The following is a 288,358-nucleotide window of genomic DNA, read 5'->3' on the forward strand; positions in this document are numbered from 1 at the left end:
TGCAGGGGTCAAGAGTGGGCAGGCTCACCTGCTCCTAAGTCGGCAAGCGCCTTCCTGCAGCAAATGCAAATTAAATCCCTATTTCTAAAGAGCGTAAATGGGATTTGTGCTCATTCCCTGGTAGCTGCGGCTATTGTCTGGCTGCGGGGAGGACACGCTGGGCGCAGCTGGGCCCAGGGCCGGCGCAGGGCCTGCCAGCTCCCGCCTCGTCCCGGCGGCTCGGCAGGGAGAGACACCTCCCGGTACAAAACTGAGGGGTTTACACTGGATCGAGAGGGAGAACCGCAGGAACAGCAGCAGCGCTGCTGCCGCCCAGCCGGGCTGACCGGGGCTGGGGCAGCGGCCTGCCACCATCCCGCCCCCGCCCACGTCCGCTCGGATCATCGCTGCCCGCCCCAGGGCGAGGGGGAGCCCCGGGGGGCGAGGGGGCTCGTGAAGGGGGAGGGAGGGCCCGGCGCTGCGCCGCCGCTTCCGCCCAGCAGGGGGCGAGGCGCCTGCCGGGAGGAGGGGCGCCGGTCGGCGCGGCTGCGCTTTGCGGACTGCTGTAAAGCAGCACCGAGTGTCGCGCTGCGTCTGGGGAGGGAGCGGCGGCGGCGGCGGCGGTGGGGGCTGCGCAACAACAAAACGTCGCCAGCCTCGCAGCGTGTCACTGGAGGCCGGGCGGCTGCGGCCAGGCCGGGGAGCAGCGGAGCCACCAGGGCCGGGCGGCGGGGCAGGGAGCCGCCGAGGAGGAGGCGGTGGCCTCCCGGGCCGCGCCAGGCAGCGACGCGGGGTCCCTGCGGTGCCCGCCGGGGCCGCTTCCCTTCCTCGGGCCCTGAGCGCGGCGCCGGCGGCACCTGCCTCTCCCCGCTCGGCCTTCCCGTCTCAGGTACGGCTGGGGGCCGCGCAGCGCCCAGCGCGGCGTTGTCCGGTGGCGGGTGGGGCCCGGCGGGGGGCGGGGGGCTGCCCCCTGCCCCGCCCGGTGGCGGCCCGCGGCTGCCTCTCCCGCCGGAGCGGCCCCGCGACGGGGGCCATGAGGCGAGGGGGGGACCTTCCAGGGGATTTGTTATTTTTTTTAATTGTTTTTTTTCAGTGCCTGGTTGACGCACAAAGCGGTATCTGCGCTGCGGGAAGCCGCAGCGCTCTTGGGGTTTGTCTCCTTGAATATTGGTCACGAAATTTCCCTGACGGAAAGGAGTTTTATTTGTGTGCGTAACAGGGTTTGTTATAACGTCATTTGTTTTCTTTGCAAAGTTGGTGTTCTGTTGCTTAACCCGTGTTAAAAATCCGTCAGGCGCTGTTGGCCTGAGGAACGAGGAAGCAGCGTTCATTGAGAGATGTAGGCCAGGATCGCCAGCGGTGCGTAGGTTTGTACCTGGTGTTGGAATGGGCAGGGGGGAAGGAGCTACGTGCTTTTTTTTTTATTTTTAATTGTCGGTGTTTTGGTGATTAGGGCTGTTTGAACGTTCGTGGAATATTTGCATCGTTTGAGGAAGCTCTTCCTTCTTGAAATGGTTTGGTGAAATCATAAGCAAGGCCTGGTTGCTGTAGCTGATTAAATGATACCCTTAATTGCTGATACTCGGGTACTGCTCTGAAAGAAGATATAATGCAGGAGGTAAGACCCTCCTGTAATAGCCCAACTTTATTTGATTTTAATGTGCTTCCGTCAAAAACAAATATTTGACAAAAAAATAAGAATTGACTGCTTGGTGTGGAGACCCTAGCTAGCATTTATCGTGGTGGAATATCTGTATTATAAACTGAAAAAGGAACACTGGATTTTTAGGTGGTGAAATAAAGCCTGATATTGTCTTTGTTGTAACCACTAGGAAATTCAAAAGACAGATTAAATCTGGACACTTAATAGAAGCTTTTTTGAGGAAAATTAATATTTAAAGAATTGAAATATTTTGTTACTCTTTAAAATATAAATTGAAGCTTCTTATAATTCACACACCTGTAGTCCTTGCTATTAAAATAGTTTTCCACTAGTTCCACTGTTTTTACTCATCTTTTTGTTAGATATGAGGACTACTGGAGGCAAAAAAACAACCAACCACCAACAAAAATACTGCTGTTGGCCAAGCTGAGTGGCAATTCTGATTTGTGTTCCTGCCCATGTCCAAGGGTTGATAGGGAATAGATGTTATCTTGGTTCATTTGATAAAGTGAACATCTGGTCGCTTGTCTCATGCTGTCATACACAGTACAAAATGACGTATGGCATGTGTAAGACAGGAAAGGCTGTGTGCACATTTTGCATTTCACTGTAGTTTAAGTATGTAAGACACTAAGCTTCCTGTTTTAAAGTTCTTAAAGTGTCACCTATTTACAAATCTGTTTATTGATGGCTGAAGCCCTGGCAGCTACAGCTGTGGTTATGTCTAGTATTGGGAGGCCAGGGGTGAACAACCGCTCATGGTATTCATCCATATTTCACATGTCCTTTCAAAATGTGGATGGGAACATTCTGACCTTTCAGAAATGTGACTTTTATGAAGCAATGGATTTTGCAAAAGTGTAGTAAGAGTGTATCTAAACATATCTGTGACTTGCACTTTACCTTTAAATTAATAACTTTTTAGACCTATGTGGCCAGAGCAGCTGTAACAATCTTGTCTTTCAGTGGATGTGGCTGTGTTGCAATAACATTTAGCGCACAGCAGTTACTGCCTTTTTTGCCAAGATGAAGAATCTTTCATTTCAGTTGTTTATATTTGCTCTAATGGTGAAGACATTCTTTTGAGGAGATACAGGTAATAATGTCCCCCTCCCTAGCTGATGAATTATGGAAGCTTAGATGTCAGGCAGTTGAATAAATGAGGGGAAAAAATTGCTGGGGCAGATGGGACAGGGAATGGACTGATTTAATTCACATGTAAACAATGGGGATAGTACAGAGAGATGGATTTGCCATAGGCAGATGTTGTATAAAGATTTCCCTGCACCTTTAGGGGTCTGCAACCTCCCTTACGTCAGTTTTATTGCCAGATCTTAAGTGCTTTAGCTGTTTGCATGTCAGTGAGGTCCAGAAGAGATTTAGAAACATAGACTGATTAATGTCATATTGGACACATGTACAACATAGGGGTACAGTTGTAGTCTGTTAAGTTTTGTCAGTGTGACAGTGATCAACTGCTTCCAAAGACTAAGTGCTCTTAAAAACCCCACAAAACGTATCTACAGCCAAAGCGTTATACTAGCGAACTTGCTTCAGGCTTAGTTTGGATTAGTGTTTTTCTTGGTGGGCGGATGTCAGGCTTAAGAGAGACTCCTGAAGGAGCAGAGGGGAAGGAAGAAAGAAAAACTCTTTCACTAACCCATAGTGTTGCTAACAACATTATTTTGATGTTTTATATAGTTTACGCTATTTGGAAAAGGAACTACTGTGAATTAAAGTGATGCCTTCCCTATTAAGTGTTTACCAAGTGAAATCTGAGACGGCTGGTTCACAATTTTACCAGCAAGAGACTCTTCTGTATTTTTTTGCCAGTAAATTACAGTCCTATTACTTGGCTGCTGTCAAGTAAAATGTTTGCTTTTGCCCACTGCTACTTGGCTCTACTGGGTGAAGAGTCTTCTGCACCATCCTTCCCTCTTGAACTGGTAGATCTACTCAGTTCAGTATCTGAAAAATCCCCTGCTTCCCACAGGTTTTCTGAAGACCAGGATAATACTGTCCTGATGGTTAATTTCATAATTCTCACTGGTGAAGTTCTTGTTAGCAGTTGTGACAATGATTATGTCTCGCTTTGCTTCTCAAAGCTTGATCAAGAGGTGTTTGCAAAATGGCACTGCATTTAGAACAGTTACACATACCTCAAAGGTCAAAGCTGCCAAGGGGGACTAAGAAATAATTTTTACAATTATTTTTGATGGCTGTGTAGTTCAGAACTTCCCTAGCTGTCTCTGAAAGCAGAATTTCTAGTTAAGATCTTAAGCTCCAATTAAAAAAAACAGTGTATTTTGTCATTGTTTTAAAAAGCTACAACTCCTTATTCCTAAATTCCTAAATGCTTTTGTGTTTGTCTTGGAGTTCACTGAAGCCAGAACATTCCTGATTGCCAAATCATAATGCTTATGTCTTAAAACCATGATTTACATAGTGTTAATGTAGCTAACTCAGTTTAAGCCTAGGACAGAGCAAAGAAGTGTCTAGACTGAAGAATGTGCTTTTGAACACGATGTTGGTCAAATCCACCTGCTTGCATCCATTGTGCAAACCCAAACAGATTCCTTGCCCAGGTGGGTACGTGCATGCTAGCACTTCAGTGAGGCTTAATTGATGCTAGGATTTGGGGGGGGGGGGTGTGTGTGGTGCTTATGGTCTTGGCCTGATTCATAGTGTGTTTCTGGAGAGCTAACTAACTTGTTGTTCGTCGGACTCTATGCAGAATTGCTCTTAGCCTGCCAACTCATGTAGCTGAGGTGCTTCCAGCTGCGCATGCTCTGTCTATTCTGTCTATTCCAGCTGGAGCTGGGCCATAGATCCAGTCCTAGGGAAGAGCTCTTCAGTTTGTAGCTGTCCTATGCTGGATTCTGTTAGAAGATGTGAGGGACAGACACTTTCAATAGCCTCTCTGTAAGAATACAGCGGTGGTAAGTCTCAGAGGTGAATGGTAACGTGGCATAACAGAGGAATTCTGTAGCTATTCTATAGGTGGCCTGACATTTCTGTTGCAAGATAATTGCTTTACCGATCTGAATTGACTTAGTGCAGGAGGAAATAAACTTTGAAGGTCTCAGGAATTGGAGAGAAAATCAAGTAGACTTTGCTGGTCCAGAGGATGGGAACTGTTGGTTACACCACTTTACAGTACAGTTACTGTGGTCTGACTTTACCTTTGAGACTGTTTTGCAAAAGTTACTAACAGTTGTGCTGTTAACTTGAAACAACGTTTCGCTTTTAAGAGTACATTTTGCAAGCCAGTGATGGTTTGTAGAGTTGGCTGCAAGGAATGAGTAAGTCCACCTTCTGTGGTTCATGTGACTAGAGCACCCTCTGCAAAGCACAAACTCTTCTGATCAGGCTGGGTGTAATGAAGTGTCCTTTTGAGACTGTAGGCAAGAACCTGTCTCTGGAACATTATCATGCAGTTAGTAACTGTTTTTCATGTTATTCTGAAGTACTGTACCTTTCTGTAGGGCAGAAGAAACGTGTTCTGCTTGGAGAATCCTTGGGTAATTTTGTCATTTAAAAATCAGATTATTTGTCACCACTGTGGCTGCATTAAAGCAAACAAAGGAAATTAAGAGTGATTTGCAATGGTATTTCATATTGTCCTGTGAATAAAAATGTGCTTGATGCTTTATAATATCAAAGCAAACATAATAGAGTTTCAGATTGCCTTCTGATTGTTGCTGTTTTATGAAGATGTATAGATCTTTTAACTATCAATTGCTTTATTTTCCAGCAAAGACTAGGAGGCTGATACATAGTATGCTGAAATTTAGTAGTTAAAACAAGTTTTAAGCAAGCACTATTTGCTGCATGAAGTAGTGGAAATGAAGGACAGCCAAAGTGAAGAACAGTGCAATGAAGTTTCAAAATTTAGTTGCACTTGTTTTGCTGGTGGTGGAGCTCCATATTGGCTATTTTGTGTTCCTGCTACTTACTCTGCATTGTACAGGTTGTCCCTGATCGATAGGAATGAAACGAGCAGGGCGTGACTGCCCTTTTCGGCCCAAGTGGAGCTTTTTGTAAACTGCTCAGTGAGTTATTTTTGTTGGAGCAGAGCATGATGGCACTGAGATTTGATCTTCATGGGATTGCGTTGGGGGTGCAGCTTCTCCAGGTCCACTGGCAGCCTCCATTGTGTTGGGGTCATGCATGAATCAGTCTTGTTTGGCGCTCTGCCCCTGAGAAAGGGAAGTAGCAGTACTTGGGTTATCTCACTATTGCCGAAGGTCATGTACAAATTTTAGAAGCTTTTTCATTATCCTGTGTCTTGATTCATCTGATGGAAGAGCCTTGCCGAAAGAATAAAAATACATCTTTTTAATGAGAGGAAAGAACTGTCTGTTGGTGTTCCAGAATATGGCTTGTGCAATACTTTTATTCACTGGTCTGGTCTTTGAGCTCTTGACAGCCATGTCTGCCAGTTCAAAAAAGTACTGCGGTAGGAACAGTGTACAGAATGTAAGATTTTTTTCTGCATACCGGACCTCAGCAGTGAGGTCTTCTCATGGAAATAACACTACCAGTATTAGCTTGTCAGAGTAAAAATCAGGTTAAAAGTAAAATCTGATTAAATCCATGTATTAGGGAAGGGAATTAATTTTAAAAGTTAATTGTGAGTTCAGTGAACATACGCAAAGAGAGTAAGTTAGGACTGAGTAAGGGAGCTACAAATGCAACTGACAGAAACTTCCTTTCCGAGACAATCTTAAATACTCTCTTGCCTGATGTTATTCTATATATGGGCACTTGAGTTGGGTACATGAATGGTCTAAGATAGTACAGAATTTTTATGGAAGTAGAATTGCTGTGTTCTTTTCTGTGATTACAACAACAACGTGTTCTACAAGCTCTTGGTAGTCTTGAGAGCTGCTGTATTGGGAAGAATTTTTGTCTGCACTGGCCTCTAGGCTCATTCCTACTGGATAACCACATAAATACATTTAAGGTCTGAGTGGTGTAGAGTATATCAAACAAGGGGAAATTGCCATGTAATGAGAAAGGAGCAGGAAACTAAAGATGGGGGAAATTAGGAAATAGACTACTAACTGCTTTGCAAATGAATCTTTTTTTTTTTTTTTTTTTGTTCACTGCTTTTCATTAAGTTGTCTAGAAGTCAGGATGTTTGCTGAATAAACTATTTGGCTTGCTGGGTTTAGCGTTAACAGGACAGAGACGAGTAATTTGGGATGATGTAGAAAGTATGTGCTTAAGATAGGCATTTTCTGCAGAGTGGTTGGTTGGTCGTGTATCAAAGCACTGCATACTTACTGTAGCCAAGCTTGAGAGAATTGATCAAGATACTTTTTGACACCTAAAGAGAGATTGTTTCTTGAAGGTGAAGGGAGTGGACGGTATTTTAAAATAACTGAAATATTTTAAAATATTTTAAAATAACTGAAAATACATTTTCAAAGTAATGATATATTGGATAACATGTATGTATTGACCAAGTTTACATCAAAAATTTGAGTTAATGTTGTGTAATGAACCATTGCACTTCTTGTAGTGCTTTAATGCTATCATACTTTTTGATTTCTAGTAATGGCATTAATTCTTAATGACAAAATACTTGGCCTCATAACTCGTGTTCTGCTTTTTTTATATGTGATCATAAAGTTGTCTGCTATGAAGATCTTAAACTTTGAGCTTTTTTTGACTTAGGAATTTCAAAGGATTTTGCATGGATTTTCTTGCAGTGCTGTATGTCTTGGCATAATTAATATCAAAGATCTTTAATTTGTGACATGAATGGATACAAATAATGTACACTTTTTGCTTCTGAATAGTCATATGCTTTAGAGGGGAACTTGGAGTAATTATTTGTAATTTTCATGTAGCTGGTTTAGCTCTTCATTGATTCTACTTAAAATGGCTTGAAAGAAGACACTACCCCATTTTCCTCTCAAAGTCTTGATTCTGTAAGTTAATAGGCAAATGTTTTGATTAGGAAGGAAGAACACTAATGCTGATTGAACTTGCTTACTGCATCTTGCTGCTTTTTGAAAAAAGCTTCTGAGGACTACTTTTAATTAGAGGGAGGTTTTGTAGGATCTTCTAAATATTGAATAGCAGATCTCATTTTAAGGAGTCTTAGTTATTTGCATAATATTTTTGTAGTCCCTCTTAAACTTAGTCTTCTGCGTAAAAGCATTGGAAATTGGATGTAGTATGGGTATTTCTTACATCTGACCGCTGAAAATGCTTACAGTGGATTGGAATCTAGTTAAATGGTAAGCCCTTCTTCCAGCCTCTGTCTTTTTTTGGTCAAATCTTTTGTTCAAAGGTTTGTAATAGCATTTCTAAATAGTGAAGGAATGGATGATTCGTCATAGTTGATTGCTGCCATTCACTTGAAAAATATACTCACGTTTAAGCTGTTGTGTAATTTTTAATTGGAAGGCAGCAGCTCTCCCATGAGTAAGCAGTCCTTCAGGCGCTGTATTGGTTAGAAAAAATGAATAGTTTTTGATTACGTAGTGGAGTTACTGCAGATTTTTCCATGGCTGTAAGACTGCAAATCTACAAAATGTTTGAATCCGAGTTAACTGCCTATTATATCTAGGCTGTTTGTTGGGAGAAAACTAAGCTAGTAAATAGCATTTCAAGCACACTAGTTTTCGCTGTGTGGTGGTTTAGGTTTTTTTGTCATCTTACACTAGTTTGAGGTTTCCCAAAGGGTAAGATTTCTTTTTTTTTTTTTTTTTTTTTGCTGTAACTTAAAATAGCTCTATCTGTATTTCAGCCCAGTGGCCTCTGTGCTAACGTAAACAGAGCTTATACAGAGATAATCACATTCACAATGCAGAACTTTTGTACTGATGGAGATATGGAGATTTCCACACTAGAGTTTAACAATAAAGTGGGGGTGGGGGTGGGGGCAGCACTCCAATGACTGGAGCTGAGCCCTTTGTAAACCAGCCCCTGGATGTGCTCACATCATGAGAAAATGTTCAGAATTTTATTTCTTAAGAAAACTTCAAAACTAAATAAAATTGTCCCCTTAATTTATCATGTTAAAAGGGCAGGAAACTGTTATGTATAGACTATAGGACATTACTACATGATGGCAAGTTATGACTGTTCGAAGACTATAAGCTGTCTGAATAAATGAGCTTTTTTTCCCCCAATCAAAATAGTGTGGCTTATCTAAAAAAAACTTATGATGAAATAAATATGGGGTTATTGTGGGAGGGGCTGGCTTTTGGACCATGGAAAAGATTTGACTAGACAAAGTGTTGCATTTCTGTACAACAGTGGTGCATGAATGACAGACCAAAAATACTGCCTTAAAGGTGACCTTGTGAGGATAAGAAAATGACTCTGTACTGCTGGATCTTTGTGTGCTTATAACAGATTTGAATTCGGATTTCCTGTTGTTAGAAATTTTATAAAATGGATGCCTTAGTCTTAATTTTTCCAAAAAGATGGTGCATATATGTGAGGGTAAGTACCTGCATAGGGAAGAGCATGTGAGAGCTGGGTATTTTCCTCAGGAGCAGAGAAGGGTTGATACCGGAATTCCACAGCTGTAATAGATGCTTCTTTGTTTACTATTTAGACTTCTTACATTCTTAGAGTTTATTCCAAGTTTTCTTCCAATTTTGCAGCTTCTTTTTTTCAGTCCCAAAGAAGAGGGTAGTCTTATATACTGCATTCCATTAAAACTTGCTGCAATAACAAAATACATATATATATTGTCCAGGATGCAACAGCTTTCGGTTTAACATTTGAAAATATGAAGTGTTGCCTACCGTGCATTGTGCTTTGATGAAGTGAAAGTAAGAACCGGTCCTGTTGTATGTACTGACAAGAGGAGGTTTAATCCAACTTGCCTGCAGTTAGCTTTTGACTTACTAGTGTAAAACATATGTCTGCTCTAATTCCAGTAGGAAACTGCAACACTTTCTTAGTTATCACAGGGTATAGGCCTCTCATTTAACAGTAATTACTACAAATGTTTGTATGTAGGATTTCCAGTGAGAACATTCAAATGGATCTTTTCAGCTGGCGTTCTAGGATCCTCGAGGTTCTTGATCTCCAGAAAGATCCAGTGAATTTATGGCTTCTTTAGATGCTGGCATTGCAGCATATATGCCTTGTGCAAAATTATTACTCTAGATTATGTCACTTGAAGAATTAGATATGTTGCTTATGGCTATGAAGAGAACACAGGCTGCCTGGGATAATGCATCAGTTCATACCGGTTGCAAGCTGAGATAAGTCATTCTTCAGGGTCTGTTAGGAACAACTAGCTCACAGCTGCTCCTGAAAGCATCAGGTTTTGAAACAATCTAAGAAATGGTTGTTTGACTCTTCTGTAATCTCAGTCTGGTATGGATCTGTATTATAACAGAATAAACCAGAGCTTTAAGTATTAGTACCTGATGTCAGAATGTGTTAGCATTTTGAAGAATTTGGAAATTCAGGCAGAAGATCATGGACCTCTGTAGGCAATGCTGCTTAACTTGTCATAGATTCTGCTGTTGCTGCCTTAGACTTTTTTTGTGTCTTTGTGCATGTTCCAGTGTTTCTAAAGGAGTGTCATTTCCACTTAAGGTAGAGTTGCACATCTTTTTCCTAAGCAGCCTTTCGGTAGTTCAGCACAGCCTGCTGTAAGCCAGATAGAACTGTTGGTGTGCTTCTGCGATCAGTTGGATTGGTGTCTGATCTTGTTGGGAAATTATTTTTCAGATTGGGCAGCCCTACAATCTGGGTCAGTGCCTAAACGTTTCTTCCAGAAGAGCAAAGGAGTTGTTCCTTCAAACAAGTGGTGAGGGAGGGAGAAAAGAGGGAGCACTTAAATGCTTAAGTAGTACAGTGTCAGATGTCTACTACAGCCTTACTCATCTGAGGCACAGAGAAGCGATAGTGGTTACGGTAAAGAGTGCTTCAGTGGTTATGACAGTGGGAACCAAATTCTTTTTGTCACTTCCTTTTGGGAACTTAAACAGAGATGCCAGATGAAGCCTGTTGAAGGTGAGTATCTTCCTGAGGTTTCTGTTGCCTGTGTCTCTGGGTCATTTTCCAGTGAAAAAGTTTTCTTTGAATCGGGACTGATGTTACATTGTATTTTGACAGGGAGGGGAACTGGCCTGTTACCAGCTATTAAGGAAATGTGGTAAGGTATGGCCAGTTTCTGTCGCAGCATAGAGTCAAAAGTGGAGGGGCTGGATACAGCTTCGTGAGCCGCTCCATACTGTTAACGTGTGGTGTGGTTTTTAAAGAAACCCTGGGTAATATGTGGATCTCTATTATTTCACCCCAAAATAATAAGGTTCAAAATCTCTCCTGTTTTATTCCTTTTTATATCAGAAGAGAAGCATGAATTCTAAGTAACTAACCTTTATAGCTCAGTTGTTGCCATACTATGCCATGTATTTTGTTCAAGGTATTTACTATGCATATATTTATACAGCTATAGGGGAAGGTGTAGGCCTTATTTAAGCATGCAGTTTAGTTGATGGCTATTGGAGTTATTTAGCTGAAACTTGTGCAACTTCTGTAAGCAGCAGCCTGTTGACTCTCCTGCTTAAGCATCGGTAAAACACATTGTCCATGCATTTTACAGGTGACATACATTGATGCTTGCTCTGTGAAAGTGGTAATGTTTTCACTGACTATAAGAACTTCCCTTCAACACAAGTTTTAGGAGTTCTGTCTTAATTCAAAATTAGGTTATCAAGCAGATTTCTTAATACTATGAAACAGTTGTATTTCGGTTACTGCTGTTTTGCTTTTCCCACTGCGGGGTTAGTCTTAGCAGTAAATGTCTTTTATTTCAGTTTTGCTCTCAAAATCTGATGCTGCTTTGTTTTTTTGATGCATATCTGTTCTTCTTTCTAGGCCTTTCTTAAACCTTTCCATGTCTAAATGGACTCCTGAATGTAATATAGTTTATACTCTAAAAGCGGATATGAAGAGTGAAGTTCCTTCTGATGCACCAAAGAGACAGGAGAGTCTGAAGGGGATCCTCTTGAACCCTGAGCCTATTGGGGCAGCCAAAAGCTTCACTGCAGAAGTTGAGATGATTGCCAGTAAAGTAGGGAATGAGTTCTCTCACTTATGTGGTGATTCTCAGAAGCAAAAGGACATGAATGGCAACCGTACAGACCAAGACAAAAGTATTGTGGTGCGAAAAAAACGCAAGAGCCAGCAGGCTGGTCCTTCATATACTCAAAATTGTCCTGATAAAGAAAATCAAGGAATCTTAGGATTAAGACAGCATCTAGAAACACAGAGTGAAGACAATGATTCTTCTTTTAGTGACTGTATCTCTTCACCTTCATCTAGCTTACATTTTGGAGACTCTGACACAGTAACATCTGATGAAGAAAAAGATGCTCCTGTAAGACACCCTCAGGCAGTGTTGAATACTACAAGTAGAACTCATAGTGCAAGGTCACAGAAGTGGCCACGGACTGAGGCAGACTCTGTACCTGGGTTACTAATGAAAAGGCCCTGTTTTCACAGCAGTTCTTTAAGAAGGCTTCCATATAGGAAGAGATTTGTGAAAACAAGTTCATCACAGCGGACACAGAACCAAAAAGAACGAATTTTAATGCAGAGGAAAAAGCGGGAAGTATTAGCTCGAAGGAAGTATGCTTTACTACCCAGCTCTAGCAGTTCCAGTGAGAACGATCTCAGTAGTGAATCCTCTTCCAGTTCTTCTACTGAAGGGGAGGAAGACTTATTTGTGTCACCTAGTGAAAACCACCAGAATAGTACAGCTGTTCCTTCAGGTAAAACTAAATTCCTGAGGTACTTTTTATTAATGAGCTTTCATCACATACAGTATGATTTTCTTTGTGAGTGCTTTGGAGCAGTTGTTTTTGTGTTTTTGTAGAAATTAAAATACAAATAAGACTGATGTACGGCAAGTAACGTGAAAGTTACACGATAAGTTCTTGATGGAAAAAGTACATTCAGAGCTTCCAGTAAAATTACAACAAAATAAAGTCTTTTAACTTTAATGTGAAAGGCAGACTTAATGGTTTCTAAACAATGTACTGAAAGGTTGTGAAATCTTATTAGTCACATTCTGTGGAGTTGCTCCATTATTATGTTTTTTTAGCAGTTGAATTGTATTAAAAATTTTAGCTATCATAGCTTTGTAAACTGATTGCAGGAATAACAATTCTGTCTGGCTTCAGAATGCAGAAATATCTATTAATATCTAATCAAATATGTTTGAGAACTTAAAAAACAAAAAAAAAAAAAGAAAAGAAAAAAATTGGTCATTGTGATAACAGCCTGAGATAGGATTCAGTTGGAGGTAGCTTTAGAAGTATTGCAATAATAAGAGAAAATTCTAAAGCATGAAGTTGTGGAAAACAGTGTTGTGTGTATATATATATACTGAAAGTTTTACCTAGATAAACTTGATGGAATAATGTAGCTGGTTTACACAGATGTTTCTTTAGTATGTCATGACACAGTATTTGAGGGCATGCTTGAACGTTGGGAGTGGTTTTTTTGGGGGGGAGTGGTGGTTTTGGTTTGTTTTGGTTGGGCTGGGTTGGGGTTTTTCTGTCTGTGGGTTTTTGGGGGGGTTAAGGTGTTTTTTTTGCCATCTGCCAATTTTCTTGCACTTCCTTTCACCTTAAATTTCCAGCTGAAAGACAGTCCCAAGTCTGGGACCAGTAACGTTCACAGTGTTGTAGTTCTACCTTCTGTTTACCATTTCAGCTTTTTGGAGAGTTTGGGGAAGTAGATACATAGAACAGAGCATAGTGTTAATCTGTGCAGTCATGTGTTTTGCCTGATGACAAATATGTTCTAGAAAGTGAAACTGTATCTCAGACTGTGCTGATCATTCCTCTTAAGAAAAACAGACTGAAAATACAAGGCCAGGATTAAAAAAAAAAAAAAGTGTATGTTCATGTTAGGGCAGGATTTATGCTTGGACAGAGCCAGAGTACTAAAGACGAGATTATTGCTTGTTACCAATTGTAGCAGGAAATAATGTCTGTGGTGTTCTTTAATGTACTGTTTGAATACAAGAAGTAAAATTTGTAATGCAAAAATCTTACTTATGTGGTGCTAGGGCTGTGTAAGTAACTGAAACAGAAGAACTGTGGCACAGACTAAATTATTTTCATGCATATTTGTGGAACAGAAATGTAACATTTTTTTAGGCTTAAAAAATTACATTTGACATGCATCTTCAGGCATATTGAAGGGTATGATTTGAAAATGATTAATGTATGGGAATATGCATACATTCATATTAAAAAGCAACTCTGGAAACTACTATATTAATGCTTCTTTTTCCAAGTTAATATTTTCTTCTCATTTTCAGAGAGCATGGAGTTTCATATAACTACAAAATTACATAGGACCATTAACAATTTTCTTCCCATACAGAGCACCGTGCAATGGTGAAACTGGTATGTCAATGAGAAAATGTAGGTTATAGCTTCTTGGACAACCAACTATTTCTAACCATGATATATATATTTAAGAGAGATCTTTCAATTATTTTTGTTGGTGTATTTACACTGTTAAAGCCTACTGCCCTTTTTTAACACAAATTTGATTAATACCACTGTGCTTTTATTTCCCCTATCTTTTTGGAGAGAGATCTCTGTAAAAAATGATGTAATGATCAGTGAATAATTCAAGCTGTTCAAGTAACTTCTGATAATTCAGTGATTCAGTGTGATGTTATTTGGATGGTAGGAAGACTGGAACTTGCAATTTGTTTTATGTAGTTGGTTATGTGGAAAAGTGCATTGTACGATGGGTTAATTTTTAACTACTTGAAAAGCACGCTTAAGTCATTTATGAAATTATCTTTATTCTCATGTCAGGAATGAAAAACCAATTAGCTCTGCACCATTTAATTGTAGATTAAAATACTGACATGAGTTGTAACTGAAGTAAGGTATGCTTTAAAGTGTGCTATGGTGGCTGTACTTCAGAACTAACACTTGCAGCGAGCTGAGGAGTTGTTCTGGGTTTGAGTATGTGAATACTATGTGTGTTTTTTTCCAGTGGAAATATGTATTGATGGAAGAGTTTTGAGCATTTTATTTACATTGCAGATAAAATAGGAAGTTGAGCAGACTTCCTGTATGTGTCCTATTTTTAGTAAGATAAAAGTGTGATTAATACTTTCTGTAGCTTTCTGCTGTTACATAAGGCATTTCTAGTTGCTGAGTTAATTGGGACAGAAATGGGGCCAGCTGGAAAAATAGCTATGCAGCTTCTCTATATAGTGAGCAAGCATGATGGTGTTTCTATATGAGGAAAGGGTTGTATTGCTAGTAATGCTACACTAGCTTGTTAATGTTAGGGGAAAAAATTTTTTTTGCTCTAGATTGACATGTGAGGGTTACGAATGCATCTAGTGAAATTACGGAATATATTGAAGGACAAAGAACTTCTGCTAAGAATATGAGGACTGCAGCATATGTATAAAAGTCCTAGAGGATAGACTTAAGAAAGGAGGAGAAAAATAATAATCAAAAAAGAAAATACAATATAAGAAGATAAGTTAATAACTGAATTTTTAATAGGCAGGCATCAAAGGGATATAAGTAGTCTTGTAGCCTACTTAATAGCAATTTGTATTAAGGACCTGTCACAAAATATTCACCTTGAATGTTGAGGTTCATCTAAAGATACAGTGCATTCAAGGAACTAGTAAACTTAGTGTATACTGTTCTGGAAAATGTTTCTTCCTGATTATCGCAAGAAATTAAAGTAACAGATCTTTTTAACCAAATAAGTGTTCAGTAGGTTAGTTCTTGTAGTTAAGTTTTATTAACTTGGCTGTTTTTTGAAAATTACACGAATGGAGATGTGTCTGGGGTTTTGTTCGTTCGTTTTAACAAAACCTTTACCAAGAAGGCCCCAAACAACACTATATAGTTTTTTTCTTACTTTTCCTTTTCTGCCAGGGCTTCAGCTATTCTGGTGAAACTTCGTGCTTTGGGAGTGGGAGAGTATTGAACAAGTACAAAATCCTGACACCTGAGAAGAATTATGTTGTTTTACCGGCTTTTTGCCATTAAAGGCAGTTGTCCTCAATAAATCTGGGATTACCAGATGAAGCTCATTCAGGAGACAGAGGAGAGTTGGGGGCATAAGGACAATGTAAAACCAACTACATATAGTGTAACAGTGCAGTTAAAAGTCAAAGGTGCAAGTGCTTTCAGGGGTGTATATTCTAATCCGAATGTTGATTGGTTGGTTTTAATTGAAATACTGTGTTTACAATTAAGATGATTGCAAGCCAGAACGTTTTTGCTGTGAGACAAATTTTGGTTCAGTTTTGTTTAGGTAGCCCAGAAACTTTTTTTCTGACCCTTGGAGGACCTGTATACACACCTGTAGAGATAATTCTCTTTTGCCTTGCCTTGCCAAAGGTGGCAAAATTTCAGCTTTGGCTGTAATTGGATCTCTGTAACATTGTAGTGCAAATTTTCTGGTACACTAGTACAGGTATTGATTTTCAGCTTGGATTTAAAGGGCTGGGGGTGCCATTTGGAGACAGCCCATCTGTGGAGGGAGGTCTAGCAAGAGCTAAAGTTGGAGCAAGTTTTTAGTCTAACATACTCTGATTTGGTAGTTAAGCTGAACCCCAGGAAATGGGAAGGTGTTGCTGTGAAAAAAAGCTGGGCAAAATTTTGCATTGTTGTAAATTGCTCACCTAATAGTACTTAAAATTCCTTTAGGGATGTTACTTTATATTTTTGAGCAGCTACTGCTAAACAGGCCTTGCCTCTTCCGTTAGAATGTAAAGCTGATGAGAAGCTGCTCCAGTTTTTTGTTCAAAGCTGCTTAGAATGATAAGACTGACTTTATTCACTACCATCCTCTTGATTCCTCTAACATATTTGTTGTCTGTCTCCCAAAAATGTTGTGTACAGGCATCTGATATTTTAAAAGCCAGAGGCTGGTGAAAAAAACATATAGTACTTCACATTCAAATTATTTTAACAGGTTCAACATAAACATGTATTAAGTGGAAACGAGCTGCCTGTAGGAGGGATTAAGTAACTGAAGAATAATCAACTAACAACTACAGCATGCCCTCCTTTTCTCACAGTAACTGATGCAGCTCATAATTCAGAGCTTTTATCTCAATAGCGTTAGTGGACAAGGAAGTGAATACATGTCATTTCTACCCGGTGCCTTACTAGAGAGGGGTTGGGGAAGAGCTGGAAAATAGTAAGGAAAGAAGTGCCTGGCTTTGTGAACGGTTGATATTAACCGTTGTTGCTATATCTGTCTGCTGTGAGTTGGAGTTTTAAATAGCTACAGTAATAAAAGTTAGTGTGGAATTCACTTCAGCACTTCGCTGTAGCTGCTGCAGGTTTCTGTGCTGAAAAGATGCTACTTACAGAATTGGCTTGCTGTAGCGTTGCTGATAGGGCTAAGATTGATGTGCTTGGTTAAGAACAGTCAGCAGAGTTTTGAATTAGTCTGTACTAGCGTGGCTCACAGTTGGAGACCATCCCCTAAATTCTGGTTGTTGACTGTCTTTTCCACCAGGGTGCAGACTTGTGAATGATTTGTATGTTTTTGAAAATTTCTCCCATTCCGCACAGCTATTGGGAAGTATATTCCTAGTAAGTCTCGGGTGCAGAAAAACTCACCTTCTGAACTAGTGTCACCCAACACTAAGGGGGCAGGCAGGTTCTTCTAAGAATCCTTGGCAGAATGATAGTGGCACTAAATTGTAGTTACAATTAAAGCGTCATTTTCTTAGCAGGATATTATGATTAGAATGGCATAGAATTTATGATTAGAATGGCAAAGAATTTCTATAAGGATCAATGTAGTTCAATCTATAAACAGCATAATACAGGATTTGTAATACAACTTAATTTCTGATCACCTGGACCCTCTGCAGATCAGGTCAATTCTTAATATGTCATTTTCTATATCAATAATCGTAACCTGGACTTGAAAATCATATACAAGAATACAAGTCACTCAGTCCTTTGAGAAAGCCGATGATGGTGGGGGCATCCCTGGCCAGCAGGGGGTCACAGTTCTCACTGGCCAACACCAGCTCTGGTCCACATTCCCGCTTAGGACTTTTAACTGCTTGATTTTTATAGACAATGCGCTGTTAAGCATGCCTGTTCTGTGACAGGGTCATCAACACCACCTGGTTGGCCGGGTGCCTGGGACCTTCAAGGCCAGCAAGGAAGGGAGTAATCGTCCTGGCGCCCAGGAATCATGAGGCTGATAGGGAGGGGAAGAAGAAATCTGTTTGGTTTGTCTGCTTGGTTCACAGGGCCTTCAGAGCCTGAGAGTGAGGGGAAAGGGAACGAATACGTGACCTGCTTGATCCCAGAGAATGGCTGCCTGCTTCATAAAACGGTGTTAGTTACGCTAACTGTGTTATCAGGGGTCGGGAGCAGGTACTGTTCACGCCTAGTTCAAGAAGTTTGAAAGCCAAACAAGGGAGTACTCTGACACTAGTGGGATATTATTATTTTATCCTTTTCAAGCTGAATTACTCTCTAGGTAATTATCCTGAACTCACTAGCACGAGGTGCTGTACAGGCACATAGTACCAGCAAGTTCAAGAAGACAGACACGCAGCCAGCTGTCCATGAGCAATGATTAGGCCAGAAAGTGCCCCCTGACATATGGAGCGTTGTTGTGGGTGCCGGGTGGTGTGAGAGCTTTCAGTTAGAGGTTGCAGTCTGGATTTTCTACTCTGACTGCATAGTTTTGCCTGTTGCAGCTGGCAGAGAGAACGTGAGCCTTTGGTCTGATCCAGTGAAAGCCTGGAACTCAAAATAAGTAAGCTCTGTCACTGGAACTGGACTGCTTATTTTAAATCACTTAGGGCTTGGTCAGATTGTCTTATTTGAAATTGTGTATTGTAAAACTCCTTCACAGTCTTACATGTAATATTTTAACACGTTAATTGCAAAATAGATGTAAAATACCCTCCAGGAAGGACAACGATCAGCCAAGCATAAATTTTGATATTACACTAGTGTTACTTATGTCCTTGGTGGAGTACTTGTGTTGATGATTGATCAATCTCTGAGTTATGCCACGATCTTACAGAGATAAGTAATAGTATAATTATATATATTATACACAGAGTATAATTATATATATTACATGCATTACGCTGTGCAAAGCTAAGTCTCTTGCTTATTTCTGGGTTATAAAAGTATTTGATAGACCACACGCAGTTCTGGGAAGCAAGTTTTAGAATCAACAGAACCTGGCAGTTACAGTTCTGAAATAATCTTAGAACTTTTGGAGGAAGAGTTTACTGATGTAAATATATTACATGGTGTTAAACTTAAAAGTTGTATTCTGCTTAATAAAGTACTTTAATTTGACAGTTTTACTTTGTGATGTAGGGCTTGGAGAAGGGAGTGTTTTGGGTTTTTTTAAGGGTTGTTTATCATTTTGAGTGCGTTCAGATTTGGATTCAAGCCTGTCTAGTTTATTCCTTCTCCTAGACTGGCTGAGCACTAGGTTTCTGTCATAAAATCTGCTTTTAAGAGAGAGGAGAAAAGCTGCTGTAAAGAAGTTACTGATTATTAGTTATGTGCAAAACAGAATTACTAACTTCTGTTGATGGATCTGAATTGCTGGGATATGCAAAACTTGCAAACTAAAATTTGGTGTTTTGCATGGTCTATAAAATATTATTTGTGGATGTGAGTAGGGAAAAAACCAAAATTCTGTGGAAACTAATAAAATTCTTGCTGTAATTTTCAGCAGAAGTTTTTTGTTTTTAACTAGCTCATTTTAAATGGATAATGAGGCTTTCAGTGGTAGCCCAAAGGCTAAATTACTCAAACCCAACTAGAGTATAATTTGCTTGCTGCTTTTTGTGATTCAGGAGATGACAGGGTAGTAGCGCATACCTGCAGGAGGATAATTTTCTGTTTGTTTTATAGCCATAGGTATTATGCTGAAAGTAGCACAAAATACTTCTCGCAGATCTGTGTAACTATTTTCCTGCCAACAGTCCAGTGACCCTTCCACTTGAAGGGAGATTACCTTCAAAGAGTATAGGATTAATACAGTGACACTCTCATTATACAGAGTTAGCTGTTCTCTTACAAGGTCAGTCATTTAGATGATACATTGATGAGTAAGGTAGTCATATTTATACTTCAAGTAAGATCAGATTTGCTTGAAGTGCATTCCAGACAGAAGATGACTGTCAGTGACTGGTACGTGCATAAAAGCAAATAAATGAAGTATACCTTGTCATGGCAGACTATATAAAACATCCTGTGTAGTAGACTGCAGGGTGAAAAGTAATACTGAGAAGTATATGCAAGTATTTTGTCATCTGGTATATTTCTGGATTTGGATTTCTTTTTTTGTTGTGGTTTGTTGTTTTTTTTTTCCTTGGCTGTTGGTATGTTTGGTAAATTGTCCAGTATGATAGAACTGGGATTTATTGACATATCAAATTCTGTTCGTTTTACGTCCTTCCTAAGAAATTTGCTTCACAGGTGTGCTTACATACCAAGTATATTCCCATGTAGATCTAAAGATGTAGACACCTTACAGATATGTTCAGCTGTTTACTGCTCACGTGTAGCCTTGAGTTCACCAGATGGCTCCTAAGTTACATATGTGGTAAATATTTGAGGCATGCAAGTGTCTCAGAATTCTTTTGAGCAAGTATTTTTAGAAACAATACAGCAAAACCTTTGAGAATCCATTTATTTCTGCACATCAGTCTTCTCACTAAAGCAGGCTTCCTTGTGCATTACAGGGTTGTGCACTTTTAAAATTCAAGTTAACCATCCTGAACTACCCTGACTGACATACCAGTAAAGTTGACCTTCAGACGCTAATTTAACCTGCAAAGTTACATTCTGTGGAACTTGAAAACATCATGGCTTTACTAGGATTAGTTCAAAGCACCAGACTTGACTTTTAAGTGTGTTTGGTAGAGAATTGTTTGGAGTTTTTTCAGCTTTGGTACTACAGGACATTCAAAAAAGACATCTTAAATTTCACTAGATTTTAGTATCAGTACAGTTTTAATTCTTAATTGCCTTGTAAATGAAATGCTCTGGTGCTAGGATAAATCCCTTGTATACGAGCTTGCTGAAGTTTCAGGGCCTCTGCTTGACAGCTGTGTTGCTGCTCACGTGCAGGCCCTGTATTCCTGCCAGCCCTTCAAGGAGGCTGTTCTCAGGAGACCTCATTTTTATATTTCAAAGAGTTTTCTCTGTTTTAACACTGCCCTTTGCTCTGCTTTGTGGGAGCTTGTCTACATCAGAATAAACTGGTGTGGTTTTGTTTGTGATGTTTCAAAACCAGTCTTCCCTTCCTTGTAGCAATGTTTGAGGAGAGGCAAAGAAGAAACGCTAAATCCTGTTGACAATGAAAGTTGGGGATTTGTGCTGCTTAGTACTAGCAGCTCTATGGCTAGTGTCTGGTTACGGAAGAGCTACTTAATAAGGGTTATGAACAGTGTTGCTAATGTTGCTGAAGTTTTACTATTCAGCTGATTTGTTGATGTTCAGATAAATGTAATGAAACCAGTTTGCATTGGCCAGGTGTCGAACTTGTATATGCTGTTCTCCAGACTACTGCCTTGCCATACAGCTGAGAACAGTCAGTCCGTGAAGGATGTATGTGTTGACTTGAATGAGACCAAATTCTTCAGGCACTTTCTTGGAGACATTTGCAAATCTCAAAATGCTAGTTTGCTATTTCTGAGCTGTCTCATTTATTCAGTAATTTATTTTGTGCACAGTGGTATGACTACAGTGAATAATCCATAGCTCAATTTAAGTAGCTCAAACTTGTCACTGTCAGTATTACAGCTGTAGAGAAGTGTTTCCATGTGTCTAGGTATTAGGCTGGAACTTTAATCATTCTTCCTGAAGTGGAAATTGTTTCCTATCAAAACTTCTCTGTATTGCATTTGTGGGGGTTTGGTGGTTGTTTTTTCCTATTGATGGTTTCATTTTAACTTTCTCTGTCCCAGTATATGATTGTTAATGCCACTGAAAGTGTAAAGATGTTTATAAGCACCGATGGATTTGTGGTCTTCATCTTGTTGAAGAAATAAAAATGCATATGAATCGGTGCATCATTTTTTCTCCTTTTGCCACTGTTTACCTTGAGACTTTTAATACCTACAAAAATATTTTTGGAAAAAAACCAGCTATTAGTGATAACAAACCACCACTGCTTTGCTAGTTTGAAAGTTTATTTTGTTTTTATATTAAATGACTGAGTTTCATTGGTGTTACAGCTAATAAAATTTACCATAATTCCTTCCACTACACAGCAGAATGTAAGCTTGCATATATCTATCTCCGCCCCCATCTTCTGCCTCCTTCCTCTTTTTATTTACTTCAGTTTTTACAGCATATTTTCTACCATTAATAATTAGGTCATGTGTTTAATAGCTGCACCTGAAGTTTTGGCATACACCATGAAATTCTCTACGTACGTGTATCTCAAGTCTAGGAGGGGAAAAAATCCCTCACAATGACAACTCCTGAGATAGATGAAGTATACAAACTTTGTTCTTCCTTTTTCCTCATCAGGAGGTATCGATGAAGATGTTGTGGTGATTGAAGCATCCTCCACTCCCCAGGTCACTGCTAATGAAGAAATAAATGTTACCTCAACAGACAGTGAAGTGGAGATTGTCACAGTTGGTGAAAGCTACAGGTGAGACTTGTATCTCTTTGTGTTAATGCAGTTTTGCTTGACTCCAAGTTTGTAACAAGGCTCTGTATCATTAAAAGCCCATAAGGTAAATGTCGTAGAAGTTATAGCCAGGATGCATAGTATACATGTTTTAAAGCAAACAAGAAAGCCCAAAACCAAAACCCCAAACAGACAGAAAACAATAGCCACAGCTTTGCCAAATCTTGACAGTTCAAGTAATCTGGAACTGTTGTGTTGGTGGTTGTAATTATTGTAACTGATGGGCAGAATTTTGGGGAGGCAAAGCTGTGGTGAGATCCTAGGGAGAGCAAGTTTAGGCTGAGTTAACTATCTAGGGACTAGCTGAGCATTCCTCCAGAAAGCATCCTACTTTTTTGAAGCTGCTGCTGTATGTGCTTTCCTGTTCTTCCATGCCTCTCTGGAAGTTCTGTTCCATATTTGTCAGATTTTGCTGAACCTATTAAAGTGGAGTTCCTTTAAGAAGGGAACTTGAAATAGTCATGTGCATAGGACTGCTGGACATGCCTGCCTATTATGTATGTTTTTGTATTTGTAAACATGAAGACAAAATTGTAGAATATGAAGAATGACTATCTCTTTTCTAGAAAAATAATGACAAAGGAACAGTAGGCAGTAAATTATGAAAACATTCCATCTGTGCGTTGTCAAATAGTGCTTTGACTAATTCAATTTTATACTTAAAATAACAGACAGCTTTTAATGCAAAAATCACTTTTATTGGAACAAATATCACATTTAACAAATCAATTTAAGACAAATGTGTGTGTAATATAAATTTGATACACAGTTGAAACTAACTAAATTTTTTGTTAAACTGACACACAAAGGATGTCAGACTCACAAAAATAGGCAGCCTGAATCTATAGTGAAGAGGAAGTGGAGAGAGATGACAGAAATCAACATCTAAAAAATTCATTTCTTCAACAATATATTTCTTCTGTTTAAAAGAAGGCAAAAGCTGCAGAATCAACAGATGCTCTGCCTTGAGGTGATTAGAAACGCTCCTACAAATAGGTGATTTATCTACATGAATGAATTGTTGAGAAGAGTCATTAAAACTCACAAAACAACTTTATGCTTGAAAAGACTTGAGCTAGATTGAGTTGATGCTTTAGCTTCTTATAACGTGCATGTAAAGCTTAAAAAGTAAAAAATTAGGCTAGGTGAAAGTGATTGTGCTTATAGAACATTAATTCAAACCTGATTAAAGACAGATAAAATGCTTTTAAAAAATAAACAGCTTTCTCTTCCTAGCATCAATAAGAAACATTTTATATAGTAGCCAACCCCCCATTTTTATTGATGTCAATTGTGTCTTTACTGGTGACTTAAGTGAGAAGGAGACTGAATTGAGGGCACTTTCTGGTGAGTTTAAATTTTTGGCCTGTTTGTTTTGTTAGACCTTCTAACATGTTTGATTACTTATCTTTTTTTTTCCCAAGATCACAACAGAATGTTCAAATCATGTTTTGCTCTTAACTATTTACTGTACTTGGCTGTCAAAAGTGGAGGAAAGACATTGCTAAAAATGTTCAGCTGAAAACTTTTTGAGAAGATTAAAGAAATAAATGTCATTTTTTTTATTGGGAAAAGTCATGATTCTGTGTTTGAAAAAAATAAAATAGGGTAAGAAAACAATTCCAGGAAGTTTGCTATGAGGAGGAAAAGCTCAAATTGAAGTCTTAAGCCTGAAATGTTGGGAACTTCTAAACTAGTCTCTTATACTTTGAACATAGGGTATTTCCTACGCAGACTTTCCTGTTTCAAACGGTTTTGCCAACCACAATGTAAGGAACAAAGGCAGCTCTGGGACATCTACATGATAATTCAGTATAAAATTATAAATGCTGTAAGTGAACTGAACTTTATGAAGATTATTTACCAAACTCAGAATACTGTTCAGAGTGAAATAAATAGTTACTTTTATTCTTTATAACTTGTGTATAGATAGAAGAGGTTACTGTGGTTTTCCTTTAAAAGGCAAGGATGTGTTTTGGATGGAAGTGGGGAAAAAAAAAAAGTAAAATCAGAAATGGAAATTGAAGATCTCTTTTGACACTTCATAGTACTGCTAGCTTTTTTCTGTGAAATCTGAAGCTAAGGTTTTTAATGCTTGTTATATACATTGAACACTCTGGAGCTAAAACTTTTTTTCCCTCCAAAAATCAATTATTGAGTAGCTGTGTATATCCCATATGGAGTAATATATGGACCTACAGAATGCAAATTAGTAGTAGTGAAAAAGATTGTAGATTTGAAAAAGTTTACTTAAATTTTGGAGTCTGTCACTTCAGCATTTGTCTTTATACAGAGCTTTCAGCAGGGAAGTTGCAACTTTACAGCTGGCATTTTCAGAAAACTTAAAAGTTCTGAAGTGTTAATCTTGACTGTTATAAGTAAAAGATGAATCTGATAGTAGGCTCTAAATTTAAGCTGTAGTAAGAACCTATGGTTAGGATATTTAAGCATGTTAAAGCTGTTTTTTCTGCCTTCCTAAATGGAAGGTAAAAAACATTATTTCTTTTAAAGTACCTTTAAACAAGTGCCCATGTATAGATCATAGGAATATTTTAATTTATTTAGAATTTACGAGTGAAACTTACTTTGAAAGGACAGAAATGACATACAGAAATCTGTGTTGGTTTCTTCTTCTACGTCATTCATTTTGCCACTTCCATCAAGAAGTTGTTAAGTACTGATGACTATTCCCTACTCCTCCCTTCTCCATCAAGATAAGGCCCTTTCCAAAGCACAGAGAAAGTCAGTCTTTGATGTAACATGAACTGCAGCGTCAAGCAGCAGTGTAGCAGCAGGCATCGCAGCTAGGAGGAGGAGATAGACAGTATCTACCAAAATGCTACGAGGCCTTCACTGCTGGTCTTTTTCTGATATAGAAAAAGCTATTAAGATCTGGTTGAGAGCCATCTTAGCATTAAATGGACTAAACAGTTTGGTCTTACATACTTCAGAGGTGGACTGACTTAGTCATTTTGAAATTACCTGGACTCAGCCACAGACTGAATATACACAGCACCGTGTAGCTAACATATTAATTAGTCATTCAGAATAATGTCCTGATTAATCATAACAAGGAAATGAAGACCTAGACCTCTAACTTTAAGACTGTTTCAATTCAGTAGGCCTTAGTTTCCACCTTTATCTTTGCTTGAAATCATACCTGATTCAGTAACTCCTGGAGATCATTTGCTCACTGTACAGTTGTGTTCTGGGCCTTCCTTCTCTTAATCTCTAGTTTGATGCTATGTCGTGTTGTCTGCTTGTTCTTTTGTGCAAGAAGAAATCCCAAGACATTTTTTATCATTGAGTTTACAGCTTGCATTGAAAGACAAAACATATTGAGGTACTGTAGGTGCTGTACTGGTTTTGATATAAAGCTGGAGTTCCTGTAAGAGAAGTAAACGCTGGCGATCCTGGGTACCCTTCCACAGCTAATTTCATCTCTCGTTTACTACCAAACCCCAGGTGCTGCCACAAACCGTAGCGCTTAGTTAACTGAAGAGGAGGGGAAGATGAAATAGAGGGGGACGCCTCATCATCCCCTTGTATTACCAGAGTGCACCTTGGGTCCCTAGAGAGTAATAGTAAAGTTTTTAAAGGGGCCTGGGAGGTAAATTTCGTTCTGAAGCGTTAATAAGATACACACAAAGCACAAGCAAATCAATTTGGACGTTATGTAAACCCAAACTTCAAAGAACATGTGCTGTTTTGAACCAGCCTGATCTTTAAATTACAGTGACATTGAAGAAACTGAAGTGTGAGCCAGTTGAGAAGGCTGCAGCAAGCATGCTTTTTGCACAACAGGAAAATACACTGATCTTTGTTAGTGAGTTACACATACAGGGGCGGAGTACAGGCAGCACAGAAATGTAAACTGAGGTCTGTGGTGACCTGTGCAGTGGGTTTGGTTTTGTTTTACTGAAAGTCAGTCCCTTTTCTTCACATTTTCCTCTTGTGAATTTCTGAAGCCTGAGCACATCGTTTTTCCAAACTGGAAAATATGAGCCACTTGATTTATGTAAATACTGGAAAATTAAAGGTTTTCTGACAGCGAACTGGTAAATACAATACTGTAAAAATATTCTTCCCTTAATTAAAGACAGTATCCTCTTAAATTCCAAAGCATCGTTGATTTGAGTGTTTGGGTTTTTGTGGCTAAACAGAATAGAATGGGTGTTTGTGTTGTACTACAGAGATGAAACCATCCCTTTGCTTAGTTACGGTTACAACCTTGTAATTTCCTCTCCTGAAGCTACATTTTATTTAAGTGTTACACAGCTGTGTCTGTCCTTTAGAGGAGGGGGAGGGAAAAAATAATAGAGAGAAAAATCCAGAGATTTTTTGCACTTTTAGAACATTTTGGAAATCTAAATTACAGAAATTATCTTCTGAAAATATTCTGTCACAAGTTAACATGCAAAAGAACTTAATGTTTACACAGTTTTTATTGTCTTTATGGTTCTGTTGTCATTCATAGATCTGCCATTTCAGGCTGCATAGGTTTTGTATGCGATTTGGAGACTCTTCATTTACTATTAACAAAACACAACATCAGATATAATTGCTGCCTGACAGCAGTTGTAATTTTTTATAAATTACTTGTATGTATTTCTTAGGAACATGGTTGAAAGTCCTTTAAACTGTACGTGTTGGATATTTGCCGTTATGTTATTTGGTACAGGCTGCAGTAACGTTTGTAAGTACACGTCTAGTGGATGTGGAGTGTTTCAACATAACCAAATGTTTTTCTAATAATGAAAAAATATTTCAAATAGCTTCTCAAACAGTGAGAGAAAAATTTAATAATGGCAAAATTTAGGTCAATACTTAAGGTGTTAACCTTTCTGAAGGTCTCGTTCAACACTTGGGCACACAAGATCACACTGGGGACAAAGTTCTAGTTCTCATGCTGCACGACCTCAAGAACAGCGGAACCGCAGCAGGATTTCCACGGTCATACAGCCCCTGAGACAGAATGCTGCAGAAGTAGTGGACCTTACAGTGGATGAAGATGGTAAGTTGCATTGCTCTGAGAAATCTCTTCCATTTTCAGAAACGGGTTGATCAGTGTAAGGGGAGTGGAGTTAATGGCATCAGTTATAACATACTGTTCAACGAAAAAGTCTCAGTTCTCAACAAACTAATTTCCAGACCTGTCAGAAAATCCTCCTGTGGCCTTCCTTTTAAAATTAAAACTTTAGCTGTTCCCAACGGATCTACTAGATCTGATTTCTCTTCCAAAACTGACTTGGGTGTGTGTCTGAGGGCTGACTCACCAGGCAGAAATTACAGAACAGGTTGGAACTACTTCTTCAGAAATATGCACTTACTTCAATACAGCACTATAAAAGGCAAATCTATCGGTGCCTATGCTTTGGAATAGTTGCTACTCTTTCAGGACTTGGAATAAAAATAATTTAAAAAAAAAAAAAGAAAAAAAACCCCAACCAAACTCCAGCCCCACTAATGAAGTATATTAGATTTCTGAAGCTGTAACCTTTCATTGTTTCCTAATATTAAAACCTACTGGCACTTAGTAAGTCTATTCCTGCTGAAAGCTCTTCAGAGCAACTTCCAGGTATTGTCAAAAGTTGAGAGAAGGAAAAAAACCTAAAGCTCATGTACATTTTTGCAGGTTTATTTTTTGTGGTGGTGGTTTTGGGGGTTTCTTGGGTGCATGTTACTTTTCATGTTTAATAAAAGATTTTTCCTGTTGGGGTTTCGTCCGCAAGTGCGTTGCATGCTAGTATCTCACAATATCTTACTCTTCAAGTTGTCTTCGTTTTTGGGGTGGGTTGGAGAGTTGAAAGGGTTTGGAATTGGGTTTTTTTGTTTGATGGGTTTTATGAAAGAGGGTAGATTGATTTACAGATTCTTTTCTTTATGGATTTACTGTGAAATACCCAACAGCCCTATCATTGAAGGGGAGTAAGCATTTATTTTATTATTTTTTAGTGTATAAACTAAAGTTACAGAATTTAATTTTAAATTCAGGAACCAAGTGGTTTTTAAAAAGATTATTGCTGAATTAACTTTTATTTCTGCAATGTGTATATTTAAGACCAGCTGTTTCTCCCTCTCCTGTGCCATGGAAATACCTCTCTGAGGTGAATCTTCCAGGATTTTGGGGATACAAATTTCACACATGAGCTACTAGTGTAAAATGATAAACATTCTGAATGAACACTATTAGAAGGCAGCTACGCACTTTACCATAATTTTACTGATGTCTTCAAAGCTACTGGTCTTAAAACTTTGCTACCTACTTACATGAGCATTAAGGGTAATACCTCCATCTATCTTCCTGGGTTACTGCCTGTGAAGTGTGTTGGAATTCAGTTTCTCTTGGCTAGTAGTCTGAGATTGACCAGGCCCACTGGCTTTTACTGTTTTTTGCAGAGTAGAAACGGAACTGTCTGTATTGCTGATGGTGACTCAAAACAGTACCAGGCTGGCAGGGTGATTGAGGCTGATAGAATTTAGAATTGCCTGGCTGCAGGGTTGCTTTCAGAGTGTATTAGCATCCAGTCTTACGTCCTGTGTGATCACATATCAATGTTAGGCTATACATGTCCTATATACTTGGTTTTTTTCTGAATTTGATCATTAATATGTTTCCCCAAAAATGCGCCTTTAAATAAAACCAGTAGATTGGAATGCATCGTGAAAATCCAAAAGAACTTAAATGTATGTATCGGGTCATGTTTTTTTAATGTGATGAATTGGAAGACTTGCAAGAAGGGAGATACATTTATTCTTTTGCTCACTGAGTTAATGATATACCTACTAGATGTAGAGAGAAATCTTGAAAACTAGTCATATTTTATTTTGAGACTTTGTGTAAGGGAAGTATTTGAAGTGTCTTGATGCCTTTTTTTTCCCCGATACCCATGCAGACATTTTTACTAAAAAAAACCTGAGCTGTTTCTGATTATATTCCCTTTTATGGTATCTCATATTCCTAGTTATGTCATTGCCTTGTCAGTAATTAGAGAGAAATGTCAAACTTAAGTCAAAGACTTACTTTCTCAAAACTGAGTTCGAATTATACCACCAAGTGGTTTATAAAATTTAACCTGTTTACAACTGTGTAGTAGAGAACAAGATTTATCAAGTGTTTGGTGTATTTCCCTGGATCCAATTACATACATTGCTGACTATTACCTTTACAGTACACAAAATGAACATGTACATACTTTTAACAGAAGTCTCAATTTTGATTTAATGAATCTGCTTTTACTGTGTATTGAGACTAGCAACCAAGTTTATTTTGCTATAGCCTTTAGTAGTAATACGTGTCTAGAATGATTGGTTTGTAAAGCAGTACTGCTAGTTTAGATGTTAAGCTGTTCTTTGATAGTTATCTAAAAGTTTTTCTGTGCTTTGTAGGCTTTAAAAAAAGGTAAGAGTAGTAATAAAGTAGTCTGCCTGTGGATTTGCGAAAGATTTCAGCAAGTGTTTTCATCATGAAGTAGCAGAGTAACTTAATTTCATTTCTAGTAGTAATTTTTTCAGTAAATAAAAAATTGATGTGTCGGATTTGGTTGGGAATTGATTTTATATTAATTCTTAAAATTTGAGTTTATTTTAAAATTTAAAAAAAAAAAGATAAATTCCACCTCCCAAGTGAAACAGCACTAACTTTTCTACATGTCAGCCTTTTGTGTTCAGACTTTCTTAGCATCTGGTAAGACCAGAATTGAGAATTTCTTTTGCAAAATAATGAAAAAACCCAGCAACAACAATAAAACCCCCAGCAGCTTTTAAAGCTTAAACATGAAAGCTTTTTTATTTTGCTAGAGCCAACAGTTGTGCCAACCACATCAGCTAGAGTGGAGCCGCAGGTTGTGAGTTCTGCTTCCAGTAACAGTTCTAGTACGTCTACCTCAGAGCAGGCCTCTGATGCAGCTCCGAACGTCTCCAACGGCCAGCCCTCTGCAGCACCAGAGACGACTTCTAGTCTTCCCAGTGGCGGCACTGCTGGTCCTTCAGCTGGAGGTACAGAATAAGAGAGCCTTCTAACCTCTTGTGTTGCCCCCTAGTCCAAAGGGCGTACAGAACGCTAATTGGCATTCTCTAGATCAGATGGCGTGTGAACTTCTAGTACTGAATGTAACAGGAGTAAGTTGAGACGACAGGAACCTGAAAAAGGTCATTGATTTCTCCCCGGAGATGAAGGAAGTTGTGCTGGAGGCTTCTGCTTTTGCTTATTGGAATGATTGGGTTATACCTCGCTTATTGAGGAGGTAGAAGGTAATTCACAGGGAATTAAGGATTAATTGCAGTGTGCTACAGCGGTGGTTTTTTTTTTTTAGCGTGTATTGTAAGAAAGTGAAGGATACAGAGAGAGTCCTTGAACCTCCCCCTGAAGATTACTTCACTAGAAGCACATTTATAGAGGCCTGTATAGATACTGACCTATAATAGAGCTGTACAGGCAGGTAGCACTCATATCATCTCTGAAACGTGGGTGCTGTGCCCCTAATCTGCAAGTCAAGTGAGGTATGAAAAGCCTGAAATGACCACAGTTGTACAAGAATTCAAGGTCTCTGCAGACTAACCACAGGGACAATCTTTCCTCCTTTCCCTACTGATAATATGTCTTAAACTGGTGGAATAAGGCAAGTGTCACTTCATGTCCTCTAATGGTTTCTATGAGTACATCCCCCCCAACCATTCAGCTTTGGTTCATTTAGCTGGCATAGCTAAATCTTTTCATATCCTGTTGGTTTTGGTTTAGTATAGCTCTGTTTTTCAGTTGGTTAATTATTTAATTGTGAAGTACAGTATTAATTTTTTTTTTCGGTTTAAGACACTGTCTGATAGTAGTCAGCTTTACTAATTTCTTTCACTTCAATATTAACTTTCTTTATCTTCAAGATGATGTAAGAAGAACTGCATCTAATACAACACTGGAAACTGGCCCTCCGGCCATGCCAAGGTTACCGTCGTGCTGCCCTCAGCATTCTCCTTGTGGAGGACCTTCACAGACTCATCATGCATTGGGGCACCCGCATACAAGCTGCTTTCAGCAGCATGGCCACCACTTTCAACATCACCACCACCACCACCACAACCCTCACCCAGCTGTTCCGCTGTCTCCTTCATTCAGTGACTCCAGCTGCCCTGTTGAGAGGCCTCCTCCAGTGCCTGCACCTTGTGGAGCAAGCAGCAGTTCTGGCACCAGTTACCATGACCAGGCAGGTTTAATTTTTGTGACTTTCTCTTTGAGATTTCCAGTTGTTAGAGATAGGAGATAATAGGATAGGATGCTGCATGGTGGATTGTTCTCTTGTTCTGTAGCAGGCATTATAGAAGGGAACTAAAAGAAAAATTTGAGCTAAAATATATGGACACAAAAATTTGAAATTTTACACAAATGCGTAATCCAACAAGTAATCATTGACAGCTGACATCCCCTCTTTTTGACTGTAAGTGGCTGTTTAAGCAAATCAAACATAAATACCTTGAAATAAACTGTCTGTGATAGCAGTTGTGCAGTGCAAGTAATTGAGCTGCCTTAAAGCAAGAAAAAATCAAGTCTAATGTTCTGCTTATGAAAGTTATAAAAGAATTGGTTACTCTTCTAAAAGCGTTTTTTGAGATTTTAAGTGACTAAAATCACAGCTCTAAAATAATACGGTTATAAGTAAGAACAGTACTGTGCAAACTTAATTTACAACATGCAACACTGTCAATCTGGTTTCTCTTTTAAGTGTAATACATTAGGCACAACTAAAACACGAAAGATTGTTTTTTCCTCCCAAATTTTTCAAGGCATGGAGCTCCCATACACTCAGTGATTAATCCATCATAGGGGTTTTGGTGGTGTGTTGTTTTTTTTTTTCTTCTGGGGGTGTGTGTGTGGGGTATTTCAGTCTGATGTAATGAATTTAGTCTCTCTTACCAGATTTAAAAATATAGGAAAAAGGAATGTTAACCATGTTTAAAGAATATTCCAGAGTTGAGCCTTAAAACTTTAAAATCTGGATCCCAGTTGCTTATGATAGTATTTATTTTTTTTCACACTGTGTTTGAGGGTGACTTTGTTTTCAATGTCTGAAAAAGGGCTTGAAAAAGGATGGTTTGTTTACACAGCAGGCATTGCCGGTAGACTTAAGCAGCAGTGGTATAAGAAGTCATGGAAGTGGTGCTTTTCATGGAACATCTGCTTTTGACCCCTGCTGTCCTGGTTCTTCATCTCGAACTGCAATTTATGGGCATCAGGCTGGTGCTGGCCCAAGCCAGTCCATAACAATAGATGGGTATGGATCGAGTATGGTTGCACAGCCACAGCCACAGCCTCCTCCTCAGGCATCGCTCTCTTCCTGTCGGCATTATATGCATTCTCCTTGTAAGTCCTGATAAGTACTGGGTACCTGTGGGGGGTGGGGAACCAACTAAATAACAGAAAACAGCTTCCTGGCAACCTATGAAAACTCTCACTAGCTGCTTGCTTCGATCTTGGAGCTAGCCTGGCAAAATGCGTATTAAGAAACAAAACAGTTCAGCTTGTGTAGTGGATTTGAACAGGATCAAGATGAAGTTAAAATATTTGCTTTTGAGTGACCTTAATAACATTCAGACTTTAAAAACTGTATTTACTATGAAAATATTTTTGATCTACTTTGTATTTTAGCAATGCCTTTTTATTTCTTTCCCCTTGGTGTGTCTCCTGTCCCATTCCCCCAGTGAGTTTTGCCAAAGGAAGCTCAGTCAGCTCATTTGTCTGACTATGATTTCTTGGGTTTGGATTTTATTGTCTCTACAGACTGTGGCGGGGCAGAGGATTGAATTTTTTAAGGATTAACAACAAACTTGAGTAAAATTTCTTACCATATATACCTTTACCAGCACGCATCACACAGATATTTTTTTTTTTTTGCGGGGGGGGGGGTGGTGGTTAACCAACATTGGCAAGTGGAATACTTTTGGCTGCAGGAAGTGTGGGTTCCTTTCACAGTATATTGCTGGAATCACTTTATTTAAAAACTGCATAAACACATACTCACATGTGGCCACAGGTGTAATAACACTGAAGCACTTGTGTGAAGATATTTTTTTAAATGAATTTAACTCAAAACCTGTTGCTGACCAAATTAAAAGCACTTGATGTTTTCATTGCAGATGCTTCTTTGACCAGACCTCTCCATCATCAAGCTTCTGCATGTCCTCACTCTCATGGAAATCCTCCTCCACAGCCACAGCCTCCACCTCAAGTAGATTATGTTATCCCTCATCCAGTGCATCCCTTCCATCCTTCAATCTCCTCTCATGCATCTTCTCATCCTGTGCCACCTCCACCTCCACCACCAACTCATCCTTTAGCCAATGCAGCTGCTCCAATACCACAGCATCTTCCTGCAACACACCAGCCTATATCCCATCACATCCCTGCAACAGCACCTCCAGCACAGAGGCTACATCCTCATGAAGTGATCCAGAGGATGGAGGTCCAGAGAAGAAGAATGATGCAACACCCAACGTATGTCACAAATGTACTCAGAGCAATATCTAAACATATAGTTCATTTCCCTCAGGTTTGTAAAATGTTGCATGTGAATCTCAAACTGTTAAATGCATGGTTAGGAACTGTTAAGTGTTAAACCATGGTAAGAAGTGTCTTTACACATCCTGTCACAGTCATGTGAGCATTAAGACTTGCACATGTTCCATTACATTTCTCAGTAGCGTCTCCAGGTAAGGCACAAATGGGGCATGGAGGGGGAGCTTACGTTTCTCTTGCCCGTTACTCATCTTCCAGATAACAGGCAGGAATTCTTCTTCAAACTGGACATCCTAGAAAGTACACCATAAGCTCCTTTCAAATGTGTTCCTTGACACATGTTCCTTTGTTTTGCCTTGTTTGATGCTGTTAAGATTCTTTTTACCTAACTAATGCTTTAAAATAAAGTGAACGAGTTATTCTAAGAGACTCTTTATCAGGTTTAATTCAGATTTAACCTTAGGTACTTACCTAATGCCTTGGTCTTTAGAAGAAAAGGAAAAGACTGAGTAGTACCTGTAAGAGAATGTGACCAATGTTGAGATGTAGCTTTGGTGATAATTGTTTAAGAGATGCTACTGTTGTTGCTAAGCTAGATTCATGACACTAGTATTAACAGAAATCATGTCAACACTGGCTTCGTATTCAATCATGAAGTAGCTGATTTTCATTCTGGAGATAAAGCTTTTAAATATCCAAGAGAAATTTAAGAATGAGCTCTCTAGCTGTTGTTCCTAACTTTGTTACGCAGATTCTGCTGGTAACTAACTTTAAAACTGATTTAGAAGTTAATAATTGAACAAGTTTGCTTTAACTGCAACTTTTGAGGCAGTTTCCATGTCATTCATAAAAATACCTATAGACAGTAACTGCTCACAAAGTGGCACGGACAGACTTTCCCTCCCCTGCCCCCCAGGAAAGTCAGATATAGCCCTGCTTCCTCAGTCATCAAAACTTTGATCAGTCTGAACCTGTACGTGTTCTTTTGTAACCTTTGCTATGCAAATGGCGTAACCTCTAAACACCCTAACCTAAATGCACCAGCACACTGCTTGTGTGTGTCTGTGATTATGCAGTCATACCCAAAAATTAATTTTGGAACATTCAAGCCAGTGAATGTGAGACAGCAAGATAGCGTTTTAAGGAAAAGTAGTAGTGGTAGCTATCTCACCAGTTCTGGAAACTTTTTGGTAGTTTTGGGATCGGAAATGTGAATATTGGCATTTCTTAGCCTAGTGGATTTTCTTTGTATGTATAGAAACTGTAGTCAGATGTCGATGATAGGTTCTTCCTTGACATTCTCTGTGAAGTCACCAGTCTCAGGTCAGACTGTCAGTTTGCTCAGCGAGGTTTCTGCTCTATAGTTTTGTTTTGTCACCTTATGAAATTGTTCTGCCTGCCCTTGGGCTATCTCTTTCCCTCTAATCCTCATACAAATTACGTGCAAAATCAGTTTTGTGAGTGTCTTGACCCAACCTAATATAAATCTGACCACCCAAAACTTGTGTACATTCACTCTGCTATTTAATGCACAGACTGAGACTGCCAGCAGACTTGCAGCTCCTTCTGGTTCCGTGTCCCAGCATCTCAAAGTGCGCTTAAGGTGGTGTTTCTAGAAAGAGGACATGGGATAGTCTAGTGCTTGTACCTTCTGTCTAACAATGTAGGAATTTTTCAGGATTGGAAGTAGAGAATGGCTAGAGTCCTCGCTGTCATGTCTCAGGTATGGGTACGACAGCTGGAACTTCTTTAGGGGCTTGGAATCAGCCACAAAATGTGATGTGTGAGGGTGTGCTGCATTTATGCAACATAAGGGTTTTCTGTTTCTTTTAAATCTGATCACCCACTTCATACTAAGATTGTGGTATAGACAGCCTAGGAGTTTTACATTCATAGAAATAGTTTCCAATGTGTTTCTTTTAAATTAAGGCTCATTTGAGGAAAAATGGGCCTACATGACATTCAGTTTTCATGGAATTATGGAAGTCATTTTGCTGTGGTGGCTTTTTTCATTAAAGTATGCCCTTCTAGGTTTTTCCCGGTAGCTATTTGATAAACTGAAGGGAGGTGAAACTAGGTTCTGCTGATAGGTCTGTACATTGTAGAAAACCAGTACTTCTATCATAATTTATACAAGCCTGACAGAGAATAGCGTCCTCTTAAGTAACTTTGTCTGGTCTGCTTTATCAGGTGGTTTAAAGTGGTACTGAATCTGAGGAGTGTGCTACTTTTGGCAAAATCCAAGTTTCTAGGTTGAATAGAAAAAAACTTTTATGCATTGAAAGCAATGAAAACGAAAATATCAGTCGATTTCTTCCTGTAACTGGGAAGTGGTAAAGGAACAGAAGTCAGTCAGCAGGTTTCTTTGAAGATTTTTTTGAAAGCCATAGTTGTTCTGTACCAGCTGGCATGGAAGAAAAACAGTGTGCTTTTACTACTTGAGCTGTGACGCAGACATGTTCCAAGGAGAATGTCCTCTGATTAGTGTATCAAGGTTCCCCTGATTACTTTTGCTGGTAATAGTTTGACTAGAAATAAACCATGGCATATCTGTGAATGACTCTGAATCTCAACGTGACTGTCAGGTGGCCTTAATTGCCTACCTGCATTTTGAGGTTTGGATTAAACACTTTGTCAGTCCTTCTGTAGTCATGTCTGCTAAGTGAAGGGCAGATCACAGTAGCTGAAGCTGGCTTTGTCTTTGCATATCAAATCTGTATTATAATTATTTTCTAATTTGTATCTAAAGTTGAAATTAAAATACTGTATGGGGAGTTTTGTTTGTTTTTTTTTTAGTTTAAACACATTCCAGTAATTCAATCTGTAACATTTTGATGATGGATGTTGCTTTCTTGATACTAACAAGTATGTGAAATTAACTGTTTCTGTTTCATGTCATTTAGACGTGCTCATGAGAGGCCTCCTCCGCACCCTCACAGAATGCATCCCAATTATGGTCATGGGCATCACATTCATGTGCCTCAGACAATGTCTTCCCATCCTCGACAAGCCCCAGAGAGATCTGCCTGGTTAGTGATCAGATACTATTTTAGTTCTTTGGTACTCAGGACAAAAGACCATAATGTACTGATCACAGTGCTGATAATATTGTCTGTGACTTTAGGAAAAGCTGCATGCACCTGGACTTGAAAATTTGTAGACATTGATATAGCTTTGACTGCTTTGAGTACTCTTTATGTTAAATGTATTTCTAAGCTTTTTTTATCCATTGCTTGTAAAATGGAATTGAGTTTTACTGACTGTAGGTAGCTATTTCAAGAACTGATTTTAAAATAGGCAAGTAAAACGTTGCTGAAAACTGTTGTTATATTTATGCTTTTTGTACAGTAGAGGTTTGGATTTGAGTTACCAATTTATTGTCTCCCTTTTGTCTGAACTTATTTAACATTGTGTCAGGCCCACTCATGAAGCTTACATTTAAGTTTCATAATATATTTATTATTTTAAAAAATAAAAAGACACTTCTGACTGTTAGGGAAGAGGTGCATGCATGACAGCTGCTGTTCCCACACTGTGAGCTATAGAAAAGACTCCACACTGATCATATTCCTGGGCACAATAAATGTGGAGCTGTCTCTTATGATTTATCACACTAAATCTTCACAGCTGATTTAAAAACAACTAAGTTATGATAGGACTGAGAGAATTCTTTAGCAAAGTTTAGATAAGTTTAGTTTAGTGTTTTGTTTTTTTTTAATGTAAAACTGTTACAGTAGCTGTGCTGGTGTTGTGTGCTTTCCAAAGCAGTGGAATTGTATCTGGGAGTCAGGATGTACCTTTACTGTAATGCCGCTTTCATTCATGTGACAGGGAACTGGGAATTGAAGCTGGTGTGACTGCAGCTACTTACCCTCCAGGGCCCTTGCATCCTCACTTGGCCCACTACCATGCACCTCCTCGACTTCATCACTTGCAAATAGGAGCTCTTCCTCTAATGGTAAGGAGATAGCTCACAAAAAATGATGGTCATTGGTCATTGTAATTATTTTATTTGCCAGGGAAGTTATTTTGAGGTTTACTGCATTTGATTGGATACATGTACGTTGCTGTAAACATCAGTGGCTCAACTGAAGAGGAAAATAAAATACTGCAGTGTTACTGTGTGTTGCTCCCAGAGAGGGAACTAGAACAGGCTCGTTGTTTAATAAGAGAAAACAGTATAGGCCACTAACATTTCTAACTTCAGCTTTTGTAAAATGAAACATATTTGAATTAAATTGTCACTTGCATTACAATGCATTGACCCTCTGCATCTGATTTTTAAAGTTCAGGTGGTTCTTAAATAAGTTTTGGATTGTTAAAGGTACCAACTTTCCACCCAGTGCATGAGGATTAGCACTGGTGCTTTATTTTTAAGGTGTGTATATAGCACAGCTAGAACTCCATCTAGAGATTCGGTTATTTTCAAATAATATTTGATGTTCATTGAACTAATTCGGTGTGATAAAATACATAATTTTGTAGCATTAAGTGTTACAAGCAACAGGAAGTGTGAGGGTGAACTAGTCCCTTGTTACACTTAACTTTTTTCAGTCTACAGTAGAAAACCAAGGAAAATCAGTGTAACTCTTGACTTCTACAGAGTATTATTTTTGAAAGAATGTCTGTAGGTTTGTTTAGAATACTCCTTAATTTTGTTTAATGAAAATTCACAAAGACACAAATTTAGTTTAACAGAGTATGTTTAGTGTTTCTATGTGATATTCTGTGTGGCTAACCCATGTTATTTAACCCTCTTAAAGCAAGATAATCTAATAAAAATTGTGGGATCATCCATAAAATTTTAATTAAATATCAACCTGCAAGTCTTGTCCATCCAGAATTCCTCTGTTAGTAGCCAGAACTGACATCTAGGGATTGAACTGTAAATTTACAACCAATACTGTAATAGCTGTCTCTGCATAGTCTGGTTTTGCATTCTTTGTTCCTTGCTATTTGCTAACAAACATGATGATAATCCTTAAGAACCTTCCTGATATATCAGGGTTGGTATTTTGTTGATGCACAACTTGCATACTTATCACAGACTTTCTAGAGCAGTCTGTAGAATTTGGTATTTTTGTGTAGCCCACAAGATTCTTACTGCATAACCTTATCTCCTGTGCATCATCTATTCAAGATTAAGATTTTCTGCATTCTTCTCCAGTTAGGTGTCAGGGGTTTTTGTTTTTTTTTTTCAAGTGGATGAAAAATGGCTTGCGCCTCTCACATTTAGTTTGTGTTAGACTGTAACAGACAACATCCATTCTTTTAAATTCTCAAAGAGAAAGGGCCCTCTCAATAGTTCAGGGAACTGTGGTTGCATTAGGAGGCAGGGAGTTAAACATGCCTATTTTTATCTCTTTTTCTGTCAGGGCTAATAAGTTGGTTATGGGATTTATTTCCACTATTGCTGTGAGGTTTCTTAGAGTTCAGCTCATCCTTGTATTCCAGCATGATTAGAAACTTTTGACTGTTTAGCTTTCATAGGGGTATTCCTACAACTAAAACGTTACACAAGCAAGTAGTCAGGACCCTGCTGTTTATCTTCTTTTTCGCAGTAGAATGGAAGAAAGATGTAACAGAGAATCTCCAGAAGTATTTCCTGAATGTGATAAACTTGTCCTTCTGCTCAGTGACTGCTGTTACTAATTGATAAAAGTGTCAGATGAAATAGGGTTCTTCAACTGCACAGAAACGTGCATGTGTAGGGGTATCTACTCCGCATAACAGTAATTCATGGATCTCTGGATGAAATTGAATTGAAGTTGTTTGTATGTTGAGGTTTTGTATACACTGTACGGACAGCGTGATTTATAGTGTGTAGACTGATGTAAGCAGTACTTCCTCAAATGTTGGGATGTGTTTAGTACCTTGTTATGATCAGATCAAGTGTTACTTGAAGTTGTGTTCTGAGTCTGCCTAAGCTGAAGCGTTTTCAGGTTATACACACTAGAAGAACATAAAGGCAGGTTAGAGCACTGCTAACAGTTATCTATACAATAAGTTCAAAGCATTACAAACGTATTTTGATGATTCTTCCCCTTCTGTGGCAGTAAGGAAAGCCAAAGTTTTCTTCATTTGCATGTATGTGAGTACAGCAGATCTTTCAGCAAAATTGACTTGGAATACAGAGTAAATATTCAGTCAAGTTTTTAATCTAACTAAACTGGATATTTTTTTAAAAGTGCCATTTTAGTTTGTACTGAAGAGCAACAAATTAATTGCAGCTGTCACCTGGGTTTTTTCATTGTAACTTTAGGAACAGGGGCCAGGGAGGAGAGGCTGAACCATGATTAGAGTCCCTCTGCTAAGTGGTTAATTTTAAGAGGAGTGCTTTCTTTCAGTAAGTACAGAGGGTACTAATTAGCAATTGATAAGCCTCATTACTTGTATTCTTGATGCAGGTGTCATCAAATGTTGATGATCTCCATTCTGGGGGGGGGGCTGGGAGGGGCGGGGGGAGGTCTTTTAAAGTAAGTCGTGCAGTAGCTGAACTACAAAATTAATTTGTGTGGAGTCCACTTTCTGAAATAGCATGCTAGCTAATAGGCAGTTTGTGTTTTTTCTGTCTGTTCTGTCTGGAGTCTTAAAACCCCTTCAAACTACTGCCAGACCATAAAGGGCATAATGGATTATTTGGGTTTTCATGTCACTAGTACTCTGTGTCAATTTCAGATTTTAATTAGATGCAGATAAACTAATCATCTTGTCAGTGCTGGAATATGTAGACTGCTGTTCTAATCCTCGGGGAGACAAAGTGATAGAGATATGTTGGGGAGATAATTAGTGTTCAGCAGCTTTGACAGTCCACATAAAGGGTGGGGGAAACAAAATCTCCTTTTTTGTTAGCTCAGTTGAAAAAACTTTTAACCTGTTTAAATGATGCTCCAGGAGGAATCCTAGATGAAGAGCAGTTAAAAAGAGCTTGCTTCATATCTAGACAAGGATCAGGCTGCTCCCCTCTTCAATTTAACAAAATTACCTTAAGTGTAACCCTGGCTTAGAGTAGTTTGTGTTCCCATCATTATTGCTTTAATGCCATGTACGTACTGAGGAAACATCTTCTGTCAAAGTGGGTTTTTTTAGTGTAATTTGCTATAAAGTTTCAAAAGTCTGCAGGCATTCATTGAGAAATTTAATTTAGTTCTGCTTTAAAACAGGACTTTGCTCTGAATATGAGTTAGTTACTAAGACGCTTTAAAGAAAATCGGCGCTTTATATTTTAAATCTGCTCTGCTAAAGAAAGGGTTATTTTTATGAATTGGGTTTGTTCGTCTTTGTCGTTCAATGGAGTGTAGGGTGAAAGGTTAAAACTAGGTGGTCTTGTTTCTCCCCCATCCATCTTCTCCTTTTCATAGTCAAAGAAGAAAAATGATCTCTTCAGCAGTAAACAGAGAATTTTGAATGGAATATAGACCTGAAGTAAGCAGTATACCCTTTGTGCCTTTTAACTCAGTATACTTTTGTTTTGTTTAGGTGAATAACTAGCTACAGCTGGTCTGGAATTTTGACTATTTAAAATTTAAGCAACAAATGTGTCTTAGTTTTCTGTTTTATAAAAGGTATCTGTGGTGGTTTGACCCTGGCTGAATGTCAGGTGCCCACCGAAACTACTCTATCACTCCCCTCCTCAACCAGACGGGAGAGAAAATAGAAAAGCTTGCAGGTTGAGGTAAGGACAGGGAGATCACTTGGTAATTGCTGTCACAGGCAAAACAGACTCAACTTGGGGAAATGAGTTTTCTTACCATACAAATGAGGAAAACCCCTTTCTCCCTACTCTTCCCTTCTGCCCAGGCTTAATTCCTGATTTCTCTTTCTCCTCCACCCATGCAGCGCAGGCGAACAGGGAATGAGGGTTACGGTCAGTTCGTCACGTTGATTCTGTCGCTCCTTCCTCCTCACACTCTGCCCCCGCTCCAGCGCAGGGTCCGTCCCACAGGAGACAGCCCTCCATGAACTTCTCCAGCGTGAGCCCTTCCATGGGCTGCAGCTCTGCACACGCTCCTCCAGCCGGGTCCCTCCCAGGGGGTGCCGTCCTGCAGGCACAGACTGCTCCAGCGTGGGGTCCCCGGGGGGCCACCAGCCCGGCCAGCAAACCCGCCCCAGCCCGGGCTCCCCTCCCCACGGGGCCACAGGTCCTGCCAGGAGCTGCTCCAGCGCAGGCTGCCCCACAGGGTGCCAGCCCCCTTGGGGCACCCCCTGCTCCGGCGTGGGGCGCTCCCCGGGCTGGGGGGGATCTGCTCCCCCGTTACCCCCCGGGCTGGGGGCACAGCCTGCCTCACCATGGCCTTCACCGCGGGCTGCCGGGGCATCCCCGCTCTGTGCCTGGAGCACCGCCTGCCCCTGCTGCGCTGACCTTGGTCTCTGCAGAGTTGTTGCTCTCCCAAAGTCTCGCTCCCTTCTCTTGCTGGTGCAGATTTATTTTTTTTCCCCCCTTCTTAATATGCTGCCCCAGAGGCGCTGCCAACGCTGCTGATTAGCTCGGCCTTGGCCAGCGGTGGGTCCGACTGGGAGCCGGCTGGTGTTGGCTCCACTGGGCATGGGGGAGGCTTCTGGCAGCTTCTCACAGGAGCCACCTCTGCAGCCCCCCACTACCAAAACCTTCCCATGCAAACCCACTACCAATATCTTAAAATAATGGAAGCTATTTATGTGCCTCTCAAATTGTTTCAGCTACCTGTTAATCTAGGAAGTTCCTGGGATATGCTGTTCCAGTCTCTTGACTCCAGCTTCTTCTGCCTGTTTTTGAATAGTGTCTTGTTCATCGTGAATTGGCTGGGGGGGCAGGGCAGAATTTTCTGGACTTTACAGCTTGCTAGCTATGGTGTAATAAATATCAATAGGGTTGATGCAACCCTTGAGAAGACTTCTTAATTTATTTGTGAACCTGGACTGCAGCTTGTCAGTCAGGGGGAGATCTCTGGATCATGATTTAAAAAAAAAAAAAAAAAAAGTTACTTATGGGAACTTCACCTCTCTCAGGTGTTACGCATGAAGCTTTCATATGCTGTCCACCCCTTTTTATTTCAGAGCCTTCCTGTTTTGTTCCTTTAACTGTTGACTGACTCATCAAGTGGTTGAGGCCATCTCTGCACTAGGTTGTAAAAATTGGGAGGGATTTGGAGGTATAGGCCATTAGGCCCCAGTATGTTATGGTAGGTGTGTGCTGGGCAGAGAGTAACATCACTCGGAGTGTAGTCATACAAGTATCACAGCTCTAAGAGCTGCAATTGTTCCATAGAAAAAAAGCCAACAAACTTGCTGTAAAGTATCTGAACACTTACCTTAAGGCTGTAACTTAAGGTAGCTGTTATAGTTCAAGGTGAAGTTTAGGTTTGAAATAGCCTTGATTAGCTGCATTAAATTTAACTGCATTTTTCAAATAAGGAAAGGCACTCTTGTAATGCAGCTGCTACTTTTTTTCCTAATATAAACATCAATTACTGTTCTTCAGGTTTTGGTAGAATATAGGCTGTTGCAGAGCTCTCATTTTATGTTCCACTCAGACACAGATATGGTTGGGTTTTAGCTGTGCAGCACATGTTCCTTCGCACAGTGTTTATGAAAACTGCAACTTTTCCTTGTTTGATTTTGGCTTAAGATATTAATTGATCAGCTTTATTTCCTTTTGGGTATTCATGTGAACCTAAGCAGTTAACTGGATAAGCTTAGTGTTGGGATTTATTTACTATGTATGAAGATCTTATATAAGTATGAAGATACTTAGATGTGAACCATTGAATAAAAGCTTGGGATGGACAAGATTAGTAGTACCATGCAAAGGAAGAATTGCTTCATGGACTGTGGCAACTGAAAGGCAAAAAGATCCTGGAAAGATGGAAGGTGTTTAAAGGAAGGTAGCAAGGAAGAAACTATTTCCTGCAGGTTAGCTGTTTCAAGCTCTTTCAGCATGTTTGTGTTCAGATGTAGCCTTGAATTTTTTAGTTGCTGCAAATTTTTGTGGTAGTGGGAGGTGTCAGTAGAAGAAAGTGTAAAACTAAAACAGATGATACTTGTTCTACAAGTAGCAAACAGTTCTTAGCAAACTTGTACTGGAATGTGCAGGTCCAGAGTAGGTTGCTTTGACTGTATCCAAAAGAATATATACGAGCACTTAGTGCAGACTGGCATTACCTTAAGCTCTTCCCTTTCTTCCTTAGCTTTGTGCCTTTCCTTTTTTCTTATGTTCAATATGAAAACTTCCTGAAATCACACCTACGTTTGTGTGTGGAGATGTTTCAGGAGAGCTGAAATCTCTTTGCATTTGAAGCTCGATGGTAACTGTCAGAGGGATTTTAATTAGATTGTTCTTAGTTGGGCATTACTGATAGTTGTTTCTTGCCCATGTTTTCTGCTTGTAGTCAAAAATGTAGTTAGTTAAAAATCTTGCTATGTTAGTGACTGCTCGTTCTGCAGGCATAGAAGTGCTATTTTTTTCTTCACGACATGTTTTTTCAAAAGACGGTGTTTTACTTGGCCAGAAATGTAAGCTGCACTCTCACCATATTTTATAAAAAAGCCTGTACATAATTCATGTTCAGATAATTTTGCAGAGCTTTTATGCCATTCCCCATCAGGATAATATAAAGGCCCATTTATTAGCATGAAAATGTATTGTCCCACCCAGTGTTTTTGTTGTTTGAGTAGTTTGTTGTGGTATATACTCTTGAGAAATTCTTGGTTGGTTTTGCAGTGTTAAATTTAGTAGATTTCTTAAATAGTCTCCAGTAGCAGAATTTGTTCCAAATAGGAGACCTGTCTGCATGTCACTGCAGCTGGTAAGCTCTGATCTCTGAGGCAATTGGAACTGTAATTCTTGCATTACAGCAGTACACCTGTGACTTTCCAGCACCTGTAATGATGCAGTATCTCTGTTATCAGAGGCATTGTTTTCCAACAAACTGTTTCCAAATCCTGGTGAATCAAAAAAACAAGCCATGAAAGTCACTCCTGAAACTTGGGTTAGGTTTTGTGAGGACTTTCCTTTCCTCTGAGCAGAGGCAATCAATTGACAATGTCATAACAGGCAGTGGAAACTTCCAAGTGATGCCAGACAGCTCTCTACCTAGTTAGAAACCTGTGACAAGAGCTATGTGCGTAGTTGGATGAGCAACCTAGTTTTTTAAATGGGTTTTCTGTAACTGGAAGACAAAGTAGAATTACTTCAGTGGAGAATGGATCATAAATCACTGATTATCTGAGACAGATTTCTTACAATGTATTTTTTACAAATTACCATGTTTTTAGTGCGCTCTCCCAAATTCCTCTGTTACAGCTGCAGTTTACAGACCTGTGACACCAATAGATTGTTATTTACAGGAAGTGTTCAGGTGTGCAGATGAATATACATATCTTGTGATATAAAATTCTATATTTGCAGTTGTATTGAATCCACGTATTAGTATATAATCTTTGTAGATACACTCTGCATATTGCATAACAACTTAGATCTTTAAATTGATACAGTGCTGCACTTTGCAGCAGTCATCCTGTCTTGTTTCCCAGCTCTAATTAGCACCAGACCAACAGATACTTAGGCTGCTTGTGAGAGAGGCACTCCCTGTATTAGTATTCTGGAAGTAGTCTGAAAGTAAATTTTCAGTTTCTATTACTCTGGTTTGTAAGAATCTAATACTAACAGTGTCACTGTATTTGTAGCTTATATTGGCACTACACGGTCATCATTTAGCAAGCACCTTGTGAACTGCTTTAAAATATTCTGGTTTTCTTTTCTGGAAAAAAAATAGTATTTAGGGCAGAGAAATCTTTTCTGTCCCTGTCAGCTTTAAATTACTGGACTGGATTTGAAAAATGTAGAAAGGTAGCTTATTGGCCTGTTAACGTTATGTAAGGAGCTTCGGCTCTGCCTGTGCTTTCTCACAAAGCATTAATTCAGTTTTACACTTTTACATATGGTAAGTTTAGAAGTGTTTGCTGGAAATAAGAAAAGCCACACATGAATACCTGACTTCATGAATAATGTCTGGGGCGTCTGACTTGTTGACAGCCTCATGAGATGAATTTTGAGCTGTCATGCAGCAGCAGAGATGTTACCAGCTGATAGCAGAGGAAGGAAGATAGTACTTAAGCACTTCATGTTATTTCCAAATGAACTGCTGCTTACAGTCCTCGTATCAGTTACGCTCTACATGATTAAACACGCTGAATCTGCTGGTCGTTTGGTTTTTTTTTTACCTGTTTTAAAAATTGCTGCTAATACCATTATTCGTTCACCATGTGGGGGTAAAAATGGACTGCAGAAGCCCTGCTGTGGTGGTGGTCTGCTTTCCTGTATGAACAGCACTGGTTCTTGATGTGGCTGTAGGTGTGTCACTGGACACTGGTTATTTTTTTCACTGCTTGTATCTCTTTAATATGCAAGGAAGTCAGCGGATGCTTGAATTAGAGTGTATGTAGAGTTGCCTGTGACATTAGATCTGAGTTTTGAGTGTTACTGGTTTTTTTTATCTGCCTGTAAATTTGAAGTGTGTCTGAAGATGTTGAGTTGTTTTGAGTAAGATAAGGATATTGTCTGTTTTTTTCCAGACTGAGTATTTTAGCCTTGTTTCTTCTGCGGTACCAAAAATTTGTATTTGAGAACCTGTAGCAAGTCCTTCTTGTAACTTCATGCATAGCTTTTAGGTGTTTTGTTTACAAATATAGGTAGATATTTATGGCAGTTTATGTAGAGTTGGTTGAGATTTTGAGACCTGGGAGGTGAGACCAAGCAATATGTAATGCAGATGTGGAGAGACTGTAATAGAGGATCTAGTCTCGCTTCTGTTTTGCTTCTGGTTATGTTTAGAGAGCTCAGCGTGGTGATACGTTACGATGTCAGTTGGAACTGTATGCTCAAGCTGAGGGGTATAAATAATAAGTGATTCAATAAAAGCAAAAGGATCTTAAATTTTACAAAGTGAACAGTAAAATACTGAAACTGTTCTGAATAGGTTTAACTTAACGTCTGCTGTTTGAATAGGTACCAGACATGGCGGGCTACCCTCACATCCGTTACATTTCATCGGGATTGGATGGAACATCATTCAGAGGCCCTTTCAGGGGCAATTTTGAGGTTTGTAATAGAATAAAACTAGATATATGTCAAAATGTGTCATGAGGGAATATGGGGAGGGTGTATGGTAGACCTAGTTCTATATATAGATGTAAAAGTATCATAAAGAAAATACCCTTTATTTATAGAATGACCTCACTGTCGTGGACTGGGATAAAAGTGTATTGAGCAGTCAGTCAATAAAAGGTGCCCTGGACAATGTAGGCTTAGGTGGTTATCCTGCTCTGCCCACTCTCCTGGTAGTAGGTGTAGTAGTCACTAGATATGTCGGTAGAAGGTAGCGGTGTCTCTGAATAACCATGCCAGGATCCTCCCAATGAGGGTGAAACTTGGCAACTTCAACAGTGCTGTCCTGTTTGTTATGTAGTGCAGGAATTGAAACTGAGGGAAGAAAAGAAAAAAATAAAGGAGAAAATAAATGCTATCAGATGCAGAGAGTTAATGACCTAGTCCACTGAAAACATCTTCAGTGACATCTCATGGTTCTAATAAACTCATTGCTGGAGAAAAATAAATCATTGTATTTCAACATAAGCATTTTTTTTTTCTAGGCCTTAATGACTGTTAGAAAGCAAATATTTACGTAGTGCATTTTAATTGTATTTTCCTCATTAGACACGCAAGTACGTGTGAACATACTGATAACCATTCCTAGCTGACAAACAATTTCTGATTTTATTTTATTTTTTTTTTTTTAATAGCAGTGTTTCCCTGTAACTTAAGATACCGGGCAGTGTTGTGTGGATTTTCCTACAGAAACCCATCACTTTTCCCACACAACGTACTCCTTTTTGTTTTGCCTGTATTTGAATAATATGGGAATTGAGTTTGTCATTCTGCAAATGGGTTAGAATAAAATTCGTATTTGCTGAAGGTAGTTGAAATAACAGTTCTTACACTATTTATTCCTTGATAATTTTTTAGGAGCTGATTCACTTGGAGGAACGATTAGGCAATGTTAATCGTGGAGCAACACAGGGAACTATAGAAAGATGCACATATCCACATAAATACAAAAAGGTGAGGATTTCCCAAATTGTGGCCTGTCCATATTTCTTTGTAAAATGTAATAATGTTTATATCAAATCTCCAGAAGCGTCAGCTTCAAAGAGTGCATGTTTTCTTATTTTGCAATTTCAAGGGTTGTAGGCAAAGCTTACAATGCCGCTTCTTTCACAAAGAAAATTAAAAATTTGTCCCTAGATAAAGACCTACAGTAATGTGGTAAATAAAAGTGGTTTGATATGATTTAATAACTTGTCTAGCAGTTATGAATAACCTTGTGAGCAGTGAGATAACTATTGGTAATAGCTGAATTGTCAACAGACTTCAGTGATAACCCATCAAATAAAGTAAGATTTCATTTTTGCAACAAATTGTTCATGATGCTTACTTGCTTGGTATGTATCATTTTAACCTTTGATCACATTAGGAAGCCTGGGACACTAGGAATTTTTGAATCTGTTGCAGAATTTTGACAACTTAAACTCCAACTGAGAGACAACTTATTATACCATAAGATAGAATTCCATCCGTATTTACGTAGAGTTCTTTCACACTTGATAAATAGTGACTTAAGATACCAGGTTTGAAAGGATTTTTTTTTTTTTTTTTTGCCTCTTCATGAATGAAATATTGTCTGTGTATAAATATCTTCCAAGTAAAAGGACTGGTTGCAACTGTATGAAATTAATATATTCACATAACAGTAGTTAAATTTGAAATGTCCTGTGATTTTGCTCCAAGGGCTAGTTCTCGATTGTTTTGGCTCAAATACATTTGAATAAATCTTACAAAATGTTTTCAAAGAAGTATGTGTTGAATATGTATCAAAACAGATTTTACTCAGTTTGTCAATAATGTCATCTCTACTAATAAGGTAACAACTGATTGGTTCTCACAGAGGAAACTGCACTGCAAACAAGATGGGGAGGAAGGAACAGAAGAAGACACAGAGGAAAAGTGTACCATCTGTTTGTCTATATTGGAGGAAGGTGAAGATGTCAGGTAAATAGTACCACTGAATAGATCAGAATGTACTGTTAATGTCCTGCCTTTGAGGCCATACTTGAACATGGTACACACTCTGCAATACCTAGGTTAACAGTTACAATTAAAGACTTACCTGTCATTGAGCCAATAAATAAAACAAGTTGCAACTGAAAAACACGCATTGTTCAGTCTGTATTGTCTTTGGGTAGAATGCAGGTTGTTTTCTTGTGGTCTTGCATAAGTTGACTGCCTGTCTTATAACATGAGCCCAAGCCCTGAATTAATGAGGACTGTCAAATGTAGTTTTTATGGAGTAATGCTACTTCAGCTGTAACAGGTTTAAATCAGTGTGATACAGCAGAAGCTAGCTGATGCTTGACTACTTTTCCTGTATCCATTTCTTCTTGAAACTAGACAAAATGCAGGTCCAGCTGGAAAGGCTAGTGAAACTTCTGGAAAAACATGCACATACAAAAACAATAAGCACCTCAGTAGCAAATCCCACATGACTCTTTTCCCAGAAGGTATCTGATACAGAAGTGCTTTACTAACACTGATGTTTTTCTGTTCTGATGACAGGCGCCTTCCATGTATGCACCTTTTCCACCAGGTATGTGTAGATCAGTGGTTGATTACTAACAAGAAGTGCCCCATTTGCAGAGTGGACATTGAGGCTCAACTGCCTAGTGAAAGTTGACACCGCTTTCCAAAACTCTTGTCCTCCCTCTCGCTCCCTCTCGTCCTTCCTGGTACTGCAGTCAACCAAAGATGGCATGACTTACCTGCGCAGATTTGGAAGCATTGAACCTAGAGTGCTGGCTCTGCTATATGGTACAACTAATGCTAGACCTACAGTTTATGTAGAAGACAGTTGAGTTTCAGTGTATTTATAAAACTTTTTTTTTTTTTTAGGTTTTACATTTTTTCTTTTAATTCATTACTGTATTTTTGCATGGTTCCTTGTATTGCATTTGTTTGCACATATTATGGGCTTTGTGACCCCAAACTTGCAGGCAAGATTAGCTGCTTTAGTAAGTAGAATTGTGTGGTCTTTTTTTTTTTTTTCTTTTTTTTTTTGTTTGTTTGTTTTACATAGTATCAAGCTTTGAAAGTATGATTTCACTCATTACTAACCTCGGATTCCTTAATTTAATCGATCATATATTTTTAGTTTAAATGTATAAAGATCATCTAGAAAAGGATAATATTATGTATTGAGACATTCCTTAATTAGGAAAAAATGGCTGCTGTATATTTACAATATCAGTTCTGAGTCAAATAACATCCTTAATACTGGGAACAGAATATGAACTATATTCAGTTTGACCGATACGTATAGCATACTCATCACCAGAGTTTTTGTCTGATAGGATTTTTGTGTTCATTTTTAAAATTTCAGCACAATGCAGATATATTTGAATGTCAATATTAAAACATTTAGACTGCTGTTCAGATTGTATTTATCATTTTCTTCCTATGTCTAGAAATTTGAATCCCTAACTTAAATATTTTGCTGCTGTGAAACAGCTCTAGTGAACACTAAATGTTGATTTCAGTTAGCTGGATTTTAGATACTTGCAGATTGAAAGAATTATTAGGGAAATGGAGAAAGAGCTTAGAATCTGTTTGGTCTTCTGCTAACTTAAGTTGAAATATCTGCGCACATTGAAGGGTTTTGGGGGGGTTGGGGTTTTTTTTGTTTGGCTTTTTTTTTTTTTAAATATAAAACCATTCAATAAGGACTTAGAGCTGCAGGGGTTTTGTTTTTTTCTGTTTTTTGGTGGGGTTGGGGTTTTTTTGGCAGGTATACATGCATTCATAGAACTTTTAAGGATTCCAGGCTTGTCTTGGGATTTTTATTAGTTTTAAAGTTAATAAAGTTAGCTAAATCCACTTGTCTCTTGTTTTATTTTTCATTAGTAAATTGAAAGCCTGTAAATTTCTGTAGAAACTAGACACAAATTATGTGGTTACCTAGTTTTTGCCTTGATCATAGATACCCTCTTTATAAATTACCAACAGTCCATCACTGATTGAAATATTTTCTATAGTTAAGATTTGCTGCATAATATAGTATATAGAATTAAGTTATAATGTACTAACATTTCGCCTTTGGAGGAGGTTTTAATCCACATCAGGATTCAAGTTGCTCATCAACATTCTTTCACATATAGAATAGTTTATAGTTTATTTATATGTGCTCAACATTGCAAAATGCAAATGTGCAAAAACATTGAGACAGTATTACTGTCGCTTTGGAAAAGATGTTCCTCGGGGATCATATACAAACATGTCAATAAGCTTGCATTAAGCCACCTGCTTTGTAAGTGGATTGAATAATAAATACCTTCAGTTTCTCTTGTCTTTGTCTTTCATATTCAGATTAAGTGTAAAATGGTTTACAGTAAACCTAGAAGATTAACTGTTATGTTTACACAAAAAAAGTGACCCATTTATAAATATTACCTTATCTAATTTGATGCCTGTTTTTGTCTGGTTAAAGCTGCTTCCTTTTTTTTTCTTTTTTTTTTTTTTTCCCCCTAATCTGTTAGGAGTAGCATTTGCCAGTGCAGTGTCTATTGCTGGCAGCAAATTTAACACCTCTGGCACTGAGGGTTTAAGTGGAGAGAGGTTTTATTCCAGCATGTGTGATAAATGGACGTTGTCAAGCTTAATTGCATTGCTTAAAACTGAACTGAAAACCACTTTGTGCTTGTACGATGGGGGATATGGGAGAGAAGCAACATGTGATTTGACTGCTTCAAAACCTGACATGGTTTTATGGTAAAGCTTCTTGAACATTTGGCTGTAGGAAACTTAAAAGTGAGTATGAAGTTGAAGCTGCATTGGTAAAAATGAATAAACATAACTGGAAGGACTGAACAGACACTTTGTGTTTGTCAGTGACTGTTGAAAAGGAGGGATGTTAGTTGACCATTGATGCTTGAAGTCTGATGATACTTGCAAAAGTTTCCAAGAAGGTACTTGAGAGTTATGGGACAAAAGAAACCCCGAAACAAAACAAACAAAAAAACAACCAACAAACGGGGCCTCTGAAATAATTGAGACCCTGGGTATGTGGTAGAATCTATTTTGACTTTCTTACAGGACAAAGAAGCACAGGTTTGGGGGAACTATTTATTATTTTTTTTTAATTTTACCTTTTTAGGAAATCTTGTATGCACCTGATTTGGGTGCCTGGTACTAGAGGTATTTTAGTGGTCCATGGATTGACTTGTTTTATAACTGCTACTGATATTGTCTTGCTTTTAAATGTATGCATATCATTGTAATGTGATGTTGAACACTTACGTATTTTCCAGGAATCGCAGTGTTCTGATCTTACGTGCTATTGCAGGGGCTAATAAAGCTGCAGCCTACTTCTGTTCCAGAAAGTTGTGGCTTAACCATAATTTAAGGGAAGGAAAAAGAATAGGCTTTTGATTTGGAGAATTTCCACCACTTACTGTGCTTTATACGCTTAGATGCATTGCCTTAAGTTTTCTGCGGCATCTTTGACTTTGAAGATTCTCAACAGTATGCATCAAATTACTTTTCATATAAAATTCCATTGTCAAGAAATCCTTTTGTATGCAATAAATAAAACGTTAGACTGGTATCATTCAAAATCTGTTTCTTATGGAAGTTGGCTTTTTTTTCCCCCCTTTTGCCTTGTGTTCCCTCTGAAATCTTGGTCTAGTAAAAATTCTTTTGCATACATGCGTTCTTACAGGTGCTGCCCAAGAAAAAAAGCTGCTCTGAAGGATCAGCACTTAGCCACAGTTAAATGCGGTGGTAAACAGAACCATCCGGATACTCGGGAATTCAGTACAGCTGACCTTAGGAAGGTTATAAAAAAATCTGTGCAGATGTGATGCGAGTAAACATGCAATGCTCGTTTTGGGAGGTGGCAGAATAGCTGTAGCTAGGCCTTTCTGTCAGTGGAGGCAGTGGCAGAATAGTCGTAGTTAGACTTTTCTGTCAGTTTAGGCCACCGCAGAGCAGTAGGAATTACAACTTTATGTCAGTTTAGGCAGCTGCTGTGGCGTTGGATTCCCGAACCCCGGCCCAGCGGCTCAACCAAGCTCGGTCCTAGCTGCCCCCCCTCCTCCCTCACGGCCTGCGGGAACCCTAAGGGAGTTGCTGCGGCGTGCGGCTGGCTCCACGCTCTGCTGAGCACCCGGCTGCTCTCCGGCCGCCGTAAGCCCCCCCAGGCTCCCCGGCTCTGCGGCTGCTGCCAGCCGGGGGCCAGGCGGCCAAGGGCACCCGCGGCACCGGGGCCTCGCCCCCCCGCTGCGCACCGGCCCCCCCTGCCGGAAACCGTTCAAACCGTTTCCTGCTTGGGAGGGGCCTGAGAGGGCGAGCCAATCCAGTGCGTGCATCGTACGAAGCTGCCCAATAGGCGAGCGGGAGAGGGGATTTAAAACGCTCCGCGGCAGCGTGAGGCTCCAGTCGCTGGTGCTGCTGGAGGTGGACGAGTCTGAGTGAGAAGGGGGGCGAGTGGCCACGGCTGTCCCTTATACTCTTTGCTATGGCGTTGCCGGTGTCGCGCCGCGCCCCTGTGAGTATCGCTGGTGCGGCGGGAGGGGCCAGCCGCCCCTAGATCCTGCCGCCCTTGCCCCTGAGGCAGCTGAACGTGGGGGCGGGGTGCGCTCCCCTGAGGGCAGGCTGGGGGGGGGGGGGGATGGGGGGGGGGCGCGCCCCTGAGGGGGGGGCGCCCCTGAGGGGAGGGGGAGGGGAGGGTGGGGCGCGCCCCTGAGGGGAGGCCGCTCCTAGCGCCTTAACGGCTCGGGAGCCCCCCTGTGCCTCTGTGGTGTGGGCATCGGCCGGAGTGGAGTGGGGCCTGCCGTTGAGGCGGGGTTGGGGGGGGGGAGCGGGGAGGGAGGGGTTGGGGGGGGGGGGGGGCTGAAGCCGGGCTGAGCTGTGCGTGAGTCGGGGCGGGGGGGCGCGCTGCCCTCGTGTACCCCGTTCCCCGCCCCCCCCAGGTTTGTCCCACTTCACCTGGCACTGCCCCCAGCTCGCACCTGGCCTTGGCCTCCCGCCCCTCCCCCTCACGGTGCGGGGGCTGCGGGAGGGAGGGGGGGATTCCAGCGCCTCCATGGGAAGGTGCGTGAAGGGGACCCAAGAACCTGTTTTCTACGGTGACAGTTTAACCTAAACTCCCCAAGAAACTCTTTAAACCTGGTGGCTTCTTTGCTATACGTAACAAAGAATGCTTATTTTTGTACGTGTAGTATCAGCTTTCTCACTTACATGGTCGGTACCTAACAAAGGAGTTGCTTTGTTTGTCCTCTGAGCATATGTGAACGGGTAGGAAATAAAACTGGTTGAGTAACGGATAGGGATAACACGCACAGAGGTACAGCGGTACGGGGATGGTGAGTGCGTAATGGAGTTAGGCTTCTGAAAATTAAGTATGTTGGTTTCTGACTCTAAGCTGTAATTTGAATTTTATTGCTTTAGGTCACTAGAGGGATGGAGAATGCTGTGATTGATCTTAAAAGTAAAGCCAAAACTCGCCTTGCTGGTAAAAGGGCTGCTTTGGAAGAAATAGGAAATAAAGTTGTGACACGAGGAACCCATGCGACTAAGGTAAAGGAACATTTAAAATCTAGCTGTAAGGAAAAGATGCATTACTAGTTCCATGCTAATAGTAAATGTTTTCACTACAGAAAACAGAATGCTGCAAAGCATCCACAAAACCTACAAAAGGCCCCAGTAAGATCGTAAATGCAACTGCACTGCCTAAACCTCCAGCTGCTGCAAATCAAACATTGAAAGAAAATGGTATTCCAAAGGTAGGAAGTAATGATACTGCTCTGATTCTTAATTTGTTTTGCAACTTGGAGCTCTAACTTCAGAATACATTAGATGTATCTCGCTTCCCTGCTGAAAAAGCAACACGTCTGCACTGAGGCTTTGGTTTAATGCATGTTGTACTTAAAGACTAACGTTAAACTGGTACAAATAGCTGTTGAAGTACTGAATGGTTTCTGCTTTAGCTGGCAATTATTACAAAGTCTTCCAGTTCTGTTTGTACAGCATCTTAGTGAAAGCTTGTCAACGCTAGAATGCGAGCTCAGTTTCAACTTCTTCTGTCCTAAGAAATTGTACTAGTAACTGGAAAAATGTGGAAACGAAGGAGCGTTACAGCTTAATAAATGTGTAAGCGCTATGATCTGTTCCTTAGGTTCTGTCTCCTGTCCCTATGGATGTGTCTATGGAAGAGAAGGATTTGTGCCAAGCCTTTTCTGATGTGTTGCTCAACAATGTAGAAGACATTGATGCTGATGACTGGGGGAATCCTCAACTGTGTAGTGACTACGTAAAAGATATCTATCTGTATCTGAGAGAGCTTGAGGTACGATATATGGATTCTGTGCTGCTCTGCACTATAGTGTTTATCTTGTTGTGTTTATCTCACACAGCTCTTTCTCCAACAGCTGCAGCAATCAGTCCACCCACATTACCTTGATGGGAAGACGATCAATGGACGTATGCGCGCAATTTTAGTTGACTGGCTTGTCCAGGTCCACTCAAGATTCCAGCTCTTGCAGGAAACACTGTATATGTGTGTGGCAATTATGGATCGCTTCTTACAAGTAAGATATTTTTCAACTCTTGTTTGGGTTAGGAGGCTTGTTCAGTGACTGTACTTTTAAAGGAGTTTAGGATTTATGCTTTCTTCATACATTTAAGAATCTATAGAACCTGCTGGCTGTGTAAGAGCTCTGTATAATGTAGCATCTTAACTGCGGCTGCATTTCTCTTTGAGCCTGTCATTGTAGGGACATTTCTGACTCAAAGGGGAAAATCTCATTTATGTTATAAGAATGAGCACTGTTGTACTGGTATTTTACACTGACAAATTAGAATCTGTTCAGAGTTTGACACCGAGGCCTACTTCTTAAAACTCCTGTATTTCAGAGTCATGCAGTATCTCGCAAGAGGCTTCAGCTGGTGGGTGTAACAGCACTGCTTCTAGCTTCAAAATACGAGGAGATGTACTCTCCTGACATAGCAGACTTTGTTTACATTACTGATAATGCCTACACCAGTGATGAAGTTAGAGAAATGGAGATTACAATTCTTAAAGAGTTAAACTTTGATTTGGGACGACCTCTTCCAATTCACTTCTTAAGAAGAGCATCAAAAGCTGGGAAGGTGGGTACTTGTCCTCATTGGCTAGAACTTACCTGTGTAAAGTCTGTTAGGATTGCTTCTGGCATTTTATCATGTGATCTTACTTGCTTTCTGCTTACACGCTGGATGTAGGAAAAATTCAGCTGTGAAACTCCACCATGTGGATTAACATGATAACGTCACTCTGTCAGCCAGTAGCAGTTCACATTTCTGTTCACTGAGGTCTGTGTTCAATCTTAGTGGCAGTAATTTTACTGTGTTAGGGTAAATTAAACATGCCTAGAGCAGAACCCTTGCTATTAGAGTAATCTTTTGTCTGGTGATCAGGTGTTTACTTTAGTAAAAAGTGAGCAGTGTTGCAGTTCATAATTTTTGGATGCAAATATTTTATTATTTAGGAATCAAAAGATGAACTTCCTCTTTGACCTGACCCCTTTTTCCCTCCTCAGTAGTTACGCTCAAGTGAACTGCCCACACTTGAAGTGGGCTTCAGGTACCTCAACAGACCACTAGGGTAGCTCTTGAAGTTAGCGGACTGCTTTAGTAGGCATTTCCTTAACTAATTTTACACTACTACTTCTCCCATGCCACCATTGCCTGCCCCCACCCCTCACCAAAGCGTATTACAGAGGGAGCAGGCACTTGTACCCCCGGTTGGGCACAGCAGTGCCTGGCACTGCAGTTTTCTGTTAAAATCCTCATTTTGTGTCTAAATTGCAAATGGCTGCTAGACTAGACTGGTTTGGCCTCTGGTCTTGACTTGGAGGCAAGTGCCTGTTAGAGACTATGGTCCCTAAATAAAGATTTTGTTGACTGTTGTTGTTTTGTCAGTTAATGAATGCAATAAACAATCCCAAATTATTACGATACGGTGAAGTAAGACTTCGTGAATTAACGAGCTTTCAATCTGATAGGCTGATGCGAAGCAACATACACTAGCAAAATACCTGATGGAGCTGACACTGATAGACTACGACATGGTTCATCATCGTCCTTCAGAGATTGCAGCTGCTGCGTTATGCTTGTCCCAAAAGATTCTGGGACATGAAAAATGGGTAAGTATTTTAATCTGATTCATTTTTAAGAGTTTTTTCCTTTAGTCAGTTGATTGAACCATTAAAACCACAGCTTCAGAAAATTGCATTTAGGTCAGTAATAATGTTGGCGATCAATGACAGTTGGACAGCCTGATGCATAGTTGCAGACAGAAAATGGAATATACCACTAAAAATGTTCTTTTTCTGTGTGAACACTGTCGTAAGAAAGGATTTTTCTCCTGAATGTATCAAGTTATGGAAGGTCACATTGTAAGTAAAGAAGGTAGATTTTCCTAATCTCACAGTAAGTGTAGAACAATGAAATCGTGGACCACAAGTAGTGAATTGTAATTCAACTAGGGGTTACTCGTGCAAGGGTTGCTTCTTTTATCTTCTGTGCAGCACAGAAACCTGCTCCTTGGCATTGATGTGTCCAGACATCTACTATGTGCCAGATGTTACTCTGGATCTGTCGCCTGAACTGACAGTACTGCAGTGCCCAGCACTCAAGGCTAAGCCATGAAGCTTAGGGCATTTGCTGTCTGAAGTGATCATGCCTTGAGCAGCAGTCCCCCACCTCCTAAATCTCACGTCTCTTCCCGTTGGGCTGCAGGGTACGAAGCACCAGTACTACACTGGGTATACAGAAGACAGCCTTGTGATGACGATGAAACATATGGCCAAGAACGTGGTCAAAGTAAATGAGACATTAACCAAATACATTGTAAGTATAACTGCTTAAATCTTTAATGTTGTAGAAATGCCTGTGCTGCATTTTGTGGCTCTGTAGGTAAATGTTCTGTATATTATCTTAAGTATATGCTATTCTTAAAGCCTGCGAGAGCAAGTTGCATTAGTAGCAACTCAAAAAGTGTTTGACAAACTGCTCTTGCTACGTTGCGACCCAGTTCACTTCTTTGTTTGTTTGCTTGTTTTCCAAGCAGTTGGGCTAATTTCACCCAAAATTATCTGCCTGAACATTAATACTCTATGTGTAAATCTTTTGTTAACACTCTTCCTCTGTCTGCAGGCTATAAAGAACAAGTATGCGAGTAGAGAACTACTGATGATCAGCACAATTCCTCAGCTGAGTGGCGCGATTATCAAGGACCTGGCTTTATCACTCTCAGGATAACCCTAGGCAGCCACATCCTGGTGGTATATGCACTTTGTCCTTATTCGCCTGTTGAGGCAAAACTACTGTTCTTTTTAGGATTCCAGCATTACCACAGACATTTCAGACTCGGAAGGTGAAATTTTAAATGTGCTTTGTAACACGACTCGATCTAGAAATAAAGCTCCTCTCTTTTAAAAAAAAACCCAAGCAACAAAAACCAGCTACTTTGCCAATTAATGTTTAAGGCATTGTCTAGACGTGTGTGCAGTCTCGTGTCTTGAGCAGGACATTTGACTAAATAGGTGATTGATACAACTTGCTGTTAGATGTGGGTGATTATTCTCAGTAGTTGTTTCCAATGAGAATTTCCAGGGTGTATAGTGAGTTATATTTGGGAACTTGTTGGTTTGGCTCTTCAGGTAAGACAGAGCAAGCAGACAGTTCCATGTTTTCATGATGTGCCTTAAAAGATACTAAAAAACATACTTTATTTCAGTGCCTTGTCCTGAAGAAGTATACAGGATTATATTTTTTCCTGTGGTTTGTTGCCTTCAAGTTAGGTAAGGTAGTAGGCTGGCTCTAAGACATACTAGCCACCTAAATCTTTGTGTTTAGGTGAACGTAAGACAATGTGTTCTCTGTGTACCTAAACAAAGGGAGCTAAGGCAGGAAGATCTTGAGTCTCCCGTGATGCTAACCAGTGTGCAGGGGCTGTACATGGAACTATAGGAAAGAGACTTTTTGAACCAGCTCAGCTCTTGGAACCTGCTGCATCTCCTGGACACCCACCCACCCCACCCCTAGCTTTTAATTGCCTGTGCAGTCACCATCCCCCAATAAACCTCTATACCTGGGACAATATAGTCAACCCCCACCATAAATAGATTTTTCCTTATCATTTAACATTTTGCTTTCCTTTGTAGCTAATAAACATCGTTATGGGTACGCTCAAGGAATACAAGCATAAAAGTAATGCAACTTTTCTACTTCAATACCTCATTTAAGCCTATTTTTTAACGGGGTCTTGTATAAGTATTGTTATGTTTACAGACCCCCAGGTATTCTCAGAGTTCTACTGAACTCATCACCGGTCACTTCCCCAGTGCTTGCGTGAGGGCGCTGGTTGATGCAAAAGGCAAGGTCCAGAAATGGCCTGGACCCCGTGCTCCCCCTTGTCTGAAGGATGTTGACGCTACTGGTTATCTCCTGTTCCATAGGGGACTTTTCTCTCCCATAGGATGAGTAAGCCCAGCACTTGCTGCAAATGGCCTTGTGAAAAATGTGATTGATCCCTTGTGTGTATGTGATTTCCCCCTGGACTGAGGACCTAGTTTTTAGCTTCTAGAGTTCAGCCATGGAATTCAAGCATGCCTAACTTAGGCTCGGGCGCAGTGGTTTCGGAGGGAGGGGATCCAAGACTTCTAGCTGTATCTGAAAGCTTACTCCACTTAATGTATGCAGGTTTTCTTAACTGCTCCTAATGAGGAAACGTGTAATGCACAGCACTTTAGCTGTGGTGAAAATGGTTTGGTTTGGAGCAAAGGAAGGGGATTCTTCTCTTCAAGCAGGCGGTGCAGTGAAAGCCAGCAGGCGCTGCGGATGGATCTGTGTGCGTACGTAACTGCAAACAAACTGCACGGAGAACAGACCTGTTCGGCTGACTGCTGCTTGTGGTTTATTTTATGGAGGTTCAGAAGGCAAAGCATGAATGCTGATAACTGTATGGCAAGGAGCAGCCACTCTGGTGTGGGAGGCAATCGGAACTGAGCAATAACGCTTGCTTTTGCCATTTAAAAGGAGTAGTGCATAATCTGTAAGTACCTGGCATAAAAATTCTAGTAGAACTACTTAATAAGAACAGTGGAATACTACATTATACATTCATACATGTTTCTATCATACTCATGTTTTATATACAGTATATGATCTGTTTCTATAAATGTACAGCTCTGCATAAAGACACTTCTTATAACAGGTAGAGCATTAAACATAAATCCAACATGGGCCAGCCATATTATAATATAAATCTTGAAGGTAACGTTGTTTAGCATACAGCACTACACAGATTTCTGTTGTAACTTCCTGTAGTGCCCGTTGGAGTCCCTAAACGCATCAGCAAACACAAACCAGTTCCATTACAACTCTGTACAGAATTAAATATACCATCACAGTGGGTTTATAGATGGTAACATCTCAAATGAGCCTAAATCTTCTTGACGTGTAGCAGCATACTTAACGTGTTCCCCGGATTGATGTGCATTAGAGGAAATGTGCATTTAACATTATCTTCAGTAGATAATTAAAAGGTTTACCAATATTTAGCTGAAGGCACTTATTAAATACACCCCTTTCAAAGTCCCTGGTTCTAGACTGCAAAGCACCTTCCTCTTTCAGGAAGATGGTAGGTTTGAGCGTTCTTCACTTACTAGGTGTTAAAACCAGGTTTAAATATAATAAATAATCAGTCGGTATGTCCATTGCTGTATGCTCCCAAGATGAAAGATCAAAGTCGGCGCTGTGGGTCACTTTCTTCTTGCTCATCTACAACTTTACCGGTGAAAGTACTGCTGAGAATGCCAGCTCTCACAAGAACAGGGTCCTGAAGGCAAGGGAAGACATCTTCAACTACTGGTAACTTCATGCCAATTTTTGTCTGACAGTTTCTTATATCTTGGTGACATAATTGTTGGGAAACAGGCCCTGCTTCCCTCGTAGTCTTCCTGTCCACCAGCCAGAAGGATCTGCGACAAAGCAAAGTAAGTGGTGAGGTTCTGTAAACCTTTCTGTGTACTTCCCGAGGCAGCCTTGCCAAGCTGTTCCGCACGGTGAGAGCCTTTCTGCGAAGGACTGAGGAGAAATGATTTGGAGAAGCGGAGCTTGCTAATCTGGTTGCGTTACCGTGCCTCATGAGGCTGCTTTGGGGGCCCAAAGAGTTGAACTGCTTTATTGCTTTTTGGGTCTTGCGCTATAGCTGCGTTTAGGCTAATTTTTAGCTACAGGCTGTGGCAGAATTACTCTCTCAACTAAATTTACAGATCTGCAGTTACCGAGGAGTAAGTCATTAATCTGTCTCTAATGTGCTTTTAAGTGAACAGGTTTGGTGTGGAGGCTTCTCTGCTCCCTGAGCTATAATAGGAACTGGCAAGCCTCATAAGGGAAGATAATGTGGGGTGGCTTAAAAAGTCACATCTTAACTACTTGGGACAGCGTGTCTTCAAGATTTGTACTTGAGTAACGGATCCTTTTCTCTCTACGTACCTTCTTTAATGATGTCGATCACGTCGTTGGCATTAAAGCTGAGTTCATCTGTGTCCTGAGCATCGTATGCGTACAGCGCCCTGCACTGCGGTACCTGAGGCTTAGGTTTTGGCTGTGGCTTAGGCCTTCCTCCAGCTGGGGGGGGGCGGTTTGTCGTCTGCCTGCGAACGCTAATGGGAGAAAAAACCGCATGTGGTGTGCTTCAAAGCTTTACCTGTCCTCTGTCCTAATGAACTGATTTTTAAAGAATATCACAGACCAAGGGAAAAAGGATTCTCTTAAACGTTAAAATAATTTAAACTAGCGCTGTAAAACTTCCCTGTGAAAGGGACAGAGTTGCCATTTCTAGGTACCTAACGGCAGTTCAAATGCACAGAAAACATTTTAGTGCTCGGGCTGGAATATGTAAACAAATGTGCACATGCAGTTCATGCATATCTCTGCATCCAAACAGCTTAGTCTGTCTTTCCCCGTGCCCCAACGTCACCAACTTCACCAGGGATTTAGTTTCTAGCATTAAAAACAAAGTTCTAGCTCATAGGCTTGCTACTTTACCATTCTCGTGACTAAGCTGTAAGAGAGACTGCATCTCTTTTAAGTTGCCTCAGACTCCAGGTCCATCTACGGACTTGCTCTGTTATGGTCAACTCTGAAGCAGCAGGGGAGATGCTGCACAAACTCTTTGTCACAGCTGTGACCACTCCAAAGCTTGGGAAGGGGAAAGAGGGAAGGAATGCATTTTGCCAGTGCATCAGCTAATAAAGGCTGGAAGAGAGAACAGGTATTAGATGAGATATGTCAGTTTAAAATAAATTTAAAAAGCTGCTGAACGATTACAACTCTTGCCAGCAATGTGGAGGAGACAACGGCGATTGTGTCAGGTAATTCCATAATAATAGTACACAGCTCTTGCAGAAAAGCTTTACGGTTACTTTACACAAAGTCCTAGACTTACTTAATTGTCAGTGTATCTCTGTCTAGGTCTAAGTCTGCGTAGTGACCTGCCCCAGAAGGCGAGCCCTGAACTACGGGGTTGTAGTGACGTTTCAGTTCTAAACATGTCGACTGGGAGAGGGGATTTTCTCCTGGTGTTCTGCACGTATCGGCTTTGCTCGGGATAGATACGTGAAACCTAGCCCTGGGTATCGGAAGAAAAGAATCTGTAGAAAATGAGCTCAGCTCTTCTGCAACTGCACTGGAACAAGAACATGTTAAAATAGATGTTTTGTTGGTGAGAGCATGCTGTTTTGCTGTTGGGGTTTTTTTGGGGGTTTTTTGGTTTTTTTTGTTTTTTAACCTCAGGCTTACATTGGATTGTTAAAGACTGTTAGAAATTGAAGCTGTGATAGTACTGCAGCCTTTTCAGGCAGCTTTGCTAAACTTGAATACCATTTTTAAGGGTTAGATTTATAATGGCTGTGGTTTTCAAATACTAAATTCACAGTTCTTCTAGCTCACTCCTTGTGTACAGGGAACACTAGAGCTTTCCCTTATGAAGAAAAGTCACGGAAAAAGTTATCTAGCCCACTGCTGAACGCAGTCATACTGTTTCTTTTCAGTAGGTTACTAAAGGCGCTGATAAATGCTCAGGAAGACAGCCTTGCAGCTTTTGCTTTTGGTTTGTTGCTGCTGTAAAACCCTGGGACGTTTGTTTTCCATAGTGCTGAATGTACTGGAGAAACTTGAGGATCGCCATGCTGGGAATGGCACCACAGGGCAGGCTGCTGGGCATCCCTGCTGCTGCCATCCTCTGCAGGCCTGGCTGTTGTAGCCTGCCTTTGGGAGCCGAGCTACATGGTAAATGGTTTGCCAGGTTGGCTGGGTTACTGGTTGGTCCAGTTGGGTCCCCGCTGCTTGTGCTGGCCAAGGGTGCCACCAGCATGCAGGCACTGGGAAGGTGATGGAAAACAAACACAGCTTGCCTTGCTGGCAGGACTGGATGGTGAGCTATTGGTATGAGGCAAATCAAATGCTGGCTACAGCAGTGCCGTGTGCTGCTCCACAGACTCACTCGTGCGTGGGCTTCTGTGCAAAAAGATCCCTGTGGCTCCCAGCACGCTGCCGTCCCCGGGACTACGTGCAGGGTCAGGATAACGAGCGACCAAGCTGCCAGGTCAAGGCATGGTGCTGGCCTTGGCCCTGCTGCCCGCCTGGGCTCCGTGCCACGCTCCTGCTCCTGCCTGGCACGCAAGGAAAGGCAAAGCTGGGCTGTGCCTTGCGGCAGGGGGTGGGCGCTGCCCACCGGTGCGGGTGTGGGAGCGGGGCGAGCCCCCAGCCCCAGCTGTGGGTTTGTGCCTTTTGGGGTGCCCCGCTCCCACCGTGTACCCCCAGGAAGCTGTCCCCCACCCGTCCCGGCGAGAGCTGCTCACCGAGGCTGCTGGCCAAGCGCTCCCGTGCCCGCTTCTGCCGGGAAACCGGGCTGTCAAACGGCCCCAGCACCACCTGCTGGGAGATGCCCAGCGCCGGGCAGTGCCGGCAGCAGCTGGGCTGCAGGGGTTGCTGCCTGAGCGCTGAACACCCTGTGCCAGAATGCTCCCGGCCCTAGGCGAGCCCACCGCCTTCGGAAGTCACACCTATGCAGAATCAAATTATTAACTGCTTATTTCAGTGCCCACCTGAAATGATCCTCGGAGTGGGCCCTTTCCACTATTTCTGACAAAAATACTCTTTTACACTTCAGGAAGACACAATTCAACGAACTCGCAGTGTGTACTAGACAGGCAGCAGCTTACACATTGCAATGTTAAGGTCTAAGACTATTACTTTGCTGAGCCCTCTTCAGAGGTTCCCTCACCTTCCACAGCAGCGTCCGTATTGCTGCTGCATGCTGCCTACAGCTGTGGCTTGCAGAAAAAAACCCCCAAACCACAACAAAACCAAAAGAACAAACCAAACCGCCCTCACTCCCTGATGTCCTCTTCCCTCCCTACCTCCTTCCTCTGAATCGTAAGCTGCCACCAAGCGCTCGTTTGTCTTACTTGGGGCTTCCTGTAGAGAAGTGTGATTTCCACAAAACCCACCCCGAGGGGAGCGGTGGGTGCCTGTCCCAGACCCGCTTTGGTTGCCGTTACTGCTGTGGCTGGTGGTGAGATGTTTTCTAGCCCTCGAGCATACAGCGGTTAGGGGGCAGGCAGTGCTCTAACCCTGTGTGTTCTGTTGGTTGGGGTTTATTTCCCTTTCCATGGACTACATAGATCATAATTGCTTTTTTGAATGGTAACTAACAGAAGCCTTAATGTGTGCTAATCATCCTTGTAAACTCCTAAGACTGAAACAGATGGGGTTGTTGGTGTGTACCTGTGGCATCAGGAACTGTGGTATGATGTAGCTGATCTTTTTAATCCAACGTGATAGTTCCCATCTCGTGACATACGGGGTGGCTGCTACGTTTCACAGTAATGCATGTGTCAGTCGCAGCTCTCTGACAGAAATCGCAACGGCTTTAGCCTGTGGCTTAGGGGTTTTGTCGTTGTTACATGAACTGCAGTTTCAACTCGGTGTAGATGTCTAATACTAGCAAAACAGCTTTCATAGAGTAGGTTGACATGCAATGACAAATTTCACCACTTAAAGGTGTGGAAATGCATCTGAGAGTGTCAGCACATGCTTCAAATTTTGAAATCGTTAAAATAAGTAGTAGTGGCCACTTGTTCTTAATTTCTTTTTTATCTGGAGACCAATCTTAAACCAGAAAAATGCTCTAAATCTGCTTACGGTACCTTACGGCTGACACTTGGTGCACAGTGGGGAAAAACAACGGCCATCGGTACACCTGAAAACATACTCTGGACGTGCCTAATTTTGCTGGGGGGCTGACTGCCTCTGCTCTGTGTGTTCAGGAACCAGAAAGCCCTTACTAGGCACACCGCGCCCTTCTTTTGATACTGAAAAATCTGTCCGTTCTGAGTACGCTCACTGTCTTCTGTGAGGTGCCTGACGCTCTCTGGAAGCAGCGCTGTGGTATGCTGACTGCGTATGGCAGCCAGGTGGATCTCACACGCTAAGGAACGCTGAGGTCAGAGCAGAACCTCTGCTAAGGAGCCTGTCTGCTGCCTGACAGCTGGGAAGGGGCTGCTGGTACAAAAAGATGCTCTTGATACGGTTAAAAAGAAGTCATTTTCTGCTGCCATTAAGAACCCCGTCCATGCAGATGACTGGAGAAGGCGACTGAGCTGTCCTATCTCATCCCTCGGAATATTCCAGGGCTGAGGGCAAATACGTACGTTAAGGGGCTGCAGAAGGTCAGGTGGAAACTTGGTGGAAGTTTGCCTTACTCTTGGTTTCTCCCAGCACATCCCAAGCGCAAGCTCTCTTCCACGTTTGGCAAAACGATGCGCTGTCAGCCACAGCTGACAGCTCACAGAAAAAGTATCACTCACGAGAGCTTTAAAGTGTTAGTAAGCAACGACAGCAGTCTTTGAATGTGGCACGTTGCCGCTGCATTCCTGCAGTGGGCAGTCTAGGATAAGGGTGAAAGAGTGCCGTGCTAGAATGGCATCCTGGGAGATTCTGAGATACCCGGGCAACTCCTTAGGCAACATTCTTACTACAGCAGCGTCTGTGGTTTTACTTCTGCCTCACCTTCAGGGGACGGACGGTGCCTCAGCTGCTGTGGGAAGCAGAGGCTCAGGCTGGCTGAGCTAGTCAGGGGCTGGTGCAAAGTCAAGCGCACTGGTGCCCGTGCTGGGGCTATGGGGGCTGGCTGGCTGCGGGGGGGGGTGACAGTGCTGGAAGGGAGGGAAAGAGAGAGCCCATGGGGGGGGAAAGCATCTGCGTGGGGCCCTGCACTGCTATAAACCAAGGACCTGCAAACAGTGAGTTCTTAGCAGGAAAAGTCCAAATTTCCTCTTGTTCTTCCCCTCAGTGAGTAATGTAGGTGGTGAGCTGTAAGAACGATGGCTCGTTCTACGTACATACGGCTTTTCTGCTAAACAAGGAGGTATTTATCATGTACATTTACTCACAGAGCTGCGGACTACAGAATTGTGCCTGCACCAGCTATTACTATGCAAAGTTATCACACCTCACCACAGTGCGTTTTTATTCTATCTGCTGCTGTAGGTTCCCTGGCTGATTTAATGTGCTCTGGGACAACCAGCTGTTGCTAACAGCAACTCTCTGAGACTTGGTTACATCAGAATTAAATCACACAACTGGGAAGTCATCAGCAAGGACAAACACAAACTGCTTATTCAAAACCACAGTATTTTTTTTTCTTTTTTTTTTCTAGAATTGCTGAATAGGCCCCAGTCTTTGAACATTAAGTGGAACTTAAATTCCCACTATAGTAAGGCTCCACTAGTGTTCTTCAAGACAGTGGATTATAAGGTCTGAGTTAAAGTAGAAACTGTTCATTCATTGAAAAACTTCACATTTTGCACAGCCTTTAACGTTCTGGAACACTAAGGTCCCATAAATATTTGACAGAAGACTCCTGTCTTCATGATTTCCACAAATCGGGGGGGTTGCCTGCTTCTGGGCTTCCAGTCAGGATCTGGAGCGGCTGGTTTCAGAGTTGTTCTGCTTCCCCCTACTAAGCCCATGATTTCTTGGGTCCATCTTTCTGCTGCTGCTGGTGATTGTTTTGATGCTTTTGACTCTTGGCTATTGGGAAATGCCCAGTTACAACAGCAAGACCTGCCCACTCGCTAATCTTCTAGAATCGTCATCGTAACATGTTCTGCAAGGCTGCAGCTTAGAAGTCCAAAAGATGCTGAAGTAATCCTGAATGTCATGCTGCCAAGCCTTCCTCCTAAAAAGAAGTACAGGTCTGGTAGGTGGGTCAGGAGTCACAGCTGAAATGGGACTGCTGGCCAGCTTCTCTGGGCATCTGCTGTCTATGGTCTCTAAACCAGAAGGGAAAGACAGCCTGCCAAGTGTCTTAATATCTTTAAATAGAAGGTACCATGCAAATTTCAGATATTAAACTAGAACTGGTTCACCCTCGTTCCTAAAGGCCTACAACAGAATATGTGTTTTGAAATCCTGTGACGACACCTTTGAGTACAACTCAAGAGAACGATCTGGTCATCTGTGTACACAACGTAAGGTTGTTATCAGTCATGGACAGTTTGAGTGTGTGAAGCTATTACACAAATTTCTCAGATTTGATGTAAAAATCTTACCCGGCTGCTCCTTGGTCAGGCACTTTCAGGAAATCCAAGCTTTCTGGCTGCTGTGAAATCTTGCCTGATCCTCCTGAGAGCTGCCGTGGTAAAGTCGGTCGTGTCATGTTTGTATACAGGTTTTTCTGGCTGGCCCGTTGGTTTCCTGCGACATGGGGCAGTGCTACAAACTCGGGGGGGTTTATTACTCCATTTTGCTGCTGACCTGGAAGTAAATAGAAGTGTGAACGCGTGCAGTCTGAACTACTGCTCAAGAAAGGTAACTTTTCCTTTGTGTCAGTGAGCTATCAAGGAACCTGAAAACAAAACAATGTTGAAATCTTGCAAGTTTGATTTACACGCAGTTTTGGGTCTGCTGGCGATCTATTTTGGCTTCATGTTTGAAACATGTGCCCTGAATGCTACAAACAAGCAAGAGGATTAGCTCCCAGCTGAATTCGACCTTATTAATGTTAGCTAGCATGTAATCATCACACCTCTGTTTAAAACACTGCAAATAAAATTTTATCCGGATATGGGTTAATCTAAAGCTAGCTAGAATTGCTGGGGGCCTCTTTTTCTTTTTAAGTTCAAATTCTGCCCAACTCCCTGAATACTGGGTAGACTGGTTTTTAAGTTGCTGCAAATATTTGTATATTTTCACAAGCAAGGTTGGTTTTTCAGTGTGTGGGGGTTTTTTTGTAATGGTGTGGGGTGTTTTTTTTTTTAAAAAAAGCCTTGCTACTTTGATAGCTCAAAAGGAGTTTGAGTTTTCTAGGTGATGACAAGGGTAAATGCATTTAAATAATTATGGCTTTAATTTGAATGTGAAATACCCGCCCCCCCCCATGTCTGAGCCTCTTGGATGTCAGGGCCTAAGGAGCTCAATTCAACATGTTTTACATTCCTAAAACCCCTACTGAATAAAATGGGAGCTATAGTTACATCAGAAATTAGATTGCTTAATGCTGCAAGTGATGCTCTCCTTTTTCCATTATGATTATGCCTGTTGAAAATTAGCAGAATGAATAGCTGTGCAGAGAGGAGAATTCATCATCATGGCACTGGGAAAAGCCTTACTGCATCCACCAGCTGCTCGTTGCTTCTGATACTCTCTTGATAGTGTGGCAGAGCTTAAGTAGTCATAACTTGTACATAAAACTCACTTTGGGACCCAAGCTAGTATGGCACATACATTATGGTAATATAAACGAAGGTTTGTTTTATCCTGAACATATACAGAACAGTTTGTTCAGCTACTGGTGCATTAATTTCAAAACGGATGTGAAAACAGCAGAACACCTTTCAAATGCTGAAGGACAACAGTGTAACTTCCCCGTGTTGGGAGAGCAGGATAGAGAGAATTGTTTGTGACTTTCAAGGAGGAATGTGCCCAAATCACACTCCTTGAAAGTCTGGACAGTCTAACTGGAATTCTTTTGTAATACCTATCGTCAATCTTATTTTTCCAGCTATAACTGGCTACTTTAAAGAGGAGTTTGAATTTAGAAGGAGGAAAAAACCCAACCAACCAACCCACAAAAATGCTACAACCATGTTACATGTCAATTTGGACTCTCTGTTGATGTGTCCGCTCAGAAGTGTCATAAGCACTGGGGGATAAATGGTCAGAGGCCCTACGGCAAGCACGGGCATCCACCGCTGACCTGGACTTGTGTGCAAATCCACATCCAAACTACCTCACCCACGTGAGGCAAGTTTGGGTTTGGGCTGCGGGCACAAAGCTTCTTCAGCCAATGCTTCTGTCTTTTTCAGGTAGCTGTGGAACTGCTGAAAGAGCTTCTGAAAGTATTAGATCAGCCTTTCCTTCCTTTAACTCGCTCTGTATGAGTATTTACTCTTGTGTTTGCAGGCAGGTTCACTTTAACTACTGTAATTGCCCAATTTACTACAAGCAGCTCTTGCAGATCATGCAGTCCTGAGTTTGACTCATAACAGCTATGAGAATTGGGAATTTTCTAGTTAATCTGGTGACTAAGACTGGTTGCACACCCAACTTACACCATTAGCATTGTGCTTCTCAACAAACAGCAGCTGACTGAAAGAGAACCCTTTGTTAAAAAAAGTACTCTGGGAGTGTAAGTGAAAAAAAAAAACCCACTTGGGAAATGTTGGGTCAATGGAATATTGTTTTCTCTCTGAGTTCACAGGCTAAATTAATCATATCTCTCAAGGGCAGAAGTGAAACACCCTAATGACATCAATCCCGTGCAGAAAAAGCCATGCTGCTTGCCGGCACCGGGGGTACATTTCAGCCCCCGGCACACACGAGTTGTTAGCTAACGGTGGGACAATGAAACACAAACACGGCACTGACAGCAATTTCACGGCAGAGCAGAATCTACGGCTTGGTAAGTGTGTAGCTTTTACCCATGACGGGGAAGTGCAGAAGGCTACAGGGTTAGTTTTAGATTCAGCGTTTCATACAATGTGGCTGAACGTGCCAGCATCCCCAATAACCAGGACAGCTCTGCTGGGACACCTGGCTGATGGTCTGCAGCCTCCAACAGTACACTTCCTAAACTGCCTACCAGGTATGTTTTCCAGACAGGATCTTTCAAAGAGGATTTTAAACCTTTACTATGATTTTTTTAATGGGTAAAAATTACCAGATGGCAAGAGCAAAGTAAGTGGCCTGAATGTGGCCCTTTGTTTTTGCCTGAGGCTGAGGGGACTTACCAGGAGGAGGTGGCGCGGCTCTCATGGGGTAAGTCTGACTTTGAGACCTGTTGGAATACCCTCTACTTTGGGTAAGGTTCCGTCTAGTAGGACCTAAAAGAAACCAGCAAGGTGTTGTTACCCTTTCACAATTACAGTAATTAGGTACGGCTGGCTGGCTGCCAGACCCCTGCTCTGTGATCAGACTCTGACTCCTGCCGTGCTGGCCAGCTTGTTCTCTACAGCTTTAGGCACAACAAGGATGACCTAGAAATATTCTCCCTTTTATGATCCGGTCCAGCCCCAGAACATAAAATAAAGCTGTCCCAAGACACCATGAGGCCCAAAAGACCATTAGCTTTGAACTTTGTTACGGTTCCACATATAGCTGGCACAGCAGTACCTCTCACTGTACTGTTCCTGATCAGCAATTGGTATGAGAGGAAGGTAGGACACGAAAGCAGAGAGGCTGATACATTCGCAGCTCAGTCAGATTTGGTGATACACAGAGGCTCCCTGCTGTCATATTGCAACCCGCCCCGTCCTGGTGCAGCCCTGTGTGCAGCAGCGAGACTGTGGGGACTGCGGGAGCTCAGAGCGGAGCGAAAGGCTTCCCTAAAATGCTTGGCTAATTGTGCCATCTGCACTACGTCACATGATTAAATGCCCTCATTTCTTTCACTGCAGGGCAAAGCATTTCAGACATTTCAGGAACAGTGGGTATATAGTGAAAGTAACAAAATTCCAGCACGACTAGAGCAGCAAGGAATTCTGCTGCGTCATTAGAAGACCACCCACGTTATAAATTTTAAGTGTTACAGAGAAATAATAAAGAACATGCTGAGTCCAGAGGTGAGCAAGGAGAGAGTCAACCATTCTTACGGGAATTCTTTGGTAGCCCCGGTCCGATGCTGATCTGCAGCACTTTATTGCTTGGCTTGAGAATGGCTATATCTCCTTGGCCTTGCATAAACTGCACTTGTCGAGACCCACCACTGCTCCAGGGCCCCCAGCTCTCCTTTTTCAGCTTCACTTCAAGTCTAATGTAAGCACATGAACAACAACAGAAAAAAAAAACCAGAAAGCATTTCCGTGTGAAATCAGGACAGTATCACTTGGCACCAGGTAACTTAGAAATGTATTAGAAAAAAGCTTAGATCGAGAATTTGTATTCCCCGAGTGATTAGCTGACATAAACCACCTAATAAAATCTCTTTTTTTTCATGCTTTTTTAAGTGTTGTTCTTAATTGACATTTTAAACTTCCTGGTAGAGCTGCTCAAAGGTGGTTTAAGATGCCCTGCAGAGGATGGAGAGTGAGTTTTGAAGAAAAATGCACAAAGATCTGAGTAAAAGATCTATGCCTGCCTTCGGATGTGACTGCCTCTGCAGCAGGTTCTGCTGAAGCAAGGTGAAGTGCTCCATTCCTAAACATTCTCTGTATATCCCATTAGATGTATATCTATACATATATATGTATATACATGGCAATATATGCTTCAGGAGTGGGCTTTGGTCATGTGCTGGGAGTAAACAGTTTTGTATACACATCCCTCAATCTTTCCAATTTAAATTTTTTCCCACGTGTGCTTGTGCACACAACACACGTATCTGTTCTTCCCCAGCACTTCCACACTATTCATCTGCTCTGAACTGTACTGGGATATAAGCTAAGGAAATTAGGGTTTGGTTTTTGGGCAAGACCCCGAAGTATAATACATTACATCTTACACGAACAAAAAATTTACTCCTGGTACTGGCTTTGGAGTCCCTGTGTACAGGAGTATTGTACTACAGGAATGTTCCACACTTCTGTTGCCCTCCTACACCCTTTCCAAAATAATCATCTCATGTTCCCTTTTATAATTCTTCCAGGTTTTTTAAGGAAATCACATGAACATACAAATCCAAGGCCTGTTGTTGCTAATCTTAACAGGTAGGAGTATTAACAGAAGTCCATGTTTGTCAGGATAGTTTCCAGCATGTCCTTACAGCTAAAATGCACATCAAACTCTCTGTAGCTTTTCAAGCTTGTTTCTAAAAATTGTTCCCCAGATCATTTACTTGATGAGGCTCCTTTAGAATTATCCTTTCACCCTGCAGTCCTCTGTCCCCACAATAGACTTCAGAATTCCAGGTTGTTACATTATGGCTCCAGCATTGTCTTTCAAGCTCTTCGCTGTGCTGCATCCACACCTCGGTCAAGGCTAAGGAAGAGGGGAAGAGCAGCCAGCACAGACGGGGTGCTTGCTTGCACATCCATCGTGCGGCCCTTGCTGGGGGGGCACAGCTCTGCTGGCACCCAGCTGCTCTCCAGCACAAAGCTGCAGCCCCTTCTTCAGTAGCATGAAGGCAACCCTCCTATGCACAGGCAGTGGAAAGCGGCCCCGGTACAATCCTAACATACTACTCCGACGAGCTAATCAGAGAGTCTGGTCTCCTTGCACATACAGAGATTTTTACACTGTGCTGCCTCTTACTATTTTCAAACAAAGCACAGCGTCAGCAGCTCAACACCTAGCACGCACCCATTTGCCTTAGCAGCAAGAACAAAACTATTTATTCTTAAAAGCCCATTGAAAAAAGCCATAACTCACGTATTGCTAAACTTCAGAGGTAGTTTCCTTTGTGTTTTCTCTTCATATCGTTTTGATAAGAGGCTTAAAAACTCCGTTTTGAAGACTGATTCAAGCAAACTATCATATTCCTGTTCATGTAGAATGAAAATGTCATCCTGCATTGTGCTGGAAAGAAATCAGAGCATATACCATTCATACTAAGATTTCATCAGCAAATACAGCCAGCATTATAATGACATTTGCAGAGCAGTCATGGTTAATTTTTTAAAAACATAAGAAATTCCAAGCAGTATTAATTACAGAGGCTTGCTTTCTGAGAACAGGTTTGAGGTTTTTTCAGGACTTCATAATGGAGTATGTGAAACAATCCTTCTTGAAGGACAGGTATACTAGGCAGTCATTTTTCAGTAATTGCTGTTAGTAAAAGAACATGTGCTGTTAAAGTTCCCCCTTCAATAATGGCAAAACTTGTGATTAGAGGCAAATTGGCAACTTGAAGGTTACTGAACACTGAAACCCAAGCAGGTAAATCTGGAGTAAGAGCTGGAAGCTTTAGCTTGGTTTAACACAGTAGAAAACCCACCGGCTGGGTTCCATTGCCACGTTGGGATCGATTCCTGTCTGCACCTGCTGAAGATGCTGCCAAGCACAGAAAACGACATCCACCTCGGTCGTTTGCAAGGCTGACTTCTGCCCTTCCAGACTCCCCACAGTAAAAGCAGTTATGCCACGTCCCAGCCAAGATTGCCACTGTTCCAGCATGCTTGTCATTTGTTTGTACGTGTAGCCTCCTTCCTTCCAACAGCCCGCTGGCGTACTTCTGAGCTACAGCTACACCGGTGCCTGCCTGCTTCTGCATCCTTTCTACAAAGAGGTATTAACAAAGCTTTCCAAATAAAACTCTAAGACCTGAAAATATGGAAGCCGTGGGTTCCCCTCTTACTTCCTGACTGGAATAGCACAGAAGCAGCCACAGGATGCTCTGGTTCCACGTGCTGCTCCCACAGCACACTAACTGCACCTTGCAGCCGGTCCTGGACGACCTTACGGAACCAGGTCACTGCATGGGAGCACAATGCTACATCAGACACAAGACAATAGCGGCAGAGTCACCACAGAGGGAGGGGACTAGAAGTGATAAGAAACCTCTAAATTTCATGTGTGATTTCATAACCAGTTTAAATCAAATTACCATTGTTGTGCTGTCAGAAGGGGCAGCCTTCCCTCTGCCCCTCCCTCTTTTTATTCACACACGTTTTCTGTTCCTTCCCCCGCGCTACAATCCATCTCCTGCCCTTTCCTGGTAGAATAATTTTCTGCTTCCCTCGCTTTTCAAGGTCTTATCCATGTCCCCGTGCAGCTACCTGAGCAGTAGCCAGCGTAGAAAACTGTGGCTGGGAGGAGAGGCAGCACAGGAGCTCTGACAGCTGTGCAAAGCTGGGAACTGAGAACCTTCTCACGAAGCAACCACCGCATCACCCGTGTGGCACTGCACCAAACGGAGCAGACCCACGGAGGAAAGCAGCATTAGTTAGATACTGTTAAGTCCTCCGGGCAGAAAATGTGTGGCTCCTTTTCATGGCTGTTTAGTCCGCAGCAGGGAGTCTGAAGGCAAAGCTGCTCTGCTTTTTTGTCAATGCTGGGGGTCAATCTGCTGCTGCTACTACTACTAATATCACAAAATCCTATTTTATAATTGCAATTTATTCCAATATGTTAGATATCACCTACTCATGAAGAAGGCACTCACAGTTTGCATTTCTCTCTAGAGAAATTTAGACCTTACAAATCTTGTTGGATTTAGAATTAACATTCATTACAAGTTTTCATTGTTTTTCCTAAGAAACGGCGTGTGTGACTCTGAAGTGCGAGGGGCTGCACTGCGGTGGGGAGGGCTGTGGAAAGCCAGGCAGGTGGCTTGGGCAGCCAGGTGCAGCGCCAGCCAAAGTGCCATACCTGTCACTAAGAAAGAGCTTTCAATGCTTTGCATAGCAATACACCACAGGAAGGAGGCACCGATACCTTACCTAAACCTTATGCATGTATTGCTCCATCATTTCAGAGTAATTCCAAAAGTAAATTCATTACAACACATAAGGAATTCAAAGAATATTCAGCTCAGGGCGGGGGAAAAAAAAAGCCTCCACCCTCAGAGATAAAATTAGGTTTATTTGCCCTCATCACTGTTTTCTGATCCTAATTACCTAGCAATCAATAGCTTTCTGCTCTGAGCACGCTCATCCCCTTCTCTGCCAGCTGCCCTGCCTGGCTGTCGACTGTACATCTGAAAGGGGGAGGCAGAGCCAACTTCTGACCCCCACCTTCCATCTGGTGACTGAAGGCTACAATTCCCTCTACAGACTGTAAGTACCTTTTTATGCAGAATTAAAGACAGCTTCATAGTGCTGCTAGAGGTGCTCTTGACTGTTGGTATTAAAATACAATTCTGACCCACGAGGTGAAGGATGAGTCGTACCGCTACCTGTTCTACACGTCTGCCTACCTGTGCACTCCGTAACCTCCTTTCAAATTCTGGAATATTCCCCATAATTTGAAAAAGAGCATATGAACCAACAAACATACCTCATTAGCGTTCAAAATGGCAATACAAAACCTGTAAAAGCAGAGTAAGAGCATCGCCCCCCTTTCCTATCGTCAGGCAAATCTGGGGCCTCAGCCAGGTTCTGAATGAGATGTACAGGAAAAGCTCAAGACCTACAGTAACTATTATCCCGTCAGTGGTCCTGTTTTTGCTGATTTAGCAGAGTCTGACTTCACGACGCTGTTAGGATGTCGCTCCTTATCAGATAGTTATAAAGCTCAGTTACTTATTGTTCCTAAAAGCACAAGAACGTTTCCATGAGAGTATAAGTTGCCAGTCTCGGTACCCTGACTAAATTCCAAGTTGGGCATTTTGCAATTTAAAGTGCACCTCCTTCAGTAATTTAACTTGTTATGTAGTGTTAATTGCTGTTCATACATGTCAATAATGCTAATTAATCTGCCTTTACTATGCATAAGTGTAGTGATACAAGCTTACATCGATAAATTGCACAGGGGTTTCTTGAGAGAGATTGTTTAGAATGTGATGCAAGAATCCAGTTATACTCTCTCCCCTTTCTGTTTAAAATAATTTTATTCTGTAATGATTTAGTTAAAATTGAATACTGCATGTAAAATAGTACAAATAAGAATTGGAACTTACAGAACTTTGAGGCTCTGTTCTGCAATACAGAATAGAGCTAAAGCCATTCTGGATAAGCTCATGAAGAATGTTAGTGCAATTATTTTCTTCCAGTGCAGAGGGTTGAGATTCACTTCAAAACTAATCAGAAATCAACTATCTTAGAGTTATAGAATATATATATATATAAAAAAAAATATATAGGGACAATGAACCTTTCTTTTGAAAACACATGACAGAATGCAAGTTAGAGCTCATACAATTTTCACTTTGAGCCTGACATCTGAAAAACTGTTTGGGGGTTTTTGTTGCGTTTTTTTTTCCCCAAAAAACTACATAGTAGGTAATACATGTACCAAATAAAGGTTTCACTCTGTTTTTACTATTTGAAGACTGTTAAATATTACAAGCGCTGGCTTTCATCACTGAGAGATACCTCAGATTCAAGAGAAGCGGTAACTTTTACAGCCTCTGCAGCCAGTGTTGTACTACTACTGAGCCACTTCAATAGAGAGTTAAGGGATTCCTTGAAGAAGACCCATTTTGAACTCAGAACCACAGTAATATGGTAACAGGGAAAAGCCCTCTTGCCCCACTAGGTTCTTTAGGGTTTGGTTTTGGAGGAACACCTGGACAGTTTGATAGCTTATAATTCTGAACCTACTTTTAGCATATACAAACCCCAATGCTTTGGACAACAAAGCAAAATCAATAAGCTAAGTCCAAAACATTATCAGACATAATGTAACAGATTTCCTCTGAACTAAAGGCATTCAGGTTTGGCTCAGAAGGTTCCCTGTAACTGTCAGCTCCTGTGAGAGGAGGGTAGCAGCTTTCCATCCTTCCAGCGTGTCTGGCTATAACCTGCTCAGGGTTTGCAAAGGGCACTGTCCAAACCTGGCGCACAACAAAGACGACAGGTTCCACTCATTACGGATCCACTACAGTTGTTCTGTTGCGACTTCCATTACAAAGACGTATGATAAATAAACCACAGGTTTTGAAAACAGCACTGGCAGCAGACACAGCTTGCAGACCTTTCCCTAGTCTTGAAATGGCTGTGAAAAATTCTGCAAAAATGTGAAATCTGCTGGTTTTAAGTCCTGGATAATGCCTGTGAGAAGACTGCTGGCTATGCTAATGGGAAGGTTTTATAAGCATATACTAAAAAACCTTCGTGGTTACTATCAATACACAGCACTCAAGTGTAGACTTGTGTTGTGTCAAAATAGTCATTTATTTCAATATTTAGAGTAGACTTGTTGCCCTGGATTGGTATTTTTTTGTATTAAATTACAGTCCTCTACCAGCTCCAATAAACTGCAGTAACAAATGCAGAGGTATCCAGAGACACTGTTCACTCCTATTCCAAGGGGTGAAACAATACATGCCAGAATCCACGGGGCTTGTGGGCAGTTTCTCCCTGTTCTCCAGTTGTCGCTGACCTAACTGGGTTTCTCAGCCCTGTGTGGACACCTCGGAAACTTCCTGCAATCTGGGATTAGCCTGACAGTCAGTCAGCAGAAGCAAGGTGAAATCCAACTAGAAATAAAGGTTTTAGTAGCTCACCAGAGAGAGAACACCCCTTCAGGGAGCAGCGGATATGTACAAGGTGTACTTCTGTAAGTAAGAATTATTTCTGGGATACAAGCTTGAGCCAAAACTTACTAGACCCTGCTTGTGCGTGGTGAATATACGCTGGACAGAATACACTTTAAGGTAGGCCAGACCTGGTGTAAGTGAAACATTTTAACGACTAGTTGGAAAACGTTTGTGTTCTGTCCTTAAACATCCATTGCTATAACATACTTACCAGGGCTGGGAGTGAAAATAAGGCTTCATCTTTCTTTGTTTACAAGATTCAATTAATACAGCTTACGAAATTCACCCTCCATCAATCAACTTATTTCCCCTGTCCTACACAAATTTATCTGTCAATGGAAAGATATTTCCACGGTACTGACCTTAGAGAAACAGAAAGAATTCTCTCCACTTCCATCCTTCGCTTTAAGACTTCCTTCACTTGTCCTTTCTCTGGACCCTGCTTTATCTTCTCACGCCCGATCAGGTATATGCACTTTGGAGTGAGGACAAGATCCCGCTTCACGCTCTGAAACACAAAATTGTTTGAAAATACACAGCTATGCAAAGATCAATGCACTAACGTCGCGGTGCTGTTCCAAAAGCAGAATGTACTGTGATCTGGGGCAATACTGTCAGTCTTTGGCTCAAGGGAAAAAAAAATACTGATGTGATTAATCGCAAGACCCTAGAGTCAGACTGCATAGGACAGAGAAGTAGCTTTGTTTTCCATTTCCTAACGTCGCTTTGTGCCCAGCAAGTCCCATGAAGTCCTCATCCTGAGACAACAGGTTTGCTAATGGCCATGTTCTGACCGCACGCGGTGACTGCTTCCCTATGGGTCTTTTAAGTCATTTTTCTCCAAGCTGGTATCCTAGATGGTAGGACACTGACGTGGTGGAGTTTCTGTTAAAGGATGGTAGAAATCTGTAACTCCCTAGCAGAACTAATCATCAGTGGATGTTGCTCTCAAACATACCTTAAACCGTCTATCATATTTAGTTACGGTGTCTGCAAAATCAATCTTCTCCCGTTTGCCCACAAACTGGCGTAGCTCTGGATGGTCCTCCATGCCTATGTAATCTCCCACAAAATTCCTGTTAATGCTGTTCCGTCGTCTTTCTTTCTTGTTCAGCAATAGATCTGATGCTTAAATATCAAAAATAAACATTGATTAATAGCACTTACTAAATTTTCTCAACTCGTGATCTGAAAGAGCTAACTGTTTCAAGCAGAACTTTTTGGGAAGAAGTGATAACCAAATTATTTATAATATGGAAAAAATAGTGAAGCACTGCTACTAATCCTTTGCATAACGATCCATGTGATTATTAAATCCATTTCCAATGAAATACACTGATGGCAAGCTCAACAGTTCTGATGAATCAGGAGCGCTTCTGGAACTAAGCAATTTCTCACTCATTCATTGCTGGAAAATAGATTAACTCTACTAAGAAAACTCAGAACGTTGTGCCTTAACGTCACCCAGGTCACACATGCAACTGAGCATTACGGTCCCTGGATGGATTTGCATCATCTACAGAACTGTATCTAGGTCCTAGATAACTGTGGGAAGCTACTTATTTTTCACTACCCCAGAACATCTCTGATCTCTGTCCTACTCAGTCTGGCTATGAGAGCAGAACACTGGGTTGTCCAAGAAATCCATGCATGCAGAGCAGCCAGCCTCAGCAGTGGTGGGGGTCCAACAATTTGGAGACATTCACAGACAATTATCTGCAATGCAACAGTTTGTTCTGTAGAGAGGGAGATTTCTCCTTCCTCTCTTGTGGCACTCTTTCTGTCTGTGGAACCATGTGTGAAACACCTGTCATCAGAAGTTATGACTTACCTTCTTCTCTCATCTGTACATATTTTTTCCTGGCCACATACTTCCTCCATGCCTTCTGGATGGCCCTGGCATACCCATCATACTTCCTCTCTCTCATCTCTTCTAACAAAAATAGCTGCAGTACAGAGAGACAGCAGGGTGGGTCATTTTATGTGAAAAGTTCCAAGAAAAAGCTGTATTCCACTTTCAACAGCTGCCCAGTGTATTTCACTATAGATCAAGGCTGGTGTCTCTACCAAAACTATGGTAGCCGAGACCAGAACGTTAAGGTAACCTTTTCTGGAAGAAATCTCTAATGCTTGAGTGGTTCTGGCTTTTACCAGCCTATCCATTAATCTTGATAACCAATGATGAAGGAAGAGTAATACGGATCCTCCCTGAAATATTCTCCTGGTGCAACTCAAGGTTCTCCAGTGGGCATCCATCTAGCCTCCATCTTCACATTCTCCAAAAATCCCTCTTTCTCTTGTCAGAATGCTACCTTGTCTATGGGGATCGGTGCAATGTGTAAAATCACATACTATTCACACGCACATTTCTTCCCTGTCTGAATTTCATACTCTCATGCCCACTGGCTCCATTCTTTCCTAGCAGCAAAGTTTGTCAGCTGCAGGATTTACAACCATGGCCTTGTATTTCAGTATGACATAATAAGATTTTCACATCTAAAAAGTTGTCAGAATTCAAGAGAAAATGCCGATTTATCAAAACAGAAGTAGAAGGTGCATCTCCTTTTTTGACAATTTCCCAGGTCCCGCTAAAATATATGTAAATGTAATGCATTAGAACAACTTCACCATTACGTAGGATACAGCATATTTCACTTATAGCATTTTAGATACTTTAAGTTTAGTAAAATGTGTTCTTGTGTCATCAGAAGCACAAGCATTTGGCTAACAATTCAAGTACTAAATCAGTCCACTGACATGACTGTTGCATATTATTTCCCTTTACTGTGTACTTAATATTCATAAGGACTTCTCTTCTAGCTTTTTTCAAGAGATAAAATCAGTAAAACCAGGTATATCGAGAAGGAAACCTGGACTTTAGGATCCTTTTTTTTAATTTGCTGCCCTACCTAAACCATGCAAATCTTGAAAAATACTATCGTTCACATTGATCTTAAAAAGGAAACTTGATCTAGTGCAAACCATTTCCGCAGAACCTCACTTGCTCTTGTACAGTTATTTATTCAGGTGTTTGATGGAAATGTAAATAATGAAGTCTCCTTTCTGCCACCCATAAAATTTATTTCTCCATTGGCAACTCTCCATCTACAGCAAACTTATTAAAAAGAAAAAAAATACCTCTTCACAAACACACGAGCACTAGATAGGGTTTCAGCACCCAGGCATGAGCACTCCTGATGCAAAAACTTGCTCAGCTTCAGCAGGGGCATGACCAAGCCCTTCAGCAATTCCGGTTACGGTAACAATACCGATGTAGTGTCTTGTGAACACTTGCCAGTTATTTCTCTAACAATAATGCTAATCGCAAAATCACAAGGCAAAACAGTCTATCACCTGCAGTAGAAGGTCACAATTGAGGAAGTTAAAACATGGTTTGTAAGCTACAAAATTAAAATACTGCATAAATTCTTTTCTAAAATATATATTGTAAAGCCTCCCCTCACACTCCCAAGCAAATCACGCATTTTTCATCTGATTAACCACAACAGGTGCGCTCTCTTTGGTGGCAGAAAGAAAAATTCTCATTTCCCATCAAAAAATTATTTTTCTCGAAGGTAACATAATCCTAGCCAATACTTTAGTAATATAAATGTTAGATGACTGTCTCTGATACTAAAAGATATAAATCAAGCTTTAGAATATTCAGCTCACAGAAGAATTTTCAACTTAAAATGACAAAGACCCAGGCTATTTTTAGTACATGTTTAAAAATGGATTTCATGGCTTTTCATTTAAAGAAAACGTACACAGTAATTCAAAGCAAATCAAAATGCAACCCAAAAGAGCTTTACTATTTCCAGTCAACCTCATGTCGGGTTAACCTGCAGAACAATCCCTCGGTAAAACTCACAGACGTGCCATTAAATGCATGTACATGCAACCAGGTGTTACAAAACTGTGTCAGACAGAGAACATGCATCCACTGGAAAACAACTCCCTCTTGGAAACAACTAACAGCACATGATGTTGGGGTACAGAACATTCAACATTTTGGCCACTTCAGAGTGAAGCGGCGTTAGATTCATCCATCTTAGGTTCAGCACTTGCCGCCTGGCTATTAAACAGATGACGGACACCAGCAGATGATTTCATTTCTTTCTTTGAGCAAAACAGGAATAAGACCCACCACATTTGTTAAGATATGGCTGCTGAAAAATCTGTGCTCTTACGAGGTGCAAACTGGGGTATTTCAGCAGCTGGGGAAGACAGTTCCTTATGTGATTTATTACATAAAAGTGAAAACAACAAATACTTTAAAATTTTGGATTTACTTATCTATAAAGTAGCATAACATCAAGAAAACAGCCATCACGTGAATTATTTTGGTTTCTTTGCTTGTTTGTCTCCCAAACTGAGACTGTATTTGCTTTGTAACTAACTGCAATGAATGGCATGGATGCCAAACCATTTCACAGTGAGAACAAGAAAATCAGGTTTGCTACAGTGTAAGACAATGAACACGAAACTGGAAGATGCTGCTTGAATTACCAATTCTGGTTCCTTGTCATTACAAGCAACTAGGTTGTCTGTATTAATTCAAATAGATGCTCGACCAGAATGTGTACCCACCACCGTGCTATAATATACTTGAGGTCGTCAGTAAAGGACTAAAAGTCACAACTGTAACGCCACAAGAAGAGGTATCAGACATCTGCTAATGTCCAAGGCTACTGCACTGAATTTGCAAGACAAACTCCCCAATAATCTTGAGAAATAAATGATGGCCTGTGCTACAGAGGAAGGCAAATAAAGCTCACACTTCATTAAACCGGCTAGCTAAGGTGCTGCTTGCAATAATTAAGTAGGATTAATCCTATACTAGAATTTCCTGCTCTGCCAATGTGCACCTAAGTATTCTAACAACCTTAAATACTGTATGATTTATTATAGAAATTCTAATTTATTACAGAAATTCTAATAACATCTTAAATACTGTATGATTTATTATAGAAACATGTCTCAGATGGCAGGAATGTAAAGTCTCATTATTCCTAAACAGAGAAATCCTTACCCTATTTATGGCAGAAACCGCACAATTTCTATTATGACTTGGAGAAGAGTTTTATTTTTCTCTTTAACAGGTATCTTCCCATGTGACTGGGCACAGCAGTGTCATTGCCTGAATTACTGCTGCTCTACAGAGAAAAAGAACAGTTTCTGCAAAGGAAAACGGCAGCAATAGAAGTGTTCTATTTTGATATGTAACTTCAGGTAGAGCACCAAGAAACCACCTAATGCTCAACTGCTACCAAACTAAACCCAGTTGCTTCTGATAAATAGGGAATACATGACAATGAGTAGAGCATGGTTTTTTCATTGACAACTTTAGAAAATTCTTTTCCAACAGATTTTGTGCAGTTTAGCAGCCACAGGGTAAAACCAGCCTTCTGATGCCTCCCTCATGTTCTCTTTGAGTGGGATTTCAGTCATTTGGGAGCATTGATTTACTCAATCATGCATAAGATACCCCCCTTACTATAACTGGGGGCTATTCTATTTTTATCAGGAGTTCTTGTACCGAGGAGACCCATTTTCTTGGGCCAACGGTCATAGATACGTCTTCATGCCATGAGGTGCCTTCACATGACAGATTCTCTGATGGAACGTCACTATGTGCAATGTGACACCAAAGCATTTTCATATCCTATCTCCTCTTCGTGATGTATTTGATGGTCCTTGTATTAGTGTCAAAATCACACAGGGTCCTTCTGTACTGTGCCGGTTGTAAGTGCCCAGAACCCCGGTACAGCCTCGAGGCACCTGTGACAGACCTGCCCAGCCTGACTTACACTCTTACGCCTCTCCCACCTGAGCAGGCACGCTCGGCTTCTGAGCCTTTTATCGCAGCACAACAGTTTCATACATAAAGACTCATGTTCTGCCACACTTACAGACTCAGGAGCTTTGATGAAGACTTTGGATTTCCCAAGCTGGTACTGGTCAGGATCCATGTTGACTGACTGAAGCAGGTGGAGCACGCCTTGTTTCTCTTCTCCTTTCCAGGAAGGCCAGGTTGCTTTCGTCAGAATGGCGTACCTTAACCACCAAGGAGAAGAGATTAAAACCTGACAGCAACCAGCAGCGGCAGCATTACCCCAAGGTGAGAGCTGGCAATTTCAGCAGGACTTAAAAAAAGCCCAAGTGTGGAAGATGCACAGTATTAAGATATTACTTGTTTAGCAAGACCAAACAACTGCAATGAGGACAACAGTGTCCAGGAGTCTCCCATTTCCAGGTGCTCGGTTACTATTTGGTAACTGCAGTAGTTAGTTACAGACAGTTGTGCGTGATCTCCTTAAGTCCAGGACAAGGTTAGTTACCAGCAATGACTTATGGTCCAGATTTAAGTACCTACACCCTCGGTACTCTAGGTTCGTTCCCAAGCACGTGGCCCATTTCCCACTCCAGCCTTCATCTGTCTTACAAAGGCCTCTTCTGTTTCTAAGCAAGTAGCCAGCTCATGCTCCTAACCCACCTGTCCAACAGCTGGTCTGCATTTAGCAAGGAGCTATTCCTGGCGTTATCCCAGAAAGCCTTTGGCTTGGCCCCTGGTGCAAGAGGGAAGACATAGTGATGCTGGTGCTACCCAGAAGGAACACTGGGAACCGACTAGGGAAGTGCTATAGTAACACGTCTTTGATAGGGAGAGGTGAGCAGTCTTCTGTCTCATGATATTCCCTTTAAGTGTTGAAAATTAGGTTGATGCCAGGTTGCAGCCCCACTTAAACCGTCTGCTTTTTCAGGCTTAATTTGGGCTTTTGGAACTGCCAGGCTGAATTACAAAGCTGCCTTGTTTCGCTGTTCACTGCCCACCGAGGAGCACCGATGGGCTCTAGCTGCCTCGGCATGTCCGCGGATAAGTAACTTCTCTAGCAGCAGCTACTTAGACTCCTTTGACAATGAGACTGGAGAACAGCTAAATGTGTTGTGACAAATTTCTCCCCCAAATCTATTACTGTGACAATTTTTATTAATGCCTTAAGTGTAACTGAGTTATATAAACTAAATCATGCTTATTAGTAAAACATTCAACTAATGAAAAAAGTGATAAACTATGGAGTTCAGTTTGCTGTAATTCCCAAGTTCTTGTTTCTTGAGAAGATCTAGGCAGCTCCTAATAAGATGTTCTCAAAAACACACAAGGAATTGTTAGAAAATTCCTTAAGGGAATGTTTATTCTTGTCCCATCTAAAATGTTATCCAGCCAGGAAGCAGAAACAGTGTCATGCAACTTAAATTACAAGTACCACGCAAACAGAAATAGCAAACAGTTAAAAAGGAATGTATCACAAAACCCAAACACCTCTAAATAGCAAGTATGTGAAAAGAGAAAGCTAACTTATGAATAATTCAGTAGGATTCAAAAGGGTCTACTGATGTTTTCATGTTCAAATTATTCCTAGTTAACAAATGCTCAGGTACATGATGGTGTAACAAAGTAGGTCTTATGCCATCTTAAATACAGAAGTATATTATATGTATATATATACACATATATAATCTATGTTTACAGACAATGTGTACACTTAAATATTTACGTAATTTATCAGTATTATGGGATAAATACATGCAACCTAGTAAGATGCTCTAAGTTAAAGTGACTCCCAGCTTATTTAATCAACAGCCTCTTTTGCAGGTTTATCACGTACCACCAACAGTATAGTTGTATAGGTGGGTCTAAGAGTCTGAATGTAAAGAAGCTGATGTTAATAAAGGCATGTGAAACTGCTACCACAGAATCTGACACTGCATTTCAGCATGTTACAAATTCTTTCCTACATCTTCTGAGTTATAAAGGAGGGCATGGGGAAAAACCATGCCTTAAGACCTTTTAATACAAGCAAAGCTCTCGGGTACAAAAGAAGAACAGATTTGAAATTCTCCTTTTTCATAAATTCTAACTTCATACGCTTCATTAGTGTGACAAGTCTACATGGCAGAAGAAACAGGTTATTCTATAACATGCACCAATTAAGTGTTTCACAATTTTATAACGTGGCAATTCCATCATTGTGCTGTTTAGAATCAGCCCTTTCCTCTAATGTACTTGTGCATGCTTCCCCTTAAACTGGTTATATCACTATCCAAATATCTAGATTTTTCAAGCTTGTGTGATTTGATCTTACAGAGGATTTCAGCACAAGTAATAAATGTGTTCTTAAAATGCTTCTGAAAATTTCAAATCATGACTCCCCCCCCCCCCAAAAAAAAAAATAATTATAAATTCACAGTAAGCAGTTATGTCCTATGTCTAAATACGGGAGCATGGAGTTCAGCTTTCACATCGGTTATGCTTTGAAACACACAGGCCTTTTCAGTGACTGTGGCTTTTTGCATGCAAATGTAAATGTTGTACATAAAAGTCTATTCAGCCCAGAAATCTCCACTTCTATGGAGCTGCCAAGGAACGCCCAAGGAAAACAAGTGTGCGAGCATGCATTTCCTCTCCATCCCATGCCTCAGCCCCTGCTACTCACACTGACTCAGGGTGTCAGAACAGAGCTTGTTCTGGATGCTAGCGAACTGTGAATGGAAAGGTTGCAGGAAGAGTTTTACTTATAACAAAAATGTTCAATTTAACAAGACTGATTCGAAACAAACGGATGAATTCCATAAATAATGGGTTTGACTGCCTGTGAATCTCCACATATAACGTGAAGTACAGAAATCTATTCACCTGCCAGAAGGACCATGTAGCTTGCCTTTGTGCAGATTTCTAGACCTGCACAGCCCTTACAATCGGTGTGCAAGAACCGTGGAGGCTAGGTGTAATACACTGTTACTCTCAGCGATGGTTTTGTGAAGTAATCCAACCTGAAGCATATTCACGTTTACATGTCTGGGCTTGAAGATCATGAAGAAAAAGGGATTTAAAATTATTCTGTAATGAAAATCTAGTCCCTACTTTTCTGATATTTTAGGTCTCTCTGTTACTAGATGATTAGAACATTCTCTGTGTTATCGTGAAGTATTACCATTGGCTTTGTTCCGTGCCATCTGATTAATTATACTCCTTCCTTTGCAACAGCTGATTGGGTTTTGTGTTTTATATTCTCAAAGGCAACAGACTTCCAACAAAGGCTGATTTGTAATCTAATGCCCCAGTTTGGGAATTCTTTAGCTGTATGTCTCAATTTTCTGAGAAACAGAAGCTGAATGTTGTACAAATCTTGAAATTGCTCTTATTTAAGAGGATTTCATTAGCTAGTGGAGGTAGTTAATCATCTTAACAGCTGGTCCTAAGACCCTGAAAAAAGGATTGGTCTTACAGAGCTCTGGCTTTCAGTCAGTGAGCAGCTGCAGTGGTTTGAGTTGTAACCATTCCCAGCTGTCTGAACACCAGTGGAAGGATATAACAAGCTATTTAAGCTAAGGTTACTGGTCACACTGCAATGGTTGAATGGCAGGCATGTATTTCTTTACTTATCTTCTGTCATTGGGAAAGAAGAGTTGGGAGAACTGGAGCAGTAACGTTTTAAAGGCTAGCAGCTAGGCACTCAAGATTCCAGGCTCTGCAGCCCGTAACTCTTCGCATAACTCTTTTTAACTTTGAGGAACCCTCTCACAGCACTACAAAAAGAACTGAGATCTTAGGCAGGTTTAAAGAACAATGAAAAGACTTTCAAAGACACAAAAGGCAGCCTTTAAGACACTTCCAAATTTCTGTGTAATCTAGATCGTGAGCAAGGTAAATGAGGAAAAAGGAAAGGGTAAGTGGGAAATTGGAAGCTTTCAAAACTTGCAACTTCTTGTTTTCCTCATCATCATATCAACAATTATATTGTAATACTTCTGAGTATTACCTTACCTCTGCAAAAACTTCTTGAAAACCCGCCTGTAGGCATAGCCAGCTCTTCTTACTCGAATATTTTCTTTCAGACCTAAGTATTCCACTTGATGTTTTACCCTGTGGACAAAAACAATGCAAGATTTACAATCCACTTTATTTGCATATTTGTGGAATGAGGTATTCTGAAAAGTCCGTATCACATTTAAAGAGTGTTGATTTCTCAAATTCATGCACAGGTACATGAATTTGTTCTTGTACATTACCATGCACGCTGCACGGTAGGAAAAATTATCAAGGAAGGCAGACGACATTACTGAAACGTGCAACAAGTTTACCTTAACATTTTTTCCTAGTTTCATGTTTCCTAACTAATTTATGTATAAATTTCTTAACTAATATTGTTGCCCATAAAAGGCCAAGGAACTATCACCTACACAATTACACAGCTGGTATCCAAGGGAGTAGGAAATAGTTTCATGTTCTTTCATTGTCGGTTTCACGCGTTTTACCTCACTCAAACATCGGCAGTAGCACACAGTAGTGCTGCTTTGGTTGTTCTGGAGAATGGACCCCATCTGATGGCTGGGAAAAGCCCCACGTGCCAACCTTTCATTACACAAAGGGTCAGAAAGCAGAAAGCCAGGCCGGTACATTTACGAAAAGCTAGCATTCCTCCCCGTTCCAGCACGCTGCAAAGGAAGGGCTTGAGGACAGGCACATGCCTGGCTGGAGCATGCCTGCTAAGCTCCTCGTGGTGTGCTTTGGTTACAAACTAAAACTGAGCTGGTACCAGTCCCACAAGGTGTTAATGGCAGTGGAGGGACTCTGCTGCCCTTGGGAACTGAAACAACATCATCCCAACACCACTGCAGTTCCCTCACCAAAATGCCTTTATTTAAGGTTCTCAACAGGGAGCAAGTATGTCCCCCCCTGAATCTCAAAGAAGAAAAACAGCAAAAGAAAAAAAAAGCTTCCTTTTGGTGCCTTTTCCTCCTTCTGGAGCTGCGGTACCTTATTTAACGTTCCTTCTTACATGTCCTGTTAGTCTCCTATTTAACGCTTGGCGAATTGATTTGAAGAATTTCAGTTAGCTTCCTTAATGCACGACTCCTGCAATTTTCCTTTGCATTTCCTTAATTTCCTCATCTAAGTCATGTGGCCGGAAGAGGCAATTTCAGTTTTTAACTCTGCAATGTGGTGTCAAGGGGCTTCTGTTGCTGTTCTTTTATAGGGCAAATTATAGAAGCTTTAGCTTTCAGTCAAATATAAAAGTTGTTGAGATTTTAGTCCTGCACGTTTAACAAACAGTATATAAAAGAGTGTTTCTTTACATATAATCAAAAAAGTGCACCTGTAAGGAGCCATTTTGTTTTGTTTGGCTTACTATTTCTCTGATTTCACAGAAGAATTCTGAAAAACTGTTAATTCAATGTTATTTTTCTAGCTATTTTGAAATGTTAAATTTCAATACGAAGTGTACTGCCCATTGATTTTGGGTTTTTGCTTGAGACATTCTTTTCACATGACTCATAGTATAAAGGGAAAAAACTTTTGAAATCCCATGCTACAAATGACAAAAGCCCTTCAGTTATTTCCTTTTTTTAAAGAACACTTATGAGAAGTATTTTGCTAAATGATGAGGAATACTGCCCTTTTAGCTTATAATAAAGAATACTGCACATCTTCATATTGCTGTGTTCAAGGGAAAAAGTATAGTTTGTACCCACTCCAAAAATTCTGGTACAGTAGAAAGCTGGTGGACAAAAATACATTTTCCTGTTTATAGCTTTTCCTCCTGTTCACATCTGGAATAACGCACTGCAGCAACAGTATTACTCCCATTTTCTTACTGTCGTGCCAGTATTAGTGTCCAGCAACAGAAAATTTGAGACATTTTTCTGTTTTTTCCTTTTCTTTCTGAGAAAAGGCACACTGAAAATCTCCCTCCAGGCATCAACCTCAAGCAGGTCAGGGTCTGGGAATTCAGCTAATGCAGCAATTTTGAATACAAGGCCAAGTGGCTGTGCCAGGACCTAAACAAAAACACATTTCAAGAACACCCTAATTTTTGGAATAACTAAGGTATTATACAAGGTTTAGATATTACATAAGGTCTATGTTTTAATGCTAAATACTCTGGAATTATTCAACAGCAGTACAAAGCTGGAGTGACATGGCTTCTGCGAGCATGAAGAAAGACAGGCTTTGCGAAGATTTTTTTTCCTTTTTCAGGAACACTTTCACCATCTAGTAACACCAGATACGTAAGCAAATTAGATATACTATGGCAGCATGTGTATGATACAGCATTATGTGACCACAGAAGAAAACAAAAAAAACCCTAAACCAACATCCAGCAGAATATCACATGAAATCACTTATGTTTTGTATTTTCCTCAACACAGAACTTCCTCACAGTAAAATTATGAAACAACGTAATTAATCTTCAGTTTCAGTTGTCATATGCACATAAATTTCTTTTCCCCAGACATGTCACTAACTGCTACAGCGTTATGTATCCCATGTGAGATCCCGATATAATATATGGGAAATCACAGGATGAAATGGGAGAGAATGTTAGGAATTTTAAACAGGGATGAAGGATTACCATTGTAAGAACTCCCTCCACTTGTGCCCGAGTTCGATAGTATACAATGCTTTGTAATTCATGTGGCAAATGCAGCAGCTACTGATAACAAGCATCACCTTCACTATGGGAACACAAGAAGAAATCGTGCCCATTTTTGCTCCAAAAGGGGTTTCCTGGAAGCTGGCCTTTTCTCAGGACTGGGTTTTTGTTTGCATGTTTCACTGGTTTCCTAGCAACACCCTCCACAATAACAGGCCTCTTTCCCAATATGTAAATGATCGATTTTTAAAGCCCCTCAACTTACAGTCGCAAGTTTTAGCCATACTTTTTCTAGGACTGCTGACTTTCCTCCTTTGGTCCCCAGTGCCAGAGGAAAATCAAGCGTGGCGCAGTAGGGTTTTCAGGGGTGAAAAAGCTAGAGAAAGGGGGTCTGCCTTTACTGAAGGACACTTTCAAGGGCAGCCCCAACTGTGGTTGCAGTAAGTTCTCTACACCCGCACGTGAGTGCACCCACCGGCATGCCAAATGGCAGGAAGGGAGTCCTGCCCGGGTGCTAGTGCCATCAAGAATGCTTTTTATCACACTTGGCAAGTTGTTTCACTAGGACAAAAAACTAAAAAAAAAAAAAAAAAGTTGCTTTATCAGCACTTTTACCAATACCAAAAGTATTTGGTATATAGTAATAAATGTTACCTATTATTAAGACCTCACATAGTATACACACCATACTGATCCCCTACCTCCATGCAAAAATAAAAAAATAAAAAAAAAAAAAAAGATTATCTTTTTTCAGATACTAGGAAGATGCTATAAAGCATTGCATGGTTAAAGATGCCTTAAACCACAGGTGATAAACCAAACTGATGACTCAGACATCTTTTTAATGTCCATCTAACCACCTGATATGATATTCTAATGACTTCTCTTTAAAGAGCCGGCTAATGAATGTTAAAAGTCAAGAAGTAAAAAAGGAACCTTCTATATTCTTGGCTAGAGAGACTTCTGGTAAGTTTGATGCATAAAAGCAGATACAGACATCCTGCTGGCTTTTTAGCTACCCAATAGAAGCTGTTATCAGAAGCACCAGTCAGAACTGATGTATAATGTATTTGGTGTGCAAATTCTATGTGGAAAACTGAGTAATATACCAATTGTGTTGTTACGCAGATGTTGATTATTCTTAACTGATGGGAGAAAAGCTAAGAACTGCACATACGAACTGCTGATTTAGACCAAGTGACCACAGCTTATCTTCAAAGTTCAGGAGAGGCCATGCCACATTTCGTTCCTGAAGGTTTTAGAGTATCTGGTTCTGTTTGTCTGTTGGTTGTACGATTACAAATTACAAATTTGTGCGGCTTTTTTTGCCTATTAGCACCGTTTCTCATCACATGCTCTGCTTATCCATACCTGCTCTCCTCCCAGTCTCGAGACTTCTTTGTTTCATTTGGTTTGATGCAGCGGATGTAATGGGGCGTACACTTCATCAGGGTGCCAACAAGGTCATTTGCTTGTTTCTGTAAAATTGAGGGAAAACAACAGGATCTGAACTGAACAGGGAAACCGGTGAGAGAACTCTAAAAATTACCAACCATCTGCTGCTGATTCAGTTGACTGGATCCAGTTGACTTTGGTCTTTCTCCAGAACAACCAAAGTGTCTTGGGATAATATGCACCTCATGAAAAATTTATAAGTAAACAGAAGGCACCACTACCTCCAGCTATTTAATGTATTTAAACTATTATATAAGAACACGGAGTGACAAAGGAATGCATCAGGTGAACTTGACTACCAGGGTGAAATGTGGGGAAAGAGCTTGGTAAAATATCAATCTGCAAAGTCTGCAAGTGTGTCATCTAAGCGTGTATTTTACAACCAGTCTTGGAAAAGATGCTCGCCTTCTAACACTTGCTGCCTTGTTCAGCTCGCATTATGGTCAGTAGAAAGACTTCTGCTGACTTCAGTGGCTGTTGGATCAGGCCCCGCTGCATTTCTGCGCTACAAAGAGACCAGTTATCTGTAGTTAATTGTAGGACATCAAGTGGTTGAGTGAAGGGACTCATTCATTATGCACACGCAAGTACTATTACCGCTACCATCAATTGCTCATTTGGAAAATTCACTGCAGCAGAATGCAGCTGAACAAAACATTTAATGAGCAGCGATGCTGGGCAAGACGTGATTCTAACAGCTGAATGCATCACTTTGCAATCAAGAGCCTCCTGATATCTATCTTTAAAAATGTCTGGACAGTAAAAACCAGCAAAGACTACTTTTCTTTTTTAGGTATCCAAACACACACACATATATGCACATACTAACACAGCAAAACTAGACATACTTTGATTTTACTGCCCGCAGTGGTAGGACGGCCCTTCTTGTCCACTTGAAGATTCTCAGGAAACAGAGCCTTTATAAAAGGCCTAGGAAAGAGTTAATAAAATAGTGTTGACATAGAGAGACAGTTCAATGCAGGAGTGTCAAGGAACATGCTGTAAAAGTTGATAGTTGAACAGAATATAAATAGCTATTTCTATTAATCTGGAGTTATATCAAATCTATTTTAAGATTAGTATTTTCCATGAGCTTCATTTCTCACAGAGCTCCCTTGCTATTTTAGTGAGCCTCGGAAGACGTGATACCAGATTTCTATAGACTCGAATAATGCAATTCTTAAAAAGTAAGCGTCAATTAATTAAAATATATAACAAACAGAAAAAAGTTACTTTGTACATTAAACAAGTGCCTGCTTTGAGAGAATGCTGACTCACTGATGGCCTTGTTCGAGGCCAAACAAACGGTGGCCGTTATACCGTTTGATCCTGACACTGCAGTACCTTACTTATTCAGATTTACAGAAAATGAAGGTCAATACAATGGAAGTGATACAGTTCCACTGCAGTGATGTTTTATTTCCACTTTTACACAAGTAAGTTCACAAGTTGCAAAGCAGAGAAGCCAGGCCCTCTGCATCCATCTGAACTAACACGTTATTCCTAGCTTTAAGCAAGTTTTGCTTACGTACAAATCACTGCTCTGCATGAGTTCAATCAAGTCCATGAAAAGAACATCCCGATTTCTCTCGCAGAATCCATCCATATCATAAGATACCTGGGCCAAGGTGGAAATTGATTGTTTGTGGTAAGTTGAGAACCCAATTATTAAAGAAAATTTAAATTCTGTCCCCATCAGTAGCTGTTCTGAACTTTTTGCTTAGTCTGGTATAACTTCAAGATACTATGCCAATCACTAAATCCTTGCATATATTAGTTAACTCTTTCAAAACAAACATAAAGGAATTTCATCCATATACTTAAATTCAGTGAAAAAGACTGTTATGGAGCTAGTGAATCGAATATGACACAAGTGAATTTAATACTGAAGTTCATTGAAGAAAATTTTTTGCATAGTGAGAGTATATACTGTTATTAACTACAACTGCAGGAAATCATGAATAGCCTAAGAAAAATACCCAAAGAAGATAGAACTGTATGTTATATTCCCAGTTTTATTGGTACATCATCACCTAAGCATCATCTTTATGTCTGAATTCTTTACATTTACTGCTACTGTAACCAACAATTAAGATTATAATTAATAAAACACTAGAGGCATTTATTTATTTATTACATTTACTCTTAAGTTCTGGCTAGCATGTTTGATCGCCACAAGGCCTTGACTCCGCTCTCCCAAGTAAGGGTACATATGTTGGGGCATGTTTGTTCCAAGCTCCCTACGCTGTGGGAGGAGGACACTGTCTCCTGAGATAATCTGGCTATTTAAAAAACAGAATAGCCACCTACAGGGCTCCCCCCGCCTACTGTTCTTTTTCTTTATAAATACACTATGCAGAATTCAGCGACGACTTCCATTACCTTCCCAGCATAATGATGAATGATAAATCCCTGGTTCCAGCTGTTGAAATGTTCATGAGTCCCAATCTGCATCTGGAGTTTCTGAAGCAGTGTTTGGTCAGCTCCTTCTCCCACCGCATGCATTGTGGCACACACATCATCTAAAATGCTCATAATCCCGGGGGGATTCTAATGCATTGGAGAAGAATAACAAAAAGAGCAAAAGTGAGGGGGAAAAAATGATGCCAGTTTTTCCCCCTCAACAGAAAATTATCTTTGCAACAAAAACACTAGAGCAAAGTCACTGCAGGAAGAATTCTCCCCAGTCAGCAGAGTTCACAGTAGAGATTAATTTGTACACAAGCATGCAAATAATTTAAGGAGAGATGGCACTTTGTAACGGTAATGACAGTGGGAAATGATGGGGAAAACACTGCTGTTTTAAAAAACCAAAAACTAAAACCCCGAAGCGCCCAACCTTTCAGTTCTTGATTCCTTCACAAGGCAATCTTCTTTCCCGTTCCACCAAAAGATAAGCCTTGTCTGAGGTAAGTATTTAAAACTCACATGCTGTATTTTGTCAAACTCCGAGCTAAATATTTAAGATTGTGACAGAAATCCTGTCCTCTTCCTCGTTATCCTGATACAGATGGGAGATGGGCAAAATCTGACGCACATTCAAGCACAAGTCACTATAGTACTTGAACTACTGTTAAAATTATCTGGCCTACTTGAGGACAAAGAATTAGCTGAAAAACAACCTATTTGTGTCCTAAAGGACAACTCAACATTTGTTGTCACCCCACATCAGAACATACTTTAAAAGGCAGAATGTTCTGTGGAGCAAAGACACACCGTTTCTTTTCTCTACAACACTTTCTAATACTTCCTCTTCACTTGTTTCTGCTTAATTTGGTGACAGTACCTCAAAGAAAGCTGGTATTGTAGCTTCCCCAAACTGGAAAACATCTCCCAGGGACACAGAGAGCCTTATCTGATGTACAGTAGAATATGTCATGTTCATGATAAATTTAGGTGGATAAAATTTTAATTTCCATCATTCTATTCTTTAGTCACGCATCAATCATGCTATCTTATGGTTCTCTTTTTGGTCGATATCGTGGATAACATGTATCTTAGATGACATATCTTAGAGCTCTTCTAAGACATCTTATGTAAGATTTATATATAGGTTTAGTATGACTCAGTAACTGAACAACAGTATTTGCATTTTCCTGTGAATGTTCTTGACAGCAAAGCAGTTGACCAAATATTTTAGATAAAAACCTTCTTGTTTTTCCCATCTGTTTGTTCTAAATACTTACCACTTTGTTCTCTATAAGGTCACAGACTATTTTGTTGTTAAAGTAATCTATTGGTGTCCATCTAATTCCTTCTTGCACGTATTCCTCCTGTTAAGTAAAAAGAAAGTTGCAAATATTCCTTTGCACTGTGAACGTAGCACTAGATTTACAAATGGGTATGTGCACACAAGCTCTGCACTGCTCGTGTTTGGGAAGTGTATGGGGGGAGGTGGGAGAAATGACCCCAATCATCAGTAAATCCAGCTCTCTACACCTGAGAGATTAATCTGGATCCCTCTTTGCTCTCCCCACATTCTTTTGGCATTCAGAGCCCTTGAGTAGTTAGTGAGAAGAGCAGGAATATTTCATCAGTACATTTATTGTCAAAGCACTTTGCAATGTAACGAACTGACATTTACAGTCTCTCAGCAGTGCGCCTCAGCTGTATTTTAAAAATTGTGACAGGCATAACAAGGCTCAGAACCCCAAAACCACACATTTAGAAATGGACTTGAAACAGAGACGCAGCTCCACTTTCCATTTCTGCATGCAATTACTGGAACCATAAAGGTATCTAGGGACTGACTGGGGGGAAAAAAACCATACTAAAATTTGATTACATTGACCACTCAGTCGCATACGTAGGAGTTCAGCTAGACACTTAGCAGGTCATTTGTGTGCAATGATCAGTTACTTTTATACAAAGGCAATGGTGTATGTGCATTCTTGAAAATGTTGTCATAAAGTTGGTGCCAGGGCTGAGCTCATCCCGCACACAATGCTGCTGGCTCAGCTGCACGCTGTCTGCCCTCCCCTGCAGAAGCTCACATTCATCTAAAGTGAGATTCTGCAGTAAGACTGTGAGCAGAGCGCTGCAAATACCTTCAGAAGTATTCCTGCATTTGTCTCAGTAATCTATTTCATTCATCTATATATTTTTTTTTAAAAAGGGGGGCGGGGGGGTGGAGGAAATGAAGGAAAGTATTCCCATTTCACTGTGTGTCATGTCCAAAGAAAGCAGAGGGATGGAACCAAGCTGCAGTTTTCCATTTCTGCCAGTGAGTCAGAACATGCAGGATGTCTGGGCAGAATCATATGACTGCATTAGCACACCGTATCGTGGACTCACTCTGTACCGCCCTATTACAGAATAAATGCAGCTGATGCGGTCTACATTTTTAGGGTTAGCCAACAACAAAGGTGGGTTATTTTCTTTGTCTTCCCTAACAAGGAAAATTTTATTGTTAGCAGATGATGAAACCTCAAGTTCTTCCACCCATTGAAAAAGCAATAGCTCACTTACAAATTCATAATAAATGTCTGGTTACCTGTTCTGCCTTCAGAGTCAGTTCAATAAAAATCTGCTGTAGTTTTTCATTAACAAAGTTGATGCAGAACTGTTCAAAACCATTTTTCTATAGAAAAGGAAACAATTTAAAAATTAGTCTTGTGCTTTATATACAGTAATTCTTTGTTCTTATGCTGGCAATAGCCTTCAAAGAAACGCTGTCAATGATGGATGGGTTGCTGACTTTACAGTCATTCTGTGTAATCTCGGATCCTTCTTTTAAGGTCAATGACCTAGTTTCTTTGAAGTTTCTTCAATACTTTGTGTTTATTTAGCAAGACATTACCAGTGAGAACTCAGTGTCCAGGAGGCTGGGTTGGGGTTTTTTTGCTTTTATTCTGGCCACAGGATTATATTTTTTTTACCCTGTTTTAAATTTTTTCCCCTCTAAACAACAAGAAACTCTCCCAGGTTAGATCAGCTCAATCCCAAGTATTGCATTGTCTTACCTGGAATATTTCAAAGCCATAAATGTCAAGGACACCAATGTTATATTCTTCATGGTCCTTCTCCATAGCCTTATTAATAGACTAACAAAACAGAAACAAAACATAAAACAAAGTACAGTCTATAATATTTAAAAGATATATATATCTCCTTAAATGCTTACATAGAAATAATGGGTTTCTTCAAAGAAAACATATTTGAATGGAACACAAATATATGCAATAGGGTATTTTACTTTCACTTTAATAAAGTGTTATTAACAGCTAGGAAATGAACAGTACACTATCCTGCTTTCCAGGTCAGTGAGCCTTTGGATCTACCATTTGTAAAAGTCTTTCCCCTTTGGTGTAACTGCCTCAGCGAAAGAAAAAGAGCCAACAAAAAAAGCCCCCAGCCTTCAGCCTGATACTTGATGCATTTTGCAGATGGTACCGTGAATCTTTTCACCTGTTTCTGTATAACTCCGCTTTGCAGTGTCAGTGCTGGCACAGGCACTGATGAGGAGACTTCCAAGACACTAGCAGCGCCACCGCAGAGGGGACTTCTGTGTCACCTACCCAGCACCCCTGGCCAGAGGTAAGGTTTCTACCCCCCCAGCCCAGCCTAGGGTCTCATTTACTTTAGCACGGAGAATGGAGTTTTACCATTTGCTCAAATGCCACAACATCGGCATGCTCAAGTGGTTCTTTGCAGGAGGGGGAGCCGGGGGTAAGAAAGCGGGGGACCATAACCCACTAATTCTGCTCATCTGAAAAAGTACAACTGCGTAAGAGAACGTAAGATTCAGAGATGTATGGATGCTGCCAGGAAGGAGATGTCAAAGCATCATATGGGATAGTTGTTGCAGGAGACTGAGCAAATGCAGGGCTGAAAGCACAGCTCATTTGCTTCAAATGAAGTGTAGCATTTGTCGTATAATCAGTGCCTCGTATTTAATATCTGTGGTCATGCTCCCACCGCACTGCTCAATGCTGCTGCTAAGGTTTAGGCAAAGAAACGTACTGGGTGAAAGAAATGATGGACAAGAAAAGCACCGCAAAGAACATTCCTAGCGTACTTGTACTTGTTTTGATACTTCAGTAGAATCCAGTAAATCAAACTTACGTCCACCAAGTAATCAAAAACACGGGAATGAAGGGCCTTGGCGAGTGCATCCCTGGTGTAGCAGGCTTGTTCCACGTTTAGCGTTACATTAATGGACTCAGATTTGCCTCCCCACTTGCTGTCCATCTGTCTGCTGGTCAGTTTTTCCTTTAGGCGGTCCTGATTAATTCCCAGGAGAAAAGCAGGGAAAGCCAAAACTGCAAGAAAGATCAGGGTGATGGGATTATGACTTACAAACTAAACCAATACAGAATTAAGGGGAAGAAAGAAAAAAAAAAAAAAAAAGCTGTATCTCTAATAACAATCAGCACTAACAAATCTCATGGGGCATGCAGCTTAAAAAGAAAAAGAGGGATTGATGTCTTTGAAATTTCTCTAAGCTCCCCAAGGACATTTTCAAATCTTTGCTTACATAAATTTCAATTAAGATAAACCACCCTGAAGTAAAATAGCCAACTATTTCTGTACCTTCAGTCCTTCAAACATGTCAGCTAGCTTAGGTCACAGTTTTGAACTATGTAGTTCAAACAAATCACTCTTGGAGGAGATGGAAATAAAACAGAGAGCTCACACATTAAATAGAACTGGCAGCACTGAAAATCCTTTGCAAAAGCACAAAACGTTTAAAATATAATAAAGAACATGCTATCTCCTTCCTAATATCTTTCCCTTTCTTCTAAGTTCAGATATTGCAAAAAGTTTTCAATTAACTTGCCATTTAATTTGTTTTGGTTTTTTAATCCCTTATTCTGGAAGTACTTTGCAAATTCTGGTTTCCCTTGTTTAAAAGTAAAGCAGAAAAATGCATCTGTGCAATAAGCAGCTACAAGTCTAGTATTTTTTGCATTCTCAGCACATGGCGCAGATGTTAGCTGCAGGTGTCACACACCTTAAGGAACGGAAAAAAGAAACTGCTTGAAAGCATACGGAAACAGCCCCCAAGGGCAACTCTTGGGGCCGGTATTGCACCTCTGCTAGATCACATAATCCTGACAGTGTTTCTTCCATGTTCCATTCCTTTCAGATCTACTTTACTGGCGTGGGGAGGATGTAAACCAATCTCCAAGGCAGCAGCCACTTGTGCTTTACACATCTGTAACATCACAGCATGATTTCGCTAAACCCTTCAGCACATTAATCCAATTTATTTTTTTTTAAACTGCAAATAACCACCAGCTTTCTGAAATCTGACGCAGTACCATCAGGAAGCTGATTAAATTTACCCTAGCATACTAGGAGCCACACAACTAACCAAAGCTGAGTCAATGGCAACGTTTCTGGTAAATCACTGGGAAGAACAGCACACAAAAAGGTCAAACATCATATGCTTTAAAATGGAAAAGAATGTAGGTAATTATAGACCAAATATGCTCACATATACTGTAAAGATGCCAGAATAAGTGTTTAGTCAGTAGTACTGTAAGAATTTATGAAGATAGTATAATGGTAAGAACCATGTATAGCTCAAAAACTCTTCAGTGCGAATGATTTACTGCAAACAGCTGGATATGACTTGATACAACTTCACATTTTTAAGATGCATGATCATTTTCCCTAGTTAGGGACCATGAAGTTACCATCTATAAAGCAGAACACACACGTTAATTGAGAAATCGAAAAAAGCTGATCCTCAAAGAGTAATCAGTAATGTTGAGTGTAACAGTTTTAAATACAATCTGTGAAGAAAAGCTGAAAAAGACTAGGTTCACCTCATCAGTTTTCAGCAAGTGTAGAACAAATCTTCCAATACAACGCAAGAGTAAAAGAGGCATGGTTTAAATTGTTTTCTGCATCCAGGAAAGAACAAGTAGTTTGGCATGATTTGCAACATGGAAGATTTAGAATAAATAATGAGAACTTTTTTCAACTACTAATATAATCAAGCACTGTAACAGATAGTAGCCACTGACAGTTTTGAAGAAGTGTTTGTCTAAATGTCTGTCAAGAATGGTCTGTACAGATTTGATTCTGACTCAGAGTAAGAGACTAGAGCTTCTGGTGTCCTGAAGAATGGCCCTTGCCTGTTTTTCTGCAATTTGCTATATAATAACAAGAACACTACTGACCAAATTCTTAAACTTTTCATTACTTCAGACTTACACAAAGTATGACTATCATTGCCAGTCTTGGTCTTTCATTGTGTTTTATCTTTCGTGGCTATCCAGGCTGTAAATGCTGTACTGTTTAGCTGGCTAGGACAAACAGTAAACCAGGGGGAGGATTAATGAAAAGAGAAACAAACCCAACTTTCAACTTCATAATGCAGAAATTGTACTGGACGCTGCTATTTCTTCTCTGGCTTCTTTAAAATGCAGTATGTTTATAAGTTCTATATTCATTCTATCTGCTGTTTTTTTCAATGTATTATTCACGCACAACGTCTATATTTATATCCCACTGACCACAGAAATATGGTGTACATGGCTCATCATAGAAATGCATTCACATTTACCAACTTATTTTCAACTCATGTCTTTTCAGTTCGTTACTCTTTGATGTAAAGCACTCTGTAGCTACCATGTCTGGCTATTAAATGTCTTCATTTCATTGGAAGATGTAATACTACGATTTAAATGGAAGCACAGTAGATCTTTTGGAATTATAAGGCATATACAAAAATCCTATACTCTTCTTTGTACGTATAAAATGCCACAAAATGTTTTTCCTTGGGTTCACTTACTATTCTTTCAAATTAAGGTTAAAAATTAGTAATTTTTATTTCCCCATGTCTTAAAACAAATAGGAGAGTACTAATACAGGTGAGTGGGAAGTTGACTGCACACGAGACTTCGTATTTAACTTATCTAAAACTGAACAAATGTAGTTTTCCTAAACATAAGGACTATTTTGAAATAAGGGTTAAGAGAACAGACAGATATGTATAAGCTACTACATAGGCTGTGCTTATCTACTCTGTCCTTAAACTGTCAAGGCAGCATAAAATCAACAGCAAGGTATAAAGCGTGACAAAAATGTTTAAAACTCAAGATCCATTAAGCTTTTAAACAACTTGTTGATGTGGGCCTAGCTGATACAAAACAGCAACAAGAGGTGAAAGATGCAAGGACGGTGTATTGTGGATAAGGAAATAAATAATAACACAGTAAATGTAGCTAATAATGAGGTACAGGTTGTGAAATTTGAGACAGGGAACATAACTGTAGTAGGTAAATTCTGCTTTTCAATTCCACTCTGAGTTTCTGTTTTCAAGGCACCTCTTCTGGATGCATGTATGTATACATATACATATATATATGTGCATGCCTGAGTGCTGTGTACCTGAGACTGGGGGTACTCCACACGCTGGGAGCTGCTTTCACATGACAGTGAGGTCAGACAACCCACGTAAGAAACAGGCGTTTTTCTGAACACGTGCTGATGCACTGAAAGGAGCAGAGTTCAAGTTTGCTTGAAAGCATTTCTCACCATTTCTGTAATTTCATACTCAAAGGCCAGAAAAGGATTTCTTAAATTCAAAATGCAAAACTGCACTCCTGTTCAGTCAGTGGCATTGTACAAGGCAAAACAGGGCTGTCGGTACCATTGCTTTTGGAAGAGAATCTCGATTAGCAGTCTCGCGTTATAAGAAGTGACAGACTGTGGACAAGCAGCTTGAGATTGCCCTTCACCTTATGCCACCTGGGCCTCAGCCCGCTGCTACTGCTCTAAGTTTCCAGAGGTACTTACACTCCTCGCTCTCCACTCCCGCATAGTTGCCAACCTCTTTGAAGCTGATGTTTCCCAAATGCAGTATTCCTGCCACTATCTGCAGCACCAGTGCCTGTTCCTCTGCAAAGATCCCAATCACACTCATTGCATGCTGGGGAAAAGAAAAAACCAAAATGACTCGAAGAACCTGTTCGGTGACTCTTGTCATAAAGTCCTTTTAAAATTCTGATGTTAAAAAATCAAGTTTTTCAAAACAGTTCAAACGCCTAAGGTAGGTAAATTTCATTACAGCCTGCACTGAAGTTTCAAAAGGTACCAGATGTCCTACTGCAGCATGTTTTTACATACAGAAGTATCTACACCATTTAGAAGATCTGTTAGCAAAATAAATTCTGGAAAATGAAAGTTACTAAAAAAACAAGCACCTGCTCTTAAGTGTCACAAGTAGTTTCATTGCAAAATGGGAAACAATGAACTTAAGAGACAATGACTTTATTCCTTCTGTAGTTTATCCACTCAGACTAAGAACTGTGAAGCTGTATTCAATGATTCTGAAAAGCAGCACAGTCTGTCTGGCTTAAACTGTGCATTTCAGCCACTTACTAGAAAATAATCCAAAACAACATTGGGTTTTGGAGTCTAGAGCACATGGTAACTTATAGAATGTCTGCTCAACTGTTTTCCTAAAATATCAGATTAGCTAGAATACAACAGTAATTATTTAATTTTTAATATTTTTTTAGGCCTTTAAATGTGCTACGTATATAAATAAGGAGATGTGTTAATATGCTTATTTTAAATATTACATTTCTAATAACAGGAGACCAGAAAGTTGACATGACTTAAAGGTCACACAATGAATTGGCAACAGCACTGGATAAAGCGCTCTACAATCCATGATTCTCAGTCCCTTTCTCCAGCCTTTCAGTTGCACTGTTTCAAATATGCACAGGAGATCAGTCACTGCTAAGAATTCAGCTAAAACAGGGCACACTTTTATATTTTCCTCTAATGGAAGTTCCTCACTGTGCTTGCATTTTCACATTTTTCCTACTGCAGATTTTCTGCACTCAATTAAATTTCATTAAATTTGCACCGTTCTGAAAAAAGAAAAAACAGAAAACAAAACTCCTTTCTAGAAAAGTATCTTGCCAGGATTCTTAGGCTGCAGCATAGGACCGCTTCAGTGTAACATACCCCCTCCTTAGGGTAAAATACCATTAAAATAAGTTATATCTGCATTAGTTTCTCATCCCCATATTAATACATCAATGTCTTTGCTACAAATGGGCAATGACATAAAGATAAATCCACCACTGTGCAAATCAGAGTAAAAAACTCACCAGTGTTTCTTGGAAATCTGATTTGTCATTGATGTCATCAACTTTGTAGGACCCAGAGAGACTCAGGTAGTAATAGTAGTCCATACTGGTAATGCCAAGACTGCTTTTTTGTTCCAAGGAGGCCCCTTCAATTAGCTGCAGAATAAAAATCCCCAAATTAGGCATCATACAAAGATCTTCAGCAGAGATGAAGCAGTTCAGAAACTGACTGAGCCTGAAGTTACTGGGAGAGGTATGGCTGTATATAGCACCGTGCCAGGTACGTGTCCTTCCTGTGTTCTGGGAATTGTTTAACCCAAAAGACCAGATTCCCATTCCCAGGCGTGTTTCAATTCTAACTTCTACATCTAATAAAAAGCAAAGACAGTGCTTTGAACACCTTTCGTTATCTTTACCTCATAATGATAAGGCAAAGTGGGTTCTCTGTTCTGCAATATATTTATTAAATCCTCAGGAACATGTTTTCTGTGCCTACTGAAAGGCAGGGAGAGCTGAAAGAACATACAAAGAATGCAGTACTTGTAGCCTTAATTGTGAGGCCAAGCATCCTTTATGCCCTCCATGGCATATATTAAGCAAGTTTTGCACTGCTCCAATACTATGTTATTTGATGCATGGCTCAAGTCGCACCTCTTTACATCATCTAGGCCAACAAGGCCAAGAATAAATAAGAGAGTAGTTAAAAAAAAAGGTTCCTGGGCTCCCTGTGAAGCCAGAGGAGAGGCTGCCCAGACCTACGCAAAGTCTACGCCGTCGTGCCCAGAGAGGGCTGCAACAGGAAGGAATGAACAAACTAATCTCAGAAGAGGATACTCAACACCCCATAGTCTTTCAACCCCTGGGTGAAAAAGCCTCTCCAAGCCACAGAGGAAAATCGGCAGGACAGTGCAAATTGTTCATACACCTCAGAAGGGAACGCACAGCTCCTGGAGCAGCTCCAGCTCCACTGTGCATCCTGGCAATGGCACTTCCACGCCACGTGGAGCTGCTGACCGTCACGACAGCACACTGTCCTTACTCTAGTTTTGTGCAGGGTGATCAATGGCCCTTAGCGGATAATCAACTCGCATGTCGAGGACCAGCGAAGGCCAGAAAAGCCTTTTTGAAACACAAAACCAAGCGAGGATGCTTGCAGGATTCAACAAATAAGTATCTTAAACGTCCTAGAAAACTTAACCAAGAATCAAAGCTCTCTTTCACAGCTGTGCTATGGAATTCCAAAGCAGAAGGTACAATTATACAGGCCAGTTTAAAAAGAGATCTGTTGGAAGGTTCTCATTTTTCTGTTATTTTCTGGACTTTTCCATATGGGAGCTCCCAGTGAATTTCAAGCAAGGCCTTTATTGAAGTACTTCTGGAGCTGAAAGGCGGCTAGGTAGGTTTACGTTAGATGGAGCCTTAACACCCTATCAAGCTGCCCAGTGAGATCCAGATTACTTCTGGAGTATGTGTTCAGTAACCTCACTGTGTCGAGAATGACTTTTCAACCAAAAGGGAACACTGGTCCTAGATATTTTAAGTAACTCAGAAAGAACCTATATACACTTCTGACCTGGTAAAAAATGTGGAAACTCCTCTCTCCAGGATTCCTCATCACAACCCGAGATTTTTCCAGTAGGAAGTTGGAGATTTTCCCTCCATCTGGTTCTCCACCTGGGCTAAACTGGATTTCAAAGTATTTCCCCTGCAATAAATAATTTAAGGTGTTGAAGTATTAGTAAATACAAAGCTGAAATCAGGCACTTGTACCATATCTCAAGGAAGGTTACGGGGATATTTAATCTTTATGGATGCAGCGACACAGCTGCCTCAAGGTATAACCTAAGCTTAGATTCCTGAACTATCACGTTTCCTTCTTTCTTTCTTTCTGCACTTAACACCACACTAGATTCAGGATAATATGTCATGTGTTAACGCAAGTGTAGAGGGGAAGTCGGTGGCTTCTTTTCACTGCTGAGACCCTTAGGATAAAGGAAGCCATAAGGCTCACCTCTACAGGAAGAACATTTCACAGATTTACGACCGACAGCAAACACAGCGTTCTGCTTGGAGGCAAGGTAAAGCAATCATCTTTTCCACTCAGGGAGACACGAACTGCATTAGCACTCACATTGGCTGAGGAACAAATCTCCAATTTGTAAAGCCTATGCGTAACTTTTAAAAACAGAACCTGCAGTATCTTTTCTAGTGAACAGTCATTTAGCAATATTATCTTGACTATTTTATAATGACAGATTGAAAATAATTCCTGCCTACTTCCTGTACATATTAGTAAAGACATTTCCATCAAACAACTCCTAAGGATGGTTTAGTCTATTTTTAAGAAAGCTATCAATTTTTTTTTTATTTTATCTTTTTTTAAACATGTATTACTGTATATAATATACATATTTGAAAAACTGGCCACTTTTTTGCTGAAAAGCTATTTTCTTGCAGACTGAACAACTTATAAATAAAAAGTGACCAGTACATACTCTAAGAGAAACAAATGTGTAACCTATACAGAACGAGAGAGACCTCTCAACACATACCTTATGTTTTAAAACACTCTTTATATTTTATTTAGATTTACGTCATCTGTAGACAATTTATATTATACCCCTGAATACTGTCTCTGTAACAGCACAGAAGTTCAAAGAATAAAGTAACCTCTAAGGCAGAAGGACTTACAAATCTGCTGGAGTTGTTGTTCCGTACAGTTTTTGCATTCCCAAAGGCCTCAAGTAAAGGGTTGGACTGCAGAATAATATCTTTAACATGCTAAAATTTTAGGAAACAAGAGAAATAGAGATTCAGAAATAGACATTTTTGAAGTTCTTACAGACTTTCTAAAACACCATGACACCTAAATTACATATTAAAAAAGCAAGAAAGCCTGCATCTGTAAGAAATCCTCTTGATCATGTAAGGTATAGAATCTAATTCTGTATTAGAATTCAGAGCTTCTAGTTCCTATTTCTTGAAGAAAATCCTACAAAATTGAACAAAATGCCCGAGGCTAAAAGCTAGACCTTCTGTCCACTGTTCTGCCAAGGAACACAACCAATAAATTGATCTGTTTTTTCCATCAACTTGATTTTAAACAATTTCCTTCTTACACATGAGCATTTAAGTGTTTTGAGGGGTCTGGAACCACAACCAATGAAGTCAGAGCAGCATGAAATTTAGGAACCTGGAAGCACTTAAGCAACCTGTTTCAGGATCAATGCTGCTGCTATCTAGCTGTCCTAGAAAGCAATAAAGTTTGTTACTATTGTCTCTAGCTGATCCCAGGAGTTGGAAACATGGACAAGATACTAGCTTTGGAACAAACCCAATGCATGCCAGGTTGTGAAAAGAAGACAGAATTTTATTTCAAAAGAAATGCTCAAGGTAACTCAACAACTTCCTCAACTGTTACTTTGTAATCACTAAGAATATTTTTTTAATTCTGTACAAAAAGCTGGACTCTTAAATAAAACAAAGTATTTACTTATAAAGTATTACATTTATTCCAAAAATAAAACAATGCACGCTTTCTCTGCATCGTTCTCTTGTTACTGAACTGTTTTCTGCAGTGTTCCCAGTATCACTGCTGTGCAAAACTAAACAGAAAGAATACACTCAACGTCAGGCTGCAATAAAGCAAAAAAAACCAATAAGCACTCCAAAAGAGCACACTGGTAAAAGCTGCTACTGCCTACCCACTACTGCCTGTCAGTCAATGAATGACACTGTAACATCGTTTAGGGCCTTTTTATGGCTAATTCACTCAATTAGCTTTAGTTAATAGGTTTTGATAAATAGAGCAGACCTCCATAGTAAAGTTATTAACAAAAGCAACCCTTTGCTGTTTCAGCTAGCTTTCAGGTACTCTAATAGATAACCTCGTCAAACAAGATGACGTTCCTGCTGTTGGCTCTCTGACATATGCATACAAATCAGAGACTCAATGGAAGTAATAAAACCCCAAAAAGCCAGTTCAGTTTTCAACAGAATGCCAACACAGGAGAAAAAAAACCCCACACGTCTACCAAAAGGAAACTGGCTGTTTTCTTAATCTGGTCAAGAACAGCAATTAAAGTACCTTTTACCCCCGGCACTTAAAAAAAATATAAATAAATATTGTAAGCATAATCCGGCATGAAAGCTACAAAACTTTTAGCAGAGATGATTCTGGGTCTGTGGATTTTCCATCCCAGAGGCAGCCCAGCAATCTGCGAGTGAGCAGTTCGCCGTCCCTTCAGTGGCTTCTCAATACAAGTTGAGGGCTTGTACGTATTTCTGCTCACCCACGAGCTTCCCCAGCGGAATGCCTCTGGGCTGCTGGCGTCTGCCAAGACACATCTTTGTCATTCTGCCTCTGAGGGAAATCTTTAGACTATGTTTATGCTTCAATATTACCCTGTATCAACTCACCTGTACTTTAGGGCCACCTCCTGAAATTTTGGAGATGTAGCTCATGATGTATTTAGCAGCTACGGTCTTCCCAGCACCACTTTCCCCACTATGAAAAAAGGAACACAAAAATCTACCTGTTAGTTTTTAAGTAACTCTAGGATGGAGTAATTTGAGGTTTATCTTGTTCAACTAAGACTAGGTACCTTAACAATGCATAATAATACTTATACACCATATTTACATCAAGTAAGCTATAATATATAGACTGTGATATAGTATTGTAGCATGGTACTTGGATACGTTTATGAATAAATCATCTTGAATACACCATCTCACATGCACACCATAATCTCTACGGGACTTCAAAGTTAGAAAACTATGTAAACTGAGAAAAAAATATAATTAAACCAAGAAGCTCTAAAGAGAACAAGTGTGTTAAGAACTCAATTCCCATTTAAATTTAGTGGGATTTCAGATCCTAACACACGAACTCATTCAAAAAATCCAAGCTTTGAATGCCATGCCAGATACCTTCTTCAGTTCAGGAGTCTTTTGTTTTAGGTGTTCCTGAATGAAATAATGAGACCTTATTAATCACATCCTGAATGACGGAAGAACTACTTTCCTCTTCCTATGCCTCTTGACACAGGGTACAAGAAATCTTAATATTCCATACTAGCTTTCACAATTCCTTCCTTCCATTATAATATTGCATTTCAATGGTGAATGCTTACAACATCAGTAGATTTGCTTTTGGCAATTAGTAAGCTTCTCCAGAGGGAAAACAGAGAGGCATGCCAGACAATCCAACCTCACGCTTTACTTCATACCGTAAAGAATACTTCAACAGAATTCCTCCAGACTTACACACAGCTTGGTGTAAGTCAATTTTGACCTTAGTGAATTTACCCTGACCTGGACAGCTACGCCAATACCAAAAACCCAACACACGGATGTTGGTTCGATGTCATAAAGATATCTCAATTTTTTTTCCTTGTGTGAAGATCTGTGCTATCTTTAAGCTCCTGAATAATTTCAGTGAATGTTGTTGACTCTTTCATCCTGCACCTACTTGTTCCTGGATCCAGATCAAATGCACATCTTTTAGCTCCATTTGCCAGAGAAACATCAGCATGTCCTGCACAGGAGAAAGACCTGCCGAGAACAGCAGCTCAGAGCTCCTTATCAGCATGAGTAATGGAGACACTTCCAAAGGCTTAATTCTAAAAAAGCTCCCCAAACTGCCAAGCTGCAAATATCTTTAAAGCTTCCAAACAGCACAAAAATACCGAACGGCTTCCCCCACCCCCGTGTTCATGCTTTTGTCTTCTCCTGACTGCAGTTTTACAGGGAATTTGAAAAGGTGGAAAAGTACTTTTTGATCATCTCATCTCTGAAGTGCGGACCATGATTTTCACGATTCAGAGTCATCTTCTCCTAAGCAGCAAAAAGAAAGCCCATATTATTGGTATCTACTACATCCACTGGACAGAGGGAGTTTGCAGGATGGTAAACTGTATTTATAAGTTCAAATCAGCAATAGTTCAATAATTAAAATAACATTTCTTCAACATCTGCTCATCCTGTTGTAAAACAACACAGACAAATCAATCGGAACCAAATCGTACTCTTGAGTTTACATATACAGTCGTCAGCTGAATGCAGAGGAGGATCTGGAGCCAACACTGAATAAATTTGATCAGGTATTATTTACCACACAGTAAAAATGTAACAGATTTCTGCAACATTTTCTCTGATGCACACATTATCCTTCTCCTCTTTGCTCAGATTAAGCGTGGCTTATATTCCTCATTCCGTAGTGTCTGCCACGGGAATTGACCTGGAGGAATATGGTTCCATTTTATTGTTAGTCTCTGCTCCGATATAAGTGGTCCTTCATACTAAATTAATTTGGCCAAAAGACTGCCTTTCAGTTTGCTGTAGATCTATGCATGCATGCACTTTTTTCATTTTTATGCTTTTATTGATCAGAGGCCAGTAAATTGCTCCAATTATACTACAATAAAACAGGATGATGCATTATTGATGAACCCAAGTAACGTCATCCGATGGGATGGCACCTTGCCCCCCCTAAAGCTCAGGTAGTCAGCTCTAAGAGGGAAACCGCGGCATTCCTGCCAAGTGGCTCCCATACAGGAGCTTTTTCACATACATCCTACTGCTCTGCTGCTATTAGAACTATTTTAAGAAGATGTAAGAATCATTTTCTAGCTTGGTACTTTTAAGTACATTGAAAGATGGAGGGGTTTAAGGGTTGAAAGAATGATTGTAATGGCTTAAAGTAGGTGGATTGTGGTACTGACAGTTTTCTCAGAGACTTCTCTTACTAAAAATAGAAACGTTATACAGCCTCAATCACTAACAAAAAAAGATAATGCTCTGAAAGATGTATTGTTTCTTCTAGCATTATTTGGTACTCTAGAAGTGGCATTTTGTTCAGCAAAGTCAATTAGCGCTTAGCTGAAGTCAGAATAAGACTACAAATGCAGAGGGAAAATTTTTTGCTCCTTCCTTCCCAGGTGCAATATAATCAATGATTAGAGCAGAAAAGCAAGATCCAAAACATAGCCTCACCCCTCCTCTCTAAAATTGATTTTCTGAATGATATTTTATGCAGTATTCCTGGCTGTAGAACAATACAATACTTCATCACCAGGACAATGTAGAAATTTTAATAACAAATGTTTATGAAGAACTCCTGGACCTGCCAGTAAAGAACATTGCACATGTAAAACATTCTGATGCTTTTAGATAAGCTTTCTGGTTTGTTTACGTAGAAAATTTACTTTCTCTAATTATGTTCAGAGAAAACTCAGTAGCATAACTTCGGTGAAATATTTCTCCCTTCTGAATCAGAGCTTTTACCTAACTCCTTCCTGCATTAGGCTTATGCTTCTACCACTTCCCCATTAAAATTCAGCTGCATTTCCAATTAGATTCTGTACAGATGTTTTAGAACGATCAGTCATTTGAGTCTTCTGGAAAGCTGAGATACAGAAGCTGACTGAAATCTCATATTAAATTTTGAACTTAATAGACTTAAGATAAACATGAGCTGTTCACTAAAAACAGGGGTGGTGGTAAATGGGCTTCCCTTAATGTATATTTGTAGTATTTAAGTTATAAAAGATAAGTCTTTCCAGGTATGCAGTCATCATGCATGGCTTTACTGTACACAAAGGCTGCCACATGGATGTAAAATGTAAACTAAAATTACAGACAAGAGGGACTGAAAAACTGCTCTAAAACAACTGCAACATCTCCCGGCAGAGATCACTGGAAGAATGGGAAAATAAAGTCCTCAACTTTATAGAAAGGTAAAAACCTTAAGAATGCTCCGAAGAAACACATTTATTGCTACGTAATATAAAAATACTAATCATTACCTCCCCTCTCTAAATTAAAGGACAGTGACGGTCCAGAAGGAATTACAAGCTGCAACAGACAAGCCTTCGTAATTAAAATCTTGATGGGACAACTCCCTGTTGGTAGCTTGGAAGAGCCGCCGTTCCAGGCGAGGAAGGAGGCGACAGGCTGCTGCAGCAGCCGTTTATAAGCTTGGTTCAACAGAGGCTTCAATTAAATATCACGCCTCAGTAACACCTAAGCTTAATGAGAACTCCAACTCCAGCGTAACTACGTTGCTCATACGCGTAAGCTCTGCAATCCTGCCCGCTGGAAGGAGGGCAGGCGGCGGGGTGCTGCTCCCTCCTCGCACCCGCGCTCAGCACCCGCAGAATCCAGCCACCCGTACCCTCCCCGTTTGCGCTGGGAACAGCCCTCCCAAATAGCTCGTGGCTCCTCAGCTGTAATTAACACATGTGTACATGTCATTTTCTTAACACATATGCATCTATGCTGCAACTACTCCGCTAATGAAACAGGCTTCCCCGTCCCTGCAGAAGTTGTTTGGTAACAGTTTTATTTCTTTTTAAATTATTATCCCAGAAAAGATTATTCTTGGTTGCTATCTATTGAGCCTTTCAGAGAACTGTATTTTCTTTTGGATCTGCTTTCCTTGTTTGTTCACTGAGTTTTTGAAGAGGATAAGCTTTTTCTATTGGTGTCTAAATGCATTATTTGGAATTCTGGAATTCAACGTTACAGCAAAAGGGCGTGTGATCCTCACACAGACACACAGAGGGTCCTGACTACAGCAGGACACCGCAGGACCTTCCTTCGCCTGCTGGAAGGGCATGTCTCATCTCCTTAAGAACACATGTCCCCTCTCAGGTCCGGAGGCAGATGCCACAGTTGCCCAAACCAGGTGCTGCAGAAGACAGAGGTGTGCACCAGCCCCTGCCCCACCAGCCTGTGTCTCCACTCCTCAGACTCCACATGCACCAGACGTAGCCTTTTTAATCTGACGGCGAACCAGTGCAGTCTACACCATATTTCTTACCTTCCTTCTTTGCAGACCTTTCTTTAGGGGGGAAATCTGCCATCTTGAGGGGGGCAAAGAAGGTAAAACCTGGGTTTGGTTTTGTACTACCTTGCTCTGCTCCACCAGGGCTCTTCAGTGAAGTCACTCCAAATCCAAACTAGTTGTGAAGCAGAGAAGCAAACAGGCACCTCATAATAACCACATTATTATCACCACTCATTTTCCACAGGGCAAATTTTTATGGAAAAAACTAGGGTTCACTGAAATGCAGAGGTTCATTTGGAATTGCTTAGGTTCAGCAGACTTCTGTGGAACTGATGACAGACAGACCTATATCTCAATTTATTGAGGATCGCCAATTTAGGGGCAGAAATGGCAAAGTCCTTGGCAGCTGTTAGGTGAAACTGATGGATGGTGTGCTTGTTAGACATGAAGCTAGCTAGAACATTCATTTCACTCAAGAGCTGCAGCATCTTGAGACCATCATCTAGTCTGCCAGCAAATTCAGTGCCTTCTCGTCTATGAAATAAAACATAGGGAAACAAACTCCAAACTTCAAGAAACTTCATTCTGAAGCCAGCTCCAGTCATTAGAAATAGCAATGATACTGAAATCAGAAAATACAGGCTGTGTCTAAACAGTTAAAAAGGAAATGTGTTCAAAAGGATTAAAATACCAACCAAACAAAACCAATTTTGTGAATACTGGAGTTACTTCATAAAATAATTTATAAGTGTCCCCCCCCCAAAAAATCAAATACCATCATGAAAACTACCTGTAAGTCTAGTCTGCAGTTTTTACAGTGTTTGTAACAAGAATAATCATGGGAAAAATACATGTGTAAAAAGGAAGAGGAATTCTCTGAAATGTCCCTGGCAAACACAATTTTTCTTGTTTCGGGTTTGCAGTAGATTTCAATTATCTCCAGCAGATTTTGAATAGGTTGTGCACACGCTGAGAGAAAACACACTGCACATACACGATGCAGATACTCTGAAGAGCACCTTGTCTATCATTCAAGCACAAGAATTCACAAGAATGAATCATTCACAAGAATGTGGATTTACACATTTATCATTCACAAGAATGTGAATTTAAACCTGTAAGTCTGCATCTCCGATCTGCATCTCGGCTCTCTGAAAACATGACCCTTGCAATCATTGCACTTTGGGGCATTATCAATGGATCAAAACTGGTTTTAATTATAGTTTACCACCGTTTAAAGTTTTTCTCTATAAATTTAGCTACACTGAAACATCCCAGGCTCTGGGATGTTACTTTGTTCAAAAAGCAAAATAAATCCCCATTTTACCCATTCCTAATGGGTCTGAGTTTGACTAAATGGGACTAGTAACTTCAGCATGGCAACAGGCACTGGGTTTCCAAAAAGGAGGATTTTTGCCCAGGGAACAGTTCAGATATACACCAAGCTGCAGCCGGGGGCTGCAGAACAGGGAGGTCCTCCCAGGGGTACAGCTCAGCAGCAAACTGCTAACGCCTGGGTGACCTTCCTACATGCAAAATCCAGGGGTCCCACCTACCTACACACACCTTGCTGACACCGAGAGGGACACACCTATGCACTTTCCCACCGCAGCACCTCCCCAGGAAAGCTCCGCCTGGAGGACTTCCAGGCACAGATTCAAAGAAACAAAACAGTGAATGCAACTTTCCAACAATTATTCCTCACAAGCTTTCAGGACAGCTCATCAGTGAGATATGTTGCTATGAAATCTGTTTTCACACTGCATCATTCAGCAGGGTACAGGAACAGGCACACATGGAGCACCTCCACAGGCAAGACCCGCACACTAAGCCCAGTTCTTTATAACAATCCTGTGGCAACAACAAATTCGTTAAGTGGCTGGTGCAAGGGCATTTAAGCTTAAGCATTAGTGACCACCCACCATTTCCTGGCGGGTTCCAGTCTAAGGGATTGAGCCCACCGAGTTATAAGGCATCTGACAGGATCATTGCAGGGCACACAGCCACCCCAGGGAAAAGAACAGAGGGGCCTCCCCCAGACAAAGAAAACACTGTCTTGAAATCTCCCTTTTGTTAAATTCAACAGCAGTTAAATTCATAGTGCTGCCTCTCAGCATGTTCCACAGAGAAATGATGGAAAGCTTAAGAAAAGCTGTTATTAATAAAACAATGTAAGTTTCCCTTCAAATCATTTTTTCTTCTGCTCCTCCTTCTTTTCCCTAGCTCTTGAGAAACACTCGTAGTCCAGTGAAATGCTTTTGATCACACACACCTTCATTAAAAAAAAAAAAGTCTGAGCTCACATTCCCAATGTATGCATTTATCAATTTATAAATTACATACACCTACTACTGAAGGTCTAATATTTTCTTCCCATATCCCAACGGATTCCGCTGCACAGCCCCTGTGATGCACGCACCCCACTGTGGAGACCACTGCCGCAGGTACAGTTCCAGGTGAGCTACAGTGAACCCTTAGAATTTTCTATGGAAGAAGGAAAGTCAGAAGAGGTACCGTTTACCAGCTCCAGCACCCTGCGGTTCCTGCTCTCTGTGCACCTCCTTTGGTCACACATCATCTATAAACCCCCAGGTGAGGGCAAAGCTACCTCTAGACCCAAATCTCACTTTGATTGTGACTTAAGTAATGCCTGTCATTTAAAAAGTTCAGGAATAATTCTTCAGTGAATTGCCTCAGCCAAATAACGGAAATAGATTAACAGTGAAGACAAAATTAATTTTCCAGTATCTCTCCTCTCCTGCTTCTGACCGAACGCAAGCAAAACTCGAAAAGGAACAAAAGTACATTTCTTTTTAACAGGGGAAAGAAAAGAAACAGCACAAAAGCAGAGCATGGTAAACGCAGTCAATGTGAGAACGTTGGATTTAACGGTATCTGCGGCTGCTGTAGTTGTTAATCCACCTCCCTCGTGGAGTCATTTAAGCTCCTGCAGTTTTGGTATTGGGCATGAAGCTAGCTATGTGAAAAAGAGATTTCGTGTGGTTAAGCTATCATCAGGATAACAAGAGAGAGAGCAGGAAAGTACTTAGCTATCCTAAAAAACCCCAAAATGTTCAGTGGTCATGGACAAAGAATATTTTTATTCATACAATAAAAAGTAATTTTTTTGCTTCTTGAAGTTAAAACACCAAAAGAAGATGATAAAATATTATTTTACAGATCTTTTTCTTACCTAATAATAACACACTGATTTTCTCTGTCAATAATCATGTTTCTGTACATGCTGTCTGCAAGAGCGTAAATATGTGGTGGGTTTTCATATTGTGCCTGGGAGGGGGAATAGAGAATAATTTTTCAACACAGCATTAAACAATGCAGAATGAGCAATATAAATTTTTATTTAAATTGGAAGGATTATTTTCCTGGAAAAACAATTCCAAATTCCACTTTCTACTGAATTTTCCCCAGGAATTTTTTTGTTCATTTAATAAAAACAAACTGAAGTCTCTGGGTTTTGTTACTGATCTTTCTCTCATCCATAATTTTCTCCTGAACTATCATAAACACCCTGTTCTAAAAACGGTCTGTGCTTGAAATATATTACTTGTCCAAGAGAAACTCACATAATTTAAGCCTATCCCACCAGTGGTCATATGCTAACAATAAACTACCTAAACCACTGCCCAGCGCCTGGTGCTGTACGTCTCATTTTCCTCCACTGAGTCCATTCAAAACGAACAGCTTCCCAAACCCATGGACGTGCCCAACTCGAGCAGAGCAGAAAATGGAATTTTAAGTCCCTAATGTTCCCGTGCTGACTCACTCCTCAAGCTGTATTTTCAAAAGTGGTATCTGATTTTGGCATCTCAGACTTTTTGGTTGTTCTTGCCCCGTTTCAGAGTTCTCAGATGCTAACCTCCAACCCCCTAATGGCTATTCTGTATCATGCAGCACACTTGAGGCATACAATAGCATAGAACCCACCTTTGCAGGAGGAGGGATGTGTCCCGGAGGAACCCTGGATTACAGTTAATCAATACAAGTATTTTCATATGGCAATTCCACATGAAATCCAGGGAATTCAATTTGAAGACTCAATATATGCTAATGGATATCGGCCTAGTTCTCCCAGATCGGTACAACGCTACCAAAACCCAGAAACAAATGCTTCCAAGAGTTTAACTGTGTAGAATAATATTTGCATGTCCCTGAACACTGCAATACATTTCAGACTGCTTTACTTACTGCTCCTTGGTACATTTCAATTTCTTTTTCCCCAAAATACGGCATTTGCTTGAAAGGATTCACAGAGATTAATACAGAGCCAATATATGTCTGTAATCGAAAGAAGTTAAGGTAACTATAGTTTCAAGAAGTATTATCTTAACCCTAGTGACTGCCACTTAACTTTTCCATCTATTACACAGCTTCAAATAATAGTAAAAAAACCCCACAGCTTACAACAATTCTTAATAAAAATGAAAGTAGCAGGCTTACAAGAAAATAAATACATCATTCAATGGGATACTTTCATATTATCAAAATATTTATTTCAGGACAAGCTAAGTATAGAAACGTGTATTAGCGGCCCAAACATGACACATCTTTAATAAAAATACAGAGAGGAAACGGCATATTTGAACTGGTTTACTCCTTTGTAACGGAGGTCATATTATCAGTATTAGAAAAGATTGTTTTGACCTTTGTAAAGTATAGTGACACACTGTGATCTCACCAAGATAGTGCTGAGCATGCACAGGCGGATGGAACAGCCACTACTGAGTTAAACTGGACAATTACTCAGCTGCGTGTACTAGCGGGGGAGCTAAGGGAATTCGGTAATTCAGTATGTGGTGTCACTTTATGAGTGTAACTATTAACAGCCCCAGGAGCCTTACCTGCAGGCTGCCTTGTAAGAGACACTCAGTTTCAAGTTATTATTAGTCCCAGAAAAGCTTTTTTGCAACATTGTGCATGTCAGTATTTCACCATTCTGCGTCCTGATGCACATGTACCTACATTTACAGAATACTTTAGAAACCTCTGGAATGATAATTGCAGTATACAGATATGAAGCAACTGATACTCCTTTACAGGCAGGACTGGTGCACTGAGCTGGGAGTTAGCAGTGCGCCCACATCAATGAAACCAAAACGTTGTACTGCAGGTTTCATTTAACTGTCTGGAATTGTTCACAGGCAAACTTCCTATCTAAGCTTTCCATACAAAAGTAGGAAAATTAACAATTTATCCCACTGGATTATCCAGCGTTAAGAATCTCCTATTGTAGTGCCACAGCACAAAATGGGAACATGTTAGAGAAGCAGTGTAACTCAGTGAACATAATTCCTGTATTCACAATTTGCAATGCTTTATTCATAATTTTTTAAATTTAATTCAAAGAAGAGTGACAACATCTGGGTCTTGAATATAACAGACCAAGCATTCACTGTGTCACTATAAACAGCCAAAGTTAGTTTTCTGTTGGTAAACAATACCAGCATTTTCTGGGACGATTCGGTAATCTCTATGGGACGTAGCATACAGGAATGTTCATTCATGGGTGGACATACAAACAATTGGAAGATTCAAGAGTTTTAGAATCCATTTTAGAATGAAAAGCCTTTGCAGAACTGCAAAAGCAGTCTTTTCTCCCTACACAAAGGAATTATAATGCTTTAAAAGAAGATGCTGATCTTTCATGTGACCACAAGTCCCCTTGGAAAACATACTTGTTCCTGCTTTCAGTAGAAAGACCATCTCCATGTTAAATCTCACCAGAAAAAAAAAGTATAAAACCATTTCTTCAGCATAGAGCATTGAAGACTTTGTGAATGTACCGCACGGAGGATGCGGCATTCCACAGGGAGAAAAGCACTCGTGTTACAAACAGAAGAGCCCTATGGTTTGCCTCAGTACTATAGTTTGACAAATATTGTGCAACCTTATCATGCTTCTACAATGCAAATTTAATAATTATGTGGTATTTTATCAAACAGAGGATCCAAACCCACATGAACACACATATTAAAAACTTCTGCAATTGGGGATGGAAATGTCAGGATAACTGCAACATTAATTTTCCTCTATCAGTCCTTGCTTAATGAGCCACTACTTAGCTCCTAACCATCTGAATATAAGGAAATAGCCAGGAGATACTATATTTCCTTCCCTTTCTGCTAAAAAAAAGTTAAACTCTTCAAGGAAACTATTCTCCAGATACAACTAGGAAGTATGAAACCAGGCTACAGCAGAAGAAGAAACAGTATCACTTTCTGGTATATAATCATACTGACTAGTGTTTACCAATCTCATTATTGCAGCTCGTGGTACATTGTGAAAGCTAAAAATGAAACAGTGACTATTCTTATCTCAAGGAATTCCTTTCATATAATTTTTTTAAAAAAGAATTAAAAAAACCCAGATGTTTGGTGCTGAAATCTGGTTTTCTTGTTAGGTTATATGTTGAGGTATTTAAATCTTTCATGTTTTCATTAATCATAGGAGAAAAAAAAATTAAAGTGTGAGCAGTGTAGATTTACAGATGTTCACGTGTTTCCACCAGTCCACGATCCACAGTATTAACAATTCCAGAATAAGTTGTAAATGGATCTATGTCACAGAAGAAATGTTATTTTGAAAGCATTAGAATCTGGGAGGTATTAGAAGACAACTCAGTATCAAGACACGTATATACACCTTAAACCTATTAATTCTTGCTCTTAGAATCAGAATTACTGCAGTAGCTTCAGCGGTCAGGTATAAAGAAAGATAGGGAGCTACAGGCCTATCTTCAACAATGCCAAGAATAATTCCAAATATCAAAAAGAATACCTTAAAATCATTTTTCAGATCTTAATTTCAACACTTACAATTAACTCAGCTTATAAAGCATTTTGTGTAATCTTGGGTGAACTGTCTTTGAGTAAGCTGCTCGAATAGAACATATACATATGATTAGTTTCACAATGGCTCAGCAAATCCACAGGGCCCCACTAAAAACAACACTGTAAAGGATACAAAAATATAATCATCCATGTATCGCTTCTTTAGGTTCTCTACGATGGAATCCTCTGTGATTTTCGAAAGAAGGACCATATCATCCACTCCGCTGTGCTTGACATTGTGGCTCTGCCAGTGATACCTGTAGTGTCCTTTGCTGCCCTGCAGGAAAGCACAAGAAGCATCAAAAAGGTTACCATGTTTCTCATTAGCATTAAGTAACTGAAAACCATCTATTCAAATTCCAACTTCCCAAATATTTTTCTTTCACTTAATTCTATTCCTTGACCCAGGCATTACATAAAAGCACACACAAATGACACCAACTGCCTTGCCTCTGAACTATTAAAGAATTGCACTGCCCTCAAAAATTAGAAGGTAATTCCATGAGGTTTTGTGAATCTCTGCACACAGAAGGGATTTCAGATGGCAGACATTTCTAAATCTAGCAGGAAGAAAGCAATTATTCCAACTGAGATGCAGTTATTGAAAGCTAAGGATGTAAAAATTACACTCCTACAGTGCAACTATTAGTAGCGAGAATAATTACCACCACCACCGTGGATTCTCCATCCTTTACAGACTTGTAAGTCAAGCCTGCACATATGCTGTTATTCAAATGGAAGCTGTGAGCCTGATGCACCAAGTACTCAGCAACGTTCTGCAGATTACCTTACCCAGCTTATCAGCTGCACGTCTTCACAGTCCCTTTTGATCCGTTAGTCACCATGCTTAACTGACATCTAAATAGATATCCTCTCCCCACACACAGAGACTACTATTTCAGGATGCTACTGAAAACTTGTGACATTTCAAGCTGTACCACTTGAAATCAAAATCTGGTTTTTTTCCAGCTGATGTGAACAGTAGTTAGGTTCCATGCACACACCCACAAACAAATTCAAATCCAGTCTAGATCAATGTTATTAATTCAGTTATACATCTGCTTTCCAAACCCAAACCTATTTTCTGTAGCCTGGCAGATAATGCTAACAGAGTTCTGCCCTCTTGCCTTTTTATACTGCAATTTTTGTGTATGCAATACTGAAATTAGTGATGCTGGAAGTGACACATTTTACACTGAGAAGATACCAAATGTGCTGTCAAAAGATGTGGCCAACAAAATGGCAGTTCCGTTTATTCCCCTCATTTTTTAATACCACAATTTCAAACAATGTGATTTAACTACACTGCTCTCACATACGTTACGGAGTCAAGTCATATCCATCAGAATACAAGCCATTTATTATTATAAAATATTTTGCAAAATAAAATAATGCGTAATTTTACAGATAAATTAAGAAAATTTAGGTACTCTGAACACTTTGGCTGCACCCAGGTATTTTGAAATGGGACATTAGCCATTTATAGAGCCGCAGCTTCTGTGTGTACACACTTCTGCACCAGCAAATGATGTATGCAACTGCACCAACACGAAAGTGCAGCTGCCAAATTGTTGCCTCGTGTAAATAGTCAAGGACTTGTGCCAACACCAGGCACAGGAGTGGGAACTACAAATGGACTCAGGGGAGCACAAAGTTCTTATTTCAAGCTGGGTTGGCTAGAAGTGTTCATTAAACTAGTCTCAGACTATGTTTTTCCACACACTTTACCACATCTATTGGGGGAAAACCCAAGAAAAACTACTGAAGACACAGATTTCATGCACGGTGCATATAAGCAAATGGAGTCAAGCCTGTACTTCAGCCTCATCTCAACTTGACTGACATAAAAACCAAGGACCAACTGGATTTTTACCTCAAGTTAAATTAACTTGCACTAAACCCAGAATTATTTTAATACTGCACATAACTCTTAAGCTTTATGCATGTTTTCTAGTAAGTCTCCAGCCACTGCTACCACTGATGCAGCTCCATCACTGCTTAACAACACTGAACAACAGCGGCAAACTCAAATTAAAAGAATGCTTTTGAATATAGTGCAGCAGAGGTAAGTATGTCTGAAAACACACAATCTCAGCAATTTTCTTGAACATCCACAACCTTACATGAGCTTCAATGAAATAATAAACTAGCTTAGTTCACATGAACCTTGTCATTTTTATATATTTGCACAACAGAAGCAGTCATCTGGAAGTGCTAAGAAAATGAAGGGACCAATTAATATTTGGAAACTGTTATAAAGCATATGACTGAAAAAAGAATCAGTTGAAGGTCAGGTTACTGGAGAAAACAGAAGTCCAACAGAGAAGCATAATTTCCTTCAGTGTACTCATCAGCTGTTTGTGAAATTACACTTGGAAAAAGGAACTGACCAGATGGACAAAAAGGTACAGTATCAAAATAAATACAGAGAGTTACATTTTTCACAAAGCTATACAGAATGTAGTTCAGTATCAGATAACAGAGTAAGCTAGAGAAAACGTGTAAGAAATAAGAGTAGAGAAACAATCAGGCTTCCCATGGGAACCTATGGCATTAGACCCAGTAAATTCAATGAGAAGAGGACAAAGCTCACAAAGCCACAGGATATAGGGGAAATGTGCGCACAGTTTGCAAAACAGCAGGCTTTATAAAAGTTGTTGACTGTGATTAAGCCACGGGCACTACCCAGGCCAGAGGTTCTTCCCTGGAAGCAATGCAGACCGGCACACAAGCAGGAGGAGCGGTGCCAGGAAGGCTCCCGGCTCCAAGGGCAGCTCTGCCCAGCACTTACACACTGCTGTAACGTACGTCTGTAACCAAACTGAGTGCTACAGCATCACATACCGTCACACGGGAAACGATGCACAGAGGTTTAATAAAAAGGCAACAGCCTCAATCCAAGAAAGCAATAGCATGGAAGACAGGTGAGAGAGGCAGCAATAAGTAGGTCACACTAATAATGCATTGCATTTTAAATGGCAGTTTCTACCAGTAGTTTGGAACTACGTAAAAGCACAGCCTTATGTGCAAATACACAGAGAAGCAGCAAATCATCACCAGATTACTGTCAGACTTCTCCCTAGGATCTAGAAATAAGCCCAAGCTTTAGCAGTGCCTTACTGCATACTTGTAGTTAAGCTTTGCTCTCCCTTCTCCAGGAACCTAGCACCAGCAGGATGGCCACGCACAGTGGCTAGCACCTTCCTGCTCTGTGCAACAAAAGAGGGAGCCTGCTTCTACACGACACAGGACACCACCTACCCTCAAGTCCTTGCTCTTCCAAACACGAGTGATGAATGCAGAGTCTAACCTGACTCTATCAACTTCAATCACTTCCAACTGGTACTATGCCCAACTAACAGTTAACTGGGTTCTATATAGTTCTGAAATAAATAATAATAATAAAAAAATCTACCTGTCATAAATCATCTGAAAAAACTCCATTTTTTTCAGCAGTTTTAAAGGCAACTCTTCTTACTTCTCCAGGCTGCATACTTCCTAAAAGTCAAGGATATGTACTTAAAAATTCCAATGCTCTTCAATAGCCCACACTGCAAACACTAATGATGTGTTCTTATCGCGTGTTTCTTGAGAATTTAACCTTTATTTTAGCTAGAGCTTTCGACCATCCACAAAAAAACGCAGTACTCTAATCTGGAGACAATTTACACCTGAGCTAGTTACCTGGTGTCCACCTTAACCTGCAGCTGCTTTGCAGGGAGGGCTCAGACGAAGCACTCAGGTGCTCGCTGTCCTCTGTTGCCCTTCACACAACGTGCTGACCTGCTCCAGGGATGGGTCAGGTCTCCAGGGACGGGTCAGGTCTCCTGGGACTGAGCAGGAACCTCCGAGCCGGCAGAGCGAGGGCTGGCAGCGATGCCCCACATCAGCACTAGCCACAGCCAGGGCTCAGTAGCTGGAGCAGAGCTGGCCTGTGGCATGGCCGGATCCGGGCACATGGCGAGGCTGAGAGCCTGCAGGCCACCCCTGCGGGTCAGATGTCACCAAACAGCACCTTGGCTTCCCTTAGGCTTCCTCAGTGAAAGACGTGACCTAACCCTACGAGAAATAAGCAGATTAAAGTCTTTGTGTCAGCACTAACAATGCCTAAGCAGCTGAAAAAAAAGATGAGCTTGGCAGATTAGGAAAAGCACAAACCCAACAAGAACACATCAGCAGCCTGCTAAAAGCCACAGAAGTGGAAACAGGAGTGTTGAACAAGGTGGCTGCCAGGCCTCCCCCAGGCTCTGCCTGGGCTGCAAACCCAGCAGCGGGCGAAGGAAGCTGGAATTAAAGGCGTGTGCTGCATTGCTGTCAGCTGTTATTATTCATCCAGTTGCTGTTTTAGGCTCAAAATCAGATCGGCTTTGCACTGACAAGTACAATATTTATGAGTCACAAGATGACCCGGGGAGCTAGGAGCCTACTGCTCGCGAGCCGTACTGCCTTGGCAGCACGGAGCCCAGGCAGCACCGTCCCCTCCACCTCATCCTCCGCAGCATCACAACAATTGAGACTCTACAGAACCTAAAAAATTAATTCCACTCTCCCTTTGTACATCTCCCTTAACACCCACTCATTACCAGATTAAGAGAATTGCTACATGAATACCGAGAGGGGACATAAAATACTTTCTGTGTACTAAATACAGTCTATACTTTCTGTATTACTTTCGGTAGGATACAGTTAAGGCCCATTATTGTTTTGTTTGGAATGAATAATAAATATTGATGAGACATTTATTTACAGAACATTTTCTTTTGCTGCCCTCCACCCTGTGTTACAATAGCAACTGCTACTTTCTTATACTTGCCTTTATTGTTTGTGTATTTTTACATTATCCTAAGCAACACATATTTGATGTGGCTATAAAAAGACTGAGTCATGCTGTGTCACAACAGGGTTTTCTTTTAACTGGGAAAAAAAGCAAAATATTTTTGTATTTCAAGATGTTTAAAAATAGTACCTCTAAAAATAAAGCACTAGAAACAAGGGATCAGAAGAGACTGTATATTCTGTCCCTGAGAAAGAGCCTTGTTTCTCTCCATCAGAACTCTGTCTAAACTACAACAACCTACTACATACCATAAATAATCATTCTTGAGTCCCACAAAAGAGGAAAACTGCCATCCTGAATCTCTGACAGTTTTTTCCAGTAGCAGCACCGATCCTCCATCACCGTGCAGAAGGGATTCTCAGCCTCCAAGAGGGAGAGAGCGTGTCCAATGATCACAAGCACAACCTTTTTTTTTCCCCTTTTCAGCTATGATAGAGTAATATTCCATAAAACCCTTGTCATTTTGGAGGCATGTGTCTGTCTACTCAAGAGTAGTATTATGAATACAATACCAAATGATATGCAGCCATCACCTTAACCAAAGATGTCACAAAACCGAAAAAGCTGCACACCATTTACCTGACATCAATGCTCCTACCAACGAAGGCGTATCACTAGTCTCATACATGCATAATTCATACCAGGTTTTCCATCTAACAAGAAAGGAAAAAAAAGAAACAACTTTCTTGCAATGATATCCATCAAAATAGCAAACTTTTATAATCCACTTACAGGAATCCTTCACATATTTCTGTAAAGTGAAAGATACTGCAGAAATATACAGAACATACAGAACATGAATTTTGGTCCTCAACTCACATAATCAAAACTGAGAAGCCACAGAAGACAAAAATGCTTCTAAATAGTGCCTCTATAACTAATATTAAAAAAAAATAATGAAGATATTAGCAGCAAAGATGTGACCATATTTCAGAAAAGGAAGACAGCAGAAACAGTTAGACAGACAAAGATAAAAGGCAAATTATTTAAATTTAACATGAGGGAAATATTAAGGCAGACAAAAAGCAGTGCTGGAAGTTTTGAGGAAATAGCAAAGCAAAAATATTGAGCATCCAGCAGCAGGACAGATGTTTTATACAGAGACCTAAAAATACCAAAACTTTATTAAGGAATGGAAACTATTAGCAGGTTAATATCCAAAAAGAACCACAGCTAGGGAAATGAGACACTGAGGAAAAGATTTCTGGGGGGAAAAGGCATCAGTTCTCCCTGTTTGCTCTCAGACAGGGGTGGATTCAGCCCAGCATGACTAGGAAGCCCGTCCCCAGAGCTGGCCACAGGCTGTGGGAGACTCCAGCTGCCAGCCACCGGGCTGTGTGCCCACCAGCTCCCCAGCACCCCCCGGCAGCTCCCCAGCACCCCAACTCTGGACACCAGCCCTGGCCCTGCCCCCACCTCCACACAGCCACCGGCAGCAGGGGACAAGGCAGAAGTGGAGCCTGCTCACCTGAATAGCAAATGCACGCTCGTAACTCAACACGAGTTACAGGAACGTGAGATGTTACTGCCCATAGGCATTATGCTTATTTTCAGGAGTCGGGAAAACATCAGCGTTCTTGCGAGATAAGTAACAGATCACTGCCAAAATAAAAGTTACTTCAGTTGGACTGTCAGGATCGCATACTGCATTAGTATTGCCTTTCACTTAATGTTTTTTAAAAGGCACAACTACTAGACAGAACAAAACAGGGATGGGAATAAGCCTAAGAGCAGATCACGCTAACATGCCTAAGTTTTTGACACAACTCACAGAGACAGCGGGCAGATACCAGAAAATGTTTAATGAACTGTACGTTGATGTTTGCTTACCCCACAGCTTTTTTGGTGGCTGTGGTCTAATGTTCCAAACCATAATGTTCTCAAGGAAACGCAATACTGTTAACTACTTAATACAGCTGACTTGCTCTTCTCATTAACTGCCTTACTTGACTTCCTAAGCAGCCTCCAGAGCTGTTCCCAGTTTGAGTTGCTCCTCGTGGCACGGGTAGCAAAATTTCCTGTGACTGTGGTGGATTAAGGATAGGCCTTGCAATAGCAACATTTAGCTGATGAGTCGATATATACATACACACACACCCCATTTCAATCGTTTCACTGAGCAGTGTCCATGCACAATAACTCTTGATCTTTAAATTGTATATACAGTTTGCACCTGTATATACTTACTGTGCAAATCAAGGAAATGCAAAAGAAAAATTACAAAAAACAAGTTGCATCTTAGCTGTATCAGACCTTAATGTATCATGAAGCACTTTTATCTGTCACTCTTCTCTGTTAAAAAACAGGTGTCAAAGGGGTTTGTGCAAACACACATCCTACATGTAATACTACAAAATACTGTACATTTTAACCCAAATTTCCTAGCACAAATCCATATAGTATTAAAATCCATTTTGGCACCTGTACAATATAGAGCATACATGTGTATGTGAACCTTTTCTTCTCTGCTTCACTGTCATTACAAAAAAAAAAAGGATGGGTGCTGGTTCCTCCTCCTGGTACCTCCCTAGAAAAGAGATGCTCTGAGGTTATTTGCATTCCACCTCCCCCAAAATGCTGCACAGAAACTGGGATCTCTGAGGCCAGCGATCACAAGCCCTTCCACAGCTGCAGTGCCCCCAAAGTCTCCTCCACCTTCACCTCCACCTCCACCCCTTCTGGAACAAGAACTACCACCCCCCAATTATTTGTTTTGTTTGGTTGTTTTTTTTAAAACAACAGAAGATAATTTGTCTATGATTAATTTATTCTGAGCTTTCCTCTGTGAGTCACGTTTACAAAAAATATTACTATGGTTTTTAATTGAAATACGTAGTTTGAAAACTCAAATCAGTTCATTCAGACAAAATACTGCTGCCTCTCCAATAGCATCAGACTGGAAATATTTTTTCCTTGGTCATCCTGAACCTAAATAAGAAACTGAAGTCAAGCGGGAGCTTACCATCTGGCTTCCAGAGAGGAGCCTCAGCCCAGCGTGCTCAGAAGCTGCGCATCACCCAGCGTCTCGCATACGTGCTGCCAGAAGGCAGCATTCCGATGCTGTGCGCTACGCGCTACGTTGGTGCCAGACGGAGGTTTTGGAGAAAGTAAAACCAGTGGCATATGACAAAAATGCCATCCCAGCCACGTCCTGTTCTAGCTGACGTCAGCGCTCGCTTCCCTGCCCCGTCTCCCAGCTTCTGGCTCTCGGGCTTCAGCACCAACCACGCTTGCAGGCCACAGTGAGCCCGGTGGGCCCCTGCCCGCTAGTCACTGCTCTCCTTGCACACCAACAGCAGTTGCAGGCCCTTCTTCCTTTCCCCCCTTCCACTGACCCTTCTGTTCCATGGTAAAACGGAGCCGTTTGTTTCCTCACCAGGCTGACGCTGCCAAGACACGAACCTGAGAGTTTAAGGCCAAACTCTGCTCCCAGCAGTACCCCCGGCTCTGCGACAGAGGGTTTTATTGCAAAATGACTTCTCTGTGCAGTCTGACCACCCCCAGAGCCTCCTGTGACCCTTTTGCGACAGTCCAAGGCTGGTTTTCCTCCCTGTCAGCAGGCTACGGGGCACTGACTGCGGCTCGCCAAGCCCGCTGGTGAATGAGGTTAACGGCCGGTTAGCCAGCCGCCACGTGTCGCCTCCCCGTGTCATACCACTCCCTCTTCCACAGACACAGAGGTCTCACCGAGAGGATGGCTACAGCACGTCCTCAGGTCTAACCGCTGGGCCTACAAGCGCGGGTTGGCAGCAGAACCAGCAGATAACCGCTGCCACCCCCTCCCTGGGGCGCCTGAGGACCTGCCTTCGCTAACTCACCTATGCACACAAAACTGCCGCGGGGCTGGGGGGAGAGCAGCAGCCTGAAATGGAACGATATCATTTTTCCTTATTATCTACACAAGGGGACCAAATACTTGTTGTTACACCTTCTGGAGGACCTGGTCTCTGGACTGGTTTTCATGCTACCTGTTCCTTCTGTCATGGCTTCCCTTTCTGTAGGCGCACGGTCCTCCCACAAAGATTACCGGATTCAGGTAAGAAAAGAATTATTTTTCTAGAAGAAAAATAATTATTTTAACCAGGTTTTGCTTCTTTTTATTTAGGCAGACTAGAAAATAAAGAAGATGGCAATATTTCTGATTTACTTAGCATTTAAATTGATAAGTCAACAAGGCAACACAGAAGGATGAAAGGATAAATCAATACATTTTTGCAAGTATTAAAGATGTAGAATAGAATTTCAAGGGAATAAAACTGCTCCTTTTAAAACACCATTTAGTTACTACTCCATTGTAACCCAAGAGTATCACATGCAACAAATCCACTCCGTCTGCATCTACCGCATCGATTTCCAATGACATCACCAGCACTTTCAAACGACCAAAAATATCTCAGTCCCAACAACCAATGTTTATATAATCAGTTCAATGTTTTAATTATGAGGAAGGTAATATTCTCTAAAAAGAAAATACTTACAGTTTTTATTTTTAGTTACACACCAGTAAACTGTGACTTAACTTTGAAAAACATGCTCAGTAGCAACACTGCCAGTAATCACGAAGCATGACAGAGAGGAGATGCCAAACTACTACAGCTTTGAATCTTTCCTCGAATTTAATACAGAACTTTGTTCATGGTAATGTTATTCTCTTGTAAAATATTTACTTTTCAGCAGCTAATTCCATTGAAATAACATTGCCAACGGAAACTTTCACACAATAAAATGACAGTAAGTGTCTTAAATAGTATACTGTACCGCACGGAAACATTATTTGGATTAAGCTATGTGCTTACCAGTAAGACTTTTGCTTTGATTTTTCATTAAGATCGTAATATATTTCTACACACATTAACACACTAGATATGTTAAACTTGGATCGTAACCTATTTTCCCAGACTGCTATGGATTTCAAGTTCTTTTTTTTTTTTCTTTCTATTCTACATCAGTACACATACAAGATTGTATTTTTAATGGAAAAAGCAGACCCAAATCATTGGAAAAGCTTAATGAAATCAGAATAATCAAAATCCAGTAATTTCTTTTTAATCTGCAGTCTGCTGCCTTTAGAAGATGAAGAAAGAAAAAACTTTCTGTGGCCTGGTTAATTAATAGCGAAGTATTTCATGCAAAACCTCCTGAGCAGCCGATAATGTGGGAGCCAGGGAGGACCCCCAGCTGCAAGCCAGGGTGGACAGTGGCCGGGACAGAGCCTGGCCCCCCTGGGGGCCACAGCCCGGCAGCTGCCCACTGCGGCATCCCATCACGGCCAGAGCCCCCACCGCTCCTCAGCTGGGGCCGGCCACAGGTCACCTATATTTTGCCAAAATAACTGGCCCAGGGGAGGAAATGTGCATGGTGAACAATCCCAGATGTCAGCAAATAACAATTTATGGCAGCTTCTACAACCCTGCAAGGGTCTTCAACCACTTAGCTCCTACTGGTACCCATCCTGGTTTTAAGACCATGCCCAGTGTGTGTCCTAGAGAAGGATCAACTGGAACTGCAGTGTAGCAACTTCAGGTTTGGGATTTTTTTATCCTTTTTACACATTCTAAAATTTTACATCAATAGGCCTTTTGTAAGGTTCTTGGTCACTGAACTCTGATCCACAAACACCATTTTTTTTAACTGTCTGAACAGTCCAGTAAAGAAGAGCTTTAAAAATAGTTTTAATACAGTCTACCAATGTGATGCACTAACAAGCACTGGTAATAATAATCAGTATTATATTCTACACATGAAACTACATTATTTTCTTCTCAATAAATTATTGAATAACAACAGGGTTTTTGGGTGCATTTGTCCTCATCACATCAGCTGCTAGTGGATTATGTTGTAAAGAATACAACAGGCTAGGCAGATTATAGAAATTGGCATGGACCTTGTTTTATTACTGTTGTTTTTAACCAAGAATATCAAACAAGATGTTTTTATTTCAACAGCTTCATCTACTTGAGTAAAACTATGTAGCAGTTGTACAAAAATTGGAAGATTGATTTATAAAATAAGCACATTAGCTAAACCATCCCCCTGAAACACATCTGAATTTAAAATAATTTTGAAATACTACAGTTGATTCTCTTTTGGTTACAATTTTTTTTTCTTCCTTTTAGGCATAAATACAGCCATTTTTTGAACTTATTTACAAACTAAAGGGACTATAAACTTTTTTTTTGAGTGGAGATTGTCATGCAGTCACATGCCTGTGGCAGTTAAGGCTAAAGCAAAACACACTCTATTACAATAGGCATGATGAAACAGCAAAAGCTGCAACACAGCAGATAACTGTGGCCAAGATTGGGTTTTCAACACTATGTACCAAAAAGCACCTTTGTGCTGACACCACAAAACTTCTTTAGTGTAAAGCCCTGCTTCGAGTTATAACACTTAACTGCTCAGACACCAAAAATAAAGCATGCAGACCACTGCTCATTTCTTAACAGGGGCACTGGAACAGTCATCGATTTCCAATTAACCTATTTTCGAGGTATTTGCTTTGATCTTCCCAACTGTTACAACTGGGACCTGCCCTCCTGTATGCATAGTGTTGTCGCAACTGGGATGAGCAGGGCAGTGCAATGTTGTACCAGGGTGGTGCTCTGCGATAAAGAGCCCATTTGCCAAAGTCCTGCTTGCAGAATTTTAAGAATAAGAATTTTAATTTATACTGCTAGGTCTGTCTGAGATTTTGCCTATTAGGTGGCTTCAAGAATTAGAACCTTCACATTGGATTACAGTGGGCATCGTGTGCAGATGTAGATGGAGCTCAGGTGACTTGATTCCTATACAGGTCACTGTACCAGGGGAGACCCATGCAAGGAGAGCCCTAGGAACCACAGTCCTGCATTGGGAGGTGGGATACAAAGTGAAGAGCTGAAAAGCTTTTATTGCTCACTCAGGGAGAAGCAGGAATGCTCCCCCCACACCAGCATCCCCACGTCACATGAGCTGTCAGCACTTCTCACAGGTGACAGCAGCTGGAGGAGCAGTCTGGGGGGCCAGGAGGAGCTCCAGGGTGGGGGTGGCTCCACTGTAAAAAATTGCTTTCTCTGTTTATTTTAACTTCACAGAGTGCTGAGTAAACAAGAGCAGGAGCTGTAGGCCTACAGCAGCTTGTTTACCTGGGCAGTACTGACACAGAGCAATGGGGGAAAGGCACAGGGAGTGGCGGTGCTCACCTACAGCACCGCCGACACCTGGGTGGCAAGGTGCATGTGGCTCAACGCACAAGTGCCTTTATCAGCTCTCACGTCATGCTATTCATGCAAGAAATCAGATTTGACTTCAGACACTGGTAGACAAAATAAAGGTTTAACCAATGTATCAAATATTCTAACTCTTTAAAAGAATGCAAACTTAATATTTATTTCAGTTCATGCAGATACAAGTGCTTCCTTGTTTAATTATTACATAAATACAAATAAGAATTCCTTTCAGCATTCCACCTCGGGAATTAGTTACACACCTTTCCAACGGACCAAATCTGCCAGTTCACATCAGCTCCGTAAAAGCTGCTATTAACCAAAAAGCAACAGGAAGCAAGATCTGGGGAAGAGCAGCATGCATGGTGCCCGCCAAGCCTCACGCGCCGTGTGGAGACGCAGAGGGATGCTGCTCCACTGCCTCAGCCGTACAGAGTCATCTCTGGCCGGACCTGCCAAGTGCCTACTACCTGCTCCCAGCATGAGGGCTGAGATGGCTACACAGCTCAGGAGCACGTCCTTTCCAGGGCTCACAGGACCCCCCATTACAAAGCACACGCCCCTGCCAGTCCCACAGCCCGATTCCTCTCCTCACCCTGCAGCAAGGATGTCAAGACCCAAATACACAAAACTTTGCAGACCGCTCCTGGTTTTCAGTTACACAGGTAAGGACCTAACCGAAACACCCAGGGGCAAAGAGATCTTTCTTCTGCAAAGGACAAGCAGACAGCAGGAAAAGTCTAAGCTACCCAAAGACACAGAAGTGGGAACCTAGTGACGGGATAACGAAAGTGCTGAACAGCCAGGGGATGGCTTCACGCACATGTTCACCCACCCTTTGCCAGGGTTTGATTTTAAGCAATAATTACACTATGCCAGGGCAAGCACGTCCCACTGAGTGCCGATAACAGATGTGCTCATAACCAGATTATCCTCCATATGCACATTATGAATGTACTTAATATTTGCCATTCCACTAATTTTCTAGAACAGTTTTCATTATTCAGTCCAGGGCAGCTTTGAAATGTCATTAAAAAAACAAGCATGTAATATTTTGGTGTATAAAATAACTGGCTTATTTTCATTTAATGAATATGTTAGTTTTATTTCGCTGGCTTTTATTACAGTCTCTTCCTAGTCAGTATGATGAGTGTTATTCTTTGAACATTTTTTCTGAATACCCAGCCTGCTTAGATTTCATAAGGCTATGGTATCTTCTTCCTGTCAGATCCCATGCTTCAAATTATTTACTGTAATTTGTAACAAGCATGTATCCTGGTTCTGTGACTTCCGTATTTCCATAATTCATAAGTCACCCAAAAAAATAAAATTAACATTTAATATACATGATCTGCACTGGCTAAGTAACTCACTGCATTCTGCCAATGAAGCTGATGCCCCAAAAAAGCTGAAGCACAGAAATGCATTAGAAATATGAAGAGTTCATTCTGCTCTAGTGGAACATCATGGTTATTAGTTACACACCATTTAATGTAACTTTCAACAGCAGCAGACCAGTGCTTTATGGCTATTATGTAGGCTGGACCAATGCACATACATGAGCCCTGCATTAACTATGGGCAGAAGTTCATTTAATACATAAAGTTATAGCTCCTATTAATCTACGAAAGACAGTTTTTAGCACAAACAGCTATTCCCCTCCCCCTTATTTTTTAATATGTTGGAATGTTTAATGTTAATATCTAGCATTTGAGTTAGTACTGCAGCAAGAAAGCTAACTGAAAACTAGTTTAGACATCTAGCTATCTTTGTAACTATAGGCTTTTACCAATATGTGAACAAGTAAGTTCATTTGCAAACTAGAATTCTTCATACACTTGCTATGAGAAACTGGTGCTATCAGGATACGCAATACATTCAGTCTCACAGAAACTGTATTGGCATAATTACAGTTTGAGCAGAGACGCCAGCCACAGAAGTTCTGAATGCACTCCAGTAGGCTTAAATTGCTGCTGTTTCACAAAACCCACGACTATCACTGATTTTGCAGAATTATGCAAAAGACCAAACCTAACTGTCTGTTATACCTTGTAATTCAGTATCAGCATCATAAATATACATAGGTTTCAATCTATTTCTGTTAAAGGGAAACCAAGTGACAAGCTAAATATCAGCTTTAAAGAAAAACTGCTGCATACCACTGCAGGTAAGATACCTTAGATTTATTTAAAACAATCTCTGTAGTGGCGCAGCGTGATGCCACATTTTCTTTCCCCTTCATCAATTTTTCATTTCTGCATTCGACCCTGGCTTCCTGTCAGAAAATCAGCAACATTTTCTGTTGAAGACACCTCATTTAACTAAAGGTCTCTTCCATTTGAACACTTAAGTACATTGAAAGGATGCAAAGTAACCAAAAAATGAAGCCAAATCCAAGTAGTTGCTTCTCTCCCCCCTAAACTGTATCGATGCAAATCTACATTCAGCATGATTTTATATTCTATGTAGGTTGCCTTCATCACCATCATTGGTATCCCTGTCAACTCATAGATCTCATTTAAGTCTTCAAAGACTTTCTCTGTTAGATAACTGTAAAGACAATTAATCCAGCTACTTGTTTATATTCTTTAGCAGTAAAACAGTTTGGCACCTTATCTCCAAAACGGAAGGCTAGCTAGCTTTTAGCATCTTAAGCAAAATGCTAAACTTCATAATGTAAACTCAGCACAGGTGAAATTCAATCTAAATCACAAGGTTTCAAAATTTGGGGGGATGGAGGAGGGTGCCATGGAAAAAATACCTGAAGTCTCAGATATTAGACGTGGCTGAAGACTTTGGCTTGCAGGGCTTCAACACAAAACCACATTAAACTTACACGCTGGTGATATGTACCTCACTTTCAATGTCTGGGCTCTTTCAAACTCTGAGCTCCAAGTCAAACTCACAAACTAAAAATAAATAAATAAATTAAAATGTAAAATAAAGCCAGCCGAATGCCTTTTCATCTAAGCATAGCGTCCTGACTCAGAAAAGACAGCTGTTCGGCAAATACTGTTTCTTTCCCTCCACCCATGAACTCCCTGCATGCAAAACCAGATGCTCAGGTGATCCATGTCCTTTAACTTCTGGCTGCTGCAATTCATTACACTGTTGCAGCCCTTGGAGGCAGCTTTAGCTTTTTCTATGCTCCATATTAAGCCAAGGTTTGTGATCTTTTAAAAATAAAGTTCTGGCTCAAAACCCAACTTGCACTCAAGTAGCTTTCCTCTAAGCTTACCTGTCAGCTTGCTAAGCAGCACATTCCTTACGACCCCATCAGGGCCACAGAAGCAGCTGAAGGTCTTTCGACCATGTCATAAATGCTGCCTTTGTCTTGCTGAAAACAAATACAATGCAAAGCGGTGGGCTAAAAACGTGACGCAAATGCAATACCAGTACCGACACCTGTACCAGGTCAGCGAAGAGTGTCTTCTGCCACACACCCCTCAGCCGTGCACCATCACCACGCACGAGGCACGCAGAAGCACAGACACTGTGAACAGGTGCCCCACTGGAGTCCAGCTTGGTGTTACTTCCAATTACTCTGCACAGGGCTGTCATGAACTTTGACAAACCTTTCCAATATATTTCTCCTTCCACACCAGTTTCTTTGCCTTTCTCACACCTGACCTAGAAACACTGAGGCACCTGTAAGTTCAACTGAGAACCAGAAGAGGAAAAAAAAAAAAATAGTGTCAGGAGCAATACTCATAACGAACTTGTTAAGAAATATTGACACTCTTTTACAGACTTCCCTGGAGTAAGGTTCGACATGCTGTACTGGGTAACTCTAAACCTGCAGGTCCATTTTCAGGGCTCTCACTGCCATTGCTGGAATGGACAAAAAGCTTTACTCCATTTTCATACTCTCTGAGATGAATCTCTAGTTGTGCTACCACACAGCTGCCTGGTTTTGTCCTGTTTTCCCATGAGCAATAGTCATTCCTGTCCCAGCTGGCCTCTGGTGTCTGAAGCAGCAGATACCCACAGCTCAGCTGGCTCCTGAGTACATTCAGAAGAGGCAGCTCCAAGCCCTGGCCAAGCAGCAAGCCAGACTTTCAACCTTCTGCTACTTCGGAAAGATAGACGTGTGCAGCAACAAAAACACTGCCACCATCTGCAGGCCACAGCTAGTGTCCTTTCTTTACTAGGGCGTATTTGGTGCTTTCCCTGTATTTCATGACAATGCCACTATATGAGATTCTTAGATGACCAAGTCAATGCCACAGACTTTTGGAGCACTGACCTACAATGTCTGAATACATGTGAAGATGCCATGGCACTGATGCAGCGTGCTTCCACATTTATCAGACTATTTCATAAACACCTATTTTCTTCCTCTGAAAAAAATTCAGATATGAATTTACAGGCAAGTTCTTCAAGCAATTTCAGGTGAGATTTTTTTTTCCTCTACATAATCCCAGAGAATTCTTTGTGACCAGTGTCAGTTACCAGATTTGATAATTATTTACAGAGAGAACTAAGCTATTCTTGATACTTCCATGAACCACCACCCTAGCACAGTCTGGAGAAGTCAGTGCTCAGAAATCCTTAGGGCAGACATCACTTTAACCTCTATAAATAACCCTAAGGACACACTCCCGACACAGCTCATTTTGTAGTCAAGCTGTTTGTACTTGGCCATAGCATCCACACAAACATAAACCCAAAGAAAACGGCCCTTGCAAAAAAGAAAAAGTCAAGCTGGAAAGAAAGTGTGTCGAAACATTTTTACATGGAATTTAAAAAAATAATCCAGAAGCAGAAAATATTTGGAGCCTTCATAATGCAATGCTGAGACCAGCACAGTCTTTACATAAACACAGCTAAGATTTTGCCAAGATAGTAGTGTCTAAACCTTGTTATTTACCAGAGGATAACTGTGAATAAAAGAACGTGGTAAAGTCTTTCTTTAATCAGTTGGTTGAGGTGGTTTGGTGCCATAAACAATGTCTAAACAAAGTTAAGCATGAATTATTCAACACCTAAAATACTGAAACTCATTGAGGCTTTCAAAAACAAAATTCTTCTAATTATGGACACATAATTAAAAAAAGAACAAAGAACCATGAGATACCCAGGTATGTGTAATAACTATTCTGCCAGGTTTATTTATGCCTAATTAGGTTTTGTTGAAAGAAAGCCATCCACCACTGCTTCTGCAGAAAGTATCTAGGCCAGTTATCAATGTTTGTCCCTGCAGGACTGTAACGAAAGCCAATTCTGAGGGAGCCTATTGATTTTTACAGATTTTTTTTTTAAAATAAAAATAAAATAAAGGAAGAGAAGATGCTAACCTCAAATTTTCCTCATCTGCACATTTCAGATTTTGGAAGACTAGCTGAAACCTTAAGTTACAGATTCCATCTAATCTGCTACACTGAAATGCAGGACACGTTTCATTGCTTAAGGAATCAGAGCTAACACCCTCCAAGGTAACCTTTCACAAACACACACACAAAAGAGTATCAACAAAACTAAGTCCAGTAAGACCAAACCCAACAAGACCAGAGTAACTCATTACACAAACAATTTAGGTTTTTAACAAGCAAGGTATAAAGGCTGCCAGTAACCGAACAAATCTGCAAGTCTTTACTATTTTGCTATCAAGAACAAGGTTTTTAGTATTTCAGACTTACTTCATTGTTAATGTGTCCAGTTAACAGAAGCTATTAGAATCACCTATGTTAATTAAGGAAAGCCTCAGGGTTTTTTCTTTAGATTTTTCAAAATAAAAAAAAAAGAAACACAGTAGAAACTGTTCTTTAGTAAAATTTGTCAATTGTTTAATATAAGCAATACAAAATGCCTCTCATAGGTTGTATTGCATTTGCAGAAACACATATCTACAAGACTGTGTGCGCTAGAATGCCTCGTCTAGTTCAGTTTTAAAATATGTAGATGAATAACCCACTTTACGGTTGCCTATTAAACCTTTAAGTTTTATATGTAACACCATAAACATCTCATTCTATCATTTCAGATGTCTATGGATTTCACTTCAATTTAGTGAAAAACTGTTAGGTTTTGACATTAACATTTCCTCACATTGCTGTAGCATTTACAAGTAGTTGTAGACCAGAAGTAAAATTAGGCAAAGAGTACACAGTCCACAGCCACATCACCTCCTGCTTCTAACGCTACTGAGTATAGTGGTGCTGTTCTAAGGGGTGGCCATCTACCCCCACCCAGGTCACTTTGGGCTGTATGCCAGCCTGTATGGGATTCAAAGTACGTGATGGAGAAGGGGGTAAAGGCACAAGGCATGGAATGAGTTAACCATTTCAGCAAGGGAGGTGGGATTTGAAGCTGTAAGGTGATGTAGGTTTGCCATTCACACTCCCACTCTCAAAGCTCCTGCCAATGCCATTACATGCTTTGGCTTATCTGAAGTATATTAACCGAGAAAAGCTTGTTTTCTACCAGGCTCCTTTAACAAGCACGGTTCTATGTATCATCTAGTGAAGCAATAGTGGAAAAATACATCACACATCAGGCATGTGATCTTTAACCACCCCAGTGCTCCTCCGCCTGTGCCTTTTTCCTTCCCCCACAAAACGTTCATCTGAGCAACCATATGAAGAACTACACAGTGCAGGTAAGCATGCTTCACCCAGTTAATGAAAGCACCTCTTAACATCTGTAGATTCAAGAATTAAGCTATTAGATATGCAGATGTGCTTCTGCACACGCCTTGTGCAATGTCCGACTGCCAGAATTATTTTGTTCCCACTGGCACACGGTAAGAAAGCACAGGAGGCAGCCTGCAGCTGTCTTGCTCCGCAGTTTGCTCCTGTCAAATCTCAGTGTTGAAGAAGGGTTGATTGACAGCGTTTGCATCTGAGTGCACCGGGCTGTCTTAGAGACCTGGGCTTTGCAAGACCAGCAATGTAGTCATCCATGAGTCAGCAATGGCTCACTGATTCAGCAGCAGGGCTATCGAAAGGGACAAAATCTTTCAAATCAAGTGTCAAAGAGGTTTCAGTTATTTGTAGTGATTAAAGGTGCCATGGCACATTGTGCCAGAATAGTTTTTTCTACACTGGAGTCCAGTTCTAAAGTAGCTGTACTGCTTTTAGGTAGTGTTGACAGCAGCTTAGAAAAAATAACCTGCATATTAAATCATACAGTAATAGCTAGCATGACAGAAGGGCTTTCCTGTGTGTTTTAACACATACTTGTGATCTGTGGCATACAGGCAGTATCTATCACCAATTATTCCACAGATACCCATTAGAGATTTATGCCTAGTGGTGTTTTGCCAATTCAGTGCTAATGCACAAACTGAGTAGCGTATGTAGTTTACTGCATTCTTAAAAATTCTCCAACACCCTGTAGCAGTAAGGAGTATTCTGAAGATAATGAATTTTTAGCCTACTGTTAAAGTCACGTTTCATATACAGAAATGTAAGCAATAACATGACTTATTCCTATAACCACCTTTATGAAAGGACATAACACTTGTACATCTATTTTCATCTCCATCACCTTATTGCAGAGTACAAAATAGAACTTCTTTGCCTTTATACAACACGTTGCATTGCAAGTTTCTCTTCAGTACGTGCTACCATATAAATCTGCAGTTTAAAAGGGATCAGAAAAATGTTCTAATGTTTACACACACCATTTAAGAACAGTTGTCTGGGCAAGGTTAAACTTATTTATAACCATAACTTATATATCACATTACATACCATTACAGATGACATCTAAGGGACAAACACACACAAAAAAACCCCTCACACTGGAAGACTAACAAAGCAGAGCATGCCCTTTAGGATTTGCAGCTGAAGACAGAGGACATCTGTAAAGGTTTGCTGAAAGTTCAGGATGTAGAAGACAACTGCAGAAGCCAAGAGGTAAGACCACAGAGTTGGGCAAAGTATTTCAAAGTCACACAGCTGATCAATGGAAATGAGGACAAGGACAGGTTTCCTGTACAAGGTTAGAAATCAGAGATGTTAGACTGAACTAATTTCATCAGCAATACTGAAGGCTTATAAACAGATGGAAAGAGTACTAAAGGTAGAACTGAAAGAGTAGAATTTCCCATTGAAACTGGAAGCAGCCTGCCTGGATCAGACTAGGCTCCCACCACCTTGCCAACCTGGACCATCCCACCACTCCCTCAGATTTATTCCCCTTATTCTTTTTTCCATTTGAGAAAGCAGCATCTGTGACTCAGCCTATTGCGGACCAAGTCATACTTCCATCACAGAGGGCATGATGTAGTTTGGATACATTTTCTGTCAAAACCAGTTGAGCATTCCTCACACACTATAGATTATTTAGGCTCCTAGGAGAGCTCCACAACACAGAGACCGTGGCAGCTGTTAGGAGTATACCCCTCATATATATTTCCCAGTAATTCCTTATTAAAATAGCACCAGAACAAGACAACATTCACAGACAGAGTCATCACAGAGGCTCTGCATAGCTTTGGTACTTCAGTGAGGTTCTCACACACTGTCACACCAGAGACTGGAAGACAGGAAAAAGAATAAAGGGGTAAATAGTATGTTTTATTACAGCTAAAAAACCCACAGAACAACATAAAAGCACTCCTCCACCTGCCACTTCTAATACTTAGATGTCCTGACTTGCCCCAACTTAAAAAAAATTTCAAAAAATTGAGTAGGTTTACTTCTTGACTATATTCCCCTTGACTATATAAAATACCAAGAACAAAAATAAATTATTAGGCATCTCATTGAGATATCATGGGGGAGGGAAAAAAAAAAAAAAGGGTTCATTTAAATGAGGCAGACTTATACTCACTGCAAGAGTTTCAATTGGTCAAGAACAATTGCAAAACAAGCCCTAAAAGGACATATTTAGCTACAGAACTTAAAAAACATTCTTCATTGTTCACTATATCCTGTTACCAGCTTGAACATAATTTTAGCTACTGAATTGGTGCTTTTTTGTTTTGGCAATCAGATGATAGTAACTTCCCCTTTGTTTTTTCTTTTCCTGTTTGTACACCTGCACTCTCCAGGAGCAAACAGCAACAGGATTAGTATTTTATAGTTAGCCTACTACTCTCCATCTGTAAAGAGCAGAAGACAAAATACTTTAAGCTGGGGGTGGGGTGGGGGTGTTTAGCCAGGATGGACCAGAAGACACAAAAAAGCCCACAATCAACCGACCTTGACTTCTAACTTTAAGATCTAATTGTAGTCCCCAGGTAAAATAATTTTGAAATAAAAATGGATATTCTTCCAAAACACTGCCTGCTTCAGATGTAAAATTCACAACTGCAGCCACCTCACAACTACAGGCAGTCAACATCCCAATTACTGACTCAGCACTTATTTTGAAGTGCAGGCTAGGAGGAACTCCCCAAAGTCTTCAGTCCGTTCTAGAACGGCAGTTACCACTGGTATTTCTGATTTGAAAAAAAGACTCTTTTTTCTCATACTAAGTTAGGAGCTTTTTAACTGTTCTTGAGTATCTGAGATCCAGCACAAACCACCACAGGCAGGTTACAACGGAACTGATGGGAGCAGTTCAGCCTGCTTTGTCCTTGCAATCCCAGGCTAGGGTCCAGCCGCACTCAGCACAAAGAAAAATCCTACTATATAGTAGAAGGACAAGATTGCTAACTGCTTGTTCAATTTTAAATGTATTCCAGTCTGAGAAAAGACCCATGTATTGGACAAGTCAAGCGAAAAAATTACCTAATGGCCTCAGGTGCAAAAATGCCTCAGCCTGTATCATTAAGAAATTATCCAAACAAAAGAAACCCTGATTTCAGTAGGTGAACGCTCTCGAGGTGTGTCAGACTAAATAGCTATTCATGACTAATTCATTAATTGTGGTAACAACATGCCTCTCCATTACATCCAAACTACTACCTTCAGAACAGATTCATCAGAACATCCTCAGTGACGGCAAAAGATTATGAGGCATCTGCCCATATGCTTAAGGGTACAGGCTGTACTGTCAGTGCAGCCCAAATAAACTTGCTTCAGCACCTGTCATCTTTCACACCGTCAAGGCTGTTTGCAGAATAAACAGCTCTTAAATTTCTTTCCACAAAGGAAACTTTCAGGACTGGGAAAAAAGTTGTTTAAGTCTTATAAACTTAGCCTATGTCATTGAAACAGGTATTTAGGATTTTGTATTGCATTATGCTCTTCTGGCTGGGTTTCATGCATTCCTTTCTTATCCAGAATTGGAAGCTTTGAGCTCTGTCAAGACTGTATCCATAATGGTTCAATTTTGGGCAGTCTGATCCATGCAGCTAAACTTTATATTTAGTCTGACTGCAATTCTTAAGAACAAGAAGAGGTCAAGCTCAGGACTTTTAACTGAAGATCAAAATCTGCTGTCACAGAATTGCTTTGTATTTTTATTGGTGAATTGCACGGGAGCAGGTAAGCCAGCTATTTCAGCAGGGAGTAAATTTTTAGTGATTACAATGCTTTTCTGAAGTACACTGTATTTGCTTCCTTCAAAAAGCCTTTATTAGTGACTGTTTAAGAAAGCAGGTTTAGGGTTTGGAACACAAGCCCATCCAAGTACAGGTCTCAAGAAAAAAAAAAACCAAACATCAAGGAGCAAGCTAGGAGGTGCCACTGACATTCTTTCCTCTTCCACTATCAGCAATTAAAGGCTGAGTGTTCATTTCACTGGAAGTACTTTGTAGCCTCCACTAATTCCAGTTCTTAGTAGTGGTGCATTATAAATTAAGATGTATAGACAAATGGAAGTTCTGCTGTAGAATGACTTGTAACTATGTAAAGACAAGCTTTTATTATTAGTTGCAGGCCCACTTACCTTAACCCACCCCGTTAGTGCCACCCAACTGCTTAACATCACTGCAACTCCACGTAGAAAACTGCACTGTACACAGCTACAAAGAAAATAGAACCAATGTGACCCTGCCAAGATTAAACCATGGTTTGAGGCAGGTCAGATTGTCCAGAAACACCCTACCACCCCCCTCAGTGAGGAAGAATGTTCATTTTCATGGTCTAGACCACCACCAAACATGGGAGCAAGCAGCCGCTGTTCCGCTCCCCCTCAAGTGTTCCTAGAATGAACCAAGAATAAAAACACAAAGTAAACTACAGGAAGAAACCACGGCTGGTCATGAACTTACTCTGCACATCGACATTGGGTCTCTGTGGACTGGGTGTGCTGGTATGTCAGGCATTAGGAGCCCTGGAACCAGAATTCCTATTTATCACCAGAAAAGCTTTAAAGAACAGCACTCATGGGAACAGCTTCCAGACCGACTGAGCAGTCAGCTGGGTAACGGACACTAGAACTGGAAAACCAAGTATGCGTTTCAGTTAACAATTGCACCATCTACGTGAAATAATTAATCCGTTCTCTGCTGCTGTGGGCTGCTCAAGTTTAACCAACTTGTAGCCTCACGTGAGGCTTGCACACTTCATTAGTTATTCCTGAGACTGAGGCCAAGGTCCGTGGAGGCTGGAGCACATTCTGTGCAGAATACACACCTGTGTCTCTGAAGGCAGCTTTAAGCTAGTACAGATCAGTCTCCATTACTGTATGTACCTTTTTAAACAACAGAACCCATTTCAGTTGTATCAAAAGTTTCATTAACCACAGAGCATCACACATGCTGATTTAACTGTTATTTCAAGCAAATATCAAACCAGGCAAATTCTTATTTTCTTCAGTACACCAGGTCTAGTCCTTCACTGCCATGCAGGTATAAATTATTATATAGTGTCCACAACTGTCACTCTTGCCTTACAGCAAATACCTAAGCTGCTGAAGAAGCCAGACTTGGTTGCTAGAAACAGGTATTCAACACAGATCTCAAGTTCCACATATTGGGTACGCAGGCACCTCCAGTCCTCCTCCACTTGGTTAGGCACGCTCCTCATACAACTCGCTTCGCTGAAGACCTGTCCCTACCCCCTCACCTGAAAACAATCGTGCCTTGAACACTGTGGTTGCAACCCAACACTGACATAACACAAGTAAGAAAAAGTAAAATAGCAAAAGCAGCGGCCTCTCCTGCAATGAGGTCATTCCCCTTCCCACCCACCCCAACCCTGCTTTAAACACAACTCAAGTTTTTGCTCATTAAAGGCCAAATCTCAAATCAGACCTCTGTAGACATCAGCAGTGGCACAACAGGACCTCTGTTTGCTACCAGCAACATTCAAGTTCACCTTTTTCCCCTGTGTAAAGCCTAATTCATCTTTAAAAACCCCGTAACTGATAGCATAGCCTGCATAAGTTGCTCCAACTCCAAGAGCAAAGCCTGTTTGCCAACACCTGTTCCTACGGCCGAGGATCACCACCCAACAGGACGTGGGTCCTTACAGGGGTCCGTAAGGTGTCTCCTGCAGGGACTCTGCCTTCCACCGCTGCCCAGCGGGATGTGACACTGGCCATCAAACGTGAGCCCTGAGGGGCCTGCAGAGTCACATCACTTAGCTGGGAGAAAAATGTCCCTCCTGACACACACACAGAGTGTGCTAGCGCGACCCCTTACTAACGCAGCTAGCAAATGTGGGCTTTAAGCGTCCGTAATTAGGAACTCCCGGCTACAGGAAGAGATGCTTTGCAAAGCCAACAGCCGCTGCAGAGCAATAAACGGCTAACAGTTCAGATACGCTTCAGGAGAGATCTACACACGTTGCCACAGAGGTCTCCACAGGTTTCAGCTACTGCCCTTCCACTGGGGCCAGGTGATTCCAACAAAGTCACCTTACCCAGGCTGTTCAGGTCTTGCAGGTTACACAACGAACAGCCAGGATACCCTCAAAACATCCAAATTGCCCTACCCTGAGAAGTTATTTTTACTTTTCCACTGCAAAGACCAGAATATTTTTGTAGGAATCTTTGGTTTGCCGAATCTAGCAATTAACAACCAATATAGTAGCTCCCAGCGTATATTTAAAGTTGAGGGGAAGCACTGAAAAGGTTTTGGAGGCTACCAACAACTACGCATCAGGTCCTGAAACACAACTGTGCATACGGAACAGGTTTTAACTGAAACAAACTAAATCTAGTCTGAAGTAATTCTGTTCTTATTGGGACTATTGCATTTTAATTGGTGAAGTCAAGTACTTGTTTTCATGGATTAAAGCAGTTCAGAATTCTGGAACTAATCAAGTTACACCAAGAACAGTGTCAGCAGGATGTTACATGGTATAGAGCTATACGTAAAAAAATACTTTGTAATCTATCAGTTTTCCACAGCACCCAAATTTTTAATTCAAATTACAGTAGGAAAGGTATCAGAAGTTTCCTGACAAAGGTACGGTTGTCACTCTAACTTGCTTCCATAAAACTGTACTAATTCTGACAAAAAATCAACAAAAAATTACAGAATTAAATATGACCACAAGTCCATACAATGATGGACTCCTGTGACTCATTAGTCTTTTACCCCTAGATGGTCACATCCTGTGACTAGTTCGTTCAAACACATGATCTATATTTAGATAACAATTTCTAAGTGCCAATAGCAAGATAGCAGAAACAATTATGCAAAATCCCTGTTTCACTGGCTTTACCAGAAGATACTGTAGAATTATTTATTAACTCAAACTATGCAGACAGCTAGTGTTCAGAAAGCAAGGATGGGTGGTTTTGCAGCTTTATATCCTTTCTGCAATTAATCTCTCCAAATTTGAAATCCCTCAATTTAAGTATCTGTGCTAGAAGTATGACTGGTTTTCAAGTACTGTTACACTTTTGCATGTTTCCCTTTAAGTACATAGTGATTACAGTTGGGGGTGCTGTACAGGAAAACAGATTCTTTCAAGATTGATAAACAGACAAATCAAGTTCTTCCCAAACACTGAAACAAAAACCAAATACTCCAACTCAAAAAGTACGCACATGCTTTTGAGTACCACAAAATGACCTTTAAGATCGGGTTTAATGAAAGCACTCCTTCAATATGCCTCAAGAACACAGCTTGCACTTGGCAAATGAAGTATTTTCCAGTTCAGATACTAAGACATCTGCAATAAAAGTCAAAAACCTGAACAATCAAAAGTGCATGCCCGAACCACCACAACAGCTCAAAGCCCAACACCTAACATCATACTAGTGCTGTACACATATACATCTTAACAATACCTAGACAAACTTTGGTCCTTGGAATCTTCCAACTAACTCCCCAGACCAGTATTATTTTCATAACAAACAAGCTGTCAGAGTGTACAGGAGTCAAAACCCGAAGGACTTCAAAATATGTTTCAAATTATATTTGAAATATAATTCAAATATACAAGTACAAAATTCACAATACATTTGTAATCAACATCTTCCTTTACAAAGTTGGGATTAGCATAGGGTTAAGAGTTACTGCAAAAACAACTTTGGAAGCACTTAGGCATTTGTGCAGACTTGTACCCTTCAAGGGGGGGGTGGGGGGGGGGGGGGGGGGGGGGGTGGGGAGACAAACAAAACAAGATGAGACAATCCTGACTACTACTTGGCACTGCGAATGTATTACTGACAAAAGGTCCCAACCTGCCATCTTTCCATATTTCTGCTATTATCAATAACAACTCAAAGCACAGGAAAAGACATAAATCGCTGCAAAAAGACAACAGCATGCACTGGTAAACTGTCTAGAATTTAAAGCCTCACAAACGTTGTGGAATGTCAGATTGAAAACAGAAGACCAACCCATGGGCAGGATCAAACATCTGGCAGCATGCTATTTCATAAGACACAAGCATGAAAGATTTTAAATCTTTCTGTGTATTAAGGACATTTGACATGTTTTCTGAAGGCCATACAGGCTGCACTGTTCAGACCCTGAATATGACTTCAGCAGTTAAATTAGACAAGGCTGACCGAGAATGGTTACAGACTCAGGCTCAGCTGACGAAGGTGATTCGTGGAGTGGTTGTGAGCTGGCAAGGGAAAAAAAAACTCACTTCCTGCACAGGGACAAGTGCAGCTAGTCCTGTCTGAGGGATGCCAACAAAACCCTCTCATTTAAACTTCAGATTGCTGAACAAAGCATCAAAATAGCTTCTAGAAGCACATGCTTTTGCATAAACCCTTTTGTTCCCCCCCCCCTTTTTTTTTTTATGAAATAGGCTAAAGAGAGATCTATCATCATATCATCCCAAGAGCATAAAGCCCTTGCCTTCTGCACTGCTCCCCCGACAGCCAGAAGTGGCTTTCACCCAGACACTTCTGGCAGCTGCAGAAGGCTCACCCAGATGCAGAGAGCCCAGCACCGGACCCATTCTATAGTCCCTTTTAACTTCTAGAACAGCACTGACCAGGAAGCACGCTGCAGATCTGCTAATGTCTGGCTTTAACTGTAAAGTTCACACTTAGTTGCTGAACTTAGCAAGTAATGTTAGTAGGTAATTCTTCATACTTAAGAGCACCTCCTAAGTATGCTTCCCAATGAGCATCGCTCTCTGACTCATGCCTCAATATCAACACCGCTTTCCTTGTCAGCTCTCTCATAGGCTTTGTTTGAAAAAGTATTTCAATTAAAAAAAAAATCAATTCAGATTTTTTTTTGTAGAAATACACTTTATAAATAAAATCCACCGACAGTTTTAAGCCAATTAAATGCTGCTGTGGCTTTGGAGAAAGATCTTGATCATGCCCACCCTCCTAGGCTACTTATATTAAATAATCTTGAGCTTAGATGCACTTGCTGTTGTACAAGCAGTCAAATTCTGAATCTGTTTAGCCATTTACACATTCCTGCAAAGCATATTTATTAAAAATAGGCAGAAAATACCTGTAAGGTTCAGTGTGTGGAAATGCTTTAGACAAAGAAACCTTTTCCTAACGCGGAGCACTGCCAGGAGATGACTGCACACCAGTTTTAGAGCAGTGAGGGGCAGGAGAAGGGGAGGAAATGAGTAGGTGAATAGGAAACACAGAAGATGAGGATGAATCAGCAGATGAGCGATAGCCTGTACTTCCTGGGCAGGACAGTGATGGCATCTCAGGAACGTGGGGAAGGGAGCAGGAGACGAGGAAGCCTGAATTGCGCCAGGAAGGTCTGACCGAAATACAGCTCCTCACACCCAAGCTCGGAGGCTAGGATTGCACAAGAGTCCTAACCATTAGGTGAGGTGGCTGTCTAAACAACTGGGCACAGTAAGAGACAGCTCTCGGTTCAGATCTGAAGATAGGGAGAACGATCTTGTTTACTTTCTGCCATGTTTCTATGATATTTGTCACTATTTTTTCGCTCCACGTAGTAGAACTAGGTACGAGCCCAGACAACATCAACAGCTAAGAGAGTCTTCTGGTACATTGGTTTCAAACATTAGCAAGCGGCCATACACCGTAATACTACTCCCCCCATACCAGCCAGTAAAAAAAAAAAAAAAAAAAACAGACCCTTCCACAGGAGTAACAGGAACACTGGCCATCTGTAGTGGCTAGCTTCACCCAGCAAGGCTCCTCGGCTGACACTAATATCGCAAGGAAATTATGACCTCCAGCAGATGAGAAAATGTGTAAGAGACAGTTATATGATTTTCCCCAAAAGGTCAGCATTTCCCGCTGATGTGAGCTTTTGTTGCTCATACTTGAGGCGAGACTTTAGATTGTACAAAGTGGCTTCATTCAAAAAATTAAAATAGTGCAAGCCAACCCTTTCTTGCCAAAGCCTACACTGGGAATCTCTGTGTTTGCAGAGGGACCTGAACTGTTTTCCAAATCTTTATTTTTGTAAACAGGACACACGTATACATGTGCTCTTCCAGTTCTGAGAACTGCTTTTTTGATTTTACTCCTTTTAGGTCTTGCACGGTTAACTCCCAGCACAAAACCTGTTTTTACTTAGGCTGCAAAACCCCCCCAGCGTAGCTCTTAATGCCTTCAGTAGCCACACACCATTTGACCTAGAATCAGCTTCCTAAAACGGCAGACTGAAGTATTGCATTACAACAGCATTTTAGGAAATTGCAAAGGAAAGCAGACCAATCGGTCATTTATAAGCCGTGTATTGTGGCAACAACCAGAACCCGAGGGTAAGCAAAAAACGAACAACTTTCTGGCCAGCCCCAGACCAGTACCTGCCAGCAGAAGCACAGCTATCCACGTGAGAACTCTTCGTGCCACCGCAGCAAGCGCACCCCTAGGGTCACCCAGGGTCCCTGGCAGAGCAAGCGTAAGAGCTAGGAGGTTAGTAGGAAAGGTGACCTCTTACTTTTTTGCTCCCTTCCTCATCAGATGCAGCAGCTAAAACTAATTAGGCTGTATTGATATAAAGGATTCTTCTGTAGCTCTGAAGATGTTTATTTCCATGTTCTCTACACATTAGTAATACGCCTACTGTATTAAAAGGCATTAGAACACACAGGCATTTCTGACTCCCTGAAACTGGGAATAGAGAAGTAAAACCCCTTTATTCTTTGATATAACTTGGATGGAGCAGCGTATGACCATTTAGACCAATGTCACTTTCCCCCCTCCCCTAAAACTGGGAAGAGATCAAACTGGTATTTATGAAGGAAAAATATTTCAAGTTATTACAAAAGGAGCCAAGAAGACTTCTCTGAAGAGATGTACAACGCCTTAGTGTTTCAAGCAAGGAAGCATACTTTCCATGTTAAGTTGAGACTATTACTAAGATTTTGCTGAGAACTCAGCAAAAGCTTGACAACATTTCACTGGCTGGCTATCACAAAGGCTCTAAAAGGCTTGGTTTAACTTCCCACATGGCACGTACACAGCAATGCTTTAAAACAAGGCACTAAGACTGGGGCAAGTTATCCCTTCAAATTAAGAGAAAGTGGCTGCAGACAGTTTAGTTAAACTACTACCGGCATTGTCACCCCATTTCCTTCACAACAAGCTAGTTATGTATGGAGAGGGCGGAAAAAAAAGCAATTCTGGAAGGCAAAAGATATTATGAGAAAAATACCTAAGATGGTACATACATACACCATCAGGTTCTGTTTTCAGCTGCAAAAGCTGCATTTGGGCAACATCCTGCATACGTTAGCATTTTCTGAAAATGTGCTCTAACATACACAACACATCCACAAACCATTCTAGAGGTCTAAATCGGAAAGAAACAGAGACAAGCACGCACGCAACGTAAACCTAAACAAAACACATCGAGTATGAATCATTAGCTTTACTATTGAACATGCTACTGTTTTATTATACTTTATGTTTCAGCCAGACAGAAACACCATACAGCTGGAAGATTTTTCCGTTAATGCACCTCTAGCCATAATGCGAAGCACATGCCGTTACCCTCTCCACTATTACACATTTGGCAGAGAGCAAGGCTGAGCTTACGCTACTGTCTGCAGCACCAGGCAAACGCACCCTTCAAAATCACAATCATCTATGTATTGCTTGTGACTTCCTTGCAGGTAAAAAAAACCCTCAGATACAAGGTCCCATCTCACATCACGCATTAGCTTTCCTGGACCAAACCAGACAGCTAGCAAGTCCTTTCAGGCCAATTGAGTCATCTTCATTTTTGCAGACTTTCACAGGCAATACATGTAAACAAGACATCCCCAGCATCCTACTGGATTGGGCTATAAATATCTGGCTTCTACTGATGTCAAGCTATGTTGACCTGCTATAAAATGATTCCTTTTAAGAACCAACCTTCCGTCTTTGTTGAAAAGGTAGAAAGAGGAAGACACCAAATGCACCCCGGTAAAAATGCACATACTGACCACAGTGCTACAGAAAAGCGCTTAGCACTGAAGTGTTGGTTAAAGGCAACATATGAACGCCTTTTTTTTTTTTTTTAAACATAAGTGAATCAGACAACCCTGGCTTGCTCGACAATTTTTGAGTTAATCCAGATACTGCTAAACCTGCTTGCTCTTGCAGCCTTCCTTTCACACTCTCCCCAGCAAAGTGGTACAAAACTTCAGCAGAAGTAATCCAGAACACATCATGCAAAAGCAGGCAAAGTTGATCACTGATGGGTTGTTGTTGGGGTATTTAATTGGGTTTGTGTTTTGTTCAGGTTTTTCTTGTTTGGTTTTTTTAAAGTGTGGTAGCAGTTTATGCCTTAGAAACAGTATTATGCTTGTTGATTAATGTTTTATCCATAAGAGGGAAAGCCAGCTGAGAGTACTCAGGGGAACAACCTTTCCCTGAAGGCTACAAAGCTACTTAAGTGAAAGGTTCAAGATGATGTTGTCGCCTTAATGTGACAAGATTACTTTTGTCACCTGATACAGATACTCTATCCAACTCCAGATAAGATCCCCCAATGCACCTCCATGAACTACCTCTGAAGGTCCAAACTCACAGTATAAAAGCAAAAGTTGCTTAGAGTTCACCTGACCTTACTTCAACCAAGTTTCAGCTTAGTTGCACTGAGGGGTTTCCTGAACATCAAGGATCCAGCCCTTCACTGGAGCAGGACTAGTTTGCACTAACAAAATACACATTTTTGAAGACTTGTAAATTGCAGCTAAGCTATTCCAGGCTCTAGTTCATTTTTAATTCAAAAAATTTCAAGAGGAAAATGTCAACAGTTGCCACCTGTTCCTTAGAGCTGTCAGCTTTAATGCAGTTTTGCCCCACTGTTGCTCATTCCCACCTTGTACTGTAGCACAGAGCCATGAAGCAGCTCCCTCTGAAACCTATTCGCATGTGTGTGGATCTCCTCCTGAAACCACACTGTTAACTGGCTGTAGACATCCATCTGGATTAAAAATAAACCAGCAAAAAAGTGCACACGTATCGCCAGGTTGCACAGCACTGCACCACCTTGCCAGCAGACCCGAGGGGGGCAATGCACCAAGGCACAAAGGCTAGGAACATGTTTACACCAGCATCACCTTTGTTTGCTCTGCTGCACCGGGCTGCCCCAGAAGCACGAAACAACTACAACCCATGTCAGCAGTAACGCAGCTCCCCGCGCTGCAGGCCCTGTCAGAACATGAAAAGGTCACTCTAAGGTCTATGGAGACAATGTGGCAGAAAAGACTTAATTTAGACAACACAAAGCACTCCTGTGACATTTTGCTTCCTCCTCCCCCCCCCCCCCCGAAATCAAAGTTGTCAAGACAAAAATAAAGGAAATAACATGAGCTTTTTTATACAGCACAGAGAATGAGTATAACATTTCAGGATATTAACAGCATGATTCATGTTTGTAAGCAGTCATTGTAAGTCCTGCCAGGCAATCCCTCTGCCAACTTCCTAAGCTACAAAATACTACCTCCTAATAATTACCAAACAATTGTTTGGGCATAGTCCTTTGAAAAAGCAGTACTTTTAAAAACAATCTTTTCCGGTTTTGTTGTAATCACCACTTATGGACAATCTTAAAAAAAAAAATGCAGTTCACGTTAGCTTGGGGTCTCACAGCAAAGAGATTAATTCAAGACTATTTCAGTATCGAATTAAAAGCTGGAGCGTAACTGCCTGAGCAGTTCCCTGAAAGGGGCATACTTGTGGAAGAAACTGGTTCTCCTACTTTGATCAAGTAAAACTCATTGAGTACGTTATGAGTTACATGTGTTCGCAAGAACTGTATCTTGATTAAAACCTTTTATTAAAAGGGAATTAACAGATCCAGAGGTCCACAACGGATCGACTAGCAGACCCACAGACCCCACAGTGTTACTAACAGGCAGAATCGCTGAAGGACCCGCACCAAGGTGCTCCAGCCCCATTTCGCATCCCGCAGCCCAGGCAGGGAGTGCCACCTCATCCCCGCCAGGACGTGGCTGTGCCAAGTGCCTGTGACCCAGCACCGGCGAGCAAAGGTTGGGGCTGAAGAGCTGATGGGCACCACCTGGCTGCACAGCCACCTCCCAGGGAACGCAGGGACCTGCCTCACCCACAGCAGCACTGTGGTGGTGTCACTGTCCCCACCCGTGACAGAAACGTTAGCTTCCCGACCTTTATCGAAGGCAAGGACCGTGCTCAGCACCAGCGTATCCATGCACGGGGACACTGGCCGCAGCAAGCCAAGGCGCAGGGAGCCTGGCAGCAGCACCAGGAGCGAGGGGCCCGAGCCAGCGCCCTGCCTAAGCGGGCACAGCGCCACGCGCACCGGCACCGGGCTGGCCAGCCCCGGACACAACGGGAGCTAAGCCCTAGCAGGAGTAAAGCCGATGTTCTCCAAGCGTCTCAACTCTCAGATCTTCACTATCCTGCTTTTACCCAAGTCACCCATTAGGCAGCGTTCTGAGGTTACGGACTTTAACCTGGTTTATTACCACCTGGGACTGTTCGCCGAGTTCTCGTGTAACAGGCAGCCGTGACCGCCACCTGGATGGCTTCAGCTGAGAGCTGTTATCAATCATCCGGCGCCAATCGGTAACGACAAACGCGGCTCAGCGGCTGGACCCCAGCTGCCCCCAGCCCGGCACCGGCCGCTTGTGCCGGCACCGCGTGTCCCCGCCCGCCGCGGCAGTGCCCGGGCCGGGAGCCGCCGAGGGGCCGCGTCACCTGTTGTTCGGCGCCGCCGCCGCGTTACCTCCCCGCGGGGCTCCCCCCGCCCGGGGCCGCCGGCGCACGGAGCCTCCTCAGGCTGGCGGGAGGCGGGCGGACTGGCACCGCACCGCCGGCCCTGCCGCTGCCCCGGCCCCAGCCCCGCGACGGGACGGGCGGCCCCGCTGCCCCGGGACGCGGCTGAGGAGCGCGGCCCGCCCTGCCCCGGCGGCGGCACCTCCGCGGGTCCGGCAGCACCCGGCACGGCACGGCCCCGCTCACCGCCGGCCCCCCCAGCCCCCCGGCCGAGCCCCGCGCCTACCATCGCGGCCACCGCTGCCCGCCGCTCCGCCAGACGCGCCGGCGCCCCGGGACGGGCGGGCGGGACGGGGGGGAGGGGGGGAGGCAGGGCGCGAGCCCGCCCTCCCGCGCGCGCAGCTGGCCGCCGGGGCGGGGCGCGAGGCGCAGGCAGCCCCGCGGGGGCGGGGCGGGCCGCGAGCGCGGGGCCCCGCGCCGGCGGGGGAAGGATAAAGGAGCGCGGCGAAGGCGCGAGCTGCCCCGTACCGGCCGCGCGGGCGATGTGTCCATAAATGGAGCGAACTCGCCGCGGCGCAGCCAATCGCCGCGTGCAGCCGGGACGTCATTCCCTGAGGGAATCCCGGCGCCGCCTCGCGCTCCGGTCCGGCCGCCCCTGCCTGCCGCCGCGCCCCGGCCCGTCCTGCCCCGCCGCCAGCCTGGCCTGTGCCCGGGGCTCCGCGCCACGGTACGGTACGGGGCGGGGCAGGCCGGGCCGGGCCGTGCTCTCCGCGAAGCCGCGTTAGCAGTACCCCTGGCGCGCGCCGCTGGAAGCGCCACGGAACCCCGGTGCTCCCAGCCCCCGGGAGCGCCGCGAAGCACGAAGCAGCCCGGCACCGCCTGGGTACGGAGCCGAGCCCCGGGTGCGCCCCGGCCAGCGCCACAAACCCGGGTGCTCGCCTGGCGGCCGGCGTCTGCTCCCCCGCGCTCCAGCTGCTTTGACCAGGGCACCGCGGATACCGCTTCCCGGGACCGACCGCGCTGCTGCTTCCCGGGACCGTGCTGCCCACGGGATCGGGCACTCGCTCACCCACCGCCCAGGGCTGCAGTCCTGCCAACAGACTCCCCTCCTCAGGCAGGCAGCCCAGCTGTTGAATGCGTTTCTAACCACCGCTTCTAAACTAGAATACAAATAAATATAACATCAATAAAATGGAAACTGTCACATAACAATCACCGCAGCGGCCAGGCCCCGGCCGTACGCCAGTGCTGCTCCCCCGCTACCCTGTAAAGCACTCCCAACAGGTACCACTCATGCTGTTCCTCCTTAGACATTATTACTGGTCTTTATTTCTGATTAAAAGTTGCAGTTATTGGAAAATACAGGGCGTAGCTTCTACAGACTAATTTGCTCAATTGTTATTGCTTTTATAAACAAAGTCTTGCTTCCAAATGAAGTTAGAGATTAGGCGTGAGCAGATTCGCTTGTGAACAGTGCTGGTTCTGCAGCCCCGTCTGCTCTGCACAAGCATGTGGCCTCGTCCTCATGGATCTGGCTGCAGGATACGTTAAACATGGCTGATGAAGGCTTACACATTCAACATTGAGGCATCCAATCCACGGGACAAAACTTCAGCCACCTGGCCCCCTCTCAGCTCCCACAAACTTCGGCTGTTGGATGAAACCCAACAGCCCCTTGGACGCGTCACCCTTGGTTTTGTAGAGCACCAAACACCTCCTTGGCTCTGCTGGGCTTGCGCCGTGTGCCTACTGATCGTGCGAAGCTTGGGATTTCCATAGTGGATTGCTTGGATGTAAACTGACATCAGTACCAGGGGTAGGAAACATTCCCACTGAGAAAGTAGCTGGGTGGTAAATAGGAGCCGCAGTAGCTATTAAAGCAAAAATATATTTGATAGCGCTAAAAAGCGAGCAGAACTTCGCAGGAGATGAGTTTCACACGTCAATTCCCAACAGAAGGTAAGTAACAGCAGTTTTATGGAAATAGGACAAAAATAGTTTGCCTAGTATTTCATCTGAACACGGACATGTTACACAAAGTTACGAGGCTGTGATAAAAAGTGGTGAAAAAATGTAAAGAATTCAGAAAGCGTGTATAGGGCCAACACAAGAAAGAGAATTTATATAGGTTTTGTATTTTTTTTCCGTTTGCTTTGGATGTGGGCCTTTTGTAATGCCTTGGTTCATTTTCTTAAGACATATACATTTGCATGCCTGTGTGTTTACAAACACATACAAATATCTTTAAAAAAAGTCAACAAAAAAGTAGAGAAACTGGATTGTGGGAGAAGAGTAAAAAAGTGCATTCATGCCAGATAGCTAATCGAGAAACTAGTCCCAAGTTCACTGAATTCTACGTCCACTACTGGGGTCCATCTGCTCTAGATGGACCAGATGATGACTTTCACCAAAAACTTTGGGGCCGAAGGCATCAGTGCTCAGCATCTGCATGAGCCTTTGCTAAGACCTGCGTGCACCAAGCACAGCCTAATTCACAACGAACCCTTTTCATGCTTTTAAACCTAGCCCTTTAATTCTGCTGATTTTAATGATAAACATGGAATTCCCAAGCTGACTATATTAAGTGAATGATACTTATTCAGCATCCACATCCAGAAGCAGGGGAAGGCATTTCCCTTCGAACATCCGTGGCGGCATGCCTGAACGCCCTGCATGCCCGGGCTCCTCCAGCCGACGCTGCCCACCAGCCAGCCCTGAGGAAGGCAAAACCCCCATCTTCATCTTGAGACGCTCCAGCAGAGTAAAAATGAATCTCTGTACTTTTCAATGATGCACAAAACTTACAAGTGGTGACATTTCTGTCAATAACATTCATATGAACAGCTTACCTTTAAAAATCCTAACCGGAGAAGATTTAAGAAAAATTCCCGGCAGCAAGAACTTCCATCAGTTTTTTCAGTGCGTGTAGTGTCTGGCAGTGTTGTGTTTGGTTAGTAACACCAGCTCACGCGCAGAAATGCTAACATTAGGAATTGTTTTGCGGATATTTTCTGGCTGCAAGTGCCAGTTGCAGCACTTGATCCTCCTTACATGGATCACTAGTGCTGAACTTCAGGAAAACATTTCAGGACAAGCTTCTCCTTGGTGCTTGCAGAGGTTTATTGCCTCAGCGTTCTGTTTTGGAGGTGGGTACAGGCTCAGCCCTGATGGCAGTGACTAGGGTCTCTCTGCCATCACCTGAAGCCCACGGAGCAGCGGGCTGTACCACGAGAGAAGTTGCTGCCCCTGTAGCGTGACTGGTACCTCACGTGTGTTTCCACCTACCCAGTGCCTGAGGGACACTGTGTGCCAGCACCCAGCTGGGAGCAGGCTGATGCTGCAACGCAGGAAGACTAAACTGGCCGAAAAAAGAGCCTGGTCCTTACCTCCGAAAACAGCACAGGCTACGACTTTCCCTTGCCCTCCCTTCTAAAAATATTATTGTGGCTTCAGAAAGAAGTAACTCTTACAAGAAATCAGGGAATCAGGAAAAAATTAGAAATTTTAATGAAACAGGCACTGCCCTGACTGCTTTCTAATGGGCTGAAACTGACAGCAAAGAAAAAAAAAGGTATTACTACTTTTTCCTTACTCACAAAATATATTTAGATTAAGTTTTATAAGCCACATATTTATCTTCTGTTGACCAGAATAATTTAATTAATAATATAATTAATGCCTGAAAGCCATAAAATAAGGCTTAATACCCTTAACAAGACACCATACATTTAGTTAGAAAACCACACCATCTGGTATGTCTTAGAAAGATGAAGGATTTTTGCCCTAGAAAAACAAATGGTGTAAAATTAAAGAAATTTCAAAAATTCAATGCATTTTTTTGCTGTATCTGCTTTCCAAAGAATAAACAGACACTTTGTAATCTTCGTTTTCTGCTAAAATGCAGATGGTTACGTTCTGTCTTCAGCTACACTTGACGAATGTAGAATTTGTCTCACAGAAAATAAAAAATGGATTCAGCAAATTCTTCTTGTGAAATGTAGGGAGAAACAAAATGGCACGTATAAAACAAAAGCAAAAGTTTATGACCTAAAATGTGATGAAATCATGTCAATGATTAGAACAAATTTCCATTTTGGAAAACAGTATAATCATTTGAGCTTGCTTTCACTCCCTTTCCCTGTGCCTACCACAACACCTTCCTTCTTTCCTCTTTTTTTGGCCTTAAATTAGAGAAGCATCCCTGCTCAGAAAACATGCTTATCAACATGTTCAGTGCCCATCTAACATACCACAGGGGTAAAAAGTACAGTAACAAATTCAACAGCCCTTTTTCACCCAATGTTTTTTTGGGTTTTGGTTTGGTTTGGTTGTTGGGTTGGGGTTTTTTTTGGGGGGGGCAGTTGAGGGAAACTAGCACGCGGCTCTTTTAACTCTGGATTTGATTAAGAGAAGCCCCAGACATAAGAGATACTCAGAATTCATGGAGCTGAATTTTTCTCCAACTGCAACCCAAAATGTATGAATAATGTTATTTGCAAGGCTGGTTTAAAACTGGAAGAAGTCCACAAAGGACTTGGTAATGGAGGAGTTTTGCCTCCTGTGTTCCTGTGACTGGCTTTGTAGGTTCACATCAACAAAAGTACAAGCACTGCATTTTTTTTCCCCAGAGGAAGATTTTTTTAAACATTACACAAGCTTTTAAGATCAAAAGTTTATGTTATGATGAGCAACCTGATCCAACACCAACATTAGACCTGCTTTGAGTGGGGCGTTGGACCAGATTCCCTTCCGCGGTCCCTTCCAGCCTAAATTACTCCATTCTGTAATGCCATGATCTTTTAAAATGGGCCTCCATTCCTAAGTGAGACAGCTGAATGCTCTAGAACAGACTAACGTTATTGCTGATGTTGGGCCTTGACAAGGAAAGAGATCTGAATGTGCCTTTAAGAAAATAAAACTACATGTTCAGCATCAATTACACTGAAGATGTAATTGTATAAAATACAACAGTTTAGGACTGCTTTGGTTAGAAACATCAAAGACGTGATCTAAGTACAAAAATAACAATGTCTGGTAACACAAGATGAAACGAGCATCTGTGTGGGACAAACCAAAAATCATTCCCCTCAATACCCTGTGTCGGACAGTGGCTGATACGGGTTCCTGGGGAACAGCTAAGAACAGTCATTTACACCTCACCTCCCCATCTCTTGGCCCTCACCATGCTAAATGCTCTGCCAGCAAGGGCTAGAGGGGGAAAGTGGACTGCAAGCTGGTATGGAGGTACCTTTTAATGTTAATTCCATGACTGCAGCAGGAAGTACAAACGTTGACATGTTTGGAAATTAAAATAACTATCATCAATTTGCTTTAAATAACAATTTGCTTTCAAGCCCTCCTGCAGACACACATACTCAAGAAAATGTTGAGGATTCAAGCAGTCCTTTAGTAGGAAAAATCACCAGGCAGGTGCACAAAAACTGTCCAGGTGCACAAACTTAGTCTGGACATTTGCTGGGTCTGAGGACACAGCTGTGTGGGTCAGCAGGGCAGTGAGATAGAATCATCGAATCATTTAGGTTGGAAAAGACCTTTGAGGTCACCAGGTCTGACCGTTAACCCAGCACTGCCCAGCCCACCACTAAACCACGTCCCTGAGCACCAAGCTACATGTTTTTTAAACCTCTCCAGGGATGGTGATGCCACCACCTCCCTGGGCAGCCTGTGCCAGTGCCTCACCACCCCTTCAGAGAAGGGGAGCGTTGGGGGTGTGGGACTTGCTGATGAAAGCAGACCTTGGGGGACCGAACAGGAGCCCCCAGTACCCAGGAGGAAGCCATCAAGATGGCAAAGCCAGACTCTTCACAGTGGTGTGTGGGGGAAGACAACAACATAAATGCAAACCAGAGAGGCTCAGACCAGGTAACAAGCACGTCCTTCCCCCAGCCGGCGGCCAGCCCAGCCTGGGAGCAGGAGGGTGGAAAACCTCCATCCTTGGAGAACCTTGGAAACCTTGGAGGTTTTCAGGAGCAGGTCGGGTAAAACCCTGAACAACTGCATTTGGCCCCATCAACGATCTCACTTGCAGCAGGAGGTTGGCCAAGTGTCCTCCTGAGGTCCGTTCTCACACAAATTATCCCACAATCCTACGACTCTCAGTTGGTTACTATCCCATTTGGAAAGCACGATGGCACGTTTTGTTTCTGGCCTGATCCTTTGATGCAGGGAACACTTGAAAATAAGTAGGTCCACGGGAGCGTGGATTCACGCCTCACCTTGCTCTCCACAACAGCATGTGCACGCTGCAGCGCTGCCAGCCTTGGGTGCTGCTGGGCGCAGGCACAACGTGCAGGACATCGTGTGGCTCGTATCCACCCAGAGCCAGCGTGCTGGTGCGGGCTGCCTGGCACGCCTGACTGCCTCCCATGCTCCTTCCCCTTTGTTTACCCCAGACGGTTGTGCTGAAGTCCAAAGAATGACCCAAGCAGGAAACAAAAGCGCAGGCACCACCCCACCGCCGCTTTGCTTTTCCAGGAATACTTTCCCTTCGCTCACACGCCCCTGCTGCGCAAGCGGAGGATCACTTCTGCTGTGATACGTGAAGTTTTACTGACGCGAGCTGGTAGATGTTGTTTGAAAATACCACGCGGAAACGTGACCGCCAGACCCGTGATTTGCCGCCGTCCGCCGCCGGTGCTGCCGCACGCCCCAGCAAAGCCCGCGCCCCCGCCGCACCCCCGGCCCTGCTGCCCCACCGGCAGCTCCCAGCCGCGGCTGCCCTGCCACCCCCAGCCCCCGCACCGCGGGCGCGGACCCTGCGCGCCGCCGGCAGCGCGGCTGCCCCTGCGCGGCCCGTCCGGGAGCGCCCGCCCCCCGCCCCGCGCGTTGCCATGGTGACGGCGTCCTGGCAACCGCTGCCGCTCCCGCAGCCCGGCCTGCGGCGGCCCCGCTCCGCGCAGCCGGGCGGGCGGGCGGCGGGCACGGCGCCGCCGATGGACGCAGGGCCGGCCCGCGGGCGCGGCGCGGCGGCGTAGCGGCAGGCAGGGCGCCCGGCCAGCGCCGCTGTGGCGGCGGCAGCGCGCTGAGGAGCGGGGCGCAGGCGGCCGCTGGCATGCGGGGGACAGGCGGGCAGCCCCGGCCCGCCGCGATCCGGCACTGGTGAGTGCGCGCAGCGCCCTGCGCCCGCCCGGGAGCCCGTGGCAGCTCCGTGCCCCGCGTTGCATGGCCCTCGGGTGGCGCTGGCTGCGCTGTCGTGTCCTGTCACTGTCACTGTCACTGTCCTACACTCCGTGCTTCCGCGGCCGTCACCGCGCGTAGCGGTGCCCCCCGCGGCACGGCGCGGCACGGCACGGCGCGGCAGGGAACGGCACGGCCGGCGGGGCCCCGGCCCTACGCAGGGCAGGCTGCGTCGCTGCCGCCACACGCCGGGGCGCGAGCACGGCTCCCGGCCCCGCTCCCGGCCCCGCTCCCGGCCGCCGCGCCAGCACACCCCGGCCCGGGCTGGCGGCCCCGCTTCCCCCGAGGGCCGGTGGCCCCGATCCCCGGGCGCAGGTGCTCCCCCCCCCTCCCCCCCGGCAGGCCGCCTGCGCCCCGTACGGCACGTGGGGCCGGGTGCGCAGGGTGCGCTCAGCGGCGCGGAGGGGCTCGGCCGTGCCGTGCTTCTCCGGTACAGCCGGGCCTGACCCTCCTCCGTGCCCTCCCGGTACAGCCGGGCCTGACCCCCCTCCGTGCCCAGCTGCGACACGGGAACTGTCCCGCTGCCCCCCGCCCGCGGCTCCCGCGCTGCCTGCGCCCCCGCGCAGCGCCCGCAGCCGCTCCCTGGCCGAGCGGCGCGGTGGAAGCGTTTCCCTGGCCGGTATCCCTGGCCGGTATCCCAGCCGGGTTTGGCTCCCCCGGGACCTGCCGCGGGCCGCACAGCCCCCCCCGCTTCACCCCCCCGGCAGCAGCGCTGTCAGGGTTAACAGGGCTCCACCACCCCGCAGGCGTGCAGTGGGAACGCGTGTGGGAAGCGCGGCGAGGCGCACAGAGTTAGCACGGGTCGGCATGGAAGATGGAAACCCCAAGACGACAGGTGTGGTTATCCCTCCCATCCCGAGAAACGGAGCCCCCGCAGCCTCGGGCCGTGCCGGGCGCTGGCGCAGCAGGAAGGGATTCCGCAGCACCAGGAGCCAGGGGGGAACTTTGCATTCCTAGAAGTGTCTCTCCAGCATGTTCCATATACGGCTTTTTCCCAAGTTTTTACACGTCTGCTGTCAGTGACCTAAAGAAACGCTAAAGACATACCCCGGTCTGTATGGAAAAGCTGCCTAACCGATGAAGCGAACTGCTATTTTAGTGCTAGGCATACCAGTTACAACTGGGAAAAAAGTCTTTATATCATCCCTGTGACAAGTATGTTTAGAATATTCAGTAAATTGAATCATATTCAGTAAATTGAATCAATCGACCAAAATTGACAGGGTTAATAGATCATTGTTTACATTCCCATGTAACATTGTTTACATTCCCATAGCAGTATCAAGCAGGAGACATCCTCATTAAAAAAAAAAAAAAAAAAAAAGAAATTAAGCACCTGAAGCTTCAACTGGTATCTAAGTTGACCCTAGTTTACTTGCCATTAAAATTGGAGCTATGTGAAACTACACTCCTCTGACTCTAGGCATCGCATCCTGTTTTTTTCTTTTGTTTTGTATTTATTAGTCTAAATCGGTCTTACGCACACTCACAAGGAGGGACTTTGTCATTAGTTCTGACATGTATCTCTTAGTGTTTACTGCAGATAACCTCCAAACTGCAGAAAAGTTTTGTACAACTGCTGAACGAGGTCTTAACACATCCCTTCTGGGTGTTGGATTAGACCAAGAAATCTGATAATTGATATTTCAGTGTGTACTGAGTGATGTGCTTAAGTTAGCAATAACAAATGAATAAGAAGTCCATCTGTGTAACTTTTGTTTCATGCGCACAATTTCTCCAGACGGTTGCAGTTAGCTGCATGTCTAATGGTAGCCCAGCAGAACAAGTAAAAACGTCGAGCAATCCTATGCTTACTCTGCTGCAAACATTTTTTTCGATCTATAATAAATGGATCCTGAAGGCTGTAAGATTAAAACACTTGAGGATTTTTTTGTTTGGATGGTTTTTGTAAGGTGCATTTCCCTAAGACACTGCTAGATGTACAGACTTTAATATTTGTTCTTCATTTTTCTAGGTAGCATCCAGTGCTTTGCTGCTGTGATACGCATAGCTCTTCTTAAATCAGTGGGATATTCCTGTGTTTATAGTTCAATTGTGTTTAAATGCTTCACTGCATCAAGATCATTAAAATGTGTTTTGGCCCAGAGGACTAAGAGTAAATGAGTTCAGATCTGCTGAGAACTGGGTGCCGGGTTTCGGTATAACCCCACGGCACAGCTAGGAGTGAGACCTTGCAGAGTGGTGGCATTGTTTACAAAAAAACCCAACCAAACAAAACCAACCAAAAAACAAACAGCAACTGGGAAAGGACTGGACATCCAGTGTCTGCGCAGGATTTTCAATGCAGAAGTCATCATGATACCCAGCTCTTATAGCGTGCTTTTTACTTACAGGCATGTAAGAACTTCAACAAGGAGGCAGGTATCATTATCGCTGTCTTCCATATGGGGAAACTGAGTCACTAGACATGGAAATAACTTGTCCAAAGTCATGAGGATCAGGTATTGAGCACGGAATCACAATCAGACCTTCTGAATTCCAGTTTAGTGTCATTGCTGCTCAGCAACCCAGCTTCTCTTAAAACTATTTTTTTTCTAATTTGTAGTTTCTGAAGCACTGTGCTATAAATAGAACACACATACTGTGACAATGTTTGCTCTCTGCTTTTAGGCAGTGCTTTCATGCATTTCTAAAGCATAAACACGCTTCGCATTTTGAGATCTCAGAGGATAGTCCTATCACTTCTTTACAGTCGGTGTTTGACACTTTTCTTTCAATAACCCTGTTTTTCTCTTTCAGTTTGTACAGCATATTGCACCAGATTTCATCACCGATTGCAAAATTCTTTTCATACATCAGCCTTTAGTTTTCAGTAGGGATTTTAGGTTCCCAAAGAGTTCAGGCTTGGGCCACGATCGTTCTATTTATAGTTAAAAATGTTTATTTGTTTTACATAGGGCAGAAAAATTGGATTTGATTGAGGCTACTGTCCATTTCATTAATTTCTGTCAGTGAACAAAGCTGCTGAGCCAGGTACAGGTACTTGTTTACAGTAAGATACCTAAAACATCTTTCTGAAGCTATTTAACAGAACTACCCTGCTGCAACGTCTGTCACAGTCTGGCTGGCTATGTCTAAAAATTAAACCCAGAATCTATATTCTTACCGCAGAAGAATTTAGTTACAGCATAAAGTGTAGTCATTTAGATTTGAAGACAAATAAAAGACTCAGTTTTGCTAAACGGTGCTGATGTCCAACACATGTTACTTAGGTTTCTGACTGCCAATGCTTTTACCTGAAAAACACCCTAACCTGAATAATCCGCTGTCACGAAGTATTTTTATTTCATTCTCTAGCCAATACTTTCTTAAGCTTTACGATAATCCTGTGGATCTTGCTTTTTCATTCATTGATTGATGATGTCTGAGACCAGCTGACAGACTGGGGACCAGAACTTTGTTTGCCTCTGTCCTGCCAAACCAGTTCTGTGGGGCAACAGCAGATTTCGGTTCCAAGGCTGTCAGCCCTGCCTTTTTCAAGAGTATTGTTTTCACTACAAAAAGCTTTTTAGCAGTTTTTAGGTTTTCTCCTTTTGTTCTGTTGTATTGATTTTTATTTGCATTTATTCCATACGCAGTATTTGATTTCCAAGATCAGAGCTGTCAGCGTAATCTTAAAACTTTACTTAAAGGTTCACTTAAAGCAGAAGCATTAAGTCATTCCAGTGCCAGATACAAACTGTTAAATAATTCAACGTGTACTTTTTCAACAGACGTAAATTATTGACCAGAAGATGGCCCAGCGAAGCCCAATCTTCCCAACTCTTGCCCCTTCTGAAAGGTACAGTTTGGAATGTAAAAAGTAAAATCTTCATATCATAGAATATTATGTCTGTCAGTTCTCTCTCTATAGTAATGCTGTGACTTGGGGCTTAGGCATTAGTATGCAAAGCAAAATGAGACACTGTAGATTCATTCCAATCACAGTTCCTTACTCAGCTTTTACTTAATCCTCTCCCAAAGGAATTAAACAGCTTAAACTGTAACTGAATAGAAGTCCAAGAATACTATATTTTAGCCAGTCTTCTAGCAGCATGGAAAGAGCGTGAAAATTCAGAGCCAGAAGTGACCTTTGCTGGAGTCCTCTTACGTCTCTATCAGTATCATCATGGTGAAAGTAAACTGTTATTTTTGCTCATTTAACAGGAAACAACATGGAGAACACACAGTAAATAACAGAGTTCCAAGAAAAAAGATGTCCTCTTTCAAAGTGGGGTTGAACTTGTATCTTCCACTTATGCTTCTGAAAACTGTTCTGTACGGAATATAGCAGCAGGAAAAGATTGCATGCGTTAGCAGCCTAAGTTTTTTTGAATTGGAGCACCCATGAGCTCCATTCCTTTCCATGGAAGCTATGCAGTGCAGAGCTCTCTTGAAAAAAAAAAAAGGCAATTATTCAAAGTACCCAAACGTAAGCTGTTTTGGGGGAAAAACTGACTTCTGAAACTATAAGAAGCTTGTCATAATTTCAGTCTCCCCTCAGTTTCTACACCTGCATATCCTCCTGTCCAGCTCATGGGGGACCAAGCTTCTGTATGGTATTACTGGGTAGCTACAGAGAGTAAAAAAAAGAACGGATGCAAGCTACTCCTTTTAAATCTCAGTCGGTTTCCATTGAATTCGCAGTACCTACCTTCTGCATTTACTACTTGGATTAAGCTTGAGAACTGTTGAGACAAATAGCGTTGGAAACTTTTGAAACTCAATGAAAAGGTTTTGAATTTGGATTCTTAATCAGATTAATAGTTCTGAATTGTAACTACTTTTATAATGCTAATGCCCTTTTATTGAGATCCTACGCTTTTGTAAGCTCCCTTAAAGGGTAGAAAAAAGAGCCTGACCTGCCTTTGTACCACAGAGGTGCTGCAGCCAGCACAGCACCCACGGAGTTGCAGCAGCGGGACCTCTCCCTGCGAGCATCTTGGTGCTGCTCCTCAGCATCGATATGCAGATAGCATCACGCTGTCTCCCGCGGAACAGCATTGCTCAGTTTTGGGTGAGAGCCTAACACTGACTGGATCTTCTTCTTCACTAGGCGGGTTCGAAACATACCGCTGCACAGCCAGGCGCTGACGGCGGTCCCGCTGGCATCCGCGAGCCTTGTGGATCAGCTGGAAGACAGAATCCTAAGCCATGAGAAAACAACGGCGGCTCTTGTGGAACACGCTTTTCGCATTAAGGAGGACATTGTTTCCACTCTGCACAGAATGCAGAACAAAGGGGGGGGTGACCGGTTGGCTAGGCAACTCTTGGAAGAACATATCCGAAACATAACGGCAATAGTGAGGCAGCTCAACCGGGACATCGAGGTATGTTAAGAATTTTTCACAGTCTAATGGCATTTCAGCTACTCATTCCTTCTAATTTAGTAAGCAAGTTTACCACAGGAGGAGTAAAGGTCAGACAAGGTCTGAAGATCCTGTAAAGCTTATAAATTGTTTTTAGAACTTGAAAAACTGTTTGCAAACGACGCAATTCTTGCAGTGCCTATGAAAATAGCACGGGATATCAGCCCATAAACACAGAAACCTTTGTGGTATTAATCAGCTTGCTTTCGAAAGCTGCATCGGAAAATCCTGAAAAAATTAATTAATGCGACAGTAATACCCAGCTCAAGTTCAGCCCAAAGGCTGTGCTGTGTAAACACGAGGAAATGCCTCAGCTCTGTAATAAACTTTCTTTCACTTCCAACTTAGTGACGACACGGAGCAGCCAGACCGACTGCTCGGCTTTGTGCCCTAATCGTGTGCAGATACCACCACGGCTGGCCTCTGCGGCTGTCAGCACCCGGGCCGTGGTGGCGAAAACGAAAGGATAAAAATGAATATTGAAGTCCCGGTTCCGCTGTCAAATTACACTTTGTTACAGTATTTATGTGCAGATTGGGCACTAAGAATAAGAAAGAGTAAATGACCAAAAAAAAGTATCTGGTTTAGTACAAAACAAAAGAAAGATTTTAGTAACGTAATAATAAAATGGTTTCTTATGTTACTGAAAAATAATGAGCGATATTTTAAGTGTACCTTACATGCGACATACTGAGTTTATATTTGCATATGAATGCTTTGTAGATGCTGCAGGAACAGATACGTGTCAGAGACAATCTCAGCTATGGAACAAATTCTACCCTGAAGAGTCTGGAAATGCGGCAGCTTTCTGGTTTAGGAGATCTTCGGGGAAGAGTTGCAAGGTAAAAGTCAACACAGAACCATCTTTTGGGGCCTAGTTAATGTTGTTTTAATCTTGAAGTATGAATGTTAATAATAATGGGCTGAATTCAACTTTGGCAGAATTCCCAGGATAATTTTGCTCAGTGTTTTCAAGAAAATTAGTAATAATCCTTTGCACTCCGTTATTACATATTACACTTAACAATATCACCCTTAATTCCTGAAATTAGTTTTTAATAAACTACCTCAAATTCCTTAGGAATTTGGATTTGGTTCAGCTTTAAAAAGTACTCCGCTTAGGCTGGTCTATCTTTGAAACAAATTAATTAGCACAATTATAAAGGCAGCAGGGAACAATTTGCACTTGTAAAGAACAGAATAGCTGCACATTTCTGCATATGTTTTAGAAGCAAAAATCTGTGCATTCAGTTACTGGTTAGCCATATTAACAACTACGCAGGCTGCCCGGCACGTAAGGAACAGAAAACTATAAAGTAACGGGGTTTTATAGGCTACTTGAAACTCCAGGTTTCAATTGTGCAGCTACACAGGCTTCAGCTTGTACCACCGGTGACACATCTACAAAGCCCAGTACAACAGCGTTTGCTTCAGTGTCTGTCAAGCTGAGCACAAAAGACAGAGGACATGTAACACCTATAGAAAAAGGACCTAATCCGGCTTAAAGTAGCTTGGCTAATAACTTTGGTGGATGTCCACTTGTCCTGAATTTGATCTACTGTCTATATTGTACAGATAGTTTTCCTTTTTTGCCCTTCAGCTGATTTAGTGATAACTTTCAACAGCCTACAAAAATAATCTGGGAGAGATTTGCCTTGAACTGAAGTTTTCTCATAAATTGTTTCATGTTTCCACTGTAACTTTGATAGCCCATTTTGTAAAGAATACTTCAGAGGGGTTTTACATATATATATATATTATCTATGTCACTGAGAAATCCCTGACAAATGTACCTGCTTAGTTCTTCCTGCTTCTTTATATAAAAAGTCCACTTTGAGACCATACCACAGCCTGGGTGCGGTCCGTATGGGAGCCACGCAGTTGCTACACCTTGCGCAGCAGAATACGGCGCCTTTGCGTTCAGTAGCAGGACTCGGGTGAATCAACACGGGCCAGCAGGAGCCCCACAGCGGGGCCCTCGCCTGTCCCCAGTGCTGCTGTGGGGATCGGCGGTGGGCTAGCGCAGTCTGAGCCAGGATTTCTTCTATTTACTTAGGGCAACGCCCTCGTACTGCGCCTGGGTTGCAATTAGTTGTATGAGATTACACCAATCTGCCTCATCTCAGACTGTGCAGTGAACCTTGGATATTTGCATTCATTACTGTCACAGAAGCAGTTTACAGTCTTTTTAACTGTTACCTTCTATTCAGCATTATGCTCTCTACATAAAAATTTTCCCTGAATGAGGAAGAGAAAAAGCTTCCCTTTACCAGAAATCAAGTTATAGCAGTGTTCCACAGGAGAACGCTCTTTGTCTTTAATTACAGACATATTCTACTTTGCAAATTCATGTTCCTGTGACTAATGATTATAGCAATATCTGGAGATCATGGTCAAGGCGGCAGTTTGCTATGCTGTTGGCACAACACAGGTACTTACAAGAAACTTCCCTCGGGATAAACACTTTCTGATTACTCTAGCTAATGTTCCTTATATAAAACAGGCTGAATTCACCTGATGTAATTTCCCATTTACATCTAGTCCTGCTAGTTTTCAGATGAGTTCAAAGAGTGAAACCTTAGACACATGATCTAGTTACTGGGGGTCAGCAGCTTGCCGTGCATCAGCTCTCGGCCACAGCCAAGGTCCTACGCACGGCCGAGGCTACTGCACACCGAGCTCCTTCAGCTCCCGGCACAGCACGTGTGCTCCAGGCTAGAAGTGTGCAGGACAGTCGGTGTGCATCAGTCTGTATGTGCCACGCCACAGTAAATCACCTCAGTCTGAGCCCTTTGGTCCTGTAATAATTTTAGTGTCAGTCTCAGGATTCTGGCCAAATTTCAGTTCCAGTAATTGCATGCGTATTAAACATCCTATTCAACTTCAATATTGGAGAGGATGGTGTTTATTTCCTAACACCAACTGTTCTGTAACATGTCAATATATCATCGAACAACTGTCTCGTTATTTCTTGAGGGATGCTGCTTTTAACGACGAGAACAGGGATCCCTAATGCACATGCAGTTCTGAAGCACAGCTCCAAACCCACGTACCCACAGCTCCGGAGGAGTGACATTCAGACACACCTCACAGCCGACCCCACCTGCGCCACAGAATGAACTCCTATCCCTCTCAGAAGACTGAGCACGCATTACAGCTCATGTCTCTGGGCCATTTCTCATGAAGCACAATTTACTGATGAATTTGTAAAGCATCATTACAGTGCTCACCATGAATGATGCCCTACATTTTCCTAAGAACCAGTGTTATTCACTTTAAGAAAAATATTCTCTCTATTAGATTCAGTTACACATTGAGCAGAAAATGAGGTAGATGCCTCCTTTTAGATGGATCTGGACAGATCCATCACTCCAGCCTTCTGACCCTGATGTTGGCAACACAAATTGACCAAGTCTATTTCTAGTGATACTGGATCATAAACCTCATGAATAGTGCCTTAGAATTTTTTTACAGAATAACTTGTGGACTATGGTCATCCATCTGGAAAGTTTCAATACAGCAGCCTGATCAGAACCATAGCACTAAGTAGCTGCCTCTAGAAGCTTCCCGAAAGCTGAAACATCCAGAGAAATGGCAACGTTGCATGTTCAAATTGGGCCTACTTTGCATATATGGATGATTTTTTATATACATTATAGATCTGATTCATTTCAGGCACCCTGGACTCATGACACGTAGGCAGATTTTCCTACACTGCACAGAAAATGAGCCTGATGCATCTGGGATGCACTGCATTTAGGAACTTCATAAGTACAATAAATGTGCTGCACTCTGGCTACTTGCCGTGTAGGAGACGCACACGATGAGCATGATCTGGGCTCCCTGATCCAGGCTACTCAGAACCTACCAGCTCTGCTGGTCCTGCCCAGTGGATCCCCTGGACGTATCAACTTGCTTTTCACTACTTTTTCTTCAGCTACTTGTTTTTCACTGAAACACTGGTATTTTAACTGAAACATCTCTTGTTATAATAGAACAGGAACATTAAATCTTTATGTACCATCATAGCTTAATTTATACAGCATCCTGTTGCAGAGCATTGGTTTAGTTCACAGCTTTATCTGGTCCCCCGTGACAGTGAATAGAGCAACCATTGTGTTTTGATTTCTTAGAGATCAAAGGCAACAAAAATGCTCTTCAGGGCACCAGAAAAATAACTACTGCTTTTGCTTACTATGACTTGGAAGGCAGTTGTTTGGTAATTTCACTGTTTGTATTAAACATCCCTGGTTTCTAGAATTATGCTGTATTCTGAAATTGAGAATAACACTTGGCACTATGAAAACTCTCCGTTTATTCTTCATTTACGAATTTCCAGTAAGTACACAGCTTGGCAATCCGAACTTTCAGAAAATGTCCTCCAACATCAAGCATTAGTACAATGAACACATTCTAGTGCATCTTTAGCTCAATTTTCAACAGTGCATGTGTGCAACTGCACATGAAAAACTGCACTGGGTTGTTCGTATAGCCAGCTTCAGAATTTCAGGCATGAAGACAGAGAATTATTTATTGTGCATTTCTTTGTAAAAAATGGTTTTATATACAGCTCTTGTTTTTTTAAAGTAGTATTTCTCCTAGAAATCTATTTCTCATTTCTTTGTCTTTTTAAGATGGCCAAACCTTGAAAGTTGTTTTCAACTTCTGTCTTTATATCCATAGTCTCCTGGCTTATTTATATGACTTATATGTCATATAATTTAAAATAAAAATAAATTTGTATTATTTTATATAATTTATATTTATTATATATATAATTACAAATTTATATTATTTATATGATTTATATTTACTTAAGACAGTCTGATTAAATTACACAGGAACTTAAATCCAGTGTTCAGAAACAGTTGGTTCTATTTTTAAGAAGAATTATATTGTCATTTTAACATGAATCTATAAAGTAATATCAAAGCAGAACTTTCAGAGGTATGGGAAGTTCATTGGGGATTGTAACATGCCGCCTTTTTTTTTCTTTTTTTTTTTTTTTTAACAGGGAAAAATTCCAAACTGTAGTATGTACTTCTGTTTGGTTTGCTGATTTTCTTCTGACCCTTCACAAAGTAGAAACCTGAATAAAAAATGTTACGTTCATCTTATTATTACCTCCCCACCATTTGAAGGCTAGTAGAAGCATGGACTGAGGTTATTTAATTGCTCTAAGTTTTAAACTCAAAATGTACACTCACTTAACTAATATCAATTCTTCGTCTACAGAACACTGATGTTTTCTTCCAGGTCAAAACTAATCAAGTGTTGTAAGTGTGTACAATATAAATAACAAAAAGACTTCTCTGCGACCACTTCAATATATGGAATATTGTTTGAAAAACCAAACCAAACAACATAGCAGGATAAACATTCCAGGCTGACACTAAATTAACACAGTCAGATTTCAATGTTTCAGTTACTGTGCAACTATATGACCCCTTTGATCATGTAACTGCGTTCCACAAAGAAGAGAGATGCACTGTGATTAATCCCAAAACACTCATTTGCCTTAAAATCAGTTACAGATGCCTGCTGTTCACATTTGCTACAGTAGTTTTCAAAGCTGTTTCTTTTCATATTTTCTGTCACGCCTCAGAGAAACAAAACTATATTTTTTAAGCCCATAGGCTTTTGGTGACTAGATGCAAGCTGATTTCTTTCCTCTGATTCAACTTGGAGAGATTTGGCTTCTCTCTTGTCTTTCTAAAGAAACTGCCTGATCGTAAGACCTACAAGTATGGCTCACTGCGATGTAAACCTTAGCTGGTCTTCCTACAGATACTACTAACTAAGTCTCACAATGCTGAGCTGCTGAATTATAATTTTAATTTTCACAGGTTTTATAATTTTTAGGTGCTATTTTGCATTACTGATTATTTTCACATTTAAATTTTACTGTAATACTAAGCAGATGCTCCGTTTGTCATTTCAGCCATTCCTTTCCCTTCATGTTTAATGATACTGTAGTTACTGTAACCGAGGTGATGAAAATGCGTGTTGAAATGAAAGCCTTTGTACTGAAATGTCACTAGAAAGATGTTAAAATGTGTCATCGGTTTAGGTAATGACTTCAGGTGCCTTTGCTTGTTCCTTCTTACTGCCTTTTTCTTCTTCAAACTGTAGCTGCTGTCTGTTCCTCATCAGTTTCATAGATCAAATTTGGTAACATTGCCAATTACATATTTCCCTTAGCAAAAAAATACACGACTCATGCTTCGCAGAGGTCTTACTCCTGAAATTACAGTACTCACATTTTTACAGCTCAGTTAATGTCCTAACTGTGTTACTGTAGATGAAATCCACCTGACCAAAGTGTTTTTCAAATGTGGTACAAAATGCACATATTCGATAGCACATTTGTCCTGAAAATGTTACAGCATCGAGTAATGTTCCAGTGTGAAGAAAGGAAATAATAATTACTGTGCTCCAGGACGGCATTTTGTAGCCTTTTGTGAGACAAAATTGCCATTCCTTTCAATGACAGTTTTACCTAAATAAAGACTAGTAACTGTAAAATTTGCCTCACATTGTTTGCTACACATATTAAATGTATACTACTATTTCACAAATAAAAATAAGTACGCAAACCTCAGGAGAACACAGCTTCAATAATGGAAAAAATGGTCCTCAATTATTTAGGCTTCTAATCCTGTAGGTGAACTCATGCACACCTTAACAGATGTCTTCTGGAGTATGACAGAAATACGAGGGACTGAAATTCTGCATCTTTGCATTTCTAATGTTGTTTCCCTGGCTGATAACACCGCAGTCTCCATGTGTTACGTCAGTGCCAAGAAGGCAGGAATGTTGTGGGTCAGACTGTTTGACTTCTAGTCCCATTTGGGAGCAGTTTGTTGAGTACTGTGAGATATATCACCACTGTTACAGTCTTGTAAGACACTGTTTGTTAGACAGCCAGGAATTTCACAGAAATGCCCAGTCTAAAATGGATAATTTTAAAAGCCTGGACCTTATACTCTATTCAGCTGTTGCTCTGGTATTTATTTGTTCAAACAGGTGTGACGCTGGGTTAGCCAGACTGTCTGCAGAGCATAAAATTACCTATGAAAGACTTCAGAGCCTAAGTAAAGACCAACACACCTCCAAGCTCATCTTAGAGTCTAAAATCAAAGAGGCAGAAATACAGGTATGGTATTTAGACCAAAGTGATCAATGTACGGGTGAGAGGTATAGTCTAATCCACACAAACTCCAGTACTGTTAATTATTGTCCTGGGAGGTCACAGATTTGCAAATGGAGAGCTGTATCTGCTCACAGTCCTTATTAGATTGAATACTGGTACCTAGCTGCATTACTGTGCTGGTCTAATTGAAAAAAGTCCTTAATTTTCTGCCTTTAGCATGCTGTGTAGATGGAGCTAGTATTATAAGGCCTCCAGGAATGAACAGAGGTGCTCTGGAAAACTACCACAACAATGCAAGCATCAGTGTCTCTCCCTGTATGTTTTGGCCTTCCCTAGCTGACTTCATACGTATTTGAACACAATTGTTGAAAGTTTGCAAAAAAACGTGGGTTTGGGTTCTGTGAATCCGTTAATCTGTCTGCCGTGTTTCTCTTCCATTGGGTACGAGAATGGGAGTGAGCACTAGGTACAAGCAGAGACTTAGGACATTAAGGAAAAGGATTCTTCCTATCTCCAGCTCAAGGCCTTCCCATTTTCTTGGGCAACAAAAGTATTTTTCCATCTTCATTTTGCAGTCGGCAAGTGGTTAAAATCCACTTTACCTCTCTCAGAAGACTCTGTATAGCGTATTAGCATGCCAGGAGCATATTGGCATGAATCTTGTAAAACAGAACAGTATGTTTTGTGAAACTGGGATGGTTGCTTTGGTGAGAAGTATTTTCTGTTAGTAATGACCTCCCCCCAGCTAAATTCAGCACTTCTAGCACTGCAGTAGCTGTTATACATGAAGTGATGAATATCACTCGGTACTGGTGGAGTGCTTTGCCATTCATTTACCATGCTTATATGGCAACACAGAGATGGATGGATGGTGCAAATTCAGGTGTCTCAAGGGGGGGAGCAGGCAGGTGCCTTCAAGGCAAAACTGTTCAAATTATTTATGGCTGAAAAATTACCGTTTTTACAATGTTGCTACTTTCGTCTTGCAAGGTAGTATGCTTTTCATAATGAAGTGAAATGTGCAAATTCAATTTTTTAAATGTCAGCAAAACCGGCCCTACTTTAAGGTCTCCTCTACTGTTCTGAAATATCCCAAATGAGACTGTGATGAAATGCTGTTGCAAAATAGTAAATAGTGAATCTCGTTTCAGATTTCTCACCTCCTGAGCAGAGTAGAGCAGTCCATCGTGCAGCAGGAGGCGAAGCTGAAGCTGGCCTACAAGGAGAGCAGCCAGCAGCTCCACCTGCTGGACATGAAGTGAGTGCCGCCAGCCCGGCTGCGGCCCTGCGCCGCACCCCCCAGCTGCTTGTATCTTCGGGGCTGCAAAAGCATGAACCTCTTTAACTGTGCATGTGTGCCCCACAGATGTTACAAAAGCGAGCGGGCCTCACCTGCAACGAGAATCCTGCCCCTAATGTTGTTAGGCCATTTTGAACCGCCCATTAAGTCCCTGGTTAAGTATTCAGGCAGAACTTGTATTAAAGAACACAACTAAGGATTTTTGTAGGAGTGGCCTGGTACCTTTTTGCAAGAGCTGTACGAAGCAACTAATGCTGGAGGTGGCTGTCGGGAGCGGTGCAAAAAGTTCGACTCAAGCAACCAGGCAGCAAGGCACAGCATTCACAAAGCGTTACTGCTTTCAATTGGCTTAAATAATTAACTCAAATACCTAAATTATTAATGATAAGCTACTGTGCTACTACTGGACATTATATAGGGATATATTCAATTCAGCTATTAACTCCTCTCCAGGCATTTCTCACTCAGTGGCACTCCTGGCTTAAGCCATCCGCATCCTTACTCCTTACTGCTTATTGCCATCCTCACGCAACCTCCATCAGTTACGTCAGTAAAACTATTTGAAAACCAGATGAAAGAATAGATCCAGATTTCAAATATTCACTGGAAGAAAGGCTGTCTAAAGAAACAGTTTCACTGGCACCATTGGTTGGTGTAAACTTGAGGTGGGTATAGGCAACGTAAGTGTGGCTCTATGAACCAGCATTACCACTAAAATAAACGGTTACCAAATCTATGTTCAGATTTAAGACCTACAGACATGAAGACTATAATCTGAATGGATGATGTTATTCTGTTTTCAATGCTGCAAAGATTTTGCACCTACTATGTCACAAAATGTTGTGATGTGTTTCGTATAAAACCCTGCTATTTTGTTGTGCTTTCATCTTTATTTTCGAAAACAATGTTACTTTATCCACTTTAGTAGCCTTAAATTCAAAGATTCCCCTTAATATGGTGTCAAGAATGTATTAAATTGTGATTAATTTTTTTAATGAACATGTTCATAAAAAGTCACTGCTGAATGACCACAAGTTCCGCTATTTTGTACCTGCTAATTTCTATTATGCTCTTAGATTAAAAAATGCTATTGAGGAACTCAGCAGCCAGATTTTGTCTGCACGTAGCTGGTTGGAACAGGAACATGAAAGGATTGAAAAAGAGCTTGTGCAAAAAATTGACCAACTCTCATTGACTTTTAAGGAAAACACTGTAAGTTTTGTTAAAATGTCCTATTAATGCTTCTCAGGAAGTATGCAAAAGCATTATTAATAACTAAGATGATGTAATTGAGGTATTACTTGAGTGAGATTTTCAGACCCCCTCGATATTTGTACAACTTTTCACTGATGTCAAGTATGCCATCCCTACAGCCTGAGAGTCTTCAAATAAATTTGATTACTTCTAAATAGATCAGTATTGTAGCCTACAGTAATCAAGTCAGTTTAAACCATTTTATAAAAAAATTATAATTCCTTACACCTTTGAATTCCACATAAAAGATGATTAATCAATATCTACTGCACATTTGGGAAAGAACACTGTAATTTCATATGCAGAGTAACTAATAAAAATTCTTTTTCTCGGCTCCAGGAAATGAGTGAAAGAGCTATAGAGATGAAATTTAACCAAATGGCAGAGAAAATTGACAAAATAGAAGAAATACAGAAGATAACCATGGAAACACAGGAAGCAAAACAGACTGAAGAAAAGATAAACATTCGCATCGGCAAACTTCAAAATGAGATAAATGAAGATATAAAAGAAATGAAAGCTGAAGTTAATGCTGGTAGGACCATAGTTATCAAGTTCTTTATTCTGACTTGTGGTAACAATGATCGACCTATAATTATATGCAAAATGCCTTTGCTTGCATCGAAGCAGGTGAAGACTTTTGGGCCACATGTAATGGCTGCACCTGTGACATTAAAAAGGATTTTCACTCAGTGTGAAATTCATAGCAACAAGGTGACATCTCATTAGCTTAGAAGTGCTCTCCCCAGAGCCTACGTGGCCATAGCTTGGCTGCCTCTGGCGGCATTTTTGCCATCAGCACATGATTACGGTCCTATTTTTCTGCAGAACTTTTGCTGTCTTCCTAGCGTAAAGCACAGTGTTATGGTAAGAAGTACACTTTGATAGTAATTATGTGATATTCTTGCTTTTGATCATGAGTTAATCTACTTTTCACCTGCAATTAGGATTTGCAGCTATCTACGAGAGCATTGGGTCTCTACGGCAAGTTCTAGAAGCAAAAATGAAGCTGGACAGAGACGAACTACAGAAGCAGATCCACCAAATGAAGCAGGAGGTTCCAACATGGGGAGAGCCTGGACCATGACTGCAAGGTTTTGTCCAAGAGATTCACATTTACCTGGCTAAACAGGCAGACTACGATCTTGTTCCAGCCTGTAATCCAAATGAAATGCATGTACCAAATGACACGCTGCTGTTGCGCACGTGCGTGTGTTTACTCGAGGCGGTAAATGCAAGCCAAGCTCTTCACAGATCAACTGACAACATGCTCTTAGGGCTGAGGTGCTCATTTGCCACTGCAGTACTCTAGTTGCTCTCAGGAGGTTAAGCACCATGTAAAACTGGAGTAATATATTGGTGAAGCTGGCACCTAATTTGCGAAAGGTATCCCAGTGCTCCCCAGTTTCACAGGCTTGATCAGGCAGGTATATGCTTTTATTTATCTACATATATGTGTAGATAAGCACCTGCACACACACACACCCCCTTTAAAAAAAAAACCCACACCAAAAAACCAAAACCAAAACCAAACCAAACACCCCCAAATTGATATCATTTGTTTAACATCAGTTTGGCAAGATTCTCTACCTTGATACAAATTAGTTAATTGAATTCAGTGGCCATTTTTACGGTTTATTTTACTATTGACTTCCTGGGGAGACAGAATTGGCACCAAACAGACCAGTTTTCAAAACCTAGATACCATCAGAAAATCGTTCAGTTCTACAGATATCTTCTCTGTGTATGTGTAAACTAAGTAGTGTTATACAATGTAGTGGTAGACTAAGATGATTCATGAACAGTGTTAAGAAACCTAACTCGTGGTCTTAAGTATTGTGACCTTTTTTTAATTAATAGCCAAGTGGAGTTGAGACAAAGTAAAAGATGTATATAGAGTATTTTATAACTGGGCATGTGTTCCTGTGACTTGTTTCATTATATTGGTAAAAACTTTGAAAGGTTTGAAAACAAAAGGGAAGGTGATAATCTAAGATACTCTAGAGAATGTAAAATAAAATGCAGTTTACAATCTGCTTAAAAGCTTTTATTAAACAACTGATTCTTTTAATTTATGTGACTTCAATAATTCAGTAGATTCAAATTGCTAATTGCATTCACAGTATTTCCAAATAATAATGGTGCTTGTTTCCATTCCCAGAACAGATTAAATCATGAAAATCAGCACCCACATGGCATATGAATCTACACAGGAGAATATATATATGTTGATTTTATATCTTCATTCATAGCTCAAGATTGCTCCTCATATTTGTAAGTCATGCAGGATTGAGCACTCATGAATAAAAGGCCTTATACAGTATCCTATTAGTTTATAATATTAATAGTAAATCATGTACAAAACCACTATTAATTTACACAAGCATTATTGTTAACGTAAATAAATCAATTGGACATCCCTGCACTGTCTTTAATGGACCTTTCGTTTGGCCAGTATTGCACAACCATATTCCTATTTGGAAAATCAGTGGCCGGTTCCTCATCACTTCCATGAAAGAGGGTTTAGCTCACAGAGTGACCATATCAAGAAAAAAAAAACCAACTCCAAAACCTTAAACTCATTAACTTCAGTAGGACAGTGTAGTGTGTAGAAATCAATACAATGCATACATCTTCACAGGATTAGCACCTAAGTTTGTATTCACTTCCTATATAGCTGAAAGTGATGTAATGTATCAAAGATACAAGAAGTTTTTGCAACTCTGGCTTGCAATGCTCTTTGATAACAAAACTGCCTCTGTTATTCCTGTTTTGTATCATCCATGTGCTGTAAAATATATTTATGATGGCAGCTCAGGGGAAAGCCCAATTCACTAAAGGGAGACAATGAAATGTTTGCAGGTATTTCTTAAGAATTGTCTTAAAAATTCATTGTTTCTTTATGTCTGTATTCTTATCTATTCTTAAGTATTTAGCCATGTGCGGTGGGAAAGCTATCACTGGTGTTTTACTAAAAAAAACCCCAACAAAACAGGACAAAGAAAGAAATGAAGAAAGACATAAAAAAACCCCAACAATATTTTTCTTCTGTAATTGAAAAGCTGTACCTGAGAGAATCTGGTGTGATATGAAAAGCATACAAGGAATCAGAGAAACAATTTATATAGGACATTAATAAAATGCTTCTCTTCTAAGAGTCTTGTGTGATTCATCCAGATGTAAAACAACACATGAAACACCATCCCATTTAACTCGCTGCTTGAAAATACTTTTTCCTAAATATCAGCTAAAGCAAATCACTAAAAGCCCAAATAAAACAATATTGAAATGCAACCTACTGTCATGCAGTGCCTTCAGACTCTGCAAGGTGCTGTGTGGCGGGGGGCACAGGGGCTCATATGCTGGGGAGAGACGTGGCAGGACTGGTGAGCTGGGGCTACACGTGGACCCCCACGAGTGTCGCCTGCCCATCACCCCTCCTTTTCACAGTCCTCTGACCAGTCAGTTGTGAAAGGAAGTCACATATTCCAGACCAAGAGGGTTCTGCAGAATAACAGGAAAAGCCAGAATGGAAAAAAAAGTAATATGGAAGAAAGATTGAAAAATCTGGAGAAGTAACGGAGAAAAAGAACAAGTCAGAGGAGTGGACCGATGGAGGCAGCCGCATGGGCAAAGGCAAGGACGAGTAGCTACCTGCTGCTGAAGCGCAGAACAGGTTTGAAGACTTTAGAAAGAGCTGAAAGTTACAAACAATAATATATTTGATACAAAACTCAGAACCCACAGGGATGGGCACATTGATTTATCTCAGTTCAGGCTCCCTACTTGCCTGCTGCATTTGACTCTGCTCAAACAATTGGAGAAATTTTTTTATTTTGTTTTCCCTTTACTTATAACCCTTTTAAATTTTTTTAATTATTATTACTTTTTAAGTTTGCCACACAAAGTAGGTCAACAATGTCTCGTCTGTGTAGTCTGGGAGTGCTCATAACTGATAAGTAACAGCTGAGTTCCTCAAGAGGGAATTAGAGTCCCTGTATCTCCCAATATTTTAAAGCTGTATGGCAGAATCCCCTCCCCAGGAACAGCCCCAGGGGGGTAGCTGAAGCCAGGAGGACAGTGCTACAGACGCTATGGTCCATGGAAGGTGGATTTTGCAAGGTGGAAACTGATTCTAAAACACTGACTGTCCTTGTTTCAGCTTGGATAGAGCTAATTTCTTAGCAGCTGTTGCAGTGCTGCATTTTGAATTTAGCATGAGAATAGCGTTGATAACAACAGGGATGTTTCAGCTGTTGCTAAGTAGTGCTCACTTTAAATCAAGGACTTTCCAAGCTTCCCATGCTCTGCCAGTGAGCAGGGGCACAAGAAACTGGGAAGGGACACAGCCAGGGCAGCTGACTCGAACTGGCCAAAGGGATATCACAGAACGGTCAGGGCTGGAAGGGACCTCAGAGACCACCCAGCCCAACCCCTGCCACAGCAGGGTCCCCTCCAGCAGGCTGCACAGTCACGTCTGGGTGGGTTTGGGATGTCTCCAGGGAAGGAGACTCCACAGCCCCTCTGGCAGCCTGTGCCAGGGCTCTGCCACCCTCCAGGGAAGGAAGTTCTTCCTCACACCCAGCTGGAGCTGCCTGTGTCCCAGTTTGTGCCCGCTGCCCCCTGCCCTGTCGCTGGGCACCACAGCCAAGAGCCTGGCCCCGTCCCCCTGACACCCCAGTCAGGTGTTTGTGTGCGTGGAGAAGATCCCTCTCAGCCTTCTCCTCGCCAGGCCGGGCAGCCCCGGCTCTCCCAGCCTTTTGTCATCAGGGAGACGCTTCAGTCCCCTCATCATCTCTGTAGCCCCTCACTGGACCCTCTCCCATAGTTCCTTGTCTGGAACCGGGGAGCCCAGCACTGGGCACGGCTCCAGCTGCGGCCTCACCAGGGCAGAGCAGAGGGGAGGGTCACCTCCCCCCACCTGCCGGCCACGCTCCTCCTCGTGCACCCCAGGGCACCGCTGGCCCCTTGGCCACCGGGGCACGCTGCTGGCTCGTGGGCACCCTGCTGTCCCCCAGCAGCCCAGTCCCTTCCCCGCAGAGCTGCCCCCCAGCAGGGCAGCCCCAGCCTGTGCTGCTGCGTGGGGCCGTCCCTCCCTGGGCAGGGCCCTACGCTGGCCTTGGTGGCACTTCCCCGTGTCCCTCTGCGCCAGCTCTCCAGCCTGCCCAGGTCTCGCTGAAGGGCAGCGCAGCCTCTGGGGGGGCAGCCGCTCCTCCCCGTTTGGTGTCACCAGCAAAGGTGCTGAGGGCACGCTCTGCCCCTCCACCCAGGTCACTGGTGAAGGAGTTGAACAAGGCTGGGCCCAGCACTGACCCCTGGGGACACCGCTGGCCACAGGCCTCCAGCGCGACCCTGCGCCGCTGGTCACAACTGTCTGAATATGTATTCTGTACCACAGAACATGCTCAGCATACAAAGCTGAGGGAAGAAGGAAGCCGGGGACATGGGGAGCGACGGTGTTTGTCTTCCCAAGTAACTGTCAGGCATGATGGAGCCCTGCTGTCCTGGAGATGGCTGACCACCTGCCTGCCCACGGAGGTGAATGATTCCTTGGTTTGCTTTGCTTGCATTCATGGCTTTTGCTTTACTTAGTGAACCATCTTTATCTCAACCCACAGGTTTTCTCACTTTTACTGTTCTGTTTCTTTCCCCCATCCTGCTGGGGGAAACGGGGTGGGCAGCCGGCCAGGGTTACACCAGACGCTGACCTGCAGAGACCCTGCACAAGGAAACAGCTATGCTTGAGGTGGAGCTGCCCTTGGATTTGTCCTTTCCATGGGGGTCTCCAGCGGCATTCCTGTGTGCCAGTCCCTCAGGGATACAGAGGGCCTTTGAGGGTGGAAGTAAGGTGCTTCCTTTGTTCAGTGTAAGCCCTCCTGCTGAGAGCCTGCCACGGCGGGGCAGGGAACACAGGGCTGCCAGGGCCCGCAGACACACAGGCAATAAGAAAAGGCAGTGCTTCTCTGCGGGGCAGGGAACACAGGGCTGCCAGGGCCTGCAGACACACAGGCAATGAGAAAAGGCAGGGCTTCTCTGCGGGGCAGGGAACACAGGGCTGCCAGGGCCCGCAGACACACAGGCAATGAGAAAAGGCAGTGCTTCTCTGCGGGGCAGGGAACACAGGGCTGCCAGGGCCTGCAGACACACAGGCAATGAGAAAAGGCAGTGCTTCTCTGCACCGCGCTCAGGCAAACGGAGTGAGACTTAGGGTGTTTGGGAGAGTATAATGTTGAATATGCACACAATACCATTTAAAACACAAAGTACACTGACATAGCCATAAACTCACTGAAGGGAGGGCTGGGAGGAGCCTTGAGAAGCCGCCTGCTCCATCTCTCCGCTTCTAGATACGGCCAACTCCACCTAATGCATTTGTCACAGGCACTTGTCTGACCTGCTCACAACCTTTCAAGAATAAACTGCTGACCAATGCAGTCTATTCCAGTGCTTAAAGAACATTGCCCTGCCCGCCAAACACACAACCTAAATGGACTCTTGATAGCACAAGATAAGCTTAAATTTCAAGCACAGAGAACACAAAACCTGATCTATTACACTCCTCACTGCATGTCCATTAATTTTTTGAAACAATCCATGTTTTACAGAAAATCCAGATGAAATTTCACAGGGATATTTGCCCACTATTTCTTAAGCTTTTTTTTCCTTCCTACATCCCTAACCGCAGCCCCCCACCCAGCCAAAAGCAGACCACTTCCTCTCATCAAGTTTAAAATCTTTCTTTTGCTAGCTGTTTAGCGTACATGAGGCTTAAACCACTTGCAGTGTGCAGACCATAGTATTCAGTGTGCTATGTTGCCTGAATAACCAGTGTCAAAGTATGAACTCACTGAACTTTTGTAACTAAGGTACACGCCTTTTACATCAGCATGTGGTAACTGGAAACAGAACTATGTCAGTAGTTACAGAGTGATTGTGTTAGACTCATTAAACAAACAGAGTAATGATGCAAGTGAGAAGTTAAAAGGATGATCCTAACTTCAGCATCTAGTTATTTAAGTAGTACAGTTTTATATCGTGGATATTTTGTCATTAGACACCAATATAGTCCCGTGAACAGTTTCCACGTCAGAGAATAATGGCATGTAATGAACAGCAGTGTACTGCTGTAATGTCAATTCAAACCGAAGTGTAACCTTTCCTTCTTTTCTCAGTTTCTACATTTCCTGCTTGACCTTTTCAAGTATTGAGCCATCAGGGGCAGAGAGTGTTCTCTCTGTCTTAGAATTACTGTGCTCATTAGACATGTATTCCTATAATGGAAATGTCCTAATGAGAGACTCATGGCAAATAAATGAAGCCTTCCTATGCAGAGAAGCGGGCTCCCTCCTGTGATCTCCCCACGGTGTAAGAAATTCAGAGGTGAATTGGAAAGCAAGGGGTACCAGCCATGCGGTGCAAGTCCCCTACCGAGTGTGCCGCAGGCCCGCACTGCTACTCTGGCAAGGAGAGAAGGAGGCTTGGTGTAGCTGTGTGACCCATAAATGCCGCAATACCATGGAGAGAGAGCTGCAAGTATTTAACAACGTTAGGCATTTTGACAAAAGGAAAAAAAAAAAAAGAACATTTGACATCACTCAAATCTCAATAAAGGTAGATGTTTAGTTAAGCAAAATTCTCCAAAGGTGATTGTGATGGGTCTTTAAACAACGCGTGATGAAAGCTGAGTGGGGACTTGTCTCCAGACTAGCTCTCCGCTACCTTTTCTGCCAGCAGAACTTTGGTCAACACAAAGGATAAAAACCCCCAAACTTCCAAACCCAGAAAACATTCAGGGGTGGTTCTTCTAGTGCATGAGATCTGAAATCAAGCATAGCTCAAAGAACAACATGCATTTCACACTGATCATCCCAGGAGCTCCTGCAGACAAGCAAATGTTCCTCTCCCAGCACCGCCTCTCCCTCCAAGACTGACTTCAGCTGAAAGACCGTGGGATAATCTGTGCAGTTACTACCAGACGAAGCTCTGAGCCTAGCACAAAAAACTGCTCTCAATCCATGCAAGGATTATCTCCATAAATAATACACTGGAATAGCCTCAAAATTTGCAAAATATGTGGAAGAGCCATAACTTTTGCTGCACAGACCAGTGAAAAAGTTTTGAGCTCAGCAGAGCATCAGTGATGTATACGAAACTAGGTTTAAGAAGAAAACTGAAGTAGTAACTGTCATAATACAGAAAGGCTGAACTGTATGAGAGGATGAGTAGAAATTGTTGGTGAGACAGTAGAAAAGAGATTAGCTTCTTGCAAAGTGACAGGAATGGCAATAACACATACCATGCACTGCTGCACCTACTCCAAACCGCTACTGTCACTAAACCTGACTTCAGTTGCTGCTAAGGGTCATTTTCAAATGCCATTGCAGTAAACAGCCTTCCATTATATGCAACTGAAGTTGAAGCAGACTATAAATGAAGACAGATTTTACTGACTTTGACGTCTCACTCTTGTGCTACCCTTTCCTGATGGTATCAGGGCTGCGGGGTTGGCACTCACTTTGCTAGACGAGCTTTGCCATCTTACTTTCTCCAAAGGGTTAAATGATTGCATTTTAGATTATATAAACTTCTGCATATATAACACTGAATTTCCATGTTGTGCCATGCTCTCTTCTTCACTAGCCTTGAGAACTGTAATTTCAGTACCTTGCAAGTATCTTATATAAATCGTGAAATTCCAGGATGGTATGACAACTCAAAATAGAGCTTTCAAAATGTAGGTAACTGAAAACAAGAGAAGTTGAAACATATTTTATGCTACTGCCACGCTTTGAAACGCTAACCTGCCTACTACTATAAATAATAAATCTTATTTATCTTACAAAGATCTTACTGGGATTGATCACTTTGTATCTTACACAGTGTGAATATGTGAAGCGCTGTGACCCAGTTCCACATATGCTTTCCTTTGTGAGATTAATCTCCCTAAAATGAATGTGGCAGCTCACAGCACATAGTAAGCTACTTGCTCACCTCTCTGCATGTCCATTGTTTCATGCTGCAAAACAAAAGAGATCACTGGTCTCTGGTACGGTCTTCTGATATTTTGCCACATGAATAGCAGAATCTCAACCTTCACATAACGTTTTGGGTTTCTAGTTATCATGGACTAGCGAGACAAAAAATGAATAGTGTAATATATTTGTAGTAACGTATCTCTATTATCCAGTGTGAGGAGACTACGAAAATCCACAAGACAAAGCACCGTGGTGGGATACTGGATCTCCCAAGTCATTTGGGGCTAGTTTGGGCCCATTATCTATAGCTTTGTGCCCTTTATTTCAGTAAACTACCTCACGGTAAATTGATTATTTACATTCATTAGGTTCCTCTGGGTGCAGTAACTCCTAGTGAAGTTAACTTCAAAAAATAATGAGCAAAAAGCGGGGAAGGAATTGAGTATTACTCTGTCGCTGAGGCCCTACTGCCACTTGATGTTACCATTCTGGTCAGGTAAAGGCGGTCAGGGTGCACGTCTGCAGGGGCTGACAGCTCTGGGAAGGATTTCAGCAGGTAGGAAGCACTTAAGGAAGTAATGCAAATTATTTCCATAAGTCAAAAGATGATGCCTTATGGACAGCAGTTGTTCAGACACATCCATTAACCAAGGCAAAAAGAGAGATTTAGTGAAGTGGGAGTCTCCTCGCGGTCTGCTGGGGACAGGCTGGGACTGTCTGACCCCTGGGCACACACAGACAGGCAGGACCTCCACGTGGCAAACACGGTGTCAGGGGAAAAAGCCCTCTTCCACCTGCACTGCTACAGCTCCGCTCCCAGTAAAGCGTAATAAAGTAGGAGAAACTCCATAAATAAGAAGAAAGTTGTCTGACACGCAAGATATGAGCTGGAAGACAGGGGTGAGGAGGAGCAGAATGAAGTCCCCACAGCCCAGGAGGAAACGGTCAGTGACCTGCTGCTCCACTTGGACACGCACAAGTCGATGGGGCCAGGTGGGATCCACCCAGGGCACAGAGGGAGCCATTGGAGGAGCTCGCCAAGCCACTCTCCATCATCTATCAGGAGTCCCAGCTGACTGGGGAGGTCCCAGAAGATGGGAGATCAGCCAATGTGATGCCCATCTACAAGAAGGGCAGGAAGGAGGATCTGGGGAAGTAGAGGCCCATCAGCCCGACCGCGGTGCTGGGGAAGGTTACAGAGCAGATCTTCCTGAGCACCATCACATGGCATGTGCAGGACAGCCAGGGGATCGGGCCCAGCCAGCATGGGCTTATGAAAGGCAGGTCCTGCTTGATGAACTTGATGTCCTACAACAGGATGACCCACCTAGCAGCTGAAGGAAAGGCTGTGGCTGGTGTCTGCCTGGACCTTAGCAAAGCCTTGGACACCATCTCCCACAGCATCTCCTGGAGAAACTGGCTGCTCATGGCTTGGATAAGTGTGTGCTTTATGCTGGGCTAACAGCTGGCTGGGTGGCTGAGCCTCAGGAGTGGTGGTGGATGGAGTTACGTCCCGCTGGTGGCTGGTCCCAGGTGGTGTTCCCCAGGGCTCGGTACTGGGGCCAGTCCTGTTTAATCTTCATCACTGATCTGGACAAGGGGATCGAATGCACCCCCAGTAAGTTCACCGATGACACCAAGCTGGGAGCAGCACTGACCTGCTGGGGGCTCTGGGCAGGCCGGGCCCATGGGCCGAGGCCAGTTGTGTGAGGTTCCGCCACTGCCGGGCCCTGCCCATGGGGCACAGCGACCCCAGGCAGCTGCGGGCTGGGGCAGGGGGCTGGGAAACTGGAAAGATCCTGGGGGGCTGACGGCTGAACATGAGCCCCCAGTGTGCCCAGGGGGCCAAGGCAGCCACCGGCATCCTGGCTTGTACCTGAAATAGTGTGGCCAGCAGGGCCGGGGCAGGGATTGTCCCCCTGAACTCGGCACTGGTGAGGCTGCACCTCCAACATCGTGTCCAGTTTTGGGCCCCTCGCTCCAAAGGGACACTGAGGGGCTGGAGCGTGTCCAGACCCAGGCAGGGGGCTGGGGCACAGCTCTGATGGGGGGCGGCTGGGGGGTTTACCCTGGGGAGGAGGGGGCTCAGGGGGGACCTTATCACTCCCTACAACTGCCTGACAGGCAGCTGTAGGGGTGTGTGTGTGTGGTCAGTCTCTTCTCCCAGGTAAGAAGTGACAGGACAAGAGGAAACATCCTCAAGTTGCACCAGGGGAGTTTAGGTTGGGTATTAGGAAAAATTTCTTCCCTGAAGGGGTGGTGAGACACTGGCACAGGCTGCCCAGGGAGGTGGTGGGATCACCATCCCTGGAGGTGTTTAAAGAACATGTATCTGTGGTGCTCAGGGACGTGGTTCAGTGGTGGGCTGGGCAGTGCTGGGTTAACGGTCGGACCCGGTGACCTCAAAGGTAAAGTGATTCTATATAAGCCCAGGCAGAGACCAAAGAACCTCCTACATTTCATGAAGACCATGAAGCAAATTGTGCTTGTCATTGGCCCCCCCAAAAAAAGAGTCCTCGTCAAGCTGATAGGGAACCAACTGAGGACTGAAGGCAAGATTTACACAACAGGGGCAGGAACAGAGCCACTTGTGCCACAGACAGGTAATCTGTGCTCACATCCGGCAATGGCAAAGGAATATTATGGTATTAAAAACAGAACAGCAAGATTTTTCACCAAGAAGATATTGTAATCATTATTTAGAAGTTTGAGAAGGAGAAATAAATAGAGTGCAGCTATGCTCATTTGAGAGCCTTTCGCTTCGTAAGTGGTCAGAGACATAGGGCAAGGCCTGCTGGAACAGCAGCACACGTCTGGCTCTCACGGTCTTCACAGCCCCAGGCCACAGGGCATGATTAATTGCAAATGATAAACGAGCTCAACTGTTACTGACTCTTGCTCATAGGAGCATGTACAGTTAATACTGAAATATTTATATGTGGTATCTTAAATACATCTTCTATCCTGCATCTAAACACATCCGAAGCTTCATGCATGATGAAGCTGGTTTTCACATGAGCGTAAGACATATTTTAAATGCTTGGCTCCTGTGGGATGTGTCAGACACCTTTCTGTGACTGTGCTTTCAGTTATACTATTAGCCAACACCCCACAGTCACAGAACAGTTTGTACTCATGCTAAGGCTTTTTGTGACAATCTGTTATCAGGCAAATCATTAACAACCACAAGTAACGCAAACTATGACCAGTTTGAGCTCCTAGTTTGGTATCAACAGAAAACCATCACAAATTAGTGTTCCAGGGAAGTAATGGCCTGCCTGTCTGTGCTGATTTTTTTTCCTTCACTCAAGACAATTAAATAAATATATTAATGGAGTCTGATGTTGTATCATCTTTAATTCACTTACTGAACTTGATGGTTTCAAGTTCCCAGAAGCTGAAGGACTCGCTTGTCGACAGATGTTCTTGCTGCACATTAGTTACATCTAAGCACACCAATGCCATTTTGTCTTATAACAAAATAATTATCAGCTTTACAATATCCTAGTTAGATAGGGATTATAACAATTCAAGTTAGAGGAAATGGCACACCATTGATTTAAGTCATCTCTCAAGATAACACAGCCAAGCTATAACACAGCAAATAGTAACAGTCATTACTAGTTCCCACTTACCAATGCTAACTTTCCTTAAACATCAAACTTTCAATGATACCATGGCAGTAAATAAATGCTACTTATACAAAGCTGGCAGCTTGAGTGTTTTATAGATAAGTATGTGGGAAACATTGTGAAACATCAAATGATAGTTAATATTTAAATTGCTGCTCGTTTACACTTTAGGGAATTTTCATTGCTGTTATTTGCAAAGAATTTCAAAGCTCAGGATTCAGTGATTCACGTCAAGATTTTTCATAAATAGCACTATGTTAAAAAAAACAAAACAAAACAAGAAACAACTTATGACAAGGAAATCTTATGGCTTCCAGGGGAAAGAATGGGTGTTAAAGACAGTAATATTTTTTTTAACGTCTCAAAAGAACAGGTTCTTTGGTCTGTCTTACAAAGAGCGTACTCAGGGAGGGAAATTATTCTGTCCTGGATGGCTAGCCCTTACAGAAGTCCCTCAGAAGTGTCAGGAAAATGGTTCTACATAGGATAATCTGCAGTTTGAAGCAACACAAAAGATATTACTGCCTTAGCAATGGCATCATTTAACTAGCGATTGTTTATGTCATACACATAAACATGCCTTGTAATTAAGACTCAATTCCACCAGTAATACAAGCATCAATTTAAAAAATCAAACTCACTTTTCCTAATGAATTTTGAATTCTTTTCTGTAAGGTACTCCAGACAGATAAGACATTAATGCCTTTAGCAACCACACAGAGAAACACATGTAACTGTACTCTCTGTATTTCTTCACTGCTTTGCCTGGGGTGGCTCTCTACCCACATACTGCTGCTCACAGAGCAAGTCCCAGTTGTCCACATGTACCTACTAGGCACCTGAATGAAACCAGGGACCTTGCAGGTTAGTATCTCAGCATCTCAGCTCTGTACGAATCTGAGTTCCTTTTGTTAGCTCTTGGTCATTACAGCAATGGACTTTCAGTTAATTGCATAGCTCAAGGTAACACTGGAGAGATGCAGTTAAGCCTTGTGGGCTTAAGAAAGTGGAGATTCATAAGCAGAGCTCTGCTCAATATTTAACTATACTTCATTTTAATCCTATTTTGTTTGAATTTATTGGTCTTTTCCTAAAGGAAGACTCTCTAGAATCACATAGCTGTAGCAAGATGTTCAAAGAGGAAAATTCCAAACTTACTTAGCTGTCACCTTCTTCCAACTTGCTTTATGTCTCAGCCTCATCAGGTCAGCAATGATACTCTTGTTTTCTTCATGGCCTACGCAGTCCCTGTTGAAGAAATTGGATGCTTTGAAAAGATCTCAATCTTTACTGGGTTATGAATTACAGAAGTACGTTTCTTAAATAGCTAACCTGAATGTGCACTAGCACCAACAGTAAGATGTTCTATGAACCCCCAGACTTCATTAAAAAGAGGAAAAAACCCTCCAAACCAGCAATTCTACAATTACTCACTTTCTTAACAAAGCAGATATCATAAAATTTATCCAAAATTCAGTTAATCCTGCCACTAAAGGTAAGCCACATTGGCTAAGCAGATATCAGTTAATGTAAAAAGAAGGGAGGGGGGGAGGGGAAGAGAGCATGTGCACACACACAACTGCTCTGATAAAGCCAATGCTCTCTAAAGAGCATCTTTGTCTCTCCTATTCTTGCCCTTAATCCTGAAACCCATCCTCAGGTGTGTACCCTATCAGCATCCTGCTCTTTATCACCTGGGCACTGCCACATTCACAGAACAACTCTGTTTCTTCCTCCTTGAAGGAATCCTACCGCTTCCTCCTAAAAACCAGAAAAAATGACACAATGCAACTGGAATTTGGGGCCGAATCTGGCATGTAAGGCATGAACCAGACACACTGCTACACAGGGATAAAAAAGCAGGTGAAAAACTGGAGCAGCTCAGAACCCATTAGAGCAACAGAATGATCTACTGGAGCAACTCAACTTCAAATCAGGTCAACAGTGAGGAAACTGTGTGAGTGCCAAGCTGCTCTTCAGTGTGCTGTCAGCATCGGGCTGCCAAGCCAGTCACCAGGCAGCAGGGAGGCAGCCCTGTGCAGCCCAGCCCCATCCTGCGAGAGAAATTTGGGGAAACTGTGTTATTGTAACACATTTAGTTGGGGATTTCTGGGCTTTGATGTTCGCGGCTTTCAAAATCAACAGTTTAAATGGCTTTGTTACACAATATTTAAACTTCAAATATTAAAATTAAAACAAATGATAGGGAAAATTTTTCAAAATCATCCTGGTGATTTATCGCTTGTTTTATTCCTAAAGAATAAAATGCAGCTGTCTGCTTCGAAAACCTGCTCTTAGGCATACAAACCCATGGGGTTCCCAGGAGACTTAAGCTCCCAGGTGATCAGAATCTCTTTAAAAAGTATGACATAGGCTCCAAACCACTGCAGTGCTTTTGCAAACTGCACTATTATGAACATATTCTATTGTCTGATCATCACGTGAAAATGTGGAAATGGTTATAAAAAACAGTACTACAGACAATCCCTCAGCAAACTGATAAATTAATTTTTTGTTAAAAATATTCAAGCCATCTCAGCTACTTAGAAGCTATCTTTGCAGCCTGGCATTAGCGATGCCATTGTTGCCTCTGCCCTGCCACACTGCATTATCTTCATAATTATTTGGGAATCCAGAATAAAAAAAATTGACATGATAAAAATATAGCCTTGAATTACAGCCATTAAAGAGACTCACAACATTTTTATTTAAGCATTCCAGAGGATTTATTAGGAGCAATAGCTTCAATTAAAAATTAAGACTCACTTATGTAAATTAGCAAAAGCAGGAATACTGTTTTAGTTAGGTAGATATTCTATGTATAGGGCAAAAATAGACAAATCTCTGAAATTTTAGTTTCATTAAAAGAAGTCTTGGTATCAAACATCTCTGGCTAGAAAATAAACTTGAAATACAAAACTAGAAAGCTTTCCGTAAACTCCCATAAATTTCTGGCTTTATTTGCCTGGCTCAGGTAACAGTGACAATTTTTCCCATGCCCTAATAACATCGCAAATGGATCAAATTCAATACCTACAGAGTTACAAAACAAGGGATTTGGCTTCTTGTCTTTGCACTAGCAAGGCATGCAGAAGAAGAAAGTCCTAGAGCTGTGTGAAGCAAGGTTATCTCTGAACGCAAGAAGACATTCCAAGTATGTTAGTCTAATTGGTAGACAAATTTTAGGTCAGGTTTTTACTTCATTTTTCTATCTTTTATCTTATAATTAGTCATTTAAACAACCAGCGGTCTAAAATTCCTCCTGCAAAACAAATGCTAAAGGAAATACCTGAAAGCTTATCCAAGCTTGACTAATTCCCCAACCTAATTAAAATCACTGAAAAAACCAGGCTGTTCCTTCCTCTCTGTAATTTATGGCCCCGCTCTCCCCCTTTTTCACCCTCTCTGTCACATTAAAACAGAGTTTTATTAAAAATAGTCCATAATAACTGTATGAACTAACTGTGGCCTTTTAAATCTAGTTCAAGAAAAACACACCAAAAGCAATTTGCATTCACTCAACACAACCCTTTCGATGTTACTGGAAAACAGAGAAGTTTTATTTTGAGAAGTGACTCTCACTAAAATCAAAGGCAGGTTTATTGCTGGAAAAGCCTTTCCTCTGCGCATGTGTCTGTTTTCATGGCTCCCGCCTGGCTTGCTCATCGAAGGGTTACTTCAGGTATCCGCGCTGGGATCACCGGTCAGTCATTTATTCCGTCAGGTTCTCCAGTGCTGAGGAGGTGAATCACGTGTGAGTGAGGGCTGTGTTTCTATGCATTACTGAAGCACCTGATTTTGAGACATCCATTCATACAAACTGGGTGTCCCCAGCCCGGCGATCAGCCCTGCTCTGGCCCTGGCTGTGCAGCTTGTATTGCTCCTGCTGGGGCACATGCATGGGGCTTCAGACCTGCTTTCCACTTCCATCTACAGCAGGCAGAGTGCACTCCTCTGCCTCCTGATTTACGCTGCTGACACCTAGTACACCCGCTGACCGCCACTGGTTTGCAGTTGGTGTGATGAGTAGACTGGCTGGTCTTCTGTCCAAGCGGGAATGAGCAGGGAAAAGTCCGGCTCGCCCCGTCACAACCAGTAGCATCACAAGCCCAGCTGGAAGAGGGACCCACTGCTCCCCTGCGCCTGGCGGCAGCAGCCAGCCTAGGAGCCAGCATGCGCATTCTCCCGCTTCCACTGGCCACACCGGGGGAACCAGAGCACAGTCCAGCTGGGAAAACCTGGCTGGCGTCTCTGGACACAGCAAAGCCACAGCCGGTCACAGTCAGCGCTTTGGACATGCAGTACCGCAGTCTGCATCTCTCCGACTAGGGGATCCAGATCAAACAGATCGCATCTAGCGGTTTGAATTATCTGTATTGAATTTTCCATCCAAACATGTATTTAAAGCAGTTTCAGTTCCTCCCCCGGGAGGGCCACAGCTTGTCACTGGTGAAACAATCTGCTAGTTTTTGAGAGCTCCTTTGAGTCCAGTGAGGAATCTCATTTCAAAAATCCCCCTGTCTCTTAAGGATACGTGGCCTCCAAACATGCTGCATTCTGACAACAGAAATGATTCATTTTCATTTCCGTTCTCTGAATGTACCATTTGTGACACTTCCCTTGACGGAGCTGTCACCAGCCGTTTGTGGCCACAGACAGCATCTGTCACTGAGCCAGGCCCCTCTCCAGCCACCCACCACGGCGCCTGCCCCTTGCAGCCGGCGGTTGGTACCAGTGCCAATAAATGTGAAAGATGTGAAAGATATATGTGAATAATATATCCTTCACATCTTTCAGAATAAATGTGAAATAAATGTGAAGGATGCGATTATAGAGGCAGGACAAGATCTCCTTTAAAATAGAAGATGGTACATGATGGTGGTTGTTCCACATGCTTCACCTTCACCAGTGATTAATTAAAATCAATCATACATGGGCTGCACTGATTTACTTTAGCAGTGATCCTAAGACTTTGCAGAAGAAGCGGAGAGGGAATATTAGGGAATGCTGGTTTTATGCAACGTAAGAAATACTTGTACATTTGCAATCCGTGTACTCCAAGACAAAACGCAGAAACCTGAAAAAATAAAAGTCGTTCTCCCTTTAGCCACATTAAAAATGCATGTATTTGATGAAACTTAACCATTGGAATCCTAAAGGGCAAAATTCTGTATTCTGTAGCAAAGGAGCACACCCTGACTACTTCTCTTTTTAGAATTCTTGTCTGTAGAAATCTGGCTTTGTAAGACTGACCTGGTCCTATCCCCTGCCTCAATTACAACTCCAAAGTTTGGGTGAATTTGCTCTCAGTTTTGAATCGTTATTTAGCATTTCCAGGAAAAAAAGTAATGTTTCAAACATTTCTGTCGTTCAAAGGATTAACACTTAGCTTTATGGTGAAATGCCTTATTAGCAGGGTCTTTACAGATCAAATGACCATTTTTGTGGAATAAATAAAGAGTTATTTAAATTGCAGCAGATGGTAATCTTTTCAGCAGAGAAAAATTTCGGGTGTGTTGCTTTAGGACAAGATAAATAAGGTTGATTTTCAGATGCTTATAGATGAGGATCTGTTAAAGCTTTAGGCCTAAAATGCAGATTTCTTGTCAACTTTAATTAGCTTCTGTGAACCCTAAGTGAAGTAGTTATTTAAAATCAGTCAGGGTGAAGAAAAGCAGTTTTGCGAGTTTTCTGTTGTTCACTCTCATGCAAAAAGATGGCAAAGGGACTCTGCAATGCTGTGAATTCTGTGTCAGTGAGAAATGAAATCCCAAGCCCCGGCACCACAAAATGACTCAGAAGGACCTGAGAGAGGCTGAAATGAGAGGAACAAGTAATTCCTTATACAGAAATCAAAGTGCAGATGTGCTAAGCACAATGTCAATGTAAACCTCTGATATTTTTTGACAGAGAAAAGCACCTGCAGGGTAAATACGCTGAGAAACCTCTGCAGTTATTTCATTCAAGATACCTCATTTACAACACCACAGTGGTGCTGCCCCTGTTGTTCAACAACCATGCTCATACTTCAAGGTGAGTGTATGCTAATAATATGTCATAATAGACAAGAATGCATTTTGAAAGATGCTGGCATTATAGAAATGACCATGGGCCCTATTCGTTAGTTACGCCAATTCATTAGGCAAATTTTACAAATCCTTATTCTTCACATCAGTGCACTGCTTGGAAATGCTTTCTCTCAAATTACTCCTTACAAAGTGAGAGGGAGGGCAGCAACTTTGTTATTTTTAAGCAACAGAATAGTTTGTGCTTTTCTTTATCTTTCCCAACAAAAGACTATTTGGGGAATCGATCATTTTCTGGAAATCACATACTGGTGTAGGAACTAAGAAGATTGGATGTACAGAATATAAAGTTTAATTACAAAATTCATCAGATTTCAGATCACTAATTTGTCCTTCAATAGAAACCCCAGCATCAAAACCACCTGCTACCTCTTGCAAGGAAGAAGCAATATATTGCTTCAGGACATTTCACAGAAAAAAAATCAAGGTTATCACATATACATTCTCCATCATGGAGACTGCTAGCCATGCAAAATAAACAACAGAGAATACCTAATAACATGAGGTGCAATTATAAAAATAATTTTTAAAAAGCTAACAATTAAAAAGGTAATTTAATTCAAATAATATTGAAATAAATGTCAGCATGTCTCATCTAACATATACTGTAAGTTACCATTAAAAATTCTGGCCTACTCTACCTTCTTCTCTAAAAAGAAGGGAAAGCAGATTCTTTTTCTGATATGGAAGTCCCAGGTCACTGCAGTTTCACAATAATTAGATCAAACTCAGGAAGCACTGCAGTCACTTCAGTTGCATATAGTATAAGAGGGTCGCTTCTTCACTGCCGGCCTGATTTCAGGGCTATCTAAGCATCTGCTGTCACATTAGGAAGGTGCACGCTTTTGCTTATCTGTAGATCTGTGCAAAGAGAAAAAGAAGATATTCCTACCCCTCCAGGATATTCCAACCCCTGGACAACTGCAACATTTCTAATGACTGCATGAGTCATTCTGAATGTTCTTCAGCCAGGTATAAACAAACACCTTACAATTATGATAAGGGTCTTTTCTATAGATACATAAATTCAGGATCCTGGAGCTGTTTAATAGCTCTGTGCCTCACTCAGACTCTCAAAATAGATCTGAAATAGTACTTGAGTGAGGACTTTCACCTTCTGTACAAGGCTATATTAACTTGTTTGCTTACCAGACAAAGGAACAATAGACAGCATGCTGGTACTAGATACATACTATTACCACAAAGATTTTGTTATGCCTGACCTTCGTGTGAAGATATATGATCTGTGCATACTGTTATCTCCATCAATATACTAGGTATTCACAAATTGATGGACGCACAATTGGCCGTGTCTAATTATGCCCAATATATATGAGAAAGTGACGGATACTGAGGGCTTGTTTGTCTTCTGGTGAACACCCAGCTGTGGGAGGTGGGCTGGGGGACCCACAATGGTTTCTCCAGCCTGTAATTGTAAAATGAGCTTGAATTCATCGTTGTGCCTAAGAAGTCATTATCTGGGGAGGGGTGGGTAATGGCTCCCTCCAAATCACCTGGCTGGGCAGCACACAACAGGGGGCAGAATTACTCAGAGAAGAAATGGGTCTTATCTCTGGAGGGTGCTGGAGGCAAAGAGAAGAGCCTCTGCCGGCCACAGACCATACAGCTTGCTTTTGAGTTGTAAACAACAGGCTTTTACAAAGATAACTTGTGCCATAAATGAAGGCTTTTAGAGGACTTCAGTACAGTCTTTGTTAAGCTTTCTTTGCTAGTATCTTAACAACCAACCCATATAAATACTTGTGACTTACTGTTTATTAGCCAGGGTGTCTACAGAAAGCAAACGTAACCTCTCCTGCTGCTTGTGTGCATTCGCACCAGAAAGAGATTCTCTAACTAAAAAGGTAAACTCTGTAGAAGGCATGCACCTGACTGCACACATTTAGTGCGCCTGACTGAACACAGTTTAATCAAGGAGTAGGGCTGCTGATTGCTATTAAAGAATATCTAAAGAGAATTTCTGAAGTGCCTACAGAATTTTTGCTAACATCAAAACCAAATGAGACTGCCACCAAAAAAAAAAAAAAAAAAAAAGGAAAGAAAAAAAGGCAAGATTTCTCAAGAAAAATAAATAGCTACAAACCATTCTTTCAGTGCTTACACTACTGGAATGTGGGGTTTCAGCACAGGGCTCACCTTTTGAGTCCCACAACAGATCCCTGAGGACCTTGGGCTGTGCATGCTTCTACAGTGCTTTCACTGCTGCCCCTGCCTCCATCACCCGGGCTGAGGCCGTTGCCAACAAAGCAACGTGCAGAGAGCGAAAAGCTGAGCCAACAGTAGAGGTCAGCCATGAACTGTAGATTCCCTCTCCAGATTTCTTGCCTGAACAACTTACTGTTTACTGTACAGCCAGAAAGATCTGGGGCACCTGTGCCAAAACAGCAGTGAGTAACAGGAGCAGGAGGCAAGAAAATGAGTTTCCTTCCCAAAATAAGGCAAAAATCCAGGTACTAAGAGCACTGCCATGGGAGGGCTGACATGCAAATGGGTAGTAACACTTGGTTTCTCTGTGAGTAACACAGAACTCCCCCAGTAACCTGTTCCTGTCTGCTAGCTGGTCCAGAAAGGTCAAGATCTCATGGAAGAAAAACCCACCACAAAATGAAAAACAGAATTAACAAACTCAACCTAGACGGTCTGTTAAAAAAAACTAAACATGTGAGAACTTTGACGGTGCATGCCCCTACGTTAGCTATGGCTGGGCTTTTGGAGAGTCACCGTTGCCACTTGCTGGTTTCCACCACCCCTTGGTAAAGCCACTTGGCATGTTGGCTCCTCTGAAAAGGGAAATGTTTCGGTGCTCCTGTACCTTATGGCTGGAACACATGATGCACCAATGTGCTGGGCTACTCGGGTTGCCCTCAGTTTCATCTGGTCCTGAGTTCAACATCTAAAAATATTTAAACAGTGACTACATAAATTAGGTCAATGCTTCAGCCACAACAGATTACCTGGATTTTTAAAGCCAAGAATGAACTTGGACTAACAAACTGCTGTTTGCTGGGTGATTTGAAAAACAAGTGTTTGGTTACCCCTTGCAAATGAGGACACCCTTCAATACCATTCTCCCTCAAATGCAGCTGCCTAGGACATTCATTTAATGCAGCAACTGGATTTGAAGGGCAGGGATTTGGGCTGAAAGAACCCAGCATGGTCTCAAAAACGTGCTTGAAGTTGCAAATGTGAGCCAGGCAATCAACAAAACGCGCTGAAGTGTCCAGGCCTGCCTTCCAACTGTGGTGCATTATACTTACACCAGGCAGGAGCTCGGGCATCATTTTAGTCCCTCACATGGTTTTCCAGCACTAGCACAATGCCCCTCAGCCAGGGCTGTAGGTCGGTATCTAGCCAGCGCATCCAGCACCTGAGCCCCCCGCCCCGCGTCCCTGCTGGGGATTGCACAGCCATGTGTGCAACGCCACTGTGCCCATCTCCCCCCCCCCCCAAACGGGCCCGAAGCCCAATTTCTGGCTCAGGCCAGCAGGGACTGGCCCTGCCCTGGATGCCCTCTCCCCCGCTGCCCCCCGGGCCGGCTGTCCGGCCGGGGCACCCCACCGCCGCGGGCCAGCTCAGCCTCCCGCACCGCCGCGGGGAGCGCCCAGCGCTTGCGGGGGGAGCGCTGCCCCAGGCCCGCAGCCCCCCGGGGGCGGCTCCTCGCGCTGCGGGCGGCCGCCGGCTGGCAGCGCTCGGGGCGGGCCGCGGCTGCCCGGCGGGGGCGGGTGGGGGCTGCCCCGCTCCCGCCCTTAATAACGCCGGGGCGGCCGGGCACGGCGCTGCGCATCGCTCCGGCGGCCGCCTACGAGCGGCTGCGCCGTGCCCGGCCCGGGCGCCGGGGAGCGGGGCAGGGCGGGGCGGGAGCCCGGCGGGGGCGGGCCGGCAGCGCCGTAGGGCAGCGCCGCGGCGGGCGCAGGCAGGGGCCGAGCCGCCGGAGCTCCGCGGGCCCGCACCCGCTGCCGTGCCGGGCTGCCCGCGCTGGCGGGGCTCGGCGGCGGGAGGAGCCGCTGCTGCGGTGGCGCTGCCGCGCCGGCTGTCGCGGCATGGGCCTCCCGGAGCTGGCGGTGTGGCTGCTGGCGGCGGCGGGGCTGGTGCGCGGTGAGTGCGGGATGCGGAGGGCGGGGGCGGCTGCCGGGGCTCCCCGGGGCGCGGCGGGACCTCGGGCCCTGCCCCGCGTCTGGCCCTGCGGGCGGGGGCTGCCCGCCGCGCCCTGGGGCCGCGCAGCGCCGGGAGCTGCCGGGGCGGCGCGGGGGGCCGGGGCAGCGGGTCCGGGCGGGGGCAGCGGCTGCGGGACGGAGCTGCGGCTGGGGGGGTCGGGAGAGAAAACCGGGAAGAGGAAAGTCCGGCTGGAGCGGGGACAGGCAGGGCTCGCGTTCGGGGACCGGTTCCACCCTCCCCGCTTCCCTTGCGCTCTGAACCTGCCTCTCCCCCGGTCCACGCTGCGCCGTCCGTCCGGAGCGGCTCCCTCTCCCTCCACAGCAGAACGGCAGAATGAAGACTCTGCCTGGATCCGAGGCATAAAAAGGACAGAAATCCCTGAATATTATCGCGAATGTTAATGTCGTGCCTGTCGTCTCTGCCAGGACCCCTCTCCCCTCACGTCGTCCATAGCCGCATGAACCGCGAACCAAGCGGACAGTACTCGCCCCCAAGAGTTCTCCACCTGGAGCGGCCCGGGGGCAGGCGGCAGCGTGACCTGTGGCCGTTTTTCTCCCGCTGCCTTGCTGATGCCCTCTGCCGCATCCCTGTTCTGCCTTTCTGCTTACAGCTGTGCCAGGGCAGGGGTCAGTACAGGCAGTGTATTTCCTCTGCACCACTCCTTGCTGCTGGACCAAAGGGTGCACGTGTTGACAAAGCATCGTTAGCATTTGTAATTTATCACTTCTGGCCAGCCAAGAAATGATCCAAGAGGAAATCCCCCTTACAGGCTGGGATGGAAAGAGAGCAATACATGTGTGATAAGAGTTTGTTGTAGTAGCTAATGAACTGTATGAATTACAGCGGAATTGTTCTGGGAATGCAGCAGGTAAAATAATAGATAACATCTGGTAGCAGGAAAAGAGCATATGTCCTAGCTTTACTTTCTGATATAGAATCCTTATTTTTTATCTATTTACTCCTGTGCCCAAAGAGTCCCTGCAAGGAGAGTTCCAAAGGAAGCTTTACAAGGAGCTGCTGAAAAATTACAACCCTCTGGAGCGACCGGTTGCAAATGATTCCCAGCCACTCACTGTCTATTTCACTCTCAGCCTCATGCAGATCATGGATGTGGTGAGTCTGTAACCTCCTAGGAAACTCTTTCTTTAAGAAAAAGGGTGGATTATTCCTTCCTGGAGTGGAGATCTGTGATAGTGAAGGAAGGCTGCAAGGCAAGTGGAAAGCACAAATGATTCAGGACTCAACACCAAATTTTGACTGCCTTTTTAAAGAAGTAAACTTAGTTTGCCTTGTTCCTAGGTCTCTTGTCGATATCTCCCTACCCTCTTGGCAGTATGAAATATTTGAGGTGAAGCTCAAACTTAATACTTTGCCTTTTGCATCCTTAACTGTACTTAGAACAAACAAGAAGTGTAGTCTAAGGCTGGGGGGATATGGAAAACAAAAGTTCTTAATTTCTGGTGGTCACTAAACAGCTTCTTATTTTTGGAGGTGGGGGAAGAAGGGGGTGTGCTGGCCAAAATTCAATTGTTATTGAAATAATGTATAAGAAAATTATGTTATTTCTTAGGCTTAAATTTTAGCTGCTCTATTTGCAACTACCAGTTGTTTGGTGTATGAGTAGATGTTCTTGTGCAGTATTTGGCATATGTGTGTGTAAAATGCACTGCAGGATCTTTTGGGTTCAAGTATGAGCAACTCAAGCTTCACTCTGTTACGGCAGCACAGGGATGGAACTCTACATATAAGTGGGTTTACAGTACTCATTTTTACTGAATACAGCCAGCTATGGCCACTAATAAAGTGAATTACTTAAAACAAGTATTAACCACAAAATGCTGTTATCTTTCAACCAGATGCTTAAAGTTTGAGGCACAACCAAATTTAAAAGGAGAAAGATGTGATTATTCATGACAAGTGCCGTGTTTTCTGTTCCCTTACAAGCTGCCGATTGCCAAACTCCAGATGCTGTTCATTTAGTACCTGGAGGTCAGCACACAGATACAGAGCTCTGCAGGTTTAAATACTCATAGTTCCTATGCACATTTTTGCAAGTTTTTGATTAATAAGCCCTGAGGTGAATACTGGGATGTGTATTTCCACTGTGGTATTTACTGTTTGCTCAAGTAAGAGTAGGCGGTTGTAGCAAGCTGTTTCAGTGTCACTAAAGCCAACAGGCAAAATATGTCAGTTGTATCGTTGCCTATGGCACTTGAGTTGTAATACATGTGACACCAATGAGCTGAACAGAAGCCGTGTGGAGTCGTGTAATCTTTGAATGATGGGGAGGGAGGAATTGTGGTTTTATGCAGAGTACAACAATTTCAAAAGGTGTTGGCAGACTGCGCTCGGTGGAGACTGTGGCTGTACTGCATGGGCACCTGAGAACTGGGAGAGGACAGCCGGGTGTTAGACCAAAACTTTGATGTGAGATAAAAGCTGGTACCGGTGGGTTGAGGTAACAGGTGACACAAACTTCACATTACCTGTATGTGGGCATGATTTTGTTGTTAATGATGTTTATTGTGGGTGGGTTTAGAGGTTTTGCAATAAAGGAGATCTCCTCGTGCTGAACACTGCAGACACAAGCAGTATGTGACCTCAGGCACAAAGAGTTGGTCCAAATAGATAAGTAAGCAAGAATGCCTTTGGACAATCGGAGACAACAGGAAAAGCATGAAAGCAAGGAACAACACAGAAGTAATAAATGATACTGAGTTAGTAAGGGATAAATTAATGTAATGATTCATTTTCTAATTATCTTAGAATGTGTCAAGGTAACACAAAGGGGCATCTGAAGGGCAGTGGGAGTCAGGAGGGCAGGTCAGAGGAAACTGAGAGGTGGAAGCTCAAGTGAAGAGAACAAAGGGTAGCTTGGGACAGGCAGTGCTTCAAAGGTCTGAATGCCTGAAGGTCCCCATCTGGGCTACTGCTGCAGCTATTCCTGCTGGCTCAAACCCTCGTGGGTCTCTTGGCACGTATGGCAGGGAAAGCGAAGGACAGAACAGTAATAACCACTGGGTTCTCTGGACCTCGTGTCCTCTGTGTCACGGAGCTTTGGTCTAGCTCCTCTTCCCAGTGCAACAGGCTTCTGCAGCAGCTCCTCCTGGCTGGAGCCCTTGGATGCAGCTATACGTTCTGCATAGCCCTGGTTAGGCTTGTGGCTCTGGTAGCAGTAGGCCAGTATGTTCAGGAAAGCTTAGCCAGCCTGGTCCAGTCTGTTCAAACTGAGCACTTGAAAAAAACCCACACTTCAATGTATCGCTGCAGAACTTGGTACGGTACGTGGTGCTTCAACTGAATCTTAAACCAGGCTTCAATAAAAGCCCTTCCCAACCATGGACTTGGTTTACAAGAATGTCTGTCATAGCTCCTTTTTGGGAGATGACCTCCTGCTGCAGCATGTGCCTTCTCACAGCTACTGGGGGAGCTTTGGCTTTGGTACAGAACAGTACAGTCCCCTTCAAAGGATGTCTGTACAACTGTCTGTTCCGGAAAAAATTTTCTAGTGCTTGGTTTTTATCCCCGTTATCAAAATAAACCCTGATATTGTGAGGTTTCTGTTGTTTGGTTGGGTTTTTTACTGTTAATTCTGAAATTAATTGTATGTAGTGTAGTACTATTTCAGAACAGGAGAGCTCAAAAAAGCACTTTGATCCAAAATAAGAGAGCTGTGAACAGACCAATTTCTTCCCTGGCTTTCAGAAATTGCACTTCTGGTGTCATTCTGTATAGCCACATTTGGGCCGAATATGTTAAGCTAACGTGTTTTTAAGTATTAACCACCCTGGGAAAGGTTTGTTGTGGGGCCAGACCCTCCTAGTGATGACATACCTTACAGGAACCTTCTTTGTGTCATCAAAAATGTTCCCTGAATAGAATAAGCTCAATACCCATGAGACGCTTTTCCTGCTTAAACTGTGTCTATACTCTGGAGGTTTCCTTTGCATTGCTGTGAGTTAATAGTGGGGGGCTCTCCTCCTCGTGCTCCTGGCGTGGCTGTACCCATGCCCTTGCCTCCTGTGTGAACAGTTGGCTGTTGGAGACACAAGTGGCTCAAGGCCAGCAGGCAGTCAACTTCACAGAGTTAATTTCTTCTGGAGTTGTCAAGTTAAATGAGAAACTGTACAAACTGAAGGGCAAATATCCACAGATCATTAGCCAATCTGGGTATAGTCAATGACTGGCAGTCTCGGCGAATATGATTTGAAGGGAGTTTTTGATCCTATGCGCCTTTCAAAAAAAAAAAAAAAGCCAACAAAAAAACCCCCAAAACCTTCATAATCAGTAAGAAGCCGTAGGTTTTGTACTGGCAGTTTAGTTACAGCTCATTGTGCTTGCTATGAAACTGACTGCATTTCTTTCTCTGAGGTCTGGGATTGACAGGCAAAGAAAAACCAGCCATGAAGTAAATTAAGCTTCACAATATAAAACAAATGAGTTTTCTTCATTGTCAACGAGAAGCAAATGCTGGTGGGGATGACAGCTACTCACAATAACAATTACTGGTTTAACAAGCTAGAAGCAAAACATAGCACCATCATACTTCCCTGTGGTTTGTATATTCACTTTACTGGCTTCCTATCTGATGGCAGCTGTACTGGGAGTCACACTGATCCAGAGCGGATCCATCAAATCCCTGCCAGGACAGACTCTGCCAGGCTGGATCCTGGCTGCTGCCATCCCTTACTTGAAGCCTCTTCCATTCCACTCTGACTTTACTGACAGGAAAGAGAGACTTTATATGAAGCCCTTGTGAAATACAGAGGGTGTTTCCTACCTCACGTTTTTAGTTTAACCCTTTCCTTCTAAAACTAGCAATTATTTCTACTCTATGCTTGCAGATACGCTTTTCTTTCTGTTGGTATCGCATATTAATATGCATGCTAGTATCAGGACTACTAGTAAGTGGCGATTGCCTCAATTTTGTTTAGTTCATTAGAAAATAGAGTTGATGAACTGCCTAATGAGAATGCAAGCTGACCCAGTAAATCATAGGAAGTGTTGCTTTTGGGAGGGAATGGGGAGGGAAGGCTGGCAGTGTGAGAAGAATGCAGTTCGGGGACACAGGAGAGCTAGGAGGCTGGGGGAGTGCTTAGAGGAGAAGTGGGAATGTGTGGTGGACCTGAGAGACAGCCAAGGAGTTTGGAAGAAAGGTGGAATTTGGGTAGAAGAGGATGGAGGGCGAACTGAAAAGGAAGAGGTTTGAAAGGAGTGGGCTTAAAAAAAGCTTCTGTGTCAGGTTAATAAGAGCTTTCAAGAGAGAGCTTTTAAGTTCCTTCAGTTTGCTTTATTCCTGCACTCCTTAATAGAAAAATCAGTGCTCTTAAACCTTTGCAAACAATCTTGCAATTAAATCATCCTGAAGTGAAAATAAAGCGGAGACAGCCAGCTGGCCAGAAGTGTTATTCAAGGGCATTTCAGTTGTTATAATATCAGAAGACTGAATAAGAGGTTTCTTTTGCTTTTTATAATTTTTTTTTCAAATATCTTAAAATGAGAAATGCTAAGCATTTTGATGAAAGAAATAAAGAATAACGTACTTCCTTCTTGAATTTGCTGAAATCTTGTTTCAAAACTCCTTGCTGGAAAGCAATGTATATTGGATGAATAGCCTGATAATAAGCATCTCTTTGAATCTGAATGAGAAAATATTTGGAAATTTCTGACTTAAGAAAACAAAAAAAGTTTAAGAATAAACACAGAGGGAAAATCTTAACGAACAGATTCTAAGGGTATCTGCCTACCTGAGTGGCAGGAGGGGAAGAGGGGTTAATGGGTGTTCATAGTTGGTCAAGGTCATAGCTTCAATACAATGTCAAAAAAATAAAGAACATGATGTAGAGACGCTACTTATTTTTATTTACATCTCACCTCATGGAAACCCCACTACTTGCACCAGAAGCTAGTCTTTGGCCTGTGCCCATCTAGTATTTCAGTGTTGATGTGGAGTATGAACCTGACTTACATTTAGGAAAAAAATTCCAGCATATGCATTTTAGAGAAATAGATTCCTGAAATACGCTGATACAATTTCCATACTAGATAAAAATAAAGCCACCACTTTTTTAAATGCTATGTGGAAGCAAACACCTTCTAACATTTCCTCTTTTAACATCTATCCCAGTAGTACCATCAGAGGAGAATATTCAGCCGCTACCTATTGGTTTGGAGCGCACACTAGGAATAGATGTAGCAGCAGTGCTGTTCCTGCTCTGCTGCATCTCATGCAGAATAGCAAATGGCATAGAAAACCAAACACAGTGATCACAAAGGTATGAATTTTGTGCCTAGCCTGACATTTTTACAATAGCCATATTTGTATCTACTGTAAATTAACACAATTAAGAGAATCGTATCTGAGGGAATTCCATCCCCAAAGGTCAGGAGATGAAACCTTAGAAATTAACACAAAATGATCATACATTTACACTGCAAATTACTGCTTAGAGACACAGACATGAAGAACTGGAACACATTGAGATATACAGTGATAGTTTAAACTCAATTTTTACTGCTATCTAAACGAGCTGAAGAATCCTGTGGTCTTACTTGAGTTTGGAAGGGGCTTCCAGAGGTCATCTAGTCCACCACCCTGCTCCAAACATGTCTAAACAGAGCATGTTACTCAGGACTGTGTCCAGTCAGGTACTGAACACTTCTGCAGAGAGAGATTCCACAACCTCCTTGGGCAACCTGTCCAATATTAAAACTATCATCATGGTCGATTAATTTTCCTAACATCTAAGCAGAACTTCCCTTGTTCCAACTTGGGAACAACACTAAAAAACACTTCTAGAAAGATGAGGCATCTTCTTCAACAGAAATGGGTACACCCCATAAAGGTACTTTTAGTGAAGCATATCAGGTTCCTTGACTATTTGCAGCAAGGTATGTATTTTGACTTTAATAAAGCCTTTCTGAATAACATTCTTAGCCGAAAACTGGAGAATAAGGCCTTGGCAATCCCACATAGCAGAACTGGTTAGAAAATCTTAAGAGTAGTTGTCAGTAGTTTGCTGTCAAAGTGGTGAGATTTTAGTTACGTGGTGAGATTCCCCAGGAACAGGTCAGGCTTTTCATTCATCTGGAAATAGAATAAGTAATATTTTAATTAAATTTGCAGATGACAAGTTTGGGAGGGGTTTAGAGAATACTGAGGGCAAAACTAGGATTTAACATTGTCTTGTTGTAAAAGTTGAGTGAAAGGACTGGTTTGACCCAATTTGATGCACCTTTTTTTCAAAGCCTAAATTATGTGAAATTTTGAGTACTGTATTCTAAAAAGTATTTGGATGCACTGGAAGTCATCCGTCTGCTGGAGGCTTGGGTTGTATTGCATTTAATTTGAGCCTAAGTGACTGGAACCGAAGACAGGTCAATACTGCCTCTGTATGAGGGAAGGTATTTGTATGATTTGTATCATTCCATCAACTATACTTGTAGGCATGGTCCAGACTCTCCCTGTACTACATGGTATGTAAACACAGCTGAAAAGATCATCATTGTTCCAAAACATTTACAAGCTAATTATATTTTGATAGACTGGATTCTTTTAACATCAGAATTGTTCAGATAGTAACTGTTGGAGCATACAAGACTGTGTTAAATAAAACTAGCATAAAAATGCTGAAGTTAAGAGCAGAAGAATTAATGCATTAGGATCGGTGAATGGCTTTCTCGTATTAATTTTCAGTAATACGTCTTTCTATGTGGAACTTGCGACACCGTTTTGTGAGTGTCCTAAGCTGATCTCAGTACTCTGCTGCTGAAAGCGACGATCTCACCTACTTCTGGCTTCACATTCCTGCCCCTTGGGCTTTGTGCCCATCCTCTGGGACTGGGCAGTTAGCTGTACCCATTTTTTGGGTAGTTATTTTTCTAGGTGACTGACTTCAAATGTAGATCAGCTTGAACTACTCACAAACCTCTTACCTCTGGTTCCGCTTCATTAAGATATGACACTTAAAATCTGTCATATATTTAGCAAACCCCCAAGCTAGTTCCAACTCTGTCTGAGCCAAGCTGCTAAACTTGTGGGAATGCTGGATCGATGCTGCCTTCGCCTGCGACTTCTGCAGCAAGGCTGGCAGCGGGAAACATTTTGGACGGTATGAACATGTCAATTTTGGTCAGCTCTGATCATAAATTAGTTTTTTTTTTTTTGTACTGGCTGAAGAATCAACATTTAATAATTTATTCAAGTACATTGAATTTAGTGATTTATCTACGTAATTAGTCAAGTTCTTACTTACATTGCATAACACCATTTAGTCAGGAATCTTTCATGTTTCCACCAGACGTTTACTAGCTAATTAAATAATTTACTAAGCAACATTTTTCACTTATTTTCCAGTTTCTTATGTTTCTTTTTTTAATTTCTAGTTAGGGGAAAGAAAAGTGCTGAATAGTTGTTTGTATGTAGTGAGCAGCAGCAGAATCTCCAGAGAAATCTTGTTCCTTTAGGCTGTTCAACTCACTTGTGCAGACCAAAGGAAAAATGAAAGCATGGAAACTTTTTTACCTTTATCTGAAGGCAGTCAAAGTTTGCTCATCCTACATTGCCCTTGGTTACTTGTATGACTTAGATTTATATATTCAAGGGCTTTCGTCCTTGTTTCATTTTACACAGTGTAAGTGATACAGTTGACTTCAATGACTTACATACAGTGCTTAGCAAAGCCTCTGCATAAGAATCTGCAGCTCAGTATTTGCAATCAAATACCCCGGACCCACCGGGCAGGATAGTAATGTAAAATATCTTGAAAAAAAAGAAAATTATGCTGTCATTCACAGAAGCAGAACAGCCTCTGTAAAGAAACAGACTATAAAACAAACATCTCCCCCGCAAAAATGAAAAAAGAAAAAAGAAATTTAAATCGGGAAAGACGAATAAAACAACCAAATCAAGAGGCTTGTTGAGAAATGGTGCTGAAGAAGTTCCTAAGCTGTTTATCAAACCTCAGCAGCCTCTTTGCAAACAATGGTTGTGGCAGAAGCTCATCAAATTTGCATTATTCTTTTAATTTTTAGCATTCATTTGTGTACATTAGAAAAAGTCTCTCCAAGCTTTATTTTCCTCTCACTTTGCTGCTTGATCTTCATTCCCTCCATGCTAAAGGGAGAAACTATGCGCACTTTCATCTTGCAGCCATTTCCATTCTACCATCATTTATTCCTGAGAGTTTAGAAGACTGGAACTGTGCTGGGATATGCTTTCCGATATTTTTAGTGAGTTTAATACCTATGAAAGTTACTGGATTATAACAGAAAAAAAAGTATTCTGCTTCTCCAAGAAATAAGAGGAACAGACCTTTTCAAGTAACGGTGTAAAATACTCTGATAATCGATCCACTTAAACTAGCAGACAGCTCCTCTCCGTGCCCTGTGGTGGCGAGAATCTGGTAACTAAGACAAACCACAACCTTCCTTCAGTGGCATTTGTCCTTTTTTTCCTGTGCTTCTAAGTATCTTCTGGCTTTTTTGACTATTTTCTCCTTTTACCTAGCATTTCTTTTACCTAGACTTCTCAGTGTTAGATCTGGAAAGGTATTTCAAACAGGCTCTATTCTGTAAGATGGAATGAGAAGCACTGATTTTCCATGAACTGAAGGCAGTTTGCAGGAAGGAAAAATAAAAGACTTCTGGTAATGGTTAACTAGACGACATTAGAGATGTTCATCGTATGTGGAAGTCAGAACTTCTGTTCTGCTTTTACTTCCACAGGAGAGGACTTTGGAATTATAGTACAAAACACAGTTGGGGTTTTTCTGGTTTTGTTTGTTGGGTTTTTTAAATATGAGTAAAGTAAAGCAGTTTCTCTTAACATTTTTCTCACCCTTTGTATATATAAATAATCAGAATGAATCAAAAAAGCTCAGTACTTCATTTCTTTGTTTTCTAACTACATTGGTATGGATGCCCCATTAACGGAAATAGCGAGTAGACCTCTGCTGGTATGCCACTTGTGGTGAGAAGGTTTGCATCCTCACTGTGAAAAGTATGATTAAGCTCCTAGAAAACAGATTCTGGTGTGAGGGACTGCTGTAGAGCACAGGGACCACAACATAAAGCTTTTACATTTTACACAGGACCTCTTATTAAAGCAACAGAATTTGCAAAGCCACATAATTTAGTAATTATTACTAGTCCTCACTGATCAACTAATAAAGCAAAACTACAGCACAAGACATACGTTTTGGGAGTCAGGTCTGGCTAGCTAGTACTTGTTCTTATAAAAAGCTTGTAATTCACAGAAGTTTGGAGACTGAAACAAATATACTCCCTGTAATACTCAGAATAGTTCCTTTTTTTTTTTTTTTTTTAAGGCTATATAAAATTAAAATGACAGTATTTCTGTCACGTTCAAGTACTAGACAATACATCATGTCACTGCTTAATACATGAGTTTGTGTCCTTTGTTTTGACCGTGTGGATCAGCTTGTTACAGCCTGTGGAAGTTTGTATGAAATGTTTGAGAGGACCGCGGGGCTGCACTGCTCTCCGGCAGCTGAGCATCTGGCTCCATAGGGTGCAGCACAAAACGTACAGCTGCGGCGGGAGCGATGCGCTCGGTGCGTGCCGTCTAGTCTCTCTACTCGTCTGCTGTCATTTCTGTGCACACACAGATTACATGCTTTATAAATCTGGCGTTTCTTGGGAAAGCCTGGTTTACTGTACACATAAAGAAGGGAGTTGACTTGGCTCTTCTGGGTTTGATTTGCCTCTGACTGCAGTGTCAGTGTGCACTGAGGAAGGACTTCAGATGCAGGTGGTTGCCCCTGCTGGACCCATTTCTTTTCTGGGAAGTCTTCTGGAAGGGCTGTGGGCAGATGCTGTGGGCTGGATGAATTATCTGGGGAAAAGCAACCCACACCTAAGCAGCACCACTCCTGTCCCGCTCCTCTAACCTGGTGTGTGTGGGTCTACAGGCTGGCAGGAAGGGTGCCGCAGCAGTCTCGGGGACGGTGGCAAGGGAGGCAGGAGGTGCAGCCAAAGCAGCGCACCTACCCTCAGACACCGTTCTCGGGAGCACCTGTGTTACCAGAGGAGCCTGGGGACTGGCTTAGATTGCCAGTTGTGGTTTAACGTTTTTAAATGGTAGTCCTCATGGGCTGTGGCTCCTGGGCAATCAAGTAGGTGGCATTCTGTGTCTCTTCCCTCTTTCATTTTAGGGTTCTGTTCTCAGGCTTGTGTGGGTACAGTGCCTACTTTTCTCTCGGAAAAGCACACAGTATAAAAAATTTTCAGTAATTTACAAATCTAATTGTGCTGACAGTGGTTGAACGAAGTATTGTCGATGGATTGCAAGCAAACACTTTCCTATCTATGAACAGAGTATTAACATAGAAACATTCAAATGTTAATTACTTCAAATTTAGATGATACAGATGTGAATTCTTCAGTTTCTCCTGAACTCCTCACCATGTTTGCCTGAATAGACTACTAAACAATCCTACTGCTTCCAATCTAAATATATCTCAGAGTTACAAAAAAGGCAAAGAAAAAAAAAGATTTCACAATGGGTTGGCAGCAGAGAGCATATACGTACATGTGCTTATATAGAAGAAGAAATCTTTTAAAATTCACTTAGAATTTTGATTACTTAAATATTTTTAATGTTAGCTAATTTATTTTGACTTTTTAATTTATTCAAAATTGAAATAATTATTTTCCAAGAATAACCAGAAGAAACCTGAAGTAAAATGTATATTTGGGCTTGACCTTGAATTATGCTTGCATTTTCATACATGTTGTCTGAAACTAGAATTTGGTTTGTAAAAAGGAAAGGCTGCTAACACTGGCTTCAACAACAGCTAACTGGGAAGTGCAAAGAGCATGGCAGGAAGCAACGTGAGAATATGATATTTATCGAGTTCCTCTCTCCAAAATGCTCTAGTAGTGATGTGGAGCCATATTTGCATAGCTGATCATCGTGTCTCCGTATTGCTTATATGATCCTTATAATGGAGTAGCCTGAAGGGAAGATGATGGATAACTGTATGCAGAGTTGGACCCCACACATGTTTAACTGCACAGCACTACTGCTTTGGACTTCTATTGGCTTGTTTTTCTCTGTTCAGCCATGAGTATTAAGGTATTTCTGTAGTTGGCATCCCCGTAATTACTCTCAATAACTGCACAGTTATGTCGCTTAGATATTTGAGAGGAAAGAAACAGGCCTCTCACCCACTGCTACTAAATGCAAGAACAAAGACAGAAAAAATAACGAGCACTGGCAAGTCTGACTGAACCACGCACTGAGCTCAACTAAGCATTTTTTATGGCTTTTGGCGCGCTCGCTCCATCTCTGACCCCACCAGACAGAAATGTTCTTTTCATAGGAGAGAGTTTGCTCTTTTGTGTTGCAGAAAACAGCAGCCTGAAGGACTGTGTAGGTGTTCTGACATTTCAGTCATGACGCTTGTTGCATTTGTGAAGAGACAGACACACAGTTGATTTTCATCAATATGTTCCTCTCAGCCAAGCTCACGGTTTCTCAGTACTTTTGTCAGTGACTCTTTACAGGCACTGAAGAGAAGTAGGGACCATATGGATTTTTAGGGAAAGTTGAAAATTAAGACCCTGTAAAAGACAACTCTCAAACCTGTCCCTTAGAGCATGTAGGGTAAGGAATAACTTGATTTTCTGTGATGCTGATTTATCCTCTCTTCCTGAGTTATCAAGGTGTCTTTGTAATACTTCTTGTGTCAATAGCTGCAGAGATGTTCAGCAGGATAAGCAATATATTTTGTACTACACCCTTCTCCAGGGAACTTTTTAATTGCCATGGTGATGGCTGTGCTGTATCCTAGATTGAACAGAGACCCCAAGGCATCAAGGATAATGGATCATGTAACATTAACATCAGGAATTTTGGAGCTACTCCTTCTTGTTTAATTTGCCTACACTTGGAAAGATGGAGATAAGATAGTACAGTTAGAGAGACTCTCTGGGATGAGTAACAACACTTTGCTAACTGGTCCTCTGAAGCTGGCCTTACCTATGTCCATGTGTAGTGGACAGGGCTGTTCCTCATGGTTCTGTCCTAGTCAAATGCCTCTATCTCTGTGACTCTGGTGGTCCTCAAAGATTCTACAGTTTCAGCATCTGAACTGATGCTAAAATGTGGACAACATGCTCTGGTCAGGTGTGGAAATTTCTGATGCCATTATTCACAAAAATAGGATAGAAGAATGCCAGCAGCAGGCTTGTGCTGGAGCTGTGTGCTCTGATCGCACAAAGGGAGAGGACGAGACAGCTTTGTGTTCAGCCCCCTGTCCCCCCGTACCTTTCTCTTCTCTCCTTGAGAAACCACCCGCTTTCCTTCCACCTTTGTTTGCTAAATATACATGCTATAACAGCATTTCCATATGACTTAGGAATATTTTGAGGAGAAGGACTTACTAAACATCAAGTATGACTTAAAGTTGATTAGCAAGAATAAAGAGTCAAATCTTTTGATATAATGTTGTCCTGGCATTACCAGAACAGGTACAGCCAGACCTATCACAGAAGCACAGGTCGATCAGGGCTGGAAGGGACCTCAGAGACTACCCAGCCCAACCCCTGCCACAGCAGGGTCCCCTCCAGCAGGCTGCACAGTCACGTCCGGGTGGGTTTGGGATGTCTCCAGGGAAGGAGACTCCACAGCCCCTCTGGCAGCCTGTGCCAGGGCTCTGCCACCCTCCAGGGAAGGAAGTTCTTCCTCACACCCAGCTGGAGCTGCCTGTGTCCCAGTTTGTGCCCGCTGCCCCCTGCCCTGTCGCTGGGCACCACAGCCAAGAGCCTGGCCCCGTCCCCCTGACACCCCAGTCAGGTGTTTGTGTGCGTGGAGAAGATCCCTCTCAGCCTTCTCCTCGCCAGGCCGGGCAACCCCGGCTCTCCCAGCCTTTTGTCATCAGGGAGACGCTTCAGTCCCCTCATCATCTCTGTAGCCCCTCACTGGACCCTCTCCCATAGTTCCTTGTCTGGAACCGGGGAGCCCAGCACTGGGCACGGCTCCAGCTGCGGCCTCACCAGGGCAGAGCAGAGGGGAGGGTCACCTCCCCCCACCTGCCGGCCACGCTCCTCCTCGTACACCCCAGGGCACCGCTGGCCCCTTGGCCACCGGGGCACGCTGCTGGCTCGTGGGCACCCTGCTGTCCCCCAGCAGCCCAGTCCCTTCCCCGCAGAGCTGCCCCCCAGCAGGGCAGCCCCAGCCTGTGCTGCTGCGTGGGGCCGTCCCTCCCTGGGCAGGACCCTACGCTGGCCTTGGTGGCACTTCCCCGTGTCCCTCTCCGCCAGCTCTCCAGCCTGCCCAGGTCTCGCTGAAGGGCAGCGCAGCCTCTGGGGGGGCAGCCGCTCCTCCCCGTTTGGCACCATCAGCTGAGTTTTGCAGCTAGCCTCTAGGCAAATAAATAAGGCCGCAAGGATTTGACTCCCTCTTGTCTCGATGCTGTCCAAGGAGTGGGGCTACAGGCCTCTGTTGCTCCCTCTCAGCCTGTGGAGCGGTTGGTAGCTCACAGGTCCCAGTATACATTCCGAGCTGGGATGCCTGCCTGTGTCAGGCTGGCAATGATAATCAGGACCTGGAGTCAGTATTTAACACTGATTCAGGGTTCAGTCCTCTCCATGGGAGTCTGCCGTGGAGTACAACGGAGTCAAGGAGTATAAATAAGGCAGCAGAACACGGTTATTACTTTGCACGCTTGCAATAAATGTAACTGCACTTTAAGCTCTGTGCTGTATTTAATAATTGAACTGAGTGAAACCTATAGTGAATCATGGGAATTCCTAAGAAACCTCCTCCTCTTACTCTTCAAAAGAATATTTTTTTTCGCACAAAATGTGCTGCTATCCTGTGCTTTACTCATTTCACACGCCTGATCCCTGCTTGTCTTTGCCAAGATGAATGTGTTCAAATCTAAATACAATCTCTTGTTAACAATGATGTACTGAAAAAAAAAAAGAAAATAAAAGGAAAAATGACTGCTATTACAATTATGTCCCCATGGTAACAGAAATGGTACATCATGAAGCTCTTACACATATTTATAATCTCCACTTCTTTTCTGTGAAACTCAGTGAAAATACATCTGAAGCCCATTGCCAGGACAAAGCCCTGTTACAGTCGATAGCAAGCACGACTGTCAGACCTTCTCAAGAGTACCTATGGAACAGAAATCCATTGTATTTCTTGTGCACATGCTCTGCCCAGAGTTAAGATGACTCTTCTATGCTCTTTCTCCAGCAGCAGTTCTGCTGTGTAAGGTTTGCATCCATCTGGGAAGACCTGTGTATGTTTTGAGCAAACTCCTCCTTTCCTTTAAAGTCAGACAAAGTAGTTGGGGAGAGGGCAAATGCTTCTTGCAAAAAGATTACTTGGTGTGGAGATACCAGTGGAGTTTTTCAGACTTGTAAAATAGAGCACACATGGCACAGTATAAAAACCAAACCAAACCATCCCCCCTCAGAATTTCACCTGAATTAAGCAAAGCAATCAGACTCCTCATTTCACACCCCAAATGCAGCCTTAAGCCAGGTAAAAATCAAATGACATTTTTCTAATTTTAAAGAAAAAATTAAGATAGCCAAAAGGCCAAAATTGAGCATCTAGTCCTATTCTAGCAGCACAGAATGCTTTAGTAACAGTTTAGCATTTTAACTCTAGAAACCTTTAAAACTTCCACAGAACTTTAGCTATGAGCAGGAGGATACTTGGCTGTTGGATTCAGATTTACTTCCTCACTCTTGTTTTAATCCTGGTGCACCTGAACAGTGCATGGGACAGGTGAACTCCAGGCTTCAATACCCATGCAGAACACATACCTGAAAATCCCCGTTTTTTTCATTCTTACACATAGGTCAAACTTGACAGTCACCAAGTCTGAACTGTAAATGTGGGTAAGCTCATAGCAAACCTTGTGTTAAATATGTGCTGGCTCAAGTGTTAAACACAGACCAGAACTGTAGCTAGTCTAGTGCTCAGGGTATCTTTCCAGCACTCACACCAGGAGATTTCCTTTCGTCCTCTCCTATTCCCTTCTTCCCAGCTGCTACATGCCGTCTCTCACCAGTGTTGCCCAGTGACTTGCAGACCATCCTGTTGCGGTTTCCACTACGTGAAACCAGAAACTCAACATAATGAGCTTCACCATGGCTAAAGCTTGTACCTCCCCTATCCCAGGACCCCTCTGCACCCAACAACCAATGCTTGTTTCCTTTTGGGGTAACACTCCATGTTATTTCTGCTCCGTTCCTCAGCCTGTCTTTTCTGCTTGTCCTTGCTACTGCATGCAAACATCTGGGACTAATGTCAGCACATGTGGCAGTCCAAGCTGCTGTACATTGAGGTTACAAGTGCGTGCAAAGACTGCACTGGTGAGGATATTTATAGCAGTGCTGAAATCGGTAACGCTATAGAAGTTTTGTCACAGTACTGTGAAGTATTCATTTGGCGCTGTTGCATTGCTATTTGTAGCTGGGCACCATTTCCCTTGTGTTTAATTGGCTGGAAATAATGTGCTTGTAGGTTAGAAGGAAGGTTTACAAAGTAATTTTTTAAAACACATTTGTTGATTTTCTACTGATTTAATCACGCTTATAATAATTAAAAAAACCCCAACAAACACTCCCCCCTAAAAAAACCCCAAAACAAAACAACCCCCAAAAGACAGTAAGTAGTCTGAACAATTTCATGCGTTCCTGATGGATGGGACACGCTTACAGACTGTCAAGACAGGAAAATGCCCTACAAATACGAAGTATCACATGCCCTAAGAGTAGTACCCAAAAGCTAAGACCCAGTACGGCATAGACGGCTGGCTTTAAGGACTGCGGGCACTGTTTCACTCCCAGGTACCAAAGGAAATGGCATTACACATCTATACCTACCTAGATGTGTGCATTTCAAAGGAAGATGACATAGGTAGATACTGCTTTGAACTAAATCTCCCATATCTTGAACTTTAAGCATTACACTCTGATTAAGCAGACATTTATGAAGCTAGGTTGTATTTTGAAGGTGAGAAGCTGCACAGAACTGAATAGCAAGATGAGGTCTTGGCTGTCACAGAGCTACCGGCTAAAGAGAGGTAGCTTGAGCTGCAATGTTTGGTTTGTTCAGCATTATTTCTAGTAAATGTGGCCCACTCCTTAATTTGTACAAGAAATGGTTCTAGTAAATATGGCCAGACAGAGGAGTCACTGAATGTAGGTCATGGTTCTAAAAGAAAATGAGAATAATAAATAAATAAATAGAATTACAGTGCTGTCAGACCTTAATCCCACCTGTCTCATGCAGGAAGCTTCACTGGATTAACAGTGACCCTCTCCTACAAATATTTCTAAATTTGTTTATACCATTGAGCCGCTATATACAACAGTCACTAGCCTGAACACTGCCTGAATGTTACACCCTTTCAGAAAGACTCTTCAGCTGCATTCTCGTTTTCAGCTGCACATTTTAGTGTAGGTTCTTGCTCAGCTCTATTGTACTGTTCACACGATGCGAAGAGGATGATTTTTTAATTCAAATAGGAAATAGAGGAACTGTCACTGCATCTGGGATTGGTACTGCCACTCCTTCAAGATTATAGAAGTGCTCAGGAAAGCAGGTTGTGTTGGGAATATGCCAAAGATTTGCCCTGCTTTGTTCCTGACTAGAGATTTAGGGGACTTCCATGAACTTTTCACTGTATCACAAATGAAAGCATGGGCTGGGGAGAGAGTGAGGGGCAGCCTCCCTGCAGGGAAACTCTGTCTGTTTCCCACATAACTCTTCAGTATTCCAGTTAGCCCCAGAATAGCCATTTATTGCCTTGCTCTACATTGCATTTACAGCCCAAAGTCGGCCTTCTTAAAAAACAAAAACAGGCAGTGGCAGCAATCTGTGCCAGTCTGTCATCTCCAGCAACACACTCCACTCTCCCCCGTGAGGAGCAGTTCTCCAGAGCAGTTCTCTGATTTCAAAGACCTTTAGCACATAGAGAGTATGAAGACCAATTCATATGCCACCCATCACAAATCTAATAAACCTAAGAGCTCAACAGAAAAGAAGTTTTCTTCACAATTTTCACTTCAGTTAACTACTCACATTTTGGTTTGCCTTAAGATTTTAATTCTTTGATTAAAAAAGAAAAAAAAAAGCTAGAAGAAATTAAATCAGAGATCAAGAAGCACAGAAAGTAAGGCAGACGTTTCCAGGCTAGATTTCAGAGATTTGACTGCATCTCAGTGCTACAGAAGATATTTAGCTAAATCCAAGCACAGCTGCAAGACCTTATCCCTGAAGGTCTGAAAGAGCCAGAGTCTGAGTTGGAAGGTGAGGAAGTCACAGACAGCAGTGCTGATATCATCGGCAGTGAAGGTGCCTCAGGACTGAGTTTGGCTTTGAAGTGGAATGTGGAAGAGAAGGGTGATATCCTAAATGCCTTCAACTTAGTCACTAAGGTCACTAGCAGCCTGGAGTGGCTGAGTATAAAAGAATGAAGACCAACATTCAGGAGGTTTTTAGCAGCAAGAGAATCAGGGCAAATTTGGAGCTGTCATAGGAAGAGCTGGCCTAAGGCAAGCCTGAGGCCAGGGCCAAGTCATGCAGAAGCGGCACACGTGCTGACTGGGCTGCCTTGTAGGACACGTCATCCGCAACCCTGTTCGAAGGTTGCAACAGTTGCTGGAATTCTGAAGGAGTGTTGCTTCCCAGCAGTAGGCTGTACCACTACCACATCGTCATAGATGTCAGAGCTCTGGTTTTGTGTAAAAATCTCACTGATATGGCAGAAGTCAGAACATCAGATGTCTAAGTTTGAAGTTATCTCGGGAAAAATGGAGTGAAACAGTGAAAATTTATATTTTCCACTTCTGACTTCTTATGGAATCATTTTGCACTTTTTGTGTCTATTTTCAAAAAACTGGAAACATTCTGTGGCCTGTTCCTGGTGTTGAGCCTCACATGCTGGATCATGGAATATTATTAATATTATTTATGCATTGGTAATGCCTGTTTATACAGCGTTTTCTGCATAATTGGAAATATGTGCTGTAAGCCGAGTCAAAAAACATTTACTATGATAAAAAGGTATATTGCTGACTACTGGAGAAAAGAAGGGTAGTTGCACTAACCTATTCCTTTTGTGGTGGAAGGAAAGTCAGGTGGGGAAAAGGCATCAGGAGTTCCAGTCTCTTTCATCTCACAAATCCTGTACACTGCCTTTTTCTTCCTACTTACATTGCCTTAAAAATCCTGTTTCACAGAGCCAACTCTCGGTGTATTTTATTCCTATAGAAAAAAACCCAAACATTCCTTAATTCTACCCAATTTTGCATTTTGATTAATCTTGCCTTTTGGAGGTGCAACGTAGGTGATGCCTTATGGCTTCAGGGGTAATGAATGTGCAGCCGCTACAGGGCAGCCTGACTCTGTGCCCTCTGCTACATTCTTCAAGATCAGGACTTGTTGCAGCTCCAGCCCCCACCTATGGACGGCTAGAGGTAGTCCTGGGCAAGCAGCTGCAGTTTTCACTTCAGGGTCCTTGCTGAAGCGGCAGGCTGGCTTTTGTAACTCACTCATTTTTATCCTCACCACTGAGATAGCAAAAAGTAAATTTTGCCTGCCACTAAGAAGACCCGAGCCACCTTTAATACAGAAGTTTAGCATTAACCTTGGCACGTGAGGAGAGGATAATGGCAGTAGTCCCCCCGTGCTGACTTAGTGTTATAAAGAGTGCGAGGTCGCTGCTTTGTTTTCGTAGGGGCTCTAGTTGGGTGAAGCTGGACCACGTGCTGCTCTGGCCTCTCCCGGAGGCTGCCCACACATGGGAACGGAGCAGTCCAGCCCCTTCCCGCCTCTCCATAACTTCTGAGGAGCTCAGATTCATCTTGCCACTATGGCTGCCTAATGTATGGCCACAGCATCAATCTTCTGTCAACTGTCCGTTTTATGAATGCTTGACTCACCCTCCTGCCCGCTCTCTCAGTACTAATCCTGCAAGAAGTCACGCTTTTTGTACAGTTCAGTGAGCTCAGGGCATGACCCTAAAAAGGAACAGGAAGAAAACCTTAAGTTGTCTAAAGCAAAAATTAAACATAACAGGGTTCTAAATGATGTGGGGAAAAAATGTCATTGTCATTAGGTGCTAGTAATTTGGCACAGTGGATCAGAAGATGTTGAGAATGTTTAATGAACAGATGCTGAGACAATGAGATAAGAGCTAATGAACTGATTAACCCGCTCGTTTCAGTAGTATGACATTCAAGCAAACAAAAGTGAAAATCTATATAGGGAGTGCCTATATGTCTCTTAATGGCTGCCAGCCCATTTTTAACTTCAGACTGCAATTATTAATTTCAGTCTTGCCACAAGGTACCAGTCAGGAACTTAGCATTATTGCTATAATGAGGGACTTCTTAAAATGTTTTTACAAAGTCTTTTCTTAAGGTTCATAGTAATTGAAGCCCAGCTCAAAGAGGCACTTTTCCTGTAATTTAGGTGAGATTCAACCATGTAAGAATAAAGAGTCTGGATTGAAGTGCAAGAATTACAGCTAATAGATTGTAGTCAGGACATCGCTTTGTGCAGGTCTTCTGGGAAGTATGTGTTTCTTGCTAGGTGCTGCATGTCACTGTCTGCATATGACATATAGATGTCATATCTATAGGCATGCAGGATTATTTTACTTCTTTTTCCCCTTGTTTTTGCTGCATAGCTCTTCTACTGTGGATACTAGATGTGCTGACATCGTCTTGAAAGTTAGCAGATAGTGTTCCTTACAAAGTTTGTAGTGTCCAGGCTAACGCCCTTCACAAAGCATTGCCAAATTTTCATCTCTTCTTTTATACATTCTGTTGAACACAGGGTAAGGGAAGGATAATGTGAGAATCTGATGCTGTTTCCAAAGGTGGTCAGTCCGATATGACAGTTTAAATAGGAAAGACTTACAAAACCAGAAATGGGACCTGGAAAAATGGAGACAGTGCAACTCCCTTCCAAAAATTCCAGAAATTATTACCTCTAACTTCAAAAATTAATGAAGGACTCATTCAAGTCTTCCTGATGTCAGCTACTTTCCCTTCCTTAACTACATTGCCCTGAAATAATGTGATAAGCAGTCCAGTAGCAATTTGCCATCAGCCTCACATATCATGCTTACAGTTATCAATCCATAGACCGAAGAAGCCTCCCACTCGCTTCCCACCACGCAAATGAAACCTCACTCTTCATTAGCTGCACTACTTGGCCAGTACTACCTGGTTACACAAGTAACCTAAAGTAGCTCGTATGGGGAAAACCCACACCAATCCAGACAACACGATACAGTTTCTGGTCTCATTCTCCAACTTTTTTTCTCAGCATCTCAGAATATATTGTGAAGTCCCCATTCTTTGCTCCATTATAGCAGAAGGGGTTTGTAATAGTAGCTGCCTTGCTTTTGTGTTCAATGCTTTTTCTGTAAGTGTTTACAAAACATTGCAAAGTGACCAAAACTGGTGAAGTTCTGTGAAGCATTTCAAGCCCACCCATCATTTCATGGGGAAGTACTGCACAACTCTGATGAAAAACAGTGTTAATGCAGTTTGCTGTAAAACTTTTAAAACGGTGTCCAAAAAGCTTTCCTAGCCAGGAGAAACCTTGCAGGATGTCTCCTGCCACATCTTTCACCAGCTTCGCATAGGACCATGGAGAGGCACAAACTCTCTAAAATCAGAATCTTTCCTGCAGTGATGGGTGAGTCAATCTGGTAACGACGAAAATGTTGGAAGCCATTTGCTCCAGCAAACACTATAAAAAAACCCACCGCTATAAACCAAGTCTCAGCATGCAGCAAAGTTTTTATTGCTGAGGAGCAACGGTGGGATTTATGATTCAAACACTGATGGAACCTTAAATATAGTGCTCCAAGTGGGAGTTACTTTGTTCAAATATGTTCTTTCAGGCTCTGAATGCTTAAAATAACAGAAGCAAACCCCAGGAAAACAGCATGGGCCATCTTCATTTAGGGCTTGTCTTCACTGGACAAGTTTGAGTTACGTATCTGAGGATACCCTCTCTGAGTTTGAGTGAAAGATGACACTTCAGAATAAGTCTTGGCTTTCAGAATACCTCTGCAGTCTCCTGCAGGCAAACCTGCCGTGGCTCTGCCAGGCTCGTGCTGCCAGGAGCACAGCTGGGCTGGCTGGCTGCTGTCCCCCTCAGCTCTGCTGGTGTGACCGCTCAGTGGTGGCTCTCTAGCCTGGCTCTGTGTTGTGTGCTGGTTGATAGTACAGCTCCTTTCTGGTACTCCTAAAATAGTTCATCCGACTGTGCTGTGGTCTCAGGGCTTCAAAATAAATCTCCAGGGCGTATCATTAGCTTAAGCATCAGCAGCACTCCAGTACAATCTTTTCCTGTTACTGAAAAGGGAATTTTTGAAACATCACTAATCTAAGGCTGAGGCCATTCATGTGCAGAAAGAGATCACACTGGGAATAAAATGTGAGTTTAACTCAGAATTTAACCGTGCAAGAGTACATGCCATTCAGCTAATAGTTCCCACGACATAATGGGTTCTGAATTGCTCTGCACCTTTGAGTAGCCAGTTTCTCCCATGCAAAGCAACACAACTGCTGTCTGCCCTGCTGAGAAAGCACACAGCAGCGGAGCTCTCAGCTTTGCCCAGGTGCAGTGGATGGGACACTGCATTACAGGAACTTGTCATGTTCATCTGGGACAGTGCACAGAGCTTTGAGGAAATGCTGTCAAACTTTCAGTAAGTTTTCATTGGTGGTATTTACATATGACCTAAAAATGTCTATGATGAATAGAAGCACACGTATGTTTTACATGTCCTGAATTTGCAACACTTGTTTATAGACTTTAGTTCATGGTGATATGAATGGTATCTTAAGGATTGTTTCTTAATTCATCATTAAAGATCCCATGCCAACTAGTCTTGTGCTTTAGCACTATAAGCAAGTTGTTGAGACAGACACCAAATTAAGGTTTGTATGGCTAGAGAGTAAGAGCTACTATTGCAAATTAATTACTGCTTCGCCTGGCTGACTTCTTCAGCAATGCCTTCAGCATGCTAATTCAATGCAGCTTAATAACGTATTCCTGAAACCAAAGGGTTAAAGAGACTTGTTTACCCAGGATGCCATTTGAATGAGCTGTTCACTTGAGATACTTTTGAAAAGTAAGGTTCATGGAGGTGATGAAGCAGAAAATAGAGGAGAAAAGTGCCAGATCCCTAGCTGTGGTCTGTGCTTCCTTATATTTTTTATTTTACTTTTCCTTTTAAAGGAAGGTAGGAATGTGCATTTGAGGGCAGACTTTATTCATGCACAATAACTATCTTTACCTAAAATCTTTTTTTTTGTCTGTATGTTGTACATTTAGTTGTGATTATACGTCATGTAGTAACACTGGCATACATTTACTGATGCTGCTCCTCAAAAGGCTTCACTTGCTTTAAAAATGCCATTGCCCCCTGCACTGTATTAGCATTTACACGCTGTGTAACTTTTTACTATTGTGCTGCTCTAAAATGGCTTCAGTTAAAGGTCCCTCAGGCCTTTTGTTCCCTTAATCCACGAAACAACAGCAAAAGGGTAAAGATTATTGACCTTTAGTAAAGAGTATTAACAAAAGAACAAAGCTCTTTTTTTTTTTTTTTTTTGTATTAAATGTGATGAAATATTTTTTTTTGTCCAGTTTTTGGGCATTTAGGAACAACATTAAGTTCAAGAATGACAGATTTAAGTCAAAGGTCTAGATTCAAAACTCTGGCAGATGCTGCTGTACGGGTGACAGACTTGCTCTGGCACTTCTTTGTACTGTGAATGAAGCTCTGACTGGTGCTGGGGCAGGGATGTGCATTCAGTTTGGAGAATCTATAATACTGACAGAATATATAGTATATTCCATTAGCTTCACACAGCCCAAGTGCATAGTGATACAGTACCTCCATAGAATAATGTCACCAACATGTCTGGCAAGTGAAGAATTAAACTCTCTAACGAGCTGGAGCAGTGAGATGCCTATTGTGGCACCTGAGCCGGCACCGGGTAGCCCCAGGAGGCAAGGGGGAAGGCCTTCAGCTGCTCCAGGCAAAACGGTAACCTTCGGCCCTGACAACAGTTTTCTGGTAAAGCCGATGCAACGCTTTTTGTGTAGTTCCACTGGTATCAGTGTTGCTGCTTGCCTGTTAAGAAGCTACTCAGTATGGCCTTGACACACGTCAGCTGAGCTTAGTCGCACTTTCTTTGTTTGGTATCTTTGCTACTACCTGCCTGCGTCTGGTGCGTCAGGTTGATCAGCGAGAGGGCTGCCCCTGCCAGAGGTGGAGCAGGAAGCTCCCGCTGTCAGCTGCTTTGCCTTCTGAGAGTCTGTATTATAGACGGAGCCCCAGGGAAGAGTCTGGCAGAAGGACACCCTCAGGAAACCATTGGATTGACTGTGGCAATATGAAATACAGTAAAAAGAACCTGTGAAATCTTCTGTTGCAGTGAGTTAGAGGCAATGATTCCCTTTGCTCTGGAAGGTACCTTAGCACAGCTGGCTATTTCATAATAGTCAAATATATTTACTAGTGTCATTTTGGTTTTCATCTTCTTCCTTTTCCTTCTGCTTCCTCCCAGGATGAAAAGAATCAAGTATTAACAACAAACATCTGGCTACAAATGGTAAGTTTTGAAACAAAGTATGTTTTTTTCCCCCTTTGGTCTTTTGAGTTTAATCTGTTGAAGGGTTTGAATTTTAGAAAACTTTCAAGTTCTTGTTCTCTATCTTGCTATGTAATGGACAAAGCTAAGTTGAATGGAAAGTTGTACGGCTGAGATTTAGGTCTTGATGTTTCAGGTATTTCTGCAAACTTTTAAGACATTGAGTCACTACATCTAAGTAAATTACTAACTCATTGTAGTTGATTTAGTCATGCTAGATTCTTGACTGTGATAACAGCGTCTTAATAGTCCCTGGTACCTGTCAAGTAGAGTAAGGCACCGAGCAAGTGCCTTATCACTCATTTCAACAAATCCATTACGGCTTGGCAAATCATTTGATTGTGAAAGAGAACTATAGGTGCAAGAAATCCATTTCATGTGCAATACCTGTTCAGATCAGCATTCTGAGAATTGTCAGATGGTTCTTCTGATACAGGGCAAAAATTGTTCCGAAGAGGTTCATTATTCCCTGAGAGCTGCTGCCACAGTCCTACCTGAATGTCTCTGCCATCCTACTTGGTTTGCTATCTATCTCCTTCAGAAACTGCAAGAGGATTTTAATTAAAATGGCCATGCTGTTCCTGTGTTGTTCAAAATGTCATTCTTTAAACACAGGCCATCATCAGAAGGTACCTGTGAACATGAGAGGTTTTTTATGTTACTTCTCCAAATTCTGTACTTGTCTGTATTGGAATATCAGTCCAATTTCCTAATGTTCAGCTGCGAACAGTATACTTTTTCCTGGTTTCCCAGTTTATTTGGCCCACATAGGCTGTTCATTTTTCAAACAGTAGCTTTGTTTTACCTTTTGGTGCAATGTTTAGTTGTTACAGTTGTCACAGTATTGCGCATCCTCTTTTATTACTTAACCATAGCTATTGCCACCACTAGACACCACACCTGAGAACTTTGCCCCCATTAACTCATGACTGGCATTGCTGGGCAGGAGTAAGTTTCACTCACTTTGTAATAAATGCACCAGATAACAGAATATTCCAGAACATTGTGAGAGTCTTTTGAATTTCTTTTTTTCTGAAAGGTTAACAAACGAGAGAGCTGCTCCTAGGCAAAGAATCCTACACAGATTTATTCTGACTTGACTGGCTATTTTTTTGTGTTAGTTTAGATTAAGACTTAATTAAGAAGATGCTTCTTACCATGCTGACTACTGTGGGCTCCTAATACTTCCACAAAACATTTCTACTATAAGTTTGTGCTTTAAAAAGATGGAGTGATATGGGGAGCTTTCTCCATACTGTAGCAGCTTGGATGAGATTTGCCATTAGTTGAATTCCTTTCTGTATTACAGAAACTGAACTGTTCAGGTTAAGTAAAGGTTTACAGAAGAGTTTGATTATTCAAGATAATCATGCTGCTTCTGAAGATACTTTACACCTTGCAGTTTCTTTAACCAGCTCATTCAGTTTAAATGCATTCTTTTTTCTTTTGTTGTAAATTTTGTATAGAGCACCTCTTTTGCCCTGTGGTAGGCTTTAGGAAACAAATGACAGACTATTTTGATGGCCTACAAAGGACAGCATGGGCATTCCATTTATTCGCAAAGAAAAGTTGACATGGAAGAAGGATTCAGCTCACGTTATTTTACAGGCTTGTTGTACAGTAAGATTAAAACTGTCAAATATAATATGTTTTTGGCTTTAAGCTACAATGACAACAGTTGCTATGATTTCTTACCAGGAAAACAGATGACAATTCATACTCCAGAAGCTATCACTTATTTTCCAGAAGCTATCACTTATTTTCCTTCTCTTTATCCTGCAGCATCCTTATCCTTTTTGAGATATCCCACCCCCCCACCCCGGAAATTCCTGATTCTTTCATATATTCTGTATATTCTGTATTTCTTTTGATTTATTCAGCTTAGCATATACTGTATGTGGAACATGTTTAGACTGCAATGAGTGGATCACTTTACTACAAAAAATGTAGCCACTCTTCATGGCCCGTGTATAGATTAAAAACACAGAGAGATGTGTTTGCATATTAACCATCTATTAATGGTATACTAGACAGATTGAAAGCATGCTTCAGACAAACATATGTCATTTTATTGTGCTAAATGGTCTGAAATAAATTTGTCTCTGAATTTCCCTCTCCACTCCCTTTCTTGATATATATGTGTGTATAACTAGTGATGTATCTTAAATACATTTTATGTCATCATCACTGAAATACTTAAATACAAAAGCTAACCTGGGAGAAAGGGGAGTAGGAGTCTAGCGTTTATACATGCAGACTGACCCTGACCACTGTCTCTATGGCAATACTGTTCAGCAGCAAAATCTTAAACTTGATCTAAGTTACAGCAGGAGCCTTACCTAGTCACAGGGATTAGTAAGTACCAAGTATCCCGAGCTGTTCACTGTTTTAATCTGCATCAAATGTACTCCAGCTACAGCGGGGACTGTATTCCTAAAGTTAAAAACAAAACAAGGCAGCTTGTGTCCAGCTGGATGGGTGAGCACTTTGTACACGCAGCTAAACAGAGCAACCGTACACTGCCTAACATCATCTCTAATAAAGACTTTAATATTAAGTTTTCTTATTGCCCTTTACATCACTCAGTGTCACCCTATACTACATCTTATCGGCCGCGGTAACTCCTAAAAGAAGGTAGAATAAGAAATGACTGGATATATTGCTGTAAATAGCTGTAATGCAGGTCAGATGGTAGTGGCCAGGAGAGCCCGCTTCACACCGCCAGCCCAAGGGAAGCGTGTGCCCTTGGCAGCAGCTGTCACAGTCACCTTCTGTCACCTCCCCAAAGCCAGTCACCTAAAGCCAACAAAAGCCCACCGGTTTATGTGCCTCAGAACCACCTATTGTGTTTGTTTACACTGCTGGGCTTTGTGAAAAATAGAGATACCATGAGGATCTTGCTATTTCTACATTCCACAAAAGATGACGTAGAAAAAAATAAAGTGACGTTTGTCTATCAGGAAGTTCATGTAAAACAATTTACTGTTAAAATGGATGTAAAATATCTGAAAAAAAGATGAGAAGCTGTTGATCAGCTTACGGAAGCTGGGTGTAGATGAGCATGAGCAATATACAGTTTAATTAGAGAACTGTGAATGGAGCAGGCAGTGAAAAGGGAGATCCGTAAACAGAGCCAGATATTCTGATTTAAGACTTCTGTAAAAAAAATACTATCTGTAAAGCAAAAGGGAAAAGCAATGTGCAACTCAGATCATTTATCCAGGTGTCAAGGCACTACAAATTCATACTAAAATATGAATGAGAAATATGGAAGCACAGGCCAAGAAATTGTAAAAGATTTACAAAAGTTGTGTGATGAATGCTATTAGATGTGTTGCATGCATCAAAATGGATGCTTACAAACACCATTCTACCAGGACAAGAATGAATTTGAATACCTGCAGCGTGAGGCTAGCCAGAAACTTGTCCAGTGCATCAAACTGAAATTTGCCTGTGACAGCAATGCGAGGATTTACACAGAACAGTTTGATGGGAGCACCCCAGGAGAACGATCAATAATACTACCTCCACAATACCCACTGGAATTTTTTTCTGACCTTAATGTTGGTCAAAGATTTTGATAAGGACCACTAGATTGTGGAAGGGCGAAGTATTGTACATTTACTCACCCATTTCAAAGTTTACATTTAAAAGACTAACATTTGGCATTGCAACAGCACTGTAAACCTGGAGAAGTTTTCATGGTGAGTTACATGATGCCTACAGCTACGTGAAGTTAATGCAAATAACAGTATGGAGATAGAGGCACAATACAATGAAGCATAGAGATCAGAAGAAAAAATTTGTGGAAAGATATTTCTTATTTATACTTTTTGCATACAATAGTAAACACCCTTGTATCCCAACAAGTCATCTCCTTGGTCAGGGGTGAAGTGCAACCTCAGTTTCAGGACAGTACAGTGGCTTGTGCTGGTGTTTCTCAGGTGACCAGGAGGTAACCAGCTCGCTCCTGCCCTTTGGAGCAATGCTTTTGTTTATGACTCTGCACAACCAGATGTTTCTGTGACAGCATCTGGGATTCAGCAGTGCTAAAGCGCAGATGAAAACCCAGGGTGGTTTGCCTGCAACAGGCTCCCAGCCTACACCGGCAGTCCAAGGAGCGTGGTGGCTCGCGGGGTGATACTGCAGGCAGCGAGTGAGCTGCTGCCTCCGAGGTTGCCTGACATCAGGCCACAGGAGCTGCTAGGAGCTTCTGTGCTCCTATTAACCATTCTGCCATCCCAGTTGTTTCCCGGCCAGCAGTGACTGTTGCCTGCTCTACATCACGTCTATAACCAAGTTATTACAACCTGAGAATTTCCAACAACAGAAAACAGTCGTCTATGAAGATAAACATAACTGAAGCTGATGTACGAATTGTAAAAGAAAATCTGTTCAATCCCAAATTGCCACCAGAGACAGCATGAACAACAAGCACCCCAAATCTTTTATAGGCTATTATGTGCAGTGCAGTGTGAACTGAAAATGAGATTTTTATGCTTGATTAAGGCCAGAAAAAAAATCCAATGGGTATTGCAGAGGTAATATCCAAATATTTCATTGTCTGAAGCCAGATACTATCTCTCGAACAAGAGATCACCTGTTGTTTCAGACTATCCAGTCCTTAGAGAACTACAGTGCACCAGTGGATGACATGACCTAACTTACTTTTTGTGTGTGTGTCTTAGTACTGGACAGATCACTATCTGCAGTGGAACGTGTCTGAATACCCAGGTGTGAAGAATGTCCGTTTTCCTGATGGACTGATTTGGAAGCCAGATATTCTTCTCTATAACAGGTAAACCCACTTTTTTTCATGCTGGGGAGGGGAGAAGAACATAGAATTATATAATCACAGAATAGCCCAAGTTGGAAGGGACCTCAAAAGCTCAACTGGTCCAACCTTTCATGGGAAAGTGAGCCTAGATGAGATTATTTGCCTTGCAAAGATAAGGCAAGGCAAATGACAGAATCACCTCATCAAAATGCCTAGGTTTTGAAATACTTTTCCCAAAAGGTTTTTGGAATACTGGAAAATTACCAGCCTCCTGTTTACACAACAGAAGGTCATATTTGCAAATACTTCATGAACAATGACATCCTCCCTAACAGCAGTTCTGCATGGGGTTTGTGAGATGATTAGAAAACTAAACTTTTCTGGTTGTGTCTAATGTGTGATAATTTCCTCTTAAATTCTTTGTTTGGTCTAAATGTTTCCTGGTGAATTCAAATCTGACCTTTGACTGCTTGTCTGGTTTCAGTTTGGGTTTCACTAGAGGCAGGATAGGTGAACGCCAGTAAATATGTTTGAATTTTTCCATGCCCAATTTTGGTGTCACTCACTCATCCTGCTACAAAAATAGCTAGAATATTTGCTGCTCTCCTCTTCAAAGTGTCTGGTCTGAGCTGGGCAGACAGATTGACATTGATCTGACTGACATCAGTTGGCTGACATTGAGAGATTCTTTGGCTGCACCACTATATGGTAGTTCCCACCGTGGAAGTTATTTAGGTTAAAAAGATAAAGCACTGAGAGCTGTCTGCTCTTTAACAATTTGCCTTTCTCTGCAGTTGTTGTAGGTCCATGTGCTGTTCCCCAGGTACTCAAAGACCTTACATCTGCTTTGTATTTGCACTGTGTGTATTATATGTATATAAACATTCTGCGCTTGGCTCTTTTGTGGTAGCTGGGGTACATTGTTAATTTTTTGCCCATAGCAGGTAACATGAATCTTTTGTCTTCTTCATGGCTTTTTTCCTCTGTTTCCCTTCCATATGTCTCCTAAGAAGATAACCCTGCTGTGTTTATCTACCTCATTTGCCCTCCCTGCTTCAGGAGCTGCTTTTTGTTGCAACAAGACCTGGAGAATAGCTGTACCCAATATGTCAGCTGCAGTTACGCTCCCTTTTGCTGTTTGATGCTCACCTTTATGATCAATGTCACTGTCACAGGTGGTGTTGAACTGTAATAATGTGATAACAGCACCCAGTTGACAGCATTTGTCAGCCACTCAAGGACTTCTCTCTAGGCCCCCATTACTGCTTTGCTCACAGCGTGCTGCAGTGCTTCTCTCAAAGGTGCAATTAATACTAAATGATTTGAGGTGGTCTCCACTAGAGTTCACCGTACATACACTAGCTGCCTGTCAAGATTAGTTCTTGTTTCTGGTTTAAGCATGGCAATTAGTGCTTCAGTTATCCATACAACAGCCTAAAAAACCTTACAAAATCTGTACACAGAACGGAGCAGCATGCAACCTGGATGGGTATTTTTCCAACATTAATCTTGCTTGTATTTTTTAATGCAAATTTGTTCTCTTGATCTACCTTGATTCTGTAAGTGACAGTATTTTTAGGAGAACCTGACAAATCACGCATTCATTTCCATTCCCCTGCTGAATAACACTGTATGCCATAGAGCTGCTACTCTACAACAGCAGTTTAGAGGTTTCCAAAAGAGTGAATTATGACAAAATTCCTCCTCACGTACATGACATACCTGAGAGAGACTTTCAGTGTGTCTGAGGATTCATGCTTCAATATTTAAGTAAGCATATCCAAAAAGAAATATTATTTTTTTTATAAATCAGTAGTATTAATACATACATGCTAGCTGTAGCTGAAGCGCATTATGGAATGAGAAGCTTAACTTAATAACCTGAAAAATTGAACACACTAGTTTTCTGTTAATATAGGATTTTGAATCTTAGGATTTTTAACTGCGGCATGGTCATGAAGTAATTATCCTACAGTGTTTCTATTTCAAACACATATTTAATCCAAAATCTTATTCAGAGTTTAGTCAGAGACCAAAGCTATTTAAAACAGATTTTTATTCCTGTATGAAATTGCACTGGGAATGTTATGATGTTCTCTTATAATGACATGGTATTTTGAGATAGATGCTTTCAATTTCTATACACTTCACTAGGGACATGCATCTACAGTTACAAAGAAATTAATGAACTATAAATTCACTTTTCATTTTAATGAATGCATGTTTCACTACGTCTCGAGTCCTTACGCATCCTGATGCGGCTTAGTACAGAGAAACTTTTACAACCAGACTATTGTGAAGAGAGCAGGGCCAGTTAATCTCTAGTTTTTCTGGGGGAAGAAAATCTTGGCCTATGTACAAGTTCCAGGATTGACTGTGTTGGTGCCACGTACGGCGCTCTGCCACTCTGTTAGTTTCGCTAGACTTATTAAAAGTGCTCATTTCTGGTAGTGTTATTTTCCAAATGACCACAGTGTCTGGTACTTCATGGAATAACAAAAAATTCTGGTAGTTATGTCTCATTTTAACAGCTTCATTTTTCCGGTTTTATAAACCTGACATTCTCCAGACAGGTCCCAGTGGGATTACACCTGCTAGGTACAACCTGGTTGTCTCAATGTACTGCAGTCAGTATCTGCTTTCTTCTTCTGCAGAAATGTAGCAGAAATGGTGTTCTATCAGTACATTTGAGTCCAAAGTCTCATCAAGCGAAGGCTGAGCTCCTTGGTGCCTTGCCAGTTCAAGGACTGCATTTCAAAAAACAATTGGAAGCGCAGTGGAGAAAACGACATATGCTCCTTTTTTAGAACAAAGAATTTCAGGTTTAAGTCTGAGTACCTCTTGATATTCTTTTAAGAATGCGTTTAATGAAAGGCAAAGTGACACGCCAATGAAACCTAGGTGCCTTCATCACTTGTGTCCTTTCAAAAATTTTATTTTTGCCAATTCCCAGAAATAGCAGCAAGGCCTTAGAAACAACTCTCTGGTGCTTAACTGTCTTCCACTCAAGGGGAAGAGAACAGAACCTAGCCTGGGAGGCTAAGAATTTTATTTCTAGTCATTAATTTCCACTTTACAAGTAATTTGTGTAGCATGGACATTTTTACATCTGAAATTTCACTACTTGTTTGAGTTTCATCATATAGCCCTTACTGATTTCAAGTCAAGGCAATTACTTGTCTATGTCTAACTATGTCCTGTCGCAGGACTCTAAGGCTGGTTTTCTAGGAAATGAGACTGGCACACGTGTGTGCGTGCACACCCGTGTGTATGTATGTTTGTGTATGAACTTTCTTGCTGCCCCTTTCCCCCGTATCCTCAAATCCATTTCTGCCAAATTTAGCAGTGCAATCCATAGAGGTCTTAGCAGTACCAGTTTCTTACAAACGTCATGAAAACAGGCAGCCAACACAAGGAGGGAGAACAATTAGTGCTCCAGCTGGAAGAAAAGCTGCAACACGAACTCCGAGAATCCAGCCGCGAGCTGCGAAGCTGGAGAGTGGCCCCCGTTAGTTCAGCTGCCTTAGAATGGAATTGCTTTTCCCCCTCAGCGTGCTAGAATCCGTTCTTGCTACACACACAATATTTAGACTTTTTTGCTTGTCTTCAGAGTTCAGCTTAAGTAGTTGCAAAGATTTTCAACACTGTGAGCCTTCTGCTTACCACACGAAAAAAGTGCAACTCCAGATGAGCAAGTAATTACTTGAATTTAGGTCTTTTTTGTCTGCATATTTCACAGACCAGTCCAGATATTTTTAAAATGTAATTCCTTCAAATAAATTAGGGGAAGATAAAATGCAAAGTAACAATGACTAAAATAATGATTGCTTTATTTTACCTTCTGAGGCACAAAATTTGCATCGGAATAGATCAAATAGTAAAGTCCTCTTTTTAAAAAAGTATTTCAATAAGGGTTTTCCTGCTGGAAAAATATACCGTTTGTTATATTTTGTTTTCTGCTAGAATTATGGATACCTCACCTTTCCCCATCTCAGATTCTTACTGTATTTTTCTGATGATGTTTTAGAAGGTGATTAGAAAATTATGAGATACTAGACCACTAATAGGCAAAGAGACATCAGAAACTTTCATGTTTAGAGACAACAGAGGCTTTTAGATCAGCACAAACGGCAGGAAGAATCCAGACCCTGAGTCTTGTGCAACCTCCTTTGACCTGCCCAGGAGCAGCTGGCACCGTATTTGCGCCCCACAAGGTGACTGTTTGTAAACTACAAACAGTACAACACAGCACAGTAGCCTGTATCTCCTTTTGCTTAGTAATGAAGCAAACTCGACACAGCAGTTCCTGTAATAATTTTGAGATGCAAAGATCATTCACTGCTAGTACCTTCCCAGTACGTTCTGTGCAATTTAATCCAGGAACTAATTTCAGTAACTTTGACAATTTCTGGAACACCTAGGTCCCAAACTTTAAAGCATGAATAAATTAGAATCTGTAATATCTTACCACAAAACCTGCAATAATAAATGGGAACTGTGAAATAGGGCACAATGCTGTATGAGTGTGTGTATATCTGTATCCATTGCAGTGCTAAATAATCGAAACATCTTTCACAGAGTGATTTAAGTTAGCAATCTTTCCAAACTTTTCATAGGAAAGAGCCATTATTTCATCATCTACACATTTGAAAATAGGTTTTTCCCCCCATCTAGAAGTTCTTAAAATTTTAATGCCTAGTAAATTCTTGGGTCACAGCATCACATATAGTTGAGATATCCCTCGGTGGCAGCTGCCAGTTCATAATTTGAAGCACTCTCCATGTAACACTGTTCTTTTCTAGAGACCTGTAAGAATGGCACAGCAGGGCGGTCCTGGCCAGCACAACGGCGCTGGCATCTCTCATAACATTTCTATTTTTTTGCTGAACGCAGTTTGTGGGTTCTGAAGTAGATAATGAAGGCTGGAGCTGCATTAAACAGTCTTACGTACATCACGCAGTAATAGAGTTCAGCCATGCTGGGGGCAGGGCGAGACATGGAGAATCCTTCTCCTCGGTGTTCCCCAGCTGCTCAATGTAGACAGCAAGAGAATGGATTTCCCTGTACAGTTGCTTGGGAAGTTTTTTGAAAGTGCTTACTTCCCAAATGGGAATCGCTAGAGCCCAGGCACAGTAATGGATGCGGTGGGATAGGTGAGCAGCAAGGGTGAGGTGGCTCGCCCTCACTGACAGCTGTCAATCAGGGACAGATCCGGGAGTGTCAGGCCAGTCACTCTGAGGCCATGGAAAACAGGTGGCAGGAGAAAAGCTGTCAAGCTTTTGGGGAGAAAATTTTACAAAGAATGGATTGATCTCAGATATCCTTCAGCCCGCCAAAGAGCGTGTAACCCATTTTGTGTCTTCTCTGTTCTAGCGCCGATGAAAGGTTTGACGCTACGTTTCACACTAACGTTTTAGTCAATTCCTCAGGACACTGCCAGTATCTGCCACCAGGTAGGCGGCTTTCATATCATAAATTCTGGTAACTCAGACTACTGATGTATGGTGTGGTTTCAAATTTGACATCAGGTCTCTGATAGTTCATTTATCTAGCTGGCATCGGCTGATAGATTTAGGCCTAGATGCATAATGAATTGCATGGTTAACACTTCTGTATGAAAACCACCATACAAGATAAATTTTTTTACTGCAATTACGTAAATTCTTCTGTCATCATGCACTAGTTCAGAAGTGGGGAAGTATAAAAAAAGATAAAAATAAAAGACCTTAATATAAAAAATAATATTTATTAAAGCCATGGTAATGCTTCTCAATAAAAAAATTATTTCATTAATTTAGCTGTTTCTTCTATTAATATGTTAACTTTACAATAATGCTTAGAAACATCTTGGCCGTATCTTCTATTTGAAATGATTCACTGGATGCTTCATCAAAACAAATTTTAGTCTGAAAGCAAAGTAGTCATTTGATATTTAATTGATATCAGAAGTATATCGCTGACTTTATGGATGGATAGCAATGGAGTACAGTTTCTGTTCCTTAACTCAATTAGCATAATTCTTAGAATTAACTCTTCCTAGAACCTGAATTATAGAAAATACAGCAATACAGCCAAATGCTTTCCAGACAGATTAATTTTTCCATCTAAGACTCCCAGAGGATTTCAGGGGATCGCCTGTTATTCTTTTGATTTAAGATGTTCCATTTGGTGCGGGTTTTTCAATTCAATTCTGAAAGCTGCTAAATGACAGGGCATGACTCAACAAGGGAAAAGAAAGAAGCTGGCTCTCCTGAATGTATCAAAGTCATGTAAATCTAATAAGACAGCAAATAATCTTTCAGGATTTCTTATTTTATCCAGTAAAAGAAATAGAAACAGATTGCTTATTCTGCTTCATTTCTTTCTGAAATACAGTATCTAGGAATCTGAGCTGTTCTCTAAATATTCTCCCACTGCATGCCAAAATGGAGATGTAGTCCAAAAACCAGCTTATAATATCAATGCATTAATGGGACAGTTAATGGTGCCCTTTTCTATGACTGACTTTCGATATTTACTGAGATGAAATATGCTTTACAAGGAAAAAGCAGAGAGTATGAGGTAGTACAAGGTCTGGTTACCTGAAATTATGTGGAACAAGCATTTAAATTAAGTGCTCTTTAAAATCCAATCTAGGTATATTCAAAAGCTCATGCTACATAGATGTGCGCTGGTTTCCCTTTGATGTTCAGAAGTGTAACCTGAAGTTTGGATCCTGGACTTACGGAGGCTGGTCCTTGGACTTACAAATGCAAGAAGCAGATATATCTGGCTATATTTCCAATGGAGAGTGGGATTTAGTAGGTAAGCACTTGATTTCTTATTTACACTGTGAACTTACAGCCTTGTCTCCGCTGCTGAAATGGATGGAATAATGAATGCAATTCTGGAGACAGAAATTAATAAATTACCTAGCTAGTGGCATTTGAAACTGAGAAACAGGTATGAGGTGAAAATCAACATTAAAAAGTAGGTGACAAAATTTCTGCTTAATTCATTAAGTACCTTTTACCTGATTTTCCCTTATTATGTGACAAAAATGACTTTAATTGGGAATTAAGCTTAAAGAAGTAGTTTTACTGATAATCATTACATAATATACAGTTTATTCATATTAATTTCTAGTTTTCTTCCTCTTCCCTCCTACACAGGTGTTCCTGGGAAAAGAACTGAGAGTTTTTATGAGTGTTGTAAAGAACCCTACCCAGACGTAACATTCACAGTAACTATGAGACGCAGGACTCTCTATTACGGCCTCAATCTTCTTATTCCTTGTGTACTGATATCGGCACTTGCTTTGTTAGTTTTTCTGCTTCCAGCAGACTCGGGAGAAAAGATCTCACTAGGTAAAGCCTTAATAGGATATTGTAAATATGACCAAAACAAAAGAAGTTGTCTTTTTAAAAGTTTTTTTAAACAGTCTGAGTAAGGCAAGGAGGACTAGCTTGCGTGCCCTGTTCTGGCTCACAAGCTGTTTTTACTGTTTGATGCTGAAGCTGGGTTATGTTTAACCCTTGCTCGCAGCTTCAGGGTACACTGGAGCTGTGAAATGGAGAGATTCCAGCCAACCAAGCAGAGGCATGACAATTCCTGGCTACCTTCCTTAAGAAGCAGGGCTTCATTTTTTGACGTTTATTTGCTGAAGAAAAATCCCCTGTTCACTGAGTAAAGCTTAAATTTACAAATGTGCATTTGAACGCTTTTATGTGGAATCCTTCTTAGTACAACTTGCTATTAAAAGGAAATACTAAGAGCCTAAGGTGCCTTCTCAGAAAGATTGATTCTAACTGCTCCTATTCTAATTTTCATAGTGAATTTTAATTTAAGTATTGGTTTTGAAACAAATCTGGTGACTTTGAGTACTTAATCCTTAAGATGGAGGCTAATTATGTAATGAAAACTTTTCCCCATGAAAAACTGCAAATGCACTGGCTTTTACTAAGTGAACATAGCTGTTAAAGGGTAGAAACAAAATCGACATTTCTACAGAACATGGTTTGATTGAGTAGTCACCTCCCTCATCAAGAAGTCCTTCTCCGTATTTTAAGTTGAATTATTTATTCCTAAATCGTTTTCCACCTGACAATAACTGCTTATTGTTTAAGACTAGTCCTGAGAAGAGTTAAGCCTTTTTCCAGGAAGATGGGAACTCATTGCTGAGCAACAGAAGTCAAATTCCAAAAATCAAAAATAACAGTCAAGACTGCTTGGGCATAGCCCTATGTAGAACCTGACAACTACTATCAAAAGATATCTAAGTCTGTCCAAGACCGCAAATCTGTTTTTCAGGAATATTATGCATCACACCACCTGCAGCTTCCATGCCAATTAATCAAGTGTCATACGGTCAAATATTCAAAATCACACCATGTTTCCAAAGCAAACAAGCAGCAAGAATTACTTTGATTTACCTCAGCTAATTAGCAAGCGGTGATAAAAGCTGATCAGTGACAAGGATCTAAACTTTTATACATCTGTGCAAGCACAGGTACTAGGTTGGCAGCACTGCTACCCTGAACTTGAGGTAGTACAAGAAAGGACAGGAATATGTACCACTGACGTGCCGCTGCAAGGGTAGCAGTGGGAATGCATCTTGCAAAGAGCACTCCTTCAGGTTCATTTTCTGCTTCTTACTGCTTTGTTATTAGAAGCTACTGATCTAATTTCACATTTTGTGTTTATCTTTCAGGTATAACAGTCTTATTGTCTCTCACTGTCTTCATGTTACTTGTGGCTGAAATTATGCCAGCAACATCTGATTCTGTGCCCTTAATTGGTAAGCTAACTACAGGTTTTATTCACTTTTATTTTTTTGTCAGAAGAGGAGCAGTGACTTTGCACAAAGGCTAGCAGTAAGGCAAACTACCATCTGTACAATGGCCTACTTAAATTGAATTAGAAAAATGCTGCAAATTGATAGGAGGCTCCGGTGGGTGTGATCCCCTATACAGCTTCCATGCTCCCTGCTCTGAACAAAACAGAGAACCTGTGTGTATCTTAGGAAAGCAGAAGGGAGCCTGTTTTCTGTGGAAGAAGTTGTTGCAGTTCTGACACAATTGGCTAGACGTTAGGAATGCAGAGATAAATATGATTAAATTTTCCCATTGTAGTTGCTCAAACAGGAAGAGAAACTTTTCAGAAGAGGTACTAGCCAGTCTCCACAGTACTGGTGAAAGAAAATAGAGGACAATTTTTTTCAGGGTTGCTTAGAAAAGGCGGGTGCTTAGTTCCACAGGGAAAGTTACTCAAGGCTGGCTAGCCTCTCAAAATAACAGCTGCTTTTGAGAAATCTTTCACAAGTACCTAAAGCAGCACATGTATCACAATGAAAAACTTAATGCATGTATATAAACACCCTTTAAAATAGCTACAAAGCAATATCAGCCGAAGTATATTGCTGTAATTATCTCTTTATTTTGCAGCTCAGTATTTTGCCAGCACTATGATTATTGTTGGCCTTTCTGTTGTTGTCACTGTTATTGTTCTACAATACCATCATCATGATCCAGATGGGGGGAAAATGCCTAAATGGGTAAGGTTTGATTTTCATTCATTATCCATTGCATAAATATCCAGATCAGGGATGTGATAGATTAGCTAGTGATCCACGTTTACTTCTTACTGTTAAAAACATATAAATCCTTCCTAATCATTTTGTCTTGAAAAGTAGTTTCACCAGAAATTAGATATCCAGGTGTGTTTCATGTGGTTGGCTTCATAGAGGGTATATGTGTGTGAGAGATGGAATGAATGAATATATCTCAACTTGCTTCTATATTCCAAATCTCCTTCACCACAGCTAGAAGCAACTCAGGATTTTGCTGAAAGCTAAAGATATAAATGAAGGTGATTTTCAAATAAGCTGCAGATGTCAGAAGCGAAACAGGTAGAAGGAAAGAGAAAGGTGCTGATGGAGATTATAAATGCATGAAATACACTGCCCTCAAGCTACAACTGTGCAGTTGCTACATATTTAGCTGCTGTGCATACAGAAGCATTAACAGCCTAAAAAGCCATTTTTAAAGATGGTTGTTAAAGTGGAAGCAAAACTTGCTCTGAAAATCCTCATCTTTACATCTCTGGTCAAGAACACCTGTAAAGTGCAAAGAAAAATAAGTCTTTTTCTAAGCACGTTAAGACTTTCTTTATCATGTACTTCTATAAGTGGTTGTTTTTACAGAGAACCTTACGATGATATTGAAATACTAAATATTGGTGAGTATCATCAGCTAACTGTCCACTCTTCCTGACTTCACTCAGCTCACAGCAGCGTCAGGCATTACTGAAAATGAGAGAACTTTGTCTTTTTTTTCTGTCTAGAACAATGAGTTATTATTATCCTTACTGGCCAAAAAGGATGTGCATACAGCAGTGCCCTGCAGACAAAAGATAATGAGATATTCCCTGGCCTATTCTGGGGCAGTGACTTTAAAATAAATTTCAATAAAGAGAATAAAAAGTATATAACTTTAGACGCGTATTTGATGACCTAAAGGGAATAAATGTTTAGTACAGAGCCAAACATCCGGAGAAGACAGAGTACTTGAGGCTGAGTAGTGAGCTTTAGTGTTGAGAAGCTGAAGTCCATTAAATATTATTTGGATACTGGTGGATTTTGGATCAGGCCCTCAGCTAATGGAATATTATCCTTCTTGGTGAAGCTTGACAGTGTAAATAAAGTAACAGGGCAAGATCTTTGCCTGGGATGTTTGCCTGGATAGAATATCTACTGTGAGTGGCAATCCACAGTCAGAATAAATGGACCAAATCCAATATTAATTACAGTGTAAGGTTTACATATTATATGAGGCAATAATATTTCATTAGTGCTCTGGAAAAGAAACACTGGAACGAGCTCTTAAAATCTGATTGAAATAAATTACAGAAGCTTGCATCTGGACTGGAACAGTCTCTGCCTTGCCTGCACTTTCTGTAAGGCTGGATTAAGGCAATATGGAAAACAATAAAATGATACACACTGATTAAATTTACAAAATATTTTTTAAAAATCAATGTATTTTCATCTTTTTTCCATGCTATATCCAGATTTGTTTTCCAAAATCTGCAATCAGCTGTCATGAAAGCAGTGTGAGAACAGAGCCAAAACTTTATAAAGCTTGGTGGTCCAGCCCAGCATAGCATCTTTTTTAGCAAACCCCTCCAAACAGTAGCGTCATGTGAATTGACTACTAGAGCACAAATATGAGTAAAAGAATTTTAATTTACCAACTACAGTCTAAAGCAGTGCTATGAAGACTGCTAAAAAGCAACTCCTCTTTAGTAAGTTTTTTTCTTCTTTATAATCCATGGTTTGCAGTACAGGTGGAAGCGCCTGCCGTACCGCTGAAGTGTAAGGCAAATGCAGAACTATGGAGGCTCCCATTAGAGGAGGGTGTCTCCCAGTAATGCTGGCCAGCCTGAGGCAATCAACAGCACTGTTAGAATAAGAAAGCAGCCTCAGTGACTGGCAAATCCATCAGCTGGAAAACTCCAGTACCATTTTCTAGAAATCCTGTGCAGACTAGACAGAGAACATGGCCTAGACAGCCACCCCAGCTGCGAAAACACCACTAGTGCCCAAAGGCAGTGGCTGTGTGAGGAGATGCTTATTCTTAAAAAAATTTATTTCAGACAAGAATCATCCTTCTCAACTGGTGTGCTTGGTTTCTGAGGATGAAAAGACCAGGGGAAGACAAAGTGCGTCCTGCCTGTCAACACAAACAGCGTCGGTGTAGCCTGTCAAGTGTGGAGTTGAACACTGTGAGTGGACAGCAATCCAGTAACGGGAATATGCTCTACATTGGGTTTAGGGGGCTGGAAGGGGTTCACTGCACACCTACCACTGATTCAGGGGTGATCTGTGGGAGGATGACCTGCTCACCAACAGATGAAGAAAACCTGCTGCACAGTGGCCACCCCTCTGAAGGTGACCCAGATTTGGCTAAGATCTTGGAAGAGGTCAGGTACATTGCAAACCGCTTCAGAGACCAGGATGAAGAGGAGGCCGTTTGCAATGAATGGAAGTTTGCAGCCTCCGTAGTGGATCGGCTCTGCCTGATGGCTTTTTCAGTCTTCACGATCATTTGTACAATTGGTATTCTAATGTCGGCACCAAACTTTGTAGAGGCTGTGTCTAAAGATTTTGCTTAATTCCTAACTAAAATCTGATTCTCTGAAGTATGATATGTAGCAAATAAGAGTGTGTTTTTTTTGTCTGATCGCTTGTTTTTAATGAGTATACTGCTTCTCATTGTCCACTTTCTTTTGCCCCCCTTTCTGGTCCTGAGCTCCTTTCGGAAGAGTGGCACCATTTCAGAAGGGAAGCCAGGGATTTCTCCCTGGGCTGCCTGTGCACAGCTCCTCTGAGCACTCTCCTGTGGTAGATGGAAGTGACATATACCCTTCTGAATGACAGGGTATCGCACCACCCTCTCTTCACATTTGTGAAGTGGCTGTTACAAAACAACAGGTAGGCAATGCCAGAAATGTCACTTCTTCAGACTTTGTTAGAAAAGATAGAAGGTGGTCCCTTTTAACTGTCAGAATGAGTGACTGTAAACACCTCTGTTTAGGAGAGGATTAAACTCAAATAGGTGGAAGCTCAAACAGTGGAGAGAAAAGGGAGAAATCACTGTTTTTTCAGTTACTGCTTCTTACTGAGTCATGGTATCTGGCTCTTCAGCTCACTCATAACCAGTCAGATCCGTAACTCCCTGCATCTTACAGAGAGCATATGTGACTTTGCAGCATTCCGAGTTCACCTGAGACACCAAAACCCTGAAAGTTAAGATGATACAGAACATAACTTGTCCTTCTATATCTTTCTGGATTTGACCTAGAAGTTTGGGCTGAATTCTTAAACAGGCATCACAGTAATTTTTGCACCGTTTCCTACTTCTCCCTAGAAAGACATTCTTTCAACTGATGACCTTTTAACTATCAAAAAGAAAATGAAGGATTTATGATTCCTTTATCCTCAACTTGTTTAAAAACACACACACACACACACACGCACAATTGATCTTTACTGTTAACTGGAAACTTGGAAAAAGTAACTCAGTATCTTTTACAGGCTTAAGTGTAAATGAAGAATCTAAAGCAAAAAGAAGCCATTAAATCCTGAGATCAAGTTTTTAATTTAAAAATTGTTTGTTCTGTTGCGTACTTAGCATTTTATAGACCTCCATCTGTTGAGTCATTAGAACATGTCTTTACAAGAAAACTGCACCTTTTCTGCTCAGTTTATCATCTAAAGAGCACTAATGAAAAATAAAGCTTTCTTGGGTCTGATATAAACTGTGAACTGTATAAATATATATTTATAAACACACTGCATATATGTCCAAGGAAAGGTTGAGACTTAAATACACATTCTCTTAAGTCTAGATAGACATTTGTAAAGACAAACCCAATACTTTGTAACTTTATGTTATTTCTCATTCTGAAATTCTCCTGTCAAAATATGCGTAGTTTTCATATGACTTCGATGTCTTAACGAGAAGGGCTGAGCTGAGAGTACCAGGACCTCAAACTCCTGGGTACAAACCAGCTGAGGATCAGCCTCTTGCTGGCGCACCAGTACTCGTGACCAGTCATCTAAGTGGTAACAGATGTGCGAGAGGATTACTTAGCACTGACTGCTTGCATTATCCTACAGAATCCCCCCAACTTGTTGGCTGAGGTCTTCAGAGACACACACATGGAGGCCTGTTGTAGCATGTTTTTGCTGTAAAAGAAACTCAAGGCCTCCGTTTATCTCAAACAGTTAAAATGAAATGATGAAATGCTTATTCTCCCTAGGTAAAAATTTCCTTCTTAAAGTCTGCTCTCCTGAGAGCAGGAGAGCCAAATTTCATGTAAACCAAGCTCAGAGTCACCACAGGTACAGTGCATCACCCGAGGGAACACCTTGCTCAAGCACCTTCATGCCAGAGAAAAGGGCAGGAGGAGTGAAAGGAAGGCAAGATATTTCTTACAGTTTGTGAATTCTGTCTTCCTAAAGGTTCATTCAGAATCTCACACTATGAAGTCAGGAGCAAAGCATTCAAATCCTTTTTGAAATCTCATCTTGAAACCACGCCTCAGATTTACCTGTGAAGAAGTTGTATTTTCAGGACCAGTTATTAAGAATTAGCCATGCAGTTATCCCTGCAAATAGTTTCCAGTTTGTAGATTGCATACAAATAGAAACTACTAGTCCAAACTCTGAAGTACGAGTTTTGTTCATTTGTGAATAACTACACGTATCATGTGGCATGTACTGCTCTTCTGAGTAATGTTTCTAGACTAGGCATCCTGATGTGAATGCTGATTTGCATTAGTAATTTTTCCTTCTGCAAGTATCCCTAAGTAGCTGCGTAGGGTGTTCCATTTAGTCTTTGTAAAGTTTTGGGGTCCTCTTGGAGAAGAATTTTTTAAGAAGAAATGAAGACTTTTGGGGACTACCTTGTACAATAGACACAACTATTGCAACCATAATACATGACGCATGTAATATAGAAGCATGACAGTAGCCCTCTTTCCACCAGAATCCATTTACAGTATCTGTAGAAATCATCTTGCTAAATACAGGAGTTCTTCACAGAAGGATGGAGAAAGCAATTTACAATTTGACAGCAAACCTCATTATCAATGACAGAGATGCCTACGCTTAAAAACCCGATACTGGTATTTAGCCTTTAGTGAAGTCCTGCCAAAGTCTGTAACGTGGAGCTTGTAAAACTGTCACAGTTTGTAATAATGTCAGCGAATACCAGGTGTTACACAAAGCAGCTGTAAGACACCAGCATCATGCCTACACCACTGCCTTTATCATTGGCAGGATTAATGAAAATGCACCAAGGGGACAAGTGAATCCTAATTTTCCTGTTAACAGAACCTGTAAACGTTTGGTAATAAGATTATTATGAATTTTAAATACAACAGTGACAACTCAGTTACATTATTTTGCATCTATGAGTTAAATGTTCCTAGAGCTGAGCAAAACTGGTTTGTTTCTTGTCAAATCGTGTGCGTCAAATATATTTGTGTATGTGCTAAACAATATTTTGATCTAAATGCTGGGAAAAATATTTATTTACAATTCTGGGCACGGAGATGGCAATTAAATACTGTATACAGTACGTCTATGTATTAAAACCTACATATTGATGGTAAGGATCTGCTATAATCTTAAAGAGTCCAGAGAGAGGATGAGTAAGTAGTTCACCACAACTAAGCTATGACTTGTCTGACAAATTCAAAAGCTCACTCTAGAGCTCAGCTGTCATGTATGATACTACGTGTGAACAATGTATATTACTTTTTCTGGTTTTATATTGAATTGTATTGAATATTTAAAAGACTTTTTAATATTTAAAAGGATTTAAGTGTTAATGCCAAAAGAGTTCCAAACAAAATTTTAAAAGGTTTTAAATACAGATAAATTAAACAGTATTTAAAATATTAAATTATTTTATATATGAATTGATACTACTATGTAAGACTTGTTTTTAAGGTTTCTTCAAATTCTCTTTACATTCTCTCTAGCTGCAGGATGTAATCTCAGCTCACCTGCAACAAGTCAACGTTTCACCTTCTTTAACAAGAAAAGAAGGTAAACCAAAGTCCCAGATTTTCTTTTCTTTTCTTTTGTTATACTGTTTTTTACATTAAGAAACACTGCATAAAGGGCATTAGAAAGAGTCGTTACATCTGCCAGGTACTGATTGTCATTAAGAAATTCAATAACTTTTCAGTCCAGTACAAATAAAAGATTTAGATCAAGAGACTTTTCATTCTTTCTCATTCTGCTAAGATGGAAACAAACTCAAGCAGTAGAAAATGTGACTAGCCATAAAAGAAAGAAAAACGTCTTTAGATCTATCAATCTGGGATGAGAAAGGTCTTCGATAATTAAAAATACATTCATATCCTCCTAGCAAACCCATCCAACACCAAACATATATTACTTCAGCCTTACATAAGCGATCAAAGTTAGCTGAGTAGGACAAATGCCGTTTAAGTTTTGGATTGGCCTCAATGCCAGTAATAATTTACTTCTTGAAATTTAACAGAGTAGAGAGAAAAAACAAATCTGTACCAGCTGAATAAACTGCTGGTTTTGCCAGCTGCAAGTCTGGTTTGTTGGCTACTGGTAAAAATACATCTAATCAGCAGAATGTCCCCCGGATGGGGAAAAAACACGTCAGTGTAGTTTTCTGCAGACAAATGAGTTGTACTGCCTACATGCTGAACCAGCGTCCTGAAAAGCTTTCGTTCTTTACGTTCTTTACAACAGCCTGCTGAGTATGTGCCAGTACTAAAAATCAAGGGTTGCTGAACCCAAGATTTTATTTTCTTATAGCTTCTGCAAGCTTGTAAGGAACAGCTGATGACGACTGGTTTGGTCAAGGTCACCAAACGAAGTCCTACAAGTGTGTAGTTGTTGCTGAACCCAGCCTGTCTTTGGGTAAGAGCTGCCACGGGTCACAGTGTCAGACACTGGGGTCACACTGGTGGCTGCCCACTCTGTCAAGCTGACATTCCTGCCTTCTCTCCTGGAGCGCCGGGAGGCAGGACATCCTGCATCAGACAGACTGCTACACTTCAGCACGGCCGGCCAGGTGTAGCTCAGCACACACCAGGCAATTCCCTGCCACTGGGTATAAACCCACCGTCACACACACCCCATCCCTGAAGCATTTATGAATGGGAATAAAAACGAGACTGCTGTGTGCTGCTGCTCGCAGGCATCGGGGTGGTTAACGTGCAGGCTGAGAGCTGCCCTGGTTTAGGAGTTTTGATCTAATGTCACTGCCCGGGGGGTGGCAACGTCTGTAACAGCACAGGGTCTTGTGGCTATAGAGAGTAACAGTATCAACCATCCCGTTTTAATCCTGTAAGAACAGTTAGAATACATTTTCTCTTCAACAAAACTGACTACTTAGCCTAATGCCCTGATATTAAAATACGAGTAAATCTTAAAGGGCTGGGAACAGAATCTGCACGTTACAGCAAATCTAACCTGGTAATCAAACAGGACCTCAACAGGACTACAACTACAAATGAAAGCCTGCCATTATTACTTTTTTTTTTTTTTTACATTGCTTCTGCTGCTTAAAAGAAAACTTTAACATTTATGTAACATTTATTTGTGCTATTGCTATATAAGCAATTTGCAGATGATGGCATAGAGAAAGAATAAACAACAATCTCTCACGCTCCAATGCCCACATTCAAAATTGCCATTTATTAACAGAACATGAAAGTATTCAAATCTGAAACTTAGCATCAGCGTCTTATCTAGGCGCTCCTTGTAAAGATACTGCTAGTAAATCACCAAGTTTTTGGAGCTGCAGTGGCTTGTCCTGTAATAAAGCTATACAGGAATAGCAGTTTAAACCCCAAAATAATTTGAACTATCTGCATATTTTTACCTTATAAAAAAACCCCAAACCAAAACCCAACAAAAATTTAACAGCCAGAACATGATATAATGCTACTTTGGAATATGTGTATGTGAGAATAACATCCATAGATGTTTTCCTCTTAACTAAACAATTCAGGATATGACCCAGTGCCTCAGTGCCTGTAAAAGGCAGGGAATTCTTTCCTCTGAGTCCAGAAGTCTGTGATCAGGACTATATGCAGTCCAGCAAACCTCACAGTTCTCATTTACACATTCCTCTGGTTCATGGTAGGCACAGAGATGAATTAAGAACAAGCCAAATATTAAATACTTACATTAAATGTGCTTTAGGCTTAGAAACTAAAAATCTGCATCCCAGAGCAAGATGTATGTACAACATCCCTCAGACAGTATTGTCTTACCTCTCTGTGCACGTATTACATACAGCTGTGAAACATTTCCATAATAACTTTGTTACTAGAAAAGAATTCTTGTCTCGAGATGGCTTTTGCTGACACAGCACATTCATTGCTCCCTGTCCTTCTTCCAATTTCTGGCTAAGTGAAACCTAATTACCAGGCTATTTTGATCAAAATTCAGGAAGAGTATGTAAAAGTTTGACCCTTGACTCAAGAGAGAATAGTCACAAAATGACATTACCATGCCAAGTGGCGCCCTGGACAGGATGCGCTCTGATGGAGCGTTGGTGCCAACGCTGCAGCGCACACATGCCTGCGGTGGAGGCAGCTCTTGCAGATGGCAGCAGCATGCTTGCACACCAAAGCAGACTCACCAGATCCACTGTGTGTGGCATGAAAAGTAAGTTTTCCTGGTTCTTCTGACTATGCTGTGTACATAATACATACATTTTATTAAATGAGTAAAATGGTAAAAACGTAAATGAGTAAAATTTTACTCATTTTATTAAATGAGTAAAATGGGTGAAAATGAGAATATGCTGTCTTCACGGGTTAGTACTTAGCTCGGCTTGAAAGATATTGCTTTCTTTTGATGAGGTAATAACATAAGAGACTTGGAAGCGAGAGGTTGCAATATGTAGCCCAGTTGGTCTTTTCTTAAGACTGTCAGAAACTAAGCTGAAACCAGGTTAATGACATGCACAGTGGTTGTAGTTCTCTTTTTGCTAAACCAGTTTTAAAGCCTGTTGAAGTTAAACTGCTGCATCCTTCTCTGCACTTAAGCTTAACATTATCCTGCCTGCAGTTAGCAAAGACCTGTTGTAACACTGCTTGATGAGACTTTACACACCATCCATGGTGTTTATAACGGAAGTACCTTGCAGTGGAAACAAGAACAAGCTGCGAGAGTACTGTATCTCTTAAAACAAGCTGTAAAAGGTAAAAAGGGTGTATGAAGAGCTGGCAGAGAATGGGGGGAGGCAGGTTTGATATGATCATCAACAGAGAGCTGTGACATACACCACGGGTACCACAGCTGTACGCCGAGGCCCAGCCAGCCATCGGGAGCTGTTGGTGCCGGACGGGGGCTGCGAGGGGGCAGGTCAGTCACAGGTGGCTACACTCCACTTTGGGTCTTTTAACATACATGTGCACAGCCGCATTTGTGACAACTGATCTGACCTGCGCTTCATTTAATGACGTACATATGCGAAGGTCTAGCGCTGGTTGTAGCTTGAAGCCCTCTTGTCACTTTTATCTAAAGCAGAGGCTGCCCTCCCTCTATTTCTACGTGTACGTATAAAGCCTGCTTCTTCAGGGAGACAGAGCTGAAACAAAACATACTCAAAGTTGTAAATAAACACTTGCAAAATATTCTGAAAAATGTATGCAAAGCAAATGTGTGTGTTAGCTCAAAATCAGTATGGTTTCTGCTGCTAAAAATATACTGGAATTCATGGCTTTCCAGTAGTTTTTCAGTTGCAGTAGTTTGCCGGGGCTTTTAGTATGCCAGCTGATAAATGGGATGGGGGTAACAACCTTCTTGCTGAAATTCTGAAGCAATCTGTGTGGGTTGAATGGGGTATAAGTGAAAACTCCTACGGCCAGCACAGCTTTTAGTCCTAGCACACTACAGCCTGCCTTTTAACAAAGCGCACTGTTCTTTTGCAACCATTTAATGGACTGTTCTGTGCACCCAATGGAAGCAAGCTGTAATGAATGGCACTGCAGAGATCTAAAGTGTCCAGCCTCAGTTCTGAAATAACTGGATTCATGCCCACTAAATACAGTAACAAAAGCCCATTTATTTTCTCATGCGCTTTCCCTAGTGCACTGGAAAATGTCCTATCTACTTGCAGCAATCTAAAACCTGCACAGTGCAAATTCTGAGACTGGTGTCTCCAGACATTGCCTTTATCATGTTTTAACAGTAACCCTACAACAGGAGATTTAGCCCAATATTATGTACAAAACACACCTTCATTCTGCAACTTTTGCAAGTTCAAACTCTTTCGCCCCTTGCTCCAAAGGCCCCAACAAGAGCAGTGTTGTGTCTGCACAGCAAGCAGAGCAATAACAGCCACCAAAAGATGTCTTCTCAGAGCTAAACAACGTCAAAACTTTTTGCATAAACCCAGAGCTCTGAATTGCAGTATTTGTCACCTTCTATACATACACCTAATTTAGACCATTTGGGCTCAAGAATAACTTAATTTATTCTCCAGTTCTTCGAGGTATCAGAGATGGCATTTTCCATCTCTCAATTCTGTCATTAGCATGCACTGCGTTCAGTCGGAGCTTTTGCTGCTGACAATTTCCATAAGAGCCTTCACCTCCAGTGAGGGTGGTGAGTGTTTTCTCTTGAACAGAGTTAGTATGAAAACTTCAATAGTCTTTCTATAATGCCACGAACTGCATAATTGATTTGGAAAAATGATCTGCGTTAGGGAGCATCACGAGGTTACAGGTACTCCATACTACTTTTCTCCAGACAGTAGCAGCATTGATTTTCCCATTCACTCGACAAAAGAATGCTTTAAGAAAAACTCTTCCTTCGTGTTACCTGACACACACGCCTCTGCCTATGCATATTTTCTTCACTTAACAGAGCAGAGCCCAAGCTCCTGCTGAGTCAGAAAGCTGCTAGGGATGTGCAAGTGTGGAAAAGCTGCTCCGCAGGCAGTGAGCGAGCCATATTGCTGTTTGCTACAAGCCAGTAATCTGCAGGGCAGAGGAGAAGACTAGGCACGACTTCAGCAAAGGCAAAACTCTACAGGGAAGAAGTTCAATCCTTCCTCCGAGAGTTGTTCCTCTTTGCCTATCCAGCTAACAAGACTGTCAACACAGATGAAGAATACTCTATCATAGTGTATTTAGAAAGATTTATGTACTTTTTTTTTTTCTCCTTAGTCAAGAGAAACATGCACATACAACCACGCCAGAAAAAGGATATTTTCTAGATAAGGTGTAAGCAAATTTTGTTTACCTGTAAGTCACTGGCTGACTGGCTGTAGAGTCTAGGGCAAAAACGAGAGTCTAACTCTCCTGACAGCCCTTTCACAATCATCGTTTGTGCAGAGTTACATTTACGCTTGGACTTGATGCTTTTAAGGGTCTTTTCCCACCTACATGGCTCTGTGTTTCTATGTGTACCTTTTTGATTCCAGAAGATGACGTGTGCCAAGAGAGTGCCATCTTTCCTGCAAGATACATGCAGAACCGGTGGCGTTTGGCACCTATTTGAAACACAGGACTTTCTGCCTCAGCTTTGCCCTGCTATATTTCCACTGTGCTTCTCACTTGATCCTGTCACATGTTGTCCCATGACTGAGTAAGGGTCAGTCCCCAGGCTCACGATACCGGCTTAGAGCAATTGTGGAGACTAGCTCCTATTTATACAATGTACACAATTGCTTGTTACCCTACAGAGACTCCAGACTGCTGCAGATGAGAAAAAACCCCACAACTTCGCTTTAAAACGTTGCTCACCAGGGGTTGCTTATTCATGTGAGCTGCTCTGAAATGAAGAAATCCTAAAAACTAGCTGCTCAAGATGACCATGGGTGTATTTTGCTCTGAAAAATAGGGATAGAGCAAAATGAGGTGGTACTCATCGGGAAAGACAAGCGACTTCACAGAGGACATGAAGAATGACTTAGAAGTCCTTGGAAATAAGTATGAGAAGAACTGACCTATGGTGGGGAAAGCCTGCTCTTACAGAGACGGCAGGACCAGTGCCCTGTACGGTATCTGGAATCTTCTAAGTACAATATCCATGTAAGTGATACATGATTTCTATTGAAAGTTCAGAATACTGTAAAGACCACAAGTTTAATAAAACCGATGTCCAATTATGGGTCAAACTTTCAAGAGCACATGATGGATTTCTAGATCTCAATTGGTTTCCAAGAGTTTGCATTAGTAGGAAGGGGAAGGGGAGAAAGATAATGAAGGACTACAGTGAAAATCTGAAAATGAGGGGGTTTAGAAGCAGATATGCAACTTCCTGAAAAATTGTATTTCCAAAAATGCCTAGCCAACAACTTTGATGATCACAACTTGCTGAAGAGTTACAATTGATCTTGTGCATAGGATTACAGGGTTGCCCCGTGAAAACAACCACAATTTTTTTTGGAAAAAAAATCCCTGGAAGTATCAGAAGATCTTTTCGGGTTTTATTTGCAACATTTGTTTCAATTATTGGCCATATAACTGTGCCTAAAACTCATTGAATAACTTACTCTTCCTTACTTTAATGAGAAACTTGTCTAACTTGCAAGGCAAACTGACAGAGCACAGATTCTGCAGAGCAACAAACCAGCACCAAGAGAGATGTCCTCCTGGAGGATATGCTTAGGGAGCAAGAGCACTACAAGCCTGAGCAGTACTTGCTCTCAGTTTATAAAGAATTATTGCCAGTGCTTGTGTTAGTGGGTTTTGGGGAAGAAATGCATTCTGTCCCTCCTTACAGTCCTGCAGTAAGTACAGACAAGCTCTTTTTCATAGATGATGGCGATTCATCCTCCAACCTGGCATACCTCCTCTTCCTCCCGTGGCTTCACAGCAACTGATAGCCTTATATGACCTAACACGAGTGGTACTTACACACAGATTAGTAAGAAACCCACAAATGGTTCCTGGTGGTATTTATTAGCTCCTCGTATTTCCTTTGCAAGTTGCTGGCATCTATATTTGAAATGGCAGCTGCTGGGCTATCGAACCTCCTACCTTCTCTCTGGGAAAACACTTTTAACCTATGATGACAATAACCTAATAACATATACTATGTGCACTGATAAAAACAGCGTGTCTGTACCATCATACAAAAGAACGGGGTTGAGTCTGACTTCATGTAAGGCTGTTGTAACTCTCGGCACATTGTTTACAGGAAGAGCGAGTAGGAGTGCTCCTGCTTCCAGAGGAAAGATACAGCATAATGCATTTAGCAGAAACTGATTACCGACTGGCTTCCAGACGCTACTGCATTATAAGTAGCTACCTTTATAATAGTAATTTATTACTGGAAGCTCAATTGACATATGCCTGAACAGACATTTACTCAGTTAAAAAAAAGCGTTGGGGAACCAGACAATGTCACCAGGAGAGGATGCAGGTTAGGGGTATTCTGAAATACCTCACAGTAAAAATACAGGCTGTGCACTAAAAATGATGTGGTTGCCATTTCTGTGTGGAATACCACACACTACATGCAAAAGAAATATCACAAAGGTGGAACAGTATGGCACAAGTAGAGTTTTATTAACCTGAAAATGTCAGTGAACTACGTATGTGTAATATTAGTGCCAGAAAGATACTTAAAACATACAGATTTTTTTTTGTTAACATACGTATTATTTATAGCACAGAAAAAGTTATGTGCATACAAATTTTATGTGGACATTAACTACCACTTTACTACTCTGGTTAAAATTCTGCCTGCACCTACATCTGGATTATCCATTTTTATGATTCACAGCTGCCAGCAGTCCTTGTAGGAGTAATACATCTGTGAAGCACTCCTAGTACCGAAGCAACTGAAATGGCAGGTTCAGCTTTCATCTCTCGGAAGAGAATTGCACAACCAAATAGGCAGTTTATAACAAGACACGCCTGGAGCCTGGAGCTAGCATGCTGAAGTTATGAAGGTAGTTAAAAGAAAGGCTGGGAAGTACATGAATTTGAAATTCAACAACAAAATATACACTACAGTATGACCCAATCTGCTCCCATAATTCTCCTTTTCCTTATTTTATCATTGTGAGAATTTTCTTGTGACGTGTCTGAGTCCTATTACTATATCTCGCCTTGTGCCTTCCAAGAAAACATCAGGGCCCTCTACTAAATTTAATGGCAAAACTTCAACTGTAAAAAACCTGCAGAGCAGGGTTAAGATGTCAGTATAGACCTGTGATAAAAATTTAACCACAGGATCTCAAACATTAAGACTGAGAGATATCAGCAGGTAAGGCAGACAATCCCCCTGGGTTTTCATAGCTTACTATGAAACTCCCTGCCCATGACCAACTCTCCCTCCCATCCCAATAATCATCTCAAATCAAAAAGACAGTGATAAATAATTTAGGTTGTGAAGTTAACAGGTCTTCAAAAAAGCCACTATTATTCTGTCTACTGTCCTGTTTGTTTCATTGCTCTCTTAATGGTATTATTCTGCTCTGGCAATTTAACAGTTGGTTAAATGGCACCTATGTGACCCGGCAACTTAAAACATACCATTGTCATTATTTCCGTCATGTAAGAAAAATAAAACGAACATTTTTGAGGTACAAATCTATTAACATAATTCTGTAGTTTATAAAAGCTGTTCACATGATCCCGAACAAGCTTTGTATGTTTTGCAAACTTCTAATACTCCTCTTGTATCCATGCCTGTAGTATTTACTGCACAGTAATACCTGATTTTATAACTAAAGAAATGTGAAATTTCTTGGATGTAAAACTCTTCCCCTTCCAAAATTTGTGGGTTTATGTTCAAATTTATCAGCTTGTAAGCACCCGATGCTTGCAGTTTATCAGAAATTCCCATCATCAGGATCCATTAAAGAATTCAGAATTTATGCCAAAAATCAGTGAAAACACTGTATCTGTCTATGGACCTCAGCTTTTCAGGTTTTCTGAAAAGTTCTGGTGCTGAAGCTTTCCAGGTAATTGGAAAAGAAGGAATATATAGTTATATCAAAGATGTCACTTTAAAACTGCCTTGACAGGAAAAGTCTTAAGCCTGGAAGTGGTCTGCACTTTGGAACAGTGAGAATTAAGCTGATGATTCAGGTTTTTGATTTCTTTAAAACCATTATTATTTTGGGCATGAGGACATAAATTAGAAAGAGACTTATGTGGTCACTTCTTTGAAACCCCCCCATTACACACTGTTCTGTAAATTTGTAAACAGAGTTCGGAAAATGGGTTCAGTCACTTTATAGCTTAGATATTGACTGACTATAGCTATATGCTTGTGCACTTTTCCATTAAAAAGGCAACTTTTTATCATATATTCAGTATCAGTTTCATCACAAGAACTTTATAGACAAAATAATTACCTTCTTTCAAACTCATGATGGGTACTGCAAGGAGTATAAAAGTAGCATTACCTTGAGACTTTTTCGGAAATTTATTTTTTAGCAAATGTTCTCTAAACCCTCTATGAAGCTTGTATTGCTAACCCCATTCTGTCTTCCAAAAGGGTATTTCCCTGGAAAGTTATGTATTCTTAAATAACAGATGAAAAAAGCAAGCCAAGCAAAAATCTTTGGAGGAATTCCGTTCTTATAGTGTTCTAATAAAAAATTTTGCAAGCAGCTTAAACAAAATGTATAGTGACTCTTAACTGACAGACCCACTTCGAAGAAGGAAGTTAATTCAAAGATGAGGAACGGGGCTGGTAGAAGGATTAGAGGGCACAAGACAGAACTTAAACTGCAGTAGGGTTATAAAACTGATGATGGGCTTGAGATGAGATTTGCTAAAGCCATTAATGCTGAAGACTCCTACCGCATCTTACAGAGTTTGGATCTGTCTCTGTGTAAGAAAAGGCAACTTCTTACACAACTTAATTCTGAGTATGTGCAGTGGGGCCAGTCATTGGAACCATTTGAAAGAAGGCAAAAGTTGGCTGGTACTGTCTGTTCATGCAGCAGTTGCCGTGGAGAACGTGAACAAGAAAGTATGCAGTTTGATCAGATTTTGATGTTTGGTAGGTGGAAAAAAAATTAATTCAACTGCACATCTACTGTGGAGATCCTATGAATGACTAAACATAAGCCTAACCCTTTCTGTTGCCATCTTCCTATTACACACATGCATCAGAGCTTGGGTGATGCCTTCCATCTCCTCACTAATTCTCTTTCTCTCAGTCTTCCAAGCAGGGCTGCTGATCCTGATAACATTTCTGAGAAGGTCTCATCAAGGAGTGCTGCTTTTAGACTTGATTTCTATAGTAAGGGACTGGAAGAAGGAAACATGAGCAAAAAAGAGAACAGAAAGAACACACAAGGGAGCAACATCTTACTGAAACCCCAGGATCTGAATTCTGCAGATCTACAGAAATCTAGAGCAGGCTGAATATATACTACTGAATGAAATAAAAGGGTGGATCTATGTATTAACTTTATGGAGACATTTGCACCTATCATGCCTTTAGGAAAATAATCTTTGAATATATGTTGAAGATGAAATTTAATAGTATATTAAAAAAAGACATAACCACCACCACCAAAACTAATCACGAGAAAAATTACCAAGACCATCAGTCTGCTAGTCTACATGGTTATACACTATTCTCAACTAATATAAAGCTTATACAATAATTATCAGATCTAATCAACTAAATCACCATCTGCAGATAAAGATTGTCATGATAGGGAAATATAAATTAACAATGATATAACACCACATTCATTTTAGAGTTATTGCATGACTCCTGCAAGCTTGGGAAGGTTAATTATTTGCAGAATTATATGAAGATGTATACCCATGCGTGGGCTTTTTTTTTTTTTTTTTTCGGTTGGTCAGACTGCTTCATATGAAAGTATTTCCTCACGCAGAAATGGACAAGAAGCCTACCTGTGCCTGCAGCTTTTATATCACTGTATTTACTGGCTTCCTAATCTAAATGCATAAATAGAGCACAGTAAAGCAGCCAACAGTTATCAATGGAGACCTGGTGTCACAGCGTGTGCTATCGGGTCATGTTTGTTTTCTCCTTCTTATACCAGCAATGTGAACATTTTGTAAAGACCCAGACTCCACACAAATGAAGAACAGACCTTACCTTTTTTGATATGAAACATAGAAAAGTACGTTATAGACACTCATGATTAAGTACATTCATTAAATAAAAGACTGAGAAAGAAATACTAAGAATAATCATATGCTTTAAGATACAACATCCTTTTGTCTCAATCAACAAAGCAAAATCAGGGATAATCAAAACCACACAATAGTAACGGGCTCTGCTCCCCTCTTTGTACACCTGTTGACCATGGCAAACATCGCACAGCTCCCAAGTTCCAGACCCAGCGTGTCTGTATCTGTCCTGAGCAGAAGCAGTAAATGCTTTCAAGCTCCTACTTGTACCTGGGTGATGAAGTCCTACTAGGAAGTCCGTTTTGAGGATACAGAGGGCAAGATGAAGGCAGGCCGTAGCAGCTACACTGATGTGGCAGTCTCCTAAGTGTAGATACATTACACTGCTGTTATTTTTTAAAAAAAGAAAACAAAAACCCCAACACACACTCTCTTAACCTTTTTTCCACTGCAAGTGTTTCTTTCCTGAAGAACTAATGTGTTAGCATCAGAGAGGGAAGCACTCGTCAGCAGTGTTTCAGGAGTTAACTGGGTACTGAACTCAGCACCTCGCTGAAACAGCACACCCTGTGCTCAGGGCACGCGTGGGCTTTCTCTCCCACAGACCATTGCCAGGTTACTGATATTTTTTAATCTACTGTGCTGCCTTTTTTAAAATCTCAAGTGCCTGCAGTAAAAAATGAGACTAATCTGTTGCATGACTACTTCTTACTATGGAAAATTAAAGATTATTTATTTTATAGCCATGGAATAATTTTCAGCAGAAGATTCTTCTTGGGTACTTAAATATTTAACAGACTCTAGCTCCTCTCTGCAGCAGTTGTTCAGTAAGCTGCAATTTTCTTGCAATGGGGAAGATAAAGGTATGGCTGAAGCTCATGGATTTTCAGCAAGTTTGCTTGCATTTTCTTTTTAGAGGTAGATAAGGGAACTGTATTTAGGAAGATTTGTTTGTGTTTTGGCTTTTTTTTTTAAACACACACAATTCATATCAAGTGTGTTAAATAATAGCAGCATCGGAGTGAAAGGCTCCACATCAGTGTTTACGGCCTTATCTTCTGTACGTCAGTCTATTAATATCCAGGAACCTTTGCAATGAAGACAATAACCTTTGTGTGTGGGTAAGATATACCTAGAAAACAGGGAACTTCCCACATGGGTCAATGAAGTGAAAGAAGATTTATTATTCTGTACACTTTTGTTACTGTGAATTTTTACCAACTCAAGGAATCAGCTAATATTTGCCTTTAGTTAAGATGCCATATAGCTTATCTGCAAGAAGCAAAATATGGGAGGGCATGGGTTGTAAGTATAAAATCCACAGCTTGTTCCGCCCCCCCCCCCCGCAAAACAACAACAACAACAACCAAAACCAAAAAACCACACCCAAAAAACTTCCTCACTGATCTTCCAAGGTTGAATCCAAAAAACTTTCTCACTGATATTCCAAGGTTGAAGCTTTGGTTTTAGCTGTTCAAGTTAGAAATGCATTTCATCTTTGCAATAGCTTGTTGTAAAGTGATTTTTATATCTGCTTTAAAAGAATAAGGTGCTTCTCTGCTACTGAATGTCACTGAATTTTGTATGTCTGGCTTACTTAAGCATTTTTCAAGAATGCTGCCTAAACACACTACTCAAAATGCAAAACAGTAAAGACACGGTGATCTTGTTTGGATCATTTCAAGGGTGGGTTGCGTTAATTATCCTCTTCAAGTCTGAGTGCAAGTTCCCTTGAAGCATGGTCTGTCAGAACACAGCGCTTCAGACTAGGTTAACCTCGAGCACCGAGAGTGAGTTCACATCCATCACAAACGCCATCTGGATAACCAAGCTATTTACTTAATCAACAGTCATTGGACTCTATGCCTATCCTATCGCTATAGTAAACACTCCTCCCACCCCCACTCCGTCCCACTGTGTGCACAAGATTATACAAGAAAATCTCCTTCAAGAATAAACTGATCTCATTAAAACATAATGATGACACCAATTTCTTATTTCTGCCCCAACCCCCCACACTGCACTTGCTTTTCCATATAAAGATCCTCACATACTAACCAGAAATATTCAACAGCTAAAACTGTTACAGTGACCTTCAGGACTAATTTTTGGGAAACTCAGACAGGAATGAGAAATGGATTTAAATCAAAACTAGTTTATTGCAACAGAAGGCAAGGACAAAACTGTTGGTATTTCTTCCTCTCTAATATCCCTTATGAGAGAGAGAGAGAAAACAAAATAAATCAGACCTGTCTGCCTTGTAATGAACCAACTGTTTTTGATCAGCAGAGTAAGATTTCATTTACTGCAGGGATGAATATGAAAAAACAGAAAAATGCAATTTGACAAATTAGATCTCATGGTCCAGGAGGTAAAAATCACAGAACAAATCAATACAAGAGTGCCCCTACAATACAACTCCTACTCACAGCATCAATCTGTCTTTTGTTTCTTTTGGGTAATACTACAATTGATTGGAGCAGAGTGTAGGATGCGCTCATGAGAATAAAATATTTGTAAACAAAAGATTTTTATTTCATTTTAGAGCTGTTAGACCTGGACCACTGGACGAATTCCAATCTGTGTAATTACATTCTGTCTACCTAAATTCTCTCTGCAGCCTTAATTGGAAATGATGTTTTTCTTCATTTCTTTTCCTGCATTATGGTTCCTCCACAGAAGTGTCTGCACTTGAATTAATTGACTTTGTATAGTCAGCATAAAGGACAATCTGGGATGCAAGGATAGAACAGAGTTGTTACAAATGTAAAAGTGACAGAAAAGTTTGTAAGTGGTTATTATAAGGAACTTTTAGACTCCTCTCTGGTGAAGAAGAACAGAGAAAAGCATGCTTCTCTTGGTATGTCTGAAACCAGTTAAGATTTCTCTTCCATTTTCTAAATAAGTCATCCAGTGTCTCCAAAAAACTTTCTCTTTCTTTTCTTGAGTGCTAAAGCAACTACTGTCACCCTCCCATAATAATACTGAAGAATTCATGCTTCGTTCATTCTTTATGATCTCTATATTGTATGTGATCATTAATTGTATCAAAGCTAAAAATTACTCACAAAACCTAGCCAATCTCATTCTTAGTAAGTGATGCATGACTTGCTAGATACTTCTATTTAGGTGAAACTAGCAATAAAATATTCTTACCTTGAATTAGCTAAATAACTTCCCCTTCTCACTCCCCTCAATCTGAAACAGATGGCCAAAGCACTTTGGTTTACCTTGCAGAAGTTACACAAGGGGACCGAACAGTATTCTCACTCACTATACTACAGATTTTCAATAACTTTTTTTCACTGGTTGAAAAGAAAGCATGGAAAAGTGAGGTGTTCCCCATTTCCTGGTGAGAGGTTGCAGGAATCTATTTGTATATGCGATCCCTGAGATCCTAGACTACTTCCAAGGCAAAAGCTTGGAAAGAAAAGTTGCTAAATCAGTTGCTCTAACATAATGCATATCTTTGTATGCTTTATGGCACACAGCAGTGTCAATTAAAAAAATTTACTCTTTTATTACAAAGCGAAGCAACAGATTTCCCACAAATCATCATAATTTCAACTGTCTTATGTCACCAATATATCTGTGCGGCGTGCATACTCCTGTCTATATATAAAAGAATGTATGAATATATAGACTTGTAATTATTAAATCCTAATGTAAACTGGAATATATGTAGTTGAAATGTAAACATAAGTGTAGGAATTCTAAAATTTGGCTCATTTAACCTCCACGCTACAATGTAATTAAAAAGCAAAAAGATTGATGCTTTCTTCACTTAGCATTCAAATCTCTTCATAAAACAGTACGATTCAGTTTCTTCCTTTAATTATCTTAAAGAGATGATTTGTGAGCAAGGTCTGGCATGCTGGCTTGCAAGGGCACTTAAATCTTACATCATTCTCACTAAGACTAAACAGATAATGTGAGTACAAGGACTTCTCTGTTTACAGAGTGAAACAACTCGATTTGACTGCAGGCTACTGCAAAATCTGCCAATGGTTACACTCAACTATGAAGGAAAGAAAAGGACCTTTAAAAAACCAATACAGAAAGAAATAGGAAAAATATAATACAGTACACTTCAGCTTCAAATCAATTTGTTGCTTTTAAAAAACACAAAATTCAAGTGCAAGAGGCTCAGCAAATGCACAAGCTGAAGAATAACTTAATTATATATGAAACACAACAGCAGACTGACTTTCCTCAACTGATGACCAATAGGGATTCCAATATATCCCCAAATCTGCGTAAACACATCAGAACAAAAAGACTAAATAATGAAACTATAAATACCAAAGCTTAATTTGACTCCAGCACCACACGGTGGTGACACCTCACAAACATGAATGCATTCATATCACAACATCCCTAAAATGTTCTCGTACCTCAATCTCATCACTACACTTCTGGGAATTTCACCATATAATCAAAACACAATTAAAGGCAGCCAGTCTGTGAATTATTCCTTACTCAAAATGCCTGCCATCGGCCATTACTACTAAGAGGTCAGAAGCAAGGCAGATGATCCCTCTTTTCTGCCAGCATTTACAAAGATGAAGCTGGCCTTAATCAAGATGATTAACAGCTCTCTTTGAAATGGTGGGGAAAGGCAGCAAACGTTCCACAAGGTTCTCTTCAGTCTTTTTGGCTAAAAAGAATGTCATTTGGACACAGGCACCCAAGGAACAGCTTTGCGGTGAAGTGAATATAACGTGGGGAAAAGAAAAACATAAGGATATTCAGGATCCAGGAAACAGCAGTGCGCAGAAGCAGCTCTTTGTCTCAATGTAACAGGACTGAGGAGCAGAAAAATGACCTCTGTTGCAGTAAGCTATTCAGCACTCCAACCCAGCTTTGTTCTATTTTCAGTCTCCTCCAAATGCTCCAACTCTTTGGCATTCCTCCTGTATGCGGGGTGGCCTCCTACTTACCCTACTAAATTTAAAAAGCCGAAAAAGAATAAATAACACAAAATCACCAGAAAATATATGCTGCATTTTTAAATGCCAGCGAAAGGTATAAATGTCAAGCATAAATTGTGCAGCATACTGAACAAATCCAGATGAGTGCTGGCCTCGCCAGTAGCAATATTAGCATACTGCTACTTTCGACATAGCTACTGCAAGCACGTTAACAGCCTCCATGACTGCTGTCGCAGTCGTCAGCTCAGAACGGCTACCTTTCACAAAATGTAAACTCCGTACATCGCAAGAGAAGAGTACTACTCCCAGGGTGGGATTCTGTCACAGGAGAGCCCACTGATCTAAGAGAGTTCAAATTTCAACTGGCTGCTACAGTCTTTCAAGGATGCCAAAAGTCAGTGGTATTATGCAGACCTCCAAATCATTCTGAAGTACGTCAAAAGCCTGCTAACTATCACGTAACCCTAACCCAGCCCTTTCACCCAAAGTCCCTCCTCCTCACTTCTAGCTGAAGATTCAGCTCTCCATAATTTTTGTATTCTCCTGTCTTCAGTCTATCACTATCTAGGGAACAGGATGACAGCACAATCCTACATTTATAATACAGCTTCACCAAGAATAAGCAGCTGGAATTCAAGTAGGAATGACAGTTGTGTAACCTGTAATTACTATTGCTGTATTACTATTAATCGGAAATGTTGTTCCGAGAGCCTGGTCAGTGTTAACAACAGTGACATTTAATAAAACTAAAAGGGATTATAGTACCCAAGAGAGCTGACCTTGGTTGCAGGTGTCCGAGCCCCCACCTGTAAGACGCCCTGGCTGTCACAGCTGCCTGGAGGGCAGCCCTGCAGCACTAGCTCATCTGCAGCAGATGCAGCCCATGCTACTGGAAGGGTGCGATGACCATACCGCGGGGTACACAGTTAGTGCTGAACCAGTGCAAACCTGCTGCCTCCCTCTGTCAATAAGAGACTGCAGCAAGTTTTGGAAGAGTTTCACCCTGCCCACCCCAAATGCTAAAAATAAGCACTAGCCATGACAAAAAACCCCCAAGATAAACAACAGAAAACAACCACAAATGGCACTCAAGCAGGAAACAGACCTCTGAAACACCTTCTCTAGTGCTGCCAGTGGCTTGCTAAGTGGTTTGGGCGCATCACTGCAGTTCTATGCATTTCCAGCCTCCGTCTTCCCCAATTATACCATATATACCGCAGTACTAGTCTTTGTTCTAACATTAGCTTACCCAAACACCATGTTTATAAGGAACCAGTCATAGCCAGCATCGCTAGGTGCTACCATCAAGCAAGTAACTAAAACCAGTAAGAACAGAACACTAAAAGCTGCATGCCTTTAACAGGGCTTTGAAGGCATGCTTCCCTCTAATATACCAATTAAGCCAGCTGAGGGAGCTGACATTTAATCCATTCTGCCTCTGGTTCAATAACTCTAACAGATGCAAGGATTATTTTAAGGAATACTAGGAAATGAAAAATTTCCCTTTCTTCTCTAGAACATACACTTCTTGCATTTAGCTAGGCAAAGTATCCAGAAATGGATGGGTTAACCCACAATATCAATACTTGGCACATTTGAGTCAGAGAGCTCTCTTTGATCTTTCATTTGGGTTGCTATTGAAAAAGCAACTAACCTCACCCTATGCAAGATAAAAGTGAAAGGGAATTTGACATCATGCTAGAAAGGATCGAATTCAGTTTGATAAAATTTGGTATCAGAACCGCAAACCACCATCTACAAAGCTGAAGATAAATTCACTTTAATGGTTCCTCACTTACCACAAATTTCAAGCATCTAAGCTTTCCACGACAGCATCCTGCCTACTAAAAATTATTCTGGAGATATGGATCCAAGGTCACAATGTTCTCTTAATGACCTGAACTCACCAAGTATTAAACATGATACAAAGCAACACAGGCCACTGCTATAATTAATAAATGACCAGACTATTCCAATTTGATCAGCATGGGGTCCTATATAATTATCAAGGAGCTTAAACTTGGTTACCAGATTACATTAATATAAAATACAACATTGTGCCTGAAACACTGTAGTGCCACTTTTTTCTCCCCCAGAATTAATTTGTCAATTCCCAAACACTGTATTTAAAAGCTAGAAAGGATATTAAAGTTGCTGCTTACATAGCCTCTTAAGTCTCTGTACCATCTTTTCTCTGTGCTGGAGGTCAAACAGGATCCTCTCCCCTTAGGTAGCCAGGACCAATTCTTTCTCGAACAGCAGACCACATGGCCACAAGGACAGAACGAGCACATTAGCAGTAGCAGTGTTGGCTGCCTTTTGTTTGCAGGGTCACTGCTGCCTGGAAGGGTGGGGAAGGCAGAGGACTTTGTATTTAGCTCTAACAGCTTCTCTTACCCTAAATAATTTTACTTCAAACACTGGAAATAAGTTCTGGCGTTTAATGAGATGCAATGGAGTTTGGGTATCTCATTTTAATAAGCAACTTTTCAAAGCAAAGCTGTCTTTAGGGATTTGATAGAAACCATTTTGATTCTGAATTTACAGTTCCCTGATTGTTGACTAATTATGTGTCATTAATAAGACAATAAACCATTTTGATCCTGATTTGATTTAAGCCATATAAATAGAAGTTCCTCCCCTGTGACGAGTGCCTATGTACCACCAATTTCTGAGTAACACTCTTGATGACCTCAGATTATTCATCAACAAAAACAAGACACTAGGAAGTGAATATCCTCAAAATTAGGCATACAAGTATAGTAAGACTGGACTTTGGTTGATGAGTTTGGGAACTGAGCTTGCAAGAATCAACTCTGTACTCTTACAGTTAAATTATTTTGTGGCCTTGAATGAAGCAGAAGGTTATCGTTTGTCCTAGTCACAGTTTTGCCTAGCTTGTGCACTACTAAATGCAGAAAAATAGTTCAAACCTTTGTGTTAATGCTGTATTATGAAATCCACGTTTGCTAATTATTGCCTGGAAATGGCAGTTGCACACTATAGAGGCTGCTGAGGCAGCAGAAGCCCTAATGAAAGGGCATACAGGTTCCCTGTTCTAGCAAGGCTCTTGATCCCAGATTAAGAAATTAAAAACTAAAGGAAGAATTCGACTTTTAGACTAGAAGAAACAACCAACCTACTCCCTTGGGCCCTTCAGCACACTGTCTTCCTAACTTGGTGCTTTCAGGAGATCGGGTATCCTCACATCCTTCCCTCCATGCGATGTCTAAAGTCAGGCACATAGCTCTCACAACAACGTTTTTGAGGGCTGCCATTCACAAATGAACATGCATTTTATTTAAATCCCCTCTCCAATTACGATACGTTGACAGAATGACAAAACAATGGCCTACTTAAAGTTCAAGCACAGTCCTGAAAAGTACTTCTTTCAAAAGCTGTCACTGAGTTTGTTTACAAATTGTGCTGACTGGAACAGATTTTTTTTCCATATTCTACCCAGGTTTTTAGTGAACAGGTATAGCTTTGGAGAATTAAATCAGTGGGTCTTTGAATCCAAAGAAGAATGCTAATGTGAACCAGGAGGCAACGTGTAGGTTTCACCAAGTAATGAGGAGGGCCAAACAAGCTGCAGATAGCACCTGAATCTCTAGAGTTCAGTGATAGAAGTCATGCAAAAGGAACCACTCATAACTTGAAAATGTATCCATGCAAATATGCAAGTGTGTTCACTTGTTTTTAATGATTTACTAAGAATTTGATACACTAGAAAGTTAAAAAGTTCACAAATACTTGGCAATTTCCAAAGTTTGCTCCTGAATGCATTAAAATCTAGCAATTACTACTAAATATATAACATAAAACGTCTTTCAGATCTTTATATATAATTAGTCTGTACCCATACAATGAGTGATAGTACTTCAAAGAGCATTTATTTATCATTCTCCAAATTCATAAATCTAGTTCAGATTTTTTTCTGAAAAAATTACAGTTCAGACCTATTTTCTCCATTACAGAATGAGTCCACCCAGCTACCATTTAATATACAATTTGACTCCCATAATGATACTTCAAAATGGCAACAGAGAAGACACATTCCTCACTATTACTCTGGAAAGCAAGTATCTAATCTGAATTTCTGCCAAATAATTCTAAAATCAGTTGTTTGTGAACAGCAGATGATTTTTAATTAACTCCCAATACTACATGAAACTGAATTCTTCACTACTTGTGCATTTCTAAATAGGTTTGTGTTATGGCCTCGAAAACAAGAAGTGTGATCAGAAATCTGGTATCAGCTCCTTAAAGAGCAGAACTTAAGCTACTTAATATTCTGGTGCTCCTGCAGTTTGATCTAATCCTCAATGAACTGTAGGAATGACAAAACGTTAATTATGGACATATTTTGCTTCATTATTTATGCTTCATCCAAAAGGTAATGTTTAAGAAACAAACCCCTCATGCTTAATTCTCTGTCATCTTTTTGCTAGTTAACACAGCAGGTGGGATGCGTGTTTAAACCAAATCAGCTGACTCCTACTGTTTGCAGCCTCTCAAACATGTGTTCCGCTTGTAAGCTGAACTTAAAGCAGGTATGAAGGTCACATTAGCATAAACTCACACTCCTAACGCTGAAATATTTTATTATTTTTCATTTCAATGCCAATCTCTCTCTCATCTGGATTCAACTTCATTATAAATGAGTTCTGCACCTCCTCTCAATGGAGATCTAACATCCTTCTCTGCAGAAGTATCTAACCAGGGCATCTTGTTTTGTATGGAATGGTTGAGTCCACAGAGACATATTCAGGGAGCTGCATATTGTTCACCAGCTAGTGCAGCTGCTAGGAAGTTGCAATGGAAGGCTGAGCTTCTCCAGGGAAAGCTCAAAACAGGGGACTGACTCATCTGACTGCTTGGAAATGGCCGGTGGAGGACCCCCTCTGTACTGTTTCGGTAGGATGCTGTGGAGACCAGCTTCACAGCATGGACTAGTAAAATGTTCTCAATCTATTACTGCTTCCACACACTACAGCTGAGGACCAGGACTCTGTGTGCTGATGGAACTACCCATCAAATGAATATAGCTATTGATTTAGACCCCAGGGATATTAAATCTGGCTGGAAATAGATTCAAATTTGCATATAGTTGATAAGGATGTAGTCTGTTTCCTAGCAATTATCTTCAAGCTATTTGCAACAAATTTCCCCCCTCTTTTTGGAGAGCAAAAGTAACAGGCCACAATTTCAGAAACAAACAACAAAGGCACACACAGTATGGCATAATTCATCCCATAATATTAACTCCTTCCTTTAGGGAACAGGAAAACATCAAAACAATGATCTAGCAGTATGCCAGAAACTTGAGCAGCACCACATCAGTTTAATACACCTGCAGTACCTCTTAATTGGTCATTAATTCACAGTTTGAAACATTAAAGCTTTTGTTCCCTACTGCTCTAAAACTTAATAAAAAGAATTTTGTTTCTTTTCTTCCCTCTTACAAATATTCTCTCTACTTTTTGAATCAAATGAGTGATCTAATGATATCTTTGTAGGGACATTTAATGAAAAGTCTGCTTCATTTACAGCTATCTGAAAAGGCACATAAGCAACAAAGGTTTAATTTTTTTTTACCCCTTGGTCAAGTTAAAACATCATTGCTATAACTTTGAATAGTACCGTAGTTTATTCCTGTTAAACTGCTTGCAAATGGTCAGCAGAGACACGTCAAAATAATGCGCTTGGTTACTAAACTGATTGCAGTAACTATATGTAATGCAAGGACAATTAGTCCCACAAATGCCTCTGCATCACTTCCAAGCAAGCAGCAGAAAGAATTCTTGGCTAATGCTTTCAAGAAACGTACCAGCTACAGTGGGCTATCTCAGCGCCCAAGACACAAGCTCATACTGTCTCTTCCCAAAGTACAGCAAGCAACAGAGTTAGAACAAACAGAAGAGCCCACGCTACTTTTGCCAGAGAACATCCAGCTGTGAAGACAGAGATGAAAATTAAAACAAAATTAATTCCTTCTAAACAATTGTGCACAAAGAAACGCTATGACATGGTCAGCACCGCTGAATGGCAGTTTTACAGTGTCACTGACGTGTTTTGCAGTTATTCCTGTTGAAGACTATGAGCTAAATCTTTGGCTGATATTGATGCATACATGAGTATCATTTATAAATTTCACCTAAAAACCTAGAAGAATTCCATTAGTTGTTTAAGAAACATACTCTGGAGCTTTAAACTTCATGCTTTGACATCAAAGGACAAACTTGTATGTCCACATGTATATGTGAGTATATGTATTTATACATGCATGCATGTATTCCATATATATACACATGTATAAAATAACACATATACACACTGGTTATTACCTGTAACTGTCCTTTTTTGTCTTTCTGCACCTAAATACACTTCTTTTGAAGCTTGTACCCAAGCCCCTTGCTGTAAGCATAATTTCATGAAAGAAACTACAGACTTGCAGAGGTACAGTCATACTGATAAGCCCCTCGAGCTGCTGTTCCTTGTAAGCAAGCAGCACAGGCAGGCACAGACAGGCACATGACAACATTTCATCGTTCTGCTATGGATGAGCATTAGGGGAACACACAAAAAGTGAAAAGCTGTATTTTCTTTTCTGGCTACACTAATTATCAGTGTGTCCCAATATTCTCTAAGTTTATACTGAAACCAGGATGCACCGAATGGTCTTCGTTTGCAACTCTGAAAACATCGGCAACATTACTAGCAGCATTAGTATTAATTGTGTCTAGAGAAAAAAATAATTTCAGTGTATTTATTCTAATTCAGTCCTTTTGTTTATATTCAGATCCTTCCATTTGAACACCAGACAACCACTTTCTAAACTCCGTGCCTAGGTTCACACAACCAACCAAAGCACCAATGTGAAAACCAGCATTTTTGTTGTAATGTTACAGTGGTCCTACAGTTGATTCTCTCCTAATACACACACAGACAAAAATGTCACCTATTTTTGCCCTGTTCTTCCTAATAGCCATATGCTCCATGCATACAAAATTAGGCAAATATCCCTTTTGGAGTTAGGGTCGTTCAGCATCGCTTTGCTTATCTCTTGTATTTGGTTTGGAAACAAACTCAACTCAAACCTACCTGGCTTAGAAACCAGTGCAAGCTGGAAACACATACTGGGTTTTGCTCCAGATGGTTACCACAGAGACAAGATTCACAACAACAAAAGACACTCAGCATTTAGTGGCTGTAAAAAATGCCTGATGCCGATAAAGCATATGGCAAGATCCACATCTCCACATATTTTTGTTGGGACAATAGCCACTATCAAGAAATGACGCTGCAGGTGGCACATCTTTGCTCCACTCCACTAGTTTAGTTGCAGGAATTGCACTGGGGTTTAAAATTATCCAGTCCTCCAGTGTGAAACTTACGGAAACAAGGATTTTTAGCACCAACAGGCTCACCACTGGCAGACTACATGAGCTATGCCACAGGATCTTAATCTGTCTTGGTAAGATGTTTGGAACTGTGCTGATGCTGATGTGACCTTTGAAGGGTGGGGTGACAGGGCACTAAGGTTTGAAAAAGGGAGAAAGAAATTAAATTTTTACATCACAAATAAAGTCTGGCATAAAATAGTGGCTCTTACTCTAGAACTACTCTCATTAATTTGGGATATCTGTTCATCCTACTCATGTCACCTGTGCCTACTCCATCCTGATCCTGTCTGATCTGACAGAAGGTCTGTCACGGGTTTAATTCCTTCTCAGCCTGAGCAGAAGCAGAAAGAAAAGCTCTGGAGACAAATCCCTTTGCTTGTAATACATGAGCACTCTCCATGATTTAGCAACACTTCCACTTATGTTATCATTCACTTTTTCTAGGGGTTTTCACTCAGTAAAATAAGCTGCCAAACACTCTACAGATATTCAATGTAAAAAGCTCCCAGTCGCCCAAATTTATTCCTATTCTCTGCTATTACTTTGGCTGCATAATCATAAAACACATATCTGCAATGTATGTTCCATTTCACCCTATGCAGAACACGGTTATAAGGGTTATATAAACATGCTTATATGTGGTTAAATATGGTTATATAAATAGGTTGTAATTATCCATTATAAATCAACAGACAGTACTGCACGGTGGAAAAACATATTAAACTATCACAGGGGATGCATACTTGTTTTACGCTTGAATAATTACTACTATTTAAGCCATGAAAAACATACGCAAAAGCTGTTAAGTGAAAGCTGGAAACAGGGTTTACAGCTCAGTGGGAAACAGAATATCACTTCAGCCAAACAAAAGAGGGTCATTGTGTTTTGTAAAAGGTCTTGTAGTAAAAAAAGGCTGCATCATAAAAGTGACAGAAGCTATAAATTAAAGCAAGCTTTAAAAAAGTATTTCAAGCTATTTTAGTAATTGTTTCAAGGTATTTCTATTTTGGAATGAACAGTCAAAGGAAATTGCAGACATTGGCAAAGTGAGACTGGCAAATGAAGAGTTTTGTTTGTTTACAGAGACAAAAATCTCCTTCAATTACTACCAAAATGGAATTAGGAATAAGAATGCATATTTGCATGGGTATGGTCGCATTAATTATTAATCCAATAAACACTAACTGATCACTACTATGAAAAAGCTGATGCACTGCTAAAGCTCCCTCTGACCTATTTCAGCTGCTTGTTCTAACTGGAGCGGGTCAGACAGGGTTCACTTTAAGCAGCTGAGCTGACAGATCTGACGGGTGACAAGTATCTGGCAGAGACAGAAGTGGGGACAAACTGCAGTCGGAAGCGAATTTATTAACAAGTTGTGGATGAAACAAACCATAGAAAATAGAGCATTCTTACCATTTTATTTAGCCATGACAAAAAAAGGAGGCTGATTTTCAACAGTGCTTACTGTTGCATTGACACTCATGGACAGTATGTTTGTTAGAAAGAAAAAAATAATTCTTTAGGACCTAGATATTAGGTAACACTCATAGGGGGAATCAGATCTCTCTACCAGGATGGCCAGTTTCTGGCTGGAAGGCAATGGCAGTCTCTGTTGCCAGGATCCTTGCAGTGTCATCTTCGTATGGAGATGAAGAAAGTACCCAGATGTGAGAAACTACCCAAACCATTCTTCTGCTCAAATCTCACAATCCAGCTGGCCCATGGACATCCAGTACATACATAATCCCTTGCTTATAACCGTATATGACTATTTTCATACCCACAGGAACAGCTCCTATAGACTATATACAAATGTCTTACCTATATTCAATATGATGTCTTCTGCAGCAGGAATTGTCTGGGACACTCCACCCAGTGCAATAATTTAAGCATACGAATTGGACTAGACACAGCCAGAGCTGGCAGGGGGAAATCTTGAGAACCGACCAAAATCCCCTCCTGGAAAGATCCTGCAGCCATCAGTCAAATACCTCACTAGGAAGGTGGCTGGGTGTCCTGTCACTTACCCATATGCAAACTACTCCATCATCTCCTCTACGCAGATGATGAACCAAGGAGTTCCTGCAGCCCCTGGAAAACCAGTTAATGACTTACATGCACTGAGCAGTCCTGATACCCAGTTACAACACAAATATAACTATAGAACAAACAATTTTCTTTCTTAAAACTCAAATCCCACAGCTCCTGTCACATCTATCTCCAGTTCCTACTAATTTCGATCGCAGCTGTGGTGATCTCTAATTGTCTGAAATCATTCAGTATATCCTCATTTGAAAAACAAATACTGTAAGAGTAACCAACCTTTTGGCCAATAGGCTTGCTAGATTGTGAATGACCTCTATTCTTTACTATATAGCAAAATAAATATTTTTAGAGAAACAGTGTTCTATCAGTCACAAGTGACTAATGCAAAGGAAATAATTTTGCTTGCGCTCAGATCAAGTCTGCGCATTAATCCTAAAGCTTAACAGAGAGAGGTTAACCTCAGTCATGACGAATGAGGGTGATCTCTCACAAAAGAAAGTCTCCCTCCCAAATAGAATGATAGAGGAAAAGCAATGCTCTCAGGAGAAACAGTTATAGGTTCTCAGAAGCTGCAGAGTTCAGACCTCATATCCAGTGCAAAATCTTGTTTTTTCCATACTTTCTTTTCTGGTTGGGAGAAATAAAAGCAATGGCTGCTGCTTTGAGTTTAATGGCACAGCTATGCTCTTCAAAAAGCCATTCTCACTGGACCACTCACGATAAAACCATGTCACAAAACTGCTGGTTTTTGCTCTCTAATAAAGTAGACAAAGTCTGGACATATTTCAGTTCCTGACCAGCAAAACTTAAGCTATTTACCTACCTATCCGCTATTCTTCAAGGGTTGCAGACTAATACACATGACATCTAATAGAAATGGTTGCAACCATGCTCAAATAAATTGCTTCAAAACACTGAAAATAAAACCACCCTTTCCTCAGGCTCTCAGGCATTGTTAGGAGGCAAAACACTGCTGACTGCAAATGAAGGGCCTGGTATTGATATCCTTTACCTATCAGAACTATAAACTTCATGACATGAACAAAATTAGTATGATTTGTTTTAATATACGGAAGAAAAAAACCAGTCCCTACAAGTTACTGAGCTTCCAGAGAGTGCAAAGTACACCCAGGGTAGCTAGATGCAGAGGACACTAGGAGTGTCCTCCTCAAGGAGTCCTGATAACATTTAGACACAGACTAAGCCTTAAATTTGCATTTCCTTGTGTGTATTAGATGATATTATGAGCTGAATATAGCCTAATTGCAGTATACTGCATTTTAACTAAAGATATACAAATGCAAATTATAAATGAAATGAATAATTATAGAATAATTACTATTCATGAGGAGCATTCACTATTCTATTTCACTTGTTATCTGAGAAGTATTAAAAATGAAAAGCTATGGAGCCTTGCAGGGTAGAAATACCACAACTGCATTTTTAACAAATTCAGAGTTCTCACTCCCTAACTCTGTCAAAGAAATTCAAACACATTTTACAGCATAATAAACAATGTATTTTTCTAATTAAAAGGGTTTACTATCAATTTATTATTCAGATCCCAAGTTCCTTTGCAACATATTCACCTTAAATGAAGGATCTCCACAGAGTGCGGGATCATCACGGAAATATTTGCATGGCATCATGAACAGACGACAGCTGTCAGTGAGCAGAGGTCACATGCCAGACTCCAAGGTGTTCAGTTCTCTGCAGCTTTTAATAAAAATGACACCTGGGACACCCTGGACAAAGCAATACTGAGCAGATTATATGTCACTAACAGGGCAGATGTTCAGCCGTGAGAGCTTTTTTCTCCTATGGGACATCTAAAGTGGCAATAGGCAACTACTTATTCTCTCCCCTAAAAGATCCACTCTTTTTTTTTTTCCTCCCCTCCCAACTCCAAACAACCTGTACGATGGGAAAGGGAAGGACAGAAAAAAAATAGTGAAATCAGTATATTGGGGTTTTTTTGTTAAGCAGTAAATAATTGTATATTTATTTCGATTAAAGACGAAGGAATCCCTTTTCATAAGCTACCATAGAGAGATTAAATATGGGGCAGATTCAGACTGGAATCACCACTGAAAGCCTCAGGATACCTAAACTAAACCCAAATCTGTATCAGGGGCAATTAAGAAACAGTCTATTTAACAGGATTAAAAAAAAAAAATAAACAGAAGAGTGATTTAGCTGTACAGATCTAGCCTTGAAGGCAATACATCCTACAATTCCATTTGAAAGAGGCAGACAAAAATTCTGGAAATTGGTAGATAGAATATTTTAAACTTCCTGTGCTTTTGACACTACAGTAATGCGTAACACCAGTCAACTACAGCATCATCTCAGCAGGTTTATGGTTTAAGACAATAGTTAATTTTCTATACATATTAGGCTGAATCAAATGCCTGAAACATGCTTGCTGATTTTGATGAAGCTGGTTCATTAAATGTACACATTTACGCTTCAAAGTCCTTATTTTCATGAAAATAAATGAAAACTCCATGGTGTCAGAAATATTTTAAGTCTATGAGATTAGTATATCTAGAATTTCCTTACCTCCTTTATTTTAATGCTTTCTCCACTTGTGAAAATCACAAGTATTTCTAAAACTACAAGCTTTCAATCACCTGAACATGGGGCTAAGTATAAATCCTTTCAATTGGTGGTGGTGGCAGGGGAAGAGTGTTTTTCCTCTTCCAGTGTCTGACATGACTCAAACACTCAGAAACCTTTTTGGTTACATTTGGAAGTGCTCTTATTTTCATAAAATCCTAAGTGGAAAAACAAACATCAATTTTGCTGGTTGCTGTAAGTTGATACACCACAGCTGTTTTTAAATTTCAGAGAGTAAACAGGCACCAATGTGCTTAAGTTACATTGTGGGGTCTGGGGTTGTTGAGGTTGTGGTTTGGATCTGGGTTGTTGTTGTCATCCCCGTCCCCCCCTGCAAGAGCACTATTGTTTTCAGCTGTCACACAATCACTAAAAACCTTGGAATTTTTAATTAACTTATAACTCCAATTAAATGCTTGTTTGCAAATTGAACAACTTCACATTTTCACATGACACAAGTACCATTTTCATTTGCTTTAAATACTTCTCATCGCTCAGTGACTGCAAATGGTGGGCATTTGCTGCTACTGCAGTGACCTAAACCATAAGCCCTTCAGCTTATTATTTCTTGCTCTTTGATCCCATTAAGAGGGAAGTTCTACTCCGTTTTTCCGTACCTAGGCCAGTCAGGCTACTCAACTGCTTAAATATGAGCATGTCAAAACCTGTTTGTTGCCTACGGTCATGTACATTGTCCTTCCAGTCAGTGACAGCCATTCATCACCAAAATTGTAGTAACAGACCTTTACCGCTACAAAAACTTCTGCCAGGTAGACAATGAACCACAGCTGTCTAACACAGGTTCATCTTTTATACTCATCCATACTGCCAGCTTGCTGCTGTGGTCTGTAACTCACCAACACAGCGATGCAAAATACACTGTTACACCTAACTGTGAGCAGCATTATCCTTAGAGCAAGTACATTAAAAAACACAGTCTGACTTACTTGGAAGACTAAGGGATAATTATTACCCTTTCTTCTTTGTTTTGCAGAAGATTGTATATGCCTGTGCATTAGGCTGCATGCTTATCAGGCACCCAAAGCGTTTTTCTTATACATTTTTCAGTGGCTTGTGGTGATACCGTGATCTATTGTGACATGCTGCTTCAGCTTGAAGGATGCTCAGTATGAGAAACTGGGATGACAAAACATAATGCTTTGGTCCCTCTCACAATCAGAAAGATTAAATCACAGAGAAAAAAGTGGAATTCACCTCAGATATATATTGAAAGGGGTATTTCTTGGCCAAAGGAAAACAGAAAATGACTGTAAGTGCAAGGAAGAAAGCATGTGAGGTTTATATTTGCACATATTCAAGATGATGTAGCAAACTGAGTTAAATAGGAAGATACCATGTAATCTGTCAACAAACATGTAAGACTAGTTATTACAAAGGATATACCTGAAGGGGATAATTATCTATGTCAGTGATTCCCAGTACAACTAAACCACTTGTTTGTGCAAATCTTTTTAAATTGTATGCTTAGTACTGGACATTTTGAGTGAAACCACTGCCTCATCTCATTTATATCATCCCTTGATTCCAGTCTAGAGACATCGTGTGTGAAGACAGGATGTGGCCTGCAATGCACATCCCGACAGCTACAGACTCCCGTGACGATGCAATAGACTGCATGCTCCCACACCTTGGGTCCTGCGCAGTGCATTTTAGCGAACAGTTAATGGATTTTTGGTGTACTGGAGGAAGAAAATATGTGATCCTACATAGAAAAGTCTCACATGGAGAGTATGAAGTGTTTGCTCCTAAGTGACAGAAAGGAGGGTGGAGGATGGAAATCAGCATGCAGTTTTGAGCTTTCTAACCTTACCTATAATCCACTTAAAAGACAGAAGTACGCCTTTGGCACGTTATAGTCAGAACAGCAGTGGAGCAGACATAATGGCACGTAACTGACACAGATTTTGATTCTGTTGTGGTAGTTACAGCAACAGCTTTATGATTAGGAAGCTCTCTTCACTTTTCCATTTGCATTAGTCCTCTTCTATGCTTGATTTAGTGCTTCAGTGATACTTTAATTTGTCACTGCCTGTCTGATGCTGTAGTTGGATCTACAGTCCACTGTCAGCAATGCAGAGTTCAGGATTAGTAAAGGGCATGAAGCTGGTCCTTCCTTTGCACTGCTTCTCTCCCTGCTCCCAGTCACACCAGGGAAACCACCAGCATCAGGTTCTGTTCTGCTTTCTGCTGTTTAAGGCAGCCCACACCTACTGGCTACAGAAAACTGCTCACAGGCTTTTAAAAAATGATCTTAATGAATATATTCTTATAAGCCTAACACACATACAAGCTGTACTACACTGAATTACTCTCTCATTCTTATCTCCCATTACCTTTAATAATTGAGAGATGACTAAATAGTTACATTAATTGGCAAGTGTATTAAATGTTTTGAACTGTTGCTATAAATAGAGCTCTTTTCTACTGTGAAAACAAAATGGCTGAAATGTCTTTCCTAAGGCTCTTGGTTTGATGGGTAGCATTTTTCTTGACAGAAACCCCACACTTTGAAACAACTGTTCAAAGGTGTCTTCCTTCCCAGCCACAGTGCCGGGAAGAACAGGGCGCTCTGCTTGAGCATTTCTCCAAGTAGAAGAAAATGGCTGGCAGATCTGCACAGCATAATTTCCCCCGATTCTTCACCTAGTCTTAATACAAATTAAAATACCTGAAATGCTGTGAACAGTGGCATCTGTTACAAAACCTGTTCCTTTTCTGCCCGATTCCATGTGTCTTGTAAACTCTGCTTCCATTACTAAGGCAGGTCCAGCTAAAAAGTGCTTAAATCAAAATTCAAACCTTCACTTGCAAATGCTTTTTTGTTGGCACTAATTCAATTAATTTATAGCTGTAGAGCTATTAAGTATGATCTGCCAGTAATAGATCCAGTTGTATTCAACATTATTTTAGATACACTATTTGTATTGAAAACAGAAGAGGCTTCACGTCTGAAGAATTATCACTCTACTAAGCCTACAGCTGACTGAGCATGAAATCTTTTTATAATCAAAATGATCATCTTGTATCAAATCCACTTCCCAAAACTTATTTTGAAATAAAGTATGTATGGATGTCTTCTAACATAAAGGACACAGAAAACCTTGAGTGAAAAAGTCAGTAAGTATGACGGCATGCTGACAGGCAATTGCATCAACTAGGGAGAACTCTGCCAATGACAACAGATCAGCTGCTGACTCTTTGAAACATTACTCATAAGTATGTTACTTTCTAATTACATATTCAAAACACCATTTGAGGGATAAGCTGAACAAAGTCTTTTTGTGACTTGTAGAGAAGATTAACCAGTATATTAAGAAGCATATGCCACAGTACTTGTACAGACAATAATCCCTAATAAGTAAGAATTTTGTCACAAGCAAAAAAGGAATCTGCTCTAGCATTTGGAACATGATTAATCATCACCCTGCAAATGAGCACATACTAGTCCGTACATAATCCTCCATCTTCCCATTTCAGCCAATTTTCTGCTGCACTTACTAGCACAGAAAAGATCTTACCATTTCATTTAGGCTTTTACACAGGCTTTGCACAGCCCATACAGTTGCGTATGCTTCCATCACTATAGCTACTCAGCACACACATAACTAGAACTATCAGAATTGCATTAGGCAGTTCCCAACATAGGAACTGCCAGGTTCAGAAAAAAAGACAAAACTGGAAAGGCATATAGTATGTGTTAGGTTGTCTTGATCTCCTGAAGGTCATAGCAAGAGAACACAGCTCTACTGATGTGTACAGGATGGATATATTGTTGCCAAATTAAATTTTGGGGGAAAGTCTTTGGGTCACTTCAGGACTCCAGCCCATTTTATAGTTGGCTATGTAATAATGACACTACGTGACTTTGGAACAAATCAGCTGTCTTGCTATACTCTAATCAGGTCATCCAGAAAACAACCAAAAGCAAGCCCTTGCTGAGAACCAGATGAATCTGAAAGCAGAACTTTCTGACTACACAAATAGAATAAAAACGTATTACACAGAGAAGACTATTAGTTTAGCATTATTTTTTTTAAATGGGCACTGTAGCATAAAAAAAGAAGACTTTTTATTTTCTACTTGTCATTTTTAATTGCATCAATTTACAACGATTTCATTGCATCATGAGACACTGAGCTACATTAACCATATGGTGCTAGTTTGAATCACACAATATAACCCTTATTCTCACTACCTATCACTTTAAGACAGTGGCATACAAGCAAGTATGAAAAAATATTTTTGTTTGATGGGATTTTCTTTTTTGTCTTAAACACACATCCCATGCATCTGATACTTTCTGTGAATTGCCAGGAGAGAGCAGAATCTAACACAGATTATGACCTGAAAAAACACCTGATTAAGTCATATACCACTTCTTCAGTTAGCACTTTAAAAAAAAATGAATTTGAAGAACACCCCTGTGATCAAATGTTGCAAATCAGATTTCTTTTAGTCTTCCCCAGATCAAGTTAGATCCAGCCACAGTCTGGCTTTAATTTTTCAGTCAAAATACAATGTCTTAATTCTTAATGAAGACTGCATGAGAAGAAAAACAAGCTGGAATGGAGTTAATTTAAATATATTTAACTAATAATTGGGAAAATGCATCAAGAAAAATGGTATTTTTTTCTGTCACTCGAGGCCTTCACCTCAGCATTACAATATCTCTGAAACATCTATTCAACTCAAATGCACTGGTGTATGGACAGGTGATGAAATAAAGAATCATAAAGTCTTCAAACTCTCTCTGTGCATATGAAGTCTAGGAGAAAATGAAATCAGGGATTTATGCAGAGCATATGCATTATATTCACACTTTCCACATTACCTGTATGCTTTCATATCACCAAATATGGTGGATGTTTTAAGATTTGCAGCAGTATATTTGAAGCAGAACATATTAACTTTGAGTCCACTGAAGCCAATGAGATGTAGCTCCCACTTTGCACACTGAAGTTTTGCCACTGGTTCCAGTAAAAGCAACATTAACCTCATTATTAGACAAACTAATATTTGGCCATTTAAAAAAGCCTTCTGTGCTTCAGTTGCAGAGGAAAAATAGTTGATTTACAAAAAGCCCTGCCCACAGATTAGCAGGAGCCTATATACTGATACACTTCACTGAAGAAAAATAACACATCACTCGAACTCTGGATGGATGCTATCAACCCCAGATGGTATTCCATGTCAGAAAAAGCACCAACCACTAGCTCTTTTCATCTCTCAAATACCCTCCTGAAAGTTGGACAAGCCTTCCCCAGCTACGAACCCCAACAAATAGATAACTCACAAGAGAAAGTTAGTATTTAGATACCTTTCCTAATAACCCATTAAATATTACAGCCATAGTTTACATAAGAAGTGTAGAATTATTGAGCAGGGAAATACGATGTACTGTGGATATATGGAAAATTCAAATGAGAAAACATTAACTTGATGTTGCAAACAAGGGCATGACACGACAAATATCATATTCCGTAGTATACAGAGAGTATGTCCTGCCAAGGAAATAAGTAATTTAGGCTCCTTTTACAATTTATACCAAGTTGTCATCATTAAAGAATGAAACTGAAATAATTAGATTCTCATACAATCCTAAAACTTCCTATATGCTTTATGATGCATAACTGCAGTGGGCAAAAATTGCATTATGGCCATAACTGCCACCTATCATTAACTTTAAAGGCTCTCTGGATGCTACTACATGAAAGGGTGAGAAAGAAAAACCTTACACCTACCTCTACCTTTGCTGGGTCATAGATTCTTATGTTCCCTTAGAAGTGGGCCAGGTTACTGTGCAGTGATACATCCTGAGAAGAGGTCATGTTCTCATGAGCTCAGGTGACCTGGAACGACATTGATAAAACACTTCAAGGTTAGATTTATATGTGTCAAATTTCAAACTGCTGAAATATTCTCTGCATGTAGCATCCAGCTTTGGAGTTACAGGTATTTCAGTCAGACCCTCTTTAAATTTGCGTATTTTTAAAGTAAATCCAACTGGTTTTGTCAATAATCCCATGCAAGACCTACATTAAAAATGTTTGCCATTGATGTTTGTTAAATCTGTGTAATGTTAGAAAAACTGTATTCTTCTGAAATAACTGTTGGCTTTGGAGTATTCAAACAGATTTTTCTGCAGTTTAGTTACATTAGTATTTTCAAAGAAAACCTTCATAGTAAAGGCTGGATATTTTTCAGTATTAAAAGTAATCAATTTTCAATTTGAATGGAAATTACTAGTATATTTGTACATCATGTACACAGCTATAGGCTAACAAGTATTATACTTACAGTGTGACTTTGGTTATTTATGGACAGTAAGCGCTCCCAAGAAACATATTTCAAGACCAGGGACCACTTAAGCCCCACAGGAATGAATAATGCATTTGAAATGGGCGTATTTGACACAACAGAATGAGCTGGTTCCTGACTGTCACAGCTAAGAGGCATATGGAAGTTTGAATATGCATCATTGTTTTTATTTTATTGAAACAACAGCTAGTATACCACCAATCAAAACCCCTTCACTCTTTCTCAGCTATGAAATACAATTTAAGCACTGATATAACAACCTTTAAAACAAGTTCGTAACAACCGAGTATTAAAATTACCGCGCTACGTACAATAAATATATGCTCTGAAAGACAGTAGTATTGAGAACGTAAGCACAGTACAAAGATCACAGGGCTTGTAGAGGGCTTATTCTAAGTCAAGAAGATGACAACAGATGATCCAGGAAAGCATTTCAAGGATTCTCCTTGTGAGGTAGATTTACTGAAATAATCCCTGGTAACACTGACGTTACTCTACACCAGGGGTTCAAATATATTTGCTTTACATGCTGAAGGCTGATGACTAATTTTCAATGCTGACTTTTATCGCACATTACAGCGTTCAGTTGGACAACAGCACACAACTGAGTGGACAGATTGTAGATCACACAACTGACATCAGAAAGGGGGCATTTGTGTGCAAATATTATTAGACCAACATTGAAATTTATGACAGTGGAGAAACAATAGGTTTTCTCTACAAATTACACAATATCCACTGTGCAGACTGTAGTTTTAAAGATATTTAATCGCTTACTCTAATTTTTTGAACCAGTAATAATTCAGAAACTTTCCTTCTCCTTTGTTTTCTGGTTTTTATTAAGTGTCAAAGTGAATTTTTAAATGCAAAACCTGTTACAATTAATTGGGCTAACATATGTGAGCAGCAAAAGATTCAACTTCTCCCAAACCCAGCGAAACCTATAATCGTACATTCTAGGGAATACAGCTCAGTATGGTTTATTACAGAAGGGATATCCCAAGTCCTCAGAACTCTGTTTCCTTTTTAAAATAGGTAAATGAAAGAGAGTGCTGAGGCCATAACCATGGGCTGAGAGTGCAAACCATTAAACAGCAAACCACAGAGTTATAAACAAGCAAGCAGATGCTTTTAACATGGCTTGGCAAGAGCACCCAGCTTGCATGAACTAGAAACCCACCATTGCTGGAATCAAATTAGCTTTTTTCCACTGCAACTAAGACATAAACAAGCTGCTTTATACTGAAAAATTAATGAATCAATCAGCATAATTGACAACATTCCTGCTGAAGGGAGATCTTCCATTGATTTCAACAACAGATAGATCACATCTTTTGAGAGGAAACCTATGTAAAGTAAAGGCATGGCCAAGATTCCAAATTGGTTTTGCAATATCTTTTAAAACAATTATGTTAATGCCTTACTTCACCTTCTCAGCAATATTAACTCTGCCATGAATTCAAGAAATAACTTAGAGTTTATATCTGTATTTCAAGGTGAATGGCACCTAGACAGACTTTGTGCAACCATTAATAGTTTTAAGTGAGCCCCATATCTATGTTAACGAGACTATAAAGGAGACTGCATTGTTAAATACTGTACCCTGCACCTGTGCAGTCTATTGCTAGTACATTAGGAAGCTAACAGCGCGAGTGACCTTGAAGAACATTAACGCTCACCAGAACAGCACTCAGCCAGCCCCTGCTGCAAAACTACATTCTAAGTATAAACAAATTAGTATAAAAAACCACTATGTGTGGGGAAGGAAAGGCATCTGGGCATTGAAACTCTGGGTTACCTCTGCAGCGAAACCATTCTGCACACTACTAGAGATGCACTGCGTAGACAAGTAGTTTACTCATAATTTTACTTGGCTGGCTCATCCTACAAAGTAATAGCTGTAATTCACAACTATTCTTGGCAGGGGGTGGGGTGGGGGGGAGCTGGCAATATAGAGCAGATAAGCTAACTGCTATCAGAAGCAGATTTTGATCATACAAACAGCTCACATTACACTGCAGCAAGTGCCTGGGAAGCCCTGCAGAAAGATTGATCAATTGTATCATGGTAATTCTAGGAGAACAGATAACTGACATGATTCATGCGGAAAGACAGATCGGTTGCACAGAATACAATTCAATATATGAGAAAGAAGTGAATGTAAAGAAGCAAGAGAAGAAAGTAACAACATCGTAAGAAGGTTATACAGAATCAGGTATAGCTTGAGGTCCCTTTTTATTTAGGAGCTTATAATTGACTCTGAAGCTGAGACACAAAGAGTCATTACCACTGAGGTGTCTTTTCCTTTTCACAGAGTAACTTGAAGGTTATGTCAACCCTCTATCAGCAACATCACGGTCCATGTACTGCTACTCTTGTTATTAGGAACTCTGTGAACTATAGTAAAGATTTTCCCATAGGAAAGGCAACATAACTAAAATCAGAGACATTACCATATTGAAAAGGTTCAGTTTAAACTGGTAAGTACTCTATCATGAATCATGGAGCAGAAATTTAAGTTCTCTTGCTATGTCAAATTAATCTGAACTCAATTTTAGAAATTGTATCAAAACCTAATATCTAATAGGAATTTTGCTAGAATAAGGCCTGTAAGGCTGTATGCTATTTGTCAAATACCATATCAAGTGTGTTAATAAATATTGTTTACTTTATAAAATTCTTTGAAGGAATGCATTATCCAAACAGCTCTGTGACAGAGAGGGAAAGGCAGAGAACATGAAAGGATCTGGATGGCAAAGCCACCATAAATTTGTACAGTAATAAAACAATAATGTTGAAACAGCGACTTAATGTGACAAAGAGAAGAAAAGACACTTTGTCATCTCAAAGGTTTCTCTGAAAAATGCCAAACATTCTATCATTTTCCAGGGCAGATATAAGTTTGTATCACTTTTCCAGAGCAATCTGTGAATTGCAATATAATTTGTACAAAAACAGTAAGCTGGTTACAAGACTTACAAGAGTAAAACGCTAAATAAAATTTAATTAATTTGTTGCACTAACTATGCAAGTATAGGACAAATTACTGTATTTATCAGGTGCCCTAGCATAAGCACATAGCATACTGATTGACATGGACAAATCTTGTGGGGATTTAGTCAGAGACTTCTCAGTGTTTTGAGAGGGTATGCAAATTAGTTTGCAGTTTATACTGTCTTCACCTTCTCACGGCTTTTCTTGTTGCCCAGACTAACTTTTTTCCTCAGTGAATCCATCTCATCCATAGGTTATACTGAAGTGGTACACAAGAAACGCTTTACTGACTTTCCTATGGCACCACTCCAATAATTGCTACGTTCTGTTGATAACCTCACAGTCCACATTCATTCTACCTTAATCCAGACTGCATTTCACCAACAGATAAAATATATGTGCTTGGTATAGACCATTATAGATCCTTTGAAAGGATACTTTCTTAATATAAAGTCTTCCTCTTACTCCATTCTAAATTATATGTGCTTCAGTGTATTTATTTCCTGATTAATTGTTGAAAAAATGCATCTGGTTCAATACAAAGCTTTCAGACAATAACTGAAACTGGAATTGCAGCTGTCAAAGACACAGGAAAAGAAATGATCAAGAACTGCACGTATACAGTGACACAATATTGTCAACCCAGTTCAGCACAAAACAGATTCCTTTCGGGTTGCACAGCATCAGAAGGGAACATCTCACGCTGTCTAATAAGCGCCCCAACCTCAGCACAAACATTCAAGCAAGATCTGGGCATTGTACCATGCCTTATCACAATTGACTAGAAGCTACTTTGTGCTTATACAAATGGAAATATACAAATTTGAAAAGCAGCAGTGAGATATATTTAGGGGGGTTTACCAGAAATCAAAAAAAGGATGACTGCCCTTATTAAAATAACTAATTATTTCTATGTCCTTAAGAAGCCTCACTTTTCTTAACCTTACAATCTAAAATGTTAGTGTTTCTCATTTCAATATTTAGTTCATTATTTTGTTAGCTACAAGAAATAAGGCTGAGATACTTAGGTTTATCATGGATATGATCTATATATTCCAAATAATGAGACAACTAAACTGCAGCTCTGGGATGCAAAGAATCGTTCTGTGTTTCTTGTGATTGTCCTTAGTTAATACATAGATGTTAAATTTTATGTAAGTTTATTTCAGTATTTTAGCATTAATATCAAGTATCTATTTATATGCCTCTGTGCAATGGTGCTCTGTTTGTTAGGCTACCTTGAGATAATAATTTCATTGTCTTAATTTTGTGAAAACATTTTCCTTCGTGATATCTTTGGAAATAGATTTAAAACTACATTTAGTCCCTCATTGCCATCAGTCATGATTTATTCTCCTTCTCAGTTTATTAAAATATATTACATTTACTTTAATAATTCATTCTGGTTTTCCTTCTGATTTAGCTTATAGTGTTGTTTGGGGTTTGGTTTTTTTGTTACTCCCTGTGCCTTCCTACTACCAAATTGACTTTCAGTCAAAGGCATGAGGAGGCAAGAATATCAACATCTGCTCTTATCTTGAGTATCATAGATTGAACCCGTAGTGTCAACAGTTCAGCAGTGAATTACTATTACAGAGTAAGAACATGCCTGTCACCTCCATGAAGCAACCTCAACACCTCATTGCTGCTTGAAGCTCTAAACTCGATAGTTAAGTACTGAAGGATTCTAAGGAGGAAGGAGATCACTGAACAAGAATGAGCACGGGCTTATTAAATTATGGCTACTATGCATATTTGTAATTCAGATTCAACAGCTCAAATATTTATGTGTAGAAAAATAGCAAAATATACTAAGGTAGGTGGAGAATATTTTGAAATACACTTCTGAGCAACCACTATGTTGTGAGAAAACCAAATAATTTGATGCCCAAGTTAAGAGAAGCCAGAATCTGATAAAACCCCAATGATTTTAACAAAAGCACACTCCCATGCCACTGCAGTACATGCTAAATTAACTTTTAACACTTTGATTCTAAGGGTCTGCTCCTGTAAAGGACAACACAAACTTGTATACCAACCCAACAAAGTAGTGCAGACAACATCACTTGAACAGCTCTGACCTCTTCGGAGTCCCAAACCCACCCTGCAAAGTATCTCCCTCCCAGCAGCGTCTATTAACATCTCACCCTCAGAGCTGTCTATGTTCAGAACGTTCAACAGAGCAACGTCTATTGAGTTGTAGCAAGATTCATCCTTTTGCTTTCAGAATTCAAAATACAGCAGACAGAATAATCTTACCCTGCATATTAAAGTCTTTGTATTATCAGGTACAAGAAATGATTGGAAAACTACAATTTAAAGCCCCAATAAGGTATACAAGGGAAAACATGGTTTCCAAAATGAGAGAAGTAGCTCTGTATTTTTATAGACAGGTGAGGAGCTATTCAAGGACTGCAAACTGTCTCTTAAGAGCATGAAGTGCTTATGCTTGTGCCAATTGCCAATAAATAGACCCAAGGCTAGCAGATACAGTGCAGCCTAGAGTGCTCAGAGCCTTAAGGATAACGTGGTAAAAGTTAATAAATGATAAAAGGACAAGGCTGCCCCTGGGTGAAGGACTAGAAAGAACAAGCGAAGATAGTGAGCAGGTTTTGCTTGTTTCAGCAGAGCCATATTGATGTGTCCAAGTAAAAATCAATGAAAGAGTAACTGTACAGACCATGTGTTCTTGCAAGAAAAAGATGACTTATATACCCATTGGGATAAAAGGATTTAAATTAAATACTACATAAAACCCCCTTAATTCGATACACTTCCTCTTATCATTCATCAGTGCTAGTCAACAGTGATTTTCAGGAAAAGAATGGTCTTTCATCCGCTGTTGCCACGTTACCACATAATAACTTACATTTTACTTGTTAACATATATTAATTTATTATCTTCCTAACAGTAAAAACGTTGAGCAGGCTAAGGATTCAGAAACAGAATACACTAGGGAAAACAGCTTATTTAGTGCAAGGGAAGTGTACTTCTATAAATTCACAGTTTGAAGGAATTTTAAGTTTCAAGAAAAATATTTTCTCTCAAGTTACCATTATTGATTTTAACACTTCTTCAAAAAGCATTCTAGAAAATATATTTTAAAACAGTATTAACAAGTTACAAAAAGCTATTTGCCTGCATATCAAAAAGAAAGATTATGGTATTTTTAACTGATTTCTCTACAGTGCAAGACAGTTAATAAAGAGGAGATCTGATACCACATTTGTAGCACATAGTTATGATTCAGACCATAGTTTCATTCTCCAGGGTTTTGTAACTCAAGGGAAATAGGATTCCTAGCTGCAGAAATGTTGATTGTATAAGAAATACCCATCTAAAAATTTGCAGATAATTGTTTTGATTTTAATAATCCACAAGGCCACTCCCATAAAAATTGTTGCTATGGATCAACAAGGGAGTGCAGAAACAATGACTGTGCTTACTCTTTGGCACGTGCTTCATTCGCACTGTAACACCCAGGGAGTCCCTACATTCCTTGTTCTAGAGGCTGTTTAAATATTTGCAGATTCACATTTACAAGGAGATGAAGATACATAAATTCTTAGTCACACCTCTAACTTCTGCCCCATTTGTTTTCATCTCAGTCATTAGCAGAGAACAGCAACTCAGCACCAAGGCACCCTTGATGCATCGTGCCTTGTGCTCCAGAGATAAGGGACGGGGATCAATGCTGGATGTGAAGAGTTTAGCACTTAACATGAGAAAGGGCAGCTAGAAACCCAAGAGCCCATGTAAAGACTCAGGATATCTGAACAAATGGCCTACTGCCTTTTTTGGGTCCAGAAGAGAGATGCATTTGGGGTCAAGCCTTCCACTCCTGTTACATCACAGAAACATGCCCTAGTGAGAGAGAAACAGTGAGAGACCATTTCAGAAGAGACTAGTGGACTAAATCAGGGAAATCTCCTGTGGTAACTCACCCATAGTAATATTGTACTGTTATCCCCAATCAATAGGTACTCACAGCTGTGACAGATTGCTTTTTTTTTTCTTTTTAAAACAAAATCCTGGGTTTTGCACTGCATGATTAGGTGTGTTACTGAACAAGATGTCTCTATATAGGTAGTTGTATTAATGCAGTGCTGATGCATGCCTCAACAGGCAGAAAAACCAAACAAAAAGGAAAAAACCCAAGCCCCTGGAAGAGGCAAAGCCACTCGTTGTTAAATAAAACAACTTCCATTCTTTAAGGCTGGCTCCTGCATTTCTTATGGATGCAGTATTTCCAATGCAGTCTTCCTAATGAATCTTTCCTAACGATTCCTAAACAATCTGAATTCCGCTTGTGGAAAGTTGGGAAAACATATTTGGCATACGAAAACCTGCTCAGTCTTCGATGAAAATGCATGCACCAATTCCATAAGAATTTCTTCCTCATTCTTACCTCCACCAGACCCTTCAAACTTTAGCTTGAGCAAATCACCATTCATTCTGTTACACAGAGGTATCCTGAAGACTGTTCATGCCTTCCAGCCTATGTAGGCATCTTCTGCTGTTTTTAGCAGACACCTGCACCTGCATTTCTAGTCTTTTGGAAACTTCCACTTCTGTCTTTGAGTGGCTGGTACCAGCTCCACAACCTAGTATAGCAGAAACTTTGCTAGGCTGGAATGTCTTTATTCCCACGGCAAGTCAGCAGATCAGTACACAGTGCAGGGATCCCATTCATTCCTCACTTATGGATGGAGTGCTAACTTGACAAACACTGGCACAAACATATTTGGTAATGATGGAGGAAGACAGGCAAAATTTAATCCATCTCTTATATCCTTTCTTCAGTGAGGTGACACAGAAAACTCATCAATTAACCAAAAGTGTCTCCATTCATTCAGCCAAGTTTTTGCTTTAAGGGGTGAAAGTAAAAAATCACATTTTGAATGATTAATTTAAACAAAATAAAGCTAGCTCATGCTCAACATTGCATGGAGTTTGCATACATGTGAAAAATAAAACTAATCACTGGTAGAAGACACTGTGATGGAGCCCTTGCGAGCCCTTCCATGGAACACAAGCCTCAACACTGCAGTAATTGTGCCATTTTTACCACAGCGGACGTACAGTGTCATGCAACACTACAGACCAGCCTAGTGAAGGTCATTTACTCACAAAGCAGTGCACGTAGCAGTTGAAAAATAACAGGGCATATCAGCACAGAACACACTAAGTCTTACTACTTCTCTTTATCAATTATTATATAACAAGAAATTAAATACATCAACAAAAGATTTTATAAACAAAATGCTAGTGTAATTGCTGATGCTTTAAAACATTCCAGATGATAGTTTCATACTTAAATCTCAAGGCACTGAATGCAGAGCCCAATAAAAGGAAAGACTTTTTTCTTTCCATTAGGTTTTAACATACAGAAGAGGCAAGTCTTAGATTGAATTTGAAGGCTCCTGTATTTTCACAGCATAAGAATCCTATTAAGTTTTGATACTTCAATTTTGTAGGACATAACGGTGGTAGGATGTAATTTATAGCTGGATAGGATCAGAAATCTCTGCTTGACTGCAGAAATGTACTTTACTAGAAACCTGTGAAGCAATTTACTAATGTTCTCAACACATACTGAAATTACACATTCGAATTCAAAAAACTTTAGTACCTAAATGTTTTATTAATGGAAGTTTTGGAATTGTGGTGTACTTGCTTTGGGGACAACAGCCTGTTTCTTTTGCAGAGTATTTAGTTTGAAAGCAACTTTGCAACAAAAAGAAGGTACCCACAGAACAGGTATCACTATGTAACACACTCGCTGTCTGTAAATTTCTTCCCCTTCCTCCTCCCCTCCCTACCTTAGCGTGAACATTTAGGCAGGATTCTTCTTTCCCACCTAGCCATGGGAACACAGCTAAACTAATTTCCCATGGAGAAGTGCATTATTTTTTTACCTAAAATATTGAATAAGGGAAGCTTCTTTGCTTGCTGGAAGCTGCGGTAAATACCATTTTAACACATCTGCTGAATGATAATCTGCTTTGGACGGTCTATTGACTGCTATGGATCAATCTACCAATGCGTTTCTGGCTTGTGAATATTTTTTCTGTTCACTCAGCAATGAATTGAAGATTCCAAAGGGAGCAGGAAAGGAATGTACTGGGAAAGAACATATCAAATGGATCAGCCTCTGGGTTCATGATCTGACTGTATGTAGCCAAGTCTATTTTAATTTAGGAATGACTACTGCACATGAGAAAAAGAAACATGTCAGGCCACAATACTCCATGACACAAATTTCTTCAAAATACAAAAACTGATATGTCTTAAATCCTCAAGAATGTCTGTTTAGGGGCATCACTGTTACAACTTTATTCTATTTACTATTCAGCCTGCAAAATAGATAAATCCAACCAGCAGCAATTCTGTTCAGTCAGATTATTTGTAAATCACACAGAGCCAGATCACTAACTCCACGTTCTTCAGCTATCATTAGAGGTTTCACAAGCTGACATATATGTTTCTATATACTTCTATTACTATGGGTTCACAAAAGTGCATTGACATCTTGAGATCAAAAACAGAAGATGTGACTTTGACAGGTAACATATCAAGCAGCATCAGAATCAAATAATAAAAAGGACGTGGAAATAAGTCATCTCAAACACAAAGATGAGCTGATGCTGCTCAGCAGCCCCTGAACCGAGATGTCTTGTCAAAAGTATTGTGGGATTTTTTTTCTCTATCAGTTCCTTAAAGCATGGATATGCAATTTCACATCAGAGGTAAGCAAAACGTGTTTTGGTCAGTGCAATTCTGTATTTTAAATTGTGACACCAAAGCATGTTCTTCAAGTTAGTCTTCTTAGGGAAAACGACACAGAAATGAGATCATTACACTCATTAGTGCACAGAGTGCCTGTATTTCTGATAAGCAAGACATAACAATTCTCTCTCCCACAAGGGAGAAACCAAGGAGGACTTGGTATACATATGCACATGCAGAGATCATATAGGGACACATCATATGGATTTGGATTATTCTTGTAAAGGTTTGCCAAGGATATTATAGAAGATTCTAAGGAGCTTCTACTATTCCAGTAACTAAAAATTCATGCACCTATTAAGAAGTCACTGAACACGGCATAACCTTGGATACATTTAGTCTCACGCTATATTCTGTCCCTCCCCTTTTATAACTGGAAAAACACAGCACATAAGAAGTCTGCAGTGGAGATTTGCTTCTCAGTATAAAAAGTTTAAAGCAAGCCTTGTTATACACCTCTTCTCTATTAAGGTACTTTAGAGATTTCGGATATGCAGAAAACTTGAATCCATTTTAACACAGGCAACCCCCAAACACCCAGTTTTTTGAAATCTGAATACCAGATGTATTCAGACACATTTCTGTTGCATCTATTATATACTTAACAGCAATGAAGCACTGAATCCAAAAGTAGGCTCATGACTACCGCACTATGGATTTAATTCTATCAAAAATTGTTTCATTTATTTTTCTTTATTCATCTTCATATACACATACAGTTGAAAGAAGCACACGTGAATACACAAATTGTGGAAAGCCTCAAAACGTAGCTAAGGCAGCCATGTTAATGTTCAATGATGTTTTTGTCCTTCCTTCTGTCAATTCTCACCCTTCTGCCTCAAGTGAGCATCAGGTCCAAGACTCTTCAGATTTTGGCTGATAAAGGAAGTTAAGCCCTATGGAAGAAGTACCTAAATTTCTTTTTGCTAGACTTTCTGCAGGATACACCTCTAATACAGGCAACAAGCTTCCTGGAGTGCATCAGTACAACAAGATTATAGAACTAAGAGCTGGGGAAAAAAATATAAGTCTGCCCTAGGCTGTGACGTTCATCATTAGCTGCTGCAGGAGCTTGTAATATGGACACAAGCCATCGGACACTCAGCTGTACTTCAGCCGTGAAAATGGCAAAGAAAAATCACTAATACCAGAGCATACTGTCATAGCAAAATTACACTGCTAAATTGGGAATGACTGATTAGTCAGATTGTACTCTGCTCAGTGAGGCATGTTTTGCAGAACTACATAGAAAGCATTTATACAAATCTCTCATAACAGCTCTTACTCTGAAATGCAACAATCTCCAATTAAACCTAAGTTTGCTTGTATATCCTTGGCACAGCAACACTACAACCTGTCTTTGCTGAAGACAGACTGCCAGTAATTTTTTTTACATAACTTTCATACATGCCATCTGTCAACAATTCTCCAGAGACTTCTATTTCTAAAATTTCCAGCTATATCTGACTCATTAATTAAAATGAGGGATTAAAAGAAAACTAGAAAAATGTTTCCCTTCAATATCGCCTGACTGGAACCAACTGAAGAACTTCAGCATTTGTTAAGTTTTATCACATTTTCCCATATTAAAGCTCCAGATAGACTTTTAAGCCGTAACTATGAAAATATTTAAGGTCTAACTTTTTATTTATTTATTTTACCCACCTATGTAAAAAAAACTTCCAGATTTTTTTCATCTTCCAACTTTCAGGCCATAGAATCTAAAGAGAATTCCCATTCTCATGCGCTTTAGCAAATTGCCAGCAGTGAAAGTGTCCAATGTCAATACAGACAACTCTTCTGGTATAGAGGAAATCCTCACATAATAGCATGTAAATGTTTCAATTTT

At 41.3% G+C, this 288,358-nt stretch overlaps 5 protein-coding genes across 15 annotated transcripts; 4 read left to right on the plus strand and 1 right to left on the minus strand.

Moving 5' to 3' along the window:
* The first annotated feature begins 587 nt into the window (after positions 1 to 587).
* On the plus strand, positions 588 to 53,039 carry RNF111 (ring finger protein 111). 9 transcript variants are annotated; one of them, XM_037395296.1, is made up of 15 exons: positions 10,668 to 10,781; positions 11,507 to 12,402; positions 22,180 to 22,306; positions 27,196 to 27,359; positions 30,146 to 30,343; positions 31,226 to 31,545; positions 32,444 to 32,699; positions 33,473 to 33,830; positions 36,755 to 36,880; positions 37,683 to 37,809; positions 46,837 to 46,929; positions 47,854 to 47,949; positions 48,809 to 48,936; positions 49,501 to 49,531; positions 52,655 to 53,039. In XM_037395296.1, the coding sequence occupies exons 1-15, from the start codon at positions 10,720 to 10,722 to the stop codon at positions 52,706 to 52,708; spliced, it is 3,036 nt and encodes a 1,011-aa protein (XP_037251193.1). In that variant the 5' UTR covers positions 10,668 to 10,719; the 3' UTR covers positions 52,709 to 53,039. The 9 variants fall into 9 exon arrangements, with proteins under 9 accessions (XP_037251194.1, XP_037251195.1, XP_037251197.1 ...); XM_037395297.1 differs by lacking the exons at positions 10,668 to 10,781; positions 52,655 to 53,039 and adding an exon at positions 588 to 868 and having other exon boundaries at positions 49,501 to 52,550; XM_037395298.1 differs by lacking the exons at positions 10,668 to 10,781; positions 52,655 to 53,039 and adding an exon at positions 7,071 to 10,639 and having other exon boundaries at positions 49,501 to 52,550.
* Positions 53,040 to 53,355: 316 nt separating this feature from the next.
* CCNB2 (cyclin B2) lies at positions 53,356 to 58,713 on the plus strand. The gene is made up of 9 exons (XM_037395301.1): positions 53,356 to 53,482; positions 54,385 to 54,513; positions 54,594 to 54,719; positions 55,112 to 55,282; positions 55,365 to 55,523; positions 55,849 to 56,085; positions 56,979 to 57,119; positions 57,715 to 57,825; positions 58,132 to 58,713. Exons 1-9 carry the CDS (start codon positions 53,453 to 53,455, stop codon positions 58,234 to 58,236), a joined length of 1,209 nt encoding a protein of 402 aa, XP_037251198.1. The 5' UTR covers positions 53,356 to 53,452; the 3' UTR covers positions 58,237 to 58,713.
* A 1,157-nt stretch (positions 58,714 to 59,870) lies between these two features.
* MYO1E (myosin IE) lies at positions 59,871 to 152,557 on the minus strand. 2 transcript variants are annotated; one of them, XM_037395290.1, is made up of 28 exons: positions 152,437 to 152,557; positions 118,846 to 118,989; positions 116,071 to 116,160; positions 115,058 to 115,152; positions 107,493 to 107,580; positions 105,765 to 105,854; positions 104,647 to 104,778; positions 103,095 to 103,229; positions 101,770 to 101,902; positions 98,083 to 98,279; positions 96,981 to 97,061; positions 96,512 to 96,598; positions 95,205 to 95,291; positions 93,901 to 94,068; positions 93,051 to 93,136; positions 92,367 to 92,448; positions 91,435 to 91,541; positions 87,453 to 87,551; positions 83,536 to 83,680; positions 79,455 to 79,569; positions 78,582 to 78,751; positions 77,986 to 78,131; positions 72,856 to 73,002; positions 71,142 to 71,299; positions 70,281 to 70,373; positions 67,602 to 67,806; positions 61,477 to 61,646; positions 59,871 to 60,959 (listed from the first exon to the last, which is right to left on the minus strand). In XM_037395290.1, exons 1-28 carry the CDS (start codon positions 152,437 to 152,439, stop codon positions 60,883 to 60,885), a joined length of 3,330 nt encoding a protein of 1,109 aa, XP_037251187.1. In that variant the 5' UTR covers positions 152,440 to 152,557; the 3' UTR covers positions 59,871 to 60,882. The 2 variants fall into 2 exon arrangements, with proteins under 2 accessions (XP_037251187.1, XP_037251188.1); XM_037395291.1 differs by lacking the exons at positions 115,058 to 115,152; positions 116,071 to 116,160; positions 118,846 to 118,989; positions 152,437 to 152,557 and adding an exon at positions 108,850 to 112,562.
* A 6,557-nt stretch (positions 152,558 to 159,114) lies between these two features.
* On the plus strand, positions 159,115 to 176,848 carry FAM81A (family with sequence similarity 81 member A). Its single transcript, XM_037396242.1, has 9 exons — positions 159,115 to 159,269; positions 163,082 to 163,149; positions 164,404 to 164,677; positions 165,440 to 165,558; positions 171,743 to 171,872; positions 173,021 to 173,127; positions 174,246 to 174,381; positions 174,763 to 174,958; positions 175,371 to 176,848. The coding sequence occupies exons 2-9, from the start codon at positions 163,103 to 163,105 to the stop codon at positions 175,508 to 175,510; spliced, it is 1,149 nt and encodes a 382-aa protein (XP_037252139.1). The 5' UTR covers positions 159,115 to 159,269; positions 163,082 to 163,102; the 3' UTR covers positions 175,511 to 176,848.
* Positions 176,849 to 196,964: 20,116 nt separating this feature from the next.
* Positions 196,965 to 242,515, plus strand: CHRFAM7A (CHRNA7 (exons 5-10) and FAM7A (exons A-E) fusion). Of its 2 annotated transcripts, XR_005105500.1 has the most exons (11): positions 196,965 to 197,232; positions 198,266 to 198,405; positions 221,890 to 221,934; positions 226,662 to 226,771; positions 232,124 to 232,203; positions 233,387 to 233,554; positions 233,902 to 234,096; positions 235,440 to 235,526; positions 236,173 to 236,282; positions 238,382 to 239,219; positions 242,279 to 242,515. XR_005105500.1 is itself a non-coding variant. In XM_037395851.1 (10 exons), the coding sequence occupies exons 1-10, from the start codon at positions 197,178 to 197,180 to the stop codon at positions 238,898 to 238,900; spliced, it is 1,509 nt and encodes a 502-aa protein (XP_037251748.1). In that variant the 5' UTR covers positions 196,965 to 197,177; the 3' UTR covers positions 238,901 to 242,515. The 2 variants fall into 2 exon arrangements, 1 of the variants encoding a protein (XP_037251748.1); XM_037395851.1 differs by having other exon boundaries at positions 238,382 to 242,515.
* Positions 242,516 to 288,358: the final 45,843 nt, after the last annotated feature.

The sequence above is a fragment of the Falco rusticolus genome, chromosome 7 (genome assembly GCF_015220075.1).
Source record: "Falco rusticolus isolate bFalRus1 chromosome 7, bFalRus1.pri, whole genome shotgun sequence".
Classification (NCBI taxonomy): Eukaryota; Metazoa; Chordata; class Aves; order Falconiformes; family Falconidae; genus Falco; species Falco rusticolus.

Bases quoted from the DNA above. Each gene is read 5' to 3' on its own strand.
- RNF111 (XM_037395292.1), top strand. From the start codon at position 10,720: ATGTTACATTGTATTTTGACAGGGAGGGGAACTGGCCTGTTACCAGCT. The intron at 27,360-30,145 runs GTAAGTTGCATT...TTATTTTGCTAG, and splicing joins CCTTACAGTGGATGAAGATG to AGCCAACAGTTGTGCCAACC. The intron at 36,881-37,682 runs GTTAGTGATCAG...TTCATGTGACAG, and splicing joins GCCCCAGAGAGATCTGCCTG to GGAACTGGGAATTGAAGCTG.
- CCNB2 (XM_037395301.1), top strand. From the start codon at position 53,453: ATGGCGTTGCCGGTGTCGCGCCGCGCCCCT. The intron at 56,086-56,978 runs GTGGGTACTTGT...TCAATCTGATAG, and splicing joins GAGCATCAAAAGCTGGGAAG to GCTGATGCGAAGCAACATAC. The intron at 57,120-57,714 runs GTAAGTATTTTA...GTTGGGCTGCAG, and splicing joins TTCTGGGACATGAAAAATGG to GGTACGAAGCACCAGTACTA.
- MYO1E (XM_037395290.1), bottom strand. The intron at 101,903-103,094 runs GTGAGTTTTTTA...TCTTTTCCCCAG, and splicing joins CAGATTTCCAAGAAACACTG to CATGCAATGAGTGTGATTGG. The intron at 78,132-78,581 runs GTATGTTTGAGA...TTTGTGTTTCAG, and splicing joins AATATGATAGACGGTTTAAG to AGCGTGAAGCGGGATCTTGT.
- FAM81A (XM_037396242.1), top strand. From the start codon at position 163,103: ATGGCCCAGCGAAGCCCAATCTTCCCAACTCTTGCCCCTTCTGAAAG. The intron at 163,150-164,403 runs GTACAGTTTGGA...CTTCTTCACTAG, and splicing joins ACTCTTGCCCCTTCTGAAAG to GCGGGTTCGAAACATACCGC. The intron at 174,959-175,370 runs GTAGGACCATAG...ACCTGCAATTAG, and splicing joins GAAAGCTGAAGTTAATGCTG to GATTTGCAGCTATCTACGAG.
- CHRFAM7A (XM_037395851.1), top strand. From the start codon at position 197,178: ATGGGCCTCCCGGAGCTGGCGGTGTGGCTGCTGGCGGCGGCGGGGCTG. The intron at 233,555-233,901 runs GTAAGCACTTGA...CCTCCTACACAG, and splicing joins TGGAGAGTGGGATTTAGTAG to GTGTTCCTGGGAAAAGAACT. The intron at 236,283-238,381 runs GTAAGGTTTGAT...AATTTATTTCAG, and splicing joins GGGGGAAAATGCCTAAATGG to ACAAGAATCATCCTTCTCAA.